Source organism: Homo sapiens, chromosome 9 (assembly GCF_000001405.40).
Source record: "Homo sapiens chromosome 9, GRCh38.p14 Primary Assembly".
NCBI classification, from domain to species: domain Eukaryota; kingdom Metazoa; phylum Chordata; class Mammalia; order Primates; family Hominidae; genus Homo; species Homo sapiens.
The window spans coordinates 86,367,303-86,637,073 of NC_000009.12; the positions used below are offsets into that span (position 1 = coordinate 86,367,303).

Genomic DNA, 269,771 nt, shown 5'->3' on the forward strand with positions numbered 1-269,771 from the left:
AGAGTCATCACCACAGTATGTGAAGATCCTTTAAGCTAGGTTGCTGGCCAGTTTTTTTTTTTCTTCCCGTGTTGCTCAGGTTATTCCTCACACTGGGTGGGTCTTGATTTCTCACCCCTGAGGCCGCCACAAGGGGACGGGGTGCACCTCCTCATGAGAGAGAACCAGACACTATCCCTGGAGGGGAATGTAATCACGGGCGAGCCCCCAAATTGTTATATGTAAAGTTTCAGTGCCGCAAAAGAAATAGCACTCAAATATAAAATTTTCTTTTTGATTCTCAGGAAGGCAATGTACTTCTATAGAAGGGTGCAACCTTACAGATGGAGCAATGGTGAGCACACACTTGGACAAGGGAGGGGAAAGAGTTCTTATCCCTGACTCATGTGGACCCTGCTGCTGTATCCTTCCCTTATTGGCTAGGGTTAGACCACACAGGCTAAACTAATTCCAATTGGCTAATTTAAAGAGAGTGATGGGGTGAGTGGTTTGGCGGGAAAAATGGCTATGACAGAGCAGGTAATTGGAATGAGTCAGGGTGGAGTAAGTAATCGAAAAAGGTTGCTTTATGAGGAAGTTAAGTTTAAAAGTAGAAGGCAAAGAATTGAACATACTGGCATATTGATTATTTGAAAAGAAATTTAGAACTTATATCTAACAGTGAGACTCCTGTCTCTACAAAAAAAAATTATAAAATTAGCCAGATGTGGCATGTGCCTGTGGTCCCAGCTATTCTGGAGGCTAAACTGGGAGGATTGCTTGAGCCCTCCCACCTCAGGAGTTCAAGGCTGAAATGGGCTATGATCATGCCACTGCACTCAGACCTCGGCAACAGAGTGAGACTCGTATCAGAAAGAGAAGATAAGAGAAGAAAAGAAAAGGAAAGAAAAGAAGAAAAGAAAAGCTTATAATCCTGGCTGGGCACAGTCATGGCTCACATCTGTAATCTCAGCACTTTGAGAGGTGGAAGCAGGCAGGTCACTTGAGTCCAGGGGTTCTAGACCAGCCTGGGCAACATGGCGAAACCCCATAACTGCAAACAATACAAAAATTAGCCAGGCATGGTGTCATGCACCTGTAGTCCCACTTTGGGTAGCTGAGGTAGGAGGATCACTTGAACCTGGGAAGTCAAGGCTGCAGTGAGCCTGATCATGCCACTGAACTCCAGACTGGGTGACAGAGCGAGATCCTGTTTCAAAAAAAAATACATAAAAATAAATTTATTTCTTTCCTTCCTTCCTTCTTTCCTTCCTTCCTTCCTTCCTGCTTCCTTCCTTCTTTCCTTTCTTTCCTTCCTTCCTTCCTTCTTTCTCTCTCTCTCTCTCTTTCTTTCTTTCCTTCTTTTTCTTTCTTTCTCTCGAGACAAAGTTTCACTCTTGTTGCCCAGGCTGGAGTGCAATGGCACAATCTCACCCACTGCAGCCTCTGCCTCCCAGGTTCAAGTGTTTCTCCTGCCTCAGCCTCCCAAATAGCTGAGATTAGAGGCACCCACCACCATGCCTGGTTAATTTTTCTGGATTTTTAGTAGAGATGGGATGTCATGATGTTGGCCAGGCTGTTCTCAGACCCTTGACCTCAGGTGATCTACCCACCTCTGCCTCCCAAAGTGCTGGGATTACAGGGGTGAGCCTCCATGCCCAGTAATAAATTTCAACAAAGAAAATGTTACAATCTTGTTACAGGTATGCCAAGATCATATGCCTACTGCATAGTAATAGACCAATACACTGAGACAGCATGGTTTGCAGCAGAGAAAGAGTTTAATGATTGCAGGGCAGCCAAGTAGAGAGACGAGAGGAATCCTCAAATCCATATCCTCCGGGGAGTTCTGGACTGGGGTTTTTAAGGAGATTTTGGAGGGCAAGGGGCTGGAAAATTGGGGCTGTTGATTCATTGTGGCAAGGGGATGAGATCATCAGGATGTGGAAACTTCATTCATTGGTGAGTCAACTTCTCATAGAATCCTACAGACCAGCTGGCATCAGTAGTTTCAGTATGCAGGATCTGAAAGAATATCTGAAATGGAAAACAATATTTCACAATGCTTAAGTTGCTATCTCTAGAACAGTTCAGGGGAAGTATAATCTTGTGACAGAGTTTGTGTGATTCCAGCGCAGTAGGTTGTAAACAACTATGAGGAAACAGGTCAGAGAACAAGCTGGCCTAATGATTAATGCTGAATGTGCTGCAAGGTTGGTTTGTTTTCATTTCTCCATCTCCCTTTTTCACTGATTAATTTTATAAAGTTTATAGGAACAGTTTTGATCCTGTTAAATTTCTTTTAACTTTGGAGCACTGACTTCATTTTTTTTGCAGTCTGTATTTCCAGGATGGCTATTCCCAGTTTTTTGCTGGAATAAACTCATTAAAACTGAATTCTCATTCTTTTGGTTATTTCAGGTTGACAGTTTTATAGAGCTATATATACCTTGTTACCTGCTACATCATGTAGCTATTTATTATTGTTATTTATTTCTTGTCTTTTATTTTATTTTCCACTAAAATATAAATACCACAAGGGCAGAGATTTTCCTGTTGGGTTAACCTGTATGTCCTCCAGAACGTAGTATTTCATGAGGTATATAAACCACATTTACTTTATCTGTTTATTTTACTGGACACCTAGGTTGATTCCTTATCTTGCCTATTGTGAATAGCGCTGCAATAAATAGGCGGATGCCAATGTCTCTTCTATGTAATGATTTCCTTTGCCTTGGATAACTTCCCAGTAGTAGGATTGCTGGATCATACAGTAGTTCTATTTATTTTTTTTTGAGACGGAATTTCCCTCTTGTCACCCAAGCTGGAGTGCAATGGCGCCATCTCAGCTCCCTGCAACCTCTGCCTCCTGGGTTCAAGTGATTATCCTGCCTCAGCCTCTCAAGTAGCTGGGATTACAGGCACACATCACTATGCCCAGCTAATTTTTGTATTTTTGGTAGAAACGGGGTTTCACCATGTTGGCCAGGCTGATCTCAAACTCCTGACCTCAGGTGATCCACCCACCTCGGCTTCTCAAAGTTCTGGGATTACAGGTGTGAGGCACTGTGCCCATTCCTATTTGTCATTTTTAAAGGGAGCTCCATACTGTTCTCCATAGTGGCTGTAAGGGTTGCATTCTCACCAACAGTGTATACAAGCTCCCTTTTCTTGGCCAAGTGCGGTGGCTCATGCCTATAATCCCAGCACTTTGGGAGGTTGAGGCAGGAGGATCACTTGAGCCCAGGAGTTCGAGACCATCCGGGGCAACACAGCGAGACTCCATCTCTAAAAAAAAAAAAAAAAAGAAAGAAAGAAAGAAAAATTCCCTTTTCTCTGCATCCTCACCAGCATTTGTTGTTTTTTGTCTTTTTGAAATTGTCATCCTAACTGGGGTGAGATAATACCTCACTGTGGTTTTGATTTGCATTTCCCTGATGACTGGTGATATTGAGCATTTTTCATATATTTGTTGGATTTGACCATTTGTATATCTTCTTCTGAGAAGTTTCTATTTCTATTATTTGCCCATTTTAAAATCAGATTCTTTGTTATTTTGCTGTTGTGATGTTTCAGTTCTTTGTATATTCTGCATATTAATCTCCTGTCAGATGAGTAGTGTGCACATCTTTTCTCTCATTCTGTAGGTTGTCTTTTCACTCTGTTGATTGTTTCCTTTGCTGTGCAGAAGCTTTTTAGTTTGATATAATTCTATTTGCTTATTTTTGCTTTTTTTCCCTATACTTTTGAGGTCTGATTCATAAAATCTTCTCCCAGACCAATGTCCTGAAGCATTTTCTCTATGTTTTCTTCTAGCAGTATTATTGTTTTGGGTTTGACATTTGGGTCTTTGATCCATGTTCAGTAGATTTTTGTATAGGGTGAGAGGTGGGGGTCTAGTTTCATTCTTCTCTATATGCATATCTAGTTTATCTAGACACATTTTTTAGAGAGACTGTCCCTTCCCCCATGAGTGTTCTTGGCACCTCTGTTAAAAATCAGTTGGCTGTAGATATGTGGACTACTTTTGGGGTTCTCTATTTTGTTCTATTGGTCTATGTGTCTGTTTCATGCCAGTATCATGCGTTTTGATTACTCCAGGTTTGTAGTATATTTTGAGTTCTGGTAGTGTGATGACTCCAGCTTTTTTCTTTTGCTCAGGATTGCTTTGGATACTTGGGGTCTTTTGTGGTTCCACACAAATTTTAGGATTTTTTTTCTATTTCTGTGAAGAAGGTCATTGTTATTTTAATAGCAATTGCACTTAATCTGTAGATTACTAGGGGAGAGTATTGTCATTTTAAGAATATTAATTATTTCAGTCCATGAGCTTGAGACATCTTTCCTTTTTTTCTTTTTGAGATGGGGTCCCACTCTGTCACCCAGGCTGGAGGCTGGAGTGCAGTGGTGCAATCTTGGCTCACTGCAATCTCTCCCTCCTGGGCTCAAGAGATCCTCCCACTTCAGCTTCTCCAGTAGCTGGGACTACAGACATGTGCTGTCGTGCCTAGCTAATTTTTGTAGTTTTTGTGAGATGGGTTCTTACTGTGTTGTCCAGACTGGTCTGGAACTCCTGGATTCAAGTGTTCTGCCTGCCTCAGCCTACCAAAGTGCTGGGATTACAGGAGGGAGCCACTGCACCTGGCTGTCTTTCCATTTTTTTGGTATCCTCTTCAATTTCTTTAATCAGTGCTTTGTATTCCTCATAGAGGTCTTTTGCTTCCTTGGTTAAATTTATACTTAGGTATTTTATTTCATTTTATAGCTGTCATAAATGGGATTGCCTTCTTGATTTCCTTATCAGCTATTTAATTGTTCATATATAGGAGCACCATTGATTTTTGTATATTAGTTTTTTATCTTACAACTGTACTAAATTTGTTTACCAGTGCTAAGTTTTTTGGTAGCATCTTTAGGTTTTTCTATATGTAAAATCATGTTGTCTGCAAACAGGAACAATTTGACTTTCTCCTTTCCCATTTGGATGCCCTTTATTTCTTGCCTGATTGCTCTGGCTAGGAGTTCCAGTACTATGTTGAATAGGAGTGATGAAAGTGAGCAACCTTGCCTTTTTTTTTTTTTTTTGAGATAGAGTCTCAATCTACTCCCAGGCTGGAGTGCAGTGGCCCAATCTTGGCTCACTGCAACCTCTGCCTCCCAGGTTCAAGCAATTCTTATGCCTCAGCCTCCCAAGGAGCTGGGACTACAGATGCGCCACCACACCTGGCTAATTTTTTGTATTTTTAGTAGAGACAGGGTTTTGCCATGTTGGCCAGGCTGGTCTTGAACTCCTGGGCTCAAGTGATCTGCCTGCCTCAGCCTCCCAAAGTGCTGAGATTACAGGTGTGAGCCACTATGCCCGGCTGGCAACTTTGTCTTGTTCCAATTCTTAGAGGAAAATCTTTTAGCTTTTCCCTATTCAGTGAGATGTTAGCTGAGGGTTGTCTTACATAGCCTTCATTATGCTGAGGTACTTTCTTTCTATACCTAATTTATTAAGGGTTTTCATCTTGAAGGGATGTTGTGTTTTATCAGAAGCTTGTTCTGCATCTATTGAGATGATAATAAGCTTTTTGTCCTTAATTCTATTGATGCAATATATAACATTTATTAATATGCATATGTTGAACCATTTTTACTTTCCTGGAATACATTCCGTGTGATCACTGCTTATTATCTTTTTGATATGTTATTGGATTTTGTTTGCTAGTATTTTGTTGAAGATGTTTGCGTCTGTGTTCATCAGAGACACTGGCCTGTAGTTTTCTTTGTTTATTGTGTTGATTCTGGAACTGGAGTCATGCTGGCCTCATAGAATGAGTTAAGAAGAATTCTCTCTGCTTCAACATTTTGAAGTATGAGAAAAATTGGTATTAATCATTTAAAGATTTGGCCGGGTGCAGTGGCTCACACCTGTAATCCTAGCACTTTGGGAAGCTGAGGAGGGTGGATCACCTGAGGTCAGGAATTCGAGACCAGGCTGGCCAACATGGCAAAACCCCATCTCTACCAAAAATACAAAAATAAGCTGGGTGTGGTGGCATGCGTCTGTAGTCCCAGCTACTCGGGAAGCTGAGACAGGAGAATCACTTGAATCTGAGAGGCAGATTGTAGTGAGCTGGGATCACACCATTGCACTCAGGCCTGGGCAACAGAGCAAGACTCTGTTTCAAAAAAAAAATTCTTTAAAGGTTTGGTAGAACTCAGCAGTGAAGCCATCTGGTCCTGGACTTTTCTTTGTTGAAGCACTTTTTATTAGTGATTCAATCTCATCACTTGTTATTGATTTGTTCAGGTTTTCTATTTCTTCTCAGTAGGTTGCATGTGTCCAGGAATTTATCCATTTCCTCCAGGCTTTCTCATTTATTGGCACATCATTGTGCATAGTTGTCACTAATGAGTCTTTATATTTCTATGGTATCCATTGTGATATCTTCATTTCTGGCTTTTGATTTTATTTATTTGGATCTTCTCTCTTTTTTTCTTAGTCTAGCTAATGGTTTTTTTATTTTGTTTATCTTTTCAAAAACCAAATTTTTGTTTCATTTATCTTTTGTGTTTTTTTTTAAGTCTCCATTTTGTTTATTTCTGCTCTGTTCTTATTATTTCTTTCCTTCTACTAATTTTGGGTTTGGTTATTTCTTTCCTTCTACTAATTTTGAGTTCTTGCTTTTCTAGTTCCTTGAGGTGCCATTACGTTATTAGAAATCTTAGAAATCTTTCTAGTTTTTAGATGTAGGCATTATTGCTATAAACTTGCCTCTTAATACTGCTTTTGTTGTGTCCCATAAGATTTTTTTTTGTTTTTTGTTTTGTTTTGTTTTGTTTGTTTTGAGATGGAGTCTTGCTCTGTCACCCAGGCTAGAGTGCAGTGGCATGATCTTGGCTTACTGCAACCTCCACCTCCCAGGTTCAAGCAATTCTCCTGCCTTAGCCTCCCAAGTAGCTGGGATTACAGGTGTCTGCCACCACACCTGGCTAATTTTTTTTTTTTGTATTTTTGGTAGAGATGGGGGTTTCACCATGTTGGCCAGGCTGGTCTTGAACTCCTAACCTCGTGATCCACCTGCCTCAGCCTCCCAAAGTGCTGGGATTACAGGCATGAGTCACTGCATGCAGCCAAATTTTGATACATTGCCTTTCTTTCTTTCTCTTTCTCTCTTTCTTTCTTTCTTTTGTTTTTGAGTTGAAAAGCTTTGTTAAAGCAAATTTGCACTGGTTTACAAAACTTCCTGAAGTATTTTAAGATGCTATCCACTGAAACTATGCCTTAAAAGTTAGCTTTTCTAAAAAAACACTGTTAATCTTCCCAAGGGCAATTTTCATGTATTAAACTGTGTATAGTGTTTTAAAGAGCTATATTCCTCAAAATAAACTATATAAAAAAGATTAAAAGTCCTCTTCATTTATTTCCCCTAAGTTCCATGCCTTTCTGAAGAGGCAGATGTCTTATGCTCAGAATCCCTTCCTGCACCACCCATCCACCCAAAAGAATCCCTTTATTATGATCTTGTCTTCTTCTACCACACAATAGTCAGTCTGATTTTATCCATGACTGGATTACTATATACATATCCCCATTTTCTATGACCTAAGTTTCCCTCTCTTCATTTATGTAGTTGTCTATCATCAATGAAAAGTCAAGAGAGATGTGAGTCTGATCTTATTTGTTACTCAAAAAATCTTATTTCTGACTGGATTCAGGCTTGGAAGCAGAAACTCACAGAGAGGAAAGTCTGCATCTCTTGGCAATTTGTTTCTGGGGCTTCTCTTTAGCCTCCTTCATGCTCTTGGCCAAAAGTTTAGTGTATTCTGCAGCCTCTTCCTTATTTTTCTTAGTACGCTGCTTCTTCAGAGCAATACACCGCCGATTGTGCTGCAGGACATGTGGAGTAACAAGATGCTGAATCTTGGGTGCTTTGGTCCTAGGTTTCTTACCTTCTTTGTTTAAGGGCTTTCTTACAACATACTGGTGGACATCATTTTCTTTAGAGAGATTGAAAAGTTTGAGGATTCTGCTAGCTCTTTGGAGCCCCAGGCAATGAGGCACCGTAGTATCAGTCTGTCCAGGAATATCTTTCTCTCCCTTTTTTACAATAACCAAGTTGAGAATGCTAAGATTGGCATCCACAATGCAATCACAAACTGATTTTCTTTCTTTCTTTCTCCAGTTCTCCTTGGTCTGTAAGAGGACCTTACTCAGTAGCAGGCGGACACGGCCATGGGTCATGACACCCTTCTTCATGGGGAAACCTTGTTTGTAGTTCTCACCACTGATTTGGGCCACATAATCCTTCCATTCTTCACCCAGAGAATCAGCAGCTACTTCTGTGGCCATAGGCTTCTCATAAAAAGTACGAAGTTTGAGTTCCTCTTCAATGAGTTTCCGGCTGTCAGTGGCTGGGAAGGAGATGCTCAGCTTCATCTTGAAGTAGCTGAATGCCTCCGCGGAGCCATGGAAAAGAGTGATATGTTGTGTTTCTAGTTTTATTTGCTTCAAGGAATTTTTTTGATTTCCTGCTTAATTTCTTCTTTGACCCATTGGCCATTAGGGAGCATGTGGCTTAATTTTCGTATATTTGTATAATTTTAAATGTTCCCCTTGTTATTGATGCCTAGTTTTACTACACTGTGGTCAGATAAGATACCTGATATGATTTTTTTTTTTTTTTGAGACAGTCTTACTCTGTCACCCAGTGTTGGGAACAGGCCCCCAAATCTGGCCATAAACTGCCCCCAAAACTGACCATAAACAAAATCTCTTCAGCACTGTGACATGTTCGTGATGGCCATGACACCCACACTGAAGGTTGTGGGTTTACTGAAATGAGGGCAAGGAACCCCTGGCCCAACCAGGGTGGAAAACCGCTTAAGGTGTTCCTAAGCCACAAACAACAGCATGAGCGATCTCTGCCTGAAGGACATGTTCCTGCTGCAGATAACTAGCCAAAGCTCATCCCTTTGTTTTGGCCCATCCCTTTGTTTCCCATTTTAGTTAATCTATAATCTATAGAAACCATGCTTATCACTGGCTTGCTGTCAATAAATATGTGGGTAAAACTCTGTTCGTGGCTTTCAGCTCTGAAGGCTGTCAGCCCCGATTCCTCACTCCACACTCTATATTTCTGTGTGTGTGTCTAATTTCTCCAGTGCCACTGGGTTAGGGTCTCTGAAACAAAGCTGGTCTCTGCACCCAGGCTGCAGTGCAGTGGCATGATTTTGGCTCACCGAAACCTGTGCCTCCTGGGTTCAAGCAATTATCCTGCCTCAGCCTCCTAGGTAGCTGGGATTACAGGTGTATGCCACCACACCCAGCTAATTTTTGCATTTTTTAGTAGAGACTGGGTTTCACCATGTTGGCCAGGCTGGTCTCGAACTCCTGACCTCAGGTGATCTGCCCACCTGGGCCTCCCAAAGTGCTGGGATTATAGGTGTGAGCCACTGCACCCAGCTTTGATATGATTTTTTAATTGTTGTTTCGAGACAGAGTCTCACTCTGTCACCCAGGCTAAAGTGCAGTGGCCCGATCTTGGCTCACCACAACCTCCAACTTCCCGAGTTCTAGAGATTCTCCTGCATCAGCCTCAATAAAAGCTGGGATTACAGGTGCCTGCCATCATGCCCAGCTAATTTTTGAATTTCTAGTAGAGACAGGATTTCCCCATGTTGGCCAGGCTGGTCTTGAACTCCTGACCTCAAGTGATCCACCTGCCTTGGCATTTCAAAGTGCTGGGATTACAGGTGTGAGCCACCACACCTGGCCCGGCCTTGATATGATTTTGATTACAATTTTTTTAAAGACTCTTTTGTTTGTTTTATGTCCTAACATGTGGTTAATCCTGGAGAATGTTCCATGTGCTAATAAGAATGTGTATTCTGCAGCTGATGAGTAAAATGTACTGTAAATGTCTCTCAGGTGCATTTGGTCTGTGGCGCTGTTTAAATCTGATGTTTCTTTGTTGATTTTCTGTCTAGATGATCTTTCCAATGGTAAGTATGGGGCATTGAGGTCCTCAACTATTATTGAATTACAGTCTATCTCTCTCTTTAAATCTAATAATATTTCTCTTATATATCTAAGTGCTCCAGTGTTGGGTGTATGTATATTTAAAATTGTCATATTATTGTGCTGAAGTGATGTTTCTGTTATTATATAATGGTCATCTTTGTTTCTTCTTTTTTTAATTTTATTATTATTTTACTTTAAGTTTTAGGGTACATGTGCACAACGTGCAGTTTTGTTACATATGTATACATGTGCTATGTTGGTGTGCTGCACCCATTAACTCATCATTTAGTATTAGGTATATCTCCTAATGCTATCCCTCCCCCCTCCCCCCACCCCACAACGGGCCCCGGTGTGTGATGTTCTCTTTCCTGTGTCCATGTGTCCTCATTGTTCAATTTCCACCTATAAGTGAGAACATGCGGTGTTTGGTTTTCTGTCCTTGCGATAGTTTGCTGAGAATGATGGTTTCCAGTTTCATCCATGTCCCTACAAAGGACATGAACTCATCATTTTTTATGGCTGCATAGTATTCCATGGTGTGTATGTGCCACATTTTCTTACTCCAGTCTATCATTGTTGGACATTTAGGTTGGTTCCAAGTCTTTGCTATTGTGAATAGTGCTGCTATAAACGTATGTGTGCATGTGTCTTTATAGCAGCATGATTTATAATCCTTTGGGTATATACCCAGTAATGGGATGGCTGGGTCAAATGGTATTTCTAGTTCTAGATCCCTGAGGAATCGCCACACTGACTTCCACAATGGTTGAACTAGTTTACAGTCCCACCAACAGTGTAAAAGTATTCCTATTTCTCCACATCCTCTCCAGCACCTGTTGTTTCCTGACTTTTTAATGATCACCATTCTAACTGGTGTGAGATGGTGTCTCATTGTGGTTTTGGTTTGCATTTCTCTGATGGCCAGTGATGATGAGCATTTTTTTCATGTGTTTTTCGGCTGCATAAATGTCTTCTTTGGAGAAGTGTCTGTTCATATCCTTTGCCCACTTTTTGATGGGGTTGTTTGTTTTTTTCTTGTAAATTTGTTTGAGTTCATTGTAGATTCTGGATATTAGCCCTTTGTCAGATGAGTAGGTTGTGAAAATTTTCTCCCATTCTGTAGGTTGCCTGTTCACTCTGATGGTAGTTTCTTTTGCTGTGCAGAAGCTCTTTAGTTTAATTAGATCCCATTTGTCAATTTTGGCTTCTGTTGCCATTGCTTTTGGTGTTTTAGACATGAAGTCCTTGCCCATGCCTATGTCCTGAATGGTATTGCCTAGATTTTCTTCTAGGGTTTTTATGGTTTTAGGTCTAACATTTAAGTCTTTAATCCATCTTGAATTAATTTTTGTATGAGGTGTAAGGAAGGGATCCAGTTTCAGCTTTCTACATATGGCTAGCCAGTTTTCCCAGCACCGTTTATTAAATAGGGAATCCTTTCCCCATTGCTTGTTTTTGTCAGGTTTGTCAAAGATCAGATAGTTGTAGATATGCAGCATTATTTCTGAGGGCTCTGTTCTGTTCCATTGATCCATATCTCTGTTTTGGTACCAGTACCATGCTGTTTTGGTTACTGTAGCCTTGTAGTATAGTTTGAAGTCAGGTAGCGTGATGCCTCCAGCTTTGTTCTTTTGGCTTAGGATTGACTTGGCGATGCGGGCTCTTTTTTGGTTCCATATGAACTTTAAAGTAGTTTTTTCCAATTCTGTGAAGAAAGTCATTGGTAGCTTGATGGGGATGGCATTGAATCTATAAATTACCTTGGGCAGTATGGCCATTTTCACGATATTGATTCTTCCTACCCATGAGCATGGAATGTTCTTCCATTTGTTTGTATCCTCTTTTATTTCATTGAGCAGTGGTTTGTAGTTCTCCTTGAAGAGGTCCTTCATATCTCATGTAAGTTGAATCCCCAGGTATTTTATTCTCTTTGAAGCAATTGTGAATGGGAGTTCACTCATGATTGGGCTCTCTGTTTGTCTGTTATTGGTGCATAAGAATGCTTGTGATTTTTGTACATTGATTTTGTATACTGAGACTTTGCTGAAGTTGTTTATCAGCTTGAGGAGATTTTGGGCTGAGACGATGAGGTTTTCTAGATATACAATCATGTCATCTGCAAAAAGGGACAATTTGACTTCCTCTTTTCCTAATTGAATACCCTTTATTTCCTTCTCCTGCCTAACTGCCCTGGCCAGAACTTCCAACACTATGTTGAATAGGAGTGGTGAGAGAGGGCATCCCTGTCTTGTGCCCGTTTTCAAAGGGAATGCTTCCAGTTTTTGCCCATTCAGTATGATATTGGCTGTGGGTTTGTCATAGATAGCTCTTATTATTTTGAGATATGCCCCATCAATACCTAATTTATTGAGAGTTTTTAGCATGAAGGGTCGTTGAATTGTGTCAAAGGCTTTTTCTGCATCTATTGAGATAATCATGTGGTTTTTGTCTTTGGTTCTGTTTATATACTAGATTACATTTATTGATTTGTGTATATTGAACCAGCCTTGCATCCCAGGGATGAAGCCCACTTGATCATGGTGGATAAGCTTCTTGATGTGCTGCTGGATTCGGTTTGCCAGTATTTTATTGAGGATTTTTGCATCCATGTTCATCTAGGATATTGGTCTAAAATTCTCTTTTTTTGTTGTGTCTCTGCCAGGCTTTGGTATCAGGATGATGCTGGCCTCATAAAACAAGTTGGGGAGGATTCCCTCTTCTTCTATTCATTGGAATAGTTTCAGAAGGAATGGTACCAGCTCCTCTTTTTACCTCTGGTAGAATTCAGCTGTGAATCCATCTGGTCCTGGGCTTGTTTTCGTTGGTCAGCTATTGATTATTGCCTCAATTTCAGAGCCTGTTATTGGTCTATTCAGAGATTCAGCTTCTTCCTGTTTTAGTCTTGGGAGGATGTATGTGTCAAGGAATCTATCCATTTCTTCTAGATTTTCTAGTTTATTTATGTAGAGGTGTTTATAGTATTCTCTGATGGTAGTTTGTATTTCTGTGGGATCAGTGGTGATATCCCCTTTGTCATTTTTTATTGCATCTATTTGATTCTTCTCTCTTTTCTTCTTTATTAGTATTGCTAGCAGTCTATCAATTTTGTTGATGTTTTCAAAAAACCAGCTCCTCGATTCATTAATTTTTTTGAAGGGTTTTTTTGTCTCTATTTCCTTCAGTTCTGCTCTGATCTTAGTTATTTCTTGCCTTCTGCTAGCTTTTGAATGGGTTTGCTCTTGCTTCTCTAGTTCTTTTAATTGTGATGTTAGGTTGTCAATTTTAGATCTTTCCTGCTTTCTCTTGTGGGCATTTAGTGCTATAAATTTCCCTCTACACACTGCTTTGAATGCGTCCCAGAGATTCTGGTATGTTGTGTCTTTGTTCTCGTTAGTTTCAAAGAACATCTTTATTTCTGCTTTCATTCCATTATTTACCTAGCAATCATTCAGGAACAGGTTGTTCAGTTTCCATGTAGTTGAGTGGTTTTGAGTGAGTTTCTTAATCCTGAGTTCTAGTTTGATTGCACTGTGGTCTGAGAGACAGTTTGTTATAATTTCTGTTCTTTTACATTTGCTGAGGAGTCTTTACTTCCAACTATGTGGTCAGTTTTGGAGTAGGCGTGGTGTGGTGCTGAAAAGAATGTATATTCTGTTGATTTGGGGTGGAGAGTTCTGTAGATGTCTATTAGGTCTACTTGGTGCAGAGCTGAGTTCAACTCCTGGGTATCCTTGTTAACTTTCTGTCTCGTTGATCTGTCTAATGTTGACAGTTTGGTGTTAAAGTCTCCCATTATTATTGTATGGGAGTCTAAGTCTCTTCGTAGGTCACTAGGGAGTTGCTTTATGAATCTGGGTGCTCCTGCATTGGGTGCATATATATTTAGGATAGTTAGGGATCAATTCTTGTTGAATTGATCCCTTTACCATTATGTAATGGCCTTCTTTGTCTCTTTTGATCTTTGTTGGTTTAAAGTCTGTTTTATCAGAGACTAGGATTGCAACCCCTGCCTTTTTTTGTTTTCCATTTGCTTGGTAGATCTTCCTCCATCCCTTTATTTTGAGCCTATATGTGTCTCTGCATGTGAGATGGGTTTCCTGAATACAGCACACTGATGGGTCTTGACTCTTTATCCAATTTGCCAGTCTGCGTCTTTTAATTGGAGCATTTAGCCCATTTACATTTAAAGTTAATATTGTTATGTGTGAATTTGATCCTGTGATTATGATATTAGCTGGTTATTTTGCTCATTAGTTGATGCATTTTCTTCCTAGCCTCGATGATGTTTACAATTTGGCATGTTTTTGCAGTGGCTGGTAACGGTTGTTCCTTTCCATGTTTAGTGCTTCCTTTGGGAGCTCTTTTACGGCAGGCCTGGTGGTGACAAAATCTCTCAGCATTTGCTTGTCTGTAAAGGATTTTATTTCTCCTTCACTTATGAAGATTAGTTTGGCTGAATATGAAATTCTGGGTTGAAAATTCTTTCTTTACAAATGTTGAATATTGGTCCCCACTCTCTTCTGGCTTGTAGAGTTTCTGCTGAGAGATCAGCTGTTAGTCTGATGGGCTTCCCTTTGTGGGTAACCCAACCTTTCTCTCTGGCTGCCCTTAACATTTTTTCCTTCATTTCAACTTTGGTAAGTCTGACAATTATGTGTCTTGGAGTTGCTCTTCTCGAGGAGTATCTTTGTGGCATTCTCTATATTTCCTGAATTTGAATGTTGGCCTGCCTTGCTAGATTGGGGAAGTTCTCCTGGATAATATCCTGCAGAGTGTTTTCCAACTTGGTTCCATTCTCCTCGTCACTTTCGGGTACACCAATCAGACGTAGATTTGGTCTTTTCACATAGTCCCATATTTCTTGGAGGCTTTGTTCATTTCTTTTTACTCTTTTTTCTCTAAACTTCTCTTCTCGCTTCATTTCATTCATTTCGTCTTCCTTCACTGATACCCTTTCTTCCAGTTGATTGCATTGGCTACTGAGGCTGCTGCTTTCGTCATGTAGCTCTCGTGCCTTGGTTTTCAGCTCCATCAGGTTCTTTAAGGACTTCTCTGCATTGGTTATTCTAGTTATCCATTTGTCTAATTTTTTTTCAAAGCTTTTAACTTCTTTGCCATTGGTTTGAATTTCCTCCTGTAGCTCGGATTAATTTGATCATCTGAAGCCTTCTTCTCTCAACTCATCAAAGTCATTCTCCATCCAGCTTTGTTCCATTGCTGGTGAGGAGCTGTGTTCCTTTGGAGGAGGAGAGGCACTCTGATTTTTAGAGTTTCCAGTTTTTCTGCTCTGTTTTTTTCCCATCTTTGTGGTTTTATCTACCTTTGGTCTTTGATGATGGTGATGTACAGTTGGGTTTTTGGTGTGGATGTCCTTTCTGTTTGTTAGTTTTCCTTCTAACAGACAAGACCCTCAGCTGCAGGTCTGTTGGAGTTTGCTAGAGGTCCACTCCAGACCCTGTTTGCCTGGGTATCAGCAGTGGTGGCTGCAGAACAGCAGATATTGGTGAACCGCAAATGCTGCTGCCTGATCGTTCCTCTGGAAGTTTTGTCTCAGAGGAGTACCCAGCCGTGTGAAGTGTCAGTCCGCCCCTACTGTGGGGTGCCTCCCAGTTAGGCTACCCAGGGGTCAGGGACCCACTTGTGGAGGCAGTCTGCCCGCTCTCAGATCTCAAGCTGCATGCTGGGAGAACCACTACTCTCTTCAAAGCTGTCAGAGAGGGACATTTAAGTCTGCAGAGGTTACTGCTGTCTTTTTGTTCGTCTGTGCCCTGCCCCCAGAGGTGGAGCCTACAGAGGCAGGCAGGCCTCCTTGAGCTGTGGTGGGCTCCACCCAGTTCGAGCTTCCCAGCTTCTTTGTTTACCTAATCAAACAACTAACTCGGCAATGGCGGGCACCCCTCCCCCAGCCTCGCTGCTGCCTTGCAGTTTGATCTCAGACTGCTGTGCTAGCAATGAGTGAGACTCCGTGGGCATACGACCCTCCAAGCCATGTGAGGGATATAATCTCCTGGTGTGCCGTTTTTTAAGCCCGTTGGAAAAACGCAGTATTAGGTTGGGAGTGACCCGATTTTCCAGGTGCTGTCTGTCACCCCTTTCTTTGACTAGGAAAGGGAATTCCCTGACCCCTTGCACTTCCCTGGTGAGGTGATGCCTCGCCCTGCTTTGGCTTGTGCACAGTGCACCGCTCCCACTGTCCTGCACCTACTGTTTGGCACTCCCCAGTGAGATGAACCTGGTACCTCAGTTGGAAATGCAGAAATCACCCGTCTTCTGTGTCACTCACGCTGGGAGCTGTAGACCGGAGCTGTTCCTATTCGGCCATCTTGGCTCCTCCCCACTCTTTGTTTCTTCTTACAACTTTTAACTTTAAGTCTATTTTGTCTGATATAAATGTAGCTACTCTTGCTCACTTTTATTTTCATTTGCAAGGAATATCTTTTTTCATCCCTTCACTTTTATTCTATGTGTGTCTTTATAAGTGAAGTAAGTTTCCTGTAGCTGCATAGAGTTGGGTATTGGGTTTAAAAAAATACATTCAGCCAGTCTATATCTTTTAAATGGAGAATTTAATTCATCATATTCAAGCTTATTGTTGATAGGTAAAGACTTAATCCTGCCCTTGTATTGATCGTTTCCTGGTTGTTTTGTAAATCCTTTGTTTCTTAACTACCTCTCATGTGGTTTATTTTTATGGTTGGGTGCCTTTCTGTACTGATAAGGTTTGATTCCTTTCTGTTTTTCCTTTGCTTATTGGCTTTACCAGTGAATTTTATAGTTTTGTATGTTTTTATGATGGTGGTTATCTTCTTTTCACTTCCAGATGTAAGAGTCTCTTGAGCATTCCTTGTAAGTTTGGTCTAGTGGTGATGAATTCCCTTAGATTTTGATTGTCTGTGAAAGATTTTATTTCTCCATCATTTTTGAAGGAAAGCTTTGCTGTGTACAATATTCTTGGCCAATAGTTTATCTTTCAGGACTTTGAATATATCATCCTGTTCTCTCCTGGCCTGAAAGGTTTCTGCAAACAAATTCACTGTTAGTCTAGTGGAGATTCCCTTATAGTTGACTTGATGCTTTTGTCTTGTTGCTTTTAAAATTCTTTTTTTTTGTTTTTGACTTTTGACAATTTGAGTATAATGTGCATCAGAGAGAACCTGTCTGGATTAAATATATTTGGGGTTGTTTGAGCTTCTTGAACCTGGATGTCTATCTCATTCTCAAGACTTGGGAAGTTTTCTGATATTATTTCATTAAGTATGTTTCTCTCACCTTTTTTCTTCTTTTCTCCTTCTAGAATGTCAACAATATATGTATTTTTTTCACTTAGTGGTGTTGCATAAATCCTGTAGGCTTTCTTTATTCTTTTATTATTTTTTTCCTTTTGGCATACCTGTGTTATTTCAAAAGTCCTTTCTTCCAGTTCAGAAATTCTTTCCTCTGCTCAGTCTAGTTTGTTGTTGAAGCTCTCTTATTCATTGAATTCTTTGGCTACAGGATTTCTGTTTGGGTCTGTTTATTGATATATATCTTTTTGTTGAATTTCTTATTCAAATACTAAATTGTTTTCCAAATTTTGTTGAATTGTCTATCTGTATTCTCTTATATCTCACTGAGTTTCTTTAAGATTATTATTTTGAATCCTTTTCTGGTATTTCATATATTTCCTTATGATTGGGGCCTGTTACTGGAGAATTATTATTTTCCTTTGGTATGTGACATGTTTCCTTGCTTTTTCATGGTTGATGTGCCCTTACGTTGATTTCTATGCATCTTAAGGAAAAGTAGCCTCTTTGTATTTTACAGAATAGGCTTTGTATGAAAACACTTGTTCAGATGAATGGGCCTTAGAGTGTTGGTTTGGTGTGGTGTGTATTGGCCTTGGTTCGAGGTTGATACAGAAGTGTAGTCTGTGTAATTTACTCAGTTGTAATCCACACTAGTGGTGTTTGTGTTTCTCAGTGGCCTATGATGAGAGAGTTTGTGGTGATGGCAGTGCAGCTTTGCCAGGTTCTACACACATGTACATAGGCATCCCTCTGGCTCAAGGATATATTGGATTTTTGGAGGCTCTGAGGCCTTTCCTGCTTGGGGGAGGGTAACTGGCAGTGATTTGGCCACCTCAAGGGTAGATTTTCCCTGGATGGTACTGGCCAACTGTTCCTCCAGCTGGAAGTTTGGTGAGGGTAGGGGGAGTTGGTTACCCTGTTGCACAGGACCAGAGTCACAGCGGTCCTGGGACCATGCTCTGTACAGCTAGGATTGTGACATTCAGCCACCTATGTGGGCTTGGTGGAATGAGGATGGAGCCCCAGTGCTGGAGAGCCACATTGGCTACTGGACCCCAGAGCAGGGTCCACTCCAGAGGGGGGCTCTGGTCTCAAGACAGTGCTGTGCTACAACACCTTGGCTCACAGTGGGTGAGTGGTTGGGTGGTGCACACCTTATCCTACTAATCTGGGGCAATGCAGCTGTGTGAATTCCCACCAGCTTTCCAAACTGGATTCAGGGCTTGCAAGGATTGTGAGATTCTTCTGATGTAAGGACTTATAGGTGTTTGTGGCAGCAATGGGGATAGGTGGGGCTCTTCTGCTTGACTTTTCCCTACAATGCAGAGTCTCTTCTGACTCCAGGCAGATGTGACCCATGTTGGGGAAACGAGGCTACAGAGTCCTGGTGCCTCCATGCTGTCCTCCTCCACTTCTAATCACCACAGCTGTACCTCTAACTCACCCACTGCACTCTAGCACTCTCCCTTTGACACTCCATTCAAATCTTAGCTCTGTAGTTATTGCCTTGGTCCTTTCTTGCTGAGGTGGGGTTCTGAATGTTTGGTGTCTCTTGGCAGGCATCTTGCTGTTTCTTTTCCTAACTCAAAAGTCTTCTTCTTAAATCAGTCCCTTGTAAGGGGGATGCCATAAGCCTTAAACCAGGGTTTCTCTACCTCAGGACCATTCTCTTTTTGGGTTGGATAATTCTTTGTTGTGGGTTGCCCTGTGCATGGTAGGATGTTTAGCAGCATTTCTGGCCTTTACCCACTAGATGCCTCCCCTCACATTATGACACTCAAAAATGTCACATTTTAGGTATTGCCGAATATCTCTGGGGAGAAAATCACCACTAAGTTGAGAACCACTGCCTTAGACCATCAGGTCTACCCTGGAGCTAGGGGCATGGGCCAGCTTGCTTTAAGGGCACTTGAGTTACATGAGGGAGAGTGAGATATTGAATAAAATCTGGGTCCTTTCCTGAAGGAGAAAGGTGAGAATGGATGGCAGCCAACAACGTTCATTATACCTACATTAATCAAATATGTCTCCAGATCTGGAACATATTTCAGCTTTCCTGTAAATCAGGCTATATGTGGGAAAATTGAAAAATATGTTTAGAATTTTGATGTTTGGGCAGAGAAGAACTTCCAGTAAGACATCAACCATTTTTAGAATATCAAAGGAGACAGAGGATCCTTTTTCTGCCCTATGGTTGGTGGAAGACGGAGAGAGAAGCTCTACAATGCTGTATTGGGAAAGAGGCAACCTTCCTAAGGGTCCTTGGGGTCTACTTATACAGTCTTTGCAAAGACCTTCTTTTAAATTAGGCTTAGACTGGACTTTTCTGACTTCTGTGGCTTGAGGAATAGCAAAGAACTATCAGGATCTCCTGATTCTCCCTGCCAAAGAGTCTCTTAGTTTAAATTATTCCAGATATGTTGTGTAAAGCAAAAAAAAAATTATTTCCAGAGCACGTTTTTAAATCTTAGGAAAATCAGTGAGATAGCATACTTGTAGTAATTAAAACCTAGGATTTGCTATTCTAGAATGAGTCATTTATTTATTCATTCATTTTATGTATTCAGCAAATGTTGAGTGCCTGATATGTGCCTGTTATGTGAGGAAAACAAAGTCCCAGTTCTTGCAGCGTTGAATATCTGGTAAAGGCAACACATGTCCTGAAATTGAACACCTAAGACCTGACTCAGATGAATGTACTTTCTCCCCTAAAATTGATCTATTCCTGCTCTGGCACCCTACTGGCCTCTAGGAACTATGGAAACAAATCTTGAACTTACCAGTTAGTTTATCTCAATCTTTTCAAATTTAAATGATGTCTTCTCTGGTTCCACCTTTTTTGGATAGATGCCTCATTGTTCAGATTTCCTTCTTCACTCCCCTTGGATGCCCTCTGAGGATGAGATGAGCTACAATTGTATGATTGGTAAAAAGAGTCCTTAAATACATATCCATAGGTTCGTTGGGAAGCTCTCTTGCTTTTCTGGTCTTTCCAGTCTCTCTCCTTAGCCATCTTGTTGATATCTGATCCTGAGGTTTAAGACTCATGAACTAATGGCACGTTCTCTTGCCTTAGTTCATCTCCAGTGGTTTGCTCCTTTTGACCCACCCTGCACTTTCAGGCCCACTTTCAGAATGCGTGGTCCACCCTTTCACCCTAGGTGTGGTAATCTCTTGGCTACTTTGCCACTTGTCTTCCATGGCACCATAAAGAATCCAGACACACCTGGATTCCTTCCAAGAACACATAAATCTCAAGTATGCCTGAAAGTTCCAATTTTGGCTTTCCCTTTTTGACCATTCCCTGCTGTTATTTTTACAATGCTGAAACCATCCTACGTTTCCATTAAGTGATCTACTTCCCCCGATTCCATGCTGGGCATGGGTCACCTGCTTTACAATTTGCCCTCAACTAATCTCACCCCCAAAGTGATTGGTGGAAGTTCTGCTTTCCTTCCTGTTGCCATGGAGACCAGCCACCCTGTCTTTCCCTCCTCTCCCCACTTCTAAGTCTCAGCCATGTTTTTTTCTGTGGACATTGAATACCCAACTCCCAGCTGTTTCTTAGATCCCACAGCTATGCCTTTCAAACTGTCTCCATGGGAATAGCTCTCTTCTCTCCACACTCATCAAATGCTATAGACTTCTTGCTAACCATGGACTGGACCTCAGGGCTTGCCCAGGGTTAGACTTTTCTAAACGTCTCCGAGAATTCACTAGATCTGGAAGCTGAGTCCATTCTTGGGCCACAGGGCTACTTCCACAGAGCCTGTAGATCACCCATCACTGCTCAAAGCTGGGGCTATCCTCTGGCTTTCAGACGCATCTCTAGGCTATCTTCATCTTTAAAGACTCACCCTGCAGCAGAGGCCAAGAAACTGCTGCCTCCCACCTTATCAATCAGCTGTGCACAGATGGAGGTCCCTCTCCTAGCCCTGGACACAGAGATATGATGGAAAGAAATACAGATTCTTTAGAGAATCTGTATCTCCTTCAAAAGGAAATAGAGCTGGTGTTGGGCAGATCTGAGCTGTGTGGGTGATAAAGACAGGGGAGGATGGAAAGAAATTTCTACTGATTGGATAACCACTGGGCTGAAAACTAAGTATATATGTCTGATAGTCTTCTCAAAATTATACAATTTGTGAGTTATACTAGAAAATGAAGGCTTAGACCGGGTGCGGTGGCTCACAATTGTAATCTCAGCACTTTGGGAGGCCGAGGTGGGCAGATCACCTGAAGTCAGGAGTTTGAGACCAGCCTAAACAATATGGTGAAACCCCATCTCTACTAAAAGTACAAAAATTAGCCAGGCGTGGTGGTGGGTGCCTGTAGTCCTAGCTACTCAGGAGTCTGAGACAGGAGAATTGCTTGAACCCAGGAGGTGGAGGTCATAGTGACTTGAGATTGTGCCACCGCACGCCAGCCTGGGTGACAGAGTGAGACTCTGTCTCAAAAAAAAAAAAAAGAAAAGAAAAGAAAACAAAGGCTTAAAGAGGTAGAATCACAGGCAGATGGCAATATGATTTTACTGGTCTATGTGAGACTTCACCAAGGTCTTTCTGACTTCAACGTTTATATATTTTTTTACTACGCCATGCGCCAAGCTCCTGTCACCTGACTGAATCCTCATACCTCAAAGAGCTACTGTTCCTTTCTGGATTGTGTGATCACCATCTGCAACTGGGACTCAGTAGTCTCAAGACCATGGTTCCAGCTCTGCCTCCATTTTGCTTTGATCTTGGGCAAGTTGTTTTCCCTCGTGGGCTTTGGTTTCCTTAACTGTAAGCAAGAGTCAAAGAACATGAAGCCAAACATTATTGTTTTTAATTAATCATGAACAATTCAATTTTTTCAATTTTTCTCATTAGGGTGTGCATTTTTATAAATTTTTGTATTTATAATGATTTGTTCTTATTGATTATTTGAAATTTAAGTAAAAAGTTAAATTATATATTTTGTGGTTTTTGTTTTTATGTTTAGATTTATCTTCTATTTTTGAAACTGGATTTTAAATTAGAGTTGTGATATAAAGCTTTCTTTTAAAATGTATAAATTTTTTAAAGTCAAATTTATTTACAGAAAATTATTAATAAGTAAATAATTATCCAGAGATGGCAAAAATCATGAAGTTGATAATTATCTGACTGAACTTTAGGAAGTACTAGGTCTAAGACAGAGATGAGAAAATGCTCAGGATTTAACAGTGATGCTGTCTAACATTTGGACATTAAGAAAAATAAGAGGAACTGGAAAAAGAAGGCCAAAAAAGGAGGGGGTTGAGTCATAAGAGGGAAATTAAGAGTGTAACATAATTAGTCCTTGTGCTGTGCTGCTCTAACTGCATGGTTGCCAAATGTATCAAAAAAGCTACCGTTTTTTTTTTTTTGGTCACTTCCAAGGTGGCCAAATAGGAACAGCTCTGGTCTGCAGCTCCCAGCGAGATCGACGCGGAAGAAGGGTGATTTTTCCATTTCCAACTGAGGTACCTGGTTCATTTCACTGGGACTGGTTGGAGAGTGGGTGCAGCCCATGGAGGATTAGCTGAAGCAGGGTGGGGTCACCTCACCCAGGAAGCACAAGGGGTCAGGGGATTTCCCCTTCCTAGCCAAGGGAAGCTGTGACAGACTGTACCTGGAGAAATGGTACACTCCAGACCAAATACTGCACTTTTCCCACAGTCTTAGCAACCGGCAGACCAGGAGATACCCTCCTGTGCCTGGCTTGGCAGGTCCCACGCCCACGAAGCCTTGCTCACTGCTAGAATGGCAGTCTAAGGTTGACTTGTGATGCGGCAGCTTGACCAGTGGGGAGGGGCATCTGCCATTGCTGAGGCTTGAGTAGCTCACAGTGTAAACAAAGTGACAGGAAGCACAAACTGGGCAGAGCCCACCACAGCTCAGCAAGGCCTACTGCCTCTATAGATTCCCCCTATGGGAACAGGGACTAGTACATCAAAAGGCAGTAGAGAAAGCTTCTGCAGACTTAAACATCCCTGTCTGACAGCTCTGAAGAGAGCAGTGGTTCTCTCTGCATGGTGTTCGAACTCTGAGAATGGACAGACTGCCTCCTCAAGCAGGTCCCTAACCCCTGTGTAGCGTGACTGGGAAATACCTCCCGGTAGGGGCTGACAGACATGTCAAACAGGCAGGTGCCCCTCTGGGACGAAGCTTCCAGAGGAAGGATCAGGCAGCAATATTTTCAGTTCTGCAGCCTCCGCTGGCTATACCCAGGCAAACAGGGTCTGGAGTGGACCTCCAGTAAACTCCAACAGACCTGCAGTTGAGGGGCCTGACTGTTAGAAGGAAAACTAACAAACAGAAAGGAATAGCATCAACATCAACAAAAAGGACATCCACACCAAAACCCCATCTGTAGGTCACCAACATCAAAGACCAAAGGTAGATAAAACTACAAAGTTGGGGAGAAACCAGAGCAGAAAAGCTGAAAATTCCAAAACACAGAGTTTTCTCTGTGTTTTGGAGGAGTCTTCTCCTCCAAAAGATTGCAGCTCCTCGCCAGCAAGGGAACAAAACTGGATGGAGAATGAGTTTGACGAGTTGACAGAAGTAGGCTTCAGAAGGTCAGTAATAACAAACTTCTCTAAGCTAAAGGAGCATGTTCTAACCCATCGCAAGGAAGCTAAAAACCTTGAAAAAAGGTTAGATGAATGGCTAACAAGAATAAACGGTGTAGAGAAGACCTTAAATGACCTGATGGAGCTGAAAACCATGGCATGAGAACTTCGTGACGCATGCACAAGCTTCAATAGCCGATTTGATCAAGTGGAAGAAAGGATATCAGTGATTGAAGATCAAATTAATGAAATAAAGTGAGAAGACAAGATTAGAGAAAAAGGAGTGAAAAGAAATAAACAAAGCCTCCAAGAAATATGGGACTATGTGAAAAGATCAAATATACGTTGATTGGTATACCAGAAAGTGATAGGGAGAATGGAACCAAGTTAGAAAACACTCTTCAGGATATTGTCCAGGAGAACTTCCCCAACCTAGCAAGGTGGGCAACATTCAATTTCAGGAAACACAGAGAACACACAAAGATACTCCTTGAGAAGAGCAACCCCAAGACACATAATTGTCAGATTCACCAATGTTGAAATGAAGGAAAAGATGTTAAGGGCAGCCAGAAAGAAAGGGCAGGTTACCTACAAAGGCAAGCCCATCAGACTAACAGTGGATCGCTCAACAAAAACCTTACAAGCCAGAAGAAAGTGGGGGCCAATATTCAACATTTTTAAAGAAAAGAATTTTCAACCCAGAATCTCATATCCAGCCAAACTAAGCTTCATAAGTGAAGGAGAAATAAAATCCTTTACAGACAAGCAAATGCTGAGAGATTTTGTCACCACCAGGCCTGCCTTACAAGAGCTCATGAAGGAAGCACTAAACATGGAAAGGAACAACTGGTACCAGCCACTGCAAAACAAGCCAAATGGTAAAGACCATCGATGTTGGGAAGAAACTGCATCAACTAACGAGCAAAATAACCAGCTAACATCATAATGACAGGATCAGATTCAAACATAACAACATTAACCTTAAATGTAAATGGGCTAAATGTCCCAATTAAAAGACACAGACTGGCAAATTGGATAGAGTCAAGACCCATCAGTGTGCTGTATTCAGGAGACCCATCTCACGTGCAAAGATGCACATAGGCTCAAAATAAAGGGATGGAGGAAGATCTACTAAGCAAGTGAGCAAAAAAAAGCAGGGGTTGCAATCCTAGTCTCTGATAAAACAGACTTTAAGCCAATAAAGATGAAATGTGACAAAGAAGGCCATTACATAATGGTAAAGGGATCAATTCACCAAGAAGACCTAACTATCCTAAATATATATCACCCAATACAGGAGCACCCAGATTCATAAAGCAAGTCCTTAGAGACCTACAAACAGACTTAGACTCCCACACAATAATAATGGGAGAATTTAACACCCACTGTCAGTATTAGACAGATCAATGAGACAGGAGGTTAACAAGGATATCCAGGACTTGAACTCAGCTCTGGACCAAGTGGACCTAATAGACATCTACAGAACTCTCCACCCCAAATCAACAGAATATACTTTCTTCTCAGCACCGCATCGCACTTATTCTAAAATTGACCACATAATTGGTAGTAAAATACTCCACAGCAAACGTAAAAGAAGAGAAGTCACAAGAAAATGTCTCTCAGACCACAGTGCAATCAAATTAGAACCCAGGATTAAGAAACTCACTAAAAACTGCACAACTACATGGAAACTGAACAACCTGCTCCTGAATGACTACTGGGTACATAACGAAATGAAGGCAGAAATAAAGATGTTCTTTGAAACCAATGAGAACAAAGACACAATGTACCAGAATCTCTGGGACACATTTAAAGCAGTGTGTAGAGGGAAATTTATAGCACTAAATGCCCACAAGAGAAAGCAGGAAAGATCTAAAATTGACACCCTAACATCACAATTAAAAGAACTAGAGAAACAAGAGCAAACACATTCAAAAGCTAGCCGAAGGCAAGAAATAACTAAGATCAGAGCAGAACCGAAGGAGATAGAGACAAATAAAACCCCTTAAAAAAATCAATGAATCCAGAAGCTGGTTTTTTGAAAAGATCAACAAAATTGATAGATCGCTAGCAAGAAAAATAAGGAAGAAAAGAGAGAAGAATCAAATAGATGCAATAAAAAATGATAAAGGGGATATCACCACTGTTCTCACAGAAATACAAACTACCATCAGAGAATACTATAAACACCTCTATGGAAACAAACTAGAAAATCTAGAAGAAATGGATAAATTCCTGGACACATACACCCTCCCAAGACTAAACCAGGAAGAAGTTGAATCTCTGAATAGACCAATAACAGTTTCTGAAATTGAGGCAATAATTAATAGCCTACCAACCATAAAAAGTCAAGGATCAGACAGATTCACAGCCGAATTCTACCAGAGGTACAAGGAGGAACTGGTACCATTCCTTCTGAAACTATTCCAATGAATAGAAAAAGAGGGAATCCTCCCTAACTCATTTTATGAGACTAATATCATCCCGATACCAAAGCCTGGTAGAGACACAACAAAAAAAAAATTTTAGGCCAATATCCCTGATGAATATTGATGTGAAAATCCTCAATAAAATACTGGCAAACAGAATCCAGCAGCACATCAAAAAACTTATCCGCCACGATCAAGTCAGCTTCATCCCTGGGATGCAAGGCTGGTTCCGCATACGCAAATCAATAAATGCAATCGATCACATAAACAGAACCAATGACAAAAACCACATGATTATCTCAGTAGATGCGGAAAAGGCCTTTGACAAAATTCAACATCCCTTCATGCTGAAAACTCTCAATAAACTAGGTATTGATGGAATGTATCTCAAAATAATAAGAGCTATTTATGGCAAATCCACAGCCAATATCATACTGAATGGGCAAAAACTGGAAGCATTCCCTTTGAAAACTAGCAGAAGACAAGGATGCCCTCTCTTACCACTCCTATTCAACATAGTGTTGGAAGTTCTGGCTAGGGTAATCAGGCAAGAGAAAGAAATAAAGGGTATTCAATTAGGAAAAGAGGAAGTCAAATTGTCTCCGTTTGCAGATGACATAATTGTATATTTAGAAAACCCCATCATCTCAGCCCCAAATCTCCTTAAGCTGATAAGCAACTTCAGCAGTCTCAGGATACAAAATCAGTGTGCAAAAATCACAAGCATTCCTATACACCAATAATAGACAAATGGAGAGCCAAATCATGAGTGAACTCCCATTCACAATTGCTTCAAAGAGAATAAAATGCCTAGGAATTCAACTTACAAGGGATGTGAAGGACCTCTTCAAGGAGAACTACAAACCACTGCTCAACGAAATAAAAGAAGACACAAACAAATGGAAGAACATTCCATGCTCATGGATAGGAAGAATCAATATTGTGAAAATGGCCATACTGCCCAAGGTAATTGATAAATTCAGTGCTATCCCCATCAAGCTACCACTGACTTTCTTCACAGAATTGGAAAAAACTACTTTAAGGTTCATATGGAACAAAAAAAGAGCCCATATAGCCAAGACAATCCTAAGCAAAAAGGACAGAGCTGGAGGCATCATGCTACCTGACTTCAAACTATACTACAAGGCTACAGTAACCAAAACAGCATGGTACTGGTACCAAAACAGATATATAGACAAATGGAACAGAACAGAGGCTTCATAAATAACACCACACATCTATGATCATCTGAGCTTTGACAAACCTGAGAAAAACAAGCAATGGGGAAAGGATTCCCTATTTAATAAATGGTGCTGGGAAAACTAGCTAGCCATATGTAGAAAGCTGAAACTGGATCCCTTCCTTACACCTTATACAAAAATTAACTCAGGATGGATTAAAGACTTAAATATAAGACCTAACACCATAAAAACCTTAGAAGAAAACCTAGGGAATACCATTCAGGACATAGGCATGGACAAAGACTTCATGACTAAAACACCAAAAACAATGGCAACAAAAGCCAAAATAGACAAACGGGATCTAATTAAACTAAAGAGCTTCTGCACAGCCAAAGAAACCACCATCAGAGTGAAGAGGCAACCTATAGAATGGGAGAAAATCTTTGCAATCTACTCATCTGACAAAGGGCTAATATCCAGAGTCTACAAAAAACTTAAACAAATTTAGAAGAAAAAAACAAACCACCCCATCAAAAAGTGGGTAAAGGATATGAACAGACACTTCTCAAAAGAAGACATTTATGCAGCCAACAGACATGAAAAAATGCTCATCATCACTGGTCATCGGAGAAATGCAAATCAAAACCACAATGAGATACCATCTCATGCCAGTTAGAATGGTGATCATTAAAAAGTCAGGAAACAACAGGTGCTGGGGAGGATGTGGAGAAATAGGAATGCTTTTACACTGTTGGTAGGAGTGTAAATTAGTTCAACCATTGTGGAAGACAGTGTGGTGATTCCTCAAGGATCTAGAACTAGAAATACCATTTGACCCAGCCATCCCATTACTGGGTATATACCCAAAGGATTACAAATCATGCTACTATGAAGACACATGCACATTTATGTTTTTTGAGGCACTATTCACAAGAGCAAAGACTTGGAACTAACCCAAATGTCCATCAGTAATAGACTGGATTAAGAAAATATAGCACATATACACCATGGAATACTATGCAGCCATAAAAAAAGGATGAGTTAATGTCCTTTGCAGGGACATGGATGAATCTGGAAACCATCATTCTAAGCAAACTATCACAAGAATAGAAAACCAAACACTGCATGTTTTCACTCATAGTTGGGAGTTGAACAACGAGTACACATGGACACAGGGTGGGGAACATCACACACTGGGGCCTGTTGGGGGCTGGGGGCTTGGGGAGGGATAGCATTAGGAGAAATACCTAATGTAAGTGATGAGTTGAGGGGTACAGGAAACCAACATGGCACATGTCTACCTATGTAAAAAACCTGCACGTTGTGCACATGTACCGTAGAACTTAAAGTATAATAAAATAAAAAATAATAAAAATAAAAAATAAAAAAGTTACCTCAAGACATCCAGGGTTTCCCTTGGGAGGGGAGAGTCCCCTGCCAGCCTAGGTCAGAACTTTTAACTAATGATATTGGGTGGGGTTAATGCAATGATTCACATTTCCAGAAGCAATCCCTGCTAGCTATCATTCATTGTTTAGGAGGTGTGATATTCCCTCCTGGGCCAAAGAGGTGGAAGTTGAGAAGGAAGAAAGCAGTGAAGAGAATGAGAAAAGGGAAGAACTTGAAAGTCAAATGTGGTGGGAGTAGGAGAAAGCTTGGAAATTCAGTAAGAAAAAATTGAGCCTAAGGCAGAGCTGCACTGCCAATATATAAGGAGAAAATTGAAGAGTGGCCTTCATTCAAGAAAATAGAGTTCGATGAAACAAAAAAAGTAAATAAAAAAGATAAATGGACCTAACCTTGAACTGTCCTGGTTCCTGAACTGGTATGCTTTATCCCCTGGGCATGGAACAGGCCAAAGTGCCTCTCAGTGGGGTTGCCAGAGCAAATAAAGGGTGTCCCATACACTACTTGGAACATTCTTGTACCAAAAAAATTGTTCATTGCTTGCCTGAAACTCAAATCTCACTGGGTGTTTTGTATTCACTTAATTTATTTTGTTTTTGCTTAATTACTCTGTGAGGGCTTGCGCTCTGGGAAAGGATCAACCCAGAGGAATATTTACCGGCTCTCAGGTTGCCTAACCATGCTATCATCTTGCCGTGACTGTGAAAAAAACTCCCTTTTCTTCTTATTCCCAATGTTTTACTTTGAAAAATGTCAAACCTACAGAAGATTTGTGAGAAATGTACAATGAACTTCCATATGCTGTTTATATGTCACTAATTTTACCATTTTTGTCACATTTTCTTCCTTTCTCTCCCTTTGTACGTGTGTATCCTTAGCTGAACCATTTGAGAGTTACAGATATCATGATACCCAAGCCCCAAAACACTCTGCATGTCTCTCTCAAAAATTAGAATATTTTCCTATATATAAGCATGATGCAAAGATCACACTCGGGTCATATTTAACATTGACACAATACTATTTTCTAATATGCAGTCTATATTTAAATTTCTGCAGTTGGCCCAATACTGCTTTTTAGCATGGTTTCTAATTTTAATTTTCAATTTATATTTTTAGAGACTAGGTCCCGCTGTGCTGCCCAGTCTGGTCTCAAACTCCTGGGCTCAAGCGTTCCTCCCGTCTCAGCCACTTGAGCAGCTGGAACCACAGGTCCGTGCTGCTATGCTCAAGTCAGTTTTTGTTTTTTAATTCAAAGTTTGGGCAATGATCAGACCTTGCATTTGTTTTCATGTCTCTTTAGTGTTCTTTAATGTAAAACAGTTTGCCAGCCCTTTTAAAATTTGTGCATGATATTGACATTTTTGAAGAGTTCAGGCTGGTTCTTCTGCACGTGTCTGATTGTTTTCCCATGACTAGACTTTGGTTAAACATTATTGGCAAGAATACTGCACAGGGTGTGGTTGTGTCATGGGTCTCAGTACATTACAGAGCAGAGGACTGGTGATGTGAATTGTTTTAAAAATTGGTGATGTTGAATTTGTTCATTTAATTAAAGTGGTGTCTACTGGATTTCCCCATCATAATCATTCCTTTTTTTCTTTATAATTAAAATATAACCAGTGATGTGCTACTTTGAGACTGCGTGAATATCCTGTTTCCCCATCTTTCTCCCAATGGTTTTAGTACCCACAGATGATTCCTTTGCGAATCATATATTACTGTGGTAGTTACGAAATGGCAATTTTCTTTCTTTCTTTTTTTTTTTTTTTTTTGAGACAGAGTCTTGCTCTGTTGCCCAGGTTGGAGTGCAGTAGCGCCATCTCAGCTAACCACAACCTCCGCCTCCCAGGTTCAGGTGATTCTCCTGTCTCAGCCTCCCAAGTAGCTGGGATTACAGGCACCTGCCACTATGCCTGGTTAATTTTTGTATTTTTAGTAGAGACAGGTTTCACCATGTTGGCCAGGCTGGTCTTGAACTCCTGACCTCAAGTGATCCACCCATCTTGTCCTCCCAAAGCGCTGAGATTATAGGCATGAACCACCACGCCCAGCCATTGAAATGGCAATTTTCTATTATTTTTTCTTTTTTTGAGACAGGGTCTTGCTCTGTCACCCAGGCTGAAGTGCAGTGGCATGATCTTGGCTCACTGCAACCTCCACCTCCTGGGTCCTGATTTTCCTGCCTCAGCCTCCTTAGCAGCTGGGATTACAGGTGTGTGCCACCAGGCTCAGCTGTTTCTTGTATTTTTAGTAGAGATGGGGTTTCATCATGTTGACCAGGCTGGTTTCTAACTCCTGTCCTCAAATGATCTGCCTGCCTCAGCCTCCCAAACTGCTGGGATTACAGGCATGAGCCACTTTGCCTGACTGACAATTTTCTATTTCTATCATTTTGTCTATGTTTATTAGTTGGCATTTTTCTATAAAAAGGACTTCCCTTCTCTTCCTAATCCCTTTAACATTTCTTAATATCAGTATGAACTCATGAATTCTATTTTATTGAGTATGAATTGCCCCAAATTTGATGAGTGGCAGCCCCCATAAACTGGTTCTTGTATCTCTTTGACACATCTTCCTCAGTTTTTGAGCACTTTTAACATTTCTGGCACAATAAGATGTTCCAGGCTCACCTGAAAATGAGCTATGCTTCCAAAGGGTCTGGTGAATGGTATTTAGAGAGCAAGATATGGGTGCTGTGTGTGCTCACTACTCTGTGGCAAAATTGCTTTTAGGGCCTTTCAATGCACAGAACAGGAAAATACTTCTGTCAAAATCATGAATTCATAATGATACCACCAACTGATACCCAATCCAATAATATAGGATCTTCCTCCTCTCCTTCCCCTAATCTATATTTGTATCTTTTTTCTCCCACAGTGAAATTCCTGGTACCTCAAAATGTCAATAGATGTTTACTCATTTGCTCATTCTTGCAATATACACAAAATGGTTCCAGAATTGCCTCACCACCAACACTATTACCAAAAGCAAGCAAACCTAGCAAGTTTAAGATTCTTTTTTTTTTTTTTTTTGGTCTTAGACTCTTAGACTCTATTCCATTGAAGGTGTATAGCCAGAATACTTTCCTGCTGTGTCCAAAAGTTGTTTGGATTAATTCTTTTTTCTTTCCAATCATGTTACCAATTCGATTATAATCAAGTTTATTCATTTCTTTCACTGTCAGGTCTCTGTTCCTCCATTCTTGTTGATTTAATTTTATTTTTTGAATATGTAAAATACCAGCATGGTTCAAAATTCAAGACAGTATGAAAGTTATACTGAGACAGGTCCCATCCCCTTTTCATTTTTTTCCAGTCCATTTCCTCAACCCTCACAGGTAACCAAATTCATTTATTTCTTATTTATCCTGTATTTCTTTTTCTTTCTTCTTTTTTTTTTTTTAACGGAGTCTTGCTCTGTCGCCAGGCTGTAGTGCAGTGGCGCGATCTCGGCTCACTGCAACCTCCACCTCCCGGGGTCAAGCGATTCTCCTGCTTCAGCCTCCCGAGTAGCTGGGACTACAGGCATGCCACCACGCCCAGCTAATTTTTGTGTTTTAGAGACGGGGTTTCACTCTGTTGGCCAGGATGGTCTCGATCTCTTGACCTTGTGATCTGCCTGCCTTGGCCTCCCAAAGTGTTGGGATTACGTGCATGAGCCACAGCACCCGGCCTCTGTATTTTTCTTTTTTAAATAAATGAATGAATATATATTTTGTCTTTATCACACAAAAGGTAGCATACTATATACAGTCTTTTTTCATTTAGTAATATAGTCTGGAAATCAGTTTATATAGTTTAACAGAAATCTTTTTTATATTTGTACCAGAGTTTATCAACCAAACTCCTATGTATGGGCCTTTAGGGTGTTTCCAGTATTTTTCTATTACAAATAATGTTGCGATGAATAACTTTGTGCACGTGTTTTCTTCTGTTGTTGGAGGTGCATTTTCAGGGTAAATTCATAGAAGCGTGATCTCTGGATCAAAGGGAAACTGCAAATGTACTTTTGCTAGATATTGCCCGTTTCCTTTCCGTAGGTAACATTTTGTACCGCCCAGGAGGGAAGGAGAGCGTGTGCTTTCCCACAACCTCTCTTGTTTGTCAAGAGTTTACATTTCTGCCAATCTGATAGGTGCAAAATAGCATCTCATATAGTTTTTTGTTTGTTTGTTTGTTTGTTTTTTTTGAGACAGAGTCTTGCTCTGTCGCCCAGGCTGGAGTGCAGTGGCCCGATCGCGGCTCACTGCAGCCTCCGCCTCCTGGGTTCACACCATTCTCCTACCTCAGCCTCCTGAGTAGCTGGGACTACAGGCGAGCGCCACCACGCCCTGCTAAGTTTTTTTTGTATTTTTAGTAGAGACGGGGTTTCACTGTGTTAGCCAGGGTGGTCTCAATCCCCTGACCTCGTGATCCACCTACCTCGGCCTCCCTAAGTGTTGGGATTACAGGCGTGAGCCACTGCGCCCAGCCGCATCTCATATAGTTTTAACATGTGCTTCTTTTTTATGAGTTGAGCATCTTTTCATGTTTTTTCTTTTCTTTCTTTCTTTTTTTTTTTTAAGACAAAAATCTCACTCTGTTGTGGAGTGCAATGGTGCGATATTGGCTTACTGCAACCTCCGCCTCCCTGGTTCAAGCAATTCTCCTGCCTCAGGCTCCTGAGCAGCGGTGATTACAGGTGTGGTGGAGGGCTAATTTTTGGTATTTTTAGTAGAGATGAGGTTTCACCGTGTTGGCCAGGCTGGTCTTTAACTCCTGACCTCAGGTGATCCCCCTGCCTCAGCCTCTCAAAGTGCTGGGATTACAGGCGTGAGCCACCACACCCAGCCTCATGTGTTCTTTTCCTTTTTAAAAATATATATAAAACTTTGGTCATAATATTGGAATTGAATTATTCATCAGGGCTGAAATAAAATGAAACAAAACTTTTTTTCCCAAAGAATCTCTATCTTGGTGGCTTCACGTACATAAGAAATAGTTTTATGATGTATTAGAGAACAATGGATTTAAAGATAAAGCATGATTTTGTAACAATATTACAAAACAGTTTGAGGCATGAAGTTAAAAAAAGTCACTATCTGAGTGGAATAAGTTCTACAGTTCTGTATTTTCTCCATGCAAATTTGGAGAAAGGTTAATGATAATCTCTTTGTCTGGTATATCACTCTATTACAAAAGGCTCTTACTTGCTTCTTTTCTTTTTTTGAGACAGTCTCCCTCAATTACCCAGGCTGGAGTGCACTGGTGCGATTTCGGTTTACTGCATTCCCAACCTCCTGGGCTCATGTGATTCTCCCATCTCAGCCTCCCGAGTAGCTGGGACTACAGGTGTATGCCACCACACCCGGCTAATTTTTGTATTTTTTGTAGAGATGGGGTTTCACCATGTTGCCCAGGCTGGTCTCGAACTACTCGCTCAAGCCATCAGCCTGGCTCAGCCTCCCAAAGTGCTGAGATTACAGGCGTGAGTCACCACGCCCTGCCCAAGAATCTCACTTTTAATACTGTGGGGCACATTGGACCCATTTTATCCCATTTTATGGATGAGAAAACTGAGACTGAGAGAGGTTTGGAGACTTGTGCAAGGCTATGTGACTAATAAGAGGCAGAGTCACAATTAGAACTCTGGGCCGGGTGCGGTGGCTCATGCCTGCAATCCCAGCACTTTGGGAGGCCAAGGCGGGTGGATCACCTGAGATCAGGAGTTCAAGACCAGCCTGGCCAACATAGTGAAACCCTATCTCTACTAAAAACACAAAAAATTTAGCTGGACATGGTGGCGGGCACCTGTAATCCCAGCTACTCAGGAGGCTGAGGCAGGAGAATCACTTGAAACTGGCAGAGGTTGTAACGTGAGCCGAGATTGCACCATTGCACTCCAGCCTGGGCAATGAGAGCAAAACTCTGTCTCAAACAAACAAACAAACAAACAAAAAAAGAAATAGAACTCCGGCTGTTTGATCAGTATTCTTCAAGTCACTAAAAATTAAACATTAAATTGTGAATTCACATCCTGGGTATTTACGTTTCAGTGGTAGTTCAGAATTTAGGGTTTTTCTTGTGTATTGATAGAAAACTCATTTTAAAAATACTGATTATGGCAATGCAGTTAGTAAGCTAAAATTTTTTCCTTCTATTACTTTTTGTCTTTTTTTAAATTTGAAGTGGAGTCGTGCTCTGTCACCCAGGCTGTCTGGAATGCAGTGGTGCAATCTCAGTTCACTGCAACCTCCACCTCCCGGGTTCAAGCGATCCTCCCACCTCAGCCTCCTGAGTAGCTGGGACTACAAGCACCCACCAGGTTTTTTGTTTTTTTTTAGTAGAGATGGGGTTTTGCCATGTTGCCCTGTCTGGTCTCTGACTCGTGAGCTCAAGTAATCCTCTTGCCTCGGCCTCGCAAAGTCCTTGGATTACAGGTGTGAGCCACTGTGCCCAACCTTCTAAGTTAATGATGTTAATTAAATATTTTTTCATTTGGGGCATGCCCAGCAACTCAGGGTAAGCCAAATTTATAGTTTATGGAGATGCTAAGTAAAGTGGAGACACAGTTTATGCATATGCAGAGGACTCATCTGCCATTTTCAGACTTTCTTGGGTGTTCCTATCAGTTTCCTGTCAGTGACTTCCTCTCTCCCTGATGGTAAAAACTAAACTTGGTAACGTGGTCTGCAGCCCCTGAGAAACCTGCTCCTTCCAACCTCCCGGCTTCATGCTGCTCATTCTCCCCAGCGTTCTTTTTGCCCTAAACACACATTGCATTCTTTCAGTCCTCCAACTTGCCACCCATATTCCTCTTCCTGGGGTGCTTTGCTCTATTTTCTTCACCTAGTTAAGGTCTCATCATTCAGTTCTCAGGCCAAGCATTGCTTATTTGTGGAAGAGGTCTCTGATCCCCCTGGCGAGGCCAGCTTCCCTGTTCATTCTCTCATTGCACCATGAGAGGGCTGCATAGCCCTCCTGACCACTGTCATTTTATAGACTTTTGTGCAGTGACTTGATTAGTGTCTGTCTTTCTCATTGGTGTGTGAATGCCAGGACTCTGGTTTTGCTCAACATGGGGTTCCACAGCCTGGCATAGTTCCTTTGCACATGGCAGGAGTTCAGCAAATATTGATGGGTGCATGACTTTGTTCATGGTTGTCTCTGTGCATCTGCACGGGGGTTCCCTCTGCTTGGCATGCCACTTACACACTGTCTCATCTCTAGATCTTTTTGCACCTTAATATTTTGAGCCTTTAGTAGAAATACATACAGTAGGTTCTCACTTAATGACCTCAATCGGTTCTTGGAAACTGTGACTTTAAGCAAAATGATGTGTGACAAAACCAATTTTTTTTAATCAACGTTATAATAAAACAATGTTGAACAAAACGATGCTATTTGAGGACCTGCTACACATAGTTCTGCTTAAAGTCGCAGTTTCCAAGAACCTATCAAAAACGTTAAGTGAGGACTTACTATGTGTTTAATCATATGATATTTTATGTAACCCAGCTAGCAGCTGAGGCCACATTGCCTTCTAGCTCTACTTCTGCCTGTATTTTTTCTGCTTTATGATCTGTCAACTTGGACACAAACCCCACTCATACTCTTAACCCACTTCCAAGCCTTTATGGGCTTAGTGGCTTTGGTGAGACTTTGAGGGGCTGTCTTCTTTATCACTGCATTGACTCTTCTTTTTTCTCTCTCTTTTAACTTTCTCTTTCCTTCAGTCTCTTCTTCCTCCTTCACTTCAGGAGTGTCACAGACATCTCACCCTTCTCAGGATAATTTTGTGGAAGCCACAGTGCCAGCCAACATCCATGACCCCATGGGTACCTCCCTGGCTGAAGTGGGCTGACCCAGGGTCTTTTCCCAACAATGATGGATCCTGTACAAGATGAATTCTGGTACCTGCTGCTAAAAGGATACAATTTCATTATTGTTATGGGCTGAATGTTGTGTACCTCCAAAATGGGTATGTTGAAATCCTAACCCCCAAGGTGATGGTATCAGGAGGTGGAGGCTTTGGGAGGTGATTAGGCAATGATGAAGAAGCCCTCTTGAATGGGATTAGTGCCCCTTTAGAAGGCACCCCATAGAACGCCCTCATTATGTGAGACACAGTGAGAAGAACCAGGAAGCAGGCCCTCACCAGACATGGAATCTATCAGTGTCTTGATCTGGGACACTCCAGCCTCCAGAACAGTAAGAAATAATAAGTTCCTGTTGTTTATAAGCCAACCAGTTTATGGTATTTTGTTATAAAAGCCAAAATAGACTAAGAACATTATGTTATATTAGAGTGATATCATATAACTGATCAAGTTTGGAGGATGTCCAGTGCCCTAGCCCATGCCGTCTGAGGAGAGGTTGATGAAGAGAATGATGAGAGGAAGTGAGAATAACTTTCTCACCTTTCCTGAGACACATTCCTCCTACCATGGTCCCATTACGGGGCCTTCCTACAATCACTTTCCAGCTTTCCCTTGTTTCCCTGTTTCTACCCTCAGACAAAGTAGTAGAATGATTACATTCTCAAGAGGTCCTGTGAGGATGCTTGGGCAAAATCAGACTCATGTCAGGCCATTTTAATTTCTAGAATCCCCGGATAGGACCTGCGGCCAGCTCAGAAAGACCTGATGGTAATGTGCCATCTTCCCTTCACAAACACTTGAGTGGGTCTGTCTAAATGTCCTAAGTGGACATTTCTGTTATCCTCAGTTTTTCTTCCAGGGTTCGTCGCATTTCTTTGTGAAAAGCTACCTTATGCAAGCATTTTGTGTGATACTGTTCAGAGTCTGAGGTTTTAGCGCTGACCCTGGAGACCGTTAGTTTTATTCTATACTAGGTGTTTGTAAGTGGGGACTTTATTTAGATAAATTGACAACAGCAAAGTGCCACCCCACTTCACCCCAACATTCATTAAGGATTTGCTGTGTCCCAGAAATTATACTCTGGTGGTTATACACATTGCCTCATTATATCCTTAAAACTGCTTTTTGAGACAGATAGGATTGTGATTCCTGTAGCAATCTTGAAACTGGACTCAGAGAGGGTAGGAAGTTTGTTCTAAGGCGCACAGCTATGACCAGCACAACTGAATCTTACCTTAACTCACATCAAAGCCTCTGAGCTTAAATATTAGGCTATTTACCATGGCTGTGAGAGACGGGGAACAAAAAACAGTGTTTAGTTAAATCAACAGCTATGTTTACACTCTCTGTATAAACAGTGCAATGTCCTCAAAGAAATCACACAAGAAGGAACAGTAACTCCTGCCAACACACTGGTAAACTTGGCTCTGCCAAAACTATTAGCTCTTGTTTTCACTCATCAATGTCTTATGTTTCTTTTGCCATCATCTTTTTTTATTCATTAACCCCAGAGCCTCAACTATCTCTCATTTAAGATAATTGTTCTTATAGTTTTCCAGAAAAACCCATTTCTCCTTTTACTTTTTCCTAGTATCTCTTCCCATAAAAGGCAATGCCCCTAAATTTGTATCATTCCAGGCATTAGAGAACCAAGCTCAGAAACACTTATAAGATTTTTAAGGTTATCGTTCTCCCCCCAAAACACATGCACATTACCTTTGCAGAGTTATTATTCAAAATATAGACTTAGAAGCTCTCTGGGCTATAGTCAGCTGGTAATTAATTATAATGACTTCAAGGTATGTTAAATTTGTACGGGGGTGGGGAGAGGGTCACTTGCAGCCTCAAGAGGACAGAGCACACCGTGAACCAGTTCTGGAACCTGCTTACAGATCTCAAAAGTTCCTGCAGCAGGAGGGCTAATGACATTCTCCCTTCTAGAAAAGCAGAGTGACTCAGGATACAGATGTTCCGCCTACCCTGCATTTGTAATTATGAGCTGGCTGTGGTACTTCCCAGGGAGTCTTTGAATCATCTGTTCTTGCAATTTATCTTGCCGCTGCTCTTTTTAGAACAATCTAGGACATGTCAGCTGAAAACATGTACCAGTTGCTTGCAAAGAAAAGAATGGCTTTTTGTGTGGGGGTGGGGGACACAGAGCGTTCTCTTCCTCCCTCTCTGCTGGGGAACATGGTAGGCAGAATGAGCTAATAATTCTCAGAGAAAAAAATATGAGCCCTGAAGAACCCCAATGCCTAGAGAGCACGAAGTGAAGGTAGCTTAATGTTAGTCCTGGTGTGTATACAATGAGGGCCAGAGCTTCAGGAAGACGTGCTAATTTCACTTTAATTAACACATACTAATGCAAAGGAGATGAACCAGAGAAACTTGAATTTGCAGGCAGACTCATGAAACAAAAGTAAACCTGGTACCTATTGTGAAATCATCTTTGGTGCAGTGTGGCTCAGGAATGTGCCACTCCTGATACTTTTTTTCATCTGCACGTGAGTGTCTGGACTCTGGATTCAGAAAAACAGATGGAACTTTAGGTCAGATGGGTTCCTGAGTCACCCCGACACAGGGGGCAGGCTGTATTTTAAAAATTTGTTGAGTATTTATTTGTACAAAGCATTCTGTAAGGCACTAAACCGTAGTTTCTGCTCTAGTCTTCTTTCAATGACGGGTTCTGGGAGGGGTGATGGAAGCAGAAGTGATAGTTATTTATGTCACAGACTTTGAGAGCAAAAACGTACTTCAGAGGAATGCTTCTCAAAGATTTCTCAAATGCAGGTTCATGGACTAGTGATAATTATGAAATTAACAATTTGGACAAAATGAGAGACAAAGAAACAAGGTGAGCTTTGTATAAAGCTAAATGTGTTCAGTTGAAAAAATTTTTTTTCTTTAGAACATGTGTCCTACTTTTCTTATTTTTAAAAGACCATTTCATGGTGATTTTAGGGGAATAAGACCATTCTCCTTTACCCTCTCATTTCTGCCCCCTTTTCTGCCAGAGGAGAAGCACCTCAAGAAACTGACATCCAGATGGGAATCAAAGTCCCATTTTTGACCTAGTTAAGCCCTGCTTCCAGGCCAGCTCTCGTGAAGCTGCGATATGGACTTTTAGTTGGCAGGCCTGAGGGCAGCCTTCTACTTTCTCCCCTGAAACCAGATTCAGACAGGTCCCTTCTACAAGGTCCTTCTGACTCATTCCTGGTCACGGGCAGAGGGGGTGGAGCAGAAAGTGAATTACAGATTTGCTGAGGTCAGCCCTGCTCAGCTTGCTGGCTACACAAAGATAAAGACATTTACAGGTAACACTGACTCTGTACCTTGCCCACTGGGGAACCATGCACTGTGATGCCAGCCCTCACTCATCAGATTCAGTACTTCTCTTCCTTTTGGATGGCAGGGAAGTGGAGTGGAAGCTTTCCTCCCCGCATTGGTCTAGAGGTAGAAGTGTGCGGGGAGGAAGATCTTTCCTCCATGGATCAACATGGGGAATGCAGGGGGGTGCTGGGTAAGCTGCGGTATTCACTAAAAGAGCCTCAAGAAGCCTTGAATTTCATTGCAACCTGCCAGCATTGGATAGCTTAGAGTTATCCAAAGAATCATAAGTGTTCTTAATTCCACAGCTGGGCTAAGAAGGATTTTTTTTTTATTGAAGATTAAAGTGTTAAATGCTGGTAAAATACACATAACATAAAATTTACCACGTTAATCATTTTTAAATCCACAGTTTAATGGCATTAAGTACATTCACATTGTTATGCTATCATTGCTACTATCCAAACTGAAACTCTATGCCCATTAAACAATAACTCCCCATTCTCATCTCCTCCCAGTTCCTGACAACCATTCTGCATGTCTTTATGATTTTTTTGTTTTTTTTTTGAGACAGGTTTCACTCTTTTGCCCAGGCTGGAGTGCAGTGGCACGATCTTGGCTCACCGCACCCTCAACCTCTGGCCACAAGTGATCTTCTCATCTTAGCCTTCTAAGTAGCAGGGACTATAGGCATGTGCCACTATGCCCAGCTAAATTTTTGTATTTTTTGTAGAGGTGAGGTCTTACCATGTCACCCAGGCTGGTCTCAAACTCCTGAGCTTGAGCAATCTGCCTGCCTCTGCCTCCCAAGGTGCTAGGGTTATAGGTGAATACCACTGCACCCAGACTTCTCTATGAATTTAACTGCTCCAGATTCCTCATGTAAGTGGAATTGTGCAGTATTTATCTTTCTGTATCTGGCTTATTTCGCTTAGCCTAAGTCCTCAGGGTTCATCAATGTTGTAGCATGTGTCAGAATGTCCTCCCTTTTTAAGACTGAGTCATATTCTATTGCATGTATTTAACTGTTTGTTCTCTAAGGGATTTGAGACAAACCCTCAGCATGGTAGCCAGTACCTGCCACATTAATATGAATAGTTCTGGGAATGGCCTAAAGTTTTGTGGGCAATTCTAGCATCTTCCTGAGCACAGAGCTGGAGAGTGCACAGAGGCCCAGGGTAAATTCTGTATCTCTGCTGAGAAACAGCTATTGCAACCAAGAAAGAGGTATGGGGTGCCTACCCAGTCCCTGGGCACTATTTCAGTGGCTGCTCCCTTAAGATCCCTCCCATTGGAAGCTCGCTTGTGGATTGTACCTCAAACTATTGGCTTGCTCTTGAAAGTGCCTTTTGTGCTGGTGGGATCCTACAATCCTCTGTCTGTAGCACTTACGAAAGAGACAGTTTTGCTGTCAGGATTATGTTCTTGAGAAGTTTCTACTATACCCCAAATCAAGTGAGAGAAAATGTTGAACCTTAATGTCTTCAGCCTTTAATTTACCAAAGTCAAAGGATTTCATCTTTAGACTTCAACCTCTCTTTGAAACTGTAATCACTGATGTGAGTTTATGTAAATTTGGGCATTTTTGTGTGGTTGGCTTTGCCTTATTTGGAACATTTTAGACTTTCATGTGGTGTTTATTATAAAATGTCATGAGTTATGTTGGGTATTAGGTGGAATATAATTGGAGATGGAAAATTTAAAAAGCAATGAATTTTGGCTTTCAGTGTGTGCAGTCTTGAAGTTTTCTTCTTTCTTTTTTTCCATTTTATTTTATTTCATTTTATGTTTTTAGAGACAGAGTCTTGCTATGTTGCCCCAGCTGGTCTCGAACTCCAGGGCTCAAGTGATCTTCCCACCTCAGCCTCCTGAGTAGCTAGGACTACAGGCATATACCATCATGCCCAGCAAAGTTATCTTAATTCTGTCCTTACTGATTTCAGAGCCTTCTGGGGCAATAGCTGAGCTGCCCATTTTACAGATCCCAGAAGCAGACACAAGGAGAAGCATGGGATGGGAGTAGGGCTCAGCTTTGTGGAGGTGGAAGGGGCACTGCTCTGAGATTACTCTGCCCACTGGCTTCAGGTGTGTTTATGAAATCTCACTGATGGAGAGATGCCAGCTAGTGTCTCCTTAGTCTGCCTTAAGAGACCCTCTGTTACTCTGCAGGCATTAGGCACTTGACCAATCCACTAATAAAGTTGTTTTTTTTTGATCTTCATCTGGATCTCAGTGTCAATTCTCCACTGGTTGGAACCAGCGTGGGAGGAGGGATGATCAGAGTTGTTATCTTTAATGTATTTCTTTTTTTCTTTTTCTTTTTTTTTGAGATGGAGTCTTGCTCTGTAGCCCAGGCTGGAGTACACTGGTGCAATCTTGGCTCACTGCCACCTCCATTTCCCGGGTTCAAGCAATTCTCCTGCCTCAGCCTCCTGAGTAGCTGGGATTTCAGGTGCCCGCCACCATGCCCAGCTCATTTTTGTATTTTTAGTAGAGATGGGGTTTCACCCTGTTGGCCATGCTGGTCTTGAACTCCTGACCTCAAGTGATCTGCCAACCTCGGCCTCCCAAAGTGCAGGGATTACAGACATGAGCCACCACTCCTGGCCCTTTAATGTATTTCAAACAACAAAGAGTTGGCAAGCCCATGTGAATTCCCAAAATTAATTCTTTTTTTCTTTGAGATGGAGTCTCGCTCTGTCGCCCAGGCTGGAGTGCAGTGGCGCGATCTTGGCTCACTGCAAGCTCTGCCTCCCGGGTTCACGCCATTCTCCTGCCTCAGCCTCTTGAGTAGCTGGGACTACAGGCGCCCGCGACCACGTGCAGCTAATTTTTTGTATTTTTAGTAGAGACAGGGTTTCACAGCATTAGCCAGGATGGTCTCGATCTCCTGACCTCGTGATCCACCCGCTTTGGCCTCCCAGAGTGCTGGGATTACAGGCGTGAGCCACATCACCCGGCCAATTAATTTTTTTTTTTTTCAAACTGATCCATGGACTCATCTTCTGGAATCCACTGCCTTAAAGATCATGCAAATCTATGTGCTCATTTTACAAAAGAGGAATGTGAAGCCCAGGGAGTTTATTTAACTTGCTGATGGGCACAGATGGTGATCAAGCTGTGCTCAGAGCTGCAAGCTGTTTCCATCAAACCTGCTAGAAGCCTCCAGCTGAGATTAGGGCCCCGGCCACATTCACCTCCTAGGATTTGCAGTGGTGTAAAACGTGCCCCAGGATGTGCAGTGGTCTGGGGGAAGGCGGGAGAGACCCCTGGACCTGTGCTGGCATAGCTACCATGTCCATGACACTGGGAGGCTAAGATGGAGAGGAAAACAAGATGAGTCCAGCTTCCCTACTCAAAAGCCACAAAACAGTACAGTCAAGGACAATCCTGGTCTCATCTACACTATAGGCATTTCAGGAGGACCAAATTAGGTAACCAAGATGTGGGTGCTTGAAAAATTATGATGTATAATCTGAAAGCAATGTTAGCATCAGGCTACCGAGACAATCTTGTGTGGGCCAAGTGTGGAATCAGCATCATCATTTTATAAGCATGCTTCATGGGCCAGGTTTTCACATCAGCCTTGATATCTCCATCCAAAGCAAACTCACCCATTCATACTGGAGAAAAACTCTTCTTGATTTTTATGTAGTGAACTGAGATTCCTCTAATGCCTCACAAAGATATTTTTCCAATTTCAGATGGGAACCTGTCTTCCTTAAACTTTTCCTTTTTATAGCCCCCTGTAAAGATTTTGATATCATCTCATGTAATCTTCTTATTCCCAATTTTTTAAATGAGTTCTTTAGAGTTCTTCATTATACTGTGAGTAGAAAATTCCAAGTTATCAGTTTATCTGTTTTAGCCAAGGATTGAAAAGACATTTAGTATAATTTACAAGGAGGAAAATGTAAGGAAATAGGAGATTTTAACTAGATATTAAATAGAAGGAAACAAAACAACCTTTACAACTGCTTTTCTTGCTTTAGAATATTATTTTTAAGATTTAGCCTGAAATTGAGAATCAAGAGCTTATCTGGTTTGCTTTATGGTTTCTAAAAATTCATTTGATTCTAACATTACATGGTTCCTATTGGTATTTCTGTTTTTGATGGACAGATAATGTGCTGTAATGTCTACTCATGTAATATCTAGTGTTGCATGATTCCTCTCCATCTCTCTGTTTTTGAGAAACAGAAGCAATGTTTATTTGAGTGGAAATATGATTTCAAATCATATTTCAAAGACTTCAAATAACTGATAGTGCTCATCTCCCCAGAGGGAATCATGAGTCAAAGGTCAGGGAGTAGCCTGTGAATGAAAATGTGCTGTGCCCACAAGAAAAGATGTCAGTCACAAAGCGAAACTAACACCGCAAATATAAGGGGGTCTTCAAAAAGTCCATGAAAAATATGTATTGTGAAAAAACTGTGCATGGATTTAAAATTCTTTTTTTACAGCAAATAAACTTGTACTAATTTATTATAATATATCTGAACAGGGTCTAGTTTGAGGCACTAAGGAGGATAATGCATCCGTTTGAAAAGAGTCCTTATAAGAGAAACATGGATTCTGCTAAAATTCAAGCAAGAACAGACATCACATTTGTGGTGAAGCTTGGGTGGAAGAATGGTAACATCACTGATGCTTTACAAAAAGTTTATGGAGAAAATTCTTCAAGTGATAATTTTACAAATGAATAACTTGTTTTAGGAAAGGACAGGGCCGTGTGAGGTGGCTCACGCTTATAATCCCAGCACTTTGAGAGGCCAAGGATGATTGCTTGAGGCCAAGAGTTTGAGACCAGCTTAGGCAACAAAGTGAGACCCTTTCTCTACAAAAAATAGAACATTTACCTGGGTGCGGTGGTGCATGCCTACAGTCTGAGCTACTTGGGAGGCTGAGGCAGGAGGATTGCTTAAGCCCAGGAGTTTGAGCCTGCAGAGAGTTACAATGGTGCTACTGCACTCCGACATGGGTGACAGAGTGAGACCCTGTCTCTTAAAAGGAAAAGGAAAAGAAAGGACAACATTGTTGAAGATGAAGCCTGCAGCAGCAGACTATCCACATCAATTTGCAAGGAAAAAATTTTCTTGTTCATACCCTAATCAACAATACAAACAATAGCCATCATCATAGACAAAGGAACATCATTATTAGGACTGAAAATTAACAGCACAAACAATAGCCAACATTCTCGACATTTCAACTGGTTCAGTTTACACAATTCTGACTAAAAAATTAAAGTTGAACAAGCTTCCCGCTCAATGGGTACCAAAACAGTTGTGCCTGGGTCAGCTGTGGACAAAAGCCGAGCTTTCCGTGGAAATTTTAAATACATAGGATCAAGATCCTGAAGCATTTCTTCAGACTAGTAACGGGAGATGAAACATGGCTTTACCAGTATGGTCCTGAAGACAAGGCACAATCAAAGCAATGGCTACCAAGAGGTGAACGTGGTGCAGTCAAAGCAAAAGACGATGGGTCAAGAGCTGAGGTTATGGCAACAGTTTTTTGGGATGCTCAAGGCATTTTGCTTGTTGATGTTCTGGACAATAACATCTGACTATTATGAGAGCATTTTGAGAAAGCTAGCAAAAGTTTTAGCAGAAAAACTCCTGGAAGAGCTTCACCAGAGAGTCTTTCTCTACCATGACAATGCTGCTGCTCATTCCTCTCAGCAAACAAGGTCAATCTTGCAAGAGTTTTGATGAGACATCATTAGGTGCCTATCCTCCAGTCCTGATTTGGCTCCATCTGACTTCTTTCTGTTTTCTATTCTTAAAAAAATCTTTAAAGATCACCCATTTTTCCTCAGTTAATAACATAGAAAAGACAACATGAACATGGTTAAATTCCCAGGACCCTCAGTTCTTTAGGGATGGACAAAATGGTTGGTATCATCACTTAGAAAAGTATCTTGAACTTGATGAAGCTTATGTTGGGAAATAAAGTTTATATTATTTATTTATTTATTTATTTATTTATTTATTTATTTATTTAAGACAGAGTCTGGCTCTGTCGGCCAGGCTGGAATGCAGTGGCACGATCTTGGCTCACTGCAATCTCCACCTCCTGGGCACAAATGATTCTTGTGCCTCAGCCTCCCGAGAAGCTGGGATTACAGGCACACACCACCACACCTGGCTAATTTTTGTATTTTTAGTAGAGATGGGGTTTCACCATGTTGGCCAGGCTGGTATTTTTATCTTTTAATTCTTTTTTTTTTTTTTTTTTGAGACGGAGTCTTGCTCTGTCGTTTAGGCTGGACTGCAGTGGCATGATCTTGGCTCACTGCAACATCTGCCTCCCAGGTTCAAGTGATTCTCCTACATCAGCATCCTGAGTAGCTGGGATTACAGGTGTGCACCATCATGCCTGGCTAATTTTTGTATTTTTAGTAGAGACCGGGTCTCACCTTGTTGGCCAGGCTGGTCTTGAACTCCTGACCTTAGGTAATCCTCCTGCCTTGGCCTCCCAAAGTGCTAGGATTACAGGCGTGAGTCACCGTGCCTGGCCCCCATGACCTTTTCGAAGTCCCCTAGTATGCCTTTACACCCATTTCTAGAATGATTCCCAACATTCCTTCATTTATTCCTTTATTTATTGAATAAATAATTATTAAATGCTTGTCATGTATGTTCCAGGCTTTGCTCTAGTAATTTCGGATATATCAATGAACAAAGCAGGAAAGAAAAAAAAAAAAGGCAAAATCTCTGCCTTCCGGGAGCTCACATTCCCACAGGAGTCACAGGAAACAGCCAATGACCAGTAAGCATCACAAAGAAGTCATGCCAAAGAACCAGACAAATAGCTGGAAGGAAGAGGGGAACTCCTTTGTGACGCCAAATGGGCCAAAGGGTCGCTGGGAAAACTAAGCCTTACTGTCCATCTTGCCTTCAGGATAATGTGAAATATGGCCTAATTTTTGAAGTTTTTTTCTTAGAAATTTTACTGAATCCAAAATAAAACAAGAAGATCATGGTGGATATAGCTTCCAAATTTATTCTGCAATAAAACAGGTTTGAATCTAGATATACAAGCAAATAGCAAATAATATACATTCTTTTTTGCAGAGTCCAGAATTCTCTTTTCTCAACACTAGATGGCAGTAGAGTTAAAGAAAAAAATCCCAGCAGTTCTTTGTACAGGGATTTGGTGATTTTTCCCATAAAGCTGCGATGAGGATGAACTCAGAGCAAAATCTATGTAAGTAGAAAGTTAAATTACAATAGAGGTGTGAAATGATGCTTTAACATGTCACACGCTCATTTTGGCAAAATGTGTTTGGGGCAGAACTCTCTCTCTCCCTCTCTCTGTCTTTCTCTGCCTGTGTGTCTTTACAGGGTAAGCCTAGACAGAATTAGAGAACCATTAACTCTGACTCCTAATACATGATGTTAACTTTAGGTTGGTGAAAAGTCAACTTAACTTTTTTTTTTTTGGGGACGGAGTTTCGCTCTTGTTGCCCAAGCTGGAGTGCAATGGCGCGATCTCAGCTCACTGCAACCTCTGCCTCCCGGGTTCAAGCGATTCTCCTGCCTCAGCCTCTAGAATAGCTGGGATCACAGGCGTGCACCACCAAACCTGGCTAATTTTTTGTATTTTTAGTAGAAACGGGGTTTCACCATGTTAGCCAGGCTCGTCTCAAACTCCTGATCTCAGGTAATCTGTCCACGTCAGAGTCCCCAAGTGCTGGGATTACAGGCATGAGCCACCACGCCCAGCCAAGTTAACTTAACTTTATCCTTTAAAATTGCTTCTGGGTTTGTTAACTTTTTTTGATGCCATTTAACTGGTCCGCTCAAGATTGGTTAGGTCTCAGAGGACATTTAGTGTGAAAATGGGAAACTCTGAGGAAGTCAGCTTTTCAGTGGTGTTCAAATGTTTTAGCAAGAAGTTCAAGAGTAATGTCAAGATGCTCAGAATATAACACTAACAATAATGAATGCGTGGGAGAGGGGGAGATGAAGCAACTGTATTCAGCTGCTAACATTGATGAACCTGGGCAGAGGGTGTATGGTGTTCATCCTACTATTCTCGTAACTTTTTCATAATTTTAATTTTTTTCAAAATAGAAAATAGAAACAAGTTATCACAAAATGTGTAGCTTAATGCCTACAGGTAATAGATGCATAGAAGGAATTACTATGTAGCATAATCACAACTACAGCAAATACACCGAACATATGAGTCTAAGAAGTCCTGGATGAGATGGATCTTTCTAGAAGGCCAAGTCTTGACTAGTGACTGGGCCCTGGTCTGGTATTCATTCGTTCCATCATCCAAGTGATATTTATGGAAAAACTACTAAGTGTGAGACTATGAATAGGGGTTACTGCAGTGAACATCGTAGACAAAGTCTCTGCTCTCCTAAAGCTCACATGCAACTGGAAAGACAGAAAAAGGCAAATAGGCATTTAATAGATTGGGTGGTGATAAGTACTAGAAAGAAAACAGAAGCAGGAAGTTAAGATAGAGAGTGACAGGGTATTACTTTTACTTTAAATAGGGCGGTCAAGGTAGGACAGCCTCTCTGAGGAGGGGACATGGGAGCAGAGCCCTGAGAAGTGAGGTGTGTGGACTTTGTTCATATCTGGGAAGGATGTTCCAGGCAGAGCATGTGCCTGAAGAGCCAGAAATGGGCAAGCAGCGAGTGTGACTTCAATGAAGTGTGGGTGGGAGTCAGGTGGAAGTTAAGAATGGACAGGTACTAGAGCCAGATCTGGCTGTGTGGGCCAGCAAGTCAACACACATTGAAAATAAAAGCATCATTAATGCCTAACATCTATTATCAAATAGCTTTGTTTGGAAAATGGTTTGGTGGTTTCTCGAAAAGTTAAACAGCAATTCCACTTCTAGGTATATATACTCAAAAGAGGTAAAAGCAGTGTCCCACACAGATACCGGCACACTCACGTTTATAGCAGCATTATTCACAAAAGCCGAAAGGAGGAAGCAAACTAAGTGTCCATTGAATGATGAGTGGATAAGCAAAAGGTGATAGAGACATAGAGCAGAATATTATTGAGCCTTAAGAAGGAATGAAATTCTGATACATGCTACGACATTGATGAAGCTTGAACATATTAAGCTAAGGGAAATAAGCTGGACACAAAAGGACAAATACTATATGATTCCTCTTATATGAAGTACTCAGAATAGGCAAATTTGTAGAGACAGAGAGTAGAATGGAGGTTACCAAGGGCTGACAGGAGTGGGCAATGGGGATTAACGTTCAATGGGTATAGAGTTTCTATTTGGGATTGAGAAAAAGTTCTGCAGATGAATGGTGGTGATGGTTGCACAACACTGTGAATTTATTTGATGCCATCAAATTGTACATTTAAAATGGTTAAGATGATGTTTGTATTATGCATATTTTATACAACTAAAAACTTGATTTTTCTTATTCATATTATCTACTTTATCCTCTCAAGGTAACTAATTTATAAGGACTTTAAGATATGAAATGCTTTTTCCAGCAATATTTTCATTTTTTATCATGTTTTCTTTTTCTTCCCCTCAAAAGTAAAACATAGTGACACAACAAAATAGCATTATCTATACTCATGATCACCAAGACCTTTTCTTAAGAAGACAATACATTAATAGATTAAAATCACATTAAGAAATACTTATTTATAAGGGTAAAGGATTGGAAACAAATGAAATGTCCATCAATTGAGAAATAGTTAAAACCTTTTAACCATTTGTTCCATAGAATATTATGTGTCCATTAACATGATGATGACATGTGAAAATGTTTATGGATGAATTTTAAATTAAAATGTCAAGCTATAAAATTTTATATGGAGTAAGATCTCATCTTGGTTGGAAGAAAAACACATTCTGGAGGAACTAAAAATAAAAGGTAATTTGTCAAGATGCAAAAGGTGCTAATCTCTAAGTGTGAGATATTATGGATGATATTTATTTTCATTATATTTTTATGTATTTGCATCACCCCCAGTTTTTATTATGAAAACAGGGAGAAAATGCAAATACATAAAAACATACAGAAAATTTGAAAGATTAATACAATGAACATCCATATACCCTCCAATTAGATTCAATAATTGTTAATGTTTTCCCATATATAGTTTTTTAACAGCCCAGATATCCCCAAGTTCTCATACTTTCTCTATCATCTATGTATTAATTATCTATCTATCTATCTATCTATCTATCTATCTATCTATCTTCTATCCATCCATCCACTCATCTGTCCATATTAGGAGTTGACAAATCATGGTTCAAGGCCAAATTTGGGCCATCACTTGTTTTTGTACAGCTCTTAATTAAAAAGGAGTTTTACATTTTAAACAGCAACATTTTATCTGGTTATATAGGTACCTATAAAACAGCTTTGAATTTGCTTCTTGATCTTCATAGCCTAAAATATTTACCATCTAGTTCTTTACAGAACAAATTTGCCAATCCCTGATCTACACACACACCCACACCCACCCACCCTCCAAAATTTACTGAACCATTTGAAAGCAAGTTGCAAACATTATAACATTTCTACCTCACATACTTCATTATGTATCTCCTAAAAACAAAGTAATATTCCCACTTAACTATAACACTATCACACCAAAGAAAATGAACTATGATTTCACAATATCATAAATACCCTTCTATATGCAAATTTATGTGATTGTATTTGCAAGTTTTACAAAATGAAATGCGTACCTTTATAATAATAAATAGCAAATCTCTTATTAAAAGTCATATTTTTATAATCAACGTGAATTTTTAGCGTCAGTTTTCTTATTCAAGGAATTTAGGAAAGCTGCTCTAAACAGCTGATCCCCTGGACATTTCAGATCAAAACTTAATGTGTGTTCAGGTCAAACAGCTCATATTCTATAAAGCATTTAGTACTGGTAGTGGTGGTACTGTTTGCTGTAGATGTTGGCAGGAAAGGTCAGGTTGTTGTGTACTCTTTTCTTTGTGTTCAAAAAAGTAATATCTAATATCCCTGAGAATTTTTAAAGCTGAGTGACTTGTACTTGGTAGTTTGTTTCACTATTCTTTCAACCATTTTGGTGTACGATTATAAATTTCCATAATAAAAAAGTACATATACATCAGTATGATAATAGACTTGATTTATGACCTACATATACTAAGACAATGGCATTTAAAATATGTCAGAACCCTGAAACTTAGATGCAAAAATTGCATATGTGTTTGTATGCAAAAATTGTATGTGTGTGAAAATTGTATGTATGAATCTTTTATTTTAGCATAAGTAACAGCAATTGTCAAACAAAACACAGAAAGAAAGATTGGCTTAAATTTTGAATGGATTTTGAGAAAAGGCTACTTCATCCTTTAAGAGTCTTGTTTTTGTAAACATTTCATTTTTTTGTGGGATGTGAATCATGTGTTGGAATCACCTGATTTAGCTGTGGTATAACTAAGTCTGGAAGGTTTTGGGGATACTCTGTTTTTAAAATTCCCCACCACCAATCATGATTATGGTTACATGAGATACGTGTCCTGAAGAAAGAGATCTGTGTCCCAAAGCTCTGGAGTTACTTAAACCATGTACTTTGTAAGCTCATCTTTGCTCTGTTTGAGCCATAATGTTATGTCTGCTTTCACCACAATCACATGGCTGTGGAACTGGCAGGTCAGGCCCTCTTCCAGTGTGCTACAGTGTAGAATCTGCTTTATAAAGTAAGTTGAAAGATTCAATATGTTTCTTCTCCTTGCTTTAAGAAGAGCTCAAAGATAAACATTCTAGCATATATATATTTTTTTTAAGTGGAGATTGGGCCAGGCGCAGCGCTCATGCCTATAACCAGCACTTTGGGAGGTTGAGGCAGGAGGATGGCTTGAGCTTAGGGTTTCAAGACCAGCCTGGGCAAAATAGCTGTCTCTATTAAAAAAAAATAAAGTGGAGATAATCATGCTGTGTTATTTAGTAAGGAAACATTTGATAATATAACATTTGGAAAACAGTGATAGTGAGCCCTTGAGAACTCTAATGGCTCAAAATGTAGTACTGTTGTATTTTTACAAATATAAAACATATAGGATTTTAATATGCTCAATGAGATATCAACAGAAAAGTTACTATGGAGTATTAAATCCAGAGCAGCCAGATGCACTTGAATTAGCATAAAAATAACCCATTCTTTTGGAAAGAAGTTGTGGCAAAATATTTTGTTCTGATTGAGTAGGAAGTGTACATTTATTACTTCTTCTTTGTATGCTATCCTTATTTTATGATAACATAATTTTGGCCTAGACTATGTAATTTGGCCCTTCTTTATTATATCAATATATAATTTTGTTTTTCTTTCTGTTTGGTTTCATGTGAGTTCATGAAGCAGCTTTTCACTTGTCAATGTCATTTCTCTAACATGTGTCTTTTTTCCTTCATTCTTTCATTATACATTTATTGATCACCCATTTATTGATTTTATTGTAGTAGTTATGTTCTATGAATTAGTGAATACTAAACAATTGGTCGTAGGAGAAATACAAGGTTAGATTCCTTTAAATCTCTGGTCACTTTTTTTTGTCAACCAATCAATACATAACCTTGTGTTATGTGTGTTTCTGTTTAATGACATCTTATTTAATATCTGTTTGATTTACTGACATTGAACTCATGGCCAACAGTGCTGTAACTTGTGCCTGAACAAAGCTTGTCTAACACATATATTTTCTCTGTAAATAACATCACAGCCTTCTTGTGCTTTGGCATGCTGGACAACACTTCATCACTATACTCAGGGCCATTTAAAACAGTGAAATCACCAACAAAAAGCATAAATTGTAAAAAATATGGCAATAGACAGACTGCAGGAAGAACACTTGTTTATGGTATGAGAGGTGGAACAAGGCAAAACAAAGCCTTGCTTTATGTCCGCTGGAAACTTGCACATTGAGGGTTTCAACTTTTCACTGCTCTGTACATGCACATGTCCACAAAAGTGCACTAAACATGGATTTGAAAGTGACAAATAAATTTTGGTGAATTCTCAAATATGGAATTTGTGAATAATGAGGCTTGGCTGTATTTGCAGTTACTCTGCTAGGTTCTGGGAACTCAATGATGAACAAGACTGAATTCTTCGCTCAAGCAGCTCAAAATCAATTTCAGAGGAGGGATGCAAACATACCTAAATAGAATTCAGTGCAATAACCACTGTAATTGAGCTATAAGCAAGAAGTTATATGAATTTTTGGGAAAAAGCACTTAACTCTCTAGTACTTATCATGGAATGATGAGAAAACCAATCAACTTGGAAGTCAGGCCTGGGCCAATTTTGGCCCTGTCCCCTCATGAGTGTATGGCTACACTTTAATCTAAGTCCTTTAAAATTTTGATTCTCAAACTACTCACTGAGAAGTGAAGATGGTAACACCCACCCTTCAGCACAACTGTGATGAAAGCATCTAATGCTGTGCTTGGAAGATAGTTAAGTCCCCAGTTAAAGACTTAGGTTTGAAGAAGTAAAGGGCAGCTTTACAGAGGAGATGACATTTGAGCTGTGCCTTGAAGCATGAGAAGGATGTCCACTGCTGGGAAGGAGAGCTTTGGGCTTGTAAGCCCTTTGTAGTTTTGTTCTTTATCATGCTCTGATCTAGCCAAGTGAGGTGCTAGGAACATAATAGTTACTCAGTAAATAAATGCTGACAGCTTGGGTGAGTAAAGGGTGAAGGATCCCTTTTTGATCTCTTTGATACCTGCTTTTTTGTTAGGCCACCTATTTTCATAGCAACACGTATTCTTGGTACATTATATATCAATCTTTGGAGATTTAGTCTGTAGAATTTTTTTTTTCTTTGAGATGGAGTCTCGCTCTGTTGCCCAGGCTGGAGTGTAGTGGTGTAATCTTGGCTCACTGCAACCTCCACCTCCTGGGTTCAAGTGATTCTCCTGCCTCAACCTCCTGAGTAGCTGGGATTACAGGCATGCACCACCACGCCTGGATAATTTTTTTTTTTTTGGATTTTTAGTAGAGACAGGATTTCGCCATATTGGCCAGGCTGGTCTTGTACTCCTGACCTCAGGTGATCCACCTGTCTCAGCCTCCCAAAGTGTTGGGAGTACAGGCGTGAGCCACTGCGCCTGGCCTAGTCTGTAGAAATTGAACAAGAGAAAGTACATAATTTAGCTAGGAGTTGTATCCTCCCAAAATTGATTTTGAGTAAAAAATGTGGCTGGAAAATGAAAGACATGTGTCTTAGTTCATTTTGTGTTGCTACAAAGGAATACCTGAGGGTGGGTAATTTATAAAGAAAAGATGCTTATTTGGCTCACGGTTCTGCAGGCTCTACAAGAAGCATGGTGCCAGCTGTCTTCAACAATCAGTACTTGTGGGGACTAATAAAGTGAGAACTCACTACTATGAGGATGGCAACAAGCCGTTCATGAGGGATCCGTTCCCATCATCCAGACACCTCCCACCAGGCCCCACCTCCAACACTAAGGATCAAATTTCAACATGACACTAGACGGGGTCAAATATGTGAACTATAGCAACATGATAAGAAGGAAAAAAAAGAAAAAGAAAAAGATGAGAAAATTTATGTGTGTGTGTGTGTGTGTGTGAGAGAGAGAGAGAGAATGCTTAAGGGAGACAGGTGACATGTAACAATATGGATAAATCTTAGCAATGTAATATTAAGTGAAATAGTAATTCCCCCAAGAACATATGCAAACCTACAATCTGGAGACACGAGGTAGCACTGTAACCAAGAGGTCAAAGCTAATATCACCAACAAGGGGCCTCTGAATGTGATTTCCTAAGAAGAACATAGCACCACTTCTGTGATATTTCTGCCCAAAATGCACAACCTGATTTCCATCAAAAGGGAACATCAGGAGAACATAAATTGAGGCACATTAATAAAATACCAGTCACAGACATGTTAAAACTCCTGAAATTCACAATGTTAATGTCACAGAAAGGCTGGAGAAATGTTTCAGATTAAAGAAGACTGAAGAGACACAACAATTGAACATAATATGTGATTCTGGACCAGATTATGTCCTTGAAAAAATTGCTATAAAAAGTATTGTTGTGACAATTGACAAAACTTAAACATGGACTATATATAAGATACAAGTATGGTATCTATGTTAAATTTCCTCATTTGTGGTTATATAAGCATTGCCTCGTTCTTAGGAAATACACATGGATATATTAAGGAGTAAAAAAGTAAGATATATGTAACCTATTTTCAAATGATTTGTAGAATAATATATATTATATATTCATATAATTAATATATTTATATTACATATAATACTATATTATGTTATATTACCATATATTATAATTGTATATTGTGGTAAAGCTATTATAGAGTTGTTTATATTATCCTTGCAACTTTTCTGTAAGTTTGAACTTATTTTATTTTCATTTTTTTTTTTTTTGAGATGGAGTCTCACTCTGTCACCCAGGCTGGAGTGCAGTGGTGAGATCTCGGCTCACTGCAACGTCTGCTTCCTGGGTTCAAGTGATTCTCCTGTCTTAGCCTCCCAAGTAGCTGGGATTACAGGCACACACCACCACGCCTGGCTAATTTTTTTTTTTTTTTTTTTTTTGGTGCACCATTCCTGGAAGTACTGCAATACCAGGTCAATGCATGGAGTGGATGGGGTAAGCTCCTATTCCATCTCCTATTTCCAAAAATCCATTTAATATATTGTCCTCAGATAGAGAATATATCAGATATTAAACTGATAAGAACAGATACTACACCCGATCTTAGCCAAAAGGCTGAGAAGTGATGCCTGGCTAATTTTTGTACTTTTAGGAGAGACAGGGTTTCACCATGTTGGCGAGGCTGGTCTCGAACTCCTGACCTCAAGTGATCTGCCAGCCTTGGCCTCCCAAAGTGCTGGGGTTACAGGTGTGAGCCACTGCACCTGGCCTGAACTTATTTTAAGATAAAAGGTAAAAAATAATCTGTAAAATAACACTAGAAACAAAGAAAAAGAGTACATACAACGCTACATCTTTTTACAAACCTAAAAAACTAGAGTAGTTTAGATAGAATAGTTGAGTAGCTGGAATTAAGCCATAGAATGAGAAAGGAGGGCATGGAGCCCAAGACTCAGCAAGCCGGTTACTCTGGGTGGGGTGCTTGCCGGTGGGGTAGCCAGCCACCAAATAGATTGCTGGAGGACATTGTTAAGCTCATTTTTTTTTTTTGAGACTGAGTCTCACTCTGTCACCCAGGCTGGAGTGCAGTGGCGCGATCTCGGCTCACTGCAACCTTCGCCTCCCAGGTTCAAGCGATTCTCCAGCCTCAGCCTCCCAAGTAGCTGAGACTACAGGCATGCGGCCACCACGCCCGGCTAATTTTTGTATTTTTAGTAGAGATGGGATTTCACCATGTCGGCCAGGATGGTCTCGATTTATTGACCTCATGATCCACCCGCCTCAGCCTCCCAAAGTGCTGGGATTACAGGCGTGAGCCACTGTGCCCGGCGAGATCCTCATTTGTGTTTCAGTGGTTGTCAGATTGATGGAAGGTTATTACATTACTAAAATCAAGCAATCAGAAAAAAACATGAACCAACTAATAGAGGACCATGCATGGGACCTAGCGAGACTGCCATGACACACACAATGTGATTAATCTGTTTGTTTTCATCTGAGGCCAACACAAAAAGAAAATACAGAAAGAGAGGGAGTAGGAGAAGAGAGATGGGGGTAGAGGGAAAGAAAGAAAGAGACTGGGAAATCAAGGAGTAGGGAAAGAAAAGTGCTTCAGGTTTTTTGAAGGAAAATAATAAAACAACTCTGGAGATAATAAACTGGAACGACAGAGTGGGAAAAGATGTAGCAAATTTTCAAGAGACGATAAGAATGGATTGGAGGAAGCTGAAAGACCAAGGAATGGGAATGCTGAGGCAGAAAAAAGACTAAGTAGTATTTCTGAGCCGCAAGAGGGACACTCTGTCTCCACAGAAGGGTGTCAGCCAGAGGGCTGGATTCCAGGAAAGGGTGATGTGGTTAAACAACAGACCAAGGTTTGGTCTAAAGGAAGGCTGACACTTAGCCAGCTGGGGTTTTCCAAAAACTTGGAGTGTTGTGGTCACTTCTGGCTTCTTCAATACTCCAGGCTATTAATTAGGAGGAACCGCTAGATTAACCTGCGGCCATAATCACGTCTGATGAGGGCTTATGTACAGAGGCTTATTGTCGGTAATTGAGGGGACTCCTCTGGGAGCTGCCGTCCTGTTGCAGCCTTTCTGGTGCCCAGTGTGGGAATAATGCATACTGGGAGCACACAAGGGAAACTGGGCTTGTGCAGGATGCAGATGCACTTACCAAGGAAACGAGTCACTCCCAAACGTTGTGCTGGAGCCTCTGGGTGCACAATGACCACTGACCAGTGAACAGGGGCGGGCCTTGTCAGCAGTAAAAGGACCAGGATATTTAGAAATATTCAAGCCATCTGGAGCCCGGCAAAAGTTCATTCTGTCCTTCCTGTCTTCTGCTCTATGGCCTCTGGACACAACCATGCCACAAACAAAACCAACCAAAGAAAGTGCCTCCACTGCGCGGGGAGGGGAGGGTCCCATTCACCTGGTGATTCAATCAGTCCTGATGAAGAGGGAAAAGGAGGCTGCTGCGAGCTGGCTCCTTCTGTGACTGCTCCTCACCTCAGGTGTGCTCCTGTCCTGCTAAGCTAACCCTAGATCCCTGAACAAATGAGGCTTTCCTCTCATCACCTGCTCCTTTTGGAATGTCCTTATTTCCCTTTCTTTGTCCACCTGGGGAATGAATACTTTTAAAAAATTTAAATGGAGTATGAGGTCAAGAGATCAAGACCATCCTGGCCAACATGGTGAAACCCTGTCTCTACTAAAAATACAAAAATATTAGCTGGGCGTGATGGCATGCACCTGTAGTCCCAGCTACTCAGGAGGCTGAGGCAGGAGAATCGCTTGAACGTTGGAGGCAGAGGTTGCAGTGAGCCGAGATCGCGCTATTGCACTCCAGCCTGGTGCCCAAGCGAGACTCCATCTCAAAAAAAAAAAAAAAAAAAAAAAAAAACAAAACAACAAAAACAATTTAAACACTGTGTTGTAGCGGTAGTTTTCATATAAAATGTTCCTTGATATTCTATGCCCTGCCCCATTCCGCATACACACAGGATTTCCCATGCCTTGGCAATCCCTCTTACGCTCTTTGGATGTTTTTCAGAGAGCCCTTTACTACACTGGTTTATTTACATATCTTTTTTTTCTCAACTTTTCTCCCTTGAGACAGAAAATTAAAATCAGTGCTCAATAAATTTTGGTTAAGTGAATAATAAGCACTAATCACAAGCCGGGCCAAGTGCGTGCCTTACACACCTTCCTTCATTTAAGCCTTCACGCAGCCTATCAGGTGGTGACTATTATTATTAATCCTCTCCTTACAGATGAGGAAATAAAGGCTCAGAAAGGTTAAGCCATTTGTCCAACATCATATTACTATTAATATTATTTTTAATGCATCATTCAAATGACACCAAGATCATATTACTATTAAGTGGTAGAAATTGGATTTAAACCTAGATAGTCTGACTCAGCATCCTCCCCCTTAACTCCTGCATGGTGCTGCCTCCTGAATAATCAAGAGTTATAGGTTTGGCCAGGGACAGTGGCTCATGCCTTTAATCCCAACACTTTGGGAGGCTGAGGAGGGAGGATCACTTGAGCCCGGGAGTTAGAGACCAGCCTGGGCAACATAGCAAGATCCTGTCGCTACAAAAAAAAATTAAAAATGAGCTGGGCATGGTGGCATGTGCCCAGCTCTTTGAGAGGCTGAGGCAGGAAGATCGCTTGAGCCCAGGAGTTCAAGGCTGCGGTGCGCTATGATTGCACCACTGCACTCCAGCCTGGGTAACAGAGTGAGACCCTGTCTCCAAAAAAAGAGTTATAGGTTAGTCAAGATACCAAAATACTGGGCTTTTCTACACTGCAAGTATTTCGAGGCTCAGTGTAATTGCAATGCAATGTTTAATCGTGATGGATGTATGTAAAATCTAAGACACAGACTTTGCCTCAAGGAGTTTGTGAACCATTTGAGAACCTTCAACTACTATTGGGAATGATTGGTGAATGATGTAAAGTATTATGAACTACCTTCTACATATTTTGGTGCCTCTGGGTACAAGGCACCTTGCTATATATTGTGAGAGATTAAAAAGATCAATGAATACAGTTAACTATACCATCCTACCATCCTTCCATCCTAGTTTTCCAGGATGGAATGGATTTTCTTTTTTTTTTTTTTTTTTGAGACAGCGTCTCACTCTGTCGCCCAGGCTGGAGTGCAGTGGTGTGATCATGGCTCACTGCAGTCTTGACCCACCAGACTCAAGTGATCCTCCCACCTCAGCCTCCCATGGGGACACACCACCATGTCCCGCTAATTTTTTTTTTTTTTTGAAAAGACAGGGTCTTGCGAAGTTACCCAGGCTTGGACTGGATTTTCTAAAAAATAAAAGTTTACTGAGATGTAATTCATATACTATAACACTTTCCCTTTTAAATTTATTGTACAGTTCAGTGGTTTTAAGTATATTCACAGGTTTGTGCAACCATCACCACTATCTGATTTTAGAACATTTTCATTACCCCAAAAGGAAACCCTATACTCATTAGCAGTCTTTTTTTTTGCTCCCCCACAACAATCTGAGCTACTGACAATCATTACTCTACTTTCTGTATCTATAGATTTGCCTATTCTGGTCATTTCATATAAATTAAATCATGCAATGTATGACCTTTCATGACTGGCTTCTTTCACTGAGCATAATGTTTTAAGATTTATTCCTATTGCAGCCTGTGTCAGTGTTTCATTCCTTTTTATGGCCAAATAATATTCTTTTATATGAATAATCACATTTTGTTGATTCATTCATCTGTTGATGGACATTTGAGTTGTTTTCACTTTTTTGCTATTATGATTAATGCTGCTATGAACATTTGTGTACCAGTTTTTGTGTGGACATAGGTTTTGATTTGTCTTAAGAAATAAAATTCTCTTAAGAAATCAAAGCCCACCTGAGAGTGGAATTGCTGGGTCATATGGCAACTCTATAACTTTGTGAGGAATTGTCAAACAACTTTGAAAAGAGGCTGTACCGTTACTTTGCTACCAGGAATATATGATGGTTCCAATTTCTCCACATCCCTGCCAACACTTGTTATTATATATCTTTTTCATTATAGCCATCCTAGTGGGTGTTAAGTGGTAAAACTCACTGTGGTTTCAATTTGCGTTTCCCCATGATGATTTGCTTAATGATGTTAACATCTTTTCAATTGCTTGTTGGTCATTTGTATACCTTATTGGGGGAAATGTCTATTCCAATCATTTGCCCACTTTTTTTTTTTTTTTTTTTTTGAGATGGAGTCTTGCTCTGTTGCCTAGGCTGGAGTGCAGTGGCACGATCTCGTCTCACTGCAACCTCCACCTCCTGGGTTCAAGCAACTCTCCTGCTCCAGCCTCCCAAGTAGCTGGAATTACAGGCCCCCACCAGCACACCCGGCTAATTTTTTTTTGTATTTTTAGTAGAGATGGGATTTCACCATCTTGGCCAGGCTGGTCTGGAACTCCTGACCTCATGATCCACCCGCCTCAGCCTCCCAAAGTGCTGGAATTACAGGAGTGAGTCACCGCACCTGGCCTCCTTTGCCCATTTTTTAATTGGGTTGCTTGTATTTTTATTGTTGAGTTGTGGGAATTCTTCATTTATTTTGGATGCTAAACCCTTATTTGATATATGATTTGGAAATATTTTCTCCCGATATGTAGGCTGCTTTTCCACTTTCTTGATCATGTCCTTGATATACAAAATATTTTAATTTTGATGAAGTCTGATTTATCTATCTTCTTCTTTTGTTGCTTGTGCTTTTGGTGTCATTGCCAAATTTGAGGTCATGAAGAGTTTTCTTCTAAGAGTTTTATGATGCTAGCTCTTATTCTTAGGTCATCGATCCATTTTTTTTTCTAAATTAACACTCTTGCTGTTCTATTTTTTCTTTCTTCTTTCTTTACTACATTAAAATTTTTTATGATCCATTTTAATTTTTGTATATGCAGTGTGATAGGAGTCCAACTTTATTCTTTGGCACATAGATATCCAGTTGTCCCAGGGCCATTTGTTGAAGACACTATTCTTTTTCCACTGATTGTCTTGGGCATCCTTGTCAGACCAAAGCCAATTGGCCATAGATGTATGGATTTATTTCTGGACTCTCAACTCTATTCTGTTGATCTATATGTTTAGCTCTATGCCAGGAGCACAATGATTATTTTCGGAGATGGGGTCTTGCTCTGTCCCGCAGGCTGGAGTGCAGTGGCATGATCATAGCTCACTGCATCACTGCAGCCTTGAACTCCTGGACTCAACTGATCCTTCCACCTCACCCTACTACATAGCTAAGCCTACAGGCATGTGCCACCATGCCTAGCCAATTTTTAAAGTTTTTTTTTGTAGAGATGGGATCTCACTTTATTGCCTAGGCTGGTTTTAAACTGATTTCAAGCAGTCCTCCTGACTCAGACCCCTAATGTGGTGGGATTACAAGCATGGGTCACTCACCTGGCCCACACTGTTTTGATGACTGTAGTTTTGCAGTAAGTTCTGAAACTGGAAAGGGTGAGTTTTGCAACTTTGTTCTTTTTCAATATTATTTTGGCTATTCAGGTCTCTTGCATTTTCATATGAATCTTAGAATCAGCTTGTCAATTTATGCAAAAAATATACAGCAGGGATTATGAAAGGGATTAGGTTGAATCTGTAAATCAGTTTAGTGAATACTGCCACCTTAACAATATTAAGTCTTCTGATCTGGGATGTGTTTCAATTAATTTATGCTTTCTTTAAATTTTTTTAAAAATAATGTTTTGTAGTTTCCAGTGTATAATTCTTGCATTTCCTTTATTAATTTTTTGTAGTTCCTCTTTATTCATTGTATTTATTTATTATATTCTTTTTGATGCTATTAGAAACTAAATTTTTGAAATTTCAGTTTTGTATGGTTAATTTACAGTATATAGAAATACAATTGATTTTTGTATATTGGTCTTCTATTCTACAACCTTGCTAAACTCATTCATTAGTTCTAATAAATTTTTTTTTGTGGATTTCGTTGGGTTTTCTACGTACAACATCACATCACCTGTGAGTAGAGATAGTTTTACTTCCTTTCCAGTCTGGATGCTTTTATTTCTTCTCCTTGCCTACTTGCTCTGATTAGAATCTCCAGTACAATGGTGACTAGAAGTGGTAACAGCAAACACCTTTGTCTTGCTCCTCTTAGGGGAAAATATTCAGTCTTTCATAATTAAGTGTGATGTTAACTATGAGATGTTAGTAGATGTCCTTCATCAAATTGATAATGTTTCCTTCTATTTCTATTTTTTCAGTGTTTCTTATTTTGAAAAGTTGTTGAATTTTGTTAGTCTATTGAGATGATCATGTGTTGTTTTTCTTCATTTCATTAATGTGGTATATTACATTGGTTTACTTCATATGCTAAACAGACTTGGCATTTATATTATGACACACTGGTCATGGTGTATGATCCTTTTTATATATGACTGGATTCAGTTTGTTAGTTTCAGTTGAAGATTTTTGTGTCTATATTGATAGAATGATTTGGAAACTGTTCCTTCCTCTTCTATTTTTTTTTTTTGGATGAGTTTGAGAAAGATTGTTAATTCTTCTTTAAATGTTTGGTAGAATTCACCAATGGGCCTAGACTTTACTTTGTGTAAAGTATTTTCGTTACAGATTCAACCTCTTTATTTGTTATAGATGTATTCAGATTTTCTTTATAAATCAGTTTCAGTAGTTTGTGTCTTTCTAGGAATTTGTCCATTTTATCTAGGTTGTTTATTTTGTTGGCATACAGTTGTTCATAGTATTCCCTTATTATCCTTTTAATTTCCGTAAGGCTGAGAGTGATGCCCTCTCTTCCATTCATTTTTTATTATATTTTATTATATTTTTAAAATTTAATTTAATTTTAAGTTCCGGGATACATGTGCAGGACGTGCAGGCTTGTTACATAGGTAAACGTGTGTCATGGTGGTTTGCTGCACCTATCAACCGATCACCTAGGTATTAAGCCCCACATGCATTAGTTATTTATCCTGATGTTCTCCCTCCCTGTGGCCCCATTCCTAGTTTTAGTAATATGAGTATTCTCTCTCTCTTTTGGTCAGTCTAGATATAAGTTTGTCAATTTTGAATTTTCACTCTTGTTTTTATTAATATATACTCTACTTCATTTATTTTCATTCTAATCTTTATTATTTCCTTCCATTTTGCTTTGGGTTTAGTTTGCTCTCCTTTTTTCTGGTTTCTGAAAATGGAAGTTTAGGTTAGTGATTAGAGCTATTTCTTCTTTTTAAATATAGGTATTTATATAGCTATTAATCTCTCTCTAAGCACTTCTTCAGCTGCATCCATAAGTTTGGCATGTTTAATCTTTATTTTCATTTATTTCAAACTATAATTTTCCTTGTGGTATCCCTTTTGACTTACTGGTTATTAAGAGTATGTTGTTTAATTTTTACCTATTTGTGAATTTTTCAAATTTACTTCTAATTAATTTCTAATGTCATTACATTGTGACTGATGAACATGCTTTGTATTATTTCAATCATTTAAATTTATTAAGGTTTTCATCATAGTGTATGGTTTATCCTGGAGAATGTTCCATGTGTATTTAAGAAAAACATGTATTGTGCTGTTATTGGGTGGAGTGTTCAATTAATGTCTGTTAGGTCAAGTTGGTTTATAACGTTTGCTTAGTCCCTTTGGGCTGCTATATAATAAAGCACCACAGACTGGATGGCTTATAGACAACAGAAGTATATTTCTCACAGTTCTGGAGGCTGGAAGTCTGAGATCAGGGTGCCAGCCTGACTGGGTCTGGTGAGCGCTCTCTTCCGGGTTGCAGATGCTGACTTCTTGCTGTACCTCTTATGTGGCAGCAAGATGATGAGATAGCTCTCTGGTGTCCTTTTTATAATGGCACTAATACTATTCATGAGGACCTCACCCTCATCATCTAATTACCTCCCTAAAGCCCCATCTCCTAATGCCATCACACTGGGGGTTAGAGTTTCAACATATACATTTTTGGAGGACACATTCAGTTTATTGCAGTATTTTTCAAGTCTCCTATTTTCTTATTGAAACTGGGTAACTGAAACCTCCAACCATGATTACTGAATTATCCATTTCTTCCTTTAATCCTGCAAGTTTTTGCTTCATGGATTTTGGGACTCTGGTATTAGATGCTTATATGTTTATAATTGTTAGGTCTTTTATCATCATAAAAATCTTCTTTGTCTTAAAGTCTATCTTGTCTTCTATTAATATGGGTCTCTGGCCCTCTTTTGGTTACTGTTGGGTGGTATCTTCTTACTTTTAACCTCTTTGTATCTTTAATCTAAAGTGTGTCTCTTGTAGACACAATAGAGTTGGATCTGTTTTTTTTAAAAATCCATTCTGTTGGTGGGGCATGGTGCTCATGTCTGTAATCCCAGCATTTTGGGAGGCCGAGGTGGCCTGGTCACTTGGGGCCAGGAGTTAGACAACAGCCTGGCCAACATGGTGAAACTCCATCTCTACTAAAAATACAAAAATTAGCCAGATGTGGTGATGGGCGCCTGTAGTCCCAGCCACTTGGGAAGCTGAGGCAGGGGACTCGCTTGAACCCGGGAGACGGAGGTTGCAGTGAGCCAAGATTGTGCCACTACACTCCAGCCTGGGCGACAGAGTGAGACTTTGTCTCACAAAACAAACAAACAAAGCAAAACCCATTCTGTCAATAACTGTATTTTGATTGTAGTGTTTAATGCATTTACATGTAATGTAATTACTAACAAGGTAGGATTTATGCTTTTCGTTTAAATTTTTTTCTATATGTTTTATGTCCTTTTTTTCCACTATTTCTCCATTATTGCCTTTTTGTGTTAGAAATTTTTTAATATACAATTTTGACTATACCTCTAAGGCTGTTTAAAAAAATCTCTTAATTCTCTTGCCATTCTTTTGCTATATATTTTGAATTATTTTCTTAGAAGTTGCACTGGGGATAACAATTAATATTAATTAATTTATAATTAATAAAGTAATCTAGTTTGGATTAAAACCAATTAAATTTTATAGTATATAAAACTTTGCTGATGGACCGTATTTAATGTAATATTATTCTTTTCAGGAAAGTTAAGTTGTTAAGTATGATTTATTTTTTATACCTTTTTAGGACTTTTCATATCATTCTATGTCAGGCCATGTATTTCTTACTTCAAATAATTTCTAATGTAGTTGAGGAGAAAACCAAACATATGTGAAAAGTCAGATGGCAGTCAAATCTTTAAATACTAATTCAAGGCAATAACAGATATGAGTAACAACTCTAGACAGAAAATGTGTAGTGGCTTCATGACAGGGTATTTCAGAAGATCAGTTGATGTGAAACCCATGGCCCAAGTTAGTCAAGGAAGACTTCATGGATTTGCAATTTGACCTTAGTATATGTGGAAGTGTACAAACTCATTGATATGTAAAGAAAATAAATGGGAACTCACCAAGCTAGCTTCTGACTTTTCAGTGAGGTCATCTGTCTACTTCTGTATCCACAGCACCTACAACACTGCCTTACACATTGTAGGTGCTCAGAAAATATTTATCAAATGATCAGATGAATGCATTTGGTTGAATAAATCAGTTAGGTATGGAATTGGAGCTTTGCAAGAGAGGACATATATTCTGGAGCATCAGCTTTGGACCATTTGCTAGGTAATCGATAAGGGGGAAACAGAGCTGGTAGGTCATCTGAGTCACAGTTTGCTGCTTTCTTTCTTTCTTTCTTTTTTTTTTTTTTTTTTGTAGAGACACAGTCTTTCTCCGTCACCCATGCTGGAGTGCAGTGGTGCGATCTCGGCTCACTGCAACCTCCGCCTCCCGGGTTCAAGCCATTCTCATGCCTCAGCCTCCTGAGTAGCTGGGATTACAGGTGCATGCCACCACGCCCAGCTAATTTCTTTTGTATTTTACTAGAGACGGGGTTTCGCCTTGTTGCCCAGGCTAGTCTCGAACTCCTGAGCTCAGGCAATCCGCCCGCCTCGGCCTCCCAAAGTGCTAGGATTACAGGCATGAGCCAGCTTGCTCCTTTTAAGAGGAGTTCAATTGCTGGTATCATTTGGCCATTATTCCTATTAGTTTTTGAGAATCAGAGAATGCCACAGTTTTCATTTTTACTTAAAAATCTATGCATCTATAGTCTTTTTCAGAGAGTTCAGGGAAAAAGGACTTATAGGGACACTATGAGTTTGTACAATTCAGTAACTGAAGAACAGAGTGGCAAAAGTTCTTCAAATACTGAGAGAAGAGATGCTAGGAAATGCATCAGAAACATTATTTGAAACATCTAACAGGGTTTTTATTTCTTAGTTTCCTATATTTAATTCTTTTTTTCCCTATATTTAATTCTTGACTCTCTATGGTAGTCAACCTCAGAAAATTTCAATACTTTCAAGAATTATCACATGAACAGAATTTAAGGTTTTAAGCATTTTTTTTTTTTGCTCTTTAATGTGATCTGTTGTTAACAATTACCATAAATCTTTACTTAAGATTTACTTTAAGAGACTTGCACCACCCTTCTATTTTTTGGTCATTAGAGACTTTCTAGCGAAAATGCTAGAAAGCTAAATGAAGACTAAAAGGCTGCTTTCTGGTTTAAATTCATCTGTACCTGCAGTTGCAAAGCCAGTAGAGGGAGCAGTGTACCTATTCTTTGATTTCTGGAATTGCAACTACTTGGATGGACTGAATTTCAAACAATCTGCATAATCAAGACTATTTCACCCAGAGAGAGGGAGTCAGGGGCTACAATTTGTTTGTTTGTTTGTTTGTTTGTTTGTTTTGGCAATCATGGCTTTATGTTAGGGTATTAGCAGAGTTACAGAGTTGCTTTATTACATTGAAGAACTTTGATGAGGTTGCTGTGTGAGGACTGTTCTTCCATTTTGCTTCCTTTAACTAAAAGTCATTTGAGCATTTTGTACCAAGTCCACAAAAAGCTGGCTGAGTAAACTCATCAGGTGGATTAGATTCTCGGTATTCAGGATAGCTTGCGCAACCGGGTGGGCATGTTCGCTAATCCCTGCAACTTTGATGTGGCTGCAGAGTGGGAGCTGGGATGAGTTCTTCCTCCCTGACTCACTGGTTTCCACTCCACGAGACTCCAAAGTCTGTCCCGCACTGTCTCTCTAGCTGACTTAGCAGAGATAGGACCCCTCCTGTTCTATCTCATCTGACTCACTCCCACGGAGTTATTTTTCCTTAGCGACAGGGCCATGGGCCGAGCAAAGGAGGCAGCACTCCTGTCTCACCACTCCACCCCCTTTAACAACTGTTGTTTTATGTAACATTTTACTTGTCTTTTCACCATTGGATTCTCCCCGTGTTTCTAGCTACCAGCTCATAGCTTAGGTGGGGTTCTTTTCTTTGTCTTCACTTACCTTTTTTCATTGAAACAGATGCTTTAGCAATATTATCAGCCCATCTTTGCTAACTTTTTTTAAATTCAATTCTTTTGTTTTTTTAATTTTTTTAAAATTTGAGAATGAATCTCACTCTGTCGCCAGGCTGGAGTGCAGTGGTGCGATCTTGGCTGACTGCAACATCCGCTTCCTGGGTTTAAGCGATTCTCCTGCCTCAGCCTCCCAAGTAGCTGGGACTACAGGCACACATCACTGTGCCCAGCTAATTTTTGTATTTTTAGAGACGGGGGTTTCACCATGTTGGCTAGGCTGCTCTCGAACTCCTGACCTCGTGATCCACCCGCCTCGGCTTCCCAAAGTGCTGGGATTACAGGCGTGAGCCACCGCCCCCGGCATGGTATTCAATTATTTTGACAGTAGCTCTTGGTCTTGTGATGTCGCTTCCATTTCTTCAACAGGTATTTATGTCTTTCCATTTCTTTTTGTTTTTGTTTATGCCTTCTCTCTCCAGCTAGAATGTGAAATAATACCTGTGGCTGAAAAGAAGCTCTTTTGACCCAGGATCCTGGTCCTCTGCATAACAGTCAAGACCATTCTCATTTGCCTGAAAGTGTTTTAGAGAAGAAAGAGAAATTCAGGACCAATCAGCAATTCCCTTTTCCACTCTTATGAAGAAAGAAAAAGGATTTGTGTTATTTGAGATTTAAGTTACTTCCTTTTTTCCTATGACAGGTTTTGGTAAATGCCCAGCTCCAATAATACGTTAACATTTTCAGAGTCAATCTGGGTTATAAGTAAATAAACTCCATTTTGATCTTGTTCTCGTTGGTTCTTTTTTACTGTCACTTTTAGGCCTTTTTTGAAAGGAGAGAGAGACATTCTCTACCAGGTCAGAATCTGCCCTATGCTTATTCCAGATCAGTATGCTTGGTCCAATACTCAATCACTAATCACTTACGTGACACGCTGTGTGAGTGAGACTAACTTTTGGCTATTCTTAAAGTATAGCTACAGTGAAAACATCATTAGGAATGCCTCTGGCTACTGTATTCAGAAAAGATACTAAGTATAAGAATTTTGGAAAGTCAGCTTTATCCTTTAAAAAGGTGATAGTTTGTGATTCCATTTGCTTTACTCTTATTTTGCACTCTGTTCAGAGATCAAGAAGGGAACTGGTTACCATTTATTGGTGCCTCTCAAGCCCCTCCATGCCAAGATAAGATGGGAAAAGTTGAGTTTTGAGGATTTGGGGAAGTCGAGTAAGTCTGGTGAGTAGAGTGGGGAAAGCCCAAGGTTAAGGCTGTCGTGGTTAGCGATGGAAGAACTGAGGTAGAGAGCCTGGAATGAGGGATCAGATAATGAGAGGAGGATTCCAAGTGTGGCTGATGCCAATGGGGGGTGAAGACAGAAGTCTAAGGAGTTATGGAGAGTAAGGACAAAAAATGAAAGTGCCATGTCTGAAGAATCATTACTATTGACTTGAGAGTCTTCAAGTTTGGTGAAAGAATTTCAATGAAGCATTCTACTCTCAGAAATTGAGATCTTACTACTGCTTTAGTGACTATTTTATCTGATATTTTTATAGCAACTCTATCATTCATTTTGTTGGTACATGCTTATATATATTTTCCCATGTTATTCAAATGTTGTATGTCCTTTGGTTTTAGATGTTGGATAGAGTGAGTTCTAAATTTCTCTTCAAAGAATCACTATGTCAGTATGGTCAGTTCTTTGTCCTCCATTTTTAAGTTTAACTTCCTCGTAGTTTCAGTAAACAACATTTTCCGCCAGTTTTAATCAGTAGTTCACATCTGTTCCCCTGGTCACCTGCTCCATCCTGACTCATCCTGGTTACCTTTTTTGACCTGAATCACCTGTGGTCACCTAAGTCTGACTTAAGTCACCTTTAGTCACCTGTTCCGTAATTGTCCTTCCCACAAAACTACTGACCCCACTACTCTGGCTCATACCCCTGCTCTCTTTAAAATAGCCTATCAGAATTAGCTTAGACTGTATGGTCCAAGCCTGCCATTAGGGGAACGACACAGCAATAGGGACTACCTGTGTCGGGAATAAGAACCCCTTCCCCTCCCTTTTTCAGGTGTGCTCTTGCCATTACTCCATTTGACAGTCATACCCTTCTATAGAAGTAAAAATTGCCTTGCTGAGAAAATTATGTTCAAGTGCTATTTCTTTGTGGCACTGAGAACAAGCATTTCATTTCTAACATAGGTAAACCTGGCTTCTTTTACTTTTTAAAAATCCGGTTTTGTTTTCATTTTCTTTTATACTTAGTCCATTTAGCCTTATTGTAGACTTTGTCTTTTGTTTTTTTTTTCTTTTTTTTGAGACAGAGTCTCACTCTGTTGCCCTGACTGGAGTGCAGTGGTGATGCAATCTTGGCTTACTGCAACCTCTGCCTCCTGGGTTCAAGCAATTCTCTGCCTCAGCCTCCCAAATAGCTGGGATTGCAGGTGCAACAGGCGTGCGCCACCACACCCGGCTAATTTTTTGTCTTTTTAATGGAAATGGGGTTTCACCATGTTAGCCAGGCTGGTCTCGAACTCCTGACCTCAGATGATCCGCCCACCTCTACCTCCCAAAGTGCTGGGATTACAGGCATGAGTCACTGTGCCTGGCTACCATTTATATTTGAAAAGAATATTTGCTAGAACTAGGGATCCAGGTTTTTGGTTATCTTCTTTCTTTTAGTTCTTTGTCTCTTCTGGTGTCCAGTGGATGGATATTAAGAAGTAAGCCATCAGTCTTTTCATCATTTCTCTGTGGGTAAGTCTCTCTTTTCTCTCTGGCTGCTTTAAACACTTTCTTTGTCTTCTTTGATGTTCTTTAGTTTCACTGTGCTATGTCTAGGCACCCATATCTTTGGGTTTCATTGATTGCAGTAATTTGAGGATTGGTATCTTTCACTAATTCTGAAAAATTTCAGCCATGATCTCTCTTAAATTTTTTTTCTTCTAAAATTTTTTAAAATGACAAATAAAAATTGCATATATTTATGGTATACAATGTGATGTTTCAATATATGTATACATTGTGCAATTAAGCTAGTTAACATATTCATTGCTTCATGATTTTTGTGGCAAGAACATTTAAGATCTACTCTCTTAGCAATTTTTAAGTATACAATAGATTATTATAAATGTGAAAGGAACATAAATCTTCGGGCCCCCAAATCACTAAGCTAAAGGGAAAAGTCAAGCTGGGAACTGCTTAGGGCCAACCTGCCTGCCATTCTATTCAAAGTCATCCCTCTGCTCGCTGAGATAGAAGCAATATCTGATTGCCTCCTTTGGAAAGGCTAATCAGAAACTCAAAAGAATGCAACTGTTCGTCTCTCACCTATCTGTGACTTGGAAGCCCCCTCCCACTGCTTTGAGTCTTCCTGCCTTTGCTTCAAGTTGTCCTGCCTTTCCAGACCGAACTAATGTCCTTCTTATATACATACTGATTGATGTCTCACGTCTCCCTAAAATGTATAAAATGAAGCTGTGCCCCAACCACCTTGGGCACATGTTGTCAGGACTTCCTGAGGCTGTGTCACAGGTGCATCTTCAACGCTGGCAAAATAGACTTTCTAAACTAACTGAGACCTGTCTCAGGTTTTCTGGGTTCGCGCTAACTACAGCCATCATACAGTCATTTTCCGTTTAAGTAACGTCTCCTTTATTCTCTCTCAGAATTGCTTCTGCAAGTACTTTAAACCAAATTCTCCACTGAAGCTGTTTTGGACTATCAAAGCTCTGTAAATTGGTACCACACACTGTAGGAGGGCCAGGTGGCTCTTTGCTCTTAGAGGAGATTTTCCTTTCTCTCCCTTCCCTTCGGCATCAAGGATAGGATAGGCCAGTTCCTCTTTTATCTTTCCAGGGCGGGTGTTGCTGGGGCCTCAGCATCAAGCAGGGATCTTCCATCACTTTTCTACCTAGGCAGGACCTGGGCGCCACCACCTGTCTCCCTCATTGCACGGCTGCCGGCCACTTGCAGACATGAAAGTGGCAACTCAATGACTAGGGATGTACAGAGAACTTGAGTGTAGTCTACTCCCTTCCCCCAAGGGTTGCTAGCAAGTTAAGTGACATATGTACAGAAATTCTGGGTGGCCTTGGTTGATTGAAAGAGGCAAAGGAGAAGGCAGTGATTTCAAGGCTCTGATTAACAGACAATTAAACCGAAGTGATATAGTTTGGATATTTGTCCCCCCAAGTCTTATGTTGAAATATAATTCCCCAGTGTTGGAAGTGGGGCCTAGTGGGAGGTGTTTGGGTTATGGGGCAGATCCTTCATGAATGGCTTGGTACTGTCCTGCTGATAGTGAGTGAGTTCTTGTGAGATCTGGTTGTTTAAAAGTATGTGGCGGCCAGGTGCGGTGGCTCACGCCTATAATCCCAACACTTTAGGAGGCCGATGTGGGCAGATCACGAGGTCAGGAGATCAAGACCATCCTGGCTAACACAGTAAAACCCCATCTCTACTAAAAATACAAAAAAATTAGTTGGGCATGGTGGCGGGCGCCTGTAGTCCCAGCTACTCAGGAGGCTGAGGCAGGAGAATGGCATGAACCCGGGAGGTGGAGCTTGCAGTGAGCCGAGATCATGCCACTGCACTCCAGCCTGGGTGACAGAACGAAACTCCGCCTCAAAAAAAAAAAAAAAGTATGTGGCACTCCCTGTTGCAACTGTCCTTGCTCCCTTGCTTGCCATGTGACACACCTGCTCCCTGTTTACCTTCCCAGAAGCCAAGCAGATGCCGGCCCATGCTTCCAGGACAGCCTGCAGAACCCAGCCAATTAAACCTCTTTTGTTTACAAATTACCAAGTCTTAAGTATTTCTTCATGGCAGGGCAAAAATGGCCTAATACACCAATGATAAGCCTTTTCCAATCAAATGCTGGATCTTTGGGGGACATAGATTCCTGAATGTAGCTCAGAGTTACTTGACACTTCCTTTGATGAGAAAACCATAGACTTTTAGAATTGACCACTAGTTGAAGTGTGGTAGTTCAAACTTGGCATACCATCATCCATACAGCAGAACGGGGCTCTATAAATAAGAGGTTAATTAGAAACTTTTATTTCTATTCTAGGTAAGCTTTCTAAACAAATAGAGTACAGTTTGTGTGTGTGTGTGTCAAGTTGACTTTTCTTTGGATCAGATGTAATCTCAATCCTTTTTTCTTTCTAATTGTTAGAATTGTGTTTATACTGGCTTAAACTGTGCATATTATTTATGGCAGAAATCATTTGTAAGTGCAGTCTTATTCATCAACAATACTTAATAGTTTCTGTAAACATTTCAGGATGTAAATTAAATATCACTTGCCACTTGACTACATTTCTTTTGGTAACTTGTGCCAAATAAGTTTTGACCATATCTAAAGAAACATTTTGTTGTGGTTTGTTCTTTTGGAATATTTTATGTATACTTTGGCAGTTAATGAAAAGAGATACACTCCATGAAGATTTAAGAATTTACATCTTCATATTGTCCTAATATATGACTCAAAAGAGACACATAAGTACAAGGAAGAATTGTAAGTGAATCAATGGTTTTTACTTAGTACAGTAAAACAAATGAAAACGTGGCCTCAATTGCTGTCTGCTATTTGTACTACTTAAATCATGAACTGTGGTGAATTTCCCGTTTTCAGTTACACTTCTCATGTAACAAACTAGTAATTATGAAATCATCATTTTTAACACTATTGGCCACATGCACACTTTGCAATTACATCTGATTCTTTTGAGACTTTGTATATTTAACTTTAGGTAATTCTTTTATTATTCCATCTTGTGGGCGTCAGCTCTATAATCATACTTAGTAAAAGTGAGAAGCAAATATATGTAAACAAATACATGGTGCCCGTTGAACAGAGCGGAGTCCTTAAAAATTTAACCAATCTCTTAACAATATCCTGATCAGAGAACCGCTTAGGCATTGGGCAATATGGCTGAATAAGCAATCTGAGTACTGCATATTATTTTAGATATTAGTATAATTTCTCACATGTGAGCCACATGTTTTAAACATTTATTTTGAAATAAACATATTTTGTCCACTGGAATATAAAGTCCATGAGGGCAGGGACTTTGTCTATCTTGTTCATCACTGAATTTCTATTTTGGGACATAGTAGTTACTCAGTCAAAATTCATTCAACGAACAAACTAATACTTAATTAGGAAGTAATTAATAGCGAAAAATATCTTAGGAAAAACAGAGGGCATCAAATGCCATATTAATTTCAGTCAATATTTACTCACAACTATTGGTTTAATGTATTTTGTGGCTACAGGGTTAGGTGCAGATTTAAAGCAAGGATGTTTTTCTGCCTTATTGTTTCATTTATCCTTAAATAATGACCCTCTTTTTCAATTTGTAATAATAATTATTTTTGTCTTAATGTGTCTTTGTCTAATGTTGCTATGCTGGCTTCTTTCTTTCCTCATCTTGCCCACCTCCTCTCTCCCTTCTTTCTTTTCTTTTCTTCTTCTTCTTCTTCTTTTTTTTTTTGTGTGTGTGTGTGATGGAGTCTCACACTGTCACCCAGGCTGGAGTGCAATGGCGCAATCTCACCTCACTGCAACCTCTGCCTCCCAAGTTCAAGCGATTCTCCTGCCTCCCAAGTAGCTGGGATTACAGGCACCCACTATTAAATCTGGTTAATTTTTTTAGTAGAGACAGGTTTCACCATGTTGGCCAGGCTGGTCTTGAACTTCTGACCTCAAGTGATCCACCCATCTCGGCCTCCCAAAGTGCTGGGATTACAGATGTGAGCCACCGTGCCCAGCCCCTTCTTTCCTTTCCTTTCTGCCCCCTCTTTTTTTTTTCTTAGTCTTCGTCTCGTATGTCCTCTTTCACCTTTTTTCATTCTTTCACTCTTGACCCTCTTGAGCTGCTCTAGGCATGTTTATAGAAAAGAGCATATATTGCTGGGTTTTTTGGGGTCTGTTCCTTAAAATCCTAAGAATCTGTCCTTTGTTAAGGGCATAATCATTTCATTTACTGCCACTTTGATTATTAGTGTATTTGGCTTACTTTGGCCATGTGATTTTGTATTTCTCTCTCTCTCTCTTTTGCTTTCACATTCTGCTTTTCTAACTTTTCTTGGAAAGATGGAATTTTCTTTATTCCCACCCCCTGACTCCAGCCATTGATTTGGAAGTTCTACATTTTATTTCTGTTTTTTAGTAGTCAACCTTAAAGTTTTAACATGGATACATGAGTTACCATGATTTCATGTTAATTATTAGCTCTAGCTTCGTATCAGCAGATATGTCTTAGTTCTCCCTTTCCATTCCAAATGCCACTAGTCATTTTATTATCCTTATAGTCAATGCTTATTTAGTTTTATCAATAACTACTCATCATTGCTTCTTGCATCTTCCCCGGATTCATTTTTCTTCTACCTGAAGCACATATGTCTTTTAGATTTAGTTTGAATCATATGAAATTGTCATTTTTGTGGGTCAAAATGGCCAAATATCAGAAATTTCATATTGTTTAAACTAATATTCATCTCGGGGCAAAATTACGAGTAGTAAACTTTTTCAAGCAGTCTATCTAAAAAGGCTTTTATTTCACCTCATGTGCATATAATTTAGATGGATATATACTCTGATTGTTATATTCCCTCATTGCTTTCAAGATGCTTCCCAGCCTTCAAGAATTATTGTTGTTGATGAGGAGTTTGCTGTCACTCGAATTGCCATTTATTTATAGATAATATGTTTTTACTTTCTCAATCCTTTGTTGTTGAGGTTCTGAAATTTTTCTATAACATATCTAGCTATGGATATTTTTACTTGTTTTTAATGTCAATGAGTTTCTCCTTCATTTCTAGAAGTTCTATTTGGCTTTTCAAATTGGTCTATTCTTTTTCACAGTATCTGAGCTTTTCTTTTTGAATTTTATTCCTTTTTATCTTTTTATTAATTTTAAATAAAATTGTTTGTAGTCTCTTTCACGTTGTGTATAATCCAGATTTGGAGAGTGCTAATTTTCCTGTTTATTGCATCTTCTGAATTTCCCTCAGTGCCTGCCTGCCTTCCTTCCTTCCCTCCCTCCTTCTCTCTTTCCTTCCTTCCTTCCTCTTTCTTTCTCTCTCTCTTTCTTTCTTTCTCTCTCTCTCTCTTTCTTTCTTTCTGCTTTTTCCCTCCCTCCCTCCTTCCTTCCTTCCTTCTTTCTTTCTTTCTTTTTCTTTCTTTCTTTCTTTCCTTCTTTCCTTCTTTCTTTCTTTCTTTCTTTCTTTCTTTCTTTCTTTCTTTCTCTCTCTCTCTGTCTGTCTCTCTCTTTCTTTCTCTTTCTTTCTTTCTTTCTTTCTTTCTTTCTTTCTTTCTTTCTTTCTTTCTTTCTTTCTTTCTTTCTTTCTTTCTTTCTTTCTTTCTTTCTTTCTTTCCTTCCTTCTTTCTTTCTTTCTTTCTTTCCTGGATCTCACTCTGTCTGAAAAACAACAACAACACGCTGGAGTGCAGTGGTACAGTCTTGGCTCATTGCAGCCTCAACCTCCCGGGCTCAAAAGATTCTCCCACCTGAGCCCCCAGAGTAGTTGGGACTACAGGAACACACCACCTTGCCCCTCCTTGATTTCTTATTGTGTTTATAAATGATGTTCATTTATGGTAGCTCCTGCTCCCTGCTTTGGGAGTTTCCTAAATCTGTTTTTAAAGTATCCGTCAAGAACTGTTTTAGGCCAGTTGTGGTGGTTCATGCCTGTAATCCCAGTACTTTGAGAGGCCGAGGCAGGTGGATCATCTGAGGTCAGGAGTTTGAGACCAGCCTGGCCAATATGCCAAAACCCTGTCTCTACTAAAAATATGAAAATTAGCTGAGCATGGTGGTAGGCACCTGTAATTCTAGCTACTTGGAAGGCTGAGGCAGGAGAATCGCTTGAACCTGGGAGGCAGAGGTTGCAGTAAGCAGACATCACACCATTGCATTGCAGCCTGGGCAACAAGAGCGAAACTCCATCTCAAAAAAAATAAATACATAAAATAAAAAGTAAACCTATCCATATGGGATTCATTAAACTAGTATTAAAACCAAATACACATGTGGTAGAAAAATTTGGGTATTTCGCCGTCTCAAAAAAAGAGTTGTTTTGTATTTCCTAAGATGCATACAGTGCCTTCAGAGCAATCTTTCTATCAGCTACATGGTTGTGGTGCCTTAACCATGTGAATATTACATATTTAAACCTTATACACATGTGAATGGGTACCTGGAGTTTTGACTTCCCAGAGGTGATGTATTGTCAACCCAAGCCCCTGCAGAGGTGGCAGGCTTTCTATCTGCTTTCACAGTCAGGTGGGAGGAGCTATTCTAGGCTCCATGCTTTACATGGGATATACAATTACAACTCTTCCCCCTTCTACAGATATTGTGTCTCCTTTCTCCACGGAAGCATTAGGATCCAGTGCTGAGCTTCTAGGGCCTACGATTGAATTTGAGACTGCTGGTCGGTCACCTCTGGTCTGGCCTTGATTTCTGTTTATTTGGCAAACAGGAATTTTCTGATTTTTTTTTTTTTTTGGCATGGCTACGTGTTAATTTTTTGTGTTTTTTGCTACTTTTTACTCATTACTTCTATACATTCATAGTGAGAGGGAAGTTCCTTCACAACATGGGAAGTAATGTTCTTGAAAATCCAATTAGTCTCAGAGGTTTTTATATTTGGTTCTGCCCTATTCCTTGGTCTTTCTTTGTGTTTCTTTGTTATCTAAATTATTTAGTCTTTGCCATTGTTGCTTGCCATTGAAAAACTCTAAGATTCTGAGTATGATATGTTTTAAATATGCTTCATTGTCTTAAAAAGTTAGCATTTAGTACATTATATATGTACATATATATCCATTCTATCTATATCTATTATATCTCTATGTCTATATCTATATCATCTATACCTATATCTATATGAGACAGTACGAGTGACCTCTCTCTTTTTTATCCAGATGCCTTTTGCCTGGTATTCCCCTTAAATGCGTATCTTCTTACAAAAGTCAAATTTGTTTAAAATTATCCCCCTGAAGGAATTTTTTTTTTGAGAAAGTGGGCATAAACCTTGAAATGACAACTGTTTGTTTTTATTCTTATTAATTCTGAAAGTTGAAACTAAGGATTTTAAGGATATCAGTACCCAAAGGCTAAACTACCACACACACACACACACACACCCCGCTCCCCTCCCCAACCAAATACCACTCACCTTGCAGGACCATTAGGTCTTAAGGATGTTATTGTTTTGGGTAATTAACTGTTATTTACTTATATAACATTTTTAAATGGAGATTGCTATTTTTTTTCTTTTTTGAGACAAGGTCTGACTCTGTTGTTGCCTAGGCTGGAGTGCAATGGTGTGATCATGGCTCTCTGCAACCTTGACTTCCCAGGCTCAAGCCATCCTCCCATCTCAGCCTCCCAAGTAACTTGGGACCACGGGTGCATGCCACTACGAATCGCTAAGTTATTATTTTATTTTCTTTTTGTGGGGACAGGGTTTCTCTGCGTTTCCCAGGCTGGTCTTGAACTCCTGGCCTCAAGAGATCCTCCAACCTCAGCTTCCGAAAGTGCTTGAATTATAGGCGTGAACTACCGTGCCCAACTGAGATTCCTAATTTTTAAAAGAAATGATAAAATATGGTCAGTTAATTCTGTTTGTACTAAGGATATTTTATTTTTGTTATTTAAAAATGGACAGAAACTCTGTTTGCATACTGATGGGATTTTTCTGTTAATTAGAAAAAAACAGCCAGGATAACTTTTACAGGATGATAGCACATTTACTGTACATACATACATACACACAGTCCATAGAGTTGTGCCATGCCATCGATGTTATTTTCATTTACTTTTTGTTTTTTCTGACAACAGTTGGACATGCCCTGACAACTCAACTTCCATTATAAATATTTAAAAACTAAGCAGGAGAGAGTCATCCCTTAACCACAGCCATATAATGTGATGAAGGATACACACAGCTGCAGCCACAGCATGTCATTACTTAATTTGTTTTTGACAGCTCCCATTTGCAGAGGAAAGGAAAGTATGAGCTACACATGGGCAAGGATTTTACATACATCCACATTTGTTTGTTTGTTGTGAATATTGACACATTTTCTTGGGGGAATGGCAGGGAATCCAGGCCAACATCATTTCTTTCTTAGTATAGCAACAGCTCAAGATGTTTGCTGTCCATGGAAAGCTGAAGGAAAAATTCAAGTCAGTGTCTGTACCAAAGGGAAGAAGTATTAGATTGGTAAGCACTTTCCAGCCATGATGAGAAGATGGCAGAGCGAGTTAGGAATGTAGGTTTTCTTCTACGACAGAAGAGGTCATTTTAATGAGTAAATGGAGCACAGGGGAGCCCTCACATTTGTACCAAGGAGAATCCCAAAGCCCTGTTTCACAACAGCTATGTGTGGGTTGTGTGATAGCACTTCCTATGGTTTATGTTACCTAACTGTGCTCCTCAGGGTGGTCCTCATCATGCGTTTTTTAGGTAACTAATTGTTGGCCTATATATGACAGAGGTTGATGGGCTTGGGCTATTCCCTGTATCCCCTGAGGCATGACCTGAGTTGTCTGACACCTTATGGGGACTGGGCTTGAGACGGAATTGGGGCAAGAGAAAACCCAGTCATCAGGGATGTGGAATTGTGATTTGGGCTCCTTTCAGGGCTATGAGAAGTATACTTCTACACCAGCTGGGACTTGGAGTGATGATCCTGAACGATGCATCCAGATAATTCTGTGAAGGGATGATGGAAACATCACAAAGCAGGGAACACTAAGAAAAATGGGACAATTTGAGTTAGCTCAGAATTATCATCAATAGTCAAAACTAGGCTGCTGGATACAGCAATTGGGTCTGATTAAGAGTACCTATGTCGCCTTAGGAAGAAGGGATAGGTGCAGTTGGTGCCTTACATAACAGAATAGGGAATTATAATAGAGAGTGTATCAATGATTTTATTAGTATCGTGTGTGTATGAAGGAGAAGGATGGAAACTAGGAAGATGCCTGAACTGGTTTACATCCTATCATTCACCTGGTAGATATCTGACCATGTGGTATTAAACATCTGCCTCTGCCTTCTCTGACCCTGATTGCCTTGGTTCTTTCTGGTAGTAGGATTATTGTATAATGAGTAAAACCACATGCAAATATTGTATACAGATCTAGAGCCATATGTAATCTAGTTAGCTCCATCTTGAAGAAAGTTCTGTGGAGGTGTTTGCGAGGATTTGCTCCTTAAAGAAGGAGGTCATGAAGAGAAGGAATTTGACTTATCAAAAAGGGGTCAACCTGAGGCTGTAGGCCCCAAACAGCTCCTGTTATTGCTCTCACGGCCTTTGATCAAGTCATGTAGTTATATATTCACATTGTTTTGTGTGTTCTACTCAACATAAAAAAATTAGGGCCTGAGAAGATGTAGAAATTCCCTCTCGGGTGTCCAGAGTCTTTGGCCCATGGTTCTGGTCATCCAGGCAGTCTGTGGCTAAGTTTACTTTCCCTGCCCTCACCAGCACCCCACAGCCTCAGGCCTTCTACAGTAGGTGGCAGTACATAGTGTCAGAATTATGCTTGTACTCTGCCTAAAGATAATGAGGGTGTTCAAAATAGAGGGTGCTGGCTGGGCATGGTGGCTCACGCCTGCAATCCCAGCACTTTGGGAGGCTGAGGCGGGTGGATCACCTGAGGTCAGGAGTTCGAGACGAGCCTGGCCAACATGGTGAAGCCCATCTCTACTAAAAATACAAAAGATTAGCCGGGCGTGGTGACAGGCACCTGTAATCCCAGCTACTTGGGAGACTGAGGCAGGAGAACCGTTTGAACCCAGGAGGTGGAGGTTGCAGTGAGCTGAAATTGCACCACTGCACTCCAGCCTGGGAGACAGAGCGAGACTCTGTCTAAAAAATAAAATAAAATAATTTAAAAAAAAGGTGTTGAAGTTCATGGGCCTCTTTATCTCCACTTATTCCTATGTCGTCTTACTCCAGTGTTCAAGATCAGCCTTCCAAATAATGTACTTTCAAACTCTGGTACTTAAGGTAGTACTCACCTTTTCCTACAGTCTTATCAAAGTGTCATTTGACACTTTCACTAGGGCACATTTATATATACTTACTTGAACTTCAGAGGGTGATTTTACTTGATGAATCTCAGCAGCTTACTACATTCCTGGAAGGATTGGTCTGACGGCACTGGCAAGTTATAGATGCCCTTAATTAAGTCAAAGCCCTATGGTCCTGTGTTGTTTTTTCAAGTCCTCTCTTTCATATCAGAAACATTTAAACTATGATGGCTTACCACGTAGCTCTTCGTTTTTGTTTGTTTGTTTGTTTGTTTGTTTTCTGTTTTCTTTTTTGAGACAGAGTCTCTCTCTGTCACCTAGGCTAGAGTGCAGTGGCGACATCTCGGCTCACTGCAACCTCTGCCTCCTGGATTCAAGTGATTCTCCTGCCTCAGCCTCCTGAGTAGTGGAGATTACAGGCACCCACTACCACGCCCGGCTAATTTTTGTATTTTCAGTAGAGACGGGGTTTCTCCATGTTGGCCAGGCTGGTCTCGAACTCCTGATCTCAGGTGATCCACCTGCCTCGGCCTCCCAAAGTGCTGGGGTTACAGGCGTGAGCCACTGCACCTGTCCCAGCTCTTTGTTTTTACACAGCATTACTTAATGCCAAATTATTCCTGAATATGTATAGATGATTTTTTTGATAAATTTATCAAAAATATTCCTGAGAAAATAATTCAAAGTAGAAAAAAATCACTAAATTGCCAGCAGAAAAAAAAAGGTAAAACAATAAAACAATTTAGGTCACTAGAACTAAATGATTGGTAATTAAAACTTGAGAAGAACTTCTTAGCACCATCTTTCCCTTCCCCCCCCATTTTCCTTTTTTACTTTTATTTATTCTTTTTTGTATTGTTGTTATTCACAAGCAGGATTCATGATCATTATAACTAATATAACAATATAAAAATAAGTAAGGAACAAGTCAATGATATCCCCCAACTCTGTATGCAGTAAATGAATGTTAATTCTCTAAAATAAATGTTTCCACTTCTCTCCTTCTTTCTGTGAGGGGATGATAGAAGCATCACAAAGCAGGGAACACTAATACACACACACATATGCACACACACGTACTCCATATACATCTACGTGGGAGTTATTTTTGGTTGTTTTTGTAAAACTAAAATTAATATATACATATTCTCCTGAAAATTTCTTTTCTTTTTATTATTATTGTTATTATTTTTATTATTATTTTGTAGAGATAGGGTCTCACTATGTTGCCGAGGCTGGTTTTGAACTCCTGGTCTCAAGCAATCCTCCCACCTTGGCTTCCCAAAGTGCTGGATTGATACGCATGAGCCACCATGCCCAGACTGCAGAGTTCTTTTCTTACTTTATACAATGTAGATTTCCTCCTGGGATGATAGTTGTCCACCCAAAGTCGTTAAAAAAAATAAAGCAGTGGGTTAGCAACATGATGGAATGGGAGGCTCCTGACTTTCCATCCTCCTACAGACACACTGAGTAAACACCTACACTTCAATAGAAAGCCAGAATCCAGTTGAAAGACTCCTACACACCAGATGACTGAGAAAACATCCACATCAAAATTGATAGGAAAAGTAAAGATACACTTGTGCACTAACACCATCCTGAGCACAACTCTTAAAAGGTCTCCAGGTAGCAATATATATATGAAAATATAAGGCTCACTGGTGAAAGTAAGTATACAGTCAAACTCAGAACACTCTTATACTGTAATGGTAGTGTGAAAATCAGTTATAGCTCTAGTAGGAAGGTTAAAAAAACTATCAAAATCAACTATAGCTATAATAATTTGTCAAAAGATACAGGCTATCAAAGATAGAAAATACATCATCAAAAACAAATGGGGAAGGGAGAAAAGTGTAGAGTCTGTGTAAGTGATCAAAGTTAAGTAATTATCAGCTTAAATACATCAGCCTGTTATTAGTATAAGAGGTTTTATGCAAGCCTGGTGGTAACCACAAAGCAAAAGCCCTTAGCAGACACATAAAAGATGAAACCAAAGGATTCGAAGGATACCACTACAGAAAATCATCAAATCACAAAGGAAGACAGCAAGAAAGGAAGAGGGGAACAAGGATATACAAATTAGCCAGAAAACCATCAACAAAATGTATGCATAATGTATGCATAATTGCTTTGAATATAAATAGATTAAATTCTCAATAAAAAGACATCGACTGACTGAATAGACTAAGAAAAATAAAGACCCAACTATATGCTGCCTATAAGAGACTCACTTCACCTCTAATGACACACAGACTGAAAGTAAAGGTATGGAAAGAAATTTCACACAAATGGAAGCCAAAAGAAAGCAGTGGTAGCCATACTTATATTAGACAAAATAGACTTTAAGTAAAAAAGGGTAAAAAGAGACAAAGATTGTCATTATATAATGATAGAGGCATCAATTCATCAGTGATTGATAACAATTTGAAATATGTATACACACACATCCAAAATCAGCACACCTAAATATATAATGCAAATATTAATAAATCTGAAGAGATAGATTGCAACATGATAATAATAGAAAACTTCAGCATTCCACTTTCAACATTGGACAGACTAACTGGACAGAAAAGCAATAAGAAAACATTGGACTTGAACTATATTTTAGATCAAATGGACCTAACACATATTTATAGAACATTCCATCCAACAGCAACAGAATGCACATTCATCTCAATTGCACATGGAACATCATCCACAATGGATCCTATGTTAGGCCACAAAACAAGTCTTGACAAATTTGTGAAGATTGAAATCATATTGCGTATCTATTCTGACTACAGTGTCATGAGACTAAAAATAAATAACGGGAGGAATCTTGGAAAATTCACAAATACATGGAAATTAAATAACATAAATCTTTGCTATGTTGGGGTCTTTGGCCCTGAATAACCAATGGGTCAAAGAAGAAGTCAAAAGGGAAACCAAAAAATATCTTGAGACAAACAAAAATGGAAACACAGCACACTGGGATATAGTAAAAGCAGTCCTGAGATGAAAATTTACTTGCATACAATAAAAGACCTACTTTTAACTGAGAGATGAAGTGACACTCAATACTTCCTATGCCCACTCATGAAACTGACTTGTCATGCTTGAGAGGTGGGCTGAAAAGAATTTCCAAATGGATACAATGAGATTTAGTTGAAACACTGGTTTTCATTTTCAAACTAATTCCTGTTATAGACTGAATATTTTTGCCCCCAAAACAAAATCATATGTTGAACCCCTAAACTCCAGTGTGGCCATCTTTGGAGCTAGGGCCTTTGGGAGGTAGTCAGGGTTAGTTGAAGCCATGAGAGTGAGATTCTAGTATGATGGGATTAGTGCCCTTAAAGAGTCACCAGTGCTGTTTGTCCTGTCTCTCTGTCTCTCTCTCATTCGAATGCATGCACTGGGGAAATGTCATGAGCATGCAGAGAGATGGAAGCCATCTGCAAGCCAGCAACAGACCATGCTAGCACCTTATTTGTGGACTTCTAGCTTCTAGAATGGTGAAAAAATAAATTTTTGTGCCCTGTCTATGGAAGCCGAGCAAATTAAGACATTGCCTTATCCAAAGACACATTTCAGGAGTGTGTTCTGATTTATGATCATGTTGAAGAAGAAGTGGGTGTCTCAGTTTGTTCGTGTTGCTATAATAAAACACTGGAGAAAGGGTAATTTTAAAGAACAGAAATTTATTTCTCACCATTCTGAATGCTGGAAGCCCAAGATCAAGGTGCAGCAGGTTTGGTGTTTGGTGAAGGCCTGCCTTCAGCTTCCAAGATGGTGCCTTGTTGCTGCATCCTTTGGAAGGGACAAATGTTGAGTCCTCAAATGGCAGAAGGTAGAAGGGCAAAAAAAGGCCTAAGCTAGTTCCCTCTAGCCCTTTTAAAAGGCACAAATCTGTTCATGAGGATGGAGCCACTATGACTTCCTCACTTCTCCAAAGGCTCCATCTCTCAATACCACTGTAATGGGGATTAAGTTTCAACATGAATTTTGGAGGAGACACATTCAAACCATAGCAGTGTGTGAATATTATTTTGGAAGAGTTTGGAATATACTATCTTAAAAAAAAGATGTAACTATGATGTAGCTTTTTAATCTTGATAGATAAAGCCTCAGAACGGTCGCTCTTCAGGACCCACTGTAAATATGTGTCAGTGGTATCTTAGGAACACAAACGCTTTATTGGCTATTTTTTTTCTTATTTGGCTGTGGTGTGCTTCCCTTCACCCATTTCTCTCTTGTTCTTTCTTTGCTAACTCATAATCTACATATTTTTACTTTCAGGGGGAGTTTTATACCTGGTATACTATTTGTAGCCTTCGTAGAGGGTTCTCCATTCTAGTCACACCGATTTCCTCTCTGCTGCAGACATTGGACACTGGCCTAGTGTTCCAGAAGCTCTGAGTTCAGAGTCCTCATGTACTAATGCCAGCAACAGTCAGTTTCACAGTGCCTCTGGCCAGCTGCACTCTTATGCAACTCAACAATTTCTCACCTTTTCTCCTTTTAAAAACAATATAAGCAACAAAACCACCCAGCTCCCACTGCTGCATAACCCAGAAGTATTGGAAAGATCACTTCATACAATTCTTGAGGCAATCCTGCAGGATCAAGCAATTAGGTCCTTGGAGTGGTGGCCAGCTCATCAAAGCCTCTTTGTACTGGTGCTTCCCCTGATCCTGTTTTGTTCCCTTGTCCCTCTTTCCTGCTCCTAGCTAGGATCACACTCCCCAATAAAGTTTTTGAACAATGACCTGTGTTTAGGCTACATCTTTCTGGGGAACTTGCACCAAAACTCCATTACATACCCAGCTTACCTTTGTCCTTTATTAAAATGCGTAATCTGCACACAAAATAGATTTTTATGATAAAATATGTTACAATTTTTATTTGTTTACTTCCTCTTTCTTGGACTCAGTTTCTTTCCCTTTAAAAATCTGCTACCTAGCTCTCAGATTCTATGTCCTTCATTCAAATATTTGAGTTTTTACTATGGGACATGCACATAGTCTGCTAGAAGTTGGTAAACTATAGTTGTCTTAGTCCATTCACATTGCTACAACATACCATAGATTGGGTGGCTTATAAACAACAGAAGTTTATTTCTCAAGTTCTGGAGGCTGGGAAATCCAAGATCAGGATGGCAGCAGATTCAGTGTCCGGTCGGGGCTTGTTCCTGGTTCAGAGAGGGCTGCTTCTTTCTGTGTCCTCACATGGTAGAAGGGGCAAGGCAGCTCCCTGGGGTCTCTTTTTAAAAAAGCCATTTTGACACACGTGGATGAAACCTCTTTTATAAGGGCACTGATCTCCTTTATGAGGGCTCCATCCTCATGACCTTATCACCTCCCAAAGGCCCCACCTCCTAATACGATCACCTTGGTGGTTAGGATTTCAACAGATGAATTTGGGGAAAGATACAAACATTCAGACCATAACAATGATGCTAAGGCTTCATATGGCCCCATGTCTTGCTTTGTTTGACTCTTGTTTGGCTTCCATGGCATTTTGAAAAAGACTGTAACGATCAGACATTATGCTTGGTCATGAGACAAATAGTTTGAGCACCCGTGGAGGTGCAACCAAGGATAATGGTTGAGCCTGGGGCTTTTCAAACACAGGTTCTATTCTCCCAGGTGCACAAGGCTAGGGTTTAGACTGTATATTTTCATATGGTGCTACCGTCTCAGCAGTACATTCTACTTGATGATGACAAACCGATCTTACATAATCTTTGAAAAGAACAAAGCTACCTTATAGAGCAAAATGCTTGTCTTTTAATTTTTAAAGTATATAATATTTACAAATGCTTTCCCAGGGCCTGTCTGTTTCCAGTCATGCCTCCAGAATCTTCAAGGGTATGAAGCTACTCACTTCTATCACTGGGAGTCCCTTGGAAAAGTCTGAAGAGCCCTATGCTAGGGTGCTCCTTGGCCTCACTAGCCTTGCCCTTTTTTAGTAAGTGAACCTGAGCTCCTGTGATTTTGTCTCTTCACTCTGACTTGGAGCGTTCCTGATCTTGGCTTGACGGCCTGGTTCTCATGTCTTCTGTTCCAGACTTTGCTTTCTCTTTCTTTTCAAGACAGAGTCTCGCTCTGTCATCCAGGCTGGAGTGCAGTGGTGCCATCTCAGCTCACTGCAACCTCCTCCTCCCAGGCTCATGTGATCCTCCCACATCAGCCTCTCCAGTAGCTGGGTTTACAGGCACCCACCACCCTACCACCATGCCTGGATAATTTTTTAATTTTTATTTTTGTGTGTGTGTGGAGACAGGGTCTCTCTAAATTGTCCAGGCTGATTTTGAATTCCTGGGCTCAAGCAATTCTCCTGCCTTGGCCTCCCAAAGTGCTGGAATTACAGGCATGAGGCACTGTGCCTAGCCTTGCTTTCTCTTTTCTGATACTCTTTTGCTTCAGATTTTAATATATATGTATATATTTTTAACCCTGTTCAGCTGTTCTGGGTCTGTTTAAAGTCCCAGTCAAAGGAACCTGGGTGCCTTCCTCCTGACCTTGGTGTAAAATGAAGCAAAGGATAAAAATATATAGGACTTGCAGCTCCCCAAATGCAGCTTCTCATTCCTGCTACTGGGTATTATTTATTGCTGTGCTTCTCTTCCCCCATGTTTGATACTCTCTCCATGTATTTATTTGGGCATTTATTGCTGTGCTGCTTCTTTGCATGTTTGAGATGATTTCCACGTAGTTAATTTAAACAGCTGTTTTTACAGACAACATTTCTGTTTCAAACGTTCTTTCCTGTTTGCAAACCAGCGTTTCTTACAAGTGGGTTGCTGCCACTCTGCTAATTTATTCCACTTTAACAATACAATTTCTTGTTTTCTTCAGATTTTTCAAAACCTGAGAATTGAATTTCCAGAAATGCCAAACCACCGCATTTCATCTTGACTAATTGGCCATGTGGGCTGTCTTCCCGTTGCAAAATCGGCATGAGTTTTGTTGTTGATGATGTTGTCGTTTTAAAGAAAAAGAAAGCAATTTGATTTTTTGGCAGATACTCACCATTACTTTCTCAGTAATCTGATAAAATTCCATCCATCTACCTTCCCAAAAGGGAATCTTGAGGTAAACTTTCAACTTTTCTTTTTGAAACAGGCTTAAACAAATGCATTCAGTTTTGGGAAACAGATCTTCCTCTGGGCAAGGCAGGCTGAGCTACATTCCTACGTTTCTCATGCTGCAGTGAGAAAAGTTCATGAATGTAAGGGAATGCTTTTCCAAAGTTATCTGTGAAGGGAAAGGAATAATTACTTCTGTGTGATTCAAACCTGGGCACCATCCAGGTTCCCAATTAGCTGTGAGAACAGTGCCTGCTATTGTGTCTCAAGTTTACCTTGAATTTTCCAAAGAAACATTCTTTCTGATCACTGTGAATATCAGAAAATAGGAGCCCTCACATTCTTCTTTCTTGTATTGAAGCAAAAGAGGCCCAGAGGACTGCCAGAGAGGTTCAGAGGAGAACAACTGCTGTAAGCATTTTACTGCCAGGGGGTGAAAAGGGAACTGCAATGTAATTTTAAAATATTTTCTTAGGAAAAAAACTCAGAAACTTCTGCATTATGATAAGTGCTTGGATATAGACCCATCTTCATGCATGGGGAAATGATGGGAGTTATACATTTCTTTGCTTTTTATTTCCTTACTTATGTAACCCTGTTTTTCAGTACAACTTGTATTTCTGAAGTCACTCTAGACTAGGGGTAAAAATAAGATGAAAAGAAGTCAGCGAGTAGTATTTCTACGGCTTTGCCTCTACAAACTGCAGACATTTTAGATTCTCTAATTCTTTCTACATCGCTTTGGGAGTCCTCATGGAACAATTTCACATGCGCTTCTTGGGCACGATGTGGCATTTTTCATTTTCCACTTTTCCAGGTGTAATTTTTTTATTTTTTGAGATGGAGTTTCGCTCTTGTTGCCAAGGTTGGAGTGCAATGGTACGATCTTGGCTCACTGCAACCTCTGCCTACCGAGTTCAAGCAATTCTCCTGCCTCAGCCTCCTGAGTAGCTGGGATTACAGGCATGAGCCACCACGCCCGGCTAATTTTGTATTTTTAGTAGAGACGGGGTTTCTCCATTTGGTCAGGGTGGCCTTGAACTCCCGAACTCAGGTGATCCACCGGCCTCGGCCTCCCAAGATTCTGGGATGACAGGCATGAGCCACCGCGCCCAGCCCAGGTATAGTTTATTTGAGACTATAGTGTGGTCCATTTCTGCTGAGGTAAGGAGGATGGGAAGTTAGTCAGCAGGGTGAGGAGTTAGTCTCCTGGTAATCTTAACACCTGATATTGGGTCATTGGGGTCTTTCAAGGGCATGAGTGCCCGATGTCCTCACCCATCAAGACACCACTGCCAACCAGGATGCCCACCAAGCCTCAGCAAAGCTCACGCGGAGTCTGGGGGCTTTTGTTCATGGTGCTCACTCTGCCACAATTGTTCAGAGACAGCCATTGCCCCAAGGTGGCTCTATCTTGTGCTATCAAAGCCCCACGGAGATATCTGTGTTTCCTTCCTTTTAATGAAGCCATCTCAATTGAGGACATGGGGCATGTGTCCCTGAGGACTAGGTGGGTAAGATGAGTGACAGGCACATGTTTTATTCAGAAATCTTTCCTTGGCTTGCTATCCTGGAAGGAGGCTTACATCAATTAACCTTGGTTATTTCCCTGGTGGTTCCTTCGTCCCTCGTGTGTGCAGCCTCTGTTCTCAGCCATGCCCAGGTATGCCTGATATGCTTGAGAGATGTCTGAAACTGAGGGTGGGTACAATTTAATTAGCACGACTGTGTGCATTTGACTTGTGTAGGGCACAAATGTGAACTAACAGCATGGCATCTTGCAAATTTGTCCAACACTCTGGTTGGAACAAGGTCTTTGCTTCACCTACATAGGCAAGGACAGGCCTATGTTTATGAGATAAAATTTCTATAGCCTGTTTCAACACTTCTTTTGTGGAATAGCTCACAAATCTATGATTACTATCTAGATCTTTCTCCCATGCTTCTAATTCTCATCTTTCCCTCAAAATGGTCCCTCTAATTCCTGTTTCCATTAATGAACCATCCACGCAGTTACTGAGCTAGAATCATCCTTACATCCTTTCACCCCTGCTCACCCGACAACTCAATTACAAAACTAAACACAAAATTTCTGATAATTCTCATATTAGTCAAGAGGAATAGAAGAGTGGGTATTATGGGATCTATTTTTCCTTTGGAAGAAAATTTCCTAGAAAATAATATCTAATAATAAACATATTTAATAATAGATATACCTAATAATATCTAATATAGAAACTTTACTAATACTCCCTATCTGACAGGAAGAGATTTGCATTATACATTTTATGGAATGACACCAATAGAAATGATTTTTCTGTCATTTGCTATTATCTTCAAAAGCCAAAGCAAGGGAGGCTTTAATTTGGCCATATTTAGGACATGAAGAAAGGACATATTGTCCTAAAAATAAGTACAACTGGGGAGCACATATTTTGTGCATTTGCTACAGGTGCATGTTTTCCCCTTTACTACACAGTAAGGAAATTACAATGTATAATTGCTTTAAAAATGGTGACTATTCTCTGCATTATGTACTTAGAACATTTTATAGTATTGAAAAGAAAAGGTGACTCATTTGTAAATGCCCCTTAACAAACCAGTTAAAATAGAAGATAAATCTACTATTTGCTGACTGTTGTCTCGGTCAGCTGAAGTTAAGTCTCCAAGTCATAACAGGCACCCTGGGATGTAGGCCAGGGAGGGAGACCTCCTAGCCAGACAGACTTCCACATTTTCTGTGACTGGATATCCAGGTGTCATGGTGGGCTCCGTCTTCCCTGTAAGTTTGGTTTAGTGTGGAATTGGGTGGTGGACGGACCCAGTGAGGAAAGACTTTGTTCATTAGAGCCTGTAAATTAACAGTTTATCCGAGTGAACATTAATTTAACTAGATAATCTAACCAATGAGCTCCTAAACTTCTACTGCAAACCCTGATGGGCTCTCTAGGAAGAGTTTTACATGAGCACAAAAGGCTCTATGAGGTTTTAGATATACTAGGATGCCTAAGTGAGCTACTCTAGAAAAAGGTAAACAAAGTGTCATAGGTACTCCAAAATGTTTAGCTCTTTACTTCTAGCTCTCACAATAAAATGAAGCTCTTCAGTCCCCAAACTCCATATACTCTGTTATAATTCACACTATGTCTGAATAAAGAGTTATAATTTCACAAAAGCAAATGATCTCGAGAATTCAGTCCGGGGTTCCCTCTCTTATTGCAACGATGTTAGTTTGTGGTAGTATAACAAAAGGACTAATGAAGGTTGATTTAATCTACAACGAGGTGATAGCACAGGGCTTAGTTAAAGCAGCATGGAATGTGGAGACAGAGGAGCTTCAGGGAGTGGCTTTCCTGCCTAATAGCTACGTGACCTCAACATTCTGAACCTCGGTATTCCTTATCTGCTTCATGGAACAAATAATACCTATTCAAATTGTGAAAATTGGGCCTGATTTAATGCTTATAAAGTGCTTATGATAGATTCCTGTGCTTTCCCTATATGGAGATCCTACTGTTAATCTCTTTATCCCTGGAAGGGATGAGAACAGTCATGAACAGAGTTTGTTTGTGGAGAGTTTGGTCCTGGTGATAGCACTCCCTCATTCTTCTCTAAGTGCTCTCGGGCAATTTTCTTTCAGTAGACTCTGAATTCCTTAAGGGCAGCCAGGGCCTGATTGGTCTCTGATATCTAGTAGGTTCATTAAGCATGTTTCCAAATAAGTGAATGAATGAACTCAGGTCCCTTAACTTCAAAGGTGCTTAAACATTTTTAGGAAATAATTTGAAAAAATCTAGATGTCAGACTTATTTTTTTTTTCTTTCCTCTCTTCTTTGACAAAGAAGCATAGAATGCATTATCTGTGAACATTTGGTGGGAGGAAGATTTTTGGTAAAGCAACTAATTAGAAATGTGCTATTAAATGCCAAACTAGCATTAACCTAAAACTTGTGTTTTATGGGAGGATTCTTATACTTTTTTTTCCCCTCAAAATTTTTCCTTGAAAATATTTTAACTATTTGCCATAAGAATATTTTGGGCTTAGTCAACTCATGCTAGGGTTTTTTGCTTTCTTTTTTTTAAGAGGTGAATGATTTTGTTGATAAAATTCACGTTTCATATTGAATCTACAATATGAGATTGTTGAGTGTGATTTTTTTTCTTTCTAGTTTAAATTGGAACCTTATGGACATTTAACCTAGAAACATATGTCAATGTGATTTATATGTAGAAAATCTCTTTTTATAGTATTAACAAAATCACTATTGTGTTCCAATCTTTGTTCTCCAGGGATAAATCTTAGTAAATCACTTCCTGCCATTCAGATACCTCAGAGCTCAAACTGCCTGAAGCTTAGCAACAGATTCATCAGAAAATAAAATCTCCTACCCACCCCACCAAAAGGTTATGATGACAGGAAAAATGTTTCCTGTTTCTCCTTAAAGGATGGGGAGGGGGCAGAAAGGAAAGGAGAGAATTTAAAAATCTGGTTTCTTGATGTCTGAGAAAATACAGTTCAGATTAATTACTAGTGCCTTAAATAAGAAACAGGAAAAATGTTCTACACAGAGAGAGTTGCTTTATCTGGCCATAAACGTTTGATACTCATCCCAGGATCCAGGCCCAAAGAGAATTTTAGACAGATCTGAAAAAAAATCAGGCCAAGGATATTTTCAAAAATGGAAACTGGAAATAGAACCCATTGTACTCATACCATTCATCTTCAGATGTATCAGCACTCTCTGTATCTTGAGTCTATCACTTTAACAACCCTTGAAAGTTCAAGAAGGTTTAGTGAGTATGTGTGTATATACTATTCCCCCCCACCTCCATAGAACGTATTTTACCGGTTTCGTTTACAAAGAGAATTTAGGTATTTCCTATCTTGCTTTACTCACCTATAACTTGGAGATCATAAATATGTTTCCATCTCCTGGGGAATGTTCTCTCACATTGCATTCCAAAGATGCGCTCTCCAGATGTGAAAGGTTTTTTTCACTTTTAAAATTTCTTCAGAGCAAGGATCTCTTAATGGAATACAGTATGTATTCACATAATGCCCTGTTAAAGCAAACTAAATATGGCCTGAGAAGGATCCTGTATTTCTATATTTGAGTCCTTGTGGAGGACCTGCAACCTAACTTAAAAGGGAGACAAGATTGAAAACCTAATTTAGGAGTATGCCCTCTAACAATAGCTGAGTCTTGGCCAATACTAGCAACCATACTTCAACCCCTCATACACTGCCGATTATTCAAACTATGTTCAAATAAGGCAAATGTCAACCTGTAGCCAATTCAGCTGTTTCTGTACCTCACTGCTGGTTTCTGTATATCACTTTCCTTTTTTTTTTGGCCTATAAATTTGTTCTGACCATGAGGCATCCCTGGAATCTCTGTGAATCTGCTGTGATTCTGGGGGCTGCCAGATTGACGAATCATTCATTGCTCAATTAAACTCCTTTAAATTTAATTCGGCGGAAGTTTTTCTTTTAACAGCCCGGTCATTAAGGATGTCTTTTGTTAGGATAGATAAGATGTACCTGAGCTTTGTTTTCATTTCCTGTGCAGTCCTGGAATTCTGGTACAGAAGATGTAATAGAGAAGAGGCTGATAGTTTGGAAGCCATATGAAAAGGATGTCAGATTGAATCGGATCCACTATTTTCCAGTTCTTGAGCACTCAGGTGCTTGTTGCTGCCTGTGAGTCCTGATTCTTGGGAGGCAGTCTACGAAAGCAGGCGGTGCTACCTTCCAGGTTATCAGTGCTGGTACTGCTCAGTCACCCTCGGGCCAGCAATGCGTGGGTCAAGATCCGTGAGAATTTTTCAGTGAAACTCATAGTGGCTTTGAGCCAGGCTATGAATTAGATAAAGCTGACTTTTCTTTTTTTATGAAGAACTGACCCTTGTTTTACATCAGTTAGAAAAAAAATTCAGTTTTGAAAAAGGAAAACACTTTAAAGGAAAAGCAGATGGTCTAGGAAGCCGTGTAGTCCCATGCATTAATTCTTTAATAAAGGACGAATTAAAGCCCCAGCCAATCACGAGTACAATAAGACCCTTTCTATTCCCTTTTCTTCTTTTTCCCTTATTCTTATAATTTGCTTTCCAGACCTTAAATAAAGGTAAGCTCAGTGATTCTTGGGTTTGAATCTTTTCTTTGAAATACCTCAGTGTGTACAGGGAAAATATATTGTTTAGATCCTGGACATTGTAAACAAGATCCCTCAAAAGTCCTGAACTATGTATTGAGTTCAACACATTATAATAGGAAAAAAAATAGGATTTAAAATCGGAAGATTTGGCCCCTAAGTATTGGCCATGCACTTACTGAGTGGTTTTATGCCAGTTATTTTCATAACTTTTCTGAATCTGTTTTAATATTTGTAAAAAGGAATAATAATGCCTGCCTCACGGGTTGTTGTGAGGATGCAATGACATAACACTACATGGAAGTGTATGAAATTACCAATATTCAACATTTTTTTTGGAGACAGGGTCTTGTTCTGTCACCCAGGCTGGAATGCTGTGGTGTAATCATGGCTCACTGCAACCTCGAACTCCTGTACTCGAGTGATCTTCCTGCTTCAGCCTCCTGAGTACTTGGGACTACAGGCGTGTGCCACCATGCCTAGTTTATTTTTTATTTTATTTTATTTTTTTGATATACACTGGATCTCACTATGTTACCTAGGCTGGTGTTTAACTCCTGGGTTCAAGCAATCCTCCTGCCTCGGCCTCCCAAAGTGCTGGGATTAGAGGTGTGAGCTACCACATCCAGCCTCGACTGTTTCTAACCTTCACAAACAACTATTTCAAATGGGGCAAACACATATAAACAATGATTTGTAAGTTGTAAGGTAGAATGTAAATTTTATTTCAAATAAAGTGAAAAGTACTTTTTCTTCTCAAGTGTTCAGAAAGACGTGGGCCTTCCCTGACAACCAGAGTAGAAATGTATAAGAAAGCGTATACAGAATTTAAGGAGAAATGACAAGGAAGATAATATTAAGTGAGGAAATGAACTTGTATTCCTTGGATAATCCTGGGCTAAAAGTTAATATAGTGATTAGGGTGATCCATTTAATGAGCTATATACATATATGTGAAATATTCACCTCATCCCATATTAATAGTTCATAGTCCTCAAAGGACACAACATTTCTTATTCAAATTCCTCAATCAAAATCCTTCAACTTAATATGGTTAATAAGGCCATTTGAAATTTGGATAATCTTTACACATTATGTAAAGGAAAAGTAACTCAATCTTAGAGGTGATCAGGAATAGATGATTCATATAATGTCTATTTTAAGAAAATAAGAAAGAAAAATATAAGACCAGCACTTTTTTTTTTTTTTTTTGAGGTGATTAGAGTTCAAGGTGCAGTGAGGCTCAGGAAATGAACTGGCTGACTATGGTGGGTTTTGCCCTTCTTATCCAGTTGAGATATGTTAATACAGAAGGTATGTTTCTGTTTCTGATCCCTCAGACTAACATTCTATAGCCAGAGTTAGTAGCTTTGGCTTAAATCCTTTAATACAGATTTGACAGCCAAAAATGGAAGATTTAAAATAGTGCTAATTCTCTACACTGAGAGAAACAGATCAATAAGGAAGAGCTGGCCGGGTGCTGTGGCTCATGCCTGTAATCCCAGCATTTTGGGAGGCCAAGGCAGGCAGATCACCTGAGGTCAGGAGATCGAGACCAGCCTGGCCAACATGGTGAAACCCCATGTTATCTTATTTGTTGTTACATATTCTCTAGGAGCTGTACCAAGAATGGAAAACACATTTTCTTTCTTTCTCTTTTTCTTTCTTTTTCTTCCTTCCTTCCTTTCTTTTCTTCCTTCCTTTCTTTTCTTTCTTTCTTTCTTTCTTTCTTTCTTTCTTTCTTTCTTTCTTTCTTTCTTCTTTCTTTCTTTCTCTTTCTCTCTTTCTTTTCTTTCTTTCTTTCTTTCTTTTTCTTTTCTTTCTTTCTTTCTTTCTTTTTCTTTTCTTTCTTTCTTTCTTTCTTTCTTTCTTTCTTTCTTCCTTTCTTTCCTTTCTTTCCTTTCTTTCCTTTCTTTCCTTTCTTCCTTTCTTCCTTTCTTTCTTTCCTTTCTTCCTTTCTTTCAGATGGAGTCTTGCTTTTGCTGCCCAGGTTAGAGTGCAATGGCGTGATCTCGGCTCACTGCACCCTCCACCTCCCACGTTTAAGCAAATATCCTGCCTCAGCCTCCTGAGTAACTGGGATTACAGGCATGCACCACCATGCCCAGCTAATTTTTGTATTTTTAGTAGAGATGGGGTTTCACCATGTTGGCCAGGCTGGCCTCGAACTCCTGACCTCAGGTGATCTGCCTGCCTCAGCCTCCCAAAGTGCTGGGATTACAGGTGTGAGCCACTGTGCCTGGCCTGGAAAACACATTTTCAAATTGGCATTATCCAATCTGGTATTTTCAAATTGGTACTATCAATCTGTGTTCTCTGTATTATTTTTCTTTGGTGTTATAACTTTGCCATTAGTTCTACCAATCTGCTGTTCATCAGCTGCTGTCTCCTTAACTAGAATAGGGCTTCCTGTAGTTATCAACAGGTAAAACACATAACTGTCACATGCTTCCATACTGCACACATTATGTTTGTTACTTCTAACATCTATATGTCAATTTTCTGCTGCTTCAATGTCATTTAAAAATGCATGGTCTACTCACACTTTGTTAAGGTGACACTTTGTGAAGGTTGTCATTAACCTGATGCTCACCAAAACTTAACTACAACTTGTGATTTCCCAGTTTAGATGTCTATCTGTAATGATATTCTTGGAGAGATTCTTTAACTCAAGTTTTCTAATGGCAAGCAAAGGAATCATTAAGAGTAACTGAACAGATAGTTAGAAATGGGAAGCATACTCTATTTAAAATTCTCTGTCTGAAAGGTTACACATATCTCTGTTTCTCCAGGATTTGTCCCTGGTGCCTTATTTTATTTGACGACGTCTTGTTTTCCTGGATGGTGTTGATGCTAATAGATGTTCTTCAGTGTCTGGGCTTTGAAGAGTTAGGTATTTATTGTAGTCTTCACTGTCTGAGCTTGTTTGCACCTGTCTTTCTTGGGAAGGGCTTAGATGTTATGATCTAAGCTGTATTTGCTTTAGGGGGCACCCCAAGTCCAGTAATGCTGTGGTTCTTGCAGACTCATAGAGATACTGCCTTGATGGTCTTGGACAATATCCAGGAGAATTCTCTGGATTACCAGCCAGAGACTCTTGTTCTCTTTCCTTTCTCCCAAACAAATGGAGTGTCTCTCTCTCTTCTGAGCCACCTAAATCTAGGGGTGGAGTGACACAAGCACCCCTGTGGCCACCACGACTGTGCAGCACTGGGTCAGACCGGAAGCCAGCACAGCACAGCCCTGGGTCTTGCCCAAGACCTTCTGTAACCACTCCCTGGCTACTGCTTATGTTTACTCAAGTCCCCGGGGCTCTACAATCAGCAGGTGGTAAAGCCAGCCCAGCCTGTCCTTCCCTTCAGGGCAGCAAGTTCCCCCAGACCCTGGCTGGGTCCAGAGATGCTCTCTGGGAGTCAGGGACCAGAGTCAAAAACCTTAGAAGTCTACCTGGTGTTCTACTGTACTGTGGCTGAATGGGTACTCAACACACAAGGTGCAGCCCTTCCCACTCTTCCCTCCCCTTTCCAAAGGCAGAGGAGCCTCACCCTGCAGCCCCTGCCATCACAAGCTACAGCCAGGTTACTGCCCATGTTCCCTTAAGGCCCAAGGGCTCTTCAGTCAGCTTGTGGTGAATGCTGCCTGGCCTGGGACTCACTTTTTAAGGCAATGGTGCCCCTCTGGCCCAGGGCAGGTCCAGAAATCCCATCTAAGAGTCAAGGCCTGGAATCAGGGACCCCCAAGATCCTGCTTGGCACTCTATGCCCCTGTGGCAAAGCTGGTACCTAAGGTGCAAGACAAAGTCCCCTTTACTTTTCCCTCTGTTTTTCTCAAGCAGAAGGAGTTTGGTTTTGCCCTGTAGCCACCATAACTGGGAATGTGCTGAGTCTCACCTGAAGCCAGCAAGTCTCAGAGGCTCACCAAGGCCCTCGACATCGTACTTGGGTATCACTGCCGGTTATTCAGATTTCAAGGGCTCTTCAGTTAGCAAGGGATGAATGCTGCCAGGACTGGGTCCTTCTCTTCAAGGCAGCGGGTTCCCTTTTGGCCCAGGGTGTGTCTAAAAATGTCATCTGGGAGCTAGGGCCTGGAATGAGGGCCTCACAACTTTGGTGCCCCATCCTGCTGAAGCTGAGCTGGTATCCAAGATGCAAGACAAAATCTTTCCTACTCTTTCCTCTCCTGTCCTCAAGCAGAAGGAGGGATTGGCTGCTTTTGGAGCCACATCTGTGCAGCCTGGGGTTAGAAAAGGGGTGATGCCAGCACTCCCTTGGCTGCCCTGGTGTGTGCCCCACCAGCCTGGTGTCTCTGGGCCACTTCAGTCATAGGACTCATCTAAGAGTTGCAGTCCTTGTGGCCTAGACTGTCTTTCTAGTTTACTTAGAGAACCAGAGCATAGCACCCCTTGGTGACAAGCTTTGTGGGAACTCAAGTTTGGACTGTTGGCATCAATGCTTCCCCTTTGGCTAGGGCTGTTTTAAATGCTCTCTCCGTGGATGGGCATCAGCTGAGTTGGGTCCAGTTTTCCTTTCTGCTCTAACAGGACAGCACTGAGTTCAATGTCTCACAATTGCTGTGTTCTCCCTCCCCCAGTGCCCAGAGACCCTCTGCATATGTTGTGGCTACTGGCGTTGGGGGAGAGAAGCATGACATTGAGGCCCCAGGACTATTTTTTCTTTTTCTTTTTTTCTTTTTTTTTTTGAGACAGTGTCGCTCTGTGGCCCAAGTTGGATGGAATGCAGTGGCGCGATCTCTGCTCACTGCAATCTCCACCTCCTGGGTTCAAGCGATTCTTGTGCCTCTGCCTCCTAGTAGCTGGGATTACAGGTGCATGCCACCATACCCAGCTAATTTTTATACTTTTAGTAGAGACAGAGTTTCACTATGTTGGCCATATTGGTCTTGAACTCCTGACTTCAAGCGATCCACCAGCCTCAGCCTCCCAGAGTACTGGGATTACAGGCCTGAGCCACAGCGCCCGGTCTATTTTTTCTATTTCCTCAGTGCCTTAATGAAGTGCCTCAGTGAAGTTAATACCGAGTACTATGAGGTTCACCTGATTTCTGGTTCTCATGAAGGTGATTTTTTTGTGTGTGTAAATTGGTGTAATAGTTGGTAAATTGGCATCCTTGCGGGGAGGGTGACCATCAAGGATCAGCGGAGCTTTCTATTCCACCATCTAGCTCTGCCTCCTGCCAGGAAGCATATTCTAAACAGCAGATGGCAATTGATAGATGACATGTTTCTGGGGTTATTGTCTAATCCTACCTCAATGTGAATTTGTGAAGGTGTGGCTAAGGAAAATGGGTTTTTCTCAATAACCTCTGGATTCTTTTCTTTGATTGGCCCCTTCTTCTACGACTCTTCTTTGTGTTTGTTCTGGGCTAGGTTTCTATTATTCTTGAGACCCATGTGTCCATATCTCAGCCACTGGCATTTCTGGTGGAGGTTTATGGCATTACCTATCTCAGAGCCAGGGGAAGCCACTGCCCCCACAGACCCCGGAAACCTGGTGCATGGTACTGATGAACTAGGAGAGGCCGCTGTATCTAGGAATGCACGGATGAGACCCACAGGAGACTCTGGCTTCCTCAGCGGTTGCCTCGAAGTGTTGGAAGCAGAATTGTGGAAGATGGGAAGTGGGTTGGGGAGAAGACAGGTGCATCGTCTGAAGACAGAAGAGTTTCATGTGGCCTCTCTGGAGATTGTCCACTAAGATCAAGCCACAAACTGCTTGCTGTGGAACCATGCCCTGCTGAGAACCCACCCGCGTGTGGCATCTTTCCCACCTCCTTCACTGTTACTCTGTTGGCACTACTTCCTTCCTTGGGAGTCTCCCTTAGAAATCCTCCTTGATTTTCTTTAATATTTATTTAGCAAATATTTCTTGAGCACTTCCTATGTGTCATGATGATGCTGGTTGTGGTTCCTTGTGGTTCGGTGGGTTTTACTAAGAAATATGACTGAAAAGTGTTGTTTTAAAAAATAATAATAATGATTTTAAAAAGCCAGGAAGGGATGCAGCCTGGTGATAAGAGTTTAAAAAGGCCCCTGTATCTGCCTTGTGGAGAGTGGATTGATGGGCAGGAGTGGAAATGGGGACCACCAATGGGACCTGAACAAGGGGAATGTGTCCATCAGGATGGGGAAGAGGGGATGAATTGACAATATACTCTGGAGATAGAAAAGATAATATTTGGTGATAGATTTAAAGCCAAAGGCTACTCTTTTTAGCTTCTTACTTTTTGTTGATTTTTTTTTTTTTTTTTTTTTTTGAGATGGAGTTTTGCTGTTGTTGTCCAGGCTGGAGTGCAATGGCACAATCTTGGCTCATGGCAGTCTCTGCCTCCTGGGTTCAAAAGATTCTCCTGACTCAGGCTCCCAAGTAGTTGGGATTACAAGCGTGCACCACCACACCCGGGTATTTTTTGTGTTTTTAGTATAGTTGGGGTTTCACCATGTTGGCCAGGCTGGTCTCAAATTCCTGACCTCAGGTGATCCACCCACCTCGGCCTCCCAAAGTGCTGGGATTATAGGCATGAGCCACCAAGCCCAGCCCTTGCTGATTTTTTTTTAACCCACATAGCTGAAGTGTGCTACTAAGTGTTATAACTTAGCTTTCACTAGTTTCCTTATAGATACCAGTTCTAATGTATGTACTACCATGGTACCAGTTGCTTAAGTTGTTTTTCAGAAATGTCGGGCAGCTCTTGTGCAGTTTAAACTGGCTAGAACTGACCTTCTGACTGAGCCTGCATGATTAACCTTTTGACATCAGAGAGCCCCAAACTCCACCCTCAGATCATGCTAACGCTTCCATATTCTGAACATGCTGTGAAGATCCATGGATCCCAACTATGCTTGTGGAGATCATGAATTGCCTCATTTTTTTCCACTGCCAGTTGCCCTTCCCCACACCTTAGACCACCCAACTTCTCTAACCCTTAAATGTCCCTAAGTCTGATCTTCAGGGAGGCTGATATGAGAGCTCTTCTCCTGGCTCCTTGCTGGACTGTCCTGTGAATAAATTTTTTCTCTTTTGGCCAAACTCATCATCATAGTGATTAGTTGACTGTACATGGGCAAAATGAGCCTGGTTCAGTATCAGACTGAATAAGTGGAGGAATGAGGAAAAGGAAGGCATTAACAGTGATTCCTGGGTTTGTGACGTGAGGAAATGGGGGTGGGGAGATTTACTGAGATAAGGGTGGGGTGGGGCATTGGAGGATGACCAGGTTTTTTTGTTTTTGTTTTTGTTTTTTAAATGGAGTTTCACTCTTGTTGCCCAGGCTGTAGTGCAATGGAGTGATCTCAGCTCATTGCAACCTCTGCCTCCTGGGTTCAAGCGATTGTCCTGCCTCAGCTTCCTGAGTAGCTGGGATTACAGGTGCCCGCCACCACGCCCGGCTAATTTTTGTAGCTTTAGTAGAGATGAGGTTTCACCATGTTGGCCAGGTTGGTCTCGAACTCTGGATCTCAGGCAATCTGCCCGCCTCAGCCTCCCAAAGTGCTAGGATTACAGGCATGAGCCACTGCGCCAGGCAAGGGTGACCAGGTTTTTATGGTAAATTGGAATGGTTCAAACCTTTCAAGAACTTGAAGACGCATCACTAATTCATCTCTTAAAAATCCCCTTTTAGCTAAATAACCCTCTACCTCAAGACAAGGTTATTTTTCTACGTCTGTGTTGTTTTCGAGTTGACTGTTGTGTATTGGCGGTCACTTAAAAAACCTCTCCCTCGGCCGGGCGTGGTGGCTCATGTCTGTAATCCTAGCACTTTGGGAGGCCGAGGCAGGTGGATTGCCTGAGCTCAGGAGTTCAAGACCAGCCTGGGCAACACGGTGAAACCCCATCTCTACTAAAATACAAAAAATCAGCCGGGCGTGGCAGCATGCACCTGTAGTTCCAGCTACTCGGGAGGCTGAGGCAGGAGAAGCTCTTGAACCTGGGAGGCAGAGGTTGCAGTGAGCCGAGGTCATGCCACTGCACTCCAGCTTGGGAGAGAGAGTGAGACTCCATCTCCAAAAAAACAAAACAAAACCAAAGAAACCTCTCTCTTTTTAATTTTATGACTCTTTGGCAACTTTTCTTCCTTACCTAGTAAGGAGTTCTGCTTTCAGTAGTGTATCTTTGGTTCATTCCATTTAAGTAATGTATTTTGGTTAACTTTTTGCACTTGTGAACTGAAGTTTATCTTTTATCATCACCAATAGTGTATTTTCTAGATCTCACACTTTTATTTTTCAGTACATAGACACCAATTCTACTTACATTTTTACTTTTTAAATGGCCATTTCCCTTTCTCCTGAGCGGTGCAAGGTCAGAAATAAACAGGTCTGCACACATTTATATCTTTCCATAATGTGAAACTTTTATTGATGCTATTTAATCACAAAAGCCATGAGCTACATGGAATTCCTAAGAAGCCAACTCTCCTTAGTACTTCACATTTACTTAGTTCTCAGAGCTGCGGGCACAGGCTCAAGCCACTCCACCAGTCAGTCAATATTACAAACCATACACAATAGTATACTTGATTAATATGTAAACATTATAGATTAAACATTCCCCAACAAACGAAGTAACATTTAACATCAAGAGAAAAAGACGTAGGAAAAAAATCGTTAATGAACCATTCTTCATTAACTAGGGAGAGTGACTAAGACAGAAAGAATCTTGTGGTGTGAGCCAGGCTGTCTGACTCTCTTGCATGGAAGGGTCTTTGATGCTGGCAGAACCTTCAGTGGCAGATGCCAAGTACTCATCATGAGTGACAGGAAGACAGTGTCAGCTAAGATGGCCATTTCGAGCTGCTGAAGCCCTTCTCTTTTTATGGCCACAGAGTTCTCTGGTGAGGACTGATAATGGAAGGGTGTGCTTGTTTACATCCTTATCTGGTTGGATGCGGTCTTTATTATACATTTATTTATTAAGCAAAACATCTAGTTTCTGTTGGCAAAGTGCCCAATGAAATGTAAGATGGAGTCTTTTTCTAAGATGGAGTTACTTATGTCAAGGGTGCTCTATACACCCTTCATTCAACAGAAAGCACGTGCATAAAAAGGAACACAGATCTTAACTGTAAGCAATTTGATGGAGACATTTTCTGGAGGAACTAAGGGAATAATTCAGGGGGGATGTTGTTCTGGAAAACTACACAATTTTTATTTCTTTAAATATTGGTTGTCAAGGAAAGTTTCATAAATCATTGGTTAATATTTGAAGACAAATATGGAATTAGATTGAAATGCTTTCCACAGAAATATCCCAGCTGTTTCCCAACAGAACCTCAGAGCTTCACTTTCAGTCAGGACTGGGATTGGACAATATCCATTTTAGAACAAATATTCTCCCATGCCAACATTTCTGTGGCTGGAAAAGTCAAGAGAGAAATTTAGAACAGCTTTATTGTACTAGTTCAGTAATTTCCAGTACTAGTTCAGGAGTCACACTCGAAGATAACAACAGAATAATTCTAATTCAGGATATCCTTGGCAAATAATCATTTGGAATTTACTCCTAGAAATTTCTCTGGACCTCACTAGATTTTCCTAACTCTATATGTTTCTGACTTTCTGTGACTATCATTTGTCTGAACCTTGTGTTCTTGATGAGTACCCATTGATGAGAATCAAAAAACAAATCAGAATTTTACTGAGGTTGAAATCTTACTGATGAGCCTTATATCTGAGAAGGGAGATTAGCACTTTGTCAAAAGTTCAGCATTCCTCGACCCCCAGCTCTCCTTCTTTTTTTTTTTTTTTTTTTTTTTTTTGAGACTGAGTCTTGCTCTGTTGCCCTGCCTGGAGTGCAGGGGTGCAATCTCAGCTCACTGCAGCTTCCACCTCCTGGGTTCAAGCGATTCTCCTGCCTCAGCCTCCTGAGTAGCTGGGATTACAGGTGCGCACCAACATGCCTGGCTAATTTTTATATTTTTAGTAGAGACAGGGTTTCACCATGTTGGCCATGTTGGTCTCGAACTCCTGACCTCGTGATCCGCCCACCTCGGCTTCCCAAAGTGCTGGGATTACAGGCGTGAGCCACTGTGCCCAGCCTCCTTCCCATTTTTAGATGGAAAAGAAGACTGGCAACGGTTTTTCTTTGGTAGAATGTTAATGTTTTCCTTTGATGTAAGCTTGGTGTTTGGAACGGGGAGCCAAGATCTGCAGTTTTAGGTTTGAAATCTACTCTGTGGCTCACGGCCAGTTAGTTCATATCTTGACTTTGGGATTCTGAACTTTAAATGAAGTACAGAAATTTCTTTCTTCCCTGGGGTGAAGGGCTATTGTAGAGCTTAATTAATTTGTAACTTGTAATGTGCTTTGAAGAATAAAAGGACTTTATAAAAATACTAAACATTATAGTAATTACAACTTCTGTGTTTGTAAGCAAACTATTTTGTAAGCAAACTATTAAGACAATTGAGGCCATTTATACATCAAAAATAAAGTGAAGATTTGGCCATGTTCCAGGTGAGTTGATAAATGTAGACAGCTGAAAGATAGTTCATTATATAAAGTGAACTTTTTCCCCCTGGAGGAGGAGGTGCTCTTGAGCCAGTTTCTCTGTCTGCAGGATTCAGATGGACTGAATGACTGTTACATCTTCACTTTTATTTTGTAGATGCAACTTCTACAAGTGTGGCAAATGGTTTCAATTTGTTTATTTTTGAATAAATAGAAATAGGTGCTTCTACAGACAAAGTTGAGTGTTGGCAAGGATTAGGATTGCCAGATGAAATACAGGCAGCTTAGTTTAATTTGAATTTCAGATAAACAACACATAATGTTTTAGTGTACATATGTCCCCTGCAATATAGTGGATAAATAAATTGTAGTATATTCGTGCACTAGAACACTGTAGAGCAATGGGAAGACATAAATTGCACCTACACGCAACAATAGGAACGGATTTCAGAAACAGTATTGAAGGAAGGCCCTAGTCACAAAGAGTACATACTGTGTGATTCCAATTACATGAAGTTTGTAAAGAGGCAAAACTAAACTATGGGTTTAGTGGTCACTGTGGAAGGTTGTGAGTGGGAGGGTTCATGAGGGGGTTTTGGGGGTGCTGGTCATGTTCTGTTTCATGATCTCGGTGCTAGTTATAAGAGTGTCTTCACTGAAGTGTCATACTTATGGTTTATGTACTTTTCTTTTTTTTGTTTTTTGAGATGGAGTCTCGCTCTGTTGCCTAGGCTGGAGTGCAATGGCGCGATCTCGGCTCACTGCAATCTCCACCTCCCGAGTTCAAGCGATTCTCCTGCCTCAGTCTCCCAAGGAACTGGGATTACAGGTGCCCGCCACCACACCCAGCTAAGTTTTGTACTTTTTTTAGTAGAGACGGGGTTTCACCATGTTGGCCAGGCTGGTTTTCAACTCCCGACTTCAGGTGATCCATCCACTTTGGCCTCCCAAAGTGCTGGGATTACAGGTGTGAGCCACAGTGCCCAGCCACTTTTCTTTTTTTTAAAATGTACTTTTCTTTATGTATGTTATATCTGAATAGAATTCACAAGAAAAGAGAAAATAAATTTAGGTTTCGCGAGGAAAATTTGAGAAATAATGTACTATATACATATATATACACACATATAGATGTATATTCATATATTGTCCATTTTATTATTATATGTGCCTATTTAATCTAGGAAATTAAGATCTCTAACCTGAAGGCTATGTTTAGTATCATATTATTTGCTCTTAGACAAATACTTTGAATGCACAAAAACTAAGATTTTTGGCTTTAATTATTTATTCATATTTTCATTTGTTTACATACTGAGTAATTTTTTACTGCTTGGTGGGGACTGCATGACACAATGATTATCACATTTTATTACAAATATTAATGAAGTTTGCTTTTTTAAATTACTTGAGTAGGAGTAATAGAACTGGATTAACCAATTAATTCAAAGTAAATAACTACTTTTTAAAAAGGAAGAAAATATAATAGGTTTTTATTTAAAAAGTAACTGTTTACCAAATTAAGACTTCTATTGATGACAGTTAAAAATGTGAACTCTGCTGTGGGGGCCAAGTATTACCAAATGTTGCCATTAACCATCAAACACCAAATGTCTAGTATGTGAATAACCAGTTGTGTGGGGGTTGTCTAGCACTTTTAAGATAAACACAGAAAACAGCCTGGTGATTTTTTAAATGAACTTGACCAGTAAAAATAGAAAAGAAAGTCTACCAAATCAAATATTTGTAAAATAAACATATGTAAATATATGTCAACTTTGAAAGACTTAATACTATATTCATTGAGAAAATATATAAGATGAATATGGGAAAGAATTTTCAAGTGAAGATCATTTTATCTTGGCCATGGTACAATTAGTAGTGTAGTTGTAGTCCTTAATTGGTATTTAGATTTATTAATTATAATGGAAGTATAAGGTGTGTGGTTTGCAAAATAAGCACTCTAGAATTCACACATTAAAACGCTTGTTTAGGCAACAAAAGCAAAAATAAATAAGTGGGAGTACGTCAAACCAAAAAGCTCTGCACGCTCTGCACAGAAAGGAAACAATCAAAAGTGAAAAGGCAACTTAGGGAATGAGAGAATACATTTGCAATCCATATATCTGATAAGGGGTTAATACCAAAAATATATAAGGAATCATACAACTCAGTAGCAAAAAAGCCCGAAATAATCCAATTAAAAAATGGGCAAGGGACCTGAACAGACATTTTCCAAAGAAGACATACAGATGGCCAATAGGTATATGAAAAGGTGCTCAATATTACTAATTATCAGGGAAATGCAAATCAAAACCACAATGAGATATCATCTCATACCCGTTAGGATGGCTATTATCACAAAGACAAGACAGTAAGTGTTGGCAAGGATGTGGAGAAAAGGTAGGACTGTAAATTGGTATAGTAATTATAAAAAACAGTATAGAGGTTCCTCAAAAAACTAGAAATAGAGCTCTGTATGATCTAGCAATTCCACTTGTGGGTATACAGCCAATGGAAATGAAATCAGTATGTTGAAGAGATAGCTGCACTCCCATGTTCATTTCAGCATTATTTATAATTGCCAACATATGGAGATGACCTAAGTGTCTGTTGATATATAGAGAGATAATGAAAATGTGGTATATGTATGCTGGACTATTATTCAGCCATAAAAAGAAGGAAATATTGCCATTTGTGATAACATGGGTGAATCTGGAGGACATTATGCTAAGTGAAATAAGCAAGACACAGAAAGACAAATATCACATGATCTCACTTATAAGTAGAGTCTAAAAAGTTGAGCTCATGGAAACAGAGAGTAGAATAGTGGTTGCCAGGGGCTGGGGCTTGGGGAAATGGAGAGATGTTCATCAAAGGGAGATGCTGATCAAATTTTAGGGACCGAATGTACAGTATGGTAACTATCATCGACAATACTGTATTGTTTACTTGAAATTTGCTAAGAGAGTAGATCTTAAGTGTTCTTACCACATGTACTGAGAAAAGTAACTATGTGAAATGGTGTATATGTATACCCAAATATCACATTGTACACTGTAAATACATACCATGTTTATTTATTTATTTTTATTACACTTTAAGTTCTAGGGTATATGTGCACAACGTGCAGGTTTGTTACTTATGTATACATGTGCCATGTTGGTGTGCTGCACCCATTAACTCGTCATTTGCATTAGGTATATCTCCTAATGCTATCCCTCCCCCCTACCCCTACCCCACGACAGGCCCCAGTGTGTGATGTTCCCCACCCTGTGTCCATGTGTTCTTATTGTTCAGTTCCCACCTATGAGTGAGAACATGTGGTGTTTGGTTTTCTGTCCTTGCGATAGTTTGCTGAGAATGATGGTTTCCAGCTTCATCCATGTCACTAAAAAGGACATGAACTCATCCTTTTTTATGGCTGCATAGTATTCTATGGTGTATATGTGCCATATTTTCTTAATCCAGTCTATCATTGATGGACATTTGGGTTGGTTCCAGGTCTTTGCTATTGTGAATAGTGCCACAATAAACATATGTGTGCATGTGTCTTTATAGCAGCATGATTTATAATCCTTTGGGTATATACCCAGTAATGGGATGGCTGGGTCAAATGGTATTTCTAGTTCTAGATCCTTGAAGAATCACCACACTGTCTTCCACAATGGTTGTACTAGTTTATAGTCCCACTAACAGTGTAAAAGTGTGCCTATTTCTCCACATCCTCTTCAGCACCTGTTGTTTCCTGACTTTTTAATGATCGCCATTCTAACTGGTGTGAGATGGTATCTCATTATGGTTTTGATTTGCATTTCTCTGATGGCCAGTGATGATGAGCATTTTTTCATGTGTCTTTTGGCTGCATAAATGTCTTCTTTTGAGAAGTGTCTGTTCATATCCTTTGCCCACTTGTTGATGGTGTTGTTTTTTTCTTGTAAATTTGTTTGAGTTCTTTGTGGATTCTGGATATTAGCCCTTTGTCAGATGGGTAGATTGTAAAAATTTTCTCCCATTCTGGTGCAGTACACCAACATGGCACATGTATACATATGTAACAAACCTGCACATTGTGCACATGTACCCTAAAACTTAAAGTATAATAATAATAAAATTAAATTAAAAAAAAGAAATTAAATGTGAGACAATAACAACAACAAAAAAATTTTCTCCCATTCTGTAGGTTGCCTGTTCACTCTGATGTTGGTTTCTTTTGCTGTGCAGAAGCTCTTTAGTTTAATTAGATCCCATTTGTCTATTTTGGCTTTTGTTGCCATTGCTTTTGGTGTTTTAGACATGAAGTCCTTGCCCATGCCTATGTCCTGAATGGTATTGCCTAGGTTTACTTCTAGGGTTTTTATGGTTTTAGGTCTAACATTTAAGTCTTTAATCCATCTTGAATTAGTTTTTGTGTAAGGTGTAAGGAAGGGATCCAATTTCAGCTTTCTGCATATGGCTAGCCAGTTTTCCCAGCACCATTTATTAAATAGGGAATCCTTTCCTCATTTCTTGTTTTTGTCAGGTTTGTCAAAGATCAGATGGTTGTAGATGTGTGGTATTATTTCTTAGGGCTCTGTTCTGTTCCATTGGTCTATATCTCTGTTTTGGTACCAGTACCATGCTGTTTTGGTTACTGTAGACTTGTAGTTTAGTTTGAAGTCAGGTAGCATAATGCCTGCAGCTTTGTTCTTTTGGCTTAGGATTGACTTGGCGATGCGGGTTCTTTTTTGGTTCCATATGAACTTTAAAGTAGTTTTTTCCAATTCTGTGAAGAAAGTCATTGGTAGCTTGATGAGGATGGCATTGAATCTATAAATTACCTTGGGCAGTATGGCCATTTTCATGATATTGATTTTTCCTATCCATGAGCATGGAATGTTCTTCCATTTGTTTGTGTCCTCTTTTATTTCATTGAGCAGTGGTTTGTAGTTCTCCTTGAAGAGGTCCTTCACATCCCTTATAAGTTGGATTCCTAGGTATTTTGTTCTCTTTGAAGCAATTGTGTTTGGGAGTTCACTCATGATTTGGCTCTCTGTTTGTCTGTTATTGGTGTATAAGAATGCTTGTGATTTTTGCAGATTGATTTTGTATCCTAAGACTTTGCTGAAGTTGCTTATCAGCTTCAGGAGATTTTGGGCTGAGACGATGGGGAGTCTCACTCTGTCGCCCAGGCTGGAGAGCAGTGGCGCAATCTTGGCTCACTGCAAGCTCCGCCTCCTGGGTTCATGCCATTCTCCTGTCTCAGCCTCCTGAGTAGCTGGGACTGCAAGCGTCCGCCACCACGCCCAGCTAATTTTTTTGTATTTTTAGTGGAGATGGGGTTTCACTGTGTTAGCCAGGATGGTCTCAATCTCCTGACCTCGTGATCCGCCCATCTCGGCCTCCCAAAGTCCTGGGATTAAAGGTGTGAGCCACCACGCCCAGCTAGACCGTTGGGTTTTCTAATTATAAATCATGTCATCTGCAAACAGGGGCAATTTGACTTCCTCTTTTCCTAATTGAATATCCTTTATTTCTTTCTCCTGCCTGACTGCCCTGGTCAGCACTTCCAACACTATGTTGAATAGGAGTGGTGAGAGAGGGCATCCCTGTCTTGTGCCAGTTTTCAAAGGAAATGCTTCCAGTTTTTGCCCATTCAGTATGATACTGGCTGTGGGTTTGTCATAAAAAGCTCTTATTATTTTGAGATACATCCCATCAATACCTAGTTTATTGAGAGTTGTTAGCATGAAGGGCTGTTGAATTTTGTCGAAGGCCTTTACTGCATCTATTGAGAAAATCATGTGGTTTTTGTCTTTGGTTCTGTTTATATGCTGGATTACGTTTATTGATTTGCGTATGGTGAACCAGCCTTGCATCCCAGGGATGAAGCCCACTTGATCATGATGGATAAGCTTTTTGATGTGCTGCTGGATTCGGTTTGCCAGTATTTTCTTGAGGATTTTTGCATCAATGTTCATCAGGGATATTGGTCTAAAATTCTCTTTTTTTGTTGTGTCTCTGCCAGGCTTTGGTATCAGGATGATGCTGGCCTCATAAAATGAGTTAGGGAGGATTCCGTTTTTTATTATTGATTGGAATAGTTTCAGAAGGAATGATACCAGCTCCTGTTTGTACCTCTGGTAGAATTTGGCTGTGAATCCGTCTGGTCCTGGACTTTTTTGGCTTGCTAGGCTATTAATTATTGCCTCTATTTCAGAGCCTGTTATTGGTCTATTCAGGGATTCAACATCTTCCTGGTTTAGTCTTGGAAGGGTGTATGTGTCCAGGAATTTATCCATTTCTTCTAGATTTTCTAGTTTATTTGCATAGAGATATTTATAGTATTCTCTGATGGTAGTTTGTATTTCTGTGGGATCGGTGGTGATATCCCCTTTATCATTTTTTATTGCATCTATTTGATTCTTCTCTCTTTTCTTCTTTATTATTCTTGCTAGCAGTCTCAATTTTGTTGATCTTTTCAAAAATCCAGCTCCTGGATTCACTGATTTTTTGAAGGGTTTTTTGTGTCTCTATTTCCTTCAGTTCTGCTCTGATCTTAGTTATTTCTTGCCTTCTGCTAGCTTTTGAATTTGTTTGCTCTTGATTCTCTAGTTCTTTTAATTGTGATGTTAGGGTGTCGATTTTAGATCTTTCCTGCTTTCTCCTGTAGGTTAAAATTCTCTTTTTTTGCTATAATTTTGCTATAAATTTCCCTCTACACACTGCTTTAAATGTGTCCCAGAGATTCTGGTACATTGTGTCTTTGTTCTCATTGGTTTCAAAGAACATCTTTATTTCTGCCTTCATTTCATTATTTACTCAGTAGTCATTCAGGAGCAGGTTATTCAGTTTCCATGTAGTTTAGTGGTTTTGAGTGAGTTTCTTAATCCTGAGTTCTAATTTGGTTGCACTGTGGTCTGAGAGACAGTTTGTTATAATTTCTGTTCTTTTACATTTGCTGAGGAGTGCTTTACTTCCAACTATGTGGTCAATTGTGGAATAAGTGCGATGTGGTGCTGAGAAGAATGTATATCTGTTGATTTGGGGTGGAGAGTTCTGTAGATGTCTATTAGGTCTGCTTGGTGCAGAGGTGAGTTCAATTCCTGGATATCCTTTTAACTTTCTGTCTCGTTGATCTGTCTAATGTTGACAGTGGGGTGTTAAAGTCTCCCATTATTATTGTGTGGGAGTCTAAGTCTCTCTGTAGGTCTCTAAGGACTTGCTTTATGAATCTGGGTGCTCCTATATTGGGTGCATATATATTTAGGATAGTTAGCTCTTCTTATTGAATTGATCCCTTTACCATTATGTAATGGCCTTGTCTCTTTTGATCTTTGTTGGTTTAAATTCTGTTTTATCAGAGACTAGGATTGCAACCCCTGCTTTTTTTTTTGTTTTCCATTTGCTTGATAGATCTTCCTCCATCCCTTTATTTTGAGCCTATGTGTGTCTCTGCACGTGAGATTGGTCTCCTGAATATAGCACACTGATGGGTCTTGACTCTTTATCCAATTTGCCAGTCTGCATCTTTTAATTGGAGCATTTAGCCTATTTACGTTTAAGGTTAATATTGTTATGTGTAAATTTGATCCTATCATTATGATGTTAGCTGGCTATTTTGCTCACTAGTTGATGTAGTTTCTTCCTAGCTTTGATGGTCTTTACAATTTGGCATGTTTTTGCAGTGGCTGGTACCGGTTGTTCCTTTCCATGTTTAGTGCCTCCTTCAGGAACTCTTGTAAGGCAGGCCTGGTGGTGACAATCTCTGAGCATTTGCTTGTCTGTAAAGGAGTTTATTTCTCCTTCACTTATGAAGCTTAGTTTGGCTGGATATGAAATTCTGGGTTGAAAATTCTTTTCTTTAAGAATGTTGAATGTTGGCCCCCACTTTCTTCTGGCTTGTAGAGTTTCTGCCGAGGGATCTGCTGTTAGTCTGATGGGCTTCCCTTTATGGGTAAGCTTACTTTTCTCTCTGGCTGCGCTTAACATTTTTCCCTTCATTTCAACTTTGGTGAGTCTCACAATTACGTGTCTTGGAGTTGCTCTTCTCGAGGAGAATCTTTGTGGCGTTCTCTGTATTTCCTGAAATTGAATGTTGGCCTGCCTTGCTAGATTGGGGAAGTTCTCCTGGATAATACCCTGTAGAGTGTTTTCCAACTTGTTTCCATTCTCCCTGTCACTTTCAGGTACACCAATTAGACGTAGATTTGGTCTTTTCACATAGTCCCATATTTCTTGGAGGCTTTGTTCATTTCTTTCTACTCTTTTTTCTCTAAACTTCTCTTTTTGTTTCATTTCATTCATTTGATCTTCAATCACTGATATCCTTTCTTCCACTTGATCGAATCAGCTACTGAAGCTTGTGCATGCATCATGTAGTTCTCATGCCATGGTTTTCAGCTCCATCAGGTCATTTAAGGTCTTCTCTACACTCTTTAGTCTAGTTAGCCATTCATCTGATCTTTCTTCAAGGTTTCTAGCTTCTTCGCAATGGGTTTGAACATCTTCTTTTAGCTCGGAGAAGTATGTTATTACTGATCGTCTGAGGCCTACTTCTGTCAACTTGTCAAAGTCATTCTCCGTCCAGCTTTGTTCTATTGCTGGTGAGGAGCTGCATTCCTTTGGATGAGAAGAGGCACTCTGATTTTTAGAATTTTTAGCTTTTCTGCTCTGTTTTTTCCCCATCTTTGTGGTTTTATCTACCTTTGGTCTTCGATGATGGTGACATACAGATAGGGTTTTGGTGCAGATGTCCTTTCTGTTTGTTAGTTTTCCTTCTAATATTCAGGACTCTCAGCTGCAGGTCTGTTGGAGTTTGCTGGAGGTCCATTCCAGACCCTGTTTGCCTGGGTATCACGAGTGGAGGCTGCAAAACAGCAAATATTGCAGAGCAGCAAATGTTGCTACCTGATCCTTCTTCTGGAAGCTTCGTCTCAGTGGGGCACCCAGCTATATGAGGTGTCAGTCGGCCCCTACTGGGAGGTGTCTCCCAGTTAGGCTACTTGGGGTGCAGGGACCCACTTGAGGAGGCAGTCTGTCTGTTCTCAGATCTCAAACTCAGTGCTGGGAGAACCACTACTCTCTTCAAAGCTGTCAATCAGGGACATTTAAGTCTGCAGAAGTTTCTGCTGCCTTTTGTTCATCTATGCCCTGCCCCCAGAGGTGGAGTCTACAGAGGCAGGCAGGCCTCCGAGCCATGCACAGGATATAATCTCCTGGTGTGCTATTTGCTAAGACCTTTGGGAAAGCACAGTATTAGGGTGGGAGTGTCCTGATTTTCCAGGTACCGTCTGTCATGGCTTCCCTTGGCTAGGAAAGGGAATTCCCCAAACCCTTGTGCTTCCTGGGTGAGACGATGCCTTGCCCTGCTTCGGCTCACACTCTGTGGGCTGCACCCACTGTCCAACCAGCCCCAGTGAGATGAACCTGGTACCACAACTGGAAATGAGGAAATCACCTGTCTTCTGTGTCGCTCACGCTGGGAGCTGTAGACTGGAGCTGTTCCTATTTGGCCATCTTGGACAAAAATCCATACATACAATTTTTATTTGTCAGTTATACTTCAATACAGCTGGAAAAAATATACGTTCACCTTGGAAGACCATTTATGTATTTTAAAATGCAGATTTGTTCCAAGAATTTTTGGTATTTCTTCTTTACATTTTTTTCTACTGAATATCCTTGATTGGTGGTCAATTTTCATATTTAGAAGCCTCTTTTGTTTTCGAGAACAACCAAGACTCATTTAGAACCAAGTTTGGTAAATGAGAGGGTAATTAAGCCCAATAATACTGTATTTAGACAAAGAGGGAAGTGATTACAGAGTAATGAGATCTTATCCTAGGTGCCTTGTAAATGAACTTTAAAGCAGTTTTAAACATAATGTTCCATATATGTGCATTGAAAGCACCAATGATATAGTATCCTATCATTAGGATATAGTATCAAATGATGGCTTCCTAGTAGATGACACTTATTTGAGTGGCTGTGGTCTGCTCAGCTGTTGAGACAGCTGTACTGACTTTTAGTCACCATCTAGTCCACCTCTCATGGTTACACAGTGATCCAGTCCAACACGTCATGGTTTAGTTGTACGCCCCTCTCTAGGTCTGTGATTTCAGGATTCAAATTTCCCTGACATTCCTTTATTTGAAGCTGACACTAATAGCAACATTATTTCCAAATGAGAAATATTGTAAACAATCAAAATATGTTCCACGTTCCTCAAATCAGATGATCGTAGTTTTTGGGAGAGTCAGGTAGAACTGTGTGACTAAACATATACACAGGCTTCAAAAATAGGCCAATCATTGAATCTTGGCTGAGACGCTAACTAGCTGCATTTCTTCAGGCAATTTACTTAACCTCTCTAGCCTTGTTTTCCTCATAAAATGGGGACAATAACATCTTATGCTTTATAAGGATGGTTATGTGTAAAAAAGGCAATAATGATAAGGCACTTAATAATAGTGCCCATTCTGAGGAAGGCACCCAATACAACAAGCAGTACATTGAAAAATCCAGTGAAACAACAGCTTGTTTATGTCTGAAATCCTTAAACCTTTCTCTCATTGGCAGTTTTAGCCATAGATATCATTACGCTCTGGGTCAAGTAGAGGGTATATTTTACAGACTGGGTTGGGAAAATAGAACATAAATTTGCTGGTGCCAAGTTCTAAACACATTCACACAGTGTGGTAAACCAACCTCTTACTTTCATTCACTTACATGTGGCTAGCTGGAGCTAGTACTGGGAGCCTTGCTTTTTTGGTGTTGAATTCCATGAAATGAAAGAGTCAGACTGAAGTGGCACCTTCACTATCAAATGTGCCTACCGTGGGCCAGTCGGTCTGTGGTGACCTTGCCTGTGATCTTTCAACTTTGTCTCATTGTGGATCATCTCAAGTCCACCTTTAGGATAAACCTGTATGCAGGACTGTGCACGCATGTGCATGCCAATATTAAGAGACATGAGGACGGGGAATTCAGAACTGCAGCAATGGGTGGAGCAGGAGTAGTGACTGTAGAGGAGATTTCATTGCCACCCTTACATACAAGACACTCACTACTCTCTTAGTTCCAGCCTTCTCAGACAAAAGCAGAAGCCTGGGTGTGGTGGCTCACACCTGTAATTCCAGCATTTTCGGAGGCCGAGGCAGGTGCATCAATTGAGGCCAGGAGTTCAAGACCAGCCTAGCCAACACGGTGAAACCCCATCTCTACTAAAAATACAACAAGTTAGCCGGGTATGGTGGTGTGCACAGCCAGCTATTTGGGAGGCTGAGGCACAAGAATCACTTAAACCCATGAGGCAGAGGTTGCAGTGAGCTGAGATTGTGCCACTGCACTCCAGCATAGGCAACAGAGCAAGACTCTGTCTCAAAAAAAGAAAAGAAAAGAAAGAAAAGAAAAAAGAAAAGAAAACAAAAGAAACTAGAAAACTGCTGCTTAACACCAGTGGTTCCTTAGTGGTTGTAGAGTGAGGACTCCTTTTCAAAGTCAGACAATTTAATGGACTCCAAATGCTGTGGCTTGTACTTTCAATATCTGTTGCATGAGAAGACACAAAATGACACAAAGGTACAGTAAATTCAGTGATTCTTTCAGGAATGTATATCTTATTGGTAACAAGCATTGATGAAATGAGCATGGCATAGTATTTATTTTGTCTGAATAGGATACTTGGTGCACCTGTGGATTCTGGGTGCCATGCATGACCTCTGGGGCCCCTCAGGGGTCTCTCTTTTTGGAAACACAGCCATCAACTCTATCTGGGAAGCAATTATGCTGGGAAGACATTACATTGATGTGTACAATGAGTGAAATCTACTCAGCTCACTGGCTGTGTCACCTTAGGCAAATGATGTCATTGTGTATAAAATGGGACTAAAAACTTACTTCTTAGGATTGTTGTGAGGATTAAATGAGACAAGCCAAAGAAGGTCTGCATGACCTAAGGATCATTGTCCTCTGGAAAAAAACAAGTTTATTAATCTTGTGGGCAGCTTCCAGGAGGTCAGGACATCAAGTTAATCAATTATTAGTGAGTTAGTGACTACCTCTACTGTAAGTAATCATGCATGGAAGGAGGAAAGGACAAAGACAAAGGAAATTAAGTAAAGCAAACATCTTATGATTTTTATAATATAGGCTCAGTTACAGAAGTTTTCAACTAAACAATTGGGTGTGGTGTATCCAGATACTGCCAGCATGTTATTTCAAAAGATGGTCATTAACCCCTTATTCCCAGTCCCTCTCTGCTGAGTTATGGAAATCAAACTCCACCCACTCCCACATTGTTCCCAATGTATTTCTGAAAGCCTCTCAGGTTGCTGTCACCATGTGACACTTTGTGTGTGTATGGCTACCTCTAAAATTTTTGCTTAGAACAGTAACTGGCTCATGGTAAGCACTATGTGACATTAGCTATCATCATCAGCAACCTTAACACGTGGTTGGATCAAGTTCCTCATATTCCTTGTTACAGCCTCCTTGGCATGTGCTCCATGTCTCTCCCATGGCACTTTTGCTAATGGGCAGTGGGCCTTGCTCTAGCTGATGTTATCACCATCCCCTGAGCTGGAGGCGCAGGCACCGCAGTCCTGCTTACCATTGCATCTCAAGTGGGGCGTTTTCTGTTCCCTATACTTCATCCCCAAAAAATGAAAGCCAGGCCACAACTTTTGATAGGTCCTTATTAAGACCCAGGAGTCAATGAAGAGACAAACAACAGAGAAATGGTTTGTGTAGCTCTTAGTAGTGGTTCTGCTCCAACCCCAGGGACCCAGATTCTCCTTAGGGTCTTTTATGGCTGCCTACCCCTTGGGAATATCTGAGCAAGACTAAGACAGAGCAATATGTTTCCCTCGGTCAAGAAAGCAAGAAAGCCCCTGAGCCACAACTCCGACTCAAGTCTATGTAACAATTTACATTTCCAAGTCAAGGCTTTGCCTCCTGTTCTAAAAGAACCAATTTTTCCCAAGTCCAGGCTGCATTTTCTGTTCTAAAAGAGCCAAATTTTATCGGTGGGGTCTTCCACACACTCCGATAAGAATCTTTGTGAGTATCCTCGATTTACATTAGTGACCAAAGGACACATTTTGGTGTTCCTAAAGCAAAGCAAAATGTTTGCCTGGAAGGCGAATTCAATCTTCCTTTGAGAAGACAGAAAATTGCTTTTATTTTTATTTTATTTATTTATTTGTCTGTTTTTGAGAAGGAGTTTCACTCTGTCACCCAGGCTGGACTGCAGTAGTGCAATCTTGGCTCACTGCAACCTCTGCATCCCAGTTCAAGCGATTCTCCTGCCTCAGCCTCCCGAGTAGCTGGGATCACAGGCCCTCTAATTTTTTGTATCTTTTAGTAGAGACGGGGTTTCACCATGTTGGCCAGGCTGGTCTCGAGTTCCTGGTCTCAAGTGATCAGCCAGCCTCAGCCTCCCAAAGTGCTGGGATTACAGGCAAGAGCCACTGCACCTGGCCAGAAAACAGCTTTTAAATGTAAGATTTTCTTGGCACTATCTAATACCTTCTCTTCATGTCCACTACAAGCTTTAGGCATTCATTTCTCAAGCATAAGGACCATGTTAATACTTTATATACTTCAAAGAGATGATCATACTGTCTCCTTAATGCAGGTATACCTCAGGATTGACCTTGTCATGCTGCAGTGACAAACATCTCCAAAATGTTAGTGGCCTAAACCATAAAGATTTGTTTGTTACTTACATCACATGTCCAGCACAGACTGTGCTCGTGGCATTCTCTCACAGGTCCAGGTGGGCCGAGCCACCATGAATTTCAGGCCACTGCCCCAAAGGGAATAAAGAACTCTAAGTCTTGCAACAATCAAATGTCCTGTCCTGGAAGTGACACATGTCATTTCTGCTCTCTACTCATCAACCAAAACTAGTCACATGGCCCCACTCAGCCGCACGGGCACCAGGAAGTGCAATTTCCCTCAGAGCACGGGAGAGATGACATATTTGGTGAACAGCACCAAGGACCACAACATTCTGAGTAAATATTTAGTGACTAACTTTACTTTCTCTCCTCAGAGAAATCTCATGGATCTTCTTTACTTCCAGTTGGATTCTCTTTTATTTCTCTTCTTAAGGACTTAGACATTAAAAAACAAAACAAAACAAAAAAACAAGTAGGATCAATCACTTAGTACCAAGAATGCATTTTATTTTTCAGTCTACTCTTCTCTTTGTCTTTATTTTCCTCGCATTGCTTCTCTCACTCCTGGGCTTCTGACCCTTTCTGTCTCTCTAGCTTTGACAATACTCTGAAAACTTGAGCCTGGGGACTTACATGGCTCTTGGAGAACTTGGCTCAGCTCCCTTTCTGGGTCCTGCCTTGTGTCAGACCTTTTCTCTCCCAAATATTCATGCTTCAGTATTCCAGATTCCCAAGCATTCCCGAGAGAGCCTCAGTCATCTGTCCCTCCTCTCCTGAACTTTCAGCCCCAGAACCTTTTGGCATATAAAGAGAATCGTGTGGCAAAAATTACAACCCTAGTTAGAGTTAATTCCTTCTTTTGGTGAAAAAAAAAAAGATTTCATGAAGGAAGAAGTTTTGCTGCAAGATGGTTTTAGTTACTTCCTATATTTTATCTGTTTAGCTTTAAGGTCCTTGCTGTCCAGTATTATAACTATTGTGATGGTTCAGGCTAAAGCTGCAGTAGTACGTGTTATTACTCAGGTATTATGAAGAAGAGCTGTACAAAAGTAGCTTCTTCCAAGCGAAAAAGTTGTGCATTTTTAAAATTAAAAAGATGCAGTTTTTATAATTAAACCTTTAAAACATTTAGGTGTAGGCCGGGTGTAGTGGCTCATGCCTGTAATCCCGGCACTTTGGGAGGCCAAGATGGGTGAATTGCTTGAGTGCGGGACTTCGAGACTAGTCTGGGCAAGAAGATGAAACCATATCTCTACAAAATACAAAATAATTAGCTGGGTGTGGTGGTGTGTGCCTGTAGTCCCAGCTACTCAGGAGGCTGAGATGGCAGGATCACTTGTGCCCAGGAGGTTGAGGCTGCAGTGAGCTGTGATGCTGCCACTGCACTGCAGCCTGGATGACGGATTGAGACCCAGTCTCAAACCAACAACAACAAAAACTTTGGTGTATATTTAACATACTTAAACTTTCTCATAATGAGATAATTCACTCTGAGGTAAAACAGATATGTTTATCCCAACATGGGTACAGTCTTGTTTTTAAGTCAGTCCTTTTTTTAGAGCCATCTCTAGACATATACACAGCTATAGAAATGTCTTTGCAACAGAAAAATGCAATGGAAAATAAACCAGACCATGCACAGCATTAAAAGCAAATGATGTGATATATTGTAGGGCAGGCAGTTTTACACACTTCTGTTAGGTCAGGCTGATTTTCTAGTCTAAGATAAAAATCCAAACATGCTAAGCCAATGTATGTGGATTTCTATACAAAACATATGTGAATAATATTATCTTTTGCAGAGATTATGGGTAGGCCTTTTCTTGTAAATATAATCATCTGGGATTATGGTTCAATTCCTGGCACTGTCAGTGAGGTTTAGGAGTTTTCCAAGGACTGAAAGCTTTTGATTTTTCTATGCTATAGCTCCATTTTGACAGAGAATGACAGTGTATGAAGAAAACTGAGTCTTCCCCCTCACCTCCCACCAGGTGCAAGAGGCTCCTGTAACAAGATCAGCCTAGAAGTTCCTTCCCAGAGAAAGCAAAATGATCAAAAAAGGAGAAGTTGGGAACAAAATTTGACTAGACTAGGCCCTTTAAGTTTATTTCCATTCCACAAGGTGGCAGTAAATACATTCCTAAGGCTATCTGCTTGGGAGAAGAATGAAATGGCAAAGTATTATTTAGTCTCTGTGCTGGGAGAACTGATGCTGCTGAAACCAGAGTAAACACATTTAAGGATCAATCGAGCATCATTCATGAGAATTTCCTTCTCCAAACCCCTTCCTTAACTCTCAGGAAGGAAATGACAATGGGACCTTGAACTGGAGACCCCAGAACCTGCTTTTTCTCTACTACAATCTTGAGGTTTTATTAAAATTAGATAATAAGCAAGCCATCCTGTTAGCTGTCAAGGCTGAAAATACAATCAACTGAAAGATAAGTTGGACAAAAAGAAATTCAGAAACAGTGTCCTTACAGCAAATGGCCATAGAATGGCCCAGTGACAATAATATTAGTTTACTTAGATGTTTACCTTTAAAGATAAATTCATTGATAATTTGGAGACAGCATATTAGAGTAGTTAGATTAGAACATCTTCAAATGTCAATCTTTTGGTTTCTGTATGCTATGATTTGAATGTCTCCTCCAAAATTCATGTTGAAATGTAATCTCCAATGTGGTAGTATTGAGAGGTGTGGCCTTTAGGTGGTGCCTGGATTTATTCATGGATCAATGAGCTGTCATTAAAGTGGGAATGGTAGCTTAGTAAGAAGAGGAAGAGAGATGGGAGCTAGCATGCTCAGCCCCCTCACGATGTGATGCCCTGTGCAGCCTCGGGCCTCTGCAAAGAGTCCTCACTGATTCCCTGCCCCCAGGAGGCAGGGAAACTCTGGGCAGAAGAGGGTGGGGCCCTTGCGGGGGACCCACCCTCAAGCCGAAAAGCCTGAAACTGCTGCCCAAAGGTAGAACTTACATCCTTGTTTTCCTGCTCAAATGTTGCCATTTCCAAAACCACCCAAGGCCTGCCCTGCCCCTTATCCTGTGCCTATAAAAACCCCAGAACTCAGGTGGCAGAGAGGAGAAGCAGCTGGACATCGGAGACTATGGCTGGACATTGGAGAGAAGTGGTTTGACTTCAGAGGGACAGCTTGACAGTGAAGAATTCGGCCAGAGATAGCTGGACTTCAGGGGAAGATGATCTTTCCGCCTCATCCCCCTTTCAGCTCCCCTTCCTGCTGAGAGACACTTTAATCGGCAATAAAATCCCCCATGTTTACCATCCTTCAATTCGTTTGTGTGACCTCATTTCTCCTGGATGCTGGACAACAGCTTGGGTGCCACGAGTGTGGATGCAAAAGGCTGTCACACTAACCCTTTACCCTCTCTAGCAGAAGGCAGCCACCTCAAATGAAAAGGCAGAGGATCCATTGAGCTTTCAACACTTAAGCTGTGCGCTGAGGGCAAAGCTAAAAGAGCACTGTAACACTCCCTCTGGGGCTTCAGGGGTCATAGGCGCTCCCCCAGACACTGCTGTGGGGCCGTTACAGAGTTCACTCCTGCTGGTCCCCAAAAGCACTCGCCTTGGCTCCTGCACCTGTTCACCTGTGTGCTCCTTCCCTTGAGAGGTGAAGCGTAGTGGGTCTGAGTGAGTGGAGTTCGCCCCTGCTGGCCTCTCTCTCATGTGCCCTCTCCCGTGAGGAGTTGAGAGCTGCAGGCTGAGTGAATGAGGCATCCCCTTTTGAGTGCTGTGAAGGGGTCAGGGAAATATCCTGCTTCACCATCAGCAGAGAGGCTCTCTCCTGATGAGACCCGTCAACCTTGGATTTCTCAGCCTCTATAACTAAGAAATAAATTCTTTTTCTTCAAAAATTATCCAGTTTCAGTTATCTTGTTATAAGCAACAGAAAATGGACTGAGACCATATACATAGCCTGGATAAGCAGAATCAGAGTCATGATTTCATAGCATTTTTGTTTTTTACTCCTTTAATGCTAGAACTAGAGGAACATGCAAGATTTAGGTTAGATACAAAGAAGTTTCTAAACATGGGACTTGAAGTTCCTTTTCTGCAGGCCTAACCAAATTAGATTATTTTGTATGAATTATTTAGGGCTCTCCTAATCCAATGTCTGAGTCCACATCTCTCCGTTGAAGTGATCAGATACTTGGAAGCACATGTTGACCACGCAACACAAATGTCAACAGACATTGATTGAGCTCCCACATTTCAGTTTGGGTCCTGAAATTCAAGGATGAGAAAAACACATTGTCTGCCCTCAAGGAACGAAAGTCCCTTCTCCATCTCCTTCCAAAAGTTGGCTGGTAACCTTATTTGTGACCTCTGTTTCCATAAAACATTTGAGAGTATGGTTGGTGAAGAACTGAAGTTTTAGTTGGATCCCTGAATAGGCATTAAGCTGTGTAGCTAGTGCCTTGCTAAGATCTTTTCAGGACCATTGCTTGCCTGGTAAAATAAGAGTTTCCACTAATTTTCCTTGGCAGGGACTACAAAGTAGGGTTTATTTTCTAACCATAGGATGATCCATAGCTAATAAATAGTACCCTCTTGGAAGAACGCAAGAAAATGTATTCTATTATTGAATGTAATTTGTTATTATATATTATTTAATATAATTATATTATTTGAGAATCTTCTTTCTTTCTTTTTTCTTTTTTTTTTTTTGAGACAGGGTCTCACTCTGTCACCAGGCTGGAGTGCAGTGGCACCATCTCGGCTCACTGCAGCCTCCACCTTCTGGGTTCAAGTGACTCTCCTGCCTCAGACACCCAGACAGCTGGGATTACAGGAGTGCGCCATCAAGCCCAGCTGATTTTTGTATTTTTAGTAGAGACGGGGTTTCGCTATGTTGGCCAGGCTGGTCTCAAACTCCTGAGCTCAAGTGATCTGCCCACCTCAGCCTCCCAAAGTGCTGGGATTACAGGCATGAGCCACTGCTCCAGCCAAGAATCTTCTTTCTGATGAGCGCAGTCTGCACCTCATAATGACTGTCTCAAGGTGTAAGGCAAGCACAAACACTATTGACTCTGTTTTACAGATCAGGAAAATGAGGCAACGACAAATTCATTCATCTATTCTTAGGGAAAGAGTTGATAATGGGCAACTGCAGCCTGCAGGCGTCTGACCATATGCCATATCTTCTGCACAGAGTCTCTGTTGGACTAGACAGTATTTTTTGCACATTAGGAAAAGGTGCATCCCTTGCATGAATGCAGCCCTCTGTATGGGTAGCTACATTAGCAACAGGAGCGTGGGTTGGATTTTAGTCCCCAGTCACTTGCCTGGTTGGGTCCTCTTGTGCAGTCACGACTTGCAACTTGTACAACTTTGGGCCCTTCCTGTCTTTTTCTTTGTTATTACTTCACACTTGAGAATCAGCTTCTCAAAAGGTTTGGTGAGAAAAATTGAGCATTGGTGATGCCAGGCATATGGCAGATGCTTAATAAGTGTTTGCTCAATGAATGAATTAGGACAGGTGTCCCATCATATGTGCCTGGTCACCCTGCACTACTGCATCACTGTAGCCATGCAGCTCCCCACAGAGGTCAGGGGTTAGGCACCGTTCTCATCTGAGTGCCTCTTTTTCTTGAGTATTATATTTCCTTAGAAGTAATTACTCCCAACCCTTGTGTGAGGAATAACCACTTTTCATTTCTGTGAAGCTGACCACACACCTATGTATAGGTGGGGCACCCTTCAAGGGAGCTGGGAAGAGGAAATTCCCAACAGCTATCCTCCTTCCACGCCAACTAGGATTCCGGGGAGAGGAGTGTGGTGGAGGCAGCCATCTTAGGGTTCTGTTAGACCAGACAGAGATTTCTGCATTTGACCTTGACCTGATGATTGGGAACCCTCAGAGCAGTACAGCTGCAGAACATTTCTTCCCTTTCATCAGGCCCAGACATTGTTTAGTGAGGAGTTACAGAAAATGTTTTGTTGTTTTCAAGGACTTGAAAAGCACCCTGTCAGCTCTCTCTCAGATAGAATGGAGTGCACCAAGCCTGCGGGGTTCCTTATCTTATAGTTATAACCAATGGAAAACTTGGAGGAGGAAGAATCTTTCTTCCTTCTGCATCTTCTGTCACACCAAGCCTGCTAGGCTGGGCATGTCAGAGCAGGTTCTTTGCTAATACCTAGAGGTTCCTGATAATGCCCAGCTTGGGCTAGACTGGCTGTAAGCCTAGGACAGGTGGGCTATTAGATAAGCCACAGTGAACTCCTCTTTGTGAATGACAGAATTAGACTACTGAGGCATTCTCAGTTGTTTTCACAATGCAACTGTGCAAACAAGTGATCCTCCATTGAAAAGGAGACCCTTCCTTCCTCCTCCCTACACAGTCTCGTAACCAAGACAAATTACTTTCCCTTCCATGTCCCGACTCCCTCAATTTTCATCTTTATTGGGCAGATCAAGGATTATATCTTGATCCTTTAAGTTCCCAAACAAAGATGACTTCTTCATCGTTTTAATTTTTGTATTTTGATGGAATAGTTTTTTAAATGGCTGTCTTCATTTAACGTTTTGGTTGGTTATTTATTCATCTTTCTTGGGGGAGGTAAGTGAACAGGTGGGAATGCACTAACGAAAGGATGGTCTGCCATAGGAAACTCTACACCAGCAGCCGAGCAGCAAGCATGACCCGCTGTGCCCTGGCTTCTGAATTCTGACACACAGAATTTTTACTGCATGTACGGTTTACTCACTGGTCAACAGATTCCTGCTGTTATAAAAATTTTATAGTTGTCTTGTGACAGTATGACTCTGAGGCCCCTAGAGAAGTCTAGGCATAAAAGAATATCTTCAGATGAGGAGGTTTACTCATGGGGGCCACCCCCAGGAGAGCAGATAAAAACCAGCTAAGAGGAGTATCTGCTGGGGAATGTGTTACTTCCATCTGAACTTGGAGTTGTGGAAACCACAAAGGTGCATATTGTTATTGCAGTGTTTCCAGCTAGGTATTGTTTATTTGTCCTTAATTGATGTGACATTTCTAAGGATAATCTTGACTAGCATTCCTTCAGGAGCAATGATGGGGAAAGATGACTTACTTTCAGTTACTTACCTACTGGCTTCCCGAGCCTTCCCTTTTGGATTATACCATCTTCCGAGAAATTAGCACGTAAATTATGGTCAGTTGAAGTAATGACCTATTAACTAGGCCAATGACTCCCTCCATAAAAGCAACACAGAATTATATATCTATTTTTCCAGAAACTTTAATTCTTTTCTGACTGAACCCGTATAAACTTTTGAGATTATGATATAGTTTGTATATTTGTCCCTGTCCAGATCTTATGTGGAGCCTGGGGAGAGTTGATTGGATCATGGGGGCGATTTCTCATGAATGGTTTAACACCATCCTCTTGGTGCTGTCCTAGTGATTGTGAGTTCTCGGGAGATCTGGTTGTTTTAAAGTGTGGCACCTCCCTACTCCCTCTGGCTCTTGCTTTTGCATGTGAAGTGCAACTCCTGTTTAGTCTTCCACCATGAATAAAAACTCCCTGAAGCCTTCCTAGAAGCTAAGCAGATGCCAGAGCCATGAACGTACAGCTTGCAGAACCATGAGCCAATCAAACTTCTTTTCTCTATAAATTGTCTAGTCTTGGTATTTCTTTATAGTAATGCAAGAAGAAACTAATACAGATTAGTGTGCATTTTTTTCCCTCTGAATTAAAAACAACCTTTGTAATCCTGGTTTTTAGCATCCTATAAGGCACATGGAAAGGGCTGTTACTGCAGAAAGAATAAACAAAGGAGTGAATGAAATGGCCTTCATGCTTTTGGGGTCCACTGAACGCTTTACTCTTTGGAGCCTGCTGCATTGCTGTCAAGTCTCATCAAAACCATAGCTTCAAAAGCTACTGCGTTTAGCCTCACAGATTTTGGATAATCATTGAGCCACAAAAATGCTGCTGATGACATAAGTTTTCAATGGTCAATGAGCATTTCCATGGTTATCTCTTCCTTTGTTTGCCTATCCAAAGGCCTAAAAGCACAAACTATATGCACCGAAGAGTTCTCTTTTTTTTTTTTTTTTTTTTTTTTGAGACGGAGTCTCGCTCTGTCGCCCAGGCTGGAGTGCAGTGGCGCAATCTCGGCTCACTGCAAGCTCCGCCTCCCGGGTTCATGCCATTCTCCTACCTCAGCCTCCTGAGTAGCTGGGACTACAGGCGACCGCAACCTCGCCCAGCTAATTTTTTTTTTTTTGTATTTTTAGTAGAGATGGGGTTTCACCATGTTAGCCAGGATGGTCTCGATCTCCTGACCTCGTGATCCACCCGCCTCGGCCTCCCAAAGTACTGGGATTACAGGCGTGAGCCACCGTGCCCTGTCGAGTTCTCCTCTTTATCCCATGAAACCCAAGGGAAAAATATAAAAAGAATGGTGCATGATTTAGCATTGTTTTTTGTTAGATCCATTTTCTGGTTCTTTCTAGGTCAGTTCTGATTTCTCAGGCCTATGCATGTGGGCCAGTGTGAATTTGCATGGTTACCTAGAGACATAGTGCTCTAAACTTAACCAGACATTGAAGGAACTCACCAAATTTCTAAGGTAACAGGAAAACTGTTGTGATTCTAGACTCAATAATTTATGGTCATGCCACAAATGCTGAGTTGGGGTGTCAAGCCCTGTGGCCGCACTCCTATTAGTGGTATTCCTCCTTAAGGACCCAGCTTGAGCTGTCCTGTTCCTGGCTTGTGTATTCTTCCATCACTAATTACATAATAATAACAGCTTCCATTTGTCCTGTGCTTTGAAAAGAGATGGTGGTTATAAAGGATCTTCTTTACACATTGTGAAACGTGCAATGGACCATTCATCACAGAGATGATGAGCTTTATTCATTCATTCATCTATTATTCTAGATGTCCAGCACAATGCCTGGCAGGCAGGAGGCACTGAGTCAACACATGCGTGTTGAGTGAATGAGAAAAATTATCACATTATATCTAGTTTTGGAAAAGTGTGCCAAGGCTATAAGAAGTTTTTAATGCACAAAAACTTACATTATTTAATGCCAGGCACAATTTTAAATGCCTTACCTATATTAACCCATTTAGTCTTCATAACTATCCCTAGAGGTGATTATAGATCACCCCCTTATAGATGGGGAAGCTGACTATGTGTGGAGGTTGAGTGAGTTTTCCGAGTCAGTGAATGGCAGAGCTGAGATTTGAACACAGGCATTCTGTGTAAAGAGATTGTACCTTTAACCATGATCTCATACTGCCTTTCAAGTTACGATACTGCTAATGTTTGTAGGTTCTCAGGAGAAGGAGCACACACACAAAGTAATTCCTTAAAAACAACATAGGCTGTTAGTTCCAAGTCTCTTCTAGACTTGAAGCAAATGTCTGGGATTTAGTTAGGGAGTTAGGGAGGATGAGTGGCATCTGTTGAACACACCAGAGTGCTAAAATCTTATCTTTGCTGATTTCCTAACTCATATTTCAAGTCACACAAGAAATACTTCTGGATTTATTTGTCCCAAGGAACTTACACAAAAGGCATTTGATTTAATGACGTCAAGTGATCAGTATTTGTCCAGTAGTCTTATCTCGAGTGTTATGAAACTATTTTTATTGTTTCCTTTTGAGCAGCTATAGAGACGGTTTCACAGCTAATTCCCATTTCTGTGCTGCTTCCTTAGCATATGGTTGGTTGTGCACGTCTAGACAGTCAACCCATAGAGTTGCGCATGAAACAAAACTTGAAGATAATGAATCATGAATCTGAATCATGGATCCAGTTCCACAGGCACCTCACTAGTGTTCTCTTTTCTATTTGTAATTTTCAATTTTGGCTACTGCTACTGTTTGTGAAAGTAACATATGCATGTTGGCACAAATGAGGCAATATAAATATATAGAAAGAAAAAGTAAATTAATCATTCGACTATTTTTATGTAGATCTATTTTTGAGCTCTCTATTCTGTTCCATTGATCTTTTTGTCTCTCCTTTCACCAATACCAGACTCTCTTACTTACTGTAGCTTTATGGTCATTTAGTGTCAGTCTTTTAGCTTTGTTCTTTTACTTCAATGTTGTGTTAGCTGGTCTGGGTCTTTTGTCTCTCCAAATAAACTTTAAAATCAGGTTTCAATACCCACAGAATAACTTGCTGAGATTTTTTTTCTTTCTTTTCTTATCCTTTCTTTCTTCTCTTTCTTTCTTTCCTCTTTCTCTCTTTCTCTCTCTCTTTCTTTCTTCTCTTTCTCTCTCTCTTTCTTTCTTTTTTTTGAGACAGATTCTTGCTATGTTTCACAGTCTGGTCTTAAACTCCTAGGCTCGAGTGATCTTCCTGCCTCAGCCTCCAAAGTGGCTGGGACTATAGGTGCCCATCACTGCACCCTACCTTACTGAAATTTTGATTGGTATTACACTGAATGTATACATCAAGTTGTGAAGAACTTGCATCTTGATAATATTGAGTCTTCCAATTCATGCACATGGAATATTTCATTTATTTAGTTCTTTTCTTAGAGTTTTATAGCTTTCCTTGAACAGATTTTGTACATATTTTGTTAGATTTGTACCTAAGTATTTCATTTTTTTTGAGTGTGAATATAAATGATATTGTGTTTCAGTTTCTACTTACTCATTGCAGGTATGTGGGAAAGTGATTGACTTTTGTGTATTAACCTTGCATCCTTCATCCTTACTTACTATAGTTGCTTATTAGTTCCAAGAGTGTTTTTTGTTGTTGCTGTTGATTCTTTTGGGCTTTTTATGTAGACTATCATGTCATCTGTGAAAAAAGACAGTTTTATTTCTTCCTCCTCAATCTATTTAACTTTTATTTCATTTTCTTGTCTCATTGAATTAGCTAGGACTTCCAATACAATGTTGAAAAGCAGTACTGAGAGAGGATGCCTTTGCTTTGATCCTGATCTTAATGGGAAAACTTCCAGTTTCTCACCATTAGGTATGAGGTTAGCTGCAGGTTTTTGTAGACACTCCTTATCAGGTTGAGGAAGTTTCCCTCTATTTAGCCTTGATTACTGAGAGTTTTTGTCATGAATGAATGTTGAATTTTTAAAATACTTTTTTTGCATGTTTTGAGATGATCATATGTTTGTTTGTTCTTTACCCTGCAGATGTCATGTATTACATCAATTGAGTTTTGAATGTTGAACCAGCCTTGCATACCTGAGATAAATCCCACTTGGTCGTGGTTTATAATCCCTTTTAGACATTGTTGGTTTTGATTTGCTATTTTTTGAGCATTTTGCATCTATGTTCATGAAAGATATTGGTCTGTAATTTTCTTGTAATGTCTTTGTCTGGTTTTGTTATTAGGGTAATGTTGGCCTCATAGAATGAGTTAAGAAGTATTCTTTCTACTTCTATCTTCTGTAAAAGATTATACGAAATTGGTATAATTTCTTTCTTAAATGTTTGGAAGAATTCGCTAGTGACTGAGCCTGGTGCTTTCTATTTTGGAAGGTGGTTGATAATGTACTTAATTTCTTTAATAAATATAGGTCTATAACTCCTATAATCCCAGCACTTTGGGAGGCTGAGGCGGGTGAATTACTTGAGGTCAGGAGTTCAAGACAAGCCTGGCCAACATGATGAAACCCCATCCTTACTAAAAATAAAAAAATTAGCCAAGCATGGTCTCACATGCCTGCAATCCTAGCTGCTTGGGAAGCTGAGGCACAAGAATCACTTGAACCTGGGAGCTGGAGGTTGCAGTGAGCTGAGATTGTGCCGTTGCACTCCAGCCTGGGTGATAGAGCGAGACTCCATGTCAATAAATAAATAATAAATATACGTCTATTCAGAGTCTCTATTTTTTCTTGTGTGAGTTTTAGAAAATTGTGTCTTTCAAGAAATTGGTTTATTTCACCTAGGTTATCAAATTTGGGCATAAAGTTGCTTATAATATTTCTTTATTATCCATTTAATGTCCATGAGATCTGTCCCCTCTTTCATTTCTGATATTAGTCATTTTTGTCCTCTTTTTTTCCTGGTTAACTGGCCAAAGACATCAATTTTATTGACTTATTTTCAGAGAACCAGTTTTTTTATTTTATTGATTTTCTATATTAATTTCTTTAAAAATTTTATTTGCTCCATTTAAAAAAATTATTTCATTTCTTCTGCTTACATTGAATTTAGTTTGCTCTTCTATTTTCAGTTTCCTAAGATGGAAACTTGGATGACTAATTGTAACTCTTTCTTCTTTTCTAATATTTGCATTCAATTCTGTGAACTTCCCTCTAAGCACCACTTCTGCTGTATCCCACAAATTTTAATGAGCTGTGTTTCCATTTTCATTCAGCTTAAAGTATTTTAAAATTTCTCTTGAAATTTCTTCTTCGACCCCTGAGTTATTCAGAAGTGTGTTGTTTGATCTCCAAATATTTTAGGATTTTCCAGCTCTCTTTCTGTTATTGACTTCTAGTTTAATTCCATTATGGTCTGAGAGCAGGCATTGCATGATTTCCATCCTTTTACATTTGTTAACATGGGCTGGGTGTGGTGGCTCATGCCTGTAATCCCAGCACTTTGGGAGGCTGAGATGGGTGGGTCACTTGAGGTCAGGAGTTCAAGACCAGCCTGGCCAACATGGTGAAAACCCGTCTGTACTAAAAATACAAAAAAATTAGCCAGGTGTGGTGGCAGATGCCTGTAATCCCAGCTTCTCGGGAGGCTGAACCTGGGAGGTGGAATTTGCAGTGATCTGAGATCGCACCACTGTGCTCCAACCTGGGTGACAGGGCAAGACCTCATCTCAAAAAAAAAAAAAAAATTGTTAAGGTGTGTTTTATGGCCCAGAATGTGGTCTATCTTAGTGAATGCATCATGTGGGCTTGAGAAAAATGTGTATTCAGCTGCCATTGGTTGAAGTAATCTGTAGATGCCTATTATGTTAATATCCTGTTGGTTGATGGTGTTGTTGAATTCAGCTATGTCCTTACTGATTTTCTGCTTGCTGGATCTGTTCGTTTCTGAAAGAGGGGTATTGAATCCTCCAACTACAATAGTGGATTCATCTATTTCTACTTGCGGTTCTATCAGTTTTGTCTCACTTATTTTGACACTCTGTTATTAAGTGTATACACATTAAGAAATTAACCCATTTATCATTTAATGCCACTCTTTATCCCCAATAACTTTCTGTGCTCTGAAGTCTGTTCTTTCTAAAATTAACGTAGATATTCCAGATTTTTAAAATTAGGGTTAGCGTATATATATTTATCCATCTGTATACTTTTAATCTATATGTATCTTTATATTTAAAGTGGATTTCTAGGGTCCTGTTTTTTGATCAACTCTGACAATCACTTTCTTTAATTGATACATTTAGACCATTGATGTTCAAAGTGATTAATGATATAATTGGGTAAATATATACCATATTAGTTACTGTTTTCTATTTGTTGCCCTTGTTCTTTGTTCCTTTTTTTGTTTTCTACTCTTTTTCCTCCTTTCAACTGAGTTTTCTTCAGTTAAAACTCCTAGGGCTTTAACTGAGCATTTTATATGATTCCATTTTGTCTCCTTTCTTAGCATATCAGTTGTACTTCCTTTTCTGCTTTTTTTAGTAGTTGCCCTAGAGTTTGCAATTTATATTTACAACGAAACCAAGTGAACTTTTATTTTTTTGAGATGGAGTCTCTTACTCTGTCGCCCAGGCTTGAGTGCAGTGGTGCAATCTTGGCTCACTGAAACCTCTGCCTCCTGGGTTCAAGTGATTCTCCTGCCTCAGCCTTCTAAGAAGCTGGGATTACAGGCACACACTACCATGCCTGGCTAATTTTTTTTCATATTTTTAGTAGAGACGGGGTTTCACCATGTTGGTCAGGCTGGTCTCAAACTCCTGACCTTGTGAACTGCCTGTCTCGGCCTCCCAAAGTGCTAGAATTACAGGTGTGAGTCAATGCATCTGGCCACCAAGTGCATTTCCAAATAACAGTATACTGCTTCACAGGTAGTGTGAGTACCTTATATAATAAAATAATCCCAATTTTTCCCTCTCATCCCTGTATCATTGTTATCATTCATTTCACTTACACATAAACACAAACACACACATGTAATTAAATATATTGTTGCTATTGTTATTTTGAACAAACTCTCATCTCTTAGATTAAGAATAAGAAAATTACGGTATTTATTTTACCTTCATTTAATCCTTATTCCTTCTTCAGTGTTCTTCCTTTCTTTATGTAGGTCCAAGTTTCAGGCTTATGTGATTTTCCTACCCTTTCAAGAACTTTTTCAAAACATTTCTTGCAAGGCGGGTCTACTGGCAACAAATTTCCTCAATTTTCGTTTGTGTAAGACTGTAAGTATCCTTGGCTTTTGAAGAATATTTTCACAGGGTACAGAATTCCAGGTTGGTGGCTTTTTCTCTCAACACTTTAAATATTTCACTCCACCCTATTCATGCCTTGCATGGTTCCTGAGGAGAAGTAGATGTAATTCATAATTTTGCTTCTCTGTATGGAAAAGTAGATGTAATTCTAATTTTGCCTCTCTGTAGGTAAAGTTTTTTTTTTTTTTTAACCTCTGGCTTCTCTCAGGAGTTTTTCTTTATCATTTTTTTATGAAAATGAGAGGCATATCATTTTTGAAAATGATAGGCAGTTCATTTGAAAATGATAAGCCTAGGTGTAGTGTTTTGGGGCATTTATCCTGCTTGGTGTTCTCTGAGCTTTCTGATCTGTGGTTTGGTATCTGAGATTAATTTGGGGAAAATTCTCTATCACCATTGTTTCTAATATTTCTTCTTTTCCTCTTTCTTCTCCTTCTGATATTCTCAGTATGTGTGTGTTACAACTTATGTAGTTGTTCCACAGTTCTTGAATATTCTGTTCTGTTCTGTTTGTTTATTTGTATAAGACAGGGACTTGCTCTGTTGCCCAGACTAGAGTGCAATGGAACAATTATAGCTCACTGTAATCTCAAACTCCCATGCTCAGGTGATCCTCATGCCTCAGCCTCCCAAGTAGTTAGGACCACAGGTGTGCACCATCATGCCTCGCTAATTAAATTTTTTTTTTTATAGAGTTAAGGTCTCACTGTATCACCCAGGCTGGTCTTGCACTCCTGGCCTCAAGTGGTCCTCCTGCCTCAGACTCCCAAAGCACCGGGATTACAGGTGTGGGCCACCATGCCCTGGTGGTGGTGTTTTTTGTTTTTGTTTTTTTTTTCTTTTTTCTTTTATTAAAGTCTTTTTTTCTCTTTGCCTTTCCATTTTGGAGATTTTTATTTAGATACCTCAAACTTGGAGAATCTTTCCTTAACTATGTTCAGTCTACTAGTAAGCCCATTAAAGGTATTCTTTATTTGCATTACAATGTTTTGATCTCTACTATTTTATTTATTTTTCTTAGAATTCCTATTTCTGCTTACACTGCACATCTGTTCTTGCATGCTGTGTACTTTATCCACTAGAGCCCTTATTGTATTAATCATAATTGTTTTGAATTCCCAGTCTGATCGTCATCCCAACATTCCTGCCACATGAGTCTGGTTTTGATGCTTGCTATGTCTCTTCAAAATGTTTTTCGCCTTTCAGTATTTCTTGTAATTTTTTCCTTTATATCCAGACATAATGCACTGGGTAAAAGGAACTGCTATAAATAGGTCTTTAGCAATGTGAAGGTCAGGCGCGGTTAGGGGAAGTGTTCTACTGTCCTGTGATTAGGTCCTAGTCTTTTAGGGCCTCAGGATTGTGAACTTCATATATGCTTCTCAGTAATTTTGTCCCTCCTCACCCCACACCCCGCTGAAGGTGGAACAGAATGGCTAATGGGGTCTGGAGTTGATTATTTTTCTTCCCCCAGGTCAGTTAGGTTAATATAAAACCCCAGCAGGTCTGAGCTCCTTAAATAGTTTCTGCTGAGGGCAGGCCTTGTTAAGAAGCACGGGAATGTTCTGGTGTATTTCACAATAATTCCTTTTCCTCTGCCCTGTGGAAGCACAATGGAATTTCTAAAATAATATTCACTAGGAGAACCTGGTAGAGCTCCAGGGGACAAAACTCACAAGTGGGGGCTCCCCTAGGACAGCGTCCCCTACGGCGATTAATCTCTCACAGTCATCCATACTGAGCCTTCAGCAACTTGTCAATTGTAGTTCAGGTTTCCCCACCCTGGCACTGATTTCCAAGGGGGGCTGTGATTCTCTGTATTTGCCTATCTGTCTCTCCAGTTAGGGGTGCAGCACTTTGTCCTGTGACCTTACTTCTCTTATAGATCTAAGAAAAGTTGTTGATTTTTCAGGGTTTTTTTTATTTGTTTGTTTGTTTGTTTTTTTTGACAGCCTCACTCTGTTGCCCAGGCTGAAGTGCAGTGAAGCTCTCTTGGCTCACTGCAACCCCTGCCTCCCAGGTTCAAGCAATTCTCGTGCGTTGGCTTCCTACGTAGCTGGGACTACAGGTGACCGTCACCACGTCCAGCTAATTTTTGTGTTTTTTATTGGAGATGGGGTTTCACCGTGTTGGCCAGGCTTGAACTCCTGACCTCAAGTGATCCGCCCTCCTCAGCCTCCCAAAGTGCTGAGATTACAGGCAAAAGCCACTACGCCTGGTCAGTTTTTCAGTTTGTTTAGCTTTCACTTGTTAGGATAATGCAGTGACCTCCAAGCTTCTCATTTGCTGGACCAGACACCAAAAGTCTCCTTTTTAAAAAACAAAACAAAAAACCCAATAATTGATCATGGCTATATCCCAATTTCTTAGAACATAACTTTGCACATGGAAGATGCCCAATAAACATTTATTGAGTGACTAAATGATAAAGGGGCTGTGTGCATTTTACAGGGCTCATCTGATTTTCTAACTTGCTATTGGATGGGGACATGGGTTCTTCACATCTAAGTCTCATTCTTCCTAAATCCCCTGCAATTCACTTCTACTCATGTGGCAGCCAGGAAGTGTTTCTTATACTTACAGCTTGCTTTTTATTTCCTTTTATAAAAAAGAACTTTTTAAGATATAATTCACATACCATACAACTTACCCATTGAAAGTGTGTGAATCCATGAGTTTTTAGTTACATCCACAGACGTGTGTGACCATCACCAAAGTCAATCTGAGAACATTTTCATCACCTCAAAAAGAAACCCCATTGTCTTTAGCTATCACCCTATTTTTCTCCCTCTCTATCCCTCATCCTGAAAAAACCAGTAATATACTTTCTGTTGCTACAGATTTCCTGGTTATGGACATTTTCTATGAATAGAATCACATAATATGTGGTCTTTTGTGACTGTCTTCTTTCACTCTGCATGTTTTCAAGGTTCTTTCATGTCGTGGCATGTGTCGGTTTCTCATTCCTTTTTAAGGCTGAATAATATTTCATTTTATGGATATACCACTTTTGTTAATCTAGTCTTCAGTCGATGGACGTTTGGATTGTTTTTAACATGGGGCTATTATGAAAAATGTTGCTATGAACATTTATGCACATATTTTTGTGTAGACATATCTTTTTATTTTTAGGTATATACATGGGAGGACTGGAATTTCTGGGTCATATAGTTTGTTAACTTTTTGAGAAACTGCCAGACTGTTTTCCAGAGCACCATTTTTCATTCTCACCACCACTATATAAGGGTTTTAATTTCTTTTCATATATGCCAACACTTGATATTATCTGACTTTTTAATTCTAGCCACCCTAGTAGGTGAAGCATGAATCATGGAATTATGATTTTGATTTGCATTTCCCTAATGACTCATGATGTCAAGCATCTTTTCATGTGCTTGTTGGCCATTTGTATATCTTCTTTGGAAGAATAATCTATTGCCCATATTGAAATTGAATTATTTACCTTTTCATCTTTGAGTTGTAAGAGTTCTTTATATATATAAGTCCCTTATCGGATATACATAGCTTTTTTTTTTAACTGAAGTTTTTTACATGGTATTCCCCACTTTCTTCACTCTTGTGTGATGTGCCCACATGGTACACAGGGAAATCAAGAGGAAAAACAATCCCTTTTGTAAAAGGACAAAGTATGAATGTCTTTAGCTGGCATTCAAGAGCATGTCATGTCTGTTTTCCCACCCTGATAAATCCAGAAGCAATAAACCCAGAATTACTCGTTCTTAAAAACTACCTCATTGCAGAGGACTGCTTGTTGGGTAGTGGATTAATGTCCAAACCTCTTAGCTAATTAGTGTGAAACACAAATCACCTTTATGTAATATGGCTTGACAATAAAATGAGAAGTCAAAGCAGATGTTTCATCTGGATGTCTGCCCCTTAGAACCTTTGATGGGCTGCTTTGTGCTTTCTCTAGTACAGTGCTGTTAACATCCATATTATGAGTAACAATTTCTATTTTGCACAATCAATCACTTCATGGAAAAATTCAACAGCACTTTATATATTAAGGTTATTTTCTGGAGGGCAAATGCAGACCAAATTTTGAACAATTGGATTTCATTTCAGAGTGGAGTTTTAGTGGACTTCTGTGATAGGAAAAGTCTGAATTAGCAAGGAGACAAGACCAGTGGTACTGATAGTGAGGTAAGCGTTAAGTTGCAAAAGGAGAAAGTAATATTCGCGATCCAGAAAACCCTCCCCAAAAGACTTTGAAATTTTTAGTAGACATGTTATATCTAAATTGGTATCTGAAGCTATTATTCCAAGGACATTGCTTTGGATAGATGTCTGACATTCGTCCTTGTTGCATAAGCTATCTTACATTTCAAGAACATGTTTTGTAATGGTAATCGGTGAATGATAAATTTGGTAGTAATCATCAGCTGTTCAGAAATTGAAATATGCGGTCTGTGGCAATATGAATATTTGTTTTTAATTTGTTGACTTGGTGATTTTAAAACAAACCACCCTAAGGAGGAATGCTTCACAACAGAGCCTTAATAATTATTGAAGGCCAAAAACATGATGTGAAACCAACTTGCCAAATTACGAGTTGGTTGGGCCTGTGAAGGCGGTGTTCACTCTGAGAATGGAGGTGTTCGGGAAGAAGCACTGTAAACCATAAACAGGGCTTCCTAGGATGCTTATGGAGACTTGTGTCTACCTGGCCCTTCTGTGCAGGCCACAGTACATTGCTTGGGTTTCCACTGGCATCTTCACTTTGGCTGGGAAAAGAAGAGATGTGGGAATCAGATAGACCTGGGTTGCCCTCCTAGGTCCATCCCTTCACAACTGAATGATGCAGAATAAGTTACTTGGCATCTGTAAGACTCTGGTTTGCATCTCTACAGAGATGAGAATCTACTTCATCTCACATTGCCAGGAATAAATGAGAACAGACCTATAAGATGCTTACTCCAGGATCTAGCCCAATGCAGATGCCACATGCTCCTTTCCTGCTTTTCACCTTTTGCTTTCTGTCCCCTTTCCTCCACCAAGCTGCTCCTCCACAATTGAGGCCAATTCAGTACTTGAGCTTGTGGAGAAGTTTGTTTCATCTATTGCTGAAAAAGAAGAGTGCCTGAAAGCCCAGCCATAGATCCATGTGAAGGTAGAATGCCCTTCTAGTTATTCTTGACCCTGGCTGTGAATACCCTCTACCTTCTGCTCACCTTGTGGGTATATCCCTTAAGAGGCAATGCAGGAAAAGACAGCCCAATACAAATATTGGCAATTTGTAGATGAATGAATCAATGTGATCAAAGGACTTATGAAAAGATGTTCAAAAGCACTGGCAATTAGGAAAATACAATTTAAAGTAAAATTAAATACCACTGGCAAAAATTCGAAGATTGTTCTTGTGTTTATGGAAAACAACCAGGCAACCAGGAATGAATTTAACCATTAAAAGAATCTATTAAAATTTAAAAAATACCCATGTCTTTCAACTTAGCAGTTCAATCCCATGACTATATTCCTCAGAAATTAAAGCATTAATATGGAAAGTTTTATTTACAAGGACATTTTTACTGAAGCATTATTAGTAAAGACAAAAACAAACAAACAAACCCAACAACAACAAAAAACAAGAATCCCACAAATACAAGCTGGCAGTAAAGAGCTGTAGGGGAATAACTGGTAAAATAATTGACATCACCTCACCAAGGTATGTTTTTTGATAGTTAAAAAAAACAGGTTAAGATATAGTTTACAGGCCGGGCACGGGGGCTCACGCCTGTAATCCCAGCACTTTGGGAGGCCAAGGCAGGTGGATCATGAGGTCAGAAGATTGAGACCATACTGGCTAACACAGTGAAACCCCGTCTCTTCTGAAAATACAAAAAATTAGCCGGGCGTGGTGGCGAGCGCCTGTAGTCCCAGCTACTCGGGAGGCTGAGGCGAGAGAATGGTGTGAATCCAGGAGGCGGAGATTGCAGTGAGCCGAGATCATGCCACTGCACTCCAGTCTGGGCAACAGAGTGAGACTCCGTCTCAAAAAAAAAAAAAAAAAAAAGATATCATAGTTTACAAAGTATTATTGAATGAGAACAAAAAATGACGTGGAGAAATTTGTATAAAATGATCCAACTTGTAAAATAAACATGGACTAGCAAAATTCCATGTATCTCTCTCGTTCTCTCTGTCTCTCTCATTCCCTCTGGGGGTGTGTGTGTGTGTGTTTGCATTTCTATGAGGATTGAGCATAGAGACAAATAAGAACCATAGTCTAGGCTACAGTCATGGGGTGCTGGGGAATTATAGGGATAGAGAAAATAGGGGCAAGCAAAAAATAAAATAAAAGGCCGCACTAAGAAGATCTCCATCAAATATAATTCCATTTATGCAAAATTAATATACATATGCAGATATGTACAAATAAATAGGAACAAAGAGTTAGAACTTAACCTACTGATTTGACAACTGTTATATACTGAAAAAAAAAATCAGAATAATGGGAGTAGTAGTATTTTAATTTGTAAAGTCAAGCTAACCAACCCGCTGAACCTGAACCCATCACTCTACCTACTTAGATATGTGTGCATCCTTTTGAATTTACATATGCTTGCGTACATGTATATGAGCCTAGAAACAGGAAGTACGTGGCCATGTGCGGTGGCTCATGCCTGTAATCCCAGCACTTTGGGAGGCCAAGACAGGCAGATCACCTGAGGTCAGGAGTTTGAGAACAGACCAGGAATTTGAGGACAGGAGTTCGAGACCAACATGGTGAAACCCTGTCTCTACCAAAAATACAAAAATTAGCTGGGTGTGATGGCAGGTGCCTATAATCCCAGCTACTTGGGAGGCTGAGGCACAAGAATCGCTTGAACCCAGGAGGCAGAGGTTGCAGTGAGCTGAGATCACAACACTACACTCCAGCCTGGGCAACAGAGTGAGATTCCGTCTTAACAAAAAAAAAAAAAGAAAGAAAGAAACAGCAAGGATGCACTGGATAGCTTTTCTTCATACATCTTGTGATGGTATACTTTTATAATTATAATTGCAATTTTATTTTATTTTACTTTTTGAGACAGTTTCACTCGTTGCCCAGGCTGGAGTGCAATGGCATGTTCTGCACTCAACCTCTGCCTCCTGCGTTCAAGCGACTCTCCTGCCTCAGCCTCCCAAGTAGCTGGGATTACAGGCACCCATCACCATGCCTGGCTAATTATTTTAGGAGAGGCGGGGTTTCCCCATGTTGGCCAGGCTGGTCTTGAACTCCTGACCTCAGGTGATCTGCTCACCTCCGCCTCCCAAAGTGCTAGGATTATAGGTGTGAGCCATCATGCCTGGCCTTATGATTATTTTTGTAATTAAAAAAATACTTAATAAAGGACACTTTCAAAATAACCAAAAATATTTTCAAAGGAAGAAAAGAAAAAGAAGCAAGCTAGTGGTTCTTTCTCAAGGGCTGAGGGGTTGTTTCTAATTCTGCCAGAAGAGAATCTGGTCACCTGCCTTGATGGACTTTAACACAATGTTAAATAAGTTACGATTAGCTAAAAATGGAAATGGTAAGAAGGGATGTGAGTAGCCAGAGCTTGTTGCGGGCCAGACCCGTCCTGGTCTGTGTGAGCGTTAGCCAGAAGAGCTAAGCTGCAACAGCTCGTTCTGATGCTGACCTCTTTCTTCAAGGGGCTTATCTTTCAAAGGCAGGGCCTGGCTGATCAAGGATCTAGACAGGGTTTGTGTTCTTGTCCAGCCCACCAGATTTCAAATTGGACTGTCATTGTAGCTTCCATGAAGGGTCCCAGGAGTTCTATAAACTCGAGGTTAAACCCTGGCCAGTACACAGAGACCTGGGAACAACCTTCCCAAAACAACCCTTTAACAAATACTTTCTGCTTTAGAGGGAGGAGGACCGAGAGGAAGGGAAGGACACACACAGCATTAAGTGGCTGTGGGTATTTGATCAAACAGTTATGCAACTGATTAGAGCATTTGACAGAAAATTAATGAAAGATTTTGTTTTCCTACCACTTGGTATTTCTCTGGCTGCCTGTGCTGGAATTCCAGCTGCATTTGGATCACTGTGATTGTGTAAATCCTGCTGATCTTTAAAAAGAGATCCTTAGGATTTAGAGGTGGAACACAGAGGAGCTCCCGTTATCCTGACTTTCCACCACTCAAAATGGAACAGGGAACTAACAGGCCTCCTGTACGTTCTGCCTTTACATCTCTCAGCATTTTTCTTCCCCCCTAATTTACCATATCACAAGGAAGTTATAGATATTGAATCAAAGTGCATCGCTGTAATCGAATTTCATCTTGAGACTATTTCTTCCATTAGAGAGTATAGCTCTGTTAAGGGCTCTGATCTACTAAGTAGCCCTAATCCAGAAAATTCACATAGATACTGCCTAACCATGGCAAAGGCACAAGAGCATTGACTAAAAAGGTCTGGTGGTAACTTCTGATAAATATTAGGCCAGTTGCAGCTCATCCCTTTGGATTTGTAGTTTTTTTTAAAAAAAATCTAAGAATCCTGTATAGATATAACAGGAGAACAGAAATGTTTCTGGACCTACCTCTTCCTAATCTTACAGAAAAAGCGATGAGTCTTTAGGAAAGTACAGAGTAATTCAGACACAGTAAAACACTAGTTAATTTGGGGGAAATTTGCATTTTTATATGTAAAAATTTGACAAATTCTTCTGAAATTACTAGACTTGCAAAGATGAAAAGCATCAAGTTACAGGATTTGAGTGACAGGCTGTTCATCCCTTCACTTTCCTTGTACATATTTTATTTCTCTTTTCATACTTTATAAATATACTTTTAGAAGGTACCTCAAAGATCACGTCTGACACGTAGTAGGCATTCACTATATAATTGTCGTATGAGGATATGCCATGACAATGAATTGCTATGCTTAGTCAGGTTAGGCTAAATTATGTTGTCATAACAAATAACTCTAAAATCTCGGCGGCTTAGCACAACAAAATATATATTCTTTGCTCACTACAGACTCTCATGTGAATTGACAGGGGGTTTCCATATCTAGTGGTTGGGGATTCCCTTTAACTTGTGAGGCCATCATCTCCACACTTGACTTTCAGAGTGGTTCTAGCAAGAGATAAGAAAGATGAAGGAGACACACTGGCTCCCAAGGGCCTTGCAATGGAAATGGTACATCAATTCCTCTCATATTCCTGTTTGCCAGATACAGTCATGTGCCCCAGACCCCAAAATAAAGAAGTATGGGAAATGCAGGGAGCCCAGGAATATTCAGTGAGCACTAATGGCCTCTGCTGCCCTTGGTTTTTAGGAGACAGAGAGGTGTAAATTAAAAGCCAGCGCTATGTTTTCCACTTTTATTTATCTAGGCTTCATTACAACTAGTCTTGCAAGGGACTCTGTGGGGAAAGTGTTTTTCTTTTCATGGTGAAACAAGTTTGGCAAATGCTGTGTATTATATTTACCTCATCCAATTTATGATGTGCAATTATTTATTAAAGGTTTTAAAAAGTTCAACATCAAAGAAACTGGTTATAAAAGACAAGAAATCAAGCTGTGAATCTAATTTATTTATTTGATAAATATTTTTTGAACACCTTCTATTAATATTTGCCAGGTATTGAGCTAGAATTTTGGGGGGAATTAGATGAATAAGGCCTTTTTCTTATCCACCAGGAGACTAATTCCAGGGAAGGCGTATAAAGTAATTCCCTAAGTGTACTCTCATTACAACAGGGGACACATATATTACCTATTCACCAATGGGTGTCTGTATCTTTTTGTGCCAAAGCAAGTTTTGTAACTCACTTGAACACATTTTGGGTGTTATTTTGCAATCTATTCATCCTGTAGTAGGCAGGCAATTTAAAAATACAATGACACCAGTTTACTTTCTAGTAGTTGGCATTTTCCTTAACAGTATACACTGTAAAACATCTATGTTTTAAAGATCAAATACTGGCCAGGGGCAGTGGCTCATGCCTGTAATTCCAGCACTTTGGGAGGCCGCGGCAGGCGGATCACCTGAGGTCAGGAGTTTGAGACCAGCCTGGCCAACATGGTGAAACCCTGTCTCTACTAAAAATACAAAAATTAGCCGGGCGTGGTGGTGTGCGCCTATAATCCCAGCTACCTGGGAGGCTGAGGCAAGAGAATCCCTGGAACCTGGGAGGCAGAGGCTGCAGTGAGCCAAGATCACGCCATTGCACTCCAGCCTGGGCGACAGAGCAAGACTCTGTCTCAAAAAAAAAAAAAAAAAAAAAAAAATTAAAATACTATAGGATGCCAATCACATAACAACACATACTAGAGTGACACAAATTTTAAAAATTAGAACAGTGATGCATTCTTTTAATAAAAAATATTAAACAACCCCAAAGAAAATATACATTAATTCTTAGATTTTTGCCTACAACCATTAGTCTAATTTTCCTAGTATATCTTTCTGGAAGAAACTACTGTTACTAGTTTTTTCCAGAGATAGTTTGTGTATATACTATATTACACATACATATATAAAATACCTCTTTTATTACATATACAAATTTGTAGTATTCTTTCATTTTTATCATGTATAATATGTATCTCTTTTTAAAACATAAATATTAAACTATCGTAAGTTCTATTCGACACTGTCTAAAAAAATTTAAAATATATCTAGAATTGCATTCTGTGTGCATGCGTGTGTGTGACTGTACATACGCTCACTCATATGCCCTGGGTGTACCACAATTTATGTAACTAGCTCCCTACTGATAGTCATTTAAGTCAAAATGGTTTCTAGAGAAGTTTATTTTTAAAAAACTTCATGTGTTTGAATCTTTTAAAAAGCAGCCAAAGTAAGCTAATGCATCCCTAAAAATGTGGTTCTTGTGAGACATTTTTAATACTCCAGTGGGTTTTTAAAAGGATACAAACTTATAGCTAGACAGGAGGGATAGGTTCTGGTGTTCCTCAGCTCTGTAGGGTGACTATGGTTAACAGTAAAATATGATATAGTTCCAAATAGCTAGGAGGATTTTGAATGTTCCCAACACAAAGAAATGATAAAAGTTTGAGATGATGGATATGTGAATTATTCTGATCTGATCCCTACATTACACATATCATAACACTGCTATGTACTCCATGAATATGCACATATTTATCAACATATTATGTGTCAATTTTAAAAAGCTTTTAAACAAAAAGTAAAAATTCTGGATTAAAAAAATACATAAGGTCCAGGCACAGTGGCTCACACCTGTAATCCCAGCACTTTGGAAGGCAGCGGCGGATGGATCACCTGAGGTCAGGAGTTTGAGACCAGCCTGGCCAACATGGCGAAACCCCGTTTCTACTAAAAATAGAAAAATTGGCTGCGCGTGGTGGCAGGTGCCTGTAATCCCAGCTACTTGGGAGGCTGAGGCAGGAGAATCGCTAGAACCCGGGAGGCAGAGGCTGCAGTGAGCCAATATCGTGCAATTGCACTCCAGCTGGGGTGACAAGAGTGAAACTTCATCTCAAAAAAAAAAAAAAAAAAAAAAAAAAGAAAAGTAAGAATATAACCTAAGAGTTTGCTTCACATCTGTGTGTATAAATATGTATGGATGTGCAACTTAAAAATATGTGGCTATTTTATCTTTTTAAAGGTTAATTGATTTAGATGTTAGGCTCACTAAAAGATAGTGTTCAAGATTCATCCGTTTCTGAATTCATAGAAATATACCCGGACATAGCATGGGCATATATTGATACATGGAAATAACTATTGGTGATAGTTCCACAGCCTTGGTGGGATTTTTACAAAGATGTTAATTTCGTTAATTGTATCCAAAATTACTAATACTTTCCGAGTTGTTATGAAAACATGTAGCATTGGGAACACAGACATTTAGGAAAAAGGGTGAATATGTTTCGCTGTGGATATTCAGTGCAGGTAGAAAAAGGGAGCAGAAAGAATGTTACTTGTATCTCCTTTAAGACAAAGCCAGCTGCCTGGAAATACTGAAGGAGGACTCTGGCCAGAGATCTTCCACCTGCCAGGGCAACCAGCAATGACTCCCATCTTCAAAGTGATTTATGAACTTTAATGGAGATTCGCAAGAGCCCCAGAAGGCAGAGAGGTTATAATTACTCCATTTACAAATGGGAGATGGAGACACAAATAGGTTAAGTGCTTTGCCGCAGGCGCCCCGCTGTTGCTTCTGGAGTTCCACAGCAGAGGGGCCTGCTTCCCCAGCTCGCTCACACCCCAGCCCTGGGTGGCCTTCCTCTCCTTCCCAGGGTCTCTACCACTGCCCTGCAGAGAACAGCTCTGTACCAGAAAGCCCAGGGCCAGGTCTCCACTAGGAGAGAAAGGTAGAGAATTAGGGTCAGAGGGGAGGTAATTCAGACTCCACTGCAGGCATTCTCATTAGGAGTCTAAGCGCCAAGGCTGAGTCTGTCTTTCCATATGGATATGCACCCCGTGGACATTCAAGAACCTGCTGGTAATCATACCAATTACCCAGATTATAAAGGCGATGAGTATCCTTTCCCCTTAGCTATTTAGATAATCATCAGATTTGACTTTTCCAAAGACTTGGCTGAATCCAGATTTCAAACTAAAACAAAGGTTTTTCTCTCATCACCCACCTGGTGGTTAATTTCTTCCAGGATGTCACTTTAAAATGCAAAGCAGAGAGCTGAGAATATTGCATGACTACCAGAAAGGAATATATAGACTGGCATCTGGCAATTGGGATTACGCTGAGCCAAGAAATGGATAATGGAACCTACCTCAATCTTTGTCCAAATCCTAGAACATTCAGATATAATAGTTGTTAATATTGCTGGAATTTCTGAAGGTGAAAAACTATGTAAAAGAAAGTGCAAAGAGAAACTCATTAATAAATATAATTTATTCATTTGCTAGCAGCTGGGGAGAGGGTAAGTGTTGGGAAGGATAGCAATCAGAGAGAAAGTAGATTTTTTATTTTTTTATTTTTTATTTTTAGAAAACAGTGCTTTATTATAGCTCTAGAATTAATAAATAACCTGAAACCAACTGCCTATAATCTACAGCAGTGGGGACCACAAATGGGCAAACTAATGGAAGGACCATGATGACGGGACTTGGACACACACATCACTTAGGGAGACAAATCTAGAAGTCTCCCTTTCAAACTGCCTTCCAACAGACACCCAGCATAGTTATTCCTGTTTCAGAGATAGCACCCAAAGACAAAGGCCAGAGCTTATCGTATAAATGCCTTGTTTGCCACTGTCACATTGTATTTTCCTTATAACAACAAATAATAGTTAACAAAAAATAAGAACTACCACAGAAAATAACAAAAGAATACAATGATTGGTATTTTTTCCCACCTACATTTTGGGAGTTTTAGAATTTAGATAAATTTCACTGGGCTCTCTGCTTCTTTCTCTTTCCCTGAATTCCTAACCCACTGAATAACCTTCAGTGTTTATTTAAATTTTCATTTTCTCTTGAAGTGTTCTGGTTACGTCTGCAGATGTTGAAATTGCTTTACAAAAACGTACACATCTCTAGTATTAAAAGATGCTTTTTAAACCTCACAATTTAAAAAATTAATTCCTCTTATATTTGTACATAGATTACTCAGAAAGTTCCTTTAGAAATAAATTCCAGTGACACTGATTTTTTGTTTTTTTTTTTGCATTTTTATTTCAATGAAAAATCTCACTGCTTTTTTTCTTGCATTTGATTGCCCAGCATTTGGTTCCTTTTCCTCTCTGATTGGCTGCTGGTTGTGGTGCAGGCTCCTGCTTCATCATTTTGCATTCTCTCCTTGGTCTTAGGTGTTCTTTCAGCCAGGACCAGGGCCTTCCTGCTCCAGCGAAGCTCATCCACCTGTGGGTCAAGCAACTCCATCTGTCCTCAGGACGCTTTTTGAACACTGGCTCACTTCAGAGCCATAAATGCCTAGGTATGTGAGTTAATCCAGTCTCCTTGGCTGATACAATCCATGACAGGATCACAAGCTGCAGGGTAATAAACATCATTTGGGTGCTAATAAATTTCAAGCTTTGAAAGTAGGTGTTTATGTCTAGCAAGAGATAATGTTGGCAGAAGGGAACTTTCCTGGGGTGTCTGTACATTGTTTTGTAGGAAAGACACCAGTGGCCTGGCAAGATAAATGATCTGAGGTTTCAGGTAGAAGGGACAGGGAGTTATTTAGTAGCAAGAGCCTTGGGCCTACCCAACTGACTTTCCCATGCCAGTCGCAGCTCTGCCCCTGGTATTTCATTCCTCTTTGAGCTCCATAGTTTGTAGCTGGCTCTATCTGTAAAGGGAGACCAACCTAAGCCTTGATTTCTTGGGGAAAGGGGTGTCAATTTTTATTACATTCCTTTTTTTTTTTTTTTGAGATGGAGTCTTGCTCTGTTGCCCAGGCTGGAGTGCAGTGGCACGATCTTGGCTCAGTGCAACCTCCGCCTCCAGGTTTCAAGCAATTCTCCTGCCTCAGCCTCCTGAGCAGCTGGGATTACAGGTGTGCACTACCACACTTGGCTAATTTTGGTATTTTTAGTAGAGACGGGGTTTCATCATGTTGGCCAGGCTGGTCTTGAACCCCTGACCTCGTGATCCACCTGCCTCGGCCTCCCAAAGTGCTGGGATTACAGGCGTGAGCCATCGTGCCCAGACTTTTTATTACATTCTTTGCCAATATTTAGTTTCCCCCTTGCATATCCCTCTCCTTGTGTGATAAAATTTTGTAAGTTTGATTTTTCTATGCAAGATTTTGGATTGGATTAGAGAATAAAATATGTAGAATTTTGTTCTTTGGATGTCTTTAAAAAGAGGGTAAATTCCTGTTTTGGTTGGTCTCTATGGTGTGGTCCGACATGTTCAATTAACTGCTCAGAAAGGACTAATAATTTCTGAATCATCTTTAGCTTATTCAAGACTCTTCCATGATAATGGAGATGCAAAAGAGAGACATAGCACAGACTTGCAACCTAGCTGGGAAGGAAAGAACGGGAAGTATCAAAAATGAAAAAGGAAGCCCAGGGTTGCTTGGTGTGCAGCCTGCCCTGATGGTATGGGTGTGTTCTTTCCAGGCAGAGGGCACATGAGGGCATACAGCCTGGTTTCACCAATTAGATGCAAGGAGCTCCATTTTTATGCTATTTCAGTCCACTACTTTACAAGGTCAAGAACATACTACCAGAAGCCAGTTTAGTGATTTCACCTTTCTTTTCATCCTTCCTACCTTGTTTGTGTCCTAGAGATGGCAGTAAGGATTGGTTAGTATTGGAGGGTGGCTGCTTTGAGATGCTTCTAGTTTCCTTTCTCCATCAGTGACCCCCTCATTCTCATGCACCCACCTTTGCATTGAAGGTCTCTGTCAGGCAGCCATGGACATGTGTTCCCTGCCCTCCAGTTTGGAAGGGCTGCTACATTAATAGGTGAATGTAAAATCAGTTTCTTGGAGTGTAAGGCATCTGACTGTTATACAATGAGTTTTGTGGCCAGAGGGTGAAAAGAGAGTATATAGGCAGTATAAGTCAGTCCTCCGTGAAATGCTTTGGGTGGCCCTGGTGGAACTACTTCTTTATTTTCAAGGGAGGTGAAGTGGTCCAGCATGAAGTTTCTACCAGTGAGAAGTATGTGGGTAAATGACAGCTCCCACCTTTAACTTTTGCCCAGTTGCTAAATCTCCCCTCTCTTTATGCAACATATACCTGACACCCTGATGGATGCTTCTCCCTGCAGGTACCGTTGAGTAATGAGTCCGCAGCTGATTAAATCACGGGTTTCCCATATCTTTCTTATTAGTTCTGCAGCACAGTTCCTTGAGCTGACAGCTGTACAATAGCACCTTTTCAACTGTTTCTGGTTTCATGCCAGAAAACTTATCTTTTAATGATTTTGCACCCACCTCCCAACTCCCAGAGCGAGTAGAGAAAGGGAGTATATTTTGAAAGAAATTCCAAGCTTCTTTTGTGTATTTTTTCACTTGGCAGTCCAGTTTGTCACTGATTAAAAGCATCATGGAAAACAGTTTCAGAACGGCTACATGAAGTCCAAGTTCATCATGTTTTAACACTGCTATAAAATACTTTTTTGAATGTTTACTATGTGTCAGGTACTATGCTCGGTGCTGGCGATAGTGGGTTAGCAAAAACTGTTTTGTCTTAGGCATTCTTTATGATTGTAGCCATCTAAATTGCACACTATGACTATGAAGTAGGTACATTCATGTCTGTTCTGCTCTTTGAAAAAGATCCCATACTAAAAGGTACAGAACAAAATCTTTTTTTTCCTCTATTTTCCATAACCCAGGAGATACTGCTCTATAAAACTCATTTTTGTATCAATTTCTTGAGAACCTTGTTACTCTCAGGAATCACCAACCTCAATTAACTGGGCTCTTCCTAAATAAATTAGTTTGCTTTGATTTTATGGGCACAGTGGAGTCTGGAACAGTTGTGTTTCCCTATTTTCAGAGATATTTAAAGCTATGGAGACACCAAGGTGGTAAAACATACATTTTTTTTCTCCTAACACTATTTCTGATCTGATTTATTTTCCTCCTCGGTTACCTTTTGTGTGATTTTCTCACTTATTTAATTTTTTCCATATTCAGTACAATTTGATTACCTATAGTCCCCATGTTGTACATTTGATCTCTGTACTTGTTCATCCTATACCTCTGCTACTTTGTATTTTCTGATCTACATCTTCCCATTTTCTATTCTGTCCTGTCCCCTCTCCAGCTCCCCTCTCTGCTGAGAGCCATTTCCATTGCTAAATAAAATTCTCTGCCTTCACCATCCGTCAAGTGTCCGCACAACCTCATTCTTCTTGGATGCTGGACAAGAGCTTGGGACCCAGGCGACGAGGCAAGGGGCCAATTGAGCTGATAACACACTACTGTTCATGGACAGTGGAGCCAAGAGAGCATTGTAACACAGCCTTTGGGGCTTCGGGGTCGCAGGCATCCCCAACAGGGTGCCACCTCAGGCCGAGTAAACAGAGCTTGCTCCTCCTGGGGCCCTGAGCGGCCAAAAAGGTCCTGTAGTTGCTCACCTGTACCTAGTCTGCCCATGTGCGGCGCCTGGAGCAGCCGGCCGGGTCCCGCACTCGCTGGCTCATGCCTGGTCTGGCTGTGCATGAAGCCTTCTCCTGTGTCGACTCCCAGAGCGGCCGGCTGGGTCCTGCACTCGCTCGTTCACATGCTCCCTCACGCAAGGGGCTGAGCGTGGTGGGCTGAGTAAACGTTTGCCCCTGTCACGAGTCCAAAGAAGGGGCTGAGAAAAAGCCTGCATCATTTCCTCTTTTTAATTAATTAGTAACCTTTATACTGTTTTCCATAATGGCTGTAGCGCTGTACATTCTCACCAACAGCGTATCAAAGTTCTCTTTTTCTCTTGCCTTCACAAGCGTTTGTTATCTTTTGACTCTGATCATAGCCATCCTAATGGGCATGGGGTAGTATCTCACAGTGGCTTTGGTTTGTAATTCCCTGGTGATTAATGATGTTGAGCACCTTTTCATGTACCTTTTGGTCATTTTTATGTCTTCTTGGGAGACATAACTGTTCAGATTTTTGCCCATTTTTTAATTTGTTTTTGTTTTTCTACTATTGAGTTTTATAAGTACTTTATACATTTTGTATATTAACCCCTTATCAGATATATGATTTTCAAATACGTTTTCCCTATCTTTAGGCTGCCTTTCTATTTTGTGTATTGTTTCTTCTGCTGCGAAGAAGCTTTTTAGTTTGATGGAGTCCCATTTATTTATTTTTGTTTTTGTGGCCTGAGCTTTTGATGTGATACCCAACAAATCATTGCCAAGGTCAATGTCCAGGCACTTTTCCCTAATGTTCTCTTCTGGGGGTTTTATAGTTTCTGGTCTTATATTTTGGTCTTTTATCCATTTTGAGTTTATTTTTGTATATGTTATCAGATAATAGTCCAATTTCATTCTTTTGTATATAAAAATCCAGTTTTCCCAGCACTATTTATTGAAAAGACTGTCGTTTCCCCATTGTGTCCTCCTGGTGCTCTTGTAAAAAATTGGTTTGCTTTGATTTTATGAGGACTGTGAAGCTTGGAACTATTGTGTTTCCCTGTTTGCAGAGATGTTGAGACATACAAAGCTATGGAGACACCAAGATGTTATAACATAACATTTTTTCCTGTAGTAACACTATTTCTGACTTTATTTATTTTACTTTACATATTTCCCTACTGTTTAATTTTTTCATTTATTTTAATCTTATAGAAGTATCTATACACATTTTAATAAATTCTTTTAATAAATACAAAAATAAAAAAATAAAAAAATTCTTTAAATAAATTTAATACATTCTCAAATTCTTTTAGGAACAGGGTGGAAATATTCATAAGTAAATTAATAAAATATGAAAAAAAAACCTGAGAAAATAAGCCAGATATGTTTATGCTAGAAACTTTCTGGAGGTTTTAAGAATTTATCTAGACAGAGAGGTGGCAGGAGGGAGAGCGCTGGAAAAATAGCTAATGCATGCTGAGCTTAATATCTAGGTGATAGGTTGATAGGTGCAGCAAATCACCATGGCACGTGTTTACCTATGTAACAAACCTGCACATCCTGCACATGTACCCTGGAACTTAAAATAAAACAAAATAAAATAATAATTGAAAAACATTTGACATATCTGATAGGCTTCCCCAAATCAAATTTCAGCTTCAAAATTATCTTTGCTGGCCTGTAACTTTGGGGGGCTACAGAAGGCCCCTGAAGCATCCAAAAGAGGTAAACAGGGCTATTTGACTTGTTAAGTTACTTGGGAAGGATTGTCAAAATAAAAGATAATATTTAACCTTCTTCAGGTTATATTTTAGTGTATGTCATCAGTATGTTCCAAAAATATATGGGATTTCTAAAATTCTACTATGTCTGAGTATATGCTCATAATCAATCATAATTATGGTTATTATGTTAAGTTATTGTGGACCACAGAAATAACCAAATTCCCTTGTCAATTGTGTCTTTAACTATAACTATTTTTTTTTTTTTTTGAGATGGAGTCTCGCTCTGTCGCCCAGGCTGAAGTGCAGTGGCATGATCTTGACTCACTGCAACTTCCGCCTCCCAGGTTCAAGCAATTCTCTTGCCTCAGCCTCCTGAGTAGCTGGGATTATAGGCACCTGCCACCAGGCCTGGCTAATTTTTGTATTTTTAGTAGCGATAGTGTTTGCCATGTTGGCCAGGCTGGTCTCAAACTCCTGACCTCAGGTGATCCACCCACCTCGGCCTCTCAAAGTGCTGGGATAACAGGCGTGAGCCACTGCACCCCACCAACTATAACTATTTAAAGTCATTTCCACAGTTAATTGCTTAATGCTGATGCAGTTTCTGAAAACTTCACAAGCACGCAGAAATCCTAGAATATGGTGTCTTCTAGGAGGTTCATGAAAGGATGGAAAGGACCCTGAAAAGCTCTCTTGAATACAGGTTTCTAATTATTTTAACATCATATCATGGGTAATAATTCCCCCATGAATTCCCCAGTTCCACAAGAATTGGACTGGGTAACAATTCCCAAAACTTTAATGAAAACACTGACTGGTTTATAAAACTGCTAACCCAAATAGAACAAAAAATTCCTTGAATACCAAGGAAATATTTTGCCAGATTTTTATGCTAAGTCACCCAAAACTAAAATTATTTAGATATACAACTTGAATGAACTCCATGGTCTAAATCAAATTACCTATGCTAACCCCTTAGTTATCAGAGCTATGCACCTAATTTGGAGAAACAACTGGTATTCAAGAGGATATAGGTCTAATGTTAATTAAGCATGAACTCATGGAGAACCAGAACAGCTGCCTTGTCCTTCCTGAGTCCATAAAGCTTTTGTTATTAAAATTTCCATGACTCATCATGGAAAAGATAAAATGATCCAAATTAAATATATTGGTGTGGTGACTTATAAATTGCTAGAATTGTTTATAACCAATGTTTGATTTGTCAAATCCATATTTCTGGGAAAACAATCAAAGCTTCAGGTACATTTGGTTACCTGATGGGCCGTTTAAAGATTTATAAAGGGATCGTCAGTTTCTTTTTTCTTTTTTTTTTTTTGAGACGGAATCTCGCTGTCTCCCAGGCTGGAGTGCAGTGGCACGATCTCGGCTCACTGCAAGATCTGCCTCCCGGGTTCATGCCATTCTCCTGCCTCAGCCTCCTGAGTAGCTGGGACTACAGGTGCCCGCCACTATGCCCGGCTAATTTTTTGTATTTTTAGTGGGGACGGGGTTTCACCGTGTTAGCCAGGATGGTCTTGATCTCCTGACCTTGTGATCCACCCACCTCGGCCTCCCAGAATGCTGGGATTACAGGCTTGAGCCACCGCGACCAGCCTAATTGTCATTTTCAATGCATGTTTTCTGGTTGTATAAAAGCTCTCCCATGCAAGAGGGCTGTTGTTGTAACAGTAGATTATTATGGTACAGTGTATTTTCCCCAGGTAAAGAAAGCTTTTTAAGGTTCACTGAGGACAGTCAACCTCTTCACAATCTAGAACTCGAAGACTGGATCTTCTGAGAACATCAGAGAAAGACTGCCCTTGCCATCCACACTGCAACAAAACTTGGGAAACTTGAACTTTGGGTTCATAATGTCACAACTGAGAAGGATCCCTCACAATCTTAGAACTCTTAAGGAAAAGCTAATCAGGAAAGTTTTTCCCCAGAAGAAGATGGCATCCTTGATGTGAACAGCTTTTCCCAAGATCATGGATCAAGACATCTCTACTATTATGAGACTCTTATCTTCGAATATTTTTTCCTTGTTTATGCCTCTATGAATAATAGAAATGAAAAGAGGGTCTGTTGTGTGAACTTATGGGCTATATGTTTTTGTGAAAGATTTTGCAGCCAGCCTTATACAGGGATAAACTCATACTTTGATAGATAAAAGATGAAGGCCTAATGAAGGTGAGAAACTTTAATGGTACATATGTTGCCTCATAATCAGTCAGAAACAGAACATCAATTCACTCCTCTTAACTCACATCATGAGTTAAAGAGAACATTGCCAGGAGGCATTCAATCTTTTTTTTTTTTTTTGAGATGGAGTCTCACTCTGTTGCCCAGGCTGGAGTGCAGTGGCTCGATCTTGGCTCACTGCAGCCTCCGCCTCCTGGGTTCAAGTGATTCTCTGCCTCAGCCTCCCAAGTAGCTGGGATTAGAGGCACCCGCCACCATGCCTGGCTAATTTTTGTATTTTTAGTAGAGACAGGGTATTCAATCTTTTAGAAGGCCAGCATTTGTTAGGTCTTTTTTCCACGGTTTGGAATAAAAGAGGCAATGATTAGAAATATATCCCTCGTGATAGGCTCTATAGCAGATTCTACTGTAAAGGCTATGGTTACACAACGGACTTTACATTCTCTTATGAAAGTTATGCTAAATAATAGAATTGGCTAAACAGAAAAGGTTCTGTGCAGCTGCTGGCACTTATGTCCTATGGAGAAATACATCAGGTATTATAGGGATTCAGTTGTAGGGGATTAATGAAAAGACTGCTTAGTTAAGCAAGTAGTCTGTTTATCTAACTTATTCTTTGATCTATTTGATTTTAGGTGGTTTGGTTTGTGGGGACCCTGGGTAAGAATCATACTTCAAACTCTTGGTATTATCCTCCCGATAGTCATAATAGAAGTCTCCCTGGTGCGCTGTGTTCTCTTAAATATTTTAAATGTTTGCACACAGCCATCTCTGAATGCCAAATGATCTCTCTTCAACTGGAATGACAAGAGCTGAAAGAAATGTATGACCACGAGGACACTTTAATCTGTGAATGACATGCTGAGATCGGAAACCCCAAATGATGGTAACTGAGAGTGGTGCCCAGGCCCTAAGTTTTAGTCACACTCTCACCTAAGTGAGAACCTGACCAAAAAGGGGGAATTTTTTTTTTGAACAAAATTACGGAAGGCCATTGCTTTGGACTGAGCTCATGCACTAGGCCCCAGCAGACCAAACCAAACCAAAATGGAGTTACTCATGCTGAATGTGACATAATCAAACCAAGACTTTAAGGAAACACATAGATCCTAGAACAGACCAGGTTTGGTTTTCTCCTGTAAACAAGACATTCCAGCATAAGGAGGTAACCTCTCCTCAAGTCCTGGTTCCTACCTTTGCAAAACTTACTGTTCCACTGTTTCACAGTGGGTTTCAAGACCAAATAAGTATATTTACAGTGGTGATAGTGACATCAATGACTAAAGTTTTGGTGAATCTCTCAAAATTGAGAAAATGACCAAAAGGGGGCAATTGTTAAAGCGAAATAAATGTGGCCTGAGAAGGACTGCATACTTCTATATTTGAGTCCTTGTAGATGAACTACAACCTAACTTAATAGGCAGACAAGGTTGAAAACCTAACTTAGGAATCTGCACCCGTAACAATAGCTGAGTCTTGGCCAATCCCAGCAGCTGTACTTTGTACTTCAACCACTCATACATTGCTGAGTGTTCAAACTGTGTTCAAATAAGGCAAACGCCGAGCTGTCACCAATCCAGTTGTTTCTGTACCTCACTTCTGATTTCTGCACGCCACTTCCCTTTTGTCTATAAATCTCCCATCACATGCCTTTGTGGGAGACTCTCTGAATCTGCTGTGATTCTGGAGGCTGCCTGATTCGTGAATTGTTCATTGCTCAATTAAACTCCTTTAAATTAAAAAAAAAAGAATTTATCTAGACAATTTTGTTGTTCTGCAGCTCTCCAAGTAAAGAACTCATATATTTTCAGAGAGTTTTATCTCTGGTTAAGGTGGACTATCAATATGTCTAGTTTATTTCTGAGAATGTTCTACGTTTAATTTTGTTGGGGTTTGTGTATATAGAATAAGACAGTAATTTATTTCAATTTAAATTATAAAAGCTGTACAAATCCTGATTAAAAATTTTCACACTGCATATAAAGTGGAATTAAGTGCTAAATTATAGTCTCTTGCCCTCCGCAGTCCTCTAAATTTCACTCCTCATTGTGTGTAACACTATAGACTTTTCTATGCACTTATAAGAATGCTTATATATTCTGCATATATTTTATATATTCACAGTACACAGATGCTTTCATGCTATCTGAATGAATCGTATACTTCTTTGAAATAGGCTTTTGTTAATTGATAATATATGGACTTTTTTTTCATGTCAGTGTAAACAATTTTCTTTTATTCTTTTTTTGTTTTCAGATGGAGTTGTGTTCTTGTTGCCCAGGCTGGAGTGCATTGGTGCCATCTTGGCTCACTGCAACCTCTGCCTCCCGGATTCAAGTGATTCTCCTGCCTCAGCCTCCCAAGTAGCTGGGATTACAGGCGCATGCCACCATGCCCAGCTAATTTTTTGTGTTTAGTAGAGACAGGGTTTCACCATGTTGGTCAGGCTAGTCTCGAACTCCTGACCTTAGATGATTCACCCGCCTCAGCCTCCCAAAGTGCTGGGATTACAGGTGTGAGCCATCGCGACCGGTCCTCTTTTATTCTTTATGTAGCTGTTCAGTATTCCATTATATGAATACTTCCTACCTTATTTGACTACTCTCCAACTAATGGGCACTTAGGACTCATCCACACCCCCCTTCTTTTTGTAAGCAAACATTGCTTAATAAATATCCTTGTTCCTAAAAATTTTAGACACCTGTGAGAAAGATGTATTTCTAAAAATATACTTGCTAGGTATGTGCTTTAAAATTTTCCATAGATATTACCAAACAGCTTCCCATATGATATTCTCCAAAAAGGAGTATTTCTATCATATCATTCTCTAACAAAGAATGGATATAGTCTAACTTTTTTCCCATATAAGTGGAAAAATGATATTTACTATTTTCATATTAATTTCATTATTATGAGTGAGTTTGAGCTCCTTCGTTTATAAACTATGTTTTTTTGATTTCTTTTTCTCTGCACTGTGTTTTTAGACTCTTTATGCATTTTTCTCTTATTGGATTGTCCAACTTTTTCTTCTTGTAAAGAGAGAGCTTTACATTAATTTTCTGTTTTCCATGGTATGCTGTAAATTTTTAAATCATGGTTGATCATGTGCTTTATACACACACACACACACACACACACACACACACACACACACACACAAAGTTTCTGGTCTTATATTTGGTGATAGTGGTTATGGCCACTATGACTACATATATATATATATATATATATATAAATATATATGTAAAAATATATATATGTAAAATATATATGTGTATTATATATATATGTTTACACCCCCATATGACATTTCTTTTTTATAGTTGAGTTTATCAATTTTTATTTTTTGAGACAGAGTTTTGCTCTTGTTGCCCAGGCTGGAGTGCAATGGCGCCATCTTGGCTCACTGCAAACTCCGCCTCCTGTATTCAAGCAATTCTCCTGCCTCAGCCTCCTGAGTAGCTGGGATTACAGGCATGCGCCACCACGCCCAGCTAATTTTGTATTTTTAGTAGGGACAGGGTTTCACCATGTTGGTCAGGCTTGTCTCAAACTCTTGACCTCAAGTGATCCCCCTGCCTCGGACTCCCAAAGTGCTGGGATTACAGGCATTAGCCACAGCACCCCACCAAGTTTATCAATTTTTTATGGTGTCTTTTTTCATCATGCTTATCTATCCCCTACAAAACTGTAAGCATGTTTTGTCATGCTTTTTCTGCTACTTTTTCTGGTTTAATTTTTTTTAAGGTAGGTCTTTAACCCCTTAAGGATTAATTTGACTCAAAAAGTGAGGTATGAATTGAATGCTTTTTCTAACCTGTTTTTCCAATACTGTCTTTTTTTGATTTTGAAAGACCCTCATCTTTTTTTCCAGGCATTGTAATCTATCCCATCGATCTGTCTGTCTGTTCCTGGCTCTGGTACTAGAAAGGTTTAATTATTTTTAGTTTTAAAATGTATTAGACTATGTGCAGCTTGTTCGAGTGAATTTATTTGCCTATGCTTGGAGCTTCCAAGAGACCCAGTGGAATCTGGTAGTGTGGGAAGTGGGGTAGGATGAATGAGCTAAAATTACTCGTTTGGGCTCTATGTACCTCTAGAACACAAGCCACTGGAGTGAACAGCCAAGTTCTACTACTATTACATATTTATTTCAAACTTTGCAAAGTGCTTTCCTATGTACTGTCTCTTTAATCCTAACAACAGTCTCATAAGGTAGAGGTTGCTATTCCTATTTTTGCAAAATGTCTTATGTTGAGGTCTGAGATTTGATGAGCATCATACAGCTCCAAAGTGGCACAGCCCAGACTCCAACCCCAGGTCCTCCTTCAAACCACAGCTGTACCATTTTCAGGGTGAATACTGGATCCTCCACTCAGCCTTGGCCATGCCACGAGGAGTTTCTTCTTCAGCTTGGAGCAGGTGATTCCTCAGCTGAGCCAAACACCCTTTTGAAAATCTCCTCTTGGCCAGGTGTGGTGGCTCATGGCTGTAATCCCAGCACTTTGAGAAGGCCAAGGCAGGTGGATCACTTGAGGTCAGGAGCTTGAGACCATCCGGGCCAACATGGTGAAACCCCATCTCTACTAAATATACAAAAATTAGCTGGGCGTGGTGGTGCACAACTGTAGTCCCAGCTACTCAGGAGGCTGAGGCACAAGAACCGCTTGAACCCAGTGAGGCAAGATCACACCACTGCACTTCAGCCTAGGCGACAGAGCGAGACTCCACCTCCAAAAAAAAAAAAAAAGGAACTGTCCAACACAGAGACCCTGTTCCCAGTGGGCTTTGCCTGAAGCTCTTCCAGCAGCGAGCTAGCACAGGGGTGGAACCTGCTGTTGATCTGTTGATTAAGCCTATGCAGTGCTTTCTTTCTTAAAAGGATTAAGTTTTCCACTCTGCTATTATTTTTTAAGAAGGGAATTTTTCTGTAACACTACAAACTCTTTCAGCAGATATTCATCAACAGCCTCTGTGATAGCAAAGTATTTTTCAGCAGAAAGAAGTTAGTTTGACAGATAAGCATGCTGCATAATTAAAGGATTAGCATAGTTTCTCCTGAAATTAAATTAGGAGGGAAAGACTTTTGTGTGGACTTGTTTATGATAACATTATTTGTCGTCATTTTGCAAGGAATAACTCTCAAGCCATGACATAGTGTCAGTTTTAATATTTGAGCCTCAGAGATGAGCGGAAAATGACATTTACACAATGTGACCAGTGGCACATACCTGAATTGTTTCCAGCTACTCAAATCCAGACATCCTCCCTTTCATGAGTGAAGGTGAATGCTTCCACCCTCCGTCCCTCATTTGTTTCCCTGTGGAGGGAAAAAGCTTCCTTTTCTATTATGTTCTGGAAGCAACCTGAGTTTTGGGCAGACTGAGTGGTTGCTCGGATTGTGTGATTAAATCTCTCTGACTGAGGCCACAGTGACAGGGCAGTGGATTGGGGAAAGACTGGTTGGAAGGGTTTTGGAGGACAGAGGACCTTGGTAAAGGACCGTGCAGGAGAGCAGTTTTATCTCACTGTCAAAGCCTGTTTTGCTCCTTCCAGTCCTCTTTGCTTTCTTTTATGCAGTTGTTTTCTCATTTCTACAGAAGCAGAGATCATCTGGCTGGAGCATTCTGAGCATTTGCTTCGTGGAGAGCTTTGGTATGGGGGCCGTGCTTGTCTTCAGCAGAGGCTCTGGGAGAGCCAGACTTCTGTGTGTCTGTGCTGCAGGATGGCATTCGCCTCTCAGAGAGCCTAGGTTAACTCTTTAAGCCGTGAAGCAGTCCGGAAGAGGCTAAGCCAGACTTGGCAACTACATTGGACCCCAAAGCCCCAAAACTCTGCGCCATTATGCTGCCTCCCAAAGGTGGGATTTGCAGCTGGGTTTTGAAAGATAGTGGGATAATTTTAGGGTCAGATTAAAGAGGGGGATATTGCAGGGGGAGAAACAATACATTAGCCAGGCGGTGGAAGCAGGAAAGAGATCTCTTGAGAAGAAGAGGGAGATGTTGCAGGAAGCCCGAATGGGGCCTGGGAGGGGTGGCAGCAGGTACAATCTGTGCCTTGAGTCACTCCCCCTTGGTGTTCCTGTGATTTCTGTACCTCTGCATTGGACAGTGACTTGAGGGCTGGCAGCCTCCCACCTCATCATGGGCTTCAGTGTCTCTCTGTTCTGCTTCAGGGCTTCCTCTGGAGCCTTGAAGAACACTGGGCATGTGTGCAGGAGCGTCCCTGAAGTACACGGGGCTTCCCATCCCTGGAGGCCACCCCAGCCAAGGGGAATGAGAGCTGGAGGAAAAACACTCCAGCCTCCCTTCCTTCAGGGGGCAACCCTGAGGTGCTTTCTACACGGTTCCCCCGATGGGTGAGCCCAGGTGCCCACAGCAGTAGCCGGTGTGATAACACGTCTTCTCCGTCTACCTCTCCTGGCTCCCTCACTCCTGCCTCCTGGGCTCACTTCCCAAAGAAACCACCTGCACCCAAGTCCTTGTCTCAGGCTCTGCTTTTCAGGAAACCCAATTAAGAAAGGGACTTTCAAAGGTTTCCTTGGAAATGTGGACTTGATTGAATAGAATACGATTCAAAACACCCAAAACAGAACCTTTTGGAATACATATTAACTGTCTAGTTGACCAATTCTTGCCAGAGGGAAGTCTGGCAACTCTGTCTTACAAAAACTGTTATCGTGTAATCTTAGCAGGAACAGTCTCATTTGTGCTTTGACCTTGAAAACGTTTGGAAGGAAGGCATGTGGACCCAGGAACATTCTGCAATTCATGGTCTCTTACATAAATTAACTTTCTTCTCTTCAGTGAGTAAAGATGTTGAATAGGTACATGAGCCCTGAAATGTCTCACACTATCCAGAGAATAAAATGTATCAACGATGCAATTAACTTGTTGGTATGAGTGAATACAAATCGCTACTTAAGAATTTATTCTTCAATTCCACAATTTTCGCAATTCTTCTCTAAATATATAATCTTTACTAAGTAAAAAAAGTGAACTATTTAAAAAAAAAAGAACAAGAAGAAGAGGTTGGGCATGGTAGCTCATATCTGTAATCCCAGTGCTTTGGGAGGCTGAGGTGGGAGGATCACTTGAGACTAGGGGTTCAAGGCTACAGTGAGCCGTGATCATGCCACTATACTCTAGCCTGGGCAACTGAGCGAGACCCTATCTCTAAAACAAAATAAAAAATAATTTAATTTTCTAGTGCATAATCAAGCAACCCTCTGCAGACAGAAGGTTACATGTCCAATGTTCAAATATGCTTACAGATTTATGAATACAAGACAAGCAGCCCCAAGAGAAAAATCAGTGAAGGATATGAAGAACAGTGCATGGGAGAGCAAGCCTCAATGATCAAGATGAGAAGATGCTCAAAAGGGAAATTCAGTCCACAAAAGCAAAGAGATGACCCTCCCTATCTGCCACACTGGCCAAAAATAAAGAGGTCGAAATATTTGTAGCATTATGTCTAGAGCAAAACGTGATATAAAGTGAAAAGTGGTATGAATGAAGGTCAGTCGTTGATTTAAAATTTGACACATCCATATCCTATATGTTTATGCTGCGATCAGAAAAGTATGAATTTGAGCTGGTTAACGTGGAAAGATTCCCACAATATATTGCGTAAATAATGTCTAATGTAATCCTATTTTTGTATAAAAAGGTCGAGGTGGGTGTGAATTCGTGCTTATTCACTTCTGAAGCCAGAATATCTGGGTTTGGTCCTGTACGTAGCTCTTATTGGCTGTGGGACTTTGGGAACTTAATGTAACCTCTCTGTGTTGCTGATCTTTATACTTGTATATTAAATGGGGGACAATAGCAATATCTACTTTAGGATTGATATGAGGATTAACTCAGCTATTGTATACAGAGACTTACAATGGTGCCCGGAATATAATGTGCTCAATAAGTGTGGCTGTTACGATAGCTTGTGTAATTGCAGTAATGTCTATAATTGCATATGATTTATGAGAATGGAGAAAAATACCAAAGGGTGCAGCATTGGTTGTTAGCATGAGTTACTTGGTGTCAAGTGGAGGAGGGAAGTGCTTGAATAGGGATCCAGGTGGGGGAGAAAAGGATGAGGGGTAACAGGTATAAAATATACACGGAGTGAAAAAGAACCTTTAACCATAGCATGCTGGCCTCTGCAATAGATAACCTGTAAGGAAAAGACAAGGATGGAGAGGGAACCAATGATATAGAGAAAAGAAGACCTTTCAAATTAAAAGGAAATGAGCAAGACCAAGCGGTAGTGTCTAAGGATTCATACGTGAGCGATAAGATGTCAAAGAAACACACAAAAAGATATTATAAAAGTCCCGGGCTGGGCATGGTGGCTCACGCCTGTAATCCTAGCACTTTGGGAGGCTGAGGCAGGCCGATCAACTGAGGTCGGGAGTTCGAGACCAGCCATGATCAACATGGAGAAACCCCGTCTCTAATAAAAAGACAAAATTAGCCAGTCGTGGTGGTGGTGGTGCGTGCCTGTAATCCCAGCTACTTGGGAGGCTGAGGCAGGAGAATCGCTTGAGCCCTGGAGGCGGAGGTTGCAGTGAGCTGAGATCATGCCATTGCACTCCAGTCTGGGCAACAAGAGCAAAACTCCATCTCAAAACAACAACAACAACAAAAAAAGTCCCAGTAGTGATAATTTTTTGAAGGAGAGAGGGATAGTGTCTGGGATGGGGCATAAAACACGGATATCTGGGGTGGCTGCACAATTTTGTTTCTTGATCTGCATGGTAGTTATAATAATTCTTCAAGATTTCCATTTTTGATATAGTTTTTTTGCATTTGTAGTATGTTTTCTTGTACAATAAAAGGCTAAAACATCCTAGTAAATATAATCTGTGCATTTATGAAAAGTTATATGTTTATAAGAACAGATACACAAGTCAAAACAGCAACTAGCTAGTGAGTATATAAAATCACCCCTAGAAGCTAAAGAGAATGTTCCAATATGAGGTTGAGGGCTATCCCTCTCCAAATCTATGGGGCCTGAAGGCGCTGGGCTAGGCAGGTTTCCTACCTAACTTTGTCCAGACAGATGAAGGCAGGAAGGATTAGTTTTGATCATGCCTGCTGGGTGTATGAGTCACATTCTACCTGGTAATTATTTTTGACATTTGACAGTTCTAGGCACAACCTTTTGCAGCTCTGAAATCTTGGCAGGCCATTTATTTTTGAAGCTTCATATTTTCCTTTTCACAGGATATACCTATTTGGGTACCCTGTTCAAATTAAGGTAGAGATTTTTGAAGAGTCACAAGCCCGGAGGAAAATGTAGAGTTTCAGGAAAGAACTCATCACTTAGCAACAACAACAACAACAACGACAACAACAACAACAACAACAACAACAAAAGTGTGACCTTTACTTGAAAAATACCAGCCCCTGGCCACAGAACTAGGCTTACAATTTTTCAGAGCAGGCACCAGGTGAATCTTTGTTCCCAAATATTTTCCCTACCTGCCTGTACCACAATGCTGAAATTCTATTCTTAGACAGATAACTCGTTTGACTGGTGAGTTTAAAAATGCAAATTTCCCAAGAAGAAGTAGCCCAGTTAAGACTGTTATGAGACAGTCATACTATGGTGAAAAGAATGCATAAAGAAAGGATCCTGAATTAAAGAGAAAAGCAAAGGACAATTGTAAAGGACACAGAATTGCTGGGAAGAAAAATGCCTGGAGCTTTCCCAAATCAGGCAATAAAAAGGCACTGAGCATCTGCGAGACACGTATGAGGATTTTTTCAATCAGCTTCTTTTGGTTTAAATTGACAGAAACCCCAACTCAACTAAGCTTAGGAAAAAAAGGGTAATCTATTGGCTCATATAATTTAAAAGTACGACTTTTAAATTAGATGGAGTTTCAGGCATGGCTTGATCCAGGTATTAAGCAATACTTTCAAAACTTTGTCTTCTCTGTTTTCCTGCTTTCAGCAGGCCCTCTGCTCCTGTCTTCTCCCAAATATAGTATAAGTTTTTTTCTTTACCCTGATCACTAAAGTAAAAATTGTGAGATAAGCTGTGATTGGCCATGCGCACGTCCTTGAGTCAGTCGAGGTGGCTTCCAGATACAAGGCTCTGGTGGGCCATGTGGGAGTTATTGGCTTTGTCCTGGAACCAGAGGTGGGTCAGCTTCACTGACACACTTGCACCAAGGAAATGGGCGTGGTGTTGCCAGAAAAGAGGGACATGGGTATTGGAGCTTCACATAGCACATGTCCCGCCCAGCAGCCTCTGCGAGTTCCAACCCAGAGTGGCTGTGAAATCAAGTTGCTGGATCACAGCCAGCATCAAAGGAGTATTCTAGAAGAGAATTTAATAGAAGATACCTGAGTGTGTCACATTCTGTAAGAGTCAGTTCTGTGAAACCTTTGTTTGAGTTACACAGGTGCATACGTATCTACAAATGTAAATATGTGTGCATATTTATATACATGTATGTATAAATGTGTGGATAAATATGAATTGTTGACCACGGTTTATGGAAAAAAAGGTGTAAACATGTGTAAATATGTGCAAATATGTGCATATTTATATACGTACATATTTGGACTTATAGGTGTAAATATGTGTGCATATTTATATACATGTATGTGTAAATGTGTGGATAAGTATGAAATTTTGAGTTATATGGAGTTAAATAAAATATATAATCAAAATTACTTTTCCCTCTTTCTTTTTATCTCTTTTTAAATGTGGTTGCTAGAAAATTTAAAATTATACTCATGGCTCATGTTACATTCGTACAAAACAGTGCTGGGGAAGAGCAGAGCAGATGAAAGCTGGTCCCTGGAGACAAGATGTTGGGTAAATTCCTGAGCACCCTCATTTGCACAGTTAAAAGAATGAGAGCCTGCAGTGTGGGGTATTTGTGCATAGTAATGGGATAATTAATAGCACATGGGGAGCGTGTCAGAAACGGAGCTGCTGCTTCTATTATGAAACCATGAGGCCTCATCTCTCCTACTTGATTAGATCTCTGTCAGTTTTACTTTTGTAGAATCGAACAGGCTGCCTGGCTCCCAGCAAGAACTCAATAAATGCTTCATGAATGAATGAATGAATGAAACAATATTAGAAAAGAAATGAGAAAATTTCCCCAAAGACAATATTTACCTTCTTGATGATTTTGATCAAGGACAAGCCTACTAGAGGTTGTAAATCATTTATGATTTGCCTGAAGAAAAGTTATTTGCAAACCATGGCAACCAGGGGATTCACATCAATTCTTCTAACTTCAAACCTGACTCACTTCTTGCTGGTGGGCCTGGAGGTTGCCCGAATCTCCCGTCTGAATGAGCATTTAAGCAATTTCAATTCTTACCTCATTGTTATTTGCCTTTTTCTCTTTTGCTTAAACTTTTGTTAAATAGCCACATCTTTTTCAGTTTTACACTTGATATGTGTAACAAATACCATGTGGCAATTACATGCACTTTGCACGGTAACTTTATGTGGTTTCCCCAAGAGCTATTACAGATATTTATATAGATATTTATGTATAAATCACACACACATACTTTTTCTTCTCTAAGGGCGTTTGATGTAGCAGATTCAGAAATGAAATTTTCAAATTACAAATCCCCATTGGAGGTTGGGGTAAAGCAAAGACAGGCCCTGTAGAGGGAAAAGATGTTATAAACATTAGGGTAAGAAAAAAACTGCCTTCACACCGCAAGATGCTTGAGTCCTGTAGAAACTGGCAAGTGGTTCCTGGGAGAGAAAGGCCTTCAGAGATGTCTTGCCCTCCTTACTCCCTGCCTGTTCCTTTCTGCCCTGAGATTTTGGCGACAGGCATTGACATCACTGTGCAGGGATGAGATTCCTCTGGATATGACAGGGTGGGGTGTGGCACTGCCACTTGCTATCTCTGAGGTGACACACTGTGACCCTTGGACAATTTCCTTAACTCCTTTCAGCCTCAGTTAATTCATCTGTAAAATGAGGATACAGCACTCACCTCACAAGATTTTTAGGAAGATGAAATATAATAATATATTTGAAAAGGGTACCAAGTATGAGATACCTTAAAAATGTAGGTAGAATGATGCATGTAAATCTGGGAGCTGTCAAGGAAGCTGAAGGCCTGATGGAGACATGGTGTGAGGAGAGGGTTTCCGTGTTGACTGAACCCAACGCTCCATCTCACAAGATCGGGTTTGGGTCATGAACAGTTGGAAAGTCTCTTCAATGGAAACTCTAGCTGATGGAGAATGATGCTCTTGAGACAAATAACAGACTATCAAACAAAACAAAATCCAGGAGCCACTAAGCACTCGAGATCACCAGGAGCCACTGAAGGATTCCTAGCAGGGGAATGTCATGATCAAACTGATGTCTCAGAAAGATCGATTGGATGCAATGATGTAGGATGAATTGGAAGTAGATAGACAAGAGAAAGAACTGCTATTGTCAGGTGTTAGTGGAAAGAGCAAACTAAGGATTTGGTATCAGGCAGACTTAGTTTCAGGTCTTGACTCAGAGACTTGCAGCAGTGTGATCCCAGGAAGTTTACGTAGCTTCTCTGAGCCTCAGTTTTCCTATTTATAACGTGGGGAGAATAATAGTATCTACCTCAAAGGATTGTTCAAAGAGATTCTGCAATGAATGTAAAGTTCCTAGCACAGGCTCTGGCACACATAAATGACTGGGTAAGAAGTATTATTACAGGTAGGAAGGCCAGTCAGGAGGTTTATTCCAATAAACTAGAAGGCAAGTAATAAGGCTTAGACAAGAAACCAAAAAGGCAACTATGAGAAGCATGAATAAAATCCTCTCTTCCCTTCATTGCCTAGATCAGGAGTCAGTAAACTATGGCCAGTGGGTCAAATTCAGCCTGTAGCCTCTTTAGTACAGCCCACAAGCTAAGCATCATTTTCATGTGTTTAAAGTGTTGTATAAAACAAACAAACAAACCAAAAGATGCAACAGAGATCATTCATGGCCCACAACACCTCAAATATTTACTATCAGGCCCTTTACAGAAAACGTTTGTTGACCTCTGTTCTAGAGCAAAGGATTAAACATCTGAGCAAAGGCTGTATCCATGGAAAGCAAGGCCCCCCTTCTTTTTTCTTTGAGAGAGGGTCTCACTCTGTCACCCAGGCTGGAGAGCAGTGGCACGACCTCGGCTCACTGCAACCTCTGCCTCCCAGGCTCAAGTCATTTTCCTGCCTCAGCCTCCCAAGTAGCTGGGATTACAGGCATGCGCCACTACTGCCCAGCTAATTTTTGTATTTTTAGTAGAGACAGGGTTTCACCATATTGGCCAGGCTGGTCTTGAACTCCTGACCTCAAATGATCCGCCCACCTCGGCCTCCCAAAGTTCTGGGATTACAGGCGTGAGCCACCCTGCCCGTCCCCATGGAAAGCATGCATCTATACAAAGATATTCAAACACAGAGGGTCCGGTTGGTCACTTTTCTCTCAGCTCATGGGGCCAGCAAACCTTTTTTATATGTTGGGAGCAGCTGCTTCCCTTGGAGGCTTCACCCTCTGCATGTTTTTTTTTGTTTTGTTTTTTGAGACGGACTCTGGCTTTGTCACCCAGGCTGGAGTTCAGTGGTGTGATCTTGGTTCACTGCTTCCTCCATCTCCCAGATTCAAGCGATTCTCCTGCCTCAACCTCCCGAGTAGCTGGGACTACAGGTGTGTGTCATCACGACTGGCTAATTTTTGTATTTTTAGTAGAGATGGGGATTCACCATGTTGACCAGGCTAGTCTCGAACCCTTGACCTCAAGTGATCTGCTCACCTTGACCTCCCAAAGTGCTGGGATTACAGGCCTGAGCATGACACCGAGCCCTCTGAGTGTTTTCTTAAATGCCATTGGCTCTCAGGGCCTGGGCTCTCAGTGCCTCTATTATTTTCTCAAATCTCTGGCTTTTACTTGCTGCAAAAGAATATTGTGGGAATCTCCAGTGTCTGCAAGAGCCTTGTGGGTGTGTGTAAAAGGCGTCTTTACTATTTGTATAATATTTTGGAAAAAAAGTCTTCATGTCTTGGAAACTTACAGAAAGTTTTCTCTGTATAATGGGTAAGGCAGCAAAACGGGAGTTCCTAGTACATCAGTCATGTCACTGTGTGACAAATCTGGGGTTTATCTGAGGCAAAACAGTTTGCTGGCCCAGAATTTTTGAAGAAACCAGATATTTAAGCTACAATTGCACAATACATGACCTAATGGAAATGTGAGAATATTTTAGTGAAAAAAAAAAAAATAAAAAGAAGCAGCAAAGATCCAACCAAATGAGATCCATATGGGATGGGTGGATTTGACAATAAGAAACAAACTTCAGAAATAATAGTTTCCCTCGTAGTACTGCATCTCACTGTGCCTTTAAAAACATTTGAGAAAATATCCTTTTATTTATTAAGGTATGACGATGATGCTTGAATTTAGAGTCTCAGTTTTCTCACTGAAAACAGTTGTTCTCCTCAAACTTGTTTTGACACTCAGAGAATAAACCCCTTCCCTTCTCTTCCCTTCCCTTCCCTTCCCTTCCCTTCCCTTCCCTTCCCTTCCCTTCCCTTCCCCTTCCCTTCCCCTTCCCCTTCCCCTTCCCCTTCCCCTTCCCCTTCCCCTTCCTTTCCCTTAAAATCTGTTGGAGAAAGCATTTTACAAGAAAATGAGTCTCTGGTCTCAGGTTTCATTTGATCTCTCATGGCTAGGATGGTTTATTCCTAGATAGGTAAGTCCCAAAACTCATTTTTAGCAGGTTGTGAAGTCTCATATCCTGTGAAGACAAAATAGTGTGGAGGAAGGGAGAAAAAACAACAATAAACAAAAGAACAATCCTGGAAAAATTGATATAGGCCACATTACTCTGAAGTCCATGCTTCAGAAGGACTCTGAAGTCTTTCCTTCTTTCCTTCCCTCCTTCCCTTCCTCCGTCCCTCCCTCCCTCCATCCCTCACTCCCAACCTTCCTTCCAGATGCATTTAAATGCTTACAATCCTCCCTTCCTTCGTCCCTCCCACCTCTTCCCCTTCCTTTCTTTCTTCCTTCCTTCCTTCCTTCCTTCCTTCCTTCCTTCCTTCCTTCCTTCCTTCCACAGATGCATTTTAAATGCTTACAGTGTACCAGAAAATGTGCTAGGACGATGGTCCCAGTATTTATGAAGGGTACAATCTTGTGGAAAATAAGTAACTAAACAAACGGTCAGGAATTGAGGCAATTTCTGTGAAGGAAAAGACAGCATTTTGTGATCGAGAAGAACAGGAGGTACCTCTGTCCCCCACTTTAGAAAGAGGGAGTAAGGAAGTGTAGGATTTGACAGGTTAGCAGAGACTAGAGCACATCTTAGGTCAGGTTCTGCAGAAGCAGACCCTGAGATGGGGATTCATGGGTGAGTCATTTATTAAGGACATGTTGCTGAGGGGGTAGGCACTAGGACAAGGGCCTGGAGCACAAAACTGAAAGAAACACTCACTCTCAGGTCCATGCAAGAGCTGCGTTGTTGGCACGTGGGAATGAGACGTGAGGACCTCTTTACATTTTGATCCCCAGGTGCCACCTTCACCTCATCCAGACTGTGGTCCTTATTCAAAAAGTGAAAGCATGAGAAGTATGAAAAAGGTACAATGAGTAGACAAAGGCCTCCATGTGCTCCGATTCCATCTTCCACTCCTAGCCAGGTGACAATTATTACTACTTTCTTATTTAAACTTCCGTGAAGCTTAATATGTGAAAACTAGAAAACGCTGCTAAAAGAAATAAAAGAAGAATGAATAAATGGAAAGACATCCTATCATGGATTGGAAGACTCAGTATTGTTAAGATAAGATGTCAATGTCACCCAAAGTGATCTATGGATTCAATACAAGCCCTGTCAAAATCCCAGTGACATTTTTTGCTGAAATAGAAAAATCCATCCTAAAGTTAATATGGAATCTCAAGGGACTCTGAATAGCCAAAACAATCTTTCAAAAAGGGGTGAAGTTGAAGGCCTCATACTTCCTGATTTTGAAACTTACTGCAAAGATACAGTAATCAAAACAGTATGGTACTGGCATAAAGACATACACATCAACCAATGGAATAGAATAGAGGTCTTAGAAATACAGTTACGTGGCTGGGCCTGGTGCCTCACACCTGTAATCCCAGCACTTTGGGAGGCTGAGGTGGGGGGGATCACCTGAAATCAGGAGTTCAAGACAAGCCTGGCCAACATGGCAAAACCCCGTCTTTACTAAGAATACAAAAATTAGTTGGGCGTGATGGCATGTGCCTGTAATCGCAGCTACTCAGGAGGCTGAGGCAGGACAATCACTTGAACCTGGGAGGCAGAGGTTGCAGTGAGCTGAGATCTCATGACTGCACTCCAGCCTGGGCAACAGAGTGAGACTCTGTCTCAAAAAGGTAAGAAAGAAAGAAAGAAAGAAAGAGAGAGAGAGAGAGAGAGAAAGAAAGAAAGAGATACAGTTATGCACAGCATATGATATTTTGGTCAATGACTGACTGCATATACGACAGTGGTCCCATAAGATTATAATGGAGCTGAAAAACTCCTATTGCTTAGCGACATCATAGCCATCCTAAAGTTGTAGTGTAAGGCATTACTCACTTGTTTATGGTGATGCTGGTATAGACAAACCTACCGTGTTTTCACTCTTATAAAAGGCTACCACATACAACTATGTACACTACATAATACTTATAATAAAAAATGATGCTACTGGTTTATGTATTTACTATACTATGCTTTTTATTTTTATTTTAGAGTGTACTCCCACTTAATAAAAAAAGTTAACTGTGAAACAGCCTCAGGCAGGCCCTTCAGGAGGTGTTCCAGCAGAAGAGATTGTTATCACAGGAGATGACAGCTCCATGCGTGTTACTGCCCCGGAAGGCCTTCCAGTGGGACAAGATGTGGAGGTGGAAGACAGTGATATTGGTGATCCTGACCCTGAGGAGGCCTCAGCTAATGTGTATGTGTATTAGTCCATTTTCATGCTGCTGATAAAGACATACCCGAGACTGGGCAATTTACAAAAGAAAGAGGTTTAATGGACTTACAGTTTCACGTGGCTGGGGAGGCCTCACAAGCATAGCGGAAGTTGAAAGGCACCTCTCACATGGCGGCAGACAAGAGAAGAGAGCTTGTGCAGGGAGAATCTCGTTTTTAAAACCCTCAGATCTCGTGAGACTCACTCACTATCACCAGAACAGCACAGGAAAGACCTGCCCCCATGATTCAATTGCCTCCCACTGGGTTCCTCCCACAACACGTGGGAATTCAAAATGAGATTTGGATGGGGACACAGCCAAGCCATATTAATATGTTCATGTCTTAGTTTTTAATTAAAAAGTTTAAAAAGTAAAAAATAAATAAAAATAGAAAAAAGCTTATAGAATAAAAACATAAAGAAAAAATATTTTTGTACAGCTGAACAATGTGTGTTTTAATCTAAGTGTTTTTTTTTTCTTTTTTATGAGACTGAGTCTCACTTGGTCACCCAGGCTGGAGTGCAGTGGCACGATCTTGGCTCACTGCAACCTCCACCTCCCAGGTTCAAGCAATTGTCCTGTCTCAGCCTCCCAAGTAGCTGGGACTACAGGTGCCTGCCACCATGCCCAGCTGATTTTTGTATTTTTGGTAGAGACGGGGTTTCACCATATTGGTCAGGCTGGTCTCAAACTCCTGACCTCAGGAGATCCACCTGCCTCGGCCTCCCAAAGTGCTGGAATTACAGGCATGAGCCACCGTGCCTGGCCTTATTGAGTCAAAAATATAAAAATATTAAAAGTTTATAAAATAAAAAAGTTACAGTAGGCTAAAATTACTTTGTTATTGAATAAAGAAAAATGTTTGTATCAATATAGTGTAGCCTAAGTGTACAGTAGTTGTAAAGTGTATGGTAGTGCACAGTAGCATCCCAGGCCTTCGTATTCACGCTCCATTCACTCACTAACTTACTCACAGCAACTGCCAGTCCTGCAAGCTCCATGCATGGTAAGTCCCTTATATAGGTGCACCACTTTTTATCTTTTAAACTGTACTTTTATTGTAACTTTTCTATGTTTAGATGTGTCTAGATGCACAAAGTACTTACCATTGTACTATAGTTGCCTACAGTATTCAGTACAGCAACATGCCATATGAGTTTGTAGCCCAGGAGCAATAGGCTACACCATCTAGCATAGGTGTGCAGTAGGCTATACCATATAGGTTTGTGTAAGTGCACTCTGTGATGTTTGCATGATGAAATCACCATGTTTCTCAGATGATATCTCCATCATTATGTGATGCATGACTGTAAATCCTTGCATGTATGGTCAAATGATTTTTGACAAGTGTCAAGACCATTCAGTGGGGAAAAGGACAGACTTTTCAACAAATGGTACCGGGAAAATTAAATGTCTGCATCCGAAAGAGTGCAGTTGGACCCTTACCTTACACAGTATACAGAAATTAACTCAAAGTGGATCAAATACTTAAGTATTAGAGCTAAAACTATGAAACTCTTAGGAGAAAACAGGGATAAAGCTTCACAACATAGGATTTGGCAGTGATTTCCTAGATACAACACCAAAGACACAGAAAAAAAAAAAAAAGAAAAAATAGACAAATTAGGCTTTATCAAAATGGAAAACTTTTCTGGATCAAAGGATACTATCCCAGAATGGGAGAAAATATTTTCAAACTATATATTTGATAAGAGGTTAATATCCAGAATATATAAAGAGCTCTCAGAACTCAATGACAGGAAAAAAAAAACAATTTAAAACTCAGCAAAGAACATGAATAGGCATCTCTCCTAAGAAAACACACAGATGGCCAAGAAGCACGTGAAAGGATGCTCACCATCATTGGTGATTAGGGAAATGCAAAATAAAACCACAATGAGATACCACTTCACACCCACTAGGGTGGTTATCATTTTTTAAAAAACCCAGAAAATAACCTCAATATTGGTGAGGATGTGAAGAAGGTGGACTCATTTAATTTTTTTTTTCTTTGAGATGGAGCCTTGCTCTGTTGCGCAGGCTGGAGTGCAGTGGTGTGATCTCGGCTCACTGCAGCCTGCACCTCCCAGGTTCCAGCGATTCTCCGGCCTCAGCCTCCTGAGTAGCTGGGATTACAGGCACCCGCCAGCACACCCGGCTAATTTTTGTATTTTTAGTAGAGACAAGGTTTTATCATGTTGGCCAGGCTGGTCTTGAACTCCTGACCTCAAGTGATCTGCCCACCTCGGTCTCCCAAAGTGTTAGGATTACAGGTGTGAGCCACTGTGCCTGGCCTAATTTAATTTTTTGAGGAACTGCTGTACTGTTTTCCACAGCAGCTATACCATATTTCACATTCCCTTGTGCACTGATGGTGGGAATGTAAATTTTTTCCTCAAAAAATTAAACGTAGAATTAATTACCATATGATCCAGCAATCCCCGCTTCTGGGCCTATGCCTAAAAGAAATGAAAGCAGGCACTCAAACAGATATTTGTATACCAACGTTCATAGCAATATTATTCACAGTAGCCAAAAGGTGGACTCTGAGGAGGGCCACCCTAGCATCCTCTGGCCCTCTAACCAGCCCACTGAGTCTCAAATGTGCCCTCTGCCTCCCCAAATGGGACCAGTGGGGAACACAGTACCCATGGCAGTACCCATGGCAAGTGCCCATCAGTACCAGTTGTTAAATAGTTTGAATATCACACCTGATATCAAGATTTTTTTTGAGGTAGTAGCAACAGATACTTAATTGAAGGTAGGGAGTGGGGTCAAAGGACAAAATCAACAATGACTTTTGGGTTTGGCTCAAACAGCTTGGCAGATGGCAGTGCCATTTTATGTGTTGGCAAACTCTAAGGAAGAACAGGCTTCCTAGGGAGCAGGAGAAGTCATGAGTTCAGTTGGGACATGTTAAGTTTCGGATGAAGAGGAGACTCCAAATAACCTGTAAAAGGCTGCTGGACTTATGAGTCTGGAGGTCAGAGGAGGGTTTTGAGCTGATTAATACTGGGGAATTGTTACCACCTAGAAGGTATTTAGAGCCATAGGGATAGAGGTGGTCACATCAGGGAGAGAGTGTAGAAAGAATAGAAGAACCAGGGTCTGGGAGTGAGCAGCCCACCGGAGCTCCAGTGTTTAGAGATCAGGCGCAGGAAGGTAAGCGCACCAAAGAAATCCAGATTCAGGCCCCAGGAAGGTAGGAAAAAAGGCGGGAGGGAATCCCCTCCCAGAAGCCAGGAGAGAAACATGTTTCTAGAGAAGGAATACTTAGTTGCATTGAATGCTGCTGAGAATAGGGTTTAAAGGGTATAGGCTTTGAAAGCTTTAGACTTTTTTCATAATTTAGAAGATTTTGACTATTGTTAGGCTCAAAAATTTTCATTATGGAGAGGAAACCTGGAGCTCTTGCTAGCTAATATGATCAAAAGGCATAGCCCACTTATTGTGGGCCAATGATTGGCCCAAGAGAGTGACTCAGAAGATGTGGATCAACAAATGAATAAAATTGGTTTACTAAGAAAAAATGATTCTGATACCCTTGGGAAAGCCAAATAGCTCTGACCAGTTTCCCTTGGAGCTAAATACTCATATTTGCCATGTAAAACGTGAATATGTTAGAGAACTAAGGAAACCTATTGGCAGAATGTGCTGGTTATGTAAACAGCTCTTTCATCTCAACCTCTGCCAAACAAGTGAGACCTCATGCCAAAATGTTTTCAATATTTAAAAACGTGTTTTTTTAAAAAAAATATTTTAAGTATTATAAGGGTTGCTCTATGCAGAGCTGAAGTGTGGGGTTGCCTTTTCAAGCATCTTCTCTGTAGATAGAAATACATCCTCAAGCTAACAAGTTTCACTGTGGTGTTTTCTTTGCTTAAAATTTTCCATTAAAGAATGGAAAATTGACAGAGAAAAAAGCATTCAAGGAGATTTTTGTTGTAAAGGGATAAGCCAAATACAGTTTCTACTCTTAATGTCAAATGTACAGGATCTCCAGAAGTTTACATATATTTATACATACACTTATTACATTAATAATGCAAATGCTTGCTTAAATGAAGAATCATTGCTGCATTTCTGCGTGTGTTTGGGAATATCTGGCCAAAGGACACTAGTCACTTTGTGATAGAATGGCTCAAGAGTCTATGTTGGCCTTGGGACCCTGTTGGGTTCTGCCTGATTTTAGATAGGACTTGGAGATTCATTCCCTTCCTTAATTCTATTGCCATGTGACTTATGTGACATGTCTGGAGATGGTTATGTGTGATCTGTGGGAAGATGAAGAATGATTGCAGTTTGCAGTGTATAAGGACTCATGTAAATAGCATTAACTCAGAAACTAAAACAGAACAATAACTTGAAATTATCACACAGCGTTAGCCTATTAGTGAAAAATGACTTATGTCATAGGGAATTGTCTCAAGACATTTTAAAATTTCCAGCTTTTACATCAAATTTAATTCCAAACTAGACATGAGATGCAAAACTTTGTGATCTAGTAGAAAACAATATACGAAAAGAAAATCAAGGATTACAATGATCTTTCTGTTGGAATGTGTTAGGGCTTGCTATGCGTCATTCAAAAGGAGCTAATAAGAAAATGATCCATTCAATTTGAGGAATGAGGACAGGCCATAAACAGGAAAAGAAATCCTGAGGTCAAAAGTGAGGATGTGTGAAGCAGGTGGGAGAGTGGCTCCAGATGGATGGGGAAGAATGGATAGGCACCCGTGCTTGGCCTAGGTGTTAAGAAGAGAAGGGTTTTTTTATTTGAAACTGACAGTGGAGCATGGAATAGGGATTCCTGGGGTAAAGGACATGGACAGGACTAGGTAGATTTTAATTGACAATTATCTTTCAAATGTGTGGTATTTGGGAGGCACCAATAAGTCAAGACATAGTTTACCAGCACTGAGTATTGTCTTTTAAAAAAGATGCTAAACTGGCAGTTAAAAATGGCTTTTAAAGGTTCCCTAGGGTTCCAATGTGGTCTTGAGTGTGGGGTTCCTATTGATGGACTTTTGGATGTTTCCAATGTTTTCAGCTGTAAAAACCATGTAGTGATGAACATTACTTTGTTCTTACACATACACTATCTCAGACCTGTCGGGTCACCTTCAGGTAAATCTCTAGAGGGTGGATGGCTGGAATTAACAGTACCATCGGCCTTCTGTATTCTCGCGTTTTGTGTCACAGAGTCAATTAACTGCAGATGGAAAATATTTGGAAAGGTACTGGAGCAGAGGACTTCCTTTTTCTTTTAAAACTGGAATCTTAACTTGTAAAAATAACTACTGAGTGTCAAAGTTTTAAAAGCAGAACTCATTTTGTGTAATGAATACAAGGGAAGTCTAACTGTATAGTTTTTTTATTTTAAATGAAGAAAAACTTTACTTAAGGGCTGCATACTTTTATTAGAGTAAATATGGGTGATTCCACTCCTTTGGAGTAAAACTAGTGCTTAATGGTTACCAATTGTATTTAGCTTCTGGCTGGGATTTGAAAAAATGAAAACCTACATAAAATAGGCGAAAGTTCCCAGACTATTCAGGTAAATATGCACACACGCACATACACAAACACTGGTTCACACACACACAGGTACACAATACATGCACATACACAAGTAAAAATAGAAAACAGGCCAGGCGCTGTGGCTCAAGCCTGTAATCCCAGCACTTTGTGAGGCCGAGGTGGGCGGATCACGAGGTCGAGAGATCAAGACCATCCTGGCCAGCATATTGAAACCCTGTCTCTACTAAAAATACAAAAACTAGCTGGGCATGGTGGCGCGTGCCTATAGTCCCAGCTACTTGGGAGGCCGAGGCAGGAGAATCGCTTGAACCCGGGAGGTGGAGCTTGCAGTGAGCCGAGATCGCGCCACTGCACTCCAGCCTGGGAACAGAGTGAGACTCCGTCTAAAAAAGAAAAAAAATTACAAGTAAAAAACAGTATAACAACAATTTGTATAGCATTTACATTGGTATTATTAGATGTTATAAGTAATCAGCAGATGATTTAAAGTATATTGGGAGATGTGCATAGGCTATATGCAAATACTATGCCATTTTATATGTGTGACCTGAGCATCTGTGGATTTCAGTATCCAAGGGGATCCTGGAACCAATCTTCCTGGGATACCAAGGGAGGACTGTGTTCAGATAGGTGTGTAATTGGTATGACATTTATATTTTATATACATTATTAGATTATCTTCCAGAAATGTCATACTGATGACACTCCTATCATCAGTAAATGAGATCTTAAAGGACAAGAGTTTGTTGATTTATGTATACCTTATCTGGTATGAGCTTTTTATACAGTCAAGTTATAAAATCACTATTATATTTATCCTGCAAATGTTTCACTGTGTTGGTTTTTGGCTTTTAATATTTTGATTTTTACAAGTTTCAACTCTTTCAAATCTGTTAATTCAAAACATTTTGTCATTTTTTCTATTGTTTTTCAATTACAAAGTCCTTCTTCTCACAAGACACTTAAACCATTGACTTATTGGTTCATTCATTAGACATTTATTGAACACCAACAAAATGCTGGGTACCATTCTTGGCACTGTGGGTCTGTCAAGTGAACAACAACAAAAATTCCTGCCTTCAAGAAGCTCATATTTTAGTAGAATAACTAGAATAAATACTTTAAGGCATCTCAAATCCTTTTTATTTGCATTTTTCCTAGTTTTAAAAGCTTTATCTATCTAGCATTTATTTTGGTAAATCATATAAGAAAACAAGCCAAATTGACTTTTCCCCCAGATTGCTAACCGACTGTTATGACATTTATTAAATACTCCCTTCATTCCCCATTTGATTTGTGATGCTCACTTTATTACATATTTTACTGAGAAAATGACCCTACTTTAACCTTCAATATGTAATAACACAAAGCAGGGTTATTATTAAATTGTGAAATACTATTGCTGTTTCATTCAAATGCCAGAAATTTTGAATTATAAATGTTTATTGTGTCATCCACTGCTATTTTATTGTATTCCAGGGATACTATTATTCTTCTTAGAGAACAGCCCAATTTTATCATAGACATCGATAGTAAAATAGGATTTGCTTCAGATAACTACCTCAAGATAGTTTCTTGGAGTACTGTTCCATGAGTGAGAGACCTGCCCATACCTTGATAGTATAGCACACCCTTTTCCCCCTAAGGATGTAGGCAGCCATATCTGTTATATATTCAGCATTATTCCTGAATCAACAGTTAAATTATTTTTATTAATTGGTAGGATTACTAAACTAGTAATGATAATACTTTTTCCAATCAATCTCATGATCTGTCTGTGTTGATTGATATTCTCTTATGCATCCATCTATTCTACCATGCATCCTTCCCTTACTTCCAAGAAGAATTTAAAGCTGTCTTGACATATTACCATAGTTTTTTGAATTGTAGTTTGTATGCATTTGCATAAGAATAACCCCAGGTGCTCTTCCAAAATGCAGAGTTTTGAGTCCCACTATGAACTCACTAAATTGAAATCTGTACTGAGTGGGGCCTGGGCACCTGTATTTTTAACAGCAGCACCACCTCTTCTTCATAATTCTGATGCAGCCTGAAGTTAGAGAACGACTAGAGAATATTGGGATGCTGGAGTGTAGAAACTTGATCTTTCCACCAAGCAATTAATCTACAGGGAACACAGCAGTTGTGCTAATTCTGTGGCCACTTTTTCAACCCACTTGCTGTTTTTTATTACTGGGAGTCATGCAAAAAATGTTGCCCACACTTAAATGTTATTACAGAGCTTTAGAAATTCCTTCATCCCAATCCAATGATTTTTCCTCTACGGAAAGAAATAATGTAGGGAAGGAAGCCATCTGAAGAGCAACACATCTATTTCTCAAGGCAAGTTTTGGAGGAAATTGTCAGATCTTTTCAAAACCAACGCTTTTGCCCTAAAAGCAAAGGATGAAAACTTGTATCTTTTGTTTGTTTTGAGATGGAGTCTTTCTCTGTCACTCAGACTGGAGTGCAGTGGCGCGACATTGGCTCACCGCAACCTCTGCCTCGTGGGCTCAAGCGATTCTCATGCCTCAACCTCCCGAGTAGCTGAGATTACAGGCGCCTGCAACCACGCCTGAGTAATTGTTTGTATTTTTAGTAGAGACGGAGCTTCAGCATGTTGGCCAAGCTGGTCTCGAACTCCGGGCCTCAAGTGATCTGGCCGCCTCACCCTCCCAAAGTGCTAGGATTACAGGCGTGAGCCACTTCACCCAGCTGTAAACGTGTATCTTTTCGAGCCACCTAATTCTACTGAAAGGAACCCCAATATATGTGCATTCTATGAGGGGCAGTAGGGATAGTCGAGCCTTTTCCTAACTCATAGGGTAAGAATCACCTGAGGGTAAATCAGAGTTACAGATTCCAGGGCTCTGCTGCAAAGATACTGAGTAGGAATCTCCAGAGAAGTGAATGGAGAATCTGGACTTCAAATGTCTTGGACGATTCTTTGGCTTAGGAAGGTTTGCTTTCAGAGGCAGATTTACCTGGGTTTAAATTCTTGCTCTGTCACTTTAGCTCCATGATCCTTGAGCCTCAGTTTCTCCATTTGTAAAACTAAGATGCTTCTTTACTCAGGGAACTCGTAAGAATTACATAAACATATTAAGTTCAGCTGCCAGCACAGTTCCTAGCATGTAGTCAGAGCTTAATTATTATTACTTCCTATCCAACTCTCCTTTAGAACAATTGTGTTTGTTCAAATCCTACCAAGCTTTTAAGGCACTTATGCTTGCCTGTTATGCAAATAAACCAGACTGGCATGCTGGGAAGGAAGTATACAGCAAATGGGAGAGGAAAATCCTCCCTATAGATGCAAACTCTGTTTCTCAAACTGTGATCTATGTATCTGAATCACCTATGGCTCACTTTAAAAATAAATAAAATCAATAGACTCCTGGCTTTCACTCCTTACTCATTGAATCAGAAACTCTAGAAGTAGGGACCATGATCAGCTTTTTAAACAAGTATTCTCAGTAATCCTTACAAATCCTAAAGTAGGGCTTTTAACATTCAGAAGGACCTCATTCCAGAGAGAGCCCCGAATTGGTCTCTGACATCCAAATGTCAGTGCCATAATCAGACTCATTTCTCAGCGTCCTTCCTGTTAGTCTGCTTTGTTACTCTGGCTCCACTGCCCTTGAATGTTCAAGAGAGGCAGTTGTTCCCTCCAGCTGGAGCGGAAAAGTAATTTGATCCCGCATTTCCTGCTATGCCTTCTGGTCTCCACAACCTTCTTTCATGGTCTCCCTGCACCCCTCTCAGTTGGCAGGGAGGGCCATGACGTGTGCGCAACTGTTCAGTTGTGTCATCTTAGGTTGACATTGGTCCTTCTGGGACCATTGGCCAAGAAGACCACCTTTGTTGAAAAGTTGACTAAGCAACATGATCCCTAAAACAAAATACAGAGAGTACAGCATGTCCTGAGGGCTGCTTCGTGGAAGTGACAGGTGGTGACTGGATGGAGCCCAGAGATGTCTGAGTATTCAAAGAACAAGTGCCAAATTTTTGTCCCTTCTAGCTTCTCCATTTTCCAATGACAATCTCAGTGTCTGAACACAGGGAGCACCTCAGATTCTAGTTTTGTTCTAATGCAGGGGTGCTCAGCCTATCTGGCAATGGTCTTCTGGAATCCCTGTTGGTTTGAAAACAGGCTCCTATGCCTATGCTCTGGCCAATAGCTGAGAGCAGGTTCAGGCTCAGAGATGGAGCTTTGCCTTTTCCATGGAAGTGTATATTGCTAGGTGTTTAAGGAAGCCTTGTGGGGAGTTTGCTAAGAGAGATCAAAGTGGGAGAGGGGCCAAGCTTCTTGGGACTCAGGGCTGAGCCTGAAGTTAATGCTCAGGTTTACACTTCTAAGAGAGTACAAGGGGTTTAAAGGAAGAGAAGGTTCTGCCCTTGTCTGTATTCACAGGTCCCTCTCTCCCTACGCTCTTCAAGTGGAGACAGTGATGCATGTCAAACAAAATTGGAATAGTATATTAGTATTCCTTTCTTCCTGGCTTTTAATTAAAGGGATCTATGGTGGATCACTATTATTAAGTCAGGTCTCTATGGCCAGAATGATTCACACAGCTGAAAACACACAAACAAACAAAACCAAAAACCAAACAATGTTCCCCCTTGCCAAACTGATTTCAGCTGGCCCTCTATGCTGCTCCTCTTTTTTTGGTAACAGTTTCTCCAATGACAATGACTCTCTTATCCAAGAAACACATGTTCTCAAGTCAAATGCTCCAATAAGCTGATGATCCAAGCTTCCTGTGAGTGATTTTGGGGCATGAGAAATGCATTGTCCAAGCATCACCCATTGATGCAGCTGGAGATTTAGCAAGTTTGCCCTAGAAAGTTGTCAAGGAAATCTCAGATGAAGATGGTGTTGCAGGTTGAGTTTCCTAGGATGTGGATTTTTGTGATGGAGTTTGGTGTGTGGGAAGTTTATCTAGGAGTGTCCCTTGGAAGGGAAATGTCATAGAAAGGAAGAGGAATCAGTAGTAGGCAGAATACAGGCCGATGGCTGTCTTAGTTGACTTCATGGCAGCTCTGGAGCTAGGATGGCTCTTCAGAGTTGGCCCGACTTGGGCTAAGATAGAACAGCAATCAGATATGGGCTGCCCCAGGAAGGGGCATAACCTCAGACAAAGTGGCTATCTGCAGCTGAGGCAGTCCTAGGAAGGGGCTGACAGTGAAGATTTATGCCAGTAGCACTCCCAATGGCTGAGATTCATTCTGTAAAGGGGGCCTGGTTGGGGCATCCTTATGCCCAACACAGATGGTGCTCCACGTGCCAATGACACATTCCCATGAGAAACACGTGGGTGATTTTGCATCACTCACCACTCTCCATTGGGGATTATCCTCTTATCTCTTTCTTGTTCTTATCTTCTTTAGCTCTGTATCTTATTCTATTTCCTTTCTTCCAAGATAATTCTTTACCTCTAGCTTCTAGCTATGAGAACGCGGAACCATTACCATATGTGTTAGCATTCAGTGGCTTCATCCATATTGGACACTGGCTTGAAGGTTGGCTTTTAAGCACCGATCTGAACCTTTCTGAAGTTTTGGAGCCCGATCTGAACCTCCTCATTCTTCTTTATGGCCGCAGGAGTACAGATGTTCCCCGACTTACGATGGTTCTGCTTACAATTTTTTGACTTTACAGTGGTGTGAAAACAATATACATCCAGTAGAAACCCTACTTCAGATACCAATACTGGAAGTTTTTCACTTTCAGTATGGTGTTCAATAAATTACATGAGAGGCTGAACACTTTGTTTTAAAGTAGGCTTTGTGCTAGAAGATTTTGCCCAACTATAGGCTAATGTAAGTGTTCTGAATGCATTTAAGGTAGGCTAGCTCTGATGATCGGTAGGTTAGGTGTATTAAAAGCATTTTCAGTTCATGACGTTTTCAATTTATGCTGGGTTTATCGGGATGTAACCCCATCATAAGTCAAGGAACATTTGTGTACTGCATCTGTGCCTTCCTCTGATAAAGTTCATTATGCTCTCAGCATATTTCAATCTCCTTCTACAAAAAGAGAACACAAAAAACTAGCTTGGATTTTAAATAAGGCAGAAACCCAGAGGCCACATTCTGTCCTTGATGCTTAGCTTTGCACCATTCCCTGGAGAAAGCTCTTATGTCTTTTAGGTTCTGTTGGGATGCTTCTTTACACATGCTTACATGGCCTTGTTCCCAGTCTTTGCCCCTTCAAAAAATGAGCTGGCTGTTCATTAAGAGTCATGCAGCTGAGCTCATACCCATGAATTTTTCAGGGTATATTACTGAGTGTCCTTTAATCCCTAAGACTTGTAGATCTTGGAGGGCTGGATCTCTGAACAGAGAGGCCCAGGTTCCCATCCCTGTAGCATCAGCAATGACAGCTGCTTCCCATTTGCTGCTTAGATTCAGCTGAAACTCATCGGAAATCAGATCTGATGGTGGCCTCAGTTCTGATGACTACACTAACTTCATCCGATCAGATTTCCAGTGAGTCAGGCTGGTTGCTGAGCCCTTTGTCCTGTTGTTTCCTTTAGACTAGCTTGGGTTGGTGGTGCTTCATGAATAATCCATGCACATTAACCAGCTGCATGCATAAAGGCATTTCCACTGTGTCTTTGCCATGAAATTTTATGTGGTTCTGATGTAATTCATAAATAACCAAGAAGAGCCAGACCCTGACTTAAAGTATCTAGAAACCTTAGAGAATCCTTTCAGGTTTCCCAAGAGAACGCATGGTAGTAACTTATCTCTAAATGGTTATAACAGGGATATTTTCCCTGGAGAGTTTTTAATGTCACTGTTGGCTGTATTGCAGGGACAAGGAATATATGGAAATGAAGATAACTTCTCAAAGTGTTTGAAACAAACTTTTATTTCAGTTTCTGGGGTTCTTTTTGGTTTTGGCTATTGCCTTAATCACCAAGTGGTGTGGGTTAAAACAAAAGCCATAATTAAATTGAACGCAATTTGGGGAAAAAACGTTGGGCAACTCTTTGCTTAAACAGAAGCAGGTGGTACTGGAATGCTTAATGGAAGTGAGCTGTGAGGAGGGAATGCAGATTTTTTTTTTTTCATTGAAAACAGTTAAAAATACTTGTGGTCTTTTATGCCAGGCTATGATCAAGATTTTATATATATCTGTGTGTATCTCCCAGTTTCAGGAAAACTGTGATGGAAATGCAATATAGTTTGAATTAGAGAGTGGTCTTTTGTGGTAAGAGAGGATGGGATTTTGTATGTGTGTGTGGTGTTTATTTCCATGGTTGTTTTAAGTAAAGATGTTCTCCTATTCTAGTAAAGATGTGATTTCACTTATACTCCATTCAGGAACTCATCTGTAGAGTAAAGCAATATGTTTTACATAGCTAGCTTTCATAAATGGAACGAAGGATGGATAGGAGGATGTGGCCATGACCCCACTTGCTGCGGGGGATGAGAGAGCCAATCTTGTTGACAAGGCAGGCATCCTATTCTTCTCTAATTGCTCAAGAGTTTTCCTTTCAGAGACTGTTAAATGAAACTTTCCCAGTAGAGAAACATGTCTTCAGGCTCAGGAATTAAGATGGGGCCACAGCCCAATTGTGAAATGCCAATTTCCCTACAAATATTGTTGCCAGATAAAGTACAGGATGCCAAGTTAAATTTGAATTTCAAATTAAAAATAAATAATTGTTTTAGTGTAAGTATGTCTCATAATATTTGGGACTAAAAATTATTCATTCTTCACCCAAGATTCAAGTTTAACCAGGCATCTGATATTTTTAGTCATGTGCTGTATAAGGATGTTTTGGTCAATGATGGACTGCATATACAACAGTGGTCCCATAAGCTTATAATACCATATTTTTACTGTACCTTTTCTATGTTTAGTTATATTTAGATACACAAATACTTACCTTTGTGTTCCAATTGTCTATAGTATTCAGTATGTAACATGCTGTACAGGTTTATAGCCTTGGAGTAACAGGCTCTACCATATGGCCTGTGTGTAGTAGGCTATACTATCTAGGTTTGTGTAAGTATACTCTGATGTTTGCACAATGACAAAATTGCCTAATATCTCAGAACTTATCTCTGATGTTAAGTGACTCATGACTGTATTTGCTAAATCTGGCATTCCTACCTCCAAAAGGCAATTTTTTTTTTTTTTTTTTTTTTGAGATGGAGTCTTGCTCTGTTTCCCAGGCTGGAGCTCAATGGCGTCATCTGTGCTCACTGCAAGCTCCGCCTCCTAGGTTCAAGCATTTTCCCGCCTCAGCCTCCTGAGTAGCTGGGATTACAGGCACCCGCTATCATTCCCGGCTAATTTTTGTATTTTTAGTAGAGACGGGGTTTCACCATGTTGGCCAGGATGGTCTTAAACTCCTGACCTCAGGTGATCCACCTGCCTTGGGCTCTCAAAGTGCTGGGATTACAGGTGTGAGCCACCACACCCAGCCCAAAAGGCAATCTTTCTTCTAATTAAAAGTGAGTCAGATGCATATTGCTGTCTCAGATATTTTGTTGCTATTGTCGTCATTGCTCTTTTTAAATAGACTTTATTTTTTAGAGCAGTTTTAGGTTAACAGTAAAATTAAGCAGAAAGTACAGAGTTCCCATATATCTCCTGCTCCCACATGTATATTGCTCCCCCATTATCAACATCTTGCCTCAAAGTGGTACCTTTGTCATAATTGATAAACCTACATTGTATATCATTAGGACCTGAAGTCCATAGTTTAGGGTTCACTCTTGGTATTGTGCATTCTGTGGGTTTTTGCAAATGTAAGATGACATTTACCTAGCATTATATCATATAGAGTAGTTTCACTGCCCTAAAAGTCCTCTGTGCTCTGCCTCCAATCACTGATTTTTTAAAATTATTTCTATAGTTTTGCCTTTCCCAGGGTGTTCTATAGTTGAAAGCACGCAGTACATTGCTTTTTCAGACTGGCCTCTCCCACTTAGTGATATGTATTTAAGGCTCCTCCATGTCTTTTCATAGCTTGGTAGCTTATTTCTTTTTAGCACTGAAGTATATTTGGATAACAGTACTTTATCAGATATGTGTTTTGCAAAATTCTTCCAGTCTGCAGTTTGTCTTCTCATTCTCTTCACAGTATCTTTTGCAGAGCAGACATTTTAAATTTCAATGAATTCCAGCTTAACCTTAATCTTTCTGGGTCTAGTCTCCCTTTTTAAGAGTGAGGTGGCTAGATTAGATGATTTCTAAGACCCAATTTGACTCTATTGTTCTACTAAAAATATATAATTTTTACAACACTCCAGTGCCGTGTCATTTCTGATTAACTTGGGAATCTGATTGTGTGGGAAGCTAGGGAAACACCTTCCCCTCAATGGATATGAATATGAGTATGAATATGGATGGCAGTTGTTTTATCACTTTAGAAACAGCACCATATTTCGAGCAGTTCTTTCATACTTGCTAACTCCATTTGCTCATCCAGTCAACATTTATGTGGTTGTATGGGTTTGAGACACCAGGAAGAATAAGACGAGATGACTGCCTTAGTTCAGTGGGAGCTGGGTAAGGATGGGGATAGAGACAAGCACAATAAAAATGTTAGCACAATGTGGTAAGTACTGGACTACAGACAATGGCAGAGTATTATGAAATGTGGCACATGTGATTGCTTTTAAGAAAATTGTTTTCCTCATTGATGCACATTGAATTGCTTGTGAATTCTGGTATCTGGCCACTGTGATCAGGTATAATCATTAGAATCACATTATTTACTTTTACTGGCTTGGGCATACATGTACACATGAGCTGGTACACACACATACACACACACTGTATTAATCCATTTTCACACTGCTGATAAAGACATACTTGAGACTAGGCAATTTACAAAAGAAAGGTTTATTGGACTTACAGTTCCACGTGGCTGAGGAGGCCTCACAATCGTGGTGGAAGGTGAAAGGCACGTCTCACATGGTGGCAGACAAGAGAAGAGAGAAGCTTGTTCAGGGGAACTCCTGTTTTTAAAACCATTAGATCTCATGAGACTTACTCACTATCATGAGAACAGCATGGGAAAGACTTGCCCCCATGATTCAATTACCTCCCCCTGGGTCCCTCCCACAACACATGGGAATTCAAGATGAGATTTGGGTGGGGACACAGCCAAAGAATATCACACACATATCCACTAGTACAGAGAGAGAACAGTAGAAAAGTCATGTGTGCAGAAGAAAGGACAGAAAGAAGAGCTGCAATTAAAAACAGTCACCTTTTATCTCCATTTTTTTCTATCTTCTGATGTTACTAAGATAAGAGATTTTAAAAAGTGGTCAAAATATATGAAGTACTTGTTATTTTTAAGGTGTTACTCACACTTGCTTAATCCCATCAACTGTCCTGTGCATAGATATTATCATTATTCTCATTTCACAAAGAGAAAATGTAATCAGAAAGGTTTTTTTTTCTTGATTGTTTAAAGGTTATGTGTGTTTGTGTGCTTTATTTATTTTTTGAGATAGGGTCTTGCTATGTTGCCTAGTCTGGTCTTGAATTTCTGGGATCAAGCTATCCTCCTGCCTCAGCCTCTAAAGTAGCTGGAACTACAGGGGTGTGCCACCATGCCCAGCTTTATATATGCATTTCAAATTAAAAATCCATCCACCATTATTAAAATGTGATTGGTCCAGGTCTAAGAAATACATTCAGCATTCTATGAGGGCCTCTATTTCCTGAGAAACTAATAATTATAATTTTGTGAAATATTTTCCTATATGATTTCTATGTACTTTTCTATACCCGGCTTCCAGAGAAAATGCACATCTCAAATGCAATGCTTTTATTATAAGTCTAGTTCTCATATTTTCCCCAGATCCAACTGAGCCGTTAGTTTTTTCTTTTAGAAAGAATCATAGTTATGTGATGCGCATTTTCCCTGGAAGATGGATCAGTATATTACTTGAATTAGGTTGCACAAATAAATGAGAAATTGCTTTTTATTATTTTTTCAGTTCCTCCTCCTCCTTCTCTCCCTCTCCCTCCTCCTCCTCCTCTTCTTCTTCTTCTTATTCCTCCTCCTCCTCCTCTTCTTGTTCTTCTTCTTACTCCTCCTCCTCTTCCTCCTCTTCTTCTTCTTCCTTTCAGAGGTGGAGCCTTTCTCTGTGGCCCAGCCTGGAGTGCAGTGGCATGATCACAGCTCACTGTAACCTCAAAATCCTAGGCTGAAGTGATCATCCTGCCTCAGCCTCCTCAGTAGCTGGGTCTATAGGCATGTGCTAACACACCTGGATAATTTTTAAAAATTTATTGTAGAGATGAGGTTCTTGCTATGTTGCCCAGGCTGATCTGGAACTTCTGGCCTGAAGTAATCCTTCTCTTTCAGCCCCTCAAAGCACTAGGATTATAGGTACAAGCCACTGTGCTTAACCAGAAATTACTTTTAAAATAACTAGTAGATATGAATGTGAGCATTCTAAACGGATCATTAGATTAGTAGCCACTGAGTCTGAGCCATGTTTCTCTGTGACCTGAATAAGAATTATGGTAGAAAGCCTTGTAAAGCCTTGACTAGGAGATGAAGAAGGTAGGGAGTAATTGCAATGGAGGGGATTGCTTGTTCTTGGCAGTAATATTCATCTATGCCATTCATTTAGGATGAAGAATAATGAGGGACAAAGCAAATGTTGGCTGTCTCCTCTCTCATGTATTTGGAAAATTTATCTTGGATTTATTAACCAGATAAATTACTCTCCTGCAAAGTGTAACCATAAATCAACACAGAAAGATTGACATGGTATCATTTCCTTTGACATAATAAACCAGAGGTGGTGTGGCAATCCAAGAGCAATTATAACACAATTAAATGTTCAGGTTACTCCCTCCCTCTCATAATTTATGCTTGGGAAAAATATACCTAAAGGTTTATATTTTTTAAGGGAAGTCAGAATTGTTGAGTAGCCAAGAACAACAAAAAAAAAGACATTGAAGATTCCCAAGTGGGACGACTAGCAATTTAATGATTTCTTTCTTCAAAACAAAGATACATGTATAGCAAAACTATGAATTTTTTCTAAAAGTCTAATGAGAAACCATTATTGGTTTGGGTAAAATGATTTAATCATCAACTAAAAACAGTCTTAGAGTCCCAGAATGTTTCAGTTGGATAGGAAATTAGACCTCATTCTCTTCAGTCAAATAATTACAGCAAATTATTTGATAAACATTTGTGTTGACTCCTACGAGGTGTATGGTGCTACTTTAGGTACTTTGGGTTAAAAAAAGAAGGAAAATGACACCAAAAGTGCAAGCAACAAGAGAAAAAATTGATAAATTGAACTTCTTCAAAATTAAAAACTTTTGTGCATCAACCCAAATTATTGAGAAAGTGAAAAGACAACCTATACAGTGGAGGAAATATTTATAAATCCTATATTTGGTAAGAGTGTAGCATCCAGAATATATTTTTTAAAAAACCTCTTATAACTCAACCAAAAAAGACAAATAACTCAATTTAAAAAGGGGCAAAGGACTTGAATAGACATTTCTCCAAAAAAGATGTGCAAATGGCCACTAAGCACATGAAAACATGGTCAACGTGATTAGTCATTAGGGAAATGCAAATCAAAATCACAATGAGATACCATGTCAAACCCACTGAAACGGTTATAATAAAAAAAAAGGAGAATAACAAGCATTGGCAAGGATGTGGAGAAACTGGAGCTCTGTGCATTGCTGCTAGGAATGTAAAATGGTGCAGCTGCTATGGAAAACAGTCTGGCAGTTCCTCAAAAAGTTAAACATAGAATTACAGTAGGACCCAGCACTTCCACACCTTGGTGCATATCCCAAAGAATTGAAAACAGAGACTCAAATAAATAGATGCACACTGGTTCATAGCAGCACTATTCACAATAGCCAAAAGGTGGAAACCACCCAAATGTCCATCAATGGAAGAATGGATTAACAAAGTGTGGTAAATGCATGCAACTGACTATTATTCAGTCCAAAAGGGAACGAAGTACTGATTCAGACTATAACATGAGTGAGCCTCAAACATATGCCGGCCAGGCACGGGGGCTCACGCCTGTAATCCCAGTACTTTGGGAGGCCGAGGTGGGCGGATCACCTGAGGTCGGGAGTTCAAGACCAGCCTGACCAACATGGAGAAACTCCGTCTCTCCTAAAAATACAAAATTAGCTGGGTGTGTTGGTGCATGCCTGTAATCCCAGCTACTTGGGAGGCTGAGGCAGGAGAATCGCTTGAACCCAGGAGGCAGAGGTTGCCGTGAGCTGAGATGACACCACTGCACTCCAGCCTGGGCAACAAGAGTGAAACTGGGTCTCAAAACAAACAAACAAAAAACAAACAAACAAAAAAATTATGCTGAGTGAAATAAGCCACACAGAAAAGATCACATGTTGTATGATTTCATTTATATGAAATATCTGCTAAAAGCAAATCCAAAGAGACAGAAATAAGACTTGTGATTGCCAGGGGTGGGGAAAGAGACGAAAGGGAAATGACTGCTGATGTGTATGGAAGTTTCTTTTGGGGTGATAAAAATATTTTGAAATTTGGTAAGTGTGGTGGTAGCAGAACATTGTGAATGTACTAAATGACACTGAATTTTACACTTTATAATGGTTAATGTTAAGTTACATGAATTTTACCTCAATTAAAAAAAAAGAAAAAAGTACAGCCTTCTGTGGTGAAAAGGAGGCTGGATTGAGATCAGACTCAGGTTTGCAATTTGGTTTTCCCACCTTCTGTTTGTATGAACCTGGATAAATTATGCAACCACACTCTGGAAAATGCATTATAGGAATCTACAATAGGTGTTGTTTTAACTTCCTTGGGGTGGGCACTTCGATAACATTCAGTGGGCAATTCAGATAATAAACGTCAAATGCTTTCCTACCTGGGATCATTATTTTCATGTAAGATAGATATCATCTACTAAGCAAAACTGGAATGATTGCAAAGTAATACCCGTAGGGAAAATGATGCACAAATACCATGGAAGGAAAGAACTGCAAGAGTGAGCTAAGTGAGGTGGGGAGGTACAAGCAGCAAGTCTGGTCAGCTGAAGGTTTCCTGCCGGCCTTTTCATGTTGCTGGGAAGGCAATAACAAACTCTGTGAGTCAAGCAAAGGATCAGGCAATGGGGGGAGAAAAAGGAGAAGAGAGCTTGACTCATCCCTGGAGGGATAAACCACTGCTTTAACTGAGAGCCAGTGCACCCCTGGGAAAGAAGGAGTCGCACCACGTGATACCTCCTCAGCCAGGGCTGGCCCAAGCCAACTGCTGCCTCAAGGCTGCTTATTCTGTTTATACTGCAATGTGTAGACGTGCCTAGTTGCCCTGGCCCCTGAGCACAATAGTGATCACAATGCAATTCCTTAGCCTTGCCTCGTCATCCTGGATGAACCCAGGCCAGGTGCTCATTGACAGTTGATGCTTCCAAGGGAGAAACAGAGGGAAGATCCTAGGTGTCCAGCAGGAGGTGTCTGTGCAGGCACATGGGGACCTTGGGCTGCTTCTGCCTTAGTTGTGTGCAACTGCCTTCGTGATTTTATTGTCAGGAGCAAGGACATGGAAAAATCTTTTATTCAGGGGAAACATTCTTTTTACAGTGGCTCAGCAAAAGTCAGTAAAGGCAAATTTACTCTACCAGTGAGGGAAAAATATGTTTGCCATAGGCAGGTGCTATTTAGAGCAAAAATAAACATATGCTCGTACACACACATACAGAAATAATCATGTTAATGTTTAGTTTAACATCTATACCAGAATAGAAAGAATGCATTTATCAGCAGTCAATATCTATGGAGTAGTCATACAAAGAAAACACATTTTTAAGCTAAAATAGGATAAATTAATACATTTGAAAACTTCAAGCCTTTACTTCATGTATGTGTGTACGTGTGCACATGGATGTGCTGGGCACAGGCATGCAGGCATGTGAGTTTGTATAAATGCCCTCTGCTAAGGAACCACAGAGCTCTGGCATAGATTTAAATCTGGTCTAGTAACAAAAAAGTCCAGCTGCTCCGACAGCTGCGCTGTGATTCAGAGAATTCTTGGTTTCAAGTGGCCCCAGTGTCAAAAGTTAGGATGAGAGGACTGATTTGTCCAACTTTAAATTTGCTGAGCACCAGGAGGTGTCTGTTTCTAGCAGAAATTAAATTTGAACTTCCAGGACTTCTTCAGGTTTGTGTCTTTTTGACAAGACATAGTTTCCCATTTGTGAAAAGTGCTTTTTCAAATGTACAAAATAGATGGGCAACATATAAATTGACCAGACTTGCGCAAAGATGGACTAATATGGAAGCTGTTTCTCAAGGTGTTACTGAGGCTTCTATGATTTCAGTGTGATGATGCGTCTGTTAAGCAGCAGTAGAAAACAAAAGCCTGTAGAAAGCACAGGTGGTCTTTGGCTGCTTGGGAGAAGTAGAGACAAGGCCAGAGTGTTGAGGCTGTAGACACATCTTAACACCTTGGGTCCCAATGGGTAGAGGAGATGGAATAGGAGGAAAAAGACAGAGAAGAGAGCGAAAGTAGTGGGGCTACTTAGCTGGATGAGAGACACGAAGGTTCAGGAAAAACAAATGGGAAAAACATTGCTTTTCTCCTACCTAAGACTCTCCTCCTTCCTGCCTTTCACAACGAAAATTAGGAAAAAAATAGAATTATGAAATAATTTTGAATGATGAAAAACATATTTAAGACAAGTGGTTTACCTGGCTTTGAATTCCCCAAAAGAATTTTTAAAATTGTTCAATAGGAAAATTCATTTTGAAACACCTTATTTCCATTCATTACATGCCAACATAATGGTAAACAGCACTATTAGAATTTTCCAGTGAGGTACTAGACATATTTCTCTCTCAAGGGACTACCACATGGTACTGTGGTACAGTGGTACTGTGTGGTACTATGGTACAGCGGTACTGTGTGGTACTGTGGTACAGTGGTACTGTGTGGTACTATGGTACAGTGGTACTGTGTGGTACTGTGGTACAGTGGTACTGTGTGGTACTATGGTACAGTGGTACTGTGTGGTACTGTGGTACAGTGGTACTGTGTGGTACTATGGTACAGCGGTAGTGTGTGGTACTGTGGTACAGTGGTACTGTGTGGTACTGTGATACAGTGATACTGTGTGGTACTGCGGTACAGTTGCTGCTAGAGGCCAAAGAGCATTGGCACATTTATGGCCTACTAATGTCAATCAATCAACACTTTTCTAGATTGTGGGGAGTCCTGAATTATCCAGTTTGTCTTTGTTTTTGTTTTTGAGACAATGTCTCGCTCTGTCACCCAGGCTGGAGTGCAGTGGAAGTATCATAGCTCACTTGCATCAGTGAACTCCTGGGCTCTAGTGATCCTCCCGCCTTAGCCTCCTGAGTAGCTGGGGCAACAGGGATAAGCCAGCCACCATGCTGGGCCAATTAATTTTTTTTGTTTTGTAGAGACGGGAGTCTTACTTTGTTGCTCAGGCTGGTCTCAAACTCGTGGGCTCAAGTGGTCCTCCTACCTCGGTTTCCCAAAATGATAAGATTACAGGCGTGAGCCACTGTGCCCAGCCTATTACCCAGTTATTTTTTACTGGTGTCTCTGCAGATATGAGGTTGTCAAGGGAACCGCCATAAGATAAAAATATTCATTAATGAATTGGCCACTTAAAGCATCAGTCCTCCCTCCAGCAAGCCTTCCCCTTTAGAGTAGTCAATTCTGCTGCCAGTTGCCAGATGCCATAAACATCTAATAACACAAAGTAAATACAGCCAAGGGCCAGGAGAGTACAGTCCCTCTGTCGAGAATGAGGAAGGTGAACCTCTCACACAGCCTAACCAGTCCTTACCCTGATGTGGGGGTGATGATGATTCTGGCAAGGGCATAGCTTCTTAAGGGCTTGAAAACCAGGGCAGCTTCCTTTACCGGCGGGGAAGCTGCTGCGGTCCCTGCTCTGAGCAGCTCTTGGTCTCTCCTGCGCTGTGTCCTTTGCTGTGTCACATCACTGTCATGCATGTGACAACTATGCACATGTGAAGAGATGATCGTGTCTGTGTGAGGGAGAAGACAACACTTAAAAAGCAAGAAGAATGGCAATCTCATCGAACCCGTGGAGTATATCGATAGTAAAATATAGAAAATACAGACAGAAGGAAGCTGTGTGTTTTGCTGACTGTCAGTATAAGCAGTGCAGTGCCCTGAGTTTCCCATAGCCCAGACTTAAGCCATAGTGACGACAGAGGATTGGGTGACTGCCGTAAGTCTGTAGGGGCTGAAAAAGCAAGCCCTCTTTCTTTAGTCTATTTTCAAAAAGGAGCAGGGAAGGATGAACCTTGATGCGCTTATTTGAGTAAAAGGCAAGGAAATTCTATAAGAAAGAGTTGCAGTGAAGAATTGTAAGATGCCCGAGGTGAAACATGAAACACCTCAGCGGTTAGGATGACCTCCACATTCAACCTTGGCACTTCCTTGGGATGCCAACCTCCTTGGTCGCCATGGCATCCAAATCAGCCAGTTCATTTTGGTCAAAATTCCTCTCCAACTATCCCAAGTTCAATGAAAATCTCAGTGGACTTTCGTTAAAGAACAGAAGAAAACAAAGTAAATGGCCCGACTGAGTCACTAGAAGAATTTTGGCAAATTATTTGTGCTCCCCCAAGTCTTATTGAGTTTAAACCTAAGGCAGAAGTTTTTGAAAGGCTGGTATAAAGCAGAGACAGCCTGTGATAATGAGAAGACACTGTTACTACATTCTTTTGATAATACAAAGCAATTTTTTGATAACACAAAGGAGTTGGTGTTGAGAGGTTACATTGAAGGGTAGCAGATATTGTGCCTCAGGGTCTGATCTAGCCAAACTTTCTGGGATCCTCTGAGCATAGGACAGGCAGTATTCACTATCTCACTGTTCTTTCTTCTTGGTTTGTTCAGTAGGATGGAAAAGAAGTTGGTTTGTATAGAACAGCCACAAATAAATGAGAAATTAGGTGCTTTCCTTATCGGCTCAATCCCATGGATGAAACCACCACAGAAAAGACAATGGTCCTCTTAACCTCCACATCAGTGGTTTCCTATGTTCTTATACTTCTGTCAGCTTATCATAAACTGGCAAACCTCAGCATGTATAGGTTAGATTTTTAAAGCTCACTAGTGTACAGTTTCATGCAAAGATATATTAAGTTTCAACACATTTCCCTAAGAAGTTAATGTACACAACAGAATCATTTTACAAACAAACTACTCCTCTTTCTCTCCCTTTTGGTTCTGCAGGAGAAGTGAGGAAAGATGGTGGAAACTTTCATGGTAATAACTTTTGTCCTGCCTCATATAATGTATTTTCTTTTCTTTCTTTCTCTCTCTCTTTTTTTTTTTGAAATGGAGTTTCACTCTTGTTGCCCAGGCTGGAGTGCAATGGCGCTATCTCGGCTCACCACAAACTCCATCTCCCGGGTTCAAGCGATTCTCCTGCCTCAGCCTTCCTGAGTAGCTGGGATTACAGGCATGTGCCACCATGCCCTGCTAATTTTGTATTTTTAGTAAAGACGAGGTTTCTCCATGTTGGTCAGGCTGGTCTCGAACTCCCGACCTCAGGTGATCTGACCTCCTCGGCCTTCCAAAGTGCTGAGATTACAGGTGTGAGCCACTGTGCCCGACCAATATACTTTATTGTCCAAAACATGTCGAGAGACTTCAGCTTTCAATGGGAATTTAAAAAAGGAAGTTGCTTCCATTACAATATTTCCTCACCTATTCCTATCACTTGCCAAGCAACAGCCTAGTGCAGGACGTTTCTTTGTTTTATGGCTGCAAATTTTCTGAAAATTTTACATTTCTCTAAAGACGTATGAGGACAATGGATGAGATTCGCTCAGTGAGGAAAGGAGAGGATACGGCTTGATGTTATAGCAGAATACTCATTACTATGTCTTCCATGCACTTCTGTGTCCTTAAGCACCTAGCACAATGCCCAGTATGATTGCAGGTTCAATAAATGCCCACCGGATTAAACCAACATCAAAGATGTTCTCTTTGGCCAGCAAAATGATGCTGTCTTTTGTTACAGCCAACTTGAGAGGGTGGGCTGGGATTACTGATGCCACTCCTTAAACAGATTCTAAAGTTAGATTGGAGATATGTTTTAGTCAATGACAGTGCAAAGCATGTAAATTAGAAGTCGGTTTATCCTGTAGCTGATGGGGAAAAGGACGGAAGTTCTGGAAAGGGGTAGGGAATGAATATTTGTTATTGAACACCTGATAATGTACCAGACAATGTGATCTCCAGAAGTACAGATGAGACATACATTGTTTCTTGTAATCCTCTAAAGCACAGAGGAATAGATGTTATTCCCATTTCCAAGATGAGGAAACTGAGGTTTAGGGAAGCTTATAACTCACACAGAATCTCAGTTACTACATGTCAGAGCCAGGATTCTAATCGAGGTCTGTCTAACTCCAAAATTGATGCTTTTTCCCCCAGTGGAAAACACTCCCTTCATTCCTTTTAAATTCAGGAAGATATTAATGCTATTGACATGGCAGAGTCTTCTGAATAGTAGGACATGTCTCTGTGAGAGCCATGGTTAGATGTGCTGGGTGCAGGAAGAGAAGTCAAGGAGTCCCCACTCTGGGGGATGGGAGGGATGCTGCCCAGCTCTCCCTTAGGAGCTACAGAGTCAAAGCACTGAGCAGGAGCTTGGCACAGAGCAGCGCTTAGAGGCAAGGAAAGCCTACAGCACGTGGGAAAGGGGCAGGTATGGGACACAGAGAGAAGTCAGGTCCGTGTGTGCTGGGATTCCTTCCTCTTTGACAGGTTATGGCTTGCTAACCAACACAGACACATGTAGTGTCATGGAGCAGGAAGGGATTGGAATGGACCTAGCTACCTAGGTCTTTTCCCCTTTCGATTATATTGATTTCATGACCCTGTGGTTTGCATTTATTTTTTAAGGAACACCGAACTCAACAGGAATAAGTTCTTTTAGCCTACTTTAGCAAAAACCCATCTTTTAAAGTGTTAAAAAAAATGGAACTGCAGTAAAATAGAAAATAATTTTGCTTAGTAAAATATGAAGCCCTTTCAAGGCAGATCTAAACACTGGGGAGAAAATACGGGACAGGAAAAAATATGAAAATTAACAAATAAACAAGAGTGTCTATCTCTCTCTATGAATGACAGGATTCCTGGGGTCATTTTTATTTCTCTCTGACTTCAGACTGGAATAATTAGAAGAAGAGAGATCAAAATCAGTTTCTGGCAAACAGGAAAGCATTTCAAAGAGTTGAAATGTGAAATGACTTAGGAGTCTAGAATTTATGTTCTCATCACCGGGTTGTAAACATGAGGTGGCTCAGTGGAGGAGTGACTTCCCAGACAGGGAAAGCAAGATTTTCAGAGAGAAACACCCCAGAGATGAAGAAGCTTTCATCTTCCATTTTTTTCTTCTTACATGTTTTATTACTGTGTATACCACTGGGTGACATGACTCAGACTGTAAACATATTGGAGAGACAGGAGGTGGTTTAAAAAAAAGTACTGCCTTTTATATCACAGGAAGTGATTTAAAAAGGTGGGCGCACCAGATTTATGTGTGTGTTATGGTGATGCTACTTTTTTGTCACCGGAGGAAATTATTTTATGAGGCTTCATTTGGTTTTATGAGGAAAATTGGCCTCAGAGGAGAAAGTGAGTGTTGTACTCTCTAGTGGAGCTGGATTAGCCATGGTATCTTGGTCTCAGTTTCATGAAACCTTTAGAATCTGTGCCCTAGATAAAAAGAGATGACATGCTACCTCATAGGTGTCATCTCAGGGATAAAATGTGCACGGTACTGCATTGGGAGCCATGGGTGATGCGTGTGAGGCAGCTCTCCATACGGTGAGATGAGGGAGGTCATGTTAGTCTTTTTCTAAGGAGTGTGAACAAATGGCAAAACTGGCTGCTTTGAGCTTCACCATATGTGTAACTGTACTGACTTTCAGTGAAGATTCTAGTGAGAGCTGAAATCATCTATGAGCTTAAACAGAAAAGAAAAAAAAAAGACGTAAGAGAAGAGGAGAGCCAAATGTTAATCCTGTATCGGTGCCTCTGTGTGGTCTCTTTTTCTGTCTGTGAGCAACTCCCCAGCCAAATCTAGGCTTGACTGGAAGGGCTGGACTTTGCCAGAAAATTCTTTAAAAAGATGAGAAAAAGTAAAAAAAAATAAGAATGAAGAGGAATGAAAACGCAAACCTTTTGGTTCAATATCAAAACTCAAGTGAAATAACCAGTTGCACACAGTTGGTAATATTTCCCAGTTTAGAGGGCACAGCAAGGACTTCTTGGGGATTTGTTCTCTCCAGGTCTTCTCCTGATGTCCTGTATCATCTATTTGTTCGTTCGTTCATTCATTCATTCATTTGTTCATTCATTCATTCATTCATGGGTCCTAAAAGGAACACAGGATCAATTTGCAACAAACCCAGTCCCAAAATATTTCAATTTTTTTCTGTCTACAAGACTCACCTTACTTTATTTTGTTTTTAATTGACAAATAATAATGGTGTATTTTTATGGGGTACAATGTGATATTTTACACATTGCAGAAAGATTCAATACGGATGATTAACCTGATATCCCTCACCTTACCAACTCTCTTTTTTTTGTGGGGAGAACGTTAAAAATCCATTTTTAAGCAATTTTATGATATATAATACATTATTATCAGCTGTGGTCACCATGTAGTGCAATAGATGACTAAAACTTATTTTTCCAGTACTGACATTTTGCATTCTTTGATCAACATTTTCTTTTTCCTCATTCTTCCCCCTCTGTCGATCTCTGGTAACTACCTTTCCGCTCTCTCTTTCTATGACATGGACTTTTTTAGATCCCATATATAAAAGGGATCATACTGTATATGTCTTTCTGTGCCTGGCTTAGCCTAATGTCCTCCCGTTCCATCTGCATTGTCAAGAATGACAGAATTTCTTTCTTTTTATTTTATTTTATTTTATTTTATTTTTTTTTTGAGACAGCGTCTGGCTCTGTCGCCCAGGCTGGAGTGCAGTGGCGCGATCTCGGCTCACTGCAAGCTCCGCCTCCTGGGTTCACGCCATTCTCCTGCCTCAGCCTCTCAAGTAGCTGGGACTACAGGAGCCCGCCACCGCTTCCGGCTAATTTTTTGTATTTTTAGTAGAGACGGGGTTTCACTGTGTTAGCCAGGATGGTCTCGATCTCCTGACCTCATGATCCACCCACCTCGGCCTCCCAAAGTGCTGGGATTACAGGCGTGAGCCACCACGCCCGGCCTCTTTCTTTTTAAAGGCTTTATAGTATTCCATTGTGTATAGACAAAACAGTTTCTTTATCCATTGATGAACACTTGGGTTGCTTCCATATCTTGACTATTGTAAATAATGCTGAAATGAACTGGGAGTGCAGATAGCTCTTCAACATACAGATTTCAATTCTTTTAGCTATATATCTAGAAGTGGAGTTATTGTATCATATGGCAATTCTACATTTAGTTTTTTGAGGAACCTCTGTATTAGTCCATTTTCATACTGCTGTAAAGAACTGCCTGAGACTGGGTAATTTATAAAGGACAGAGGTTTAATTGACTCACAGTTCAGCATGGCTGGGGAGGCCTCAGGATACTTAGAATTATGGCAGAAGGCAAAGGGGAAGTAAAGAATCTTCTTCACAAGGTGGCAGGAAGGAGAAGTGCTGAGTGAAAGGGGAAGAGCCCCTTATAAAACCATCAGATCTCATGAGAACTCACACGTTATCATGAGAATAGCATGGGAGAAACCACTCTCATGATGCAATTACTCCACCTCGTCTCTCCATTGACATGTGGGGATTATGGGGATTGCAATTCAAGATGAGATTTGGGTGGGGAAATGAAGCCTAACCATATCATTTCACTCCTGACACCTCCCAAATCTCATGTCCCTTTCACATGTCAGAACCTATCATGCCTTCCCAACAGTCCCCCAAAGTCTTAATTTTTTCCAGCATTAACCCAAAAGTCCAAGCCCAAAGTTTCATCTGAGACATGGCAAGTCCCTTTTGCCTATGAATCTGTAAAATCAAAAGCACGTTAGTTACTTCCTAGATACAATGGGGGTACAGGCATTGGTAAATACACCCACTCCAAATGGGATAAATTGGCCAAAACAAAGAGGCTACAGGCCCAATGCAAGTCCAAAACCCAGATGGGCAGTCAAATATTAAAGCTACAAAATGATCTCCTTTGACTCCATGTCTCACATCCAGGGCATGCTGATGCAAGAAGTGGGTTCCCACGGCCTTGGGAAGCTCCGCCCCTGGGCTTTGTAGGGTACAGTCCCCTCTCTTTGCTAAAGCATAGTGAGAGTCAACTTTGCTCCAGTTCCCCATAAGTTTCTTGTCTCCATCTGAGACCACCTCAGCCTGGAGTTCATTGTCCACTTGGTCAAAGCCATTCAACAAGTCTCTATGAAGTTGCAAACTTTTCCACATTTTTCTGTCTTCTTCTGAGTCCTCCAAACTGTTCCAACCTCTGCCTGTTATCCAGTTCCAAAGTTGCTCCCATATTTTCAGGTATCTTTATAGCAGTGGCCCACTACCTTGGTACCAATTTACTGTATTTACTATATTAGCCTGTTTTCATACTGCTATACAGAACTGCTCGAGACTGGGTAATTTATAAAGGAAGGAGGTTTAATTGACTCACAGTTCAGCATAGCTGGGGAGGCCTCTGGACACTTACAATTACGGCAGAAGACAAAGGGGAAGCAAGGCACCTTCTTCACAAGACGGCAGGAAGGAGAAGTGCTGAGTGAAGGGGAAAGAGCTCCATATAAAACCATGAGATCTTGTGAGAACTCACTCACTATCATGAGAACAGCTTGGGGGAAACTGTCCCCATGATTCAATTACCTCCACCTGGTCTCTGCCTTGACACATGGGGAGTACAGGGATTACAATTCAAGATGAGATTTGAGTGGGGACACAGAGTCTAACCATATCAACCTTCATACTATTTTCCAAAATGGCTGTACTAATTTACATTCCCACCAGTGGTATGCAGGGTCCCCTTTTCTCCACATCATCACCAATACTTATCATTTGTCTTTTTGATAATAGCTATTCCAAAGGGTATGAGGTGATATCTCATTGCAATTTTAATTCACATTTCTCTGATGATTAGAGATTTTGAACATTTTTCATATATCTGTTTGCTATTTCTATTTCTTTTGAGAAATGTCTGTTCAACTCCTTTGTCCGTTTTTCTAAAAAATTGGGTTATTTCTTGCTATTGAGTTGTTTGAGTTCTTATGTATTTTGGATATTAGCCCCTTATCAGATGTATGTTTACAAATATTTTTCCCATTCTGAGTTGTCTCTTCACTATGTTAATTGTTTTCTTCTCTTAATGTATTTTTATTTTAAGAGTATGACCATGGATAAATGTCATACTCTTAAATATGGCATCATAGATAGAAGACCAAAGCTCTAGCATCTCCTTTTTGGGGCCAAGTGAATCAATGTATCATAGTCTTTATGTAAGTCCATAGTGACCAAAGTGACAGTGAAATTTTGAGAGAATTTGGGTCCTGTGTTTTTCTCTATTATAATCTTGTAAATGTTCTATGACTTTTTCATTATTCATAGTTAATACAATCATTTAGAGAAGAGTGAGAATAAAGAATAGAGAAAACAACACAGGCAGTAAGAAAGAATTACTAGAAAAATTCTAATTTCTAATTTTATTGATTCCTTTATATTATCTCTATGCTTTTATAGTCTCTATCAGTTGCATGCATTACCTCTATTTATTTACAAATCTCTTCCTCTTACATTAACCCTGTATGGTAGATATAAGGGACTCACTAGATCAAGACCACATAGCCAGGACATACAAGGTGGGATTTAACCAGTTCCCAGGCTCTTTCCAATACTTGATGATGCACTACCATCCTGGAGGGACTCTTCATGATTACAGGTAGAGACCAGTCTCTTGGTTTTTCAATTAGCTTTTTCCAAAACATAAAAAAAGAAAAAAGAAAACATTGCTTACCTGCAAATTGATTCATAACTTATTGATTTCTCTGATCTTTTAATCAGTATTTCCAAAACATGTTCCATGGGGTGTTAGTATGCATTTAAAAAAGATTCTGTGGGCAAACACATGTGATAATTGCTGGGTCAAGCAAATCCAAATTTTGTACAATGGGACATCTCAGAGATCTTGATATCCTAATATACATCTTGAAACACTGCAGATTATTGGTGGTAGAAGGTACGGTTTGCTTCCCAGATGCATTTATTCATTGTCTTAGATTGGGTTTCCTGAAAACAGAAACTGTGATGGAGAATTGCATGAGGAATATTTATTGGGGAATGTCCTTGGGAAGTTATGTCTGTGTGGAAGCGAGGAAGGCAAGATTGGGCAGAGGTAGAAGCTGAGCTGCCACACAGCTGCAATTGAGTCCTCCACTGATGCTACCAGGAGCTCTAGAACGGGGATGGGGCCTTCAGGGTGTTCTGAATTTGGGCAAGGAGGCTGGGCTTTTGTATTCCTGCATCAGCTTCATTGGCTGCTGGTTGCCCCCTCTTTGAAGCGGTTCCCTATGCTGAAGGCAGTTCCAAGACAGGGGTGCTGCTGTGGGTCTCAACAGCTGGGGGATGGGTGCATCAGTCCTGAAGAGGGAATCTGGGCAAAGCACCCTGGCATCTCCTTCAAACACAGAACATTTTTTCATGAACAATTTCATGTAACAATGTTGTACGGAGCATCCTTTGGGAAATTCTGCCTTTGGCACTCTACTCCAAATGTGATCAACACTCCAGCCCTCTAAAGGAAGAAATTATACTCTTGACTCTTAACAGCAGTGATCAAAGCAATGCTAACTTGTGTTAGCGGTGGCAAATCTGTACAGGTCTGCAGCAAACTCAATTCTTGCCGCCTCAGAAGAAAGAATTTGACTGAGGGGCCTAAGGCAGAAGGAGAGGCGAAGGCAAATTTTAGAGCAGGAGTGAAAGTTTATTAAAAAGTTTTAGAGCAGAAATGAAAGGAAGTAAAGTACATTTGGAAGAGGGCCAAGTGGGAGACTTGTGAGATCAAGTGTGCAGTTTGACCTTGTGACTTAGGGTTTTATACATTGGCATACTTCTGGGGTCTTGTGTCCCTTCTCTCATGATTCTTCCCTTGCAGTAGGCCATCTGCATGAGCAATGGCCTGCCAGCACTTGGGAGGGGAGCATGTGTAGTGTGTTTACTGGAGTTGTGCACATGCTCATTTGAGGCTTTCTTCCCTTACCAGTCAAATGTTCCTAGAAGGTCATATGCCAGTTAAACTCTGCCATTTTGCTTCTTAATGTGCATACTTGACCCATGTCATGAGACCCAATAGGATCTCATTTCGCCCAACTCCTGAGATCTTATTGGGAAGCTGCTGATAATTAGTTTCAGGTGTTTCCATCCATTGGGAGACTGCCTTTCCATGGTGCTGGCTGTGACCAATGATTATTTAAGAGAGACAGGTAACAGCTGCATGACCATCACCTGATGGTCACCTGACATTCCTCGTTTGGGGTGGGGTCTTGGGGGAACCCTCTCCTACCCTGCTCATGCCTGACTAGCTGTAACACTTGGGGCTTGGAATTTTCTCCATTGCCATTTTAACAGATTATTCTTCCGCTAATATAAGAAGAAGCTAAGTAGAGTTATGATACATGAGACAAGAGAAGAGGTACAAGATGCCGCACTTTCTCGTGTATTAGGCTTGCTCACGTCCTCTTCTTTCACATCCAGTTTGTCAATAACTTGTAATATCTTCTATGTCAATAATACAAAGACATTCCAACTCCCCCCTTGTCCTCCCTTTTGGCCCCCATACACCCTTGACACTTTTGAGGCAGATGGGATGAGGGAATTTAATTCTTTGATAATTTTCTCAATTTCTGCTATGGCTTTTGATTGATTTACATTTTCTGCACATTTTCTCTGTCATTCTTGGCCATTTCTATTTCATCTAAAAGTTATCCATATTATCTAGGCAAGGTCCCAATAGAGAACCTCAAAAGGATCAATGGAAGAGAGTTTAATAAAATGACAATTCACAAAATTGTGGGCAGGATGAAGGGAAGTCAACCTGGGAAGGTGTTATCTGCTGGGAAGAGGAGAGTAAACTGTTTTGGGAACCTAGGAGAACAGCTGCAGGAGAGGATTTCCAGGGGAGCTGTGCCCTTGTGTGGAGTGAGGGAGTCGTCCACAGCAGCTCACTGGGAGGGGACTGGGAAACAGTCCCTCCCTCCTTGTTGCTCCCCTCTCACACCTTCCCCTTGGCTGAACCCGAAGCAACTGGAAACCAGAGGGGTTGATGTGGCCCATATAGTTCAACCTGACACACAGCAGGCAGGACAAGGGCAGAGGGAGGATCAAACGGGCAAAAGAAAAATCCTGTCACCTAGGTCTTCGTAGACAGTTGATTTACATACAGCTGAGTAAGGGCTCTCATAGTCTTTTTAGTTTCCTGTATATCTGTAGTTATTTTCTGATTTTGTTTTTCTCTTTTAAAAAGTTTGTTTACCTGATGATTTACTTCTTTCTTGCACTTTCTTTCCTTTCTCTTTTTTCTCTCTTTCTCCCTTTCTTTCTAAATTAAGGAATTATTAATATATCTTCATGCTTTTAATTAGCTTATCTTTTTTATTATTTTATAATTCATAAATTTCTGCTTTTATCTTTTTCGAGCCCCCGTTGTGATACTTAAATTCATTGCTTTCTACTTGTGATAAATACCTTTCTTTTTCTTTTTTCTTATCTTCTATTCTATTCTCTCAAGATTTCTCTATTTTTCTGTGATGGTTAATATTGTGTCAAATCGATTGGATTGAAGGTTGCAAAGTATTGTTTCTGGGTGTTTCTGGGTGTTGCCAGAAGAGATTAACATTTGAATCAGTGGAATGGGAGGGGAAGACCCACCTTCAGGAAGACCCACTCATAATGTGGGTGGGCACCATCCAATCGGCTGCCAGTGAAGCCAGAAAAAGCAGGCAGAAGAAGGTGGAAGAAGCTGATTTGCTGAGTCTTCTGGCCTTCATCTTTCTCCCGTGTTGGATGCTTCCTGCCTTCTAACATCAGATTCCAAATTCTTCTGCTATTGGACTCTTGGACTTACACCCGTGGTTTGCCAGGGGCTCTCAGACCTTTGGCCACAGGCTGAAGGCTGCACTCGCAGCCTCCTTACTTTTGAGGTTTTGGGACTTGGACTGAGTCACTACTGGCTTCCTTGCTCCTCAACTTGCAGACGGCCTAAGGTGGGACTTTACCTTGTGATCGTGTGAGTCAATTCTCCTTAATAAACTCCCTTTCATATATACACCTATCCTATTAGTTCTGTCCCTCTAAAGAACTCTGACTAATACAATTTCCCTCTACTCTCTACCAATTTGGAGGTAATACTTTATCATTTCAGTCTTTATTGGTTATCTTTACATTTATAAATTTTATTTGTATTTTAGTAAAGTTTTTATTCTGCAATAATTTGATTTACAGAAAAGTTACAAATATAGAATAGAGAGTTTTTTCTAACTCTCACCATTTTCTATGTTAACATCTTATTTACCATGACATCTTATACATTGATACCATGTCGCATTTGTGGAAAACAAAAACAATCACCCACAACACTGATGCATTAGCATTACTATTAATTAAACTCCAGATGATCTCTGGATTTTACAAGTTTTTCCACTAGTGCCCTTTTTCTGTTCCAAGATTCAATACAGGATACCACATTGTATTTAGTACCCTTAAATTTTAATATACATCTTTGTTAAGATCTATTGGGTCTAGCCTCTGTTTGAACAATACAATAAAGATCTTAATCTTGCCATCCCCCAATGGTTCGCATGCTATTTTTGTTAAGTACTTTAAATCCATCTAGGTTTAAACTATTCTAAGTAACTCATTAATTTTGCTACTAATTTTACAGCTAACGTTTATTTAGATTTAAATTTTAAGCACCATATTGGTGGATCCTCGGCTCTTGTATTTGCATCTTTCCTTTGGCATAACCTGTCCTCTTACAACACACATCCTTTTTTTTTTTTTTTTGAGATGGAGTTTTGCTCTTGTTCCCCAGGCTGGAGTGCAGTGGTGCCATCTTGGCTCACCACAACCTCCGCCTACTGGGTTCAAGCGATTCTCCTGCCTCAGCCTCCCGAGTAGCTGGGTTTACAGACATGTGCCACCACGCCTGGCTAATTTTGTATTTTTAGTAAAGACAGGGTTTCTTCATGTTGGTCAAGCTGGTCTGGAACTCCTGACCTCAGGTGATCTGCCTGCCTCGGCCTCCCAGAGTGCTGGGATTACAGGTGTGAGCCAGTGCACCCTGCCAGCACATCCTTTTAAGTGTTTTTCAGTGCAGATCTGTGAATTATAAATTATGTCAGCATTTACCTGGCAGAAATGTCTTTCTGTGTTCTTGGTTAAAGAATAAAGTAGAAAATTTCAGCTGGGTGCAGTTACTCATGCCTGTAATCCTAGCACTTTTGGAGGCCGAGGTGGGTGGAACACTTGGGGTCAGGAGTTTGAGACCAACATGGAGAAGTCCCATCTCTACTAAAAATACAAAATATGCCAGGTGTGGTGGGCATCTGTAATCCCAGCTACTCTGAAGGCTGAGGCAGGAGAATCGCTTCAACCTGGGAGGCAGAGGCTGCAGTGAGCTGAGATAGCTCCACTGCACTCCAGCCTGGGCAACAAAGTGAGACTCCATCTCAAAAAAAAAAAAAAAAAAAAAATCTGAATATAGAATTTCAGGGTGAACACTTCTGTCTCTCAGGATTTTCATAATATTCCACTGTCTCATGGCTTCTATTGCAGCAGTTTAATTATGTTAGTTATTCTTCATTTTCTCTTTGCAGGTAATCTCTCTTTTCTCTTTAGTTGCTTTAAATAATTTCTCTTTAACATTGGTGTTTTGCAGTTTTAATGTACTGTTCTAGGTGTTGGTTTTATTTACTCTGCTTAGAATTTATGCTTATTAAATCTGGGGATGCATATCTTTCATCTATGTGAGAAAGCTCTTGGACATTATTTCTTTGAATATTGTCTCTATTCCTACTAGTCATGTGTTGGACCAACTCAAGTATCCTCCATGTTTCTTAACTTGTTTTATATTTTATATGTCATTATTTTTCTGTATTGTATTCTGGATAATTTTTTGAAATTTGTCTTACATAATCTGCTGTTTAAACTGCAATTCACTTTTTAATTTTAATAAAAATATTTTCCATTTATAGAAGTTTCCTGTTGTTCTTTTTTATATCCACCTGTTCCCTTAGACTTCATTTCATGGAATCTAATTCTTTCCTTATATTTTTAATACTTCAAACCCACTTCCTTTATAGTTTATATAACATTGCTTTTCTGTTATCTGAAGCCCTTGATGAGTTAATCATCCTGCCCTGTCTACTACTTTTCATCCTTGGTGGATTGTTTTCTCAAGCACTTTGTAAGTCTTAATGGAAGATGTGTTTCAAAGAGCTTTTGCTTTATGTTTTTTGTTAATTTCTTGGCTTGGACTTGAGACTATATATCCCATGTGCAAAGTTAAAATAAAAAATTTAAACTAGAGCAAGATACTGGCACAGAGGATTTTTTTGCCCATTTGAACCATTACGGATATAAGCTTCCTGGTAATTTTGCTGGGCTCGTGGGGTCATTGAAGTTTGCATATCTTTCTTTCACTGGGTTGCAGCCCTTTGAGACTACCAACTTTTGTGGGGGTCTCAGCTTCAGCTCCCTAACTTAGGTATCCAAAGACCTCATGTACTGATGTGTATTTTTGCAAACCCGAATACTAGCTACTCTCAACCCAGCACCCTCCCCTTTCTTCCCTGTCCCTTGAGGCAGATGTCATATCCACTTCAGCTTACTGCTCTGACTCCCTGCGTTGTCATCCTGCTAGTTCCCTCCCCAATGAGTTAAATAATCATTGACATGTGCTTACTTTGTATTTGTATGAGAGTCATGTCTTTTGAACTTAAAAAAAAATTGGCATTGTATCATTTACTACATAAGGATTTGACTCAACTCTTAGAGCTCTCAAGATTTAGTCTTTTGTTTGACTTGACATCCAACCTCAGAACCACCAAATTATTAGTATCCCTTGCCCTTATCCAAGTTTGACTTCAATTATAACATTTCAGTGCCTAGAATAATTTCTACCTCCTTTAATCTTTCCTGTAGCAGTGCTCCTTGGAACATGTTTATATCAGGATATTTTCCCTCTTCCTTTATTCCTTTACTATTTTTTCCTTCATTTGTTGAACGAGATTGGAAAGTAAGCTCCTTCTCTGTCTTACATGTGGTTCAAATAACAGAGCCCATTACAGTATGTGGCACACAGTAATAAACAAGTAATAAATTTTGGTCAAATAGATAAATAAATGAATAGATGTGATCCATAGTGCCAGAATTTTTCATGTGCAAATCAGTGAAATAGTGGCTGTTCTCAAGGACAGAGAGGAGAGAGACTTGCAAGCACTGAGTTCTAATTAAGGGATGCTATAATAGAGGGGCAGGTAAAGTATCATCATGGTAGATGAAAGGCTTCATGGAGAAGACGGCACTTGAGTTGAGTCTTGAAAGATGAGTAGAATTGGAATAAAAGTATGACAGGCAAGGAAAAAGGCATAAGCAGATGCACAGACAGATGGAATCACTCCAGGGAGTGTATGGACCTAGGGCCCCAATGGCTGCTCTCTGAAATACACATTGGGTTTCTCCACGGCCACAGGTATTTCCCACAGCCTGCTCCTGGCCAGTGACAGAGTGAGACAGGGATACTAAGACTGGCCCATTCCTAGGAGCCATGGAACTTTTTTTGTTGGCTGTCATTGTTCCCCAAAGGCCTTACTGCAACTGTCTTAGATTCTCCAGTAGTCTGAGACATTTCTAGCAGACTTTCCCATCCCTCTCTCCTTCACTTGGGGGTCAAACTGCCATCATAGCCTCGGTTCTTCCAGCCTTCTCCAACTGATTTTGTCTTCCACAAGTATTAGCCCTAATCAAATCTACACATTTTTAATCCTATTTTTGTGCTTGCCTCCTGGCCATTCCAAATTATCACATATCACCTATATCTTCTGCAGGGAGCAGATAGAAAAAGACACTGCATAGATTTATCTTGTTGAGGGCTTTTGATACCACTCTCAAGTTTGAGGCTTAGGCAGAGGGAGTGCTAGTGAAGATTTTAGAGGAAGTGAGATCTGGCTTGTATTTTAAGAAGATGATCATGGTAAAGGCAGGAAGGGTGGATGTATTAGTCTGTTCTCATGCTGCTAATAAAGACATACCCAAGACTGGGTAATTTGTAATTTGTAAGGGAAAGAGGTTTCATTGACTCAAATTCTACATGCCTAGGGAGGCCTCACAATCATGGCAGAAAGCAAAGAAGAAGCAAGGCATGTCTTACATGGCAGCAGGCAAGACAGAGCTTGTGTGGGGGCACTCCCATTTATAAAGCCATCAGATCTCATGAGACATATTCACTACCATGAGAACAGTATGGGGGAAACTGTCCCTGTGATCCAATTATCTCCACCTGGCCCTGCTTTTGACACGTGGGGATTATTACAATTCAAAGTGAGATTTGGGCGGGGACACAGCCAAACCATGTCAGTGGATTTCTGGGAAGCTGTTACAGTGACCTGGATGAGGCTTGATGGGGTTGAGATGTGTAGGAACAATGAAGAAGTTGGCCTGACTTCATAGCTCCTGCAGAAGACAGTGCATGACGGGTGTGAAATTTTACCTTTTCTCAACTTTATGGAAAAGAAAGTAACCCCTATGTTGTTAGAAAGGGCCTTAAATGTGAAATGTTACAGAAAAAACAATCACTCTGGGCTCCCTCCACTGTTACATCCAGGCACGGCCTCACCCACAGAGTGTGCCTGAAAAGCAACAACAACGGTTTGTGCCTCTGTCTCTGGCCTTTTTTTTTTCTAAAGAGCAACTGAAAATGGAAAAAACCGTTTCCACTTCCGTGATTTTCTCTGTCTGGTGTCTCTGGGGAAACTGTCCAGAAAACAAATCTCCCAAAGGCTCCTTGTGTTGTGTGAACCCAAATAGGGTGTGATGTGGTGTGAGAGAGTCCAATGAGGGAGGCTCTCACAGGTCTCTGGAGGATAGCATAGAAGTTCTGCATTTTAGATTTGAAAATAGAAGCAAGCTCAAGGAAGCAAGCGCTGTGTATAATGACCGGACGTGGGGGTGTGGGCGAGAGGGCTGAGATGGGAATTGTAACAGGCCTGTTGGCCAAGCCTGCTATAGTCCTGACTTCCAGTGCAGCTGTTCCCTTTATTCTCAGAACCAGAGCAGAAGAATGGTGCCCTGGAAAACAGAAGGGTGCAAGGGCCCTTAAAAGGCCCCTGGCAATGGTAAGTACAAGCCCTGCCATGCCCCGAACTAAACTGTCAAACTTTCAAACTTCCGGTTGAATGGGCACTCAAGGTTTCTTGCAAATAGGGAGCAATCAGGTGCTTGGAGGGCGAGTTGGCACATTTGCCTCCAGGCACCCTTTCGAACTGAGGCCTTAGCAGCTTCCTATCTGAACAAACAGGAAGCCTATTAAAAATGCCCATTGTCCCCTCCTGCCTGTGCTGAAAGGACTGTTAAAAGACTAAATCTGCAGACCTCTTGCCAAGTCAAGAAACTCAGGGAGCATGCAGCTGCTGGTGCCACCTGTGTCTATCTAAGTCCAGCGAAGAGACTTCTTCCTCAGGGCACCCCCATTCTGGAGTGAAGATCCTACAGAGGCAAGAGCAGGCAAAGGTATTAAATGAGAAAGGAGGGAATAAAATGTAGTTCAGGGTTATCATTTGCTGAAAGCGCTCAGCTCATTTCTCTTATTCCTCAGTTTCAGCAACAACCAGGAATCTGTCTCTGCATCCCCCACACCCCCCAACCTCTGAAATGTCCTGGCTGGGAATCAAATTCAATGTGAAACACCTGCCTTCCACTGCCGTGCCACAAACACAATACACCACATGCCAGTTGGCTGGGGGAGAAAAGGGGACCGCGAAAGAAATCCGTGATGTTATTAAAAAGTGAAGTCTTGCTGTTGGCTTCTCTCTCTCTCATACACACACACACACACACACACACACACACACACACACACACACTCCCCCAGGCCTCTAAAATTTTGCACATGTCTCTGGCTACTCCACTGTCAATCAAACACTGAAAGAGACAGGCAGCCCACTCCTTGGTACCCTCTGTGGGTAACAGGTATATATGTAGGGGTGCGTGCATGTGTGTGTGTTATGAAAGAACTAACCCCGGGAAGGTCCCCAGCCTAAGGAGGGGATCAACATCAGGAACATCAGATGCTTAGACCAGGCTCTCATACCCAACTTGGAAATGAATTCTGCCCTCAGCATTCCCAGCGCAGCCGCAAGATGCTTACAGGCCTGAGCCCGCCGGTCGACCCGTCCATAGGGAATGGTAAATGAGGTGTGGCGGTTGCTGGAGGAGGCCTGGCACAGCAAGGCTTTGTACCTTTTGAGTACAGCAGCCTCAGGACCTCGTGGGTGGCATCTGTGCATGACAGCGCTTCCGTTGGCTGCAGGAGGACAGTCCATGCCCCAGCATTGCCCCATCACTCTCAGGCCTAAAATAGAGGCCCAGTGTCCATGCCATGCCACTCTAGCTGGATGGCCCGAGAGTCCTGCTGTCTTTCAGCCTAGTGTCTCCCATTCCATCCGTGGTGGGTGGCTCCTAGCCAGCCCTCCCTGCCCTCCTGGCCTGGCCGGGCCATGAAGCGGCCGCTCCCGGCGGTCTGCGACAGACAGTGGGGCTCTGTAAGAGCAGTCTCCTGTGAGAAGCTGGATGTTATTCTATAGAGGGGACTCGTTATTAGAAGACCCAGAGGACCAGGGGTGGCACCTTGGGCTGTTTTCTTTCTCTTTGGCCTTCATTTACTTACCCTCTCGGAAGGAGCACAGGCCGCCGGCCGGTGCCCGCAATTCACTTGTCCTGGTGAAGGCAGCTTGACAGCTGCATAAATCACGCCGAGATACCACTAATAGGTTGCTGCCTGAGACTGTACTGGACCACCCAAGAGCGGCTCCGGGGGCCCTCTGAGGGCTGCACACAAATACAGTAATGCAAATGGCTTAACCCTTTGTTATTCCGCAGCATGCTGGAACCAAGGGGCTTCGTCATGTCCTCTCTCCTGTTGCTCCTGTTCCCCAGGAACAGCCTCAGTCTGTTTCTCAACTCTGCTCCCCACCCTAGCTTCTTACACCTCCTTTATTCCCCATCCATTCTTCCAGTTTCTCCAGGCTTCAGCTGAGGCTTGTGCACCCTGCAGATAACGAGAGGAGGAAGGCCTCGCCAGGGCTGTTGGCTGAGGTGGGATGGCATTGGCTGAGGTTAAGAGAGAGGAACAGGCAGTCAGTGGCAGAGCAGGTCAGCAGGACAGTGGAGCAGGGCGCACGAGATTATGGCTCCAGGCAATGGCAAAGCCTACTTCTCGGCCTGAGGGGGAGAGCGGTGCCATGCATGCTGGGCACTTGGGTTTCTGCACACAGCTCAGTGACAGACACCCTGGCCTCTGTCCCTGATGCAGAAGGGAAAGGGAAGCATGCAGTGAAGGTGGAGAGGGAGCCGTGCCTCATTTTCTTGCCCAGTGGAGAATCAAACCGAGGTTCTTTCTTTCAGCCACAGTCCTCAAGTGCTAACTATAATGCTCATCCTGTGTGAAGTGTGAGGGACACCAGTGTCCTGGCTTTCCAGAGCTCACAGCCCTGCACCACCCCAAGTGATAAGCCTCTGGCCAGCTGGCCCTCCCATTTCCAAGCTGTCCTCATGTTCTGCCTCTGCCCCTTTGCCTCCCTGTGCTGGAGATCACCCAGGACTGCTCCCACTCAGGGCTGCTGCATTATTTGTTGAATCTATGTGGCTCCCTCACACCCTTCAAGCTTCTGCTCTAATGCCGTCTTCTCAGCCAACCTTTCCTAACCACTCTGTTTAGCACTGCAGCTAACCTCCAACATGGAACTCTGTAACCCACTTCTCTGCTCTTTTATTTTATCCTATCTTATGTTTTAAGAGACAGGGTCTTACTTTGTCACCCAGGCTGGAGTGCAGTGGCATGCTCATGGCTCATTGCAGCCTCAAACTCCTGGGTTCAAGGGATCCTGATACCTCAACCTCCTGAGCAGCTGAGACTACAGGTGCATCCCACCAAGCCTGGCTACTTTTCTTATTTGTAGAGACAGAGTCTTGCTATGTTGCCCAAGGTGGTCTCGAACTCTGGGCTTCAAGCAACCCTCCCACCTCAACCTCCCAAAGTGCTGGGATTACAGACATGAGCTGCCAGGCCCAACCTGCCTTATTTTTCTTTATAGCACTTAACTACTTCCAAATACGCTACATCATTTCCTTATTTTATTTATTGTGTGCCTTCTCCCACTAGTGGGGTAAAACTTTGAAGGTAAGAGCTTTGGATTACTCTGTTGGCTCATGTATCCTAGGTAATGAGAATATGGTCTCCACGTGTAGGTGCTCAATACATATTTGTTGAGTGATTAATTACTATAACAAAGCAATGTGCAATGAGCCATGGGGACCTTGGGGGACTCAAGATATATTAGCCCAGAGGGGCTGGGAAAGGAGGCATGAGTCCTGAGTTTATGAGCTCAGGGATCAGTCACCGTGTCAGAGATGCTGGAAGCAATATTGGAATTAAGGAGATCCACTTCCTCTTCTTTATCTCTTAGCATGACACCATTGGCTCATGTGCTAATCTCCAGAACCCAGATAAAGGAAATTTTGCAAATGTGATTAAACTGGGAATGTTGAGATGGGGAGATTATTTTGGCATACTCTGGTGGGCCCAATGTCATCACAAGATTTGTTTTGTTTTGTTTTGTTTTTCTGATATGGAGTCTTGCTCTCGTTGCCCAGGCTGGAGTGCAATGGCGTGATCTCGGCTCACCGCAACCTCTGCCTTCCAGGTTCAAGTGATTCTCCTGCCTCAGCCTCCCAGGTAGCTGAGATTACAGGTGCCGGCCACCACCTCTGGCTAATTTTTGTATTTTTAGTAAAGACAGGGTTTCACCATGTTAGCTAGGCTGGTCTTGAACTCCTGACCTCTGGTGATCCACCAGCCTCGGCCTCCCAAAGTGCTGGGGTTACAGGTGTGAGCCACCGTGGCTGGCCACAAGATTTCTTATAAGAGGGAGACAGGAAGATCAGAGAAAGGAGGAGATGTGACCATAGGAGCAGAGACTGGAGCCAGGTTGGTCCACAAGCCAAAGAATGCGGGAAGCTTCTGGAAGCTGGAGAAGACAAGGAAATGGATTTTCCGCTAGAGGCTCTAGAAGAAACACAGGCCCACGGACACCTTGATTTTAGCCCAGTGAAACTGATTTTGGACTTCTGACCTCCATAACTGTAAGATAATAAATCTGTGTTATTTTAAGCCACTGGGTTTGTGGTCATGTGTTACAGTAGCATAGGAAACTAATAGAACGTCCTGTTTATATGCTAAGCGTCGTTTTCCCCCTCCCCTAAGCTTGTTTTGGGCTTTGGCTCTGCTGACTTTCTTCCTACAGGTGGGCAACACTTACGCATCTTCGTTTTCACCTTTGCACATGACCTTCTCAAAGTGAAAGTAGTCTGAGAGCTCTTTGTGTGATTCCTGGGGACTTTTTAAAAAGGAGTTCCTGTCATCTCCTCCGTGTTGGAATCATTTGAGTTTGCGCAACCGCATTTATTCCTGTATACTTATTTCTAAGTGTTTCTCAAGCTTCTGGAAGTGCTCTCAGCAATTCTCAAAGGTCTGTGCTTTGGTGTCTTGTTTCAGGCGGGCCTTTTAGTCTCTGGATTATTTCTACTGGGATGGATACTCTGCTCTATTTCATCCCCTCAAACTGATGCCTGAGAACAGCCCAGGCCCAGGTCCTGGCTGTGCCAGTTCTGTACCACCACCAAAGGCAGTGGGGTGGGGCAGGAGATAGAATCTGGTCGGTCATCTAAGCAGAGCTACCTGGGGGCTCCCCTCCTCCAGCATCCTCTCCCTTCTGTCTCTGCCCTGCTGTTCATCCAATACGCATTTGCTGAATACTTACGAAGCACAAGGCTCCATCCCCACCACCATGAAATATGAAAAGCTAGGTGCAGAAACACCCCCAAATCATGTGCAGGTGGGATTCCTGTGGAACTTCTGAATGTAGTGTCGAGAAAATGTCACTAGAGTTCAGGTGATGAATTAGCTTTGTTCCTTTGGAATGCATTGGTTGTAAATCCCTTTTCTCTCTCTCTCTCCCCCCCCCCTTTTTTTTTTTTTTTGAGACAGTTTCGCTCTGTGGCCCAGGCTGGAGTGCAGCGGGGCGATTAATCTCGGCTCACTGCAATCTCCGCTTCCCGGCACAAGTGATTCTCCCACCTCAGCCTCCCAAGTAGCTGGGATTACAGGTGCACGTCACCATGCCTGGCTAATTTTTGTGTTTTTTGTAGAGACAAGGTTTTGCCATGATGCCCAGGGCTGGTCTCTAACTCCCGGTCTCAAGCGATCCACCCACCTGGGCCTCCCAATGTGCTGCGATTACAGGTGTGAGCCACTGAGCCCAGCCAACCTCTCCTCTTTTTAATCTGTCTTCCATCTTTATCTTCCACAGGGCCGGCCTTACTGTATACAGAGTAAGTGAGTGGCACTCAGGGAAGAACAGGAAACACAGCACTAGACTAGAAATGGACGGTGCAACTTAAGGGCTAAATACTGGGGGCAGGGTGTTTGGAGCTACACTTTTCATCTGTGCCATCAAATATCTATTACTTGAAATGTGACTAGTGCAACTGAGCCTGGTTTTCAAATTCTATTTATTTATTTAAACTTAAATTTTAAAATGATAACTGCTTCAATTATTGGGAAGCTTTTAAGTATCTTTAGAACAACTTGAGTACATACATTTACTTTTTCAATTGTACATTTTATGAAATAAATGCAGATGAAGTATTTCTGATGAAAATTTAGCATCTAAATTGAGAAGTGCTAGAGTTTGAAATATTTTATATTCTTTTCCTTAATGAGAAAAAGAAAAGCATATAAAATATTTCAATATTTTATATTAATTACATGTGAGAGATACACATTTTGAAAGAGTAAATGAATGAGTCGAATAGAAACATTCTTGTTATTTGAAATGATCAGCCACCAACAGAGTTAACATTTATTAGGTGTATACTGTGCTCTGTATGTGCATACAGTGCACCAATTTTTGTGCCTCACTAATATTTACATTCCTTGGCTATTGTTAAAAAGTAAAAAAATAACAGATGCCAGCAAGGTTGTGGAGAAAAAGGGACACTTTTACACTGTTGGTGGGAGTGTAAATTAGTTCAACCATTGTGAAAGACTGTGTGGCGATTCCCCAAAGACTTAAAGACAGAAATATCATTTGACTCAGCAATCCCATTACTGGGTATATACCCAAAGGAATATAAATCATTCTATTATAAAGACATATGCACGCATATGTTCACTGCAGCGCTATTCACAATAGCAAAGACATGGAATCAACCTGAATGTCCATCAGTGACAGACTGGATAAAGAAAATGTGATACATATACACCATGAATTACTATGCAGCCATAAAAAGAACAAGATTATGTCCTTTGCAAAGACATGGATGGAGCAGGAGGCCGTTATCCTTAGCAAACTAACACAGGAACAGAAAACCAAATACCACATGTTCTCACTTATAAGTGGGAGCTAAATGATGAGAACACATGGACACATAGAGGGGAACAACAGACACTGGGTCCCACTGGAGGGCAGAGGGTAGGAGGAGGGAGAGGAGCAGAAAAAATAACTAATGGATACTAGGCTTAGTACCTGGGTGATGAAATAATCTGTACAACAACAAACCCCCATGACACACGCTTACCTATGTTAAAAACTGCACGTCCTGCACATGTACCCGTGAATTTAAGATTACAGTTTAAAAAAATTACATTCTTAACCATAATAACAATACAAAGGTAACCACAATCATCACTAACATTTATTGAGCACTTACTCTGTGCCAAGACTCTTCATTTCATCTTTCAAAAAATCCTAGGAGGTTGGTACTGTTTCTACCCTTTCCATTTCAAGATGGGAAAGTTGATGCTTATAGAAGTCAAACAACTTGGCTGGGCACGGTGGCTCACACCTGTAATCCCAGCACGTTGGGAGGCCAACGTGGGCACATCACGAGGTCGGGAGATCGAGACCATCCTGGCAAACACGGTGAAACCCTGCCTCTACTAAAAATACAAAAAATTAGCCAGGTATGGTGGCAGGAGCCTGTAGTCCCAGCTATTCGGGAGACTGAGGCAGGAGAATGGCGTGAACCTGGGAGGTGGAGCTTGCAGTGAGCGGGGATGGTGCCACTGCACTCCAGCCTGGGCGACAGAGCAAGACTCCTTCTCAAAAAAAAAAAGTTAAACAACTTGCCCAAAATCAGCCATTGAGTAAATGGAAGAAGCCACGAGACTTGAGCCCATGAAACACTTGAACTATGTTTCTTTTCTCTCATATGGTGCACAAAGTCTAAACCCAGGCCTGACACTCTCAGTGTGACCTTAGTTCACAGAACGACCCTGACAAATCAGAGCCTCAAGCCCACAGTGGGGGCAGCATGCAGGGGGCAGCTTGCAGGTGGATTTAAACCACAGTGACAGTGTGGAAACTAAGCTGATGTCCTGGACTAGTGAGGGCTGTGGGGCTCAGCAAAGTAAAATCAAAACCACTCCCAGATATCTCCATGGGCTGGGGATGGAAGACACATGTGAAAACCTCCTTTTGTTGTAAATGAGCTCATATCCCCGAATTATGAAGCATGAAAGTAAAAACACTGCCATAAAGGAGCATCATTGGATTAAAAAAAAAAAAAGGAAATAACCAAAGGAAAAGAAAAGGCTCTTATTTTCATAACACAAAATACTCACTTCTAAATACCTGGATAAAAAAAAGAAACCTTAATGATAATGACAAAATCTATATGCAAAATGTTTCAACCCAAGAAAGTAAAACAACAAATAATCACCACCAACAACAAATAGCCCAAAGTAAATCCAAAGAAAATAATAAAGATAAAAGCAAAAATGAATGAAACAGGCAAACTTCTTAGAATTGAAATTTGATCCTTTAAAAAAACTATCTCTGATAAGGTTGATTAGAGAGAACAAATAAACAACACAGAAAAGGGGAAATAATTCAGATATAATATTTTCAAAAATATAAGAATAGTAGAGCTATCTCTAAGCTCACGATTTTGGAACCTTAGTTATTAAAGGAAAGAGGTATGACTGACCCGCTGCTGTCTCCTCCACATTCCCTTCACCGACTTGTTTTTTCTGGACTTTTCATCTCAGCTCAGAATGACCTTATTTTTTTTCTTTTCTTAGCTTTACTTCCATGAAACTGTTGGAGGGAACATGTGAGTAGAGTTGCCAAACGCAGTAAATAAAAATACAGAATGCTCAGTTAAATTTGAATTTCAGATAGGAAGCAAGTAATTTTTAAATAATATGTGTGTTCCAAATATTGCAGCATGGGACATGGGTATAGTAAAAAATGATTTGTTGTTTATCTGAAATTCAAATATAACTGGCTGTCCTGTACTTTATCTGGTAAACATACTTTTTTTTTTCTTTTTTTTTGAGACGGAGTCTCACTCTGTCACCCAGGCTGGAGTGCAGTGGTACGATCTTGACTCACTGCAACCTCCGCCCCCCAGGTTCAAGTGATTCTCCTGCCTTAGCCTCCCAAGTAGCTGGGATTACAGGCGCCTGCCACGGAGCCCAGCTAATTTTTTGTATTTTTAGTAGAGACAGGGTTTCACCATGTTGGCCAGGTTGGTCTTGAACTCCTGAACTCATGATCCACCCGCCTCAGCCTCCCAAAGTGCTGGGATTACAGGCGTGAGCCACCGCGCCCGGCCGTAAACATACATTTTTAAGGTCTATTGAGTTTGATACCTGGAAGGGTTGCCAGATTTAGCATAAAAGTCCTGTAACATTAAAGTACAGGACACCCCAATTAGCAACATTTTGACCATACTTATACTAAAAAAAAATTATTGCCTATCTGAAATTCAAATGTAACTGTATATCTTGAATTTTATATGGGAACTCTAATTTTTGAGGAAGTGATCTGCTGTGTATGATTGTAGACCACTGGTGGAAGTTTCAGGGGCAGAAATGAACTTTTCTGTATCTTTAGGTTCTGGTCATGCATCTTAGAGAAGACCAGAAGCCTGAGGGGCCTGGAGTGGAATGACTTCTGCCTAGGTTTCTGGTAACGGGGCTTGGGTCCCTCCTTCATTTATTATAGAGGGCGTGAGACCTCCATAGCTCTTAGACATCTATGTTGATGAGTTAATATTAAAATCCAAATCAGATCTATTCTGTTTCTTTTGGAAGAAAGCAACTCTGCTCCGGATACTCTGACCTGCTCATCACTATTTTGCACTCTTGTCTTGATTTATTCCGTGGAGCCCAAAGCATTTCAGCACCAAAAGGAGATCTGTATACAGCTTGGGGTTTCTGACCCAAACAGGAACTGAAATGAGAGGGAAGAAATGGCTTATCTCTTTGACATCTGATATCATTTTTCAATTATTAATCATTTTGGATTGTTAACAGCAAGAAAGAAATAAGGAGAGAGAGAGAGAGAGAAAGAGAAAGAGAAAGAGAGAGACAGAGACAGACCCAGGCTGTACGCTGGCTTCAGCTGTTTAACGTCTGGCTTAACTCCCATTTAAAAACTTTGTTTACCTTACCCTCCCCACCCCACCCTCTCACAAAATACTTTTAAAAGAACATTAACAGGAGGAGGATCAAGGATCTTGTTTTCTTTTCATTCTTTTTGATTTATGTGCCTTTGTCCTGAAAGCTCCTGTAATCTCCCATATCTTCAGAGCCCGTTCCCTGCTGACAGGGTGAAGCAGCAAAAACTCCCCTGGCTTTGAGATAAACCATACCAAGCTGGATCATTAGCTACACAAACTTTCTCCCTTGAATCCTCTCTTAAAATGTTTGGAACTCTAGAACTTCTTCCTTGAAAAGGAGTAAAAGCAAACATTACAGGTTATATCTTTTAGAAGCATGTAACTAGAGCTTTTTATTAACTCAAGTGGGAGTAAGACCTGGCACTGAATTGGTCTGGTAACTTCTTTCTTGCAGCAGACATTTATTGAGCTGCTACTATATGCCACTGACTAGGGCTGTAGGAGAGGCAAAGATAAATATGGGATCATACCTACAGGGAGCTTGCTTGTAAAATAGTTGGGGACAAATGCAACTTTTGCAACCTACCTTTGAAGACCCCATCAGGTAACCCTGTTAGACACTCTTACAGAAGCCTGTATCTTCCTATCATTGCACATTTAAAATTGTATTTCTACATTGACTTCTGTGATGCTAAGTTTAAAGTCTTGCTCACTCGCTAGTTTCTAAGCTCTGTGAGCTCTAGGAGGGGAGGGGCTGTGTCTATTCTGATTATTGTTATATTCTCAGCCTCAAGTTTACACATTCTAGGGAGTCATTAAGTATTGGCTGAATACCTACATTATTTGAATGAGCAAACTATAATGCAAGACAGAATTTTATCCATCGGTTACAAGTGAAGAGTGATGTGAGCAGAGAAGGGAGCAATTCACTCGGGAATGGCTTTGCCGATGTTGTGAACAAGATACAGATGAGGTGGAAGTTCTTGCGTGCTGGAGATGTGGCTGGGGTTTGTCTCACAGTGGAGGCAAGGAATTGCAACTTTTTTCTATTATTGTACACCTTGAAGGCGAGGTTAATTAAATCCTGTTGTGGGGGTTGAGGGCCGGAATTTAATTTTTGGAGTTTTATTTAATGTCGGTAGCAGATTGGGTAATAAAATGTATATTGAGAATAAGATGGCCTTTTGACCTTTTAGGGTCTAGGGCTGTAAAGCGTCTCAGGGTTGCTGCCGAACGAGCCATGAACTGGGCTGGGTTTTTATATTTGATGAAAAAGAGCCTAAACGCTATCTGATTTGGGATAAAGAAAAAGGAGCATTAACCTTGACTATGCCTTTAGCTCCAGCCACCTTTTTAAGAATAAATTGCTGGGCAGGTGGGGGAGGGCTAGTCACAGAACGAAACTGTAAGCCAGACCAGGTGTGAGGAGGGGAGGTGATAGAAGGATTATAGGGTGGAGGAGCAGAGGCTGAGGAAGTATTGGGACCTAGCTTGGGCTGGTGAGGAGGGTAGAGGTCAGATGGGTCTGTAGAAAAGGAAGATTAGAAAGACTCAGCGACGCTTGGGGTTGGGACTGAGGGGACAGGCGGGAGGGAAAGAAGGAAGATTTGGGACGAGTTGCACTGGGCACAGAGACTAGGAAGGGACTGATGTGTAAAAGAATGTCTGGACGTCAGGCACCTCAGATCATTTGCCCATTTTACGACAAGAATTATTTAGATCTTGTAGGATGGAAAAATTGAAAGTGCTGTTTTCTGGCTATTTGGAACTACTGTCGAATTTGTATTGGGGTCAAGCAGCATTGTAGAAGAAAATAAGGCATTTAGGTTTTAGGTCAGGTGTGAGTTGAAGAGGTTTTAAGTTTTTGAGAACACAGGCTAAGGGAGAAGAAGGAGGAATGGAAGGTGGAAGCTTACCCATAGTGAAGGAGGCAAGCCCTGAGAAAAGAGTAGAGACACGGAGAAGGGGTGGGGGGTTCTTGCCCTCCAGAAAAGCAGAGAAGGGGTTGGGGCACGGAAATAAGAGGTCAGGGTGCAGAAATAAGGGATTGGGGCACAGAGATGAGGTTGGGGTGCGGAAATAAGCGATTGGGGGGTTCTTGCCCCCTAGGAAAGCGGGACTTGCCGCTGAGGGTGAAGGAGAAGGGTTTGAGGGGTACTTGCCCCTGCCCCAGGAAAATGGGACTTGCCGCTAAGGGTGAACGAGAAGGGGTTGAGGGGTACTTGCCCCTGCCCCAGGAAAGCGGGACTTGCCGCTGAGGATGAAGGAGAAGGGGTTGAGGGGTACTTGCCCCTGCCCCAGGAAAGCGGGACTTGCCGCTGAGGGTGAAGGAGAAGGGGTTGAGGGGTACTTGCCCCTGCCCCAGGAAAGCGGGACTTGCCGCTGAGGGTGAAGGAGAAGGGGTTGAGGGGTACTTGCCCCTGCCCCAGGAAAGCGGGACTTGCCACTGAGGGTGAAGGAGAAGGGGTTGAGGGGTACTTGCCCCTGCCCCAGGAAAGCAGGACTTGCCGCTGAGGGTGAAGGAGAAGGGGTTGAGGGATAGTGAGGAAGGTTGGAGAAGAGAGTAAAAAGAGGCCGCTTACCGGATTTGAAATTGGTGAGATGTTTCCTGGGCTGGTCGGTCTGAGGACCTGAGGTCGTAGGTGGATCTTCCTCACGGAGCAAAGAGCAGGAGGACGGGGGATTGATCTCCCAAGGGAGGTCCCCCGATCCGAGTCACGGCACCAAATTTCATACGCGTCCATGTGAAGAGACCACCAAACAGGCTTTGTGTGAGCAACATGGCTGTTTATTTCACCTGGGTGCAGGCAGGCTGAGTCTGAAAAGAGGGTCAACGAAGGGAAATAGGGGTGGGGCCGTTTTATAGGATTTGGGAAGGTAATGGAAAATTACAGTCAAAGGGGGTTGTTCTCTGGTGGGCAGGGGTGGATCTCACAAAGTACATTCTCAAGGGTGGGGAGAATTACAAAGAACCTTCTTAAGGGTGGGGGAGACTACAAAGTACCTTCTTAAGGGTGGGGGAGATTACAAAGTACATTGATCAGTTAGGGTGGGGCAGGAACAAATCACAATGGTGGAATGTCATCAGTTAAGGCTGTTTTTACTTCTTTTGTGGATCTTCAGTTACTTCAGGCTATCTGGATGTATACGTGAAAGTCACAGGGGATGCGATGGCCTGGCCTGGGCTCAGAGGCCTGACAGCGATCACCTGCCAGAGGATAACACCAGAAATAGACCCTGAGTGTCTGGACCTCAGAGGCCACAAGGCTCTTGTCCCAGCACTATCTGAGGGTCCTTGATTTCAAGTAGGCTCTAGCAGTCTAGTGGTCAGTGATTTCTAGTCTTTGTTCTTCTCCAATCCATAGTTTTATGCTGATTTAAATGAAAAGTGATTCCTTTTTTTCTGACCTTTTTTCTTCAACTCCCGTTTGTTCTGCCATTCTTGGTAAAACCTCTCTGGAGACCTACTACCTACTGGAACATTTCATGTGTTTTCTTCAGACATTTATCTCTTATGACTTGTGAAATAGATCTCAAGGGTTTAAAAAATATATGTCTGACATTCATGGGAAATCCATCCGTAACTCAAATCCAAGGGCTTACTTCCTGGCCTAACCACTTGGGGTCGCTCGCCTTCCTGAGACATGCTCCTCATCCAAATCCACCACTGGCATCCTCCAGGACCCTTTACAGGTCCGAGAACAAGGAACAGCTCAGAGGGCCAGCTCTTCAGGGCCAACTGAATGACATTTTTCATTATTAGGAGAACGGGGTGGTAGTTTCAGATATCAGGGACCCTCAAAATAGGAAGGGTGCCTAGAGATCATTTGGTTCAATCCCTTTGGGAAAAGGTGGCCCAGAAAAAAGAAATGACCTGCCCGGTCACGTTGTGTATCACTGACAAGGTGGGGATGGGGGTACTCTGGGGAATAATTGGATGAATTATTTCAGCTTAAGGTTCCACTCTTGGAGTAAATGGAGAAATTTATAACTGCGCGATAACACCGCCCTGACCTTCTCTACTCAGCGTGAGAATTAATTACCTGAGGCCAGTCCTATGGAACATTGTGAAGGCACGATTCAAAGACGCCAGCCAACCATCTGGCACTTGAAAGAGGCTAAGTATATGCAACTCCCCTCTTATCCTCTCTCTTTCATCACCCAGTGTGTTGAACTGAATGGCAATTTCTGTGTTTTCTCTCCCCTGTTTATTACGAACATCTCCAGGAAAGCCAGTTCCATGGACTCTCCCCATCATGGCATCGGCGGTGAGGAAGAACACTCCTAAAAGAGTGGGGGCCTGTACTGGCAGCCTAGGGCTTATCTGCAGGATGGAAAAGCTTCCAGGTAGAGCAGATGTGAGGTCTGCTCCTTTTCTTGCCTTTACTGATTGTGAAGCTGACGGGAGTGACTTGTTTTCAGTAAAATGTGCCATCGTCTTGACACCTCCAAAAGCTTGGTAGACTCAACTCACTGGACAGAAATGCAGGGTGCTTGGAGAGATTTAGTCCCAGTGGGAGAACACATTGCTACCATTCACTGGCTCTGACTATGGAATATCTAACTCAGCCCAGAGCTGAGGGTATGACTTCATGGGAAGCAGCTTCCCCATCTTCACTGACCTGAGCTTTTGAGAATTAACATCAAAACCCGAATCATTAGCATTGGGATTGGAAGGGCACTTTGTCATTTTCTAGGAGAGAGTGGAATCTTCCTCCTGAAAGATTTTCCCTAATGACTACCTGCAGTCCCAAGGGTCGGTAGCTGTGTCAGGCCCTGCATGGTGTAGCTTGGAAGAGAAACTTGGCTGAGCTATGGAGACTTGAGAAGGTTCCCAAGGGTTTCCTTCTCAATGCAGTTAGGTGACCCTCTGACTTACTGTCCAAAACGGGACAATTTCGAGAATAAAAAGGGGTGCCTCAAATGGCTCCCAGAGGTTTGAGGATCCAGGGCCCTGCCCACCTTCTGTTTCTAGGTCTGAGCCTTAGAAACAAGACACAAGACCCTAGCCCCAGAAAGATCTCAAAATCAAGGAAACTTTTCCATCAGGTAATACCGTTTTACTTGTTTGCTTATAGGACATAAGCCCATCACAGGGCTTACCCAGCTGCCTTTGAGAAATGTTTGGGGTCACATTGGCTAAAATTAAGTACTTTGTGGTGAACTGGATTTGACTGGAACTAAAGGATCGACTTCCAAGCTCACTCCTGTGGCTGTCGGCAGGAGGCTTCAGTTCCTTACCACATAGACCTTTCCACAGCATGAGGTGGGGACTCAGTGAAACCAGGTTCTGAATGTCAACAGAGAAAAAGACATTTTTTTTAATTGATTGATATGTGGTGGCATTTAAAAAGAATTAGCACTTACTTTTTTTGTTTGTTTTTTGTTTTTTGTTTTTTTTTTTTGAGACAGAGTTTCGCTCTTGTTGCCCAGGCTGGAGTGCAGTGGTGCGATCTCGGCTCACTGCAATCTCTGCCTCCCCCCGGGTTCAAGTGATTCTCCTGCCTCAGCCTCCCAAGTAGTTAGGATTACAGGCACCCGCCACCATGCCCGGCTAATTGTTTTTGTATTTTTAGTACAGATGGGGTTTCACCATGTTGGCCAGGCTGGTCTCAAATCCTGACCTCAGGCGATCCACCCGCCTTGGCCTCTCAAAGTGCTGGGATTACAGGCATGAGCCATGACACCCAGCCTTGCTTTTCAAATTAATACACACTTACGGCAGAAAATTTGGAAAAGAGAATCACAATAAAGAAAATTAAGTCACCAGTAACCTCAACACCCACTGCTAACATGTGGATGTCGTATTTTTCATCATTAGTCATTGGGCAGCTGTCAAATTGTTGATGTGATTCTGGCAGTAGAGCTTGTAAGAATGCATTCTAAAAGCCAAAGGAAAATTCCACTACAGGTGGACCAGAAGAACATTAAAAATTTGTATTAAAGGCCAGGCACCATGGATCATGCCTGTAATCCCAGCACTTTGGGAGGCCAAGGTGAGTGGATCACTTCAGGTCAGGAGTTGGAGACTAATCTGGCCAACATGGTGAAACCCCATCTCTACTAAAGATACAAAAATTAGCCGAGTGTGGTGGTGCATGCCTGTAATCCCAGCTACTCAGGAGGCTGAGGCAGGAGAATTGCTTGAACCAGGAGGTAGAGGTTGCAGTGAGCTGAAATCACACCACTGCACTCCAGCCTGGGAGACAGAGTGAGACTCTGTCTCAAAAAAAATTGTATTAAAATTAATATTTTTAATTGATAAATCATGATTCTATACATTTATGGGATACAATGCGATGTTTTAATATATGTAGACAATGTGGAATGATTAAATCAAGCAAATTTAACATATCCATCATCTTGTTTACCTATCATTTTTATGGTGAGACATTTGAAATTTATTCTCATAGTTATTTAGAAATATAGAGTACTTTATTATTGACTATAGTCATCCTGCTGTGTAATAGATCTTGAAATTTATTTCCTCTGTCTATCTGAAACTTCAGAAGAACATTTTTGACAAGGCGGATGCTAGGATTTTGGTGATTGTTATCATGCAACAAAGGTTTGGTAGAGCTTTGGTTATATTTTTTTCCTGATGAAACAGGAGTTTCCATGTCTAGTGATTGTGAGTGCACTGAAAACAAGAACTTTATTTTAACTTCATACCTTTCATAATTCCTGGCACATGAATATTTGTTGAACTGAATTGAGATATACTTTCTATCATTCAAAACACTTTCATGTGCTCCAGGGTGGAAATACCACCTTGTTGCAAAGGGCCACTACTAGTCTAATGAACCTATGTATTAGTTACCTATTGCTGTGTAACAAATTACTGTTAAATTTACCAGCTTAAAATGACAAACATTTTAATATCTGCCAGGGCTCCAGTGTCTGCAGATTTGACTGGAACTAGAGGATCAACTTCCAAGCTGGAACTAGAGGATCAACTTCCAAGCTCACTCCTATGGGTGCTGGCAGGACGCTTCAGTTCCTCACCACATAGACCTTTTCACAGCATGGCTTCCTCTAAAGTGAGTGGAGAGAGAGGGAGAGAGACAGAGAGAGAGAGAGACAGGAGACAGAGAGAGAGAGGAGAGAGAGAAAGGGAGAGAGAGAGAGAAGACAGAGAAAGCAGCCACATGCCACAGTGTTTTTACAACTTAATCTCGGAAGGGACATGCCATTACTGCTGCTTTAATCTACTCTGTAGAAGCAAATCACCAAGTCCAGTCTACACTTAAAGGGAGGGAATTGAGTCCCATCTCTTGCTGGTAGATGTATCAAAGAATTTGTGGACATATTTTTCTTCAATTTTAAAATGTACTATCATTAATTTTTTTCTTTATTTTCAGTAGTGCGATGAGAGTGATATATATATACATACATATATATATACATATATATACATATATATATACATATATATACATATATACATATATATACACATATATACACATATATATACATATATATACATATATATACATATATACATATATATATACACATATATATATACACATATATACATATATATACATATATATATACATATATATATATACACATATATATATATATATATTTTTTTTTTTTTTTTTTGAGATAGAGTCTTGCTCTGTCCCTTAGGCTGGAGTGCAATGGCATGATTATGGCTCACTGCAACCTCTGCCTCCCGGGTTCAAGCGATTCTCCAGCCTCAGCCTCCTGAGTGTCTGGGATTACAAGCACCTGCCATCATGCCCAGCTAATTTTTTTGTATTTTTGTAGAGATGGGGTTTCGCCATGTTGGCCAGGCTTGTCCTGAACTCCTGACCTCAGGTGATCTGTCTGCCTTGGTCTCCCAAAGTGTTGGGATTACAGGTGTGAGCCACTGCGCCCAGCTGAGAGTGGATATATTTTTAAACCATTGCAATCTATACAGCTATATAGATGCCATATATAGAATCTCTAATTTATACTCCTTTCATAGTTCACTATGTAAGTAATATAAAAATACATTCTCTATACACAAAAAGCCAAAACATTACCTATGACCAGACTCTCCTTTGATCCCTCCCCTGACACAGTTCTTGTCAGCTGAGGAGCTCTTAACTGACCAGTACTGTTACTACTATACGTCTTTCCAGATATTACACTGTGCATTTTATACTTAGAAAATATTCCATGTTTTGTCTACATGAGTATTTATACACGTAGTGTCATACTGCATGTGCATTCTTTATCTTTTTTCACTCAACAATATACTTCAAATTTGCCCTTTTTATTTAAACTAATACAAGGTATTCCAGAGTACAGAAGACCAAAATCTATTTAGCGATTCTTCTATTGCTGGGCAGATAGGTTTTTTCTAGTTCTTGATATGACAAATGCTGAGGCTTGTGTAGAAGTTTCCCATGCTAGTGGTTCTCTCTAGGGCATGTAACAAAAGGCAGAGTTCCTGGGTCACATTTTCCTACTAAATGTAATGAAGATGCTTTTTTATTGAGATGGAGTCTCACTCTGTCACCCACACTAGAGTGCAGTGGCACGATCTCGGCTCACTGCAACCTCTGTCCCCTGGGTTCAAGTGATTCTCCTGGCTCAGCCTCTCGAGTAGCTGGAATTACAGGTGCCTGCCACTGCGCCTGGCTAATTTTTGTATTTTTAGTAGAGACGGGTTTTCACCATCTTGGCCAGGCTGGTCTCAAACTCCTGACCTCGTGATCCACCTGCCTCAGCCTCCCAAAGTGCTGGAATTACAGGCATGAGCCACTGTGCCCGACCATGAAGATCCTTAAAAAGGAAACAAAGAGCTAATGTAGCTTCATTCAGCTTTTTATTTTCCAGAACATATCACTATTTCCTTCCATCTTTCCTTAAGTTCTCCTGGCCAACTCTTCAATAGCACAGGTCCAAGACCGCCATGACATAGGAATGGATGAACAGTTGATATGGATCATGCGTGGGGGATAGAAGGTGAACGTCGGTGAACAGGCTCGGTCATCCCCTTCCCTGAGGTGCTTGCTTCCTTCCACTCATGCCTTTGTGTGATCTCGCCCCTTAAGTATGGGCAGGGCTTCTGACTTGCTTCTGACCAACGGAACGTGGCAAAGTCAATGGGAGGCCACTCTGTGATGACGCTGGGTTAAAAAAGACCCTGTGTCACTAGCAGATGTGTTCTGCTCTCTCTTCATTTGTTGGCTTCGAAGAAGCAAACTGCCATGGACTCAGCTGAAAGGAGTCAAATGCCTCCAACAATCACATAAGCAGGGAAGTGGACACTTCCCTGGTGGAGCCTCTGGTGAGAACCCAGCCCTGGCTGACGCATTAATTGCAGCCTGTGAGACCTTTAGCAGAAGCCCTCCTGATCCACAGAAACTGTGAGATAATAAGCCACTAAGTTTGTTGTAATTTGTTATGGGGCATAGATAACTAGTACACGCAGTCCTACTGAGATTTTCTCTCTCCCTCTTTTTTTTTTTCTATGAATAAACTCCTTTCTATTTTTGAGCTTTCCTTTCCAAGTCACACATTTTATTTCAAATAATTGATAGTTGTAATAATCAGCTTGCTGCTTGAAAATACCCGCAAGCCTCGGGGTATATTGTCTTAGTCTGTTTTCTGTTGCTATAACTAAATAACTAAAAGTAGGTAACTTATAAAGGAAAGAAGGTTATTTCTTACAGTTCTAGAGACTGAGGCTGGGAAGTCCAAAGCTGAGAGGTCACATTTGGTGAGGGCTTCTTGCTGGTGAGGACCCTCTGTAGAGTACTGAGGTGGTTCAGGGTATCACATAGACAGAGGGGCTCACTGAGAGCCAGACTGGCTTTTATAACAGACCCACTCTTGTGATAACTTGCCTACTCCTATGATAACTCATTAATTCATTAATCCATGAATGGATGAATCCATACATGAAGGCAGGATGGATTAATGTGCCTTCATGTCCCAGTTACCTCTGAAAGGCCCCACCTCTTGATACTGTTATATTGGGTATTAAGTTTCAACATGAATTTGGGAGGGGACAAATATTCAAACCATAGCACACACCATAGAAACTTCTTGCTCATGCATCTATAGGTCAGCCAGGATTGGTTAATCTAGGCCGGCTATTGCACTTGGCTGCAAGCTCCATGCTGAATGGGCATCTGCTCCATGAGTGTCTCATCCTCCTTGGACCAGGGGACAAGTGAGGCATGTTCTTCTCACAATGTGCAACATGCCAAGTCCAACTGTGAGGCATATTTCAATTCTTGCTTGGGTGAGGAGTGTTGACATACCATCGCTCAAAGCAAGTCACATGGCCAAGCTCAAAGTCAAGGGACAGGAAAGTATACTCCCTAGACTCCAAGGCCATGGTATGGAGCAGGTGGACTGGGGGAAGTACTGGGAGCAGTAAGTCAATCTCCCAGTGAAAAACATGGGATTTGGAGTCCAGACGACATGTGACTTCTAATCTTTCCTTCCAACATAGCCTTTAGCAAATCAACTTCTCTCTTCAGGTCCTAGTTTCCTCATCAATAATAGGGGAGGTTGTACTAAATTTGCTACAGCCTTGAAAATAATTGTTAAATATCTTCTATGAGCAATGAACTACTTCGTGTGGTAGAAAAAAATGAGTATGAATTTACTGAGACAAAGGATTTGTGGAAATAAAAATTACATAACTGAGAACAAACTGAAGCCATTTATTCAGAGCTTGCTATAGCAAGGGTCAGCCACCAACACTAGTACTTGGTAGAGACTTAAAGGCAGGCAGGAGAGTCGGAAAGTGTTGTCGTGAACAAGATGGGAAGGTGTCAGGGATGCTCTGATAGGAGGTTGTTGGCATGAGGAAGTTGGAGGCAGGCTAACTAGAAGCAGGGCAATCTTATGTGATTGGTTCAGGGACATACTTGGTTTTCTCTGGTTGGTTAAATTTAAAAGCGGAGTCAACAGTTAGAGAAGCTGGCAGTTTCTGACCAACTCCTGACCACTCTGGGCAAATTGCTGCAGAGGTTGTGAGTTCTAGTGTCTGCTTTGCAGATTTAGCCTCTCAGCTTTAAGACAATGTGTTACTTTTCTATGGCTGCTGTAACAAATTACCAGAAACTTGAGGGCTGAAAACACAATTGTTCTTTCACAGTTCTGGAAGTCAGAAGTCCGAAGTCAGTTTCACTGGGTTGAAATCAAGGTGTCTGCAGGGCCATGTTTTCTCTGGAGGCTCAGAGGAGAATCTGTTCCTTGCCTCTTTCAGCCACCATTCCTAGGCTTTTGGAGGCATTACTCCCATCTCTGCTCCTGTGGCCACACTGCCTCCTTCTCTTCTGTCTCCATCTCCCTCTTTCTCTTACAAGAATACTTGTGATGGTATTTAGGGCCTGTTTTAGTCTCCTTGGGCTTCTACGACAAAATTTCATAGCCTGGGTAACTTAAACAGCAGACATTCATTTCTCATGGTTCTGGAGGACGGAAAGTCCAAGCTCAGAGCACCAGCATGGCCAGGCTCCTGCAGAGGGCCCTGCTCCTGGTTTGCAGGTGGCTGCCTTCTTTCTGTGTCCTCACATGGCACACAGAGAGTGCTGGTCTCTTCCTCTTCCTATAAGGACACGAATCCCATCATGGGGGCCTCACCCACATGACGTCAGCTGGATCTAATTACCTCCCAAAGGCCCCACCTCCAAATACCACTCCACTGAGGGTTTCAACTTCAACAAATGAGCTTTGGTGGGACACAAACACTCATTCTATAGCAGGGCCCATCAGATAATCCGGGAGAATCTCCTCATCTCAAGATCTTTGATTATTCACACCCACAGAAACTTTACCATGTAAGGTCATGTTTGTGGGTTCCAGGGATTAGGACATGGACATATCTTTGGGAGCCATGATCAGCCCACCATAGTATTCTTAAACCCTAGTCCAGTGGTTCTCAAATGCAGTTCCTGGACTAGCAGCATCAACATCACCTGGCAGCTTGTTAGAAATGCAAGCTCTCTGAAGCCCCAAACCTACTCAATTAGAAATTCTAGGGATGGGGCCCAGCAATGTGTTTTAGCAAGCACTTCAGGTGGTTCTGACGTACACTGCAGTGTAATAACTTTGTTCCAATCTAGTGTTCTTTTCTCAGCATTTTGGTGCCCAGTCTAAAGTGTTCTTTTATAAATACATATATATTTTTATCTTTATTCAGAGATTCCCAGATTTTTCTCAATTTGGCCTCCACTTCTGTGCCATCTCTGATGGATGACTAAATGCTTGGAATGTTTTGTTTAGAAGAAACAGTACCATGATTGATTAACAAGGTCTGTCATGGCAGAGGAGGGACAGTGGTTCTACCAGTCCCACCTTAGCCTCTAGCTCTCTGGGGCTAATTTGTGATGGAAAAAATAAACAAAAACCCGCACATTTCACATTTCCTTATGGGAGAAACACTTAACATTGTCCTCTGTTTGTACTATTTTATATTGTGTTTGCATTCTTTATATCTTTAGGAGAGGTCTGATTTTGTATTAGCCACAAATATCTACACAACTGAAACAAAGCAAAACAAAACAACAGAAAGAACTCACTTTTTTTTTTTAAGCCAAAGCTGCAAATGGCTCTGTGTCGATGGAAAGCTGTTTTTATTTGGCAACAAGACCTGGAAGGCTGGGCTTGAATTCATTCCCCTCCCGGGAGGCTACCCCAGAGCCCTACTCCACACCCACAGAGGACTCTGTGGTTACTTTTCATAAGCTGCCATAATTTTCAAAGCCCCAAAGGGCTCATAATCAGATTTGGGAAAGCTGCTCTATTTGTAAGCATCTGAGTCTGCCTTTCAGGAGGCTTTTCCCTGAAGGGAGCGATGACTGACAGCAAAGACATCCTTTTTTTCCCCCACTTGGGGATAATCCTTTGTTTAGCAGGTCTTCATTGTTGCAGAGGAAGTTTACTTAGCTTCTGATCCCACTGGACTGATTCAGCAACTACCCCAACAGCCCCACCTCACTCAACATCCCCCCTCCTACCCCACCCCACACAGAAGAGCAGACCTCTGAGAAGGGGTGGGATTCGAGAAAAAGCACATGGACACAAATCCACATTTTGAGGCAGGTCTTTTTTCTCCTCAGCCTTTTGGATTTTGTCCTTCCACCTGCAAACCCAGCCTTACACAAGTGGGAACTGTTTTCAGCTGGGTTACAGCAAAAGGAATCTTTTGCAAGGATAATGCAGACAGGAGAGGGTTCCAGCTTCACTCTGTGTTCTTACCACCACGTCTCTGCCTCGAGAAAAGCCCAAATAGCAAACATACAGATTCTAAATCGTACTGTTTTTTAAAATATTAATCGAGTGAGTCTTCTGGATCCGTTTTATTTTTACAGCCTCGCTTAGGCTTCTTTAAAAACTTTGCCACTTTGGTCAGGCTAAGACCCGCTGAATCCTATTGCTTAACTATTGTTTAAGTTCTTAATCACTTCTTCAATTTCCAATATCAGCTTTCTTGATTCTTGTTAAGTAGCATGCTTTCACAAAAGACAAAAATTCTGACCCACCGTTAATATTTTTTAAAAATAGTATTAATTGGAACTAACATTTATCGAGCACTTACTTTATGTCCCACACTCTTCTAAGAGTTTTCCACAAAGTAACTCATTTAATCTTTACAACAACCCTATCTAGTCGATAGTATTATAGGTTGCAATTTAAATATGTGAAAACCAAGATTCAGAGAGGTTAGGTAACTTACCCAGGGTCACATGGAACATTTCCTCTTTCCAATTATGTTTAGCATTTTACTCTAAATTTATTATAGTCTTTTGTTTGGCAAAAGGGGTCTTACTTCTACAAGGAGACTGTTTAGGGATAGTAGATCAATCTCTGGTCATGAACAAAAGCTTTCTCATTGTGATGTTTATTGCTAACTGGGCTGTGGGTCTTGAATCCTGGGCGTTGACCTAATTAAATATCAAGCTCCAAACAGCTGAGTTGACTGGCCAGCCAAAGGTCACATATCTGCAAAAAGGGAAAATAAACTATCTTCACCCCAACTAGAATGAGTTTCATCAACCAAATCCTATTTTTTTTTCATGGTTCAAGAATTCAAACAATATTTTTCCCTGATTAGTAGAGTTCCTCCAAACTCTTTCTTCTGCCATCATTCCAGGCAGAGGCCCCTTTTACCTGTGCAGTTCTGCTCTGTTGACTTCTAAGCTGCTACTGATGCTGTTTTTTTCACATCTGTCCCCGGTACATGCTTCTCCAATAGAGGCAAATGTCTTAATAATTGATGATTTTTGTTTGTTTGTTTTTAACACTTTTATCTAGGTTTTTTTAAAACATGTTAGAGACTCAACTCACAGATAAAATACAGAATTGACTTTTATTTCAAACGTATTTTTAGACTTGATGATTGTTTGATTTTACTTTTGAAAGAAAAAAATTTCCCCATATTCAAGTCATCCAAGTAACTTTGTACAAGCTGTGATTAAGGATTATTGCTGGATGTTAATGTGTGTTCTCTTCTTTCTTTTCTGCCTTGTATTCCAAGTGTCTCACAGTGAGGAGTATGACTCATCTATCCTTGGGGAAAGTATTTTTTTGCTTTTCGGGTCCCTAACTCACCTTGCAGATGTTGGTAAGATTCCAGGCAGCACTGAACCTCTGGGATCACATTCTCTGTGTATTGTAATCCTAGATGAGCAAACGCTTTTGCATTATGTCATTGTTCGACATATTTCTGACTACAGGAAGGAAACCAGGGAGAACTAATAATAATTTCCTGTACAGAGGATTGTGCTGGATTTGGGATATAGTCAACAGGTGTGGGAACATCTGTAGCTATCCAGCAGTGCTTTCCTGAATAGTTCTTTATAAACATAATTAGTTCCCCTTCCAGCTGATTTGACTGTATTGATAGAATAGAGCTAAATCACAGGAATAAACTACTGAAGGCAATTAATTGCTTTTGGTAAATTCTGTAATCAGGAATTTTTGTCTTGAAGAAATATTATAGAATTAGCAACTTCCAGAGCACCCAGATAATTATTTTTTTGGGGTTTGTTTCTTAAGTTTTATGGAAAAATTAGGTATAATTTTGAAAAATTTTGCTTAAGTTTAAGGAGACAAAGCTCATTCTTTTTATTCTTTATGTGTACTGAGAAGAACACAATAATTTCCAAAATAGACTGTTGTTAAATTTATAAGATGCCATAGGTTTGGACTGAGCTTCTTCACTGGACCCCTACTGACCAAACCAAACTGGAGCCATTTATGCTAAAGTTCTGTGCCACCAAGCCAAAACTAAGTTGTTTATCTGATTTTCCGAGAGATCAGGAGGGAGTGGTAATGGTCAAATCCCCTAACAGGCTAGTTTTAGCTGGCTTGATAAGGAAGCACTGTCTGCTTTAACCCTTACAAGGAAAGTAACTTCGAAATGGCCAATTTGCTTTTTGTTCCTTGTTTCTGTATTCTTCAGCCATTTTCTGTTTATAAACACTCACTGCCCACATTGCAGAGCGGAGTTCTCTGAACCTCTTCTTGATTCTGAGGGCTGCTCAATTTGAGAATCATTCTTTGCTCAAATAAACAAACCTGTTAAATGTACTTTGTCTAATTTTTTCTTTATTGCTGTCCATGAAAAGTAGAACTAATTTATAGTCAATATCTGCAGGGACCTAAACTTGAAGGTGGGAACAATCAGCAAATCAATGCCTTGTGTTTAACTTTTTTTTGGTTGGGGTAGGAGGAAAGCTAATTGCTAAGTTGTTTTAACTAAAATATGCTTCCATGAGGAATAGCAATAAAAATCACTTGAATTCTGGCAGTCAGCCTTCTTTCATACCTGTTGTCCAGAATGAGCAAATGAACCTTTTGTTTCAAAGGTTTTTTTTGTTGCATTTTTGGACCTAGAGAAGAATTATAAACATTTAAATTTGAATGCATATCCAGAGTTAGACAAGTATGTGTGTTCTGGTGTGAGCAGAGCTCTTGTCAGTCATAACGTGGCCGTGCGTTCATTCTAGCAGTTGCTGTTTTTCTTCTCTCCCAGTATACACATGCTTGCTTTTCAATTAGAACTTGAGTCATCTCCAGAAAGTTACCAAAATAAACTCACCATCAGTGAGCTCATAGGAAAATATTGCCCAGGTGTTCTAGCAAGTAGGGGTCATGATCTTTAGCCTTCTCTCCCACTTACCCTCCCTACAATTCTTAAGAAAGACTTCTCTAAATGAAGCTATTGCCTTTAAGTGTCCTCAGGAATTTGAACAGATTGAAACTGCCTGAAGCCATGGGGTTTACTGAAAGGCTTTAAAAAATAGTCATTTCAAAAAGCAGAGGAGGGAGCCCTCCTTCAAAATGGCCCAACAGTTCCTTGGTTCACAATAGGCAATAGATATATATTTTAGGCTTGGCAGTCTAGAGGCAGATGCTACCAATTGTGTGCATGTGTGTGTGTGGTACAACTCTAGCAGTTAAAAACATTTTATATATTAATATATGAAAGCACGCACCTCTGTAGAGACATTGCATTTATTTATCAATTATATACATGTCCTCCTGTACCAATATATAATGTATATTAAAACTCCCAGAGAAGTAGAACATTTAGGAGAATAAGTGAAGAATAAAAATAACTAGAAGTTCTATTATTTTCTTACCAGAAGTCTTGTGCACTCCAGGGGAATTATGCTCACCCTACTTTGGGATCCACTGCTCTGGAGAACTCAGTGAAACATGGGCCCTCAAATACTCTTCAGTCGAGCCCCCTCTGTGTGCGGAGCTGAAGGAGCATGGGACTGGGAGTTAGTTCACAGGGGCTGGATCTGGCTTCCTATGTAGCTCATAACTGCCACTTTATTTCTTTTGAGTTTTGTTTTGTGGAATAAAAATGAAAGGGGTTGAATTTACTTAATTTACTTTGAGGTTCTTTGCAACTCTAATAATCTATGATTTTAGAGAGCTAAATTTTGGGGCCCTTGGGCAAAATGACAACTCTAGGGGAGGCCAGAAAAGGTGGTGCAGTGGAATTGTTGGAAATGGGTGGGTGTCCAAGAATCAGACAGAGGAAGGAGAGGATTCCTAAGTGGGGTGGAGGCAGCTCCAGGAAAGAGCTGACTCAGGAATGAAGGTGGCAGGCATGGGAAACCATGAAGCAGAAAAATTGCAGGCTGGTGGAAAATGCCTTTGGGTAGGTAAGAAATGAAGGGTAGAATGGTTAATTTTATGTGTGTCAACTTGGCTGGGCCATGGTGTCCAGAAAAACATTATTAGGATAAACATTTTGGATGTTTCTGTGAAGGTGTTTTTTTGGGGTGAGATTAACATTTATGCTTGGTCTGACAAATAAGATGTCAGTGGAAATGGCCTTTCCCTGGTGCCAGCTGTGGCCAATTATTTTTTAGTGAGGCAGTTTAACAACTGCCTGACCATCATCTGATTGTCACCTGACATTTCTGATGGGGGACGGGGTGGGGGCTGGGGGGAGCCCTCTCCTGCCTTGCTCTCATGTCTAACTAGTGACCTACTGTAAGAGTATGTAAGATGAATTGAAAATGAAAAAAGTCCGGAAATAACATAGAAGCCTGAAAGATTGGTGCATGAATTCATTTATTCATTCTGTCAATCAAGCATTAAGTCTTGAATATATCACTGTGGCATACTTAACGTATGTCAGGGTAATAGATGAGAACAAGAGTCAGGTCCTTTGCCTTCGTAGGGCTCTTAGAATTGAGTGAGGGAGACACACATTAAACAAACACACATTAATATTTACTTAAAAAGTATAATAAACACTATTAAAATGAAGAGACTGCTCATAAGAACAAAAAATAAATTAGTGACATAATTCTCAAGAAGGAAGAGAAAGGGTATATTTAAGAGAGATAGCAAAGGAATAATAACAGGGTTTGGAAATATTTTGGGAATCAACATGTAGGGATTTGAAGAGTCAAAGATGGCCCCAAGGTATCTAGGCTGGGAGGAAACTGTTCTGTCCAGTTCCCTACATTCTGGACTTTGATGATTGTATCTGCTGGTGTCATTTGCCATGTTCTTCTAGCCCTGTGTTTCCTGTAAACTGTTAGCTTCACCTGGAGCCTTGATTAGATTCAGGTTCAATGTTTGTGGCTAGAATGTATCACAGATGGGGGCTCTCTCCTCCCTATTGCCTCACAGTAGGAGGTGACTACTATTTGATAGCCATTGTTTGAGGTTAATGTTGATCAGTGGCTTAAGGTATTGCCAGCCTGACCCATCCATTCTACAGTTCCTTATCAGTCTTTCACCTGATGGTTCTATTAACCACTGATGATCATTAAGGGCTGGAAAAGGATGACTTTCTAATTCCGTGATTCCGTCTGTATTTATTGGCTAGAATTCCCTCACTGCTGTCCCAAAGCAGAACAACTAGGCATTTATGAGGGCATATGAGAGGGATTTGCCCTTGGGCCCTTGTGGGAGCCGGTGAGATGGTCTTTGTGCCTGGTGTTGAAACAGTTGGAAGGGACAGAGCATCAAAGTGGGGACAGCAAGGACAAGCTGGGACCCACCAGCAGGAGCAAGACCATGGGGATGGACTAGAGCTCTTGTCAGTCTCTCAGCTCTTTCCACCTCAATGATGTGGGTGGTCTCTAGCAAAGAAGGTACCTGGCTCAGGGGTTGGAGAAGGTGAAGGAGAATCTGGGGAAATGGAGCAGCTGCAGGCCCAGCTGCTGCCTGTGTCAATAGGAAGTTCCACAGAGAGAAGCGGGAGCTGCAGTAGCACCTACGAGACCTCCACCAACCTTCTGAGTGTAATATTATCAGGCTGCTTCACTTCCACCTTCCAAATCTCTCACAAAATGTCTTTGGTGGCCCTCCTTCAATTCTGCTTAGTCTTTATCTCAATCACATGAGCAGGATGCCCCATTTCTTTCTTGCTGTTATATCAATTGGGCATTACAGCTGTAACACCAGCTCTAACAAGGATTCTTTGCACCAAGTTAACAATGCTTAAATATTATTCCTTTCTTCTGTCATTACAACAACAAAGTTTCATAATTAGGCCTTTCCTGTAGAGTCACCATTTTGTTATGAAGGGGGCAGACTTGAAGTAGTAAATTATAGTTTTAGTGAAAACACATTTTTCCACCAGGGTGAGGATATGTGGTTACAACACTCCCTCAAATGAATAAAAACCCAAACAAACCAAAAATTCCTGTCCCAAAGTATCAGAAAATGGATCTTTCTGTGAACTCACTAGTGATGGTGGTAAGATGTGCAGATATAGTTTATTGCTGATGCTGAATCATATACAAGAAACACACCATCTCCTAAAGACTATGCTGGATTTCAAGCATTCTTTCAGGTATTATAGTTGAATGTAGCAACAACAATTAAGGTAATCTAATTAGAAGCTTAGAATACTCCTTAATTCGCATCTCTGTGGTGCCTTTTGCAGAAGAAATTCCACTGCTCTCAAAGGAGGTTTCAAATCCTTAGAAAGGTGATTTCTATTCATTGGTTTAATTTTGATTCTTAATCTCCTCTCGGAATAATTTCCACACTTCTGAAAGTTGACTTCTATTCTGCCCTAACTAGCTCTGTGATCATACTCATAGGCTCCAGAGCCCCACCTGTCACATCTTGAAATGATAGGGTTGGACATGGATGGTTCTTAATGCTTCTAATGGCTTTAACGATATGTGTGACTATGACAGATTAAATGACCACTTTCCCATAACCATCGGGTTTCTCTCTCCATGCTGCCAGAAGACAAATTTATGGCCCCATGTGACCTATAATTAGTACTAAGCTTATTTCTGGCTCAACTTAATACATACTTTTGTTTTCTCTTTATTATTTCTCTTATCTAGAGCTTTTTCATGCTCTTTCATTGTTCTTTATGTTACTCCTGCAAACTATCTTAAATAAACTTTGGAAAACAGTAGGGTATAAATAAATACGCATTTATTCCTATTTTATAATACAGAATTAACAATACAAGATTATAATTATGAAATCACTTCCCAATGACTCGATGTAGAAAATTGAAAATGGATTTCTTTCTTTCTTTCTTTCTTTTTTTTTTTTGTGAGCTGGAGTCTCGTTCTGTTGCCCAGGCTGGAGTGCAGTGGTATGATCTCGACTCACTGCAACCTCCGCCTCCCGGGTTCAAGTGATTCTCCTGCCTCAGCCTCTCAAGCAGCTGGGACTACAGGCGCATGCCACCATGCCCGGCTAGTTTTTTTTTTTTTTGCTTTCTTTTTTTTTTTTATTATGCTTTAATTTCTAGGGTACATGTGCACATTGTGCAGGTTAGTTACATATGTATACATGTGCCATGCTGGTGCGCTGCACCCACTAACTCGTCATCTAGCATTAGGTATATCTCCCATTGCTATCCCTCCCCCCTCCCCCCACCCCACAACAGTCCCCAGAGTGTGATATTCCCCTTCCTGTATCCATGTGATCTCATTGTTCAATTCCCACCTATGAGTGAGAATATGTGGTGTTTGGTTTTTTGTTCTTGCGATAGTTTACTGAGAATGATGATTTCCAATTTCATCCATGTCCCTACAAAGGACATGAACTCATCATTTTTTATGGCTGCATAGTATTCCATGGTGTATATGTGCCACATTTTCTTAATCCAGTCTATCATTGTTGGACATTTGGGTTGGTTCCAAGTCTTTGCTATTGTGAATAATGCTGCAATAAACATACGTGTGCATGTGTCTTTACAGCAGCATGATTTATAGTCCTTTGGGTATATACCCAGTAATGGGATGGCTGGGTCAAATGGTATTTCCAGTTCTAGATCCCTGAGGAATCGCCACACGGACTTCCACAATGGTTGAACTAGTTTACAGTCCCACCAACAGTGTAAAAGTGTTCTTATTTCTCCACATCCTCTCCAGCACCTGTTGTTTCCTGACTTTTTAATGATTGCCATTCTAACTGGTGTGAGATGGTATCTCATTGTTGTTTTGGTTTGCATTTCTCTGATGGCCAGTGATGATGAACATTTTTTCATGTGTTTTTTGGCTGCATAAATGTCTTCTTTTGAGAAGTGTCTGTTCATGTCCTTTGCCCACTTTTTGATGGGGTTGTTTGTTTTTTTCTTGTAAATTTGTTTGAGTTCATTGTAGATTCTGGATATTAGCCCTTTGTCAGATGAGTAGGTTGCAAAAATTTTCTCCCATTTTGTAGGTTGCCTGTTCACTCTGATGGTAGTTTCTTTTGCTGTGCAGAAGCTCTTTAGTTTAATTAGATCCCATTTGTCAATTTTGTCTTTTGTTGCCATTGCTTTTGGTGTTTTAGACATGAAGTCCTTGCCCATGCCTATGTCCTGAATGGTAATGCCTAGGTTTTAGGTCTAACGTTTAAGTCTTTAATCCATCTTGAATTGATTTTTGTATAAGGTGTAAGGAAGGGATCCAGTTTCAGCTTTCTACATATGGCTAGCCAGTTTTCCCCGCACCATTTATTAAATAGGGAATCCTTTCCCCATTGCTTGTTTTTCTCAGGTTTGTCAAAGATCAGATAGTTGTAGATATGCGGCATTATTTCTGAGGGCTCTGTTCTGTTCCATTGATCTATATCTCTGTTTTGGTACCAGTACCATGCTGTTTTGGTTACTGTAGCCTTGTAGTATAGTTTGAAGTCAGGTAGTGTGATGCCTGCAGCTTTGTTCTTTTGGCTTAGGATTGACTTGGCGATGCAGGCTCTTTTTTGGTTCCATATGAACTTTAAAGTAGTTTTTTCCAATTGTGTGAAGAAAGTCATTGGTAGCTTGATGGGGATGACATTGAATCTGTAAATTACCTTGGGCAGTATGGCCATTTTCATGATATTGATTCTTCCTACCCATGAGCATGGAATGTTCTTCCATTTGTTTGTATCCTCTTTTATTTCCTTGAGCAGTGGTTTGTAGTTCTCCTTGAAGAGGTCCTTCACATCCCTTGTAAGTTGGATTCCTAGGTATTTTATTCTCTTTGAAGCAATTGTGAATGGGAGTTCACTCATGATTTGGCTCTCTGTTTGTCTGTTGTTGGTGTATAAGAATGCTTGTGATTTTTGTACATTGATTTTGTATCCTGAGACTTTGCTGAAGTTGCTTATCAGCTTAAGGAGATTTTGGGCTGAGACAATGGGGTTTTCTAGATATACAATCATGTCGTCTGCAAACAGGGACAATTTGACTTCCTCTTTTCCTAATTGAATACCCTTTATTTCCTTCTCCTGCCTAATTGCCCTGGCCAGAACTTCCAACACTATGTTGAATAGGAGTGGTGAGAGAGGGCATCCCTGTCTTGTGCCAGTTTTCAAAGGGAATGCTTCCAGTTTTTGCCCATTCAGTATGATATTGGCTGTGGTTTTGTCACAGATAGCTCTTATTATTTTGAAATACGTCCCATCAATACCTAATTTATTGAGAGTTTTTAGCATGAAGGATTGTTGAATTTTGTCAAAGGCTTTTTCTGCATCTATTGAGATAATCATGTGGTTTTTGTCTTTGGCTCTGTTTATATGCTCGATTACATTTATTGATTTGTGTATATTGAACCAGCCTTGCATCCCAGGGATGAAGCCCACTTGATCATGGTGAATAAGCTTTTTGATGTGCTGCTGGATTCGTTTTGCCAGTATTTTATTGAGGATTTTTGCATCAATGTTCATCAAGGATATTGGTCTAAAATTCTCTTTTTTTGTTGTGTCTCTGCCTGGCTTTGGTATCAGAATGATGCTGGCCTCATAAAAAGAGTTAGGGAGGACTCCCTCTTTTTCTATTGATTGGAATAGTTTCAGAAGGAATGGTACCAGTTCCTCCTTGTACCTCTGGTAGAATTCAGCTGTGAATCCATCTGGTCCTGGACTCTTTTTGGTTGGTAAGCTATTGATTATTGCCACAATTTCAGATCCTGTTATTGGTCTATTCAGAGATTCAACTTCTTTCTGGTTTAGTCTTGGGAGAGTGTATGTGTCGAGGAATTTATCCATTTCTTCTAGATTTTCTAGTTTATTTGCGTAGAGGTGTTTATAGTATTCTCTTATGGTAGTTTGTATTTCTGTGGGATCGGTGGTGATATCCCCTTTATCATTTTTTATTGCGTCTATTTGATTCTTCTCTCTTTTTTTCTTTATTAGTCTTGCTAGTGGTCTATCTATTTTGTTGATCCTTTCAAAAAACCAGCTCCTGGATTCATTGATTTTTTGAAGGGTTTTTTGTGTCTCTATTTCCTTCAGTTCTGCTCTGATTTTAGTTATTTCTTGCCTTCTGCTAGCTTTTGAATGTGTTTGCTCTTGCTTTTCTAGTTCTTTTAATTGTGATGTTAGGGTGTCAATTTTGGATCTTTCCTGCTTTCTCTTGTGGGCATTTAGTGCTATAAATTTCCCTCTACACACTGCTTTGAATGCGTCCCAGAGATTCTGGTATGTTGTGTCTTTGTTCTCGTTGGTTTCAAAGAACATCTTTATTTCTGCCTTCATTTTGTTATGTACCCAGTAGTCATTCAGGAGCAGGTTGTTCAGTTTCCATGTAGTTGAGCGGTTTTGAATGAGATTCTTAATCCTGAGTTCTAGTTTGATTGCACTGTGGTCTGAGAGATAGTTTGTTATAATTTCTGTTCTTTTACATTTGCTGAGGAGAGCTTTACTTCCAAGTATGTGGTCAATTTTGGAATAGGTGTGGCGTGGTGCTGAAAAAAATGTATATTCTGTTGATTTGGGGTGGAGAGTTCTGTAGATGTCTATTAGGTCCGCTTGGTGCAGAGCTGAGTTCAATTCCTGGGTATCCTTGTTGACTTTCTGTCTCGTTGATCTGTCTAATGTTGACAGTGGGGTGTTAAAGTCTCACATTATTAATGTGTGGGAGTCTAAGTCTCTTTGTAGGTCACTCAGGACTTGCTTTAGGAATCTTGGTGCTCCTGTATTGGGTGCATATATATTTAGGATAGTTAGCTCTTCTTGTTGAATTGATCCCTTTACCATTATGTAATGGCCTTCTTTGTCTCTTTTGATCTTTGTTGGTTTAAAGTCTGTTTCATCAGAGACTAGGATTGCAACCCCTGCCTTTTTTTGTTTTCCATTTGCTTGGTAGATCTTCCTCCATCCTTTTATTTTGAGCCTATGTGTGTCTCTGTACGTGAGATGGGTTTCCTGAATACAGCACACTGATGGGTCTTGACTCTTTATCCAATTTGCCAGTCTGTGTCTTTTAATTGGAGCATTTAGTCCATTTACATTTAAAGTTAATATTGTTATGTGTGAATTTGATTCTGTCATTATGATGCTAGCTGGTTATTTTGCTCGTTAGTTGATGCAGTTTCTTCCTAGTCTTGATGGTCTTTACATTTTGGCATGATTTTGCAGCAGCTGGTACCGGTTGTTCCTTTCCATGTTTAGCGCTTCCTTCAGGAGCTCTTTTAGGGAAGGCCTGGTGGTGACAAAATCTCTCAGCATTTGCTTGTCTGTAAAGTACTTTATTTCTCCTTTGCTTATGAAGCTTAGTTTGGCTGGATACGAAATTCTGGGTTGAAAATTCTTTTCTTTAAGAATGTTGAATATTGGCCCCCACTCTCTTCTGGCTTGTAGGGTTTCTGGTGAGAGATCCGCTGTTAGTCTGATGGGCTTCCCTTTGTGGGTAACCTGACCTTTCTCTCTGGCTGCCCTTAACATTTTTTCCTTCATTTCAACTTTGGTGAATCTGACAATTATGTGTCTTGGAGTTGCTCTTCTTGAGGAGTATCTTTGTGGCGTTCTCTGTATTTCCTGAATCTGAACGTTGGCCTGCCTTGCTAGATTGGGGAAGTTCTCCTGGATAATAACCTGCAGAGTGTTTTCCAACTTGGTTCCATTCTCCCCATCACTTTCAGGTACACCAATCAGACGTAGATTTGGTCTTTTCACGTAGTCCCATATTTCTTGGAGGCTTTGCTCATTTCTTTTTATTCTTTTTTTTCTAAACTTCCCTTCTCGCTTCATTTCTTTCATTTCATCTTCCATCGCTGATACCCTTTCTTCCAGTTGATCGTATCGGCTCCTGAGGCTTCTGCATTCTTCACGTAGTTCTTGAGCCTTGGTTTTCAGCTCCATCAGCTCCTTTAAGCACTTCTCTGTATTGGTTATTCTAGTTATACATTCTTCTAAATTTTTTTCAAAGTTTTCAACTTCTTTGCCTTTGGTTTGAATGTCCTCCCATAGCTCAGAGTAATTTGATCGTCTGAAGCCTTCTTCTCTCAGCTCGTCAAAGTCATTCTCCATCCAGGTTTGTTCCATTGCTAGTGAGGAACTGCGTTCCTTTGGAGGAGGAGAGGTGCTCTGCTTTTTAGAGTTTCCAGTTTTTCTGTTCTGTTTTTTCCCCATCTTTGTGGTTTTATCTACTTTTGGTCTTTGATGATGGTGATGTACAGATGAGTTTTTGGTGTGGATGTCCTTTCTGTTTGTTAGTTTTCATTCTAACAGACAGGACCCTCAGCTGCAGGTCTGATGGAATACCCTGCCGTGTGAGGTGTTAGTGTGCCCCTGCTGGGGGGTGCCTCCCAGTTAGGCTCCTCGGGGGTTAGGGGTCAGGGACCCTCTTGAGGAGGCAGTCTGCCCATTCTCAGATCTCCAGCTGCGTGCTGGGAGGACCAATGCTCTCTTCAAAGCTGTCAGACAGGAACATTTAAGTCTGCAAAGGTTACTGCTGTCTTTTTGTTTGTCTGTGCCCTGCCCCCAGAGGTGGAGCCTACAGAGGCAGGCAGGCCTCCTTGAGCTGTGGTGGGCTCCACCCAGTTCGAGCTTCCCGGCTGCTTTGTTTACCTAAGCAAGCCTGGGCAATGGCGGGTGCCCCTCCCCCAGCCTCGCTGCCGCCTTGCAGTTTGATCTCAGACTGCTGTGCTAGCAATCAGCGAGACTCCATGGGCGTAGGACCCTCTGAGCCACGTGCGGGATATAATCTCGTTGTGCGCCGTTTTTTAAGCCCGTCGGAAAAGTGCAGTATTCGGGTGGGAGTGACCCAATTTTCCAGGTGCCGTCCGTCACCCCTTTCTTTGACTCGGAAAGGGAACTCCCTGACCCCTTGCGCTTCCCGAGTGAGGCAATGCCTTGCCCTGCTTCCGCTCGCGCACGGTGTGCGCGCCCACTGACCTGCGCCCACTGTCTGGCACTCCCTAGTGAGATGAACCCGGTACCTCGGATGGAAATGCAGAAATCACCGTCTTCTGCGTCGCTCACGCTGGGAGCTGTAGACCGGAGCTGTTCCTATTCGGCCATCTTGGCTCTAGTTTTTTGTATTTTTAGTAGAGACAGTGTTTCACCGTGTTAGCCAGGGTGGTCTTGATCTCTTGACCTCGTGATCCGCCCACCTCGGCCTCCAGAAGTGCTGAGATTACAGGCATGAGCCACCACGTCCAGCCTAGAAAATGGGTTTCTATTATTTGAGGACATCAATTAGTTGAGTTGTGTGCAGTGTGGTGGTGGAGACAGTGGAGACAGTTGAGCAGCATGTGTGCAAGCACAGACACATCAAAGAGAGAGGTATGTTGGGGGGAGCGTGGGTTCTCATCTGACCCCACCTGTGTATAGGCCCCAACTCTAGCCTGATTTCCTGATTTTGTACAAAGATGACAAGCTCATTCCCAACTTCAGATCTTTGCTATTTGCTCTTCTATGTCTACCTACCAGCTCCTTTGCCCTGCCTTTCTCACGCAGCAACACTTTCCATCCCTTACACGTCCATTTATTCTCTAGCTTTCATGGGTCATTTCAAACCTTACCCCCATGCCAGTGCATGCTGGGTAAGTCTGAATTGTAGACCTGAGTGCTTCTGTTTGTATCATCCTACACTTTTTTTTTAAAGTATAGTATTTAGTATCTTAAGTCTTGCAAAAGCTAAGTTTGCTATGGCTTTACTTCTGGATATGCTATAATTTCTACCACAAAGAGTTGGTGCTCAATAAATATTTCTTACTCGATCAGTAGTCATAATGAAAACAATGTAAACAAAGGTATGAGCACCAAGGGTGTAAAAATGTTTTGAGAGTTGTGGGGGAAGCAGAGCAATAGGTGATTTAGTGGTCATTGCCAATCCCAAGTGTTTTCACTGAAAATATGAACTCAGCCATTTAAAAGTGGCTAATAGGTTTGTTTTTGTTCTCACCTAGGTTTCTGTGACTGGCAGATACAGCATGAAATGTGAGTTCTCTGCAAACCGTAGCTAATATTGGAAATGTGTATTGTGGCTTGAAGTTAGGTATCCTACCTGAGCTCACGTATCTTTTCTCTTGCTTCCAGCACAAGAAGGTGAGATTCCACACAGCATGATAATTACCTATTTACCTGCCAAGGCCACCCTCTTGGTGGCTCATTTCTCTAAGGAGAACCTGGGCTCATCACATTCACCACTGTTTCCCTGGGCAAGGCCTCCAGAGCCAGATAGTACATTATCCCTGAAATGAAATTTGAATCAAACACTTCCAGAACAAAAAAAGTTTTTAATTGTCTGTGAACTGTTTTGACATTTTTGTTGCCAGGTAGGTAGGTATGGAAAGTAGTTTTTAAAATAGACATCAGGATCTGTGACCTTTTGCCAGCACGGTCTGATGTCTGAGCTCATGTTTAGTTTAAAGGGCTACCCCTCCAATAAAGATAAGCTTATTAACACATTATTCTCTTTATTTGGCTTTTTAAACCATGATTCTCCTTTGAGACCCAAATTATTCAAACACAGTAAAATGTAAGAAGTGGCAGTGGTCCAGTAGACATAGATTTTGCAGCAATTCAAATCACAGAATTCCAAATACAAAAAACTCACATTTAGGATTAGAATATTGCTGTAGTTTTGTTTTCAAGGTAAATACAGCGTGTGTGTTTGTGTGTGTGTGTATGTGTGTGTGCATACACCATGAGGTCCTGAATCAAATTTGTTCTGTCAATTGTGTTATCAAAAAGAAAAATTACAGGCTAAGCATTCCTAGAGCAAATATGTTTTACTAATATCATATATTTACAATTTATACTCAAACTGCTTCCCAAAGATATTTGAAGCAATTTATATTAATAACTATATATAAAAAAATTCTGTTGTAGCAATGACTCTGTACCAATCAGAAAAATTACAAGCTATACATTCCTAAAGCAAATATGTTTTACTAATATTATCATATATTTATAATTTATACTTAAACTGCTTCCCAAAGATATTCAAGCAACTTATATTAATAACTACATATAAAAAATTCTGCCGTAGCAATGACTTTGTACCAGTCACTGTTCTATTTTTTACATACGTTTCTATATCTTCATATCTGTGTTTTCTGTTTATGTGTATTAACTCATTTAACTGTCCCCATTTTACAGATAAGGAGACTGAGGCACAGAAAGGTTAATTAGCTTCCCCAAGTTTACACGGCTGATGAGGGGCAGAGCCGGGATCCAAACCTAGGTAGTCTGACTTCAGAGCCCAGACCCATGCCCTCTGCCAGCATAATTAGAGTAAAACTGGACAATTCAATATCATACAGAAGTGAGGAAGGAAACAGACCTAAGGCATCGGCTAACATAGTCATTGTGATTAGATATTCAATGCGAGTCTCAAAGTCTTGGCAATTAAGACATAAATGGAAACATATCAGTGAGAGAAAGCCCGTCAGTTCAAAATTCCTGATGCTGAATTTATTTATTTATTTATTTAGACACAGAGTCTTACTCTGTAACCCAGGCTGGAGTGCAGTGGTGCAATCTTGGCTCACTGCAACCTCTGTCTTCCAGGTTCAAATGATTCTCCTGCCTCAGCCTCCCGAGTAGGTGGGATTACAGGCATGCACCACCACGCCCAGCTAATTTTTGTATTTTTAGTAAAGACAGGGTTTTGCCATGTTGGTCAGGCTGGTCTCGAGCTCCTGACCTCAAGTGATCCTCCCACCTCGTCCTCCCAAAGTGCTGGGATTACAGGCATGAGCTACCACACCCAGGCTGATACTGAATTTAAAAAGTAACATCATCATGCAAATGTTTTGGGGGGCTATAAGGCCTCGACTGGTTTACTCAGGATAGTTTAGTCAGCATGTATGTGGGGGAATGGCTGGGTGTCGACTGACCTCTGAGTCTTCCTCACAGGGGCTGGTACTGCTAGCACGGAGGAAATGAGAGGGGGGGACGGGTAATGCCTTCTGGGCCAGCATGTTTGGGGCAAGCAGGGTGTACCTTATGGGGACACACTTTCTGTCAGGAGCAGAGCTGGGCCTCCAAATGAAAGGCATCTGTTGTTCTCAGGCACATTCTTGGCATTTCATTTGAGAGAAATGCCTGATGGCCAAAATACCAGCAACGTGCTTGTAAATAACAAATTCCTCAGAGTTACTGAACACATCTCATCCTCTTTTTCAAAAAAGCTTACAATCATTCTTTTGCAGCTTACATAGATGTATTGTTTGCACACCAGGGTTTTTCCTGTCAAATATAATACATTCCTTTGTATCCTCTTGCAATGATTTTGAAACACACAGTTATCTACCAGAGACTTAGTCCTGAATTCTGGCACCTGAGCATGCATTGTCATGCCTTGTGAGATTCTCATTGAGTGTGCTGTGGGAACGAGCAGGCAAGGCCCCCACTGAAAGCATGGCTGATGACATAGGGTCAGAATCATTCATTCCTTCCACAAATATTTCATGAGTTAGTTCATGGCACATGTTAGGATCTACACTGGGGATTCAATAATGAATCAGGCGTAATCGCTGAAGGAATAGAAGGTCCTTTGGAAAAGTCTGATAGGACATATGCAACTATCATACAGAGTGATAGGTGGTAAAATAAAATTAATGACAGGGTGTTGTGGGCTCTTATTTCAGCAGGGGGCAGAAGTGAGCACAGAGAGATCCTTGAGGAGATGACATCCTAGCTGAGCAGTTGTTCTGAAGATGAGAGTAAGCAATGCTGTAGGAAAAGGCTGTTAGGAAGAAAGGGAGGCATCAGAAAGCCTGGGACAATGGGACAGCAGGTGCTCTGGAAACTCTAAGCAGTTTGGAATGGCTGTAGCACATGCAAGAGGTGAGCTGAGGGGCATGCACTGTCTGGGTCATTTAGTGCCGTGGAGCGTGCTAATAAGTTTGGACTTTCTTTTTTTGGGCAATGTGGAGCCAATGAAGAATTTTAGGTAAGGAGGTAGCATCGTCATCATCACTATCTTTTTCATTGCTCCTTTGTATGACTTATGTGTTAGACAATGTTCTAGGTGTAACATACACAGTATTGCAGTTGATTCTCCCAACAATTCTCTGAGAGAGATACTATTATTATTTCCATTTTGCCATGCAAAGATGGGCTTTAGAGAGTAGAGTCTATTAGCTTGCTGAGGCTGCCAGAATAAAGTACTACAGACTGGGTGGCTTAAGCAACAAAAAAATTATTATTATTATTATTTATTATTATTTTTTGAGACAGAGTCTTGCTCTGTCGCTCAGGCTGGAGTGTAGTGGCATGACCTCGGCTTGCTGCAACTTCCACCTCCCAGGTTCAAGTGATTCTCCTACCTCAGCCTCCCGAGTCGCTGGGATTACAGGCATCTGCCACCATGCCTGGCTAATTTTTTGTATTTTTAGTAGAGACAGGGTTTCACCATGTTGGCCAGGCTGGTTTTGAACTCCTGACTTCAAGTGATCTGCCCGCCTTGGCCTCTCAAAGTGTTAGGATTCAGGCGTGAGCCGCTGCGCCTGTCCCAAAAAATTATTTTCTAACAATTCTGGAGGCCAGAAGTCCAAGATCAAGGTGACGGCAGAGCTGGTTTCTCCTGGTCTCTGCCCTTGGATTGCAGATGGCTGTCTTTTTCTTATGTCTTCACGTGGTCTTTCCCCTGCACCTGTTTGTGCCCTGACCTCCTCTTCTCATAAAGACACCAGTCAGATTGGATTAAGGTCTACACTAATGACTTCATTTTAACTTAACTACCTCTTTAAAGACCCCATCTCCAAATGCAGTCGCAACTCAGCATATAACAAGAAGTAACTTGATCAAAGTCACAGAGCTGGTAAGTGGTGGTGTGTGGAATTGAACCCAGGCATTCTGACCTGGAGCCCGAGTTCTTAACCATTATGTTGTAAATCTCAGATTTGTGTTTCAGAAAACACATTGAATGTAGAATAAGGAACACACGCTGGAATGGGTAAAGTCAAAGTGAAAAGGACCAGTGAGGAGGCTTTTGTAACAGGTCTAACTGAGAGAGAATTGCACTGAACTCTAACAGTAGCAAGGGGAGTGCCCACAAATTGATACCTTTAGGAGAGATTAAGGAGGTATGAGAACATGGTGACTGAGTGAGAGAAGGGAATGAAGGAATGGACGAGTTGAGAACATCTCCTAGGTTTCTGGCTTGGACACTTGGTGGATGGGAGTGCTGTTTACTAGGAAGATAGGGAACTGACGCTGTTACCAAAGTCCTCTGCATTGAAGGTCTTTGAAGATCTTCATGACAAACCCTGCTCTCTCTGCACTACATGTTGGGGCTGATTGTAAGAATCATGGTTGGCTGATTCAAGATAGACAAGTATTTGCAGCTGCTCAGCACTCTAAAAAATGCATCTCTCTCCTCTTTCCAGAAAGGCTTAAGCCTTTCTTGAAATGTGTATTTTCTTCTGTTTTCCTTTAAATGTTACTTTCTGGATTTTCATACTTGGATTCATGGACTGATTTCTCTGTCTCCTGCTCTGTGCATCAGCTCAGTGAGAATTCGAGAACTCTCTAGTTGTATGTGTCTATGTGAGCATGTGTGTGTGCCTGTGTATGTGAGTGCTGTGTGTAGTCCTAGGTTCCACCAGCTCTGTGGTCACATGAAACTGTAATTGCATTGAACGTGGAAAGATTAAGTGCTTAGTTATGAATTCAGCTTAATAATGGCCCAGGCGTGGTGGCTCACGCCTGTAATCCCTTTGTAAAGCACTTTGGGAGGCCGAGGCAGGAGGATCGCTTGGGCCTGGGAGTTCAAGACCAGCCTGGGCAACATGGCGAAACCCCATCTCTACAAAAAAAAAAAAAACAAAATTAGTTGCATGTGAAGGTGTGTGCCTGTAGTCCCAGCTACTCAGGAGGCTGAGGCGGGGGGCTCGCTTGAGTTTGGGAGGCCGAGGCTGTAGTGAGCCACTACACTCCAGCCTGGGCGACAGAGAGAGATCTTACCTCAAAATAAATAAATACATAAATAAAATAAGAAGAAAAAAGAAAAAATGGCAATGCCTTTTTTTGCTTTGGACCTTTCTTCAAAGAAAGTTATAATAGGTGTGACCTGGGCATCTGTTACAGTACTGGCTCCTTGGGCCATTTATTCCAATGGAAAAAGAAAACCTTTTTGGAAAGAGTGCCATAGCATTTCTGGCCACTACCAACTCCAGCAGGAAAAAGAAGATAGAATTTCTCTCAGAGTTTTGCTAACAGCAGCAATGGCAAGACCTGGAGTTGGTATGACATATTAGAGTTTACACAGTGCTTTCACATACATTATTTTATTTAATCCCCAGAATAACCTCCACTTTTCACCTGGCCAGCTCCTTCATATTTTCACATGCTTTGGTTTTGTTTTCAGCTTCTTGATTCTTTTTATAGGATTGAATTACAATTTACACTTGTTTGTCTTTCTCCCCAACTAAGAATGGGGGTTCCCTGAGGGGAGGGGCATGTCTTCTTACTCACTCTTTTATTCCCAGCAACTCTGCTGAGGACGTTTGAGGAGAGATGGAGGCAGTGCAGACTAAATCTTCTTCTACTTTTTGTTTTAATTTTAGAGGGTAGAGAACAAGCTTGAATTTATTCATTCTACAAGTAGTATCAGCTACTTTATACAACACACCATGGTAGGAGTTCTGGAGATGCGCAGAACTGAATAAAGTTGTTATCCTTAGATGTACAATCTAGGGGGGTCAAGATGGGGTTACAATTTGGGTGAAAATACCAGTTTTCCCAGGACAGACTTGTTTTATGCGTATTGTCCTTCCTTATTTTTCTTTTCTGATCTTTAATATTTAATATTATAGTTTATAAATAAAAATAGAGATATAAATTCATATTCATAGTTATGGGGGATTAAAAACAAATTATTAAAAGAATAACTTATGAGTAATAAGATGAGGCATAGGGAAAGATGGGATAAATATTAACTTTCAATATTTTTCTGAATATGTTTACTTTTTTTTTTTTTTTTGGAGACAGGGTCTCACTGTGATGTCCAGGCTGGAGTGCAGTGGCATGATCTCAGCTCACTGCAACCTCTGCCTCTCGGGTTCAAGCAGTTCTCATGCCTCAGCCTCCCAAGTAGCTGGGACTACATGTGCACACCACCACACTTAGCTAATTTTTGTATTCTTGTAGAGATGGGGTTTTACCATGTTGGCCAGGCTGGTCTTGAACCCCTGGCCTCAAGTGATCCACCAGCCTCAGCCTCCCAAAGTGCTGGGATTATAGGCATGAGCCACAATTTTATACTTGGAAAATGTGAAGAAAAATTTAAGCAAACAAAGGGGAAGAAATCAGATATGCTAGACCCAACTGAAAAATACAGTAATTTCTTCTGACAACCTGCTTATTTCTGTTATCACTAATTACATATTTTAATGAAAACTGAGGTTAACCACATAATATCTAATCATGGCTATGTTTAGGTTCATATAAGGACGGAATGGCACAATTATACAATTAACCCCTGTGAAGGAAAAATAAGGCATTATTTTCTTCACTTTACATGTGAACAAACCAACAGCCAGAAAGGTCAGATGTCTCTGATAATTATTTATTCATTTATCTGTTCATTACACAACACTTACCGGGTGCCTATTATGTGTCAGGCACTGAAAGGGCACTGGAGCTGGAAAGAGGAATGAAATCCAGTCTATGCTTTCTGAAAGCCCAAAGTTCAATAGAAGAAATGAAGACATACAGAGATAATGGTGACATGGCTGGAGGAGTCCCTACTGGATGGACAACTAACTATACCAGGCAGGGTCAGGGTAGAAGGTTCAAGAATGGCTTCCTGGAGAAGAAGAGGCCTGGGGTAGGTAGAACTGTTAGTCCCAGGGTCAGCGAGAAAGGCGCTGTTAGAGCTAGTGGTGAACTCCTTAACCAGTCTAGATCAGGACTTAGCAACTTAGGGACCCTAAGCCAAATGCGACCTACCCCTGTTTTTGTAAATTTAAATTTTTCTTTAAATTTATTGAGATGAAATTTATATAACATAAAATTAACCATTTTAGAGTGAACAACTCGGTGGCAATTAGTACATTCACAACATCATGCAATCACCACCTCTATTGACTTTCAAAACATTTTCATTGCCCCGAAAGGAAACTCCTAAGCTGTTAAGTGGTTACTCTCCATTCCCCTCTTTCCCCAGCCCCTCTTAGCCACCAATCTACTTTTTATCTCTATGGATTTTACCTATTCTGTGTATTTCATACCAATAGAAGCACACACCATGTGATCTTTTGTGGATGGCCCGTTTCAAGTAGCATAATGTCTTTGAGGTTATTCATGTTGTAGTATGAGTGAGTACTTCACTGCTTTTTCATAACTGAATAATATTTCATTATAGGTATATGCCACAATTTGTTTATCCATTCTTTTGTTGATGGGCGTTTGAGTTTGTTCCCACCCCTTTTCTATTGTAAATAGTGTTGCTATGAACACTATTTGCTATTTATTTGAGACCCCGTTATCAGTTATTTTGGGTATATATCTAGTGGTGGAAATGCTGAGTTGTCTGTTCAGCTTTTAGAGGAACTGTCAAACTGTTTCCCACCACAGCTGCATCATTTTACATTCCTACAAACAACTGGTGTGATTATAGCTCAAGGCAGCCTCCAACTGGGCTCAAATGATTCTCCTGCCTCAGTCTCCTGAGTAGCTGGGACTACAGGTGCATGCCACCATATGGGCCCAGCTTAAAAAATATATATATATATATATATAATATATATATATGTATGTATATATTTAGAGGCAGGGTCTTGCTATATTGCTCAGGTTGGCCTCAAACTCCAGGTGTCAAGTGATCTTCCTTCCTCAGCCTCCTGAGTAGCTAGGACTAGGCAGGCAGCACCACACCTGGCTTCCTCCTTTTCCCCCTTTTTACAAGTTATAACCATCCTAGTGGGTGTGAAGTGGTGTCTCACTGTGATTTTGATTTGCATTTCCCTAATGACTAATGAGATTGAGCATCTTTTCATGTGCTTGTTGGTCATTTTTACATTTTCTTTGAAGAAATATCTATTCAAGTCTTTGCCCTATTTTATTTGGGTTGTCTTTTTGTTGTTTAGTTGAAAGAGTTCTTTATATATTCTGGATACTAGGGCCTTGCTGGCCTCATAGAATGAGTTAGGAAGTGTTCACCCCTTTTCTATTTTTTTAGATGAGTTTGAGAAAGATTGGTATTAATTTTTCTTTTAATGTCCACCCCCCATTTCTATGAATAGAGTTTTATTGAGACATAGCTGCATTCACTGATTTCCATATTATCCATGGCTGCTTTTCACTGCTGTCAATGGCAGGGGTGAGTTGTTGCAACAGAGATTGTGTGGTCTGTGAAGCCGAAACAATTCCTATCTGTCCCTTTACAAAAAAAAGTTTGCTAAATCTGCTTTTCTGCTCATATGACTCTCTTATATGGAAAACTGAGAAATATCCCTTTTTGGAGTAAAATAGTCATAATAATTCAAAAACTGCATGAGGCCATTTGGTCATGCAAGTGCTGTTTTACAGGTACATTTCTGTATTTTGGACAATGGACTGAAAAGGGGCCCTCACTTATCACCCTAAGAAATAATGCCGATTAGGATGTTGACAGTGGAGAAAGATGAATATGAATTGGATACAGGATATAAAAGTAAGGGAGAGAACATGTCTGACCTGTGCAATGAAGGAGACGAGGACGCCTCCTCACTTAACTAGGAAAGACAGAGGAGAGCCACATGGTAGGGAAATCGTACAATAGGTCATCTATGTCGTAATATAAATGAGTACTTCATTCCTTTTTTGAAAGTGAATAATATTTCAGTGTATGTATGTGCTGCAGTTTGTTTATCCACTCTTGTGTTGGGAATATATCTAGTGGTGGAATTGCTGGGTTGTAAGTTTAACTTTTTGAGGAACCACCAAATTGTTTTCCACAGAAGCAGCACCATTTTACACCCCTACCAGCAATGTACAAAGCTTCCAATTTTTCTACGTCTTTGCCAACACTCTTATTCCCCTATTTTGAAATTATAACTATCCTTGTGGGTATGAATTTTTGTGGTATCTTCAAGTTTTGATAGGCTGAGTTTGGGGTTATTTAATTAAATTAAATTCATTAATTAATTAATTTATTTATTTTTGAGATGGAGTTTTTGCTCTGTTGCCCAGGCTGGAGTACAATGATGCCATCTCGGCTCACTGCAACCCCCGCTTCCTGGTTCAAGCAATTCTCCTGTCTCAGTCTCCCAAGTAGCTGGAATTACAGGCGCCCACCACCATGCCTGGCTAATTTTTGTATTTTTAGTAGAGATGAGGTTTCACCATGTTGGCTAGGCTGGTCTCAGGAGATCCACCCACCTTGGCCTCCCAAAGTGCTAGGATTACAGACGTGAACCTCCACACCACGCCCAGCCTGGGGTAACTTTTAAACATCTAAACAGAAGTGGCATGGCGAGGCGACAGATCACCCCTAAAAAATAGTCCTCGCCTCTCAATAATAAATGTATCAAGACAGACTCTCAGACCGTTCTGACTTCCAGAGGCATTTGCTACCTAACTGGGCCCTTCTAAAAGACTGGATGAGGCCGGCATCTCCCCACACCCTGATCTGGAGCCTTAACCCTGTCTTAGAGGCCTCTCCTGTCAGCCCCTGAAGTTTTCGCATGGTTTCCCTTAGGAGGCACATCAAGTCCTCTCACAAATTACGTCTCCAGTGTTTTAAAGTCCGACGTGCCTAAGCAGATTATGTTTTCCCTAACTCTCACTAAACGCACAATTACAACTACCCAACTTCCATTGTTCACACTAAACTGGAAGCTTTCTAATATATTTTACAAAAAAAGTGTTTGCCTATGTAAAAAAAAAAAGAAAAAAAATATATATATATATATAATCTGGGGCAAGGAATGAATCAAGATGAAGAAGTCAAGCATGGACAGATGGTAGTAGAAAGACTAGTTGTGAGTGTGGATTCCATTCAAATATACATCTAAGAAGAAATGAATGGGGGAATTATGATTTATGTAAAGGTCTCAAACTCTGACGAAATAGAAATAATATAAAGCAACAAAAATTGGGAGGGAGATTGGAGGTAGGAGGAAGTAAAAGAGGGTCTCAAATTTTTTTTTTTTTTTTTTTTTTTGAGACACAGTCTCACTTTTTCACTCAGGCTAGAGTGCAGTGGCACAATCTCCACTCACTGCAACCTCACCTTCCGGGTTCAAGCAATTCTCCTGCCTCAGCATCCTGAGTAGCTGGGATTACAGGCACCCACTACCACGCCCAGCTAATTTTTGTATTTTTAGTAGAGACAGGGTTTCACCATGTTGGCCAGGCTGGTCTCGAATTCCTGACCTCAAGTGATCCACCTACCTGAGCCTCCCAAAGTGCTGGGATTACAGGTGTGAGCCACCATGCCCAGCCTGGGTCTCATCTTTTTTAGTGGGGAATCAATCCAAACTATTTAAAAATAAAATATGTATTTTTTTAAAACTGGCAGCCACAGATGATGACTCCAGGCTGATAATGACTTAAATTTCTTTCTGGATCTCAGATGGCAAAGAAAGAAACATTTATCTGAAATTCTGCAATTTCCTCACTTTTACTTCAGTTTCTTTTATCTTTGTAAATGCACCTAAAATAAGATCAAGTATTTTTAAAGGATAACTATTACATAATTTTATTTTAATGAAATCATTTTTGTGTCTATCTTTATCCGTTTATAGATATCTCTATCAAATCTAACGTATTAATTCTTCTTCTGTTGGTTTGGAGAGATTCCGTAAAAACAATATTCGTAGACTCTTACCATTGCTTATTTCTGGCTGTCACGGTTTGAAGTGAGTTGTTTCTTTCTTGGAACTTTGTGGATTGCTGAGTTTTTTATGCTTTTGTACATATACAGGTATTACTTAAGAAGATAAACTTAGCCGATATTTTCCCATAAATTCACTTTATAAAGGTTAGTTATTTTAAAGGTTATATATAAAATTCCTGAATGCATTTAGAATTTTACTTAACATCATGTTATGAAGACCATTTTATTACTTCCCACTATTCATTTGAAAGGAAGATTGTTTTAAGATTCTTATATTTTTACAAACACTGCTGAGCTCAAAAAACATTTAAACTTGCAGGCCACATTTGCCTAATTAGAAGTGTGAGCCTTTTTCTTAAGTTTCATAGTCTCTCTTTAATAACTGTATTGGATTTATATTTCTAATACAGAATCCTACTCCAAAGGGAGGAACATCACACCACTGGTTTTATTGGTCTTGGAGAACAGTAAGGCCATTGAAAATATTCAGAGGAACAGAAAAATCAGCACATGTTATATGTGATACCTGGATCTGTTGTAAAAGAAGAAAAACAAATTGGAAATTAAATATAAACTATTGAGATAATAAGAGCTCTGGTTGAATTCCTAATAACTAGGAAATTTGTTTGGGCCTGACATGTGAGATTTAACATGTTTCTTTATGACTAAGTTTACATTTGAATGGAAAGGAACCATTTTCAGAAGTTACTTGAAGCTTTAATTAATGCATTTTCAGCTTCCCTGGCAGAAGTTTAGTCTCTCTCTTTCATCCTTGTATAATTTCCTTTCTTTCCTGCTCCCTCCCTCCCTTTCTCTGTCTTCCTCATCTTTCCCCCTTCCACCCCACCCTCCCTCTCTCCTTTTTTTTTTCTTGCATTCTTTTTCTAAATGTAGTTTAAGGCCTATTTACTTAGGCCTCGTTTCCAGACCTTGACAGATGCGAGCTGTGCCCTAACACCGTGCATCCAAGTCAAGCCTCAGTGTGCTCTAACCCCAGTGTTTATGCTGCCTATTAAAGGCATCACTTTTTGGAAATATATAGGGAGTTAAATGATCTCTGACAGCTGTGAATTGCAGAAAAAAAGGACTCTATTGTTCAAAGAGCTGCCTTTAATATTGAGAAGCCCTTGCTAAACACTGCAGTCTGCAGTATGGCAAATGTTAATTGGCTGTAAACTTAACAAGAGCCGGTTTTCCTCCGTTCCCTCAACCTCCCCCAGTTCATTTTCTCCCCACTGCCTCTTCCAATGTTCTAGTTTCTAGTATTCTACTTCCATTTGCCTTGTAAACTCGCCTCTCTTAGATACCCTCTAAGATTTTTGGAAGTGCTATTTTCTCATAGTACTTTTTTCTTTTTGAAAGTAAACAGTGTACAACCAGACTCATTAGAGGCAAAAGTTCAGAAGTTTTGAATGTCCGGTCTGTGGAAGTCTTTGGTGTTCCTGATGGCCTCCTGGATACTTCTGCTTTCGTAAGCCATGTGAGATTAGTTTCCTCTCAGAGCTTCTCCAGTGATTTTTCAAGAGCAAACTTTATTTTATTATTTATTTATTTGAGACGGAGTCTCCCACTGTCATCCAGGCTGCAGTGCACTGGCGCGATCTTGGCTCACTGCAACCTCCGCCTCCCAGGTTCAAGCGATTCTCCTGCCTCAGCCTCCCGAGTAGCTGGGACTACAGGTGCCTGCCACCACGCCCGGCTAATTTTTGTATTTTTTAGTAGGACAGGGTTTCACCTTGTTGGCCAGGATGGCCTTGATCTCTTGATCTCGTGATCTGCCCATCTCGGCCTCCCAAAGTGCTGGGATTATAGGTGTGAGAAGAGCAAACTTCATTTATCCCTGGGCATTTTATGGCTAATAAGCAAGGGTAATAAGAACAATGTAGGATTGTTTAAGTCTTTCAGAATGGAGGGGAATCCCATAACCTTTGGTGGCCTCTTCCTATCGCTAATATTCTTCCTAATCTCTTCCATGAGCCCAATCCAACGTGTCTATTAGGCCCAACTCAAGTTCCACTTTTGTTTTATGCCCAACGTTTGTAGTGCCTATCATCGTTCAATACTCACATATTGTGTTAGTTTATATATATATGTATTTGCCAGAATTTAGATTTCATATAACTTGACTATTTTAAAAAATAAGATTCACTGAAGATGTTACTAATATGGCTGAATATTTGCAGCTCATACATAAGCTTACAAATCTGAGAGCATGTGTTGATTTTGACTGCCTCATTTTTTGCCTTCATCTTTCGAGTCTGCACCATACAATGTGATGCCTAGATAAACACTTTGAATGGCCTGTTGACCTGGGCACTGCCAGGTGCACATTTTCAGTTCATTAGTTTGGTTTCCTTCTGAGGTTGTAAGCTTCTTATGAATTGAACATCACTTTATCATCCCTTTACCTCCATAACCAATTCAGAGCTGAGCACTTTGCAGGTACTCAGTGAATGTTTTGAGTGATAAAAATTGACATTTTTAAAGCTGGAGGAGGTCTTAGAAATCAACAACCACTCTTTCACTTTGCATTTAATTAGTTTTTTTTATTTTGTTCTTTAATTACTTTTTGGTTGTATGCGAATAGCAATTTTGTTTATTTTTACTTACATAAAATGTCATTAAAAATTAATACATGTTTGATTACCTGAAAAAAATGTTCTGCTCATTGTCTAAGTCTCAATTGACAAACTTTGCCCTTAGTGAAGTCTTTCCTGACTTTCCCTGATCTTTTCAGTCTGCCATGAGACCATATAGTATCACTCATTATGGGTTATATGATTTTATATGTTAATTGTTGGACTCTCTTCTAGACTGTAAGCTCCTCAAGGAGAGATACCACGTTATTTTATTTTGTAAGCTAAACATTCAGGCCTTCAACAAAATGCAGAGTTGGTCAAACAGTTATCAAAGAACCCTTTCCATGTGTTCAGCATAATCTTGTTATTTATCTATTGTGCTATGCATCTTTTAATATTGATTTGTAGGAATTCTTTAAATATTAAGGATTTAATCTTGTGTTGACTTTGCAAATATTTTCTTCTAGGCCGTGAACTCTCTTTTAATTTTCGTTTATGTGTTTTAAACTTTTGTGTAGTCATTGTGTCCATCTCTTCTCACAAAAAGACCTTTATGATGTGTAAGTGTAATGTCATGCTTAGTGAGACCTGTGGGAGGGGCTCTGGCACTAACTGTGTCTGAGTGAACTTTAATCCATGTGTTCCACAAGCATTTGAGCACCGGCTATGTGCCCAGCACCAGGGCAAATGCTGAGTAGACACAGGGTCTCCCCTCAGAAAGCGTAGAGTATATTGTGAGAGATAGACACTTAAAAACGTTTATAGTCTAGAAGGGTCTATGCTGTTAAGAATAAGGAAAGCTGGGTGTGGTGGCTCATGCCTGTAATCCCAGCACTTTTGGAGGCCAAGGTGGATGGATTACCTGAGGTCGGGAGTTTGAGACCAGCTTGACCAACATGGAGAAACCCTGTCTCTACTAAAAATACAAAATTAGCCAGATGTGGTGGCACATGCCTGTAATCTCAGCTACTTGGGAGGCTGAGGCAGGTGAATCGCTTGAACCTGGGAGGTGGAGGTTGCAGTGAGCCAAGATCGCGTCATTGCACTCTAGCCTGGGCAACAAGAGTGAAACTCCGTCTCAAAAAAGAAAAAAAAAGAAGAAGAAGGCTAGAGTGCTGCTGAGGGAAGATTTCGCAAGGCATATTACAAAGCCCTCACTTGGTTGGGTGAGGATGTAGTTAATTGGAAGAATTCCCATATGAATGACATTCTAAGCTGGGTCCAGAAGGACAAAATGGATCTGGAAGGAAAGATGTTGCTGGCCTCTCAGAATGTCTCTGTTTAGTGGGTCTCAATTTATCATTCCAGTTTATCAGACTGAGAGGCACCTGACAGGTATTGGGACATTCCCAAGCCTTGGGATCCAACTCCTGTGTTACAGGCAACTCCAGGTTAAGCTGTGCTCAGGTCTGCATTTTATTCCCAATCCTGTCATTTATGGCCTGACTTCCTCGTTGTTTAACCTCTTTAGCCCCAGTTTCCAAATCTGAAAAACTGGGTAAGATACAGATAGTTGTCTCACATAATAGGAAAGATTAAACTATATGATAAATGGAAAGCTGCTTGCACACTCTGGTTTCATGCTCAATAAAATCTTGATTCTCCATACCCCCTTAAACTTTGCCTGGAGTACAGCACATTTTATTCTGGTCACTTAAAGAACTCCTTCATACATAAAAATATGGCTGGGGGTGGTGGCTCACACCTATAATTGCAGCACTTTGGGAGGCTGAGGCAGATGAATCACAAGGTCAGGAGTTCGAGACCAGACTGACCAACATGGTGACCAACCCCGTGTCTACTAAAAATACAAAAAATTAGCTGGGCATGGTGGTGGGCACCTGTAATCCCAGCTACTTGGGAGGCTGAGGCAGGAGAAGCACTTGAACCTGGGAGGCAGAAGTTGCCGTGAGCCAAGATCACATCATTGCACTCCACTCCAGCCTAGGTGACAGAGCAAGACTCTGTCTCAAAAAATAAATAAATAAATATATATATATATATATATATATATATATATATATATATATATATATGATAGTGAGTTTGTTTAAAAATGATCTCTAAACTGTCATTGATGGGTTATGTTGAAAGTATTTGTGGATTAAAAAAATTTAGAGTGTTATCTCCCACAAGTATGAAATATGGCATTAACTATCCAAAAAATTACAAAAAATTAAATATTTCTTCTCTAGGTGAAACCAGCTCCTCCCCTCCTCCTTATTTATTACATTCTGCTTCTAAGCAGTACTTTTATTTGAAAAATGCATGCAAGTTACTGCAGAGCCTTTTATAAATCTCGTGCATGCACGCTTGTGCACACGTGTACACTCGGCAATTGAGCTAGAATGATTTACTGGAAAATTGATGTGTGATCTGTTCTGTCACTTGCCTTCCCCAGTTGGAAAAAAAATGACAGGTTCTCTCTCCATCTCACCCAATCTCTCTATCTCTCTTTCCCCAGCTTTAGAGATTTTACAGAACCCATAATCAATGCTGCTGTTTGAGAGCCTCCTCTTTTTGTATTTTATGAAATGTAAAGCCCATTGAAGACATTTCCTGAGGTGTCCTTGAGGGAATGGGAAGGGGGACGAGTGCATTGGAGAGCTGAACAGTGACAGCAGCAGCAAGGTGCAGTTTCTAAATCAGAGGTGTGGTCAGAGGCCAGCAGTTTCTCAAGTGATGGGACTTGTGCCTATAAAGTGAAATGTCTCAGCAAGACCTCAGGAGGCAAAAGGCTTTCTGGTGCTGTTGGGAAGGCAGGACTTTAGCATGAGGATTTCTCTTTGTAAATGGTCTCTGTTACCCCTTGAAAAAGAAAAGCCTGTTCACCCACAGGGAGACCTTGGGGCTTGTGACAGTGAGAAGAATAGGGTCTGGTAGCAGATTCTGTTTGCCAGAGGTGGACTCCACAATATCTTCCATCCTACATGCCCTTCTTTGATGTGGCCCTGCCACACTCTATAGAGGGGTGAGGTCTAGTTTCTCTCCCCTTGCATCTGGGCTGGCCTAGAGATTGGCTTGTAACCTGAAGTCGTGCAGCTTCTGCTTTTGTATTAGTCCATTTTCATACTGCTATAAAGAACTGCCCGAGACTCGGTAATTTATAAAGAAAATAGATTTAATTGACTTACAGTTCAGCATGGCTAGGGAGGCCTCAGGAAACTTACAATCATGCAAAGGGGAAGCAAGGCACCTTCTTCACAAGGCAGCAGGAAGAAGTGCCTGGTGAAGGGGGAAGAGCCTCTTATAAATCCATCAGATCTCATGAGAACTCACTCACTATCAAGAGAACAGTATGGGGGAAAAAGCCCCCATGATTCAATTACCTCCACGTGGTCTTTCCCTTGACACATGGGGATTATGGGGAATATGGGGATTATAATTCAAGATGAGATTTGGGTAGGGACACAGAGCCTAACTATGTCAGTTTTGGTCTTTGGCAAGTAAGTTCTCTGGGCACTCCTTCCAGGGGTGCTCCATTCCAGGACCCAGCTGGCTGCTATGCTGTAAGAAACCCAAGCTCGGTGGACAGGCCGTGTGTAAGCACTCCAGTCGACAGCATTGGCCAGGCTCAGTTTTGCAGCCATCCTGAACAGCTTCCAGATGATTCCAGCCTCTCGCTCTTCTTCTTCCCATCTGAGTCCCCAGACATTGTGGAACAGAGACAAGCATGCACAGGGTTCCCCAACTGAATTCCTAACCACAGCATTCATGATTGTACTGAAATGGTTGTTGTCTTATGCCACTAATTTTTTTTTAAATGAGCTTTATCAAGGTATTTTAAGACATGTCCATCAACCCAAAAATTTCATTGTGCTTTTTGTCATTAGTTTCCTCTCCTAATCCCAATCCCAGACAACTTCAGATCTGCTTTCTGACTCTGCAGTTCCTTCTTTTCTAGAAATTCCATACAAATGGACTCATATGAGTCTTTTTTTTTTTTTTTTGACACAAAGTCTCACTCTGTTGTCCAGGCTGGAGTGCAGTAATGCGATCTTGGCTCACTGCAACCTCCGCCTCCTGGGTTCAAGAGATTCTCGTGCCTCAGCCTCCTAAGTAGCTAGAATTACAGGCGCCCACCACCAGGCCTGGCTAAGTTTTGTATTTTTAGTAGAGATGAGGTTTCAGTATGTTGGCCAGGTTGGTCTCAAACTCCTGACCTCAGGTGATCCACCTGCCTCAGCCTCCCAAAGCGCTGGGATTACAGGCGTGAGCCATTGTGCCCGGCCTATATGAGTCTTTTATTTGAAGTTGCAGTGAGCTATGATTGCACCACTGATCCCCAGCCTGGGTGAAACAATGGGACCCTGTCTCCCAAAATAATAATAATGATAATAATAATAATATGAGTCTTTTCTGTTTTATGCCACTGCACTTTTGGGATATTTTGTTATGTAGCAATGAATGGCTGGAAGAACTTCCCTTTCCATTGTCTAGACATTGCATGAGTTTTATGAACAATTGTGCCCTTAAGGAGGGAAGGGTGCCTGATAATGGCTAAGACTGAATTCTCTCTTTAGGCTAATTTAAGTGGATTTAAAAGAAGTGGACATGTGCTGTTTCCTCTTTATCTGAGTTGGTAGACTAAGATTCATTTATGGTCTTTACCATGATGAAGTCAAGGGATAGGCCTATTTTTAGAGTAGTGTTTAAGGGTTCTACACATTTTCATGAAACACGAAGAGCTACTGAATATGACCAGCTGACCAGCTCTGCTCCCCATCAGCTGCCTGTAACTGGGAAATGCAGCAGATCTTATCCATCCTTCCTTCTGGTGCCACAACATAGACCTGCTGCCTCATTCCTCTATTCCAGGGCTGTAGAAGGCGACGAAGGTCACATTATCAAGTGGGAAACTATTGTGCCTCTGTTGTTTCAGGGAATTTTAGACTTTTAGAATCCCTTACAGGTTTGGGAGCTTTATATTTTTATTCTTTGCCAACCCAAATATCAAGAAGCCTGAGAGGAAGAATTGACTAGGCAAATGAACTGCCGTGGAGCTGTTTCTTATTTATAGGAAAGTAGTTATAAAAATCAAGGAAAGAGCCTGGTGCCCTTGCTTATGCCTGGAATCCCAGCACTTTGGGAAGCTGAGGCAGGAGGATCGCTTGAGCCCAGGAGTTGGAGACCAACCTGGGCAACATAGGGAGACCCCATCTCTACAAAAAATTTAAAAATATAGCCAGGTGTGGTGGTGCATGCCTGTGGTTCCAGCTACTCAGGAGGCTGAGGTGGGAGAATCCCTTAAGCCCAGGAGGTCGAGGCTGTGAGGCATATGGCACCCCTATACTCCAGGCTGGGAGACAGAGTGAAACCCCATCAAAAACAAAACCAAACAAAACAAAAGGCAAGGAGACAAAATCTATGGGGAAAGGAGTGGGTGAAAATTGAAGCAAACTCAGAAAAGTGTCCAAAATATTATGCCTAGAGGCAAACATAGGAAGGATCAAAAGAAAACATTTAGTCTCTCCTCACCCCTAATTTGCATGAAATCCAGTAAACACAAGTAAATGCACAACTAAACCGGGTTCTTTTCAACACCTCTGGGGAGGGCACTCACAAGTCCTCCTGGGGTAACTCAGAGCTATTTAAAAATAATAAAGGAAAAGAATACTGTTGACAGGTGCTATGTGCTTTGCTTGATGTAACCCTTGTTTCTCAAATTGGTTTGTCTCTAGGTAATATTTTTATTAATCCTCTCAGATGCTTTAGTGTCACTTCATTGAAATTAATTTTTTTGTTGTTGGTCCAGGTCTCTGCGGAAGATGCTCTTTGTGGAGTGAATCGTTAACTGGGGAGGAGGCCACCTAGATTCAGTTATAGAACATCGTGGATTAGATTGTCATACATCAAGGAGCCGAGGACCATTCCCTGGGTAGCGAAGGTGATTATGATTTATTGTAATTCTAAGTGGGCTCCAAGCTGGATAGAGGATTATCTGCTCATTACTCTCTCTTTGGAAAATCCAATCCGAAAGGAGGTCTTTGGAGGTCACAGATCTTTGGAGGGTCTTTGTGTCTTGTTTCTTAAGTCTGTCTTTACTCACGTGTTTATAGAGGACATAGATGAAGGCTGCTTGCCCCCTTTACATGGGACTGACAGTGCTCCCACTCAGTATGGCTCTCATCAGAGATCCCAGGAAACTCCCCCAAACCCACTGAAGTGAACTGTGGCTCAGACTCGGGAAGGAATGGCACATCCTGCATGTGTGTGTGTGACTCCTGGGTGATGTTCTCGGGGACAGGGGCGCCTTCTCCAGGAGTGGCCAGAGTCCTGTCTGACTTGGACCTGGTCATAACCCTGTCCACTGTGTCCTGGCCCTGTATTCTGCTGCTTTTCCATGAGCCTCACCATTTGGCCCACATCTGGCCGGCCCCAGAGCTCTTAACACTATTGGAGTTGCCAGTCTCTGCCTCAAATTGCACAACATTTAGGTTTTTTTTTTTTAAATACAGAGTAGATTTTCTACCTTTTTTTTTTTTTTTTTTTTGAGACAGGATCTCACTCTGTTGCCCAGGCTGGAGTACAGTGCCACCATCTCTGCTCACTGCAACCTCTGCCTCCCGGGTTCAAGCGATTCTCCCACCTCAACCTCCCAAGTAGCTGGGATTACAGGCACATGCCACCACACCTGGCTAATTTTTGTATTTTTAATAGAGACAGAGTTTCACCATGTTGGCCAGACTGGTCTTGAACTCCTGGCCTCAAGTGATCCACCCACCTCAGCCTCCCAAAGTGCTGGGATTACAGGTGTGAGCCACTGGTCCCGGCAGATTTTCTCTTTTAAGACCCAGTATTGTTTTACTGCCTTTTAGTCTAGATATTTATCTTTCTACTTATTATTTTATGGACTTACGCTGTTCTGGGAAGTTTTCTGAGCCACTCCTCCAAATAAGAATGCTCTCTGCTTATGTGTGATCTTAAAAATAAAATCCCTTTATTATTGATTGGAAATTTAAACTCAATGACCTAGTTTCGGACTGAAACAGGTGTCACTTATAAACTAAGGGTTGCTTGGAAATTTTCTCATTATTCAAAAGCTTTTATTCCCCGCCCCCTACCCCTGTCCCCCCTCTGCTGCTCTCTGGTGATTTCCAATCTATTATTCAAGGATCTTTTGGTTGAAAAAGGTAGGGTTTAGAAAGATCTGACTCAACACTATCACTTTATGGGGTCACTGTTGTTTTTTTTCTCTTTCTACACATAAGACACACTTACTTAGGTTGCAATGTTAATTAGCAAGCAAGAAAAGACAAGACAAGAGGAAAGCCGTAGCTTCTCTGACAATGAGAGTGCTTTGAATTCATGTGCACGCTGGCAGTTGCCTGGCCAGGAGTGGGGACACATGGAGGGATACTGGGCACATGGAGTAGTATTAGTTCACCTTGACTTAGGTGGCTTTAGGTGGCTCCTCCTTTTATCCCTTGGAAGAATCCATGTTCTTTGCCTTTGGTAGAAATATTGTTTTGTATCTTAGCCAAACCCCATCGAGGCTTCTTTAAAAATAATGAGTCACAGTCATTTTCTTAAAAAGGGACAAAGAAAAGGCTAATCAGTAAACGTGATATGGAGGAGAAAATTGGCATGCACATGTCAAGTGATTTAAGCCCCTTAGCAAGTGAGGGCTTTCTCCATCAGGCCAGACCTTGCATGATATATTTAATTGGGAGTCGGGTGGGAGTTTGGCGGAATTCCAAGCCAGAGCAACTCCAGGGAGAGAGGTGTGTGTGAGAAGAAGGGGTGTGGGGTGGAGTGAATACCTGAGCATTCAGAATCACAAAGGTTTCTAGGCAAAAATTATCCCTGCCCTCAACTAGACCCAATTAGGGAGAGTGACACAACCCACATCACTGCTTCTCAGCTCATTAATTCCTGCCACTTGAGAATGCAGATTTTCTTTCCCCCTATCATATCTCAAGTCCCAGGCAATGTACTTGTAGCTTGTGATGCTGCTGCATGAAGGCCTCGTGGCCATGGCAGGCCATGCTGTACAGGGCTGGGGCTGTATCTGTTCCGTAATAAAAAGTCAGTAGACCCATGCAGAATGCTAGAAAGAGCCTCACAATGACAAAGTGACTCCTGGTAATCCTAACTTTTTTGACTTAGTGGCAAAGCCTGACTTAAACCCCAAACCTTCTCATTTCAAGGTGAAATCATTCCCTTCTCCTGCTCTAAGGCTTAATAAGGTGTGTATTAATCTGCCAGGGCTGCCATAACAACATACCATGGGCTGTGAGGCTTACACAACAGAAATTTATTTTCTCATTGTTCTGGAGGCTGGAAGTCCAAGATCAAGGTGTCAGCAGGTGTGGTTTCTCCCGAGGCCTCTCTCCCTGGCTTGCACTGCCTCTCACTGGAGGCAGTGAGAGGCTGGAAGTCCAACAGCAAGGTGTGTGCAGGTGTGGTTATTCTGGAGGCTGGAAATCCAAGATCACAGTGTCAGCAGGTGTGGTTTCTCCTGAGGCATCTCTCCCTGGCTTGCACTGCCTCTACACTGTCCTCACATGGCCTTTCATCTCTGTTCTAGCATCTCTGGTAAGGACATCAGTCATATTGGATTAGGGCCCACTCTAACAGCCTCATTTTAACTTGATCACATCTTTAAGGGCCCTTTCTCCAAATACAGTCACATTCTGAGAGATTCAGGTTAGGACTTCAATGTATAAATCTTGGGAGAACACAGTTCAGCCCATAACAGGGTGTGACAAGGACATCAAGAACATGGGAGGGAGATCACAGCCTGTCTTGTGGCTTCCATGCAGTCACTGACTCAACGTATAAACCAACATTCTGTATTTCCAGCCTTATTTCATTGTCTTTTTGGTCTGGGTGATGATCTTGTTTCTCAGTAATTGACCATTCAAAGGGTACCCAGTTCCACAAGGAGGATGATGTTGGCTCTCAATGTTGGCTATTGCACTTGAGAAATACTTGGAGGAGATCTAGCATGGGAATATATAAGGCATGGTAGTCTGTAAAATTCTCTGGGAGGCCCCAGAGAGAAATCCTAATTTCCAGTCCTAATTTCTCTGTGGTTTTTTTTTTTGTACATTCCTTTTTTCCTTTCCTTCAAGGAATACACTTTACATAAATTTGCTTTGATCATGCATGTGGAGCAAGAGTCATGGAACATTTTAAAAAATACTTGTCTTTTCTCGACATTGTAAACATGATAATTTCTGTTACAGACTAAATATTTATGTCTCCCCCAACCCCACCAATTCATATGTTGAAGTCCCAACCCCCAATGTGATGGTATCTGGAGGTGAACCCTTTGGGAGGTAATTAGGGTTAGATGAGCTCACGAGGGTGGGGACCTCTTGATGGGATTAGTGGCTTTATAAGCAGAGGCAGAGAGAGATTTTTCTCTTTCTTCCAGGAGCACAGTGGAAAGGCCATATAAAGTCACAGTGAGAAGATGGTTATCTGCAAGCCAGGGAGAGAGCTCTCTACTGATACCAACCCTGCTGGCAGCTTGATCTTGGACTTCCAGCCTCTAGAACTGTGAGAAAATAAATTTTAGTTGTGTAAGCCACCCAGCTAGTGGTATTTTGTTATGGCAGTCTACTACCATTTCCTAAGAAAAGAGTAATGCTTCTAGAAGAAAGGTAGGAGCAGCCATAATTTTAGAGAAAGTCATAGATCTTGGGTTTATCTATCAGATGCCTTTGAGTTCACAGACACCTCTAGAATTCTGTAGAGAACACTGATCTTTTTCACTTTGTGAGATTTAGGAGTGGAGCTTTCTACCAGGAGACACTAAGTCACTTGGTGGAATGTGACAGAGGCATGAGAATCAGGTTTCCCTGGCATAAACTGATGTGAGAATAGGTCACCAGGCACCTGCTATGGCTGGAAATGCCTGTGTACAGTGCGCGGTGCATTCACCCAGCACTTTCCTCGTTCGCCCACCAGGACTCTCCTCGTGTCAAATGTGCAGAAGGAAAGGAATGAGGGTCTGGCATTTTAATGGATTCGGGGTAAAACACTGCATCCTCTGAAGTGATCCATATATTCTGGAAGTCAAAAATGTTTTATCTAAGTAAGCAGATCATTGCCTCAGTTCTCTTACAGTTTTTGAAATGTGTATGTGTTTGATTTGTACTTAAAGTGTCAGGTCCCTGACATCACAGTTGTGGGTGGTTAGATCTGATGTCAGGAGGGGATATTAGGGACAGATAGAGAACTACAGGGAAGGCAACTTGATCCATGTCTGCTCTGGTGTGTCTCACACAGCTTTGAACCCATGGACCGGCCTCCTGCCCTTGGCTGCTGGGAAGCTTACAGCTCAGCCATCTCTGTGTTCTGGTTTCTTTCTTCCCATTCCCTGAAAGCAGTGACTAGGAGATAAGAATAACTTACACTGGAAGTGTGGCTGTGGACCTAAGTGGGGATAAGCATAATATACGAAGTGAATGCTGCTGACACCTAGCAGGCTGTTACTCTCCACTCTTGTTATCGGAGGCAGCAGGCAGGGGAGGAGATTCGGCTGATCTGTGTCCAGGTCCTGCTCTGAGGCTCCCTGGCTCAACACGACCTATTCACCCCGCTGACTTTGGCCTCCTCATCTGCAAAACGGGAGGAATTTCTGCCATGCCTGACTCACAGGGTTGCTGTGAAGATTAAATGAGAATATATTTGTAATTTGGGAACGTATTTGTAGTATGTACTTATATCACATACATATGT

The 269,771-nt window shown here is 40.9% G+C and overlaps 2 long non-coding RNA genes and 2 pseudogenes across 4 annotated transcripts, besides 3 other annotated features; 2 read left to right on the forward strand and 2 right to left on the reverse strand.

The window, feature by feature from the left end:
* Positions 1 to 7,435: 7,435 nt before the first annotated feature.
* On the reverse strand, positions 7,436 to 8,445 carry RPS6P13 (ribosomal protein S6 pseudogene 13; annotated as a pseudogene).
* Positions 42,906 to 43,503: an enhancer, noted in NCBI's record as "OCT4-NANOG-H3K4me1 hESC enhancer chr9:89025123-89025720 (GRCh37/hg19 assembly coordinates)". NCBI's record gives its function as "activates a minimal SCP1, AML or CMV promoter by ChIP-STARR-seq in naive H9 embryonic stem cells {active_cell/tissue: H9 hESC(naive)}" and the evidence as "EXISTENCE:reporter gene assay evidence [ECO:0000049][PMID:30033119]".
* LOC102724080 (uncharacterized) lies at positions 46,539 to 163,978 on the forward strand. 3 transcript variants are annotated; one of them, XR_001746546.1, is made up of 4 exons: positions 46,539 to 47,043; positions 47,136 to 47,268; positions 49,784 to 49,933; positions 84,948 to 85,727. It is a non-coding gene; the product is annotated as an uncharacterized LOC102724080 (long non-coding RNA). The 3 variants fall into 3 exon arrangements; XR_007061636.1 differs by lacking the exons at positions 49,784 to 49,933; positions 84,948 to 85,727 and adding an exon at positions 162,521 to 163,978 and having other exon boundaries at positions 46,539 to 47,268; XR_007061635.1 differs by lacking the exons at positions 49,784 to 49,933; positions 84,948 to 85,727 and adding an exon at positions 68,086 to 68,395 and having other exon boundaries at positions 46,539 to 47,268.
* RNU2-36P (RNA, U2 small nuclear 36, pseudogene) lies at positions 55,640 to 55,826 on the reverse strand (annotated as a pseudogene).
* Positions 141,294 to 141,463: an enhancer, noted in NCBI's record as "active region_28517". NCBI's record gives its function as "activates an Ori minimal core promoter by ATAC-STARR-seq in GM12878 lymphoblastoid cells {active_cell/tissue: GM12878}" and the evidence as "EXISTENCE:reporter gene assay evidence [ECO:0000049][PMID:35858748]".
* A 55,089-nt stretch (positions 163,979 to 219,067) lies between the features above and the next one.
* LOC105376123 (uncharacterized) lies at positions 219,068 to 228,059 on the forward strand. Its single transcript, XR_930068.3, has 6 exons — positions 219,068 to 219,159; positions 222,507 to 222,677; positions 222,783 to 222,902; positions 223,634 to 223,821; positions 225,445 to 225,595; positions 227,431 to 228,059. It is a non-coding gene; the product is annotated as an uncharacterized LOC105376123 (long non-coding RNA).
* Positions 248,178 to 248,679: an enhancer, noted in NCBI's record as "NANOG hESC enhancer chr9:89230395-89230896 (GRCh37/hg19 assembly coordinates)". NCBI's record gives its function as "activates a minimal SCP1, AML or CMV promoter by ChIP-STARR-seq in primed H9 embryonic stem cells {active_cell/tissue: H9 hESC(primed)}" and the evidence as "EXISTENCE:reporter gene assay evidence [ECO:0000049][PMID:30033119]".